At 43.0% G+C, this 288358-nt stretch overlaps 3 protein-coding genes across 3 annotated transcripts; 2 read left to right on the top strand and 1 right to left on the bottom strand.

The window, feature by feature from the left end:
• The first annotated feature begins 51528 nt into the window (after positions 1-51528).
• Positions 51529-185899, top strand: VEPH1 (ventricular zone expressed PH domain containing 1). The gene is made up of 13 exons (XM_048506926.1): positions 51529-51662; positions 58542-58805; positions 67258-67473; positions 70439-70613; positions 95327-95493; positions 109124-109333; positions 126005-126225; positions 142348-142557; positions 147601-147995; positions 156551-156579; positions 158318-158435; positions 180983-181119; positions 182927-185899. The coding sequence occupies exons 2-13, from the start codon at positions 58668-58670 to the stop codon at positions 183161-183163; spliced, it is 2253 nt and encodes a 750-aa protein (XP_048362883.1). The 5' UTR covers positions 51529-51662; positions 58542-58667; the 3' UTR covers positions 183164-185899.
• PTX3 (pentraxin 3) lies at positions 75330-84470 on the bottom strand. The gene is made up of 3 exons (XM_048506196.1): positions 84197-84470; positions 83290-83823; positions 75330-77316 (listed from the first exon to the last, which is right to left on the bottom strand). Exons 1-3 carry the CDS (start codon positions 84339-84341, stop codon positions 76697-76699), a joined length of 1299 nt encoding a protein of 432 aa, XP_048362153.1. The 5' UTR covers positions 84342-84470; the 3' UTR covers positions 75330-76696.
• Positions 185900-220150: 34251 nt separating the features above from the next.
• On the top strand, positions 220151-233151 carry CCNL1 (cyclin L1). Its single transcript, XM_048505343.1, has 11 exons — positions 220151-220515; positions 220894-220968; positions 221224-221333; positions 227388-227508; positions 227806-227870; positions 229455-229554; positions 229812-229916; positions 230023-230164; positions 231327-231438; positions 231569-231667; positions 232383-233151. The coding sequence occupies exons 1-11, from the start codon at positions 220243-220245 to the stop codon at positions 232729-232731; spliced, it is 1551 nt and encodes a 516-aa protein (XP_048361300.1). The 5' UTR covers positions 220151-220242; the 3' UTR covers positions 232732-233151.
• The last annotated feature ends 55207 nt before the right edge of the window (positions 233152-288358 follow it).

Below are 288358 nucleotides of genomic sequence, written 5' to 3'. Positions count from 1 at the left end.
TCACCTACATGATGTCACCTACATGTCAGAAAGTCATTTACTGAAAGTCAGTTAAATGTTTGAATGTCAGTGCAAAGTAACCAAGCCTATAAGCTTAGACAGTTCATAGATGTAACAGGGTGTAAGGCCAATGCAGCATAGTGCTCAGTGAAATTTAAAGAGGCAGGATGTAATCTTGAGAAAAATAAGAAAGGGAATGTTTCACAAATAACATCTTAAATCTAAATTTTGATTCAAGCTCCAATCGGCATGAAAAGTTTTGAGTCTGAATATCCATTTAGCCTCTTCTCTAAGGAGGATCTGATGTACATTTGTAAAAAGGATGTTTGGGTTGATGCTTATGTAAAACCAAGAACCTTAGATCTCTATCTGTATGATTTTTCTGTAAATAATGTTGGACAACTGGTTCCTCAATTTTTTTCAGTCTAATATATGAAGAGTGCTCCAAAATTCTTTGTTTAATGGGTCTAAGTGTACAACCTACATAAAGGGCTGGACAGGTACAAGAAATGAGATAAAAGCACTCTTTGGTGTTACAATTAGTGAAGTGATTGAAAGTATATCTAAATGTGTAAACAAACTCTTTGGCAGGAATAGCTAAATTACATGCCCTGCATTTGCAACATGTGAAATGACCTTTCACTGCAGGAGCAAGCTTGTTTTCAGCTGCTCCAGAGACTAAAACCAGAAGTAATGGGTACAAGGTAAAGGAAAAGAGATTCCACCTAAACATCAGGAAAAACTTCCTGACAGTAAGAACTGTTCAACAGTGGAATGCACTACCCTGGATTGTGGTGGAGTCTCGATGGCCATCTGTCAGGAGTGCTTTGATTGTGTGTCCCTGCATTGCAGAGGGTTGGACTTGATGGCCCATGGGATCTCTTCCAACTCTATGATTCTATGATGACCCTCTGAGTGACACACACAGGTGCAGCCAATTACTGCCTGCCGATCTAGCCACTGCCCCTTGATATCATTCTTCCCCATGAATCCAGCCACTTCCCCTTGATGCCACTCTCCCCCATAGAAAACCATTAGAAAGGGCAAACGACCCCAGAGATGCATATGACCTGAGCAGTCCGCCCCCCGCCCCCAGCCTACAGGGTAATTGGCAACCAAGCACTCATCCTTTCCCTGGCAAAAGTGTTGCCTGAATTCAACCATCCCTGTTTCTCCCATATGATTCTTTTTTCTTTTTTTGCCGTCAAGTCAAATCTGACTTATGGTGACCACTTTGTGGTTTCCAAAGCAAGAGACGTCCAGAGTTGGTATGCCCTTGTCCGCCTCTGCACCATGTCCCTGGTGTTCCAGGGAGCAGCAGTGGCATAGTGGTTAAGAGCAGGTGCCTTCTAATCTGGAGGAACCGGGTTTGATTCCCAGCTCTGCTGCCTGAGCTGCGGAGGCTTATCTGGGAAATTCAGATTAGCCTGTGCACTCCCACACATGCCAGCTGGGTGACCTTGGGCTAGTCACAGCTTCTCGGAGCTCTCTCAGCCCCACCCACCTCACAGGGTGTTTGTTGTGAGGAGGGAAGGGCAAGGAGATTGTAAGCCCTGTTGAGTCTCCTACAGGAGAGAAAGGGTGGGGGGGTATAAATCCAAACTTCTCTTCTTCTTCTTCCTTGAAGGTCTCCCATCCAAATACTTGCCAAGGTCAACCCTGTTTAGTTTCTGAGATCTGACGAGAACAGGCTAGCCTGGATTTATCCAAGTCAGGGTCATGTGATTCTATTACCGGTAAGTATTAAAAGCCAAACTTAATTTATTACAGAAAGACATGTTAACATATTAAGCATACAAACAAATATTCAGCTCAGTTGATCCATACAAATTTGTATCTCATACAAATGATCATGTTACTACTCCATATTAATTAATCTGAAATGACTCGCAAATGCCAGTTCCAAACTTAAAATAACAGACATGGGTTAAAATCCCAATACACAACTGAAATTTTACCAGCACAAGTGTAAGTACAGAGTAGTTAAGGGATTTTAAAAGAGCGAACATTCTTCTTACATGATCCACATATGCATCCTAGATGTCTAATTCGTATTGCAGATTAAAGCCAGAGTTGGAATCTAACTCTCCGGAGTTCAAAAATTATATTAATGAAATATGATTGTGATTTGGAAAGCATATGGCTGGTGTTTTCCAAAATCCCAAATTCACTTCTTTCTAGGAAAGGGTTAAATGTTACAACAATACAAGGAAAATCCTAATTGTAAACTGACAGCAGAAATGTGCAGCTTTTTCTAACTGAGGGTAGAAGAAGAATTGTTTTTATACCCCTTGTTTCTCTACCTTTAAGGAGTCTCAAAGCAGCTTACAATTGCCTTCCCTTCCCCTCCCCACAACAAACATCTTGTGAGGTAGGTGGGATTGACAGAGTTCTGAGTGAATTGTGATTGGCAGCAGGCTTCATGTGTAGGAGTAGGGGATCAAATCCGGTTCTCCAGATTACAGGGCACCACTTTTAACCACTATGCCATGGAGAAATAATCTATTGTACTTCAGCAGAACAGCCAAAACCACATAGAAGTTATTAGATTAAGAGGGATAGGAATCAATACACATGATGTAAGACAGGTAGAACTGACTAAAGCAAGGCACTGTATTTTGGTACAACAACGAGCCTTTCTAATGGTGAGAAGTAACCAATCAAGTTTTTTTGTTTCTTACTGTCCTCAAATGAGGCAGCTTGTTTGGCAAAACCATTACCTAGACTGCCTGGTTCTGTTCTGTGGCTGAGACTGCAGTATGATGATTACAGGACCTATGGGGAAAATCTCATTTAATTTCATGATTGACACGATCAGAACCCCAGTTTCAACACCAATATATGAGAATGGGAACCTGCTGCGATCAATCAATTCCAACGTTAACCAGCAGACTGTGGAGGGAATCTCTTTCTTTGATGTTCCTGTATCTCTTTCTCTCTACTCTCTCTGCTGTGTCTCTTCTCTCTCATGCATGCCACAACACAGGTTTACAGCCCTATACACATCTACTGATGTACGTCCCACTGAGTTCAGTGGAACTTTCACTCCTGTAACTACATGGGAGCTTACTCCAACGCAATGAACATTACTCAAGAGCTCAGCCACGGTTCTTTCTGCCAGACTGATGCTATTCATTGCAAATACAAAAGGGTTTCCACAGGCCCGCAGCGTTAGAAGCCAAAATAATGGAATTGAAAGGATCTACTTCCTGCTCAGCATATATACCCAGAACATTTCTACAAACTAAAAGTCACTACCTACCTTAAATAGAATGCCATTGATTTCCTTGCCCTATGTGAATCTGTCACCAATTAATATGGGCGTTTGAGGGCCTACTTTGTGTGCCTGACTGTCTGAAGCAAGATTAGAGGTGACCGACCGACCGACCGACCGAGCTCTGTTGGGGGGGGGGGGGGCTGTACATATACTGATGGGTTACACAACAACAACAAGGAACCTTTATTGGCATAACAACATTATATACACAGATCCACTTAACCAAGTAGAGGGATGGGTTACACTTTTTTAATACTTCAATACTATCCCATATACCTTCATCAATTTCCCTCTCTGCTATTTCAGTTCTAATGCCCATTTGTAATTTGGGCAAAGTACTTACCGGTAGCTTAGGCAATGAATAATGTACAAGGTCAGGGGCCCCAAACGTGAGCTTAAGGTCAATAGCCAGGGAAAAACCATTAGACAATATAGGGAACATTAAGATTTGGATTCATAGCAAATAATACCCAGACAAGGAGAACTGGTTGTTTTATTTAGGGACCAAAGCTGAGGTAGAACAGCAGTGACTTTCTACAAGTGGCTAAAATATAAACAGGGATAGGAACATATCATCTGGGATGGAAGAAGAATTCCTGAACCAGTTAGTGTGGGATTTTACACATGACATGGATTCCTTCTGGTGTATTAGGGTTGTGCTTTAAGTTTTACCTCAGGAATGAGATATTTGTTTGTGTTGGGTGGCGAACAAAGTAAAGGCTGTGTGTGTGTGTACTGAGTTAGGGTACCAGCCTGTTAGGATTCACAGTCTGTGTTAATCCATTAGCCACTAACATCAGTAACATCAAATTGTACCACATGAAGAAAAAAAAATCTTCAGAACATTTAAGCAATTGAAACTTATAAAGTCTAATTAAGACCTGAAAACTGAAATCTGAAAATTTAAACTGAAGTTATATATATTTAATCTCCTGCCTAGTTTCCATCCATCTAAGTTTTCTCCTATCCCATCTCATCGGTTTAATAAACTTTACTTCTGTTCATTGAAGCCTGATTAATTCTTTGGTGCCTTGATAAGAGGGGTTTGCCATCAGTTAAATAACAGGTTTCTTTCACCTTCTGGGGAGTTATATGGCTGAGCGACAGAGTTAAAAATCACCTCACGCTACCATCCCAAGCAGCTCAGTCACTGAGAAATCTGCCCAGTTTAGTCAGAGTGTGTTCAACCTGCCTCACAGTCACTTTTTGACTAAAGACACAACTATAGCTATACTTCTTTTACATACAAATGTAACAGTTATTACATATTCCTTTTCTGCTCAACCTTTGTTAAGTCAGCTCCTTTCCACTGCAACACATTGAGGACTTTACAGTCACTTCTTAAAAACAGATTCCTTCCTCAGCCCTTCTTAGAACATGCAACCAAAACAAAGAAAGCAAATTGTAAAAAAAACCCAAAAACTAAGATAACATCTATGAAAAGTAAAATACTACATAGTGGGGAAAAAAATCAATGCAATGCATTATTAAAGTAGAACTCACTTCATTACCTCAGGGCCTGTATGTTCCTGGGAGGCTTCTATGGGAGCTCTAACAACATAATATGGTACATGGTGGAACATCACACTGGCGCTTGATAACAGTGGGATATAGCATCATGTGACTGGGAAAAATGTACATTGTTGTGTAGCTAGAAGATGAACGCCTTGATGATGGTAGTGTGAAATACTTACTGGGGGAATGGCTGAATTATCTGTCACCCTTTCTGCAAGCCATTTTTTTAAATGTTTAGCCTGATGTTAACAAGCACAAAGCAAGGAAGCGGTTCAAAAGGCAGAGAGCTTTTACAGGTAAATTTGCAATCCTCACGAGGCCAAAGGGCTAACCTTTGGCCTCTCCCTGTATAACATCTCCTGTCATGCATTTTATTTCTGTTGTCTATTTGCTAGTTAACAGTCTTGCAACACTAACTATTGTCAGGGTCTCCACTTAGTATGGCTAAAAGTTTTTCATAGAAAAGCTGTCAGCTCTTCTCATGGCTAAAACGTCTGGAAAATTTCCATCAAGATCTAGCCCTCACACACATAGGACCACCTTCTCAGGCAGCAGGCTTGCCTTCCAGGAAGATTGCAGTTTCAAGATTTCTTGTTTTAAGACAGAAGCAACACACTCTCCCAGCTGCTTCAATGTAGACCCCTCCAATTGATAAAATGGAAGGGTTGTGCATGAGAGAGGAGATTTTTTTTTTCAAGAGCAGATAGCAGCATATGAACCTAACAAAATCAACCACTTATTAAAAACTGAACCATAAGAATCATCCCACCCCTTCTTAACTGCTCAGGTTGTGATGGCCAACACAAGTAAAGAGGTAACAATCTCCAAGAGTGGGCAGCTTTCTTCCGCTCAAGCAGACACCCTGCAACTTAGATTTTAACATTAATATGGGGCTTTGTAACATTCAGAAGGAGTGGGGAAACTCAGGAGGCCCACTGCTGCCAGATGTAAATTAGGAGCTTTTGCTTTGGTTTTGTTTCCAGATGTAAAGCTGGGGCATGGTCAGGGGCCCTTGCCTTGGGCCACGGACAAGCTGGACCAACACCAAGACAATTTCAACAGGAAAGGAGAGACTTTGAAAATTAGAAAAGCTTGGCTATCAGAACCAAAACACCAAAAGCAAACCCAAGGGCATGCTAAATTTATGAACAATGGACTCCACCCAAACACAGGATTTGCATTCACCAATACTATTGCTGCTGCAGGGCATGGAAATGTGAATCACTCCCTGGACTGATAAGTTCCACCTGCAATACAATACTATCAACCACATATTTGCATAACAAATTCCACCCAAACACTTACTGATTGGTTCCCCACCCTGGGACATGGACAATATATACCCCAAACATTTCCTTCTCTCTGGACACAGTGTGTAACAGACTTCCCTTTGTGATACACCTCTGAAGATGCCAGCCACAGATGCAGGCGAAACGTTAGGAACAAGATCCACCAGACCACTACCACACAGCCCAGAAAACCCACCAGAACAAGCTGGACTATTGGTTTAGGGCTGGTCCCAAATATAGCTAATTTATACATTTTATTTTATTTCAATTGTATTTTTCCATATTTTTTCAAGCCACTTTGAGTCTCTGCAGGTAGAAATGCAGGAATGATCCCTCACAGATCCCAATGACCTTCCTACCTAGGTTTGAATTGCATTTTGTGTGTGTGTGTGTGTGTGTGTGTGTGTGTGTGTGTGTGTGCGTGTGCGCGCGCGCGTGTAGTTTTCATCGATGTACTTCTATAATGTATTGTTGAAGGCTTTCATGGCCGGAATCACTTGGGTGCTGTGTGGTTTCCGGGCTGTATGGCCGTGTTACTTCTATGGCCGTGTTACTTCTATAATATTTTGCTTTTAATTGTCAGCCACCTTTCTGACCCTGACTGAGCAGGAAAGCCAGATATACACACTTTGTAAATAAACAAATAGTTAAGTAAAGTGGGTAAGGAAGTTAAAACTGTTCACATTGGTTTTTTTCTTCAAATCAGTGAGGTAGATCAGTATTGTCATCCCATGTGGCGGTCTTGGGAGAGACGCTGAGCTGCCCGCCTGTCCCATGCTTAGGAGCAGAAGAAAAAAACTTGACTTGGGTCCACAGCTGAAACTTGAAGCCACCATAACCAGTTCTCAGATGAGTGCCTTGCAAAATCTGGCAAGTGAACTTTGAATTAGGCACTGAGCTGGCAAGAAAGAGAAAAGGTCATGTCTGGAGTTCTGCGTGCAGCAGGAAGCCAACTTCCCCTTTAAAATTTGGTAACCAGAGTTCAAGGAAGGGGAAGATCTTTGCCTTCTTATCCAGGGATGGCGGTCATAATAGCGCAAAGCAGAAAAAGGCCCTTCGCCCCTAATGTAACCTCCCCTCTCTCCTGCTATTATTCGACGCTGTAGGGTAGACCAACTGTTACTTTTGAAGAGGCAAAAATTTTATTAGTGGTCTCTGATCAGTGGTTATCCAAATATCCAGTCTTGCTAATAGTGCTAAGTCAAGACTATGGTTAAAGTCGAACAGAGACTTCGAAGGGCTAAGCATTATATCTAATGTAATAATTTTAACTATGCCATTAAAGGTTGTCTTGTCTTGACTGGATGCTGTAGAGAAAGAGACACTCTCGCCCATCCCTCGCCTTTCCTTACTCTCCCCGAGATCCAGGAATATCCTCAACAAGAGCCAGCCAGCCCCAATGCCCACGCTCCCTTCTCTCCTTTCAATCCCCCCCAGCAGTCTTCCTTCGCTGATTGACGGGCCGAATGAAGCCGCAGGACCGCCGCCTGGTCTGCAGCGCCCTCTGCTGACAGCCTGCAGCCAAAGCGCCCCACCAAAGCTTCAGTCCTCGGACCTAAATCGTGCTGCTCCGGATTTCTCGAGTAAGTGTGCGTATTCCTCTTTGCGAGTAAACAAGGGTCTGCGTGGATTTCCAGGCAGCCTGCCCCATTGCTGAAGTCAGTTTGAATAGACTTTTTCAGCGCCTGCTTTCCCCCCGCCCCGCCCCGCCCCGCCCCGCCCCGCTGCAAGAAAAGCGGCGTCTTTTTTCTGCGTTATTTATTTGGTGCAGTTTTATCCTGGTGCATTTTTATCAAGGAGCTTCCATTTTATCCGCACAAAACAGTCCCGTGAGGTAGATTAAGCTGATAAGACAGTGGCTGCCTCAAACTCACCTGGGACCATGACATAGTGAGGATTAGAATCTGGGTCTCCTATTCTAACCGCTATTACAGCCGTCCTTTGTATACTAGGAAGGTTTCACTGTTAAAAGGTTTCTCATCTGGAACTGTGAAATATGGGATATAGCAGGGTTCCCTGCCAGAGATGTGCTGCCCAACCCAGGTGTATAGATGCAGCCTGGTTTGTCTTATCGCAGTCAGATTTTGCATCTAGATAGTTATTATGGATCATTAATTATCAGCCTCGCCAGGACGTAGTAGTTCTTATCTCCAGATGCTATGGACTACACTTCATCAGCCTCGCCAGGACGCCACCGGTCGCGCTGGCAGGGGCTGATGGGAATTGTAGTCCATAACATCTGGAGTGCCAAAGGTTCGCCACCACTGTTCTAGCATATAGGATAAGTCGCTCTTAAGCATTATGCCAGCAATTCAGAATACTGCCACTGAGGATCTCCAAACTGGGGTGAAGGCCAATGGATGGTTCTCCCTCTTCATGCTCACTTCTTTTCAAACAGCTCCAGCTGCTCATATCTTCCCTATTTTGTACAGCATACGTGTGCGTTTGAAATATATTTATCTTGATTTAATGCCCGATTGATGTCAGAAACATCAACATAAACAAACATAAGGTGTACAGCAGTGGTGGGATCCAAAATTTTTAATAACAGGTTCTGATGGTGGTGGGCTTCAAACAGTGGCGCCGCCGCACACACGCACCTCCAGTCCCTATTGGGCAGGGAGGTTGCTTTAGTAATCCCTTCTCGGCACTCAGAAAGAATTAGTAACCACTTCTAGAGAAGTGGTGAGAACTGGTTGGATCCCACCTCTGGTGTACAGGGTTTGTGCGTAGAATTGATGTGCAGTATGTGTGATCTATGGGTCACGCATCTCCAAGATTGATTGCCAGATTCCCTTATTGAAAAAGATCATACAGAGGTTCCATGTATGGGTGACTGAAATTAAGTGCATATTGTTTTGCTTTTCATTCCTTGTTTCAAATTTGAGGTTTTAAGTTCTTCACAATGGGATACACATTTCCTGTGGGAAAAACAGGCAATAGACAGAGCATTTCCTGTGGAGTTGCAGGAAAGTATTTTGCCCCATTGCAAGCACTCAGAGTTCAATTGGATTTCCTCTCTCAAAAATGTATATAGGATTTCTGACCTAACAGCCCTCACCTTTTCCTGTTGCTTCAACCAGCTCACAGTGCTGAGAATAGATTGCTTCACAGCCTGACAATTTTTTCTTTCCAACTGAAAAGTTGGTCTGAAAAAGCTACTTGGCAGTTTCTACTATAAAGGCACAGATCTACTTCCTGGCTGGCTTCAAGAGAGATATAATTTCTGTAGATTGGTCTCAGAGGAGCTTTCCTACCTATTTCTGGTGACAATTCCAGTTGAAATCTCTACAGTGCTGCTTTCTGTAGGACTGCTAAGTGACAGTGGCCGCTGGTTTAGATGCTTTTTAAAAGGATGAGACAAAATCCTGACTGGTGGATCTGTTAAAGGCTGTTAGCTGAAAACTCTCTGTCAAAAGAAGTGTGTCTGAATCCTGTGACACAACTATTTAAGAAGCTACTTTAAAACGTTTTTCCCCCACTGGCTTTTGTGGAACAGCTTCATGGTTTGCTGTTCTGTAATAGCTGAGGATTTTTTTCATCTTAACAGCTACAGCTTTTGTTCCTTTCTATTTAACTGGGATTATTTTTATGTGTGTTATGCTTCTTAAAGACTTTTGACATCTTGTAAATTGGGTGGCCAAAAGCAGAGCGGCTATACCATTTATACTTCCTTTGCTCCAAGTGGCAGACATTATCTGCTAAAATTTTCTGGTCTATTTTATTTATTTATTACATTTAATTTACAGTCCACCTTTTTTTCCCCCCAAGGCTCAGGACAGAGTGCATGGTGTAAAACTGTGCAGTTAAATAGCATGGGAGACCTAATAAGCAATGCAAGAAAAGTTGAAGCGATGCACAGAAGTATCAAAGGCAATATTTCAAATAATGGAGATAATAGAATTCGTTAAGTAGAAAATGATGAAGGAAGAGCAATACATACAATAAACAGATCATGCATGTGCACCGGTTTTATGCCTAATAAAGGTTTTGGATTTGGATTTGAGATCATGCATACCATACACAGTCCCATAGAACTACAGTCTTTTTCTCTTTATTTTTATTATTTTAAATTGATGCTATTTATATCCACTTTTCTCATTGAGACTGAAGGCAGATTACATACAGTGCAATCCACAGGGGGAGGTCTGAAAGAGTTGTTGAGGTGCCTCGAGGGCGTGCCAATGCAGTGCCCAGTGAGTCAGTGAAAGGGGCAAATACGCCAGCAAGAGGGGCACCAATTCCTAGGCCAAGGCACCATGCAGCTCCATGGTACCTGAACACAGAAGCTGCTGCTGCATCGGTGCTCTTCCTTTGCGGGAGCCTTTGCCAGTGCTAGTGGGGACGTTCCAGGGGCATTCCCGGGAAAAAGCCAACTTTAGTTGTTGCTTCTAGTTTTTTGGTCTGGGAATACCCCCTTTGGCTGGCATAGCCTTATGCCAATTAAAAGTGTGGCACAGCCCATTGGGCTTCATAGGGTGTTTCATGGCAGCCGGGGATTTCTGCAGTTTTTCATGCTTCCCATGCTATCTGAAATCACTTCAGTGCAGCTATGCCGCAACAATGCCATATCCGGCTGCTGCGATACTGCTCTCCCCATTGTGGATTTCGCTGCCTTTGTAAGTCAAATGTAATCATTAAGATGGGACATCCAATAAACAGTGCTATAGGGTTTGGACTGGAGAAATCGGAAAATAAGAAGAAATCTAAAACTGAGCTGGAATGAAGCATAAGCATTTAAACGTGACGTGTTAAATGGTGGAGAAATTACACAGCTGGAGCATCCTTGCAGTGGTAGGCAGCAATCTAGAAGCATAGGCCGCAGCCACTATCTCTTTACCAGTGCAACTTTCTGAAATGTTATGATGTTATGCCTATGATGTTAAGATGTTATGATGTTATGTTTCCTGAATCTTGTTTATTGATATTATGTTTTTGATGTCTGTAGTATGATGTTTTGATTGCTGACATTGTTATTATTCTGCTGTGCACCGCCCTGAGTCTTTTGGGGGAGGGCAGTATTTAAATTAAACATGCCAAACCATACCAAATGTTATATTATAATACATTCCTGTCACCTGTGCAAGAAACAATCTTCTTGAATCATTTTGTTTTGCATAGTTTGCGGAAAGCCAGGAGAGCGGGAACTTGCTGAACCTTGTCAGGCAGGCCATGTGTGTAGGAGCTAGTCACAGTTCTTACCAGCTCTCTCAGCCCCACCCCCTCACAGGGTGTTTGGGGGGGGGGGAGGGAAAGGAGATTGTAAGCCCCTTTGAGTCTCCTTAACAGGAGAGAAAAGGGGGGAATATATCCAAACTCATCCTCCAATGACAAAAATGACCAGCAACAGTTTTTGAGAGCCTGTTGTATTTTTTTCCACAATAGGCTTTATTGCGAGTGTTTGAGTATTCTCTCAACCCCCTCTGCGCACATAAAAACCCAAGCCAAGGGGAAAATTTTTCAGCCTAGCCTTTTCCTGAACATTTTAAAAAATACAACACACATAATTTTGATTTGGGAAACACCAAACACACCTCATGCTCTTTCACTGCCTGATAAAGTGCAGCCCAAGAAAAGCTTTATGTGGTAGTTATGCTGCTAGAAGCCAAAATCAGCAGCGGGGCAGGGAGGCAGGAAAAGGCGTATCAGGCTTTCCAAACCATTAATGGTCATCAGCTCCCAAATCTCTTCTGCCTGGGTGAGTCTTTAGAATGTTCCCTAAGCCCCTCTGTGAAGAAGTCTCCCATGCCCAAAGCCTATCATAACCACTGTCAACATGCACAGGAAGATAAGGAATTGGAAGGTCCTGCCAATGGAAGAATTGTGGGTGCCTTGGCCAGAGGAAGGAGAGGGGGGATATAATTGAAGTCTATAAAATTATGCATGGGGTGGAAAATGTTGACAGAGAGAAATTTTTCTCTCTTTCTCACAATACTAGAACCAGGGGGCATTCATTGAAAATGCTGGGGGGAAGAATTAGGACTAATAAAAGGAAACTTTTTTCACACAATGCGTGATTGGTGTTTTGAATATGCTGCCACAGGAGGTGGTGATGGCCACTCACCTGGATAGCTTTAAAAAGGGCTTGGACAGATTTATGGAGGAGAAGTCGATCTATGGCTACGGGGATGGGGCGGGATGGGGCGGTATAATAAATCGAAATAAATAAATAAATAAATAAATAAATAAATAAATAAATAAATAAATAAATAAAATTTTGATCCTCCTTGATCTGAGATTGCAAATGCCTTAGCAGACCAGGTGCTCGGGAGCAACAGCCGCAGAAGGCCATTGCTTTCATATCCTGCATGTGAACTCCCAAAGGCACCTGATGGGACACAGCGAGTAGCAGAATGCTGGACTAGATGAACTCTGGTCTGATCCAGCAGGCTAGTTCTTACGTTCTAGGGAGGGAAATTGGCAAGGCCAAGGAAGGTTCCAGTTTTTCCAAAACATCTTAAAATTAATATTAAAATTCAAAATATTTATTGAAAGATTGTTTAAGAGTGGCATTGACCATCCAGCTGTCAGTATGTATGGTATGAAAAATTACACAATATTAAAAATAGAAGTTAGCATGTATGTATAACTGTGAAGAAATTGCTTCTTTAATATATTTACACACTAGTGCCCTCTGCTGGACATATGATTCGCTGACCTAGTATATCTAGCCATGATGGCTTCAGAGTGATTAAATACCAACATCCTGTGATAAATTACATTTACCATAAACCACTAATTGCCTCACCTGCAGTTTTCTTATTAATCTATCTTCGCTATGATTTATTATAAAACCCTGAGCAACATGGAGGCAGCTGCCAGTTTTTAAAAGCAGGCTTCAATCTTGTACCAGTGAGAGATTTAAGAGGCAGTGGCACAGGAACAGAAATCCTTGAATGCTGTGCATCCGCTCAGAAAGGTTGCTGCTCTTTAGACCCTGATTCGGAAGACAAAATGACCGTACATTGCTGCTGACCCAAGCACTTGTCGGATGCATTACAGTGCATTTGCCATTCCCAAACAAGCATTTCCCGCCTTTGCTCATAAGGGAAGTTCACAGATAATGTATAAAAGTAATAATGGTTCTAGAAGAATGACTGTATAAAGCTTTCTAAAGCACAATTAGATGTGGATTGCTTTTGCCCTAATCTTTTTGTCATTCTTTTATGGAGAATAAGACAATATTGTTGTCGATCCATTGCATTCCCATGTTTTCCGGTTGCCCTTCTGTCTTTTCTAAAAGACCTGATTTGTGGGTAAGCTCCCCCCCCCCTTGAAATGTGATTGTAGTTGCAGCTGGTTCAATTTTATTGAAAGCACCGTTAAGATTTCTCAGGGCTACCATCCTTCTAAATTTCTTCATTTGTTCTACACCTGCTTCCTTCTGTACATAATTACTTCCTCTCCACTTGTCAGTTTCATTTCCTGCTTACAAACTGAAATGTTAAACTGTACCTGTAAGGAGTAAACAAATTTATTTCCTAAGGAGCCACAGTTTATTTCAAATCAGGAAACCTTACTCGCTATTAGATGAGATACGCAGGATCGGGTCTTCTTGGTGCTCCCAAATTATGAATTCTTTGCCTGCTGAGGTTTCTCTGGCCCATACCATTTCACTGTTTTGTCAACCTTTAGATTTGGGTGGATGTTGTATATTCTTGCAATGATGTTTATGTTTGTGCTACAGCCTTTAAACTATAATTAATAGCACTGGTCTGATTCCTTGATTTTTCTCTGGATGCTTTGGTTTTAAGTATCTATTGCGGGAAAATGTTCAGAGCTCTCCAGTTGCAAATCAAATTAACTTAGCTGAACCAATAACAACATTACTCGGTGGCTGGAATAAATAGGGCCGCAGCCTGTTTATTTAACTGCTGGAAGCTGGGGGAGGCAAGAGGACACATCAAGCATCGGGTCAGCACCCTTGCTGAGACCCGGACTGTCCCCACCCAGTGGGGGATAGGACAGGAAGTTAAGGATGCCACCAGGGTGCAAGCCCATTCGTGACACCCCTTCCTGCTGGAGTGTCAGGCTCGATTGCAAGGCACCGCAGCCTGCGCCATGAGCCCGCCCCACCCCAAGCCTCTTTATGAGGCCCCCAACCATGGAGAGGTCTGGCCCGCAGGCTCGGCCTCTCCAAAGATGTGATCCTCTGCCCACATCCGCCAGGGCTGCGACAAAATGTAACAATTAAACTAAGGTGACCAGATGGTCACTTTCGTGAACTGGGACGGTGTGGAAGCGTACCCGATGGCGCGCACGACGCCAATGATTACACATTCGCCGCAGCCGCAGGATGCGCACAGCCTTCTGGGGCGCTGCCAGTTTCCCACCCCTGTGACAGGGCGTGAAACGGCAGCCCCAGAAGGCAGTATACTCCTGCGGCCATGGCGCGGAGGCTGCCCCACTGCCTCATGCCTCCTGGGAACCCGGGATGCATTGGGGAAAACCCTATGGACGCTGGGACCAAGTTCTTTTCATATGGAATGTCCCACCAAAAGTGGGACGGCTGGTCAGCTTAAATTAAACACCAATTCAGAAAACCTTGAAACAACAGGAGGGATGGGTGGGCCGATTTCGTCTCTCCCGAAGTAGGAGGCCGAGAACAGGCGTGTGCAGCCTTTTAAAGGGGGTTTCTTCCCGTTGTCTCTACCGCGAGACCGGGGGCTCTGCCTGGCACCGAGCCTGTGCATGCTTCCCTTCTCTCCACGGATTTGCAAGCAACCTTCCCCTTCCGCAAATATGTCCCCCACTGATTCTGGTGCCATGATTTATAACAAGCCAGGGCATCTCATTTTCCTCTCCCCAGTATTTCTTTCTTTCCCTTCCTTTAAAGTCACTGTAGCCTCTACCTTTTTCCTTCTGTCCTTCTCATTCAGCTCTCATTCAGCAGTCAAATCACCTGTATCTGCCCCATGTCTTCAGCCATTCTTCTTCCCTCCCCAGCAACCTTTACCTGGGAAAATGACGTCCAAGTTGTGCAGTGCTGGCTGCCGAGCAGGGTCCAGTTGCATGATGGACAATATGCGAGGCTTGCTTCTCCTAACTTTTCCCTGTAACCTCCACGCCACGCTATTTCCTCTTTCTCCTCCTCCTGGCAACCACCACATATCACCTTTCCCTGCTTCATTCTGACCTTTCCACCACCAACCAACATATCTTTTATAGGTTCCCCTGTCTTCAGAAGTTTATTTTTATTTCCTTTATTTATACCCTGCCTTTCTCCCCAGTGGGAACCCCAAATAGCTTATATTATCCTCATTTAATCCTCACAACAACAATCCTCACAACAACAATGTGTAATAGGTAAGACTGTGAATCTGTCAATCACCCATTGAGTTCCCATGGTAGAGAGTGGATTCAAGCCTGGGTCTCTCAGATTCTAGTTTGCAGATTCTAGTTCTGACTGGCATACCATACTGGCTTTTGTGAGGTGGCTTCTATTGAACAGTAGCAAACCTTAGTGAATCATAAAAAATCATGTGGTATCTAGTTGCCTGGTTGCTGCTATGAGGCCTAGCACCGGGAAGTCTTCCCTCAAAAGCCAAAACTGCCCTGAAAAGGACCCGACCTCTCCCCTTGCCTTCTGCCAATAGAAAACAAGGTTTGGTTGCTGGTACTGTTGTGGTTGCGAGTTGATACTGTGTACAAGTTGATACTGTTTACAAGTTCCACACCCATTTTGTAGGAGTACATTTTGTGAAAACCAATAGGATATACTGCCATTTACTTTACTTCCATTTGGAATTAGAGTGCAGATCTATTTATTGTAATCAGTTGCCCCCTTCACGACCATCATCAACTTCACTGCTCTTGTGCATTACAAAGCACTAGCAATGGCTGAAAACTGCCATCTTGATTCCTATAAACAGTAAGCCCCACCTTGGAATGAACAGGTTATGTGGAAAAGGCAGGCTGCATTCCATTTAACTACAGTTGTCCCTTCCGCATTGCGGCTTTCCCAATCGCGATTTCAGTAGATCACAGGACAGCATGAGAATGTACTAGAAATGGGAATTTTAATGACATTACTGTTTAATAAAATAAATGAAAAGCCACACAAATTTTTCCTTAAAATGTCTAGTAAAAGAACTGCGGTTCAAAGCATGTTTACGGCAATATCTCACACATAACATCTCATGTTGACCTGGCGCTGATAGTTGAGTTTTACACAGTTTTTCCAGATCGCGGGGGGTGCTTTGCCCCTAACCCCCCATGGTGTGGAAGGGACAACAATACAGGAATAATTTATTAGGATCTTATTGAATAGGTGCTTGTGCTGCCCTATGAAGAAACAAAGGGTTTTTATTTCTATTAGCAGCAATGTCAACCCTAACTGTTTAGCCACTGCCCTATCCTCCTTTAGAAAGAGAAACCTACATTTACGGAGAATTTGCTGGGTTGTTATGAGTTCAGAATGCTGTTTGATCTTTCCTGGCATCTTTGGAATCAAGTATGATTGCCTTTCTGTTGCTTCCAGTGATTCAGGAACTAAAAGGTGGTTAACTTTTAGCACAATCCGAAGTAAATTTATATCCATCTAAGCCTATGGATTTGGGAAGGCATAACTGTTCTTGTCCTGTGGTACTCTTTACTGTGGTTGTCCCCACAGTTTGTTTAGGGGACCAAAATGCAATTTTGGTTCCTCTGCCTTTCCCCCAGGATTTATCATTTCATTGACTTCGAAGTTGAATGTATTGCCTCTTTTGCCTCTAAATCCAGTTATGTCTATGTAATGTACTTGTGGTTCCTGCTTCCCGCCCCCAACAGTTTCCCTTCTGCAAATATTTTAAGTAAACTTCAGATTTTCAGCCTATGATCATCCATAGTGTACAACCAACTCAGGAGTCACGAGGGCCAGTTCAAAGTTTTTCCGGTGCCATATGCCCTCTTCCCAAGCCACCATTGGTGAGTTCTAGCAGATGTATCCAGTGGTGGGATCCAAAAATTTTAATAGGTTCCGATAGTGGTGGGATTCAAACAGTGGTGCTGCCGCACACAAGCACCTCCAGTCCCTATTAGGCAGGGAGGTTGCTTTAGTAACCCCTTCTCGGCACTCAGAAAAAATTAGTAACCACTTCTAGAGAAGTGGTGAGAACTGGTTGGATCCCACCTCTGGATGTATCTGTTCTATTGTAATGAATTAGCATTGTAAGTAACAGGACAGAGATGCAGGTTAGTTGTTTTGTAGAACTGTACTGGATAACAAATGAATTTAAACTAAATATATAGGAAGTCAAACTGCAAATCTATTCAAATGCTCAGTCTGGGTATCTGTGCAGTCTATATGTGCCTGTGTGTCTGTCTCTGCTCTTTTTGCTGGAAGAAGAAACTGGGACCCATTACTCATGGAACACAAACCTCAGGCCTTTTAGCTGCACAGTGGGGCTGAAGTGTGGTCTCCTTGTGTGTCTCTGTTTACACATAAGGAGGCAGCCCAGTCCTCCCCACAGCTAGTCTCAACAGACCTCTGATAACTGTTTCTCTTAAATCCGCCCCTCTTAAAGGCACAGATCTCACAACACTCAGTACCCTATACTATAGAGCTGATATTCTCCCCCCACTTCTCTTCACCATCACAGACTTTCTCTCTCCCAGCCTCTCTCTCACTGCTGCCATGGGAGACATGCTTGTTTTAAAAAAGAGGCTTGTCTGGAAAAAAAAGTTTTTGAAAGCCCTCCTGATCATCAGGGAGGGCAGAGGCACAATGGGGGAGGTGTGCTGGAGCCAGAAACAGGCCCTGCTTATGCTGTTCCTTCCCAAAGCCAACTGTTACATCGATGCATTGATATATTGATGTGAGTGTTTAGAGAAGGAGGAAGGAGCCGGCAACATGGAGGGGGAGCGGTGAGGGGGAAGGCATGGACAGCAGTGCGAAGGGTGGGAATCATGGAGCTAGGCAGGCTGGCCATGGGCAAAGGGAAGAGGTGCGGGGCAAAGCTGGAAAATCTCCTCACTCTGGCAGTGCAGCAATATTAAATTTGTGTTAGAAATGGTCTTGCTTGCCACGGGGAGACTAAAAAGTGAAAGCAGGGCTTGAGAAAATATATCCGTGCAATAAATCTTGCTGCAACTGACATTTGCCCCCATCATGCAGCAGATGCCTTGTGTGTCATCGGCCAGAGAGATCTTCCCAGAAGCTCATGTGATTCTAGTCATGTGACTTCAACAGTTAGTTCTTGCTTGGCATGTCAGCATGAAGACAGACAAGTTATCCTGTATGGCGCTTTCTCTATGGCGTTACTAAGACAGTGACATTTCCCTCATGAAGCACATCTGGCACTATTTCTCTGGGGGTTTTTTATAACCTCATGAAAACTATTTTGTTTAAAATCTCAGCTGGCTCCCGAAGCCAGTTTGAAACCCAAATTGCTACTAAGGGTACCAAATCATTCAGTCAAGCAAGCAAGAAGTCTAATCTAATCTGAGGGCATTATTGCCAAACTGGTAACAGTAGACATCCTTGATGATTTAAGACAAATGCAGATTCCTCAAAGAATAATCTTATAATTTAAATCATTACAAACCCTGAAACCGTGCTTTGCCTCATACATGGATATTTTCCCAATGTGAGTCTTTAAAAATTGTTTTATATTACCATTGTTTCCACAAATCTCTCCAACAACATATCCAAGTGATAATGGAAAAGTTCCCTACAAAACAGCAACTAAGCGTTTGGTCTTGCATCCACAATAGGGTCCAAACTTGAGAGCAGCAATAAGGGTAAGAACAATGAGTTTTTACCTGGCTGTGAAATACTAGAAGACAGCGTCAAAGAATAGGTTTAGAGGCTTACTTCTTTTTGAACAGGAACAAGAGCAGATTGTAAAAAGGCTGTATCTGCTAGAGGAAAACTTATTCACTTGTAAAAAGCAACTTGTCTCCTCAACAAATGCAACGAGTACAGTAGTAATAATTCTCTGGTATTGAACTTTGCAAAATCCAAGATTATGGTCTTCTCAAATGTGTGCAAGCCAGTTAGATGGTTACTAAATGGTAAGTTCCTGGATCAAATTAAACATTTCAAATATTTGGGCCTTAACTCCCATTTCAAAGCAAACTGAGCCACACACAGAAATCTAGCAATTGCTGGAAGTAAAAACAACACCATGGCTATTACATGTTTCTTTTACACCAAGGGTCATGAATTTGTCCCAGCGGCCATCAAAATTTTCAGTTGCAAGGTGGCCAAGCAACTGCTTTATGGGGTACCACTATGGATAGGAGCTTGGAACCGCTCAGCTGAGTGGATTCAATCTTGCCTTTTATATAAGATACTAGGTGTCCCCCATTGTGTGCCATATGTTGCATTGTGTTTGGAAGCTGGTCAACATCTTCTTGAAACCAGGCCATGGTTAGTGACCTTCAAGTTCTGGGTATGTTTATCCTTCAAACAGGAGGTCCCAAGTTTAATGTATAAAGCTTTGCCTTCCCTCCAAAGATCTGAGTGGTGGGCTTGCATAGAAACCAGAATACTTTAGGTTGGTCACTTGAGGCTTTGGCAATATTACCAGTCAATGAAATCCTTCAGAGCTTGAAAAGGAGGTTGATTGACCAAGAACAGCAAAATCTAACCAGAAAAGCCAGTAAGTTTTGTTCTCTGCTCTACTTTGGAATCTACCTCAAGGTAGCTTGTATGGCAGAGTATTTAACACAACTAACAGAGCCCAATCAGCGCAGAGCGTTTACTCATGCAAGATGTAATGTACTCCCATCAGCTTTGTTGCAAGGCAGACAGTTGAAAATTCCCCATCATGAGAGAATTTGCATATGCACCATGAATAGTGTAGAATCGCTCAAACGTGTGCTTTTGTACTGCCCTCTCCATGAGACAACCATTTTGCAACAGGTTCTGGCAAAAAAAAGTTTATCAAACCAACAAAAAATCTTATCCCTGTGAATAATGAGGTTGCTAATATAACTTAGACAACAGCTACATGTCTATGACTCACCATCGTGATGCAACTTCAAGGATAGAATAGGAGTTCTACAGCACTGCAGCCAATTCTCAAACTCTGTTATATTATGTATGACTTTTCCCATAGGCTCATTCCGCACATGCAGAATAATGCACTTTCAAACTGCTTTCAGTGCTCTTTGAAGCTGTGCGGAATAGCAAAATCCACTTGCAAACAGTTGTGAAAGTGGTTTGAAAATGCATTATTCTGCATGTGCGGAAGGGGCCATAGAGAAACGCCATAGAGAAAGCGCTATACAGGCTAACTGTATGCTAAACTTCTGAAGGCACTGTAAAACCAAGCAAGACCTTGCCAGATGATTTCAAGGGGTGGGTGGGCTGATGCTAGAAAACACTTAAGAAACTGAGCTTAAACCTTTTAGGTTTTTAAAGGTCAAAGCTAGCACTTTGAACTGAGCCTGGAAACAAACTGGGAGCCAATAGATGTAATATGTGCACATTTGTTATCAGATCCTGCTGAAACTTCTGAGAACATCTGAAAACAGCTCAGCATAAACCCCATTGTGTCAATCTAGTGTGGAAGCTGCCAGTATGTGGCTAGAGTGGATGGGATAGGTGTCTCCAGGAAAGGTCACCGCTAATATAGGGTAGTGTGGGTTACTGTCTAGGCCTTCAGGACCACGGCCAGGTCTTTGAGGATGCCCAAATGTGCTCCTAAGCCTCCAGAAGAAGTGCAACCTCACCAGCACAGGCTGTCTAAAACAGCGTCGTCCATAATAGGAACCAATTGTACATTGTGTTGTTTCATTTACCCTCATCCAATCCTCACTGCCTTCAGGCAAATTCCTCTTACATTTGGGTTTACTTAGATGGGCATCTATGCAAGGTGGATGATGGACATATGTTGACTAGGCTGGGCCAATCCTGTTCCCACCCTCCTATTTGTATGATATCCTGCATACATAATAACTAATGTAGGAGTGCCAGTTTATTTGTATGAGAGAGGAAATGTGGATGTAAACGCAAGAATTTAAAAAAAAATGTGTGCATGTGGGCACAGGCATTAATAGAATCACACAAAAGGGGGGCCAGAGGGACTCATGGAAGAAAATCCCAATCCCACCCCCACCAGGCAGCTCTACCTTTGAGTTTGGCCACAGTGGTTGCAGAACCCAGGAACCACTTGGGGTTCAGAGTGACTGCCAGCACCTCAGTGGCAGCCGGGGCCAGAGCCTCTCCCAGCATCCTGCCCTGAGGCAACACTCCTGGAGCCTCTCCCAGAATCCTCCACTGTGGCAGTTAGACCCAGAGCAGCTCATAGCACCTGCCACCATTGCAGCTGATCACAGAGCCTCTGTTGTGGCAGCTGGCTAAGATTCTCTCCCAGCAGCAGCTGCAGCAACCAGTCCAGAGCTACTCCCAATGTCCTCTGTGGATGGCTAAGTGCGTTATATGCACATGTGCAGACAACACTTTCTTTATTTGGGGGGGGGGATTTAAACTCCCCAGTGTATCTTTTTTAACATTTCAGATTTTTCTGCAAACCAGGGAGATGCACCAAGTTTGCAGAAAAAGTTATTTAGCCTCATTCGGCTTTACATAGTGTACAGAATGACAGATCCATGGTAACCATATCAGGCAGGCCATTTCACAGGGTGGCCACAACTGAGAATTGCATGTATACTGGCAGTTGATCTTGCCCATTTGCTTCCTGAGAAGTTTCTAAGGATCTGCAGCAATCCCGCAGGGAAAAACATGTCCCATCCCCAGTGCAGGCTATCAATGGGATGCAGAAGTGTCAGACCGCCTTTATCTGCACATCCCTAATTTTGGAGTGAATCATCCTGGCTCTAAGTTTTCAAACTGTATGCTGCCCAGATTTTTGCTTTGCCTGCCAAGCGTTTGCTAGTGTTCGTGTGGGGTGTGCATTTTCCCTAGCCCAAGGCTTGTGGGATTAAGGCACCGCTCCTTCAGTTCCTGCCCTATATCTTTGAAGGCCTATGTTTCTGTCTTGAGGATTGCCCCTTCATCCTATTAATGGACACTTCAGGGTGCTCGCCTAAGTTTTATATATTCCACTGACCCCTCTCCCCCTTCAGTTGAAGTTGCCAGAGCAGATTTCTCATTTCAAATTCTTGGGAGCCTTACTCTGTTTCTACCCAATCTATATAGTCTGTTCATTTCATGAATAACAACCTCACTGAAATTTTTCTCTCTAGGACAAGCAGCACAATCCAATTTGGGGAGGGGCATTGGAATGGTGGCCAGGGACAGTGCTCTGGTACTGCCTCCGAAGAGGCCATCAGTGATACATGCTCCAGGGGAGAAGGGGGGGACATCCTTTTCTCTCACAGAGAAGCTCATTTTCAGGAATGACTTATGCCACCCTTTTTGGTGGCATAAGTCTGCACCACAAAAGGGGGCATTTCTGGGCTGAAAATACAGTGGGAGCTGACTAAAATCAGCTACATCCCCAGGGCTACCGCCAGGACGCTCTGCCTCCATACTAGCGCAGGCCCCAATAGTGCAGAAGTAACTGCATGGTGGCAGACATCTGGATTTGGGTGCCACAGACCCACATGGCTTCCTGCTGCTGAGGTAAACACCTCTGCATCAGCATCTGTGCCACTTTGCATGATGCTGATGGCAAGAGTGCCTACACAGAGGTCACGCCAGTTCCAAGTGACTTTGTCCCTCCCCTTGCACATTTAAAAACAATTTCATGTATATGGGTATTTTTTTAATTGTCAGGGCCATTTGTATCATTTTGGGGATTTTACTGTTCATTTATCATCAAGTAATTATAGTGAAGAGATGGCAGTGGTGAGATGTAATAAATGGAAGACAGAATTTAAAGCACATACCTGGAAAAGGAAGAGAGAGGGAAAAGAAATTTATTCATGACTATTGGTTTCTCAAATCCAGATAACTATTTTTTTTTGCACAGTCTCATGAAGTTGGCTGGAAAAATAAGTGCTTAACACAATTAGAGAATGCTTATAAGCGTCCTGTAGTGAGTTGAGAGGCACTGTGCTGTATGTTTTTTATGTACAATAAAGGCTTATGATGAGTTCGCACATTTCAAAAGTGAGATTAAACTTGGCCGGAATACCATTTATCTTTTAAAGTGTTAATCTGATTTATCTCCATTTTGCCATCTTTCTCCCTAATGTACTTGACAGGAAAAAAAAATTCAATTGTTTTTACTACTGAGCTGGGCCTAAAAGGCCAATGTTCAATTTTTAGTTTCTCAATTTTTATGCAATGTGTATGCTTGGGCACTTGATAAATTCAAACCTTGGGGACAGCCTGACCAAGTTATATTGTGAACACAAAGGACTATCTGTTGACTTATATAATAGAGATTATTGGTTTAAATTTTTTAACCTTATGAGAAAAAAAATCGATTTTCTACGATATACTGTAGAAGGTTAGTGAGAACCTTCAGGTGTTTACTGGTCCTTGTGTATTATTTTAAAATAATGTCTTTTTTCCTGGGAGATGATATTAAACTTCCTTGGAGTTTTTCTTTTTTATCAAGTAGCAGAGTAATGATCCACGGGACAAAGATCAGAATAGTAACAGCCAATAGGGCTTGGATTCAATGATAGTCTTTTCTTTGCTGTAGTCATCTATCACTTGTGGGAGAACTTCTCCATCGTGTGGCTAAGGATGTCTTGGGTCTGGGATTGGCAGAGCATCCCAGGCTGGAAGCTGAGACTTGTGATTTCCAGCATCTCCTCCAGGAATGCCAGTATCTCATAGGTCACTTTTCACGCAGGGTGAAGGCTACCTATCAGCTTCATTAGAAGGAAAAACTGACAGGCATGTCAGAGCACCGCCTGGTATGTGAACGTTCCATGAATTGGGCAAGATCTAGTACAACATATAGTAGGAGTTGCGATTTCTACAAATTCCCCCTACCTGCTTCAGGCCCCCACACGGTATCCCTCACAGTTCTTGAGGCACCCAGCCTTCAGGAGCAGCTTTTTATAGGACGCAACGTGCTGCAGTGGGCTACCAGGGGCAGAGGGGAATTCACACATTCATTCATTTTTTTCTATTCATGGTTCATAGGTTCCAATTAATGTGTGCATGACACAAAACATTTAAGGAAGGGTAGGGTTTGATCCAGTATCTATATCAAAGTTGAAGCCCTCTGCTCCTTTTTGTAATACTTTTATATGTAGGCAGGCAGCCTAATCCAAAGCCTGCAGTGGCCAGGTGGTGCAGAGGACAAGAAAAGGAAAAAATCCCCAGCTGCCTGAAAGCCCTCCATTGCCTGAAACAGAGTTACACCGCCCTTTTGGATGGCATAAATCTGAGGCCCCGGCCCCACGTTCCTGGCAGCAAAGCCTGGATGGAAGCCAATGAATATTAGCTCCACCCCAGGAATACCCCTAGAATGCTCCAAACTGTGCCAGAATCCTCCTGGATGCCAATGCAGATTTGAAGACCAGCCTCCCTTCTGAGTTGAGCATCACCAAGGTCCACAGCACCCGCCCGCCTGCTAGTTTTCCCACCCTACCAACACATTTGCCAAATGGGCCAGTAGGGTGAGCAAAGATGCCAACTCAAGCTTGCACCAACTCCATAGACCCATTCTCTCTCTCTCTCTCTCTCTCTCTCTCTCTCTCTCTCTCTCACACATAAACACACACACACATAAACTCTTTCGATTGGGCTCTGAATCTGACACTTGAGTATCTTTATCAGAAACAGTTAATTAATTCAGCATTTCTATGAGGAGACTTTGTATTGTGTACTTTAGGTGTATATATTTCCTTAAAAAGGGTGATCTTTAGTGCAACTTCTGAGGTTTCTCCAGTACTTTTAGAAATGTGTTCAACATTTTCATGTGGATTCAGGCAGGGAAGTATGTATCTGAAATGGCTCTATTCCAACTGGTCCTCCTACTTCCCTGAGTTCAAAGCAAAGTTTAGAAGTTCAGCATATGAGTTATGCAGTTCAATTAGTGCAGAGTGCTTTCCAAGTTCATCAAGCATGCAACTCAATTAGCAAAGCTTCCTGGATGGGTAACAACAGCAGCCTGAAATGCATTTCTCCTGGCCAATAAAATATGCATTTCGATTAGCAACCCAGGCAGGTTGATAATTAAAATATGTAACTTGTTTTGCCAAACTAAAGGAACAGAAATGACTCGTTACCTTTTTCAGTCTGTCCATTAACAACAGGAGCTGTCATTTTTATGCCCGAGTTGTACGCAATTTCACAAGGCAAATGTGACACTTGTATAGTTTTGACATTTCACTATCACCACACACTGGGAAGAAAATGCTGCTTTTCTTGCCCAAGCATTGGCTTGCTCAGAGTCGATCTGTGCGTTACAAAGAGCTAGCTGACAGAATTCTGGATGGTGATGCATAGCATTAAAGGTGGGTAATCATTATTTAGAAACACAGTTATTGAATTATGTTTTTAAAAGTCTGCTTGATGGAACCATTTTCAAGAGTTATTGTAAATTAATATGCTATGTGGTATCTCAGATGACAGCATCTAAGAAGTACCTAGCTATCTTAAAGTTTCCTAGAACATCAGAGAGAAGTTGCTGCTATTGCGAATTTAGTACTTTTTTGTATTGGAGAGCATTTGAAAAATTGACATATGCAGCTGTCTGAAGAGGTAAAATCAGAAGACATAATACATTTTTTTCTGTTTTCATTGTTTTTCAAATGAAATTAAAATTATTTTCAAATAAACATTGCAATTCTAAACATGTTCAGTGAAAGCAATGGAAGGGTCTAACTTTGCTTAGAATGGCAGTATTGTTTATTTTGATTTATGTTATTTCCCAACTGCCTATCCATATTTATTGGGCTATGCTGGGCTGGAGCTCCTATTGTATGCTATTGCAGTTTGTGGCTCTGTAGCCAACCAGACTGGTAAGAGCCAGCCCACCAACGGGAGAATGACAGAATCTCTGTTGATGTTTTAGAAGTATTTGAGGTTGGGCATCCTGGGGAATGTAGTATCTGCCTGACCTAAATATAGCTCCTGGACAGCATAGAAGGAAATGAAAAACTCTGCAAATAAAAATGATTTCCCCATCCACTTTGCAATGTTCCCTTTTGCTTGTAGATAAGGATACCCACTCCGGTTCCAACTGTTAGGTTCATACTAGACCCATGCCTGCAAACCCTTGCAGCCAACCCTGGGAGCAGCATCCCTTTAGTTAGGGCTCTAGGAATCTCCCATATCTCCATGACACTATAGAAATTTGGGAGGAACTCCTAGGGGCATTCATTTGTTGCATACCCTGTTTAGTTTCATTACTTAAACACAAAAAACAGATGACATTTTCATCATTAACTTTGGACCATCCCTGGTACTGTTTTCAGAGTGTCATCCATTGTTCTTCCCTTCTCCATTTTAAGCTCACAACAGTCCTGTAAGGTAGGTTAAGCTGACTGGTCCAAGGTCAGCCAATGAGTTTGTTGACACAGTGAAGATTTGAACCTGGATCTACCAGATCCTAGCCTGATACTCTGCCTGGTACAACACACTGGTTCTGATATTTCTACCACCTCATCATGCTTCATGTAGGCTCTAGGATGTTATATGATGTCGGTTTGGTCCCTAACCAAATTTTCATAGGAAGAAGAAGAAGAAGAAGAAGAAGAAGAAGAAGAAGAAGATGAAGAAGAAGAAGAAGAAGAAGAAGAAGAAGAAGAGGAGGAGGAGGAGGAGGAGGAGGAGGAGGAGGAGGAGGAGTTTGGATTTATATCCCCCCTTTCTCTCCTGCAGGAGACTCAAAGGGGCTTACAATCTCCTTGCCCTTCCCCTCTCACAACAAACACCCTGTGAGGCAGGTGGGGCTGAGAGAGCTCCGAGAAGCTGTGACTAGCCCAAGGTCACCCAGCTGGCATGTGTGGGAGTGTACAGGCTAATCTGAATTCCCCAGATAAGCCTCCACAGCTCAGGCGGCAGAGTGGGGAATCAAACCTGGTTCCTCCAGATTAGATACACAAGCTGTTAACCTCCTACGCCACTGCTGCTCCGCAAATGGAAGACATTTCTGGCCTCCGAGAAGAGCACTAGTTTTTCTAGTCCTCCTATTGCAAACCTTGCAGGGTTCACTAACCATGGGCTTTAATTTTGGGGAAAGAGAGAGTAGGTTGCAACAGGAAGGTGAAGGCAGGAAGATTCAATTATGTGTTTGCTGGTACGTTTGTTGGTACCAGATAGGATCCTTCCTTGAGTGACAGAACACAAAACCTCTTTCAAAAAACAAGGCTACACCCCAAGTTTATTAGCTATAGTGACACAAATGGTTATTGTCTATTCCTGAGAGAATCTGCGAATAGTGATAGCCAGTTCTTCAGGGGGAAGCAAGACTTGGACGTTTTCAGTCAGACAAGGCAAAGCCCCAAAGTTAGATCAGGGCTGGCAGATCACTGGATAAAGTCTTGGTTATCAGCCTAAGTCAAAGTTCAGTTTCTTAATACATATACTATGTGTGCGAGTGTATAAAGTGCTGCTAAATTGCAGCCAACTTTTCAAGGCAGGTGGTTTTGCCATTGCCTTCCTCTGCATAGTGTCCCTGGTATTCCTTGGTGGTCTCCCATCCAGCCACTAACCAGGGCCAACTCTACTTAACTTCTGAGACCTGAGAAGATCAGGTTAGCCTAGGCCAGTGGTTCTCAAATTGTGGGTCGCAACCCCTTTGGGGGTTGAACGACCCTTTCACAGGGGTCGCCTAAGACTCTCTGCATCAGTGTTCTCCATCTGTAAAGTGGATAAATGTTAGGGTTGGGGGTCACTGTATTAAAGGGTCGCAGCATTATGATGGTTGAGAACCACTGGCCTCGGCTGTCCAGGTCACAGAACATGTGTTCTGACATGTATCAAATGTTTCCTTAAATCTTTGAGAATGTTACTTGGTATATATATATATATATTTCAAACCTTGTCCTCAAAGGGTTTCAATATATATATATGCTGCTTGCTTTCAGATTCCCCCCCCACACACACACACACAACCCATAGTCTTTATCCTTTCACACCATGCATGCATATGTTTGTGTTTTGTTGAATTGTATCCCTGTGTGTGTATGTATATTTTAAAGCTTGTTTTAATGTTTCTGATTGTCCCCCACCTTCAAGACTGTATACTGGGTGGAAAGGTGGCATATTTTTTAAAAAATAAATAAATTCCATTATAGATAAAGTATCAAGAATAAGTGAAATCCAAATACACATGTAAGCATTTTGTCTAAAGCACAAAAAGTGTTTTTGACAAGCTTTCGTTAAAAAAAGAAAATTGCCCCTTCTGTGAAACAGCAAGTGTCCAATGGACCGCATGTATATTTATTTATTTATTTATTGTTTGTTTGTTTGTTTGTTTGTTTGTTGTATTTATAAACCACCCTCCCCCGAAGGGCTCAGGGCGGTGAACAAACAATAGATAGAGCACAGTAAAATCCACAATATCAAATATAAATAAACATTAAATGATGGCTCTATATTGTTAAAACCAACCCCATTAAAATTAAATGCAGCGTTCCAACATCAAATATATTGAATATATCGATGGCGTCCAATCATTAAATCCCCTTAGAGGAAGGAGGAGGGGAAAGGGCGGCAGGGTCCATAGATGACATCAGAGGGGGGGGAGCCATCAGCGGCCCGGCTCCCCAAAAGCCCGGTGGAACAGCTCCGTCTTGCAGGCCCTGCGGAAATCGTTAAGGTCCCGCAGGGCCTGCGTAGCTGGAGGTAGAGCGTTCCACCAGGCAGGGGCCAGAGCTGTAAAGGCTCTGGCCCTGGTGGAGGCCCGTTGCATCATTGAAGGGCCAGGGATCACCAGTAAATTGGCCTCTGCCAAACGCAGAGACCACCCTCTCAGGGACTTATATTTTCTTTTCCAAATTAATTGTGCACTCTGCTAGCTGTGCACTGATCTCCTTTATCCTTGGTGCCTTCTGGTATGTATTAACTGAACAAGAGAATCGATGACTCTTGTCAAGTGCATCCCATCTTACCAGGTTGGTACTTTAAGTTCAAGTAATTCTCAGCAATCACGGGCCTCTAGCAGAAATAAGTGCTAAATGCACCTGTAGCCAGATGTTCCTTAATGTGACTCTCAATAAACGTCAAATAAAAACTGACCCCATGGCGCACTGTTGCACTTGCCACCTCTAAACAGAAGGCCTGCTGTCATGAACAGTAATGGTTAAAATAAAATAAGTAGCGGGCTTGAAACTAACAAACGCATAGATGAACTTATCACCAACACTATTTTTTAATTTATTTTATTTATAATTGATTTTATATACTGCCCCTTCCCCGAAGGGCTCTGGGCGGTGAACAACACAATAAAACAACAATTACATTAAAACCCCATTAAAACAGCAAATTAACAAAATTACATTGGCGTCCAGCATAAAAACTTCATAAACCCACCCTGGAAAGAAACAAGATAAGAGAGCGGAGGGCCCCCATAAGTATTAAGCGCCCAGAGTGTAAAGGGGAGGTGAAAGGGGGAACTATTCACTAAGAATATCTCTTTGTCGTCCACATTTAAGTGAACAGGATTTTCTGGTGGAGAGACGTCTGATAGATTGGTCTTGTGATGAATGAACACTTGGGGACTAACAACCTATCACTGATATTCTTTTATTATTATTATTATTATATGCCAATAAGGGCTTTGTTATTGATTGTTATTGTGGGAATTGTAACTCAGTACAGCAATATATGCAATAATTTACATTCCAGTTAATACTAATAAAAACAAACTTATATGTTACTCTCTTATATCTTAGCCAGGGCCTCTGGTGTGTGTGTGTGTGTGTGTGTGTGTGTGTGTGTTCTCTAACCTTATGGTAGGTCCTCTGAGCTCTGCCCTCACCCCCTCCCCCCCAAGCTATATTTCTTGTCCCGGGTATTTCTAGCTGCATTTGATTTGATGGGTCAGAAGTTCTACAGATATGTGACAGGCTGATTTTTGAGATGCAACATAACCAAAGAAACTTTCCTGTCAGGAGGACTAACTACACATCAAACATGAAGTCCTGTAACGAATTCCTGTTGCATTTTTTTTAATCCTGGAGGAGGGGCAGGAAAGCTTACAGTGAAGATACAGCAGAGAGAAGAGGGTGTTTAATCCTTTCCCCCTTATACCATCTCTTTGTTCCACATTTTCACCTCTTTAAATTAACTTTGTCCTCAAAGGATTTCAAACCTTGTCCTCAAAGGGTTTCAAAAAATGGTAAAAGATATGGATTTCATGCCCTATATGTGGAGCAGTTTAGGGAGCTAGGTATGTTTAATCTGGAGAAGAGAAGGTTAAAGGGTGATAGCCATGTTAAACATGATATCCATGTTTAAATATCTGAAGAAATGTCATGTTGAAGATGGAGAAAGTTTGTTTTCTGCTGCTCTAGAGACTAGGACAAGATGTAGTGGATTCAAGGTGCAGGAAAGGAGATTCCACTTAAACATTAGGAAGAACTTCCTGACAGTAAGGGCTTGTTTGACAGTGGAATACACTGCCTCAGAGAGTGGTGGAGTCTCCTTTTTTGGAGGTTTTTAAACAGAGGCTGGATGGCCATCTGTCAAGAATGCTTTGACGGTGTATTCCTGCATGGCAGGGGGTTGGAGTTGATGGTCTCTTCCAACTCTATGATTGTATGATTCAAGTATACAGTTATGGTCCAAGAGTTTGCCAGCCACTCTACAAATTTACACATTACTGCTTACCATTGTTCCCACTTGAATACAATCACCAAATTGCCCATTCAACAACCTGATCCATCATATAGTTAGCCTGAAGTATTTGCAGTTAAACCAATTTTTTCTCATAGCAGGCAATTGTTCTAAATTGGTTTAAATCACAGCACTGTAGTTTCTAACCTATGTTCCATCTGCTGTAGATTTTGTTTGCTCTTATAATAAGGAATTCTTTTTGTTTGGACTTTATATATGGGGTATGAAAAATTTAACATTCCTGTTCTTGTTTTGCTTCCCTTCCAGGCAGCCCAATTTTTTGTATTTTTCAAAGTTACATATTTCTACTACGATTCTTGTTATGTTGATATTAACTTATTGTGTTGAAATTATTTTTTAAAATGATTTGTTAAACAATGGTTAATTATTTAGACCTTAGTTCCAGTAAGAACACTATTGCATCTGTCTACAATGTCCTTATTAAAATTTAAATGTTTTCACTGAGAAGTAGTAAAAATGTCTCAATTAGGTTAAATACACTGAATGGTAACTCCTGTCCATCATCACTTCCCAGGCCCCAAAGTTTCAACAGCATATAGCTGAATCTTTCTCTGTTTATGAAACTTCTCTCAAGATTTCTTTATTTATATATTTTATTTAGAGTTTGGATTTATATCCTACCTTTCTTTCCTATAAGGAGTCTTAAAGTGGCTCACAAACTCCTTCCCTTCCTCTCCACACGGCAGGCGCCTTGTGAAGTAGGTAGGTCTGAAAAAGTTCTGAGAGCACTGTGACTAGTCCAAGGTCAGTCTGCAGACTGCATGTGTAGGAGTGGGGAAACAAATTCAGCTCCCCAGACAAGTGTTTGTCACTTAAGTGGAGGAGTGGATAATCAAACCCAGTTCTTCAGATGAGAGTCCACCATCTTTAACCACTATATCATTAAAACATTTTATGCCACCTTTCCATCCAGTCAGGGTCCCCAAGACATCACATGTAAAAACACTTGAACAATTAAAAACATTTGGAAAATTGTTGCCAGACCGACCTATGATGGACCAAGGGGACTTTTTTTAATACAGTGGAATTTCGACCACCTCAGCCAACCCTTAGGGTGCTAGTAGGGCAGTGCCAAAATGGGGTGCCCATTCCTTGCATTGGCACACTGTGCCCAAGGATCATGTCTGGATTTGTCTCCCTCTAAAGCAACTTGCACAGTGCTTGCTGACAGGAGTAAATCAGGCTTGACCTCTCTTTGACCTGGAGAGAGATTCCATCTCCAGCCTTGGACTATACATTCCAGTGAAGACAATGGATGTATTAATGTGGTGTTGATGTTCTTACCTTCCGAGTGTTGTGCTAACTAATGTTTCTTCGTCTAACACCTTTAACAACCACCTTATTTTGCATTATCATTGTTTCACAACTGTAATTTCATCTGCTAGCTTTCTCCTTGGAGACACTCCCGAGCCTGGAATCTCAGGCTGATGTCTCAAACCATTAGACCAATGACTCAACCATTAAGGTTGATTTCTGTCTCTTGTTCTTCCCAAGAAAGGCAGGAAATCTCTTTGTCTAGGAAGATTAAGGATCATTGTGCATAACCCTGAGAGTCCGTTTTTCCCTATAAGAAGCCACTTTCCCAATCTCTCTGGACACCTCTCTGTCTGTGATACTGTTCCACAGCGCTGTTCTTCCAGAGCTAAGTGTGGATCATGAAAACATTTTGCTCCAAGATTAGATGATTATAACTTTTATTGCCCATCCCCATATATTCCTTATTTATTCCAGACCTATTCCCTCAAAACTGTCTATATTGTAGGACTGTGTGTGTGTGTTTTGCTACTTTTATTGTGTACTTGTATACCCCCCAATAAAAAATGTTAAACTTTATTTGCTCTCTTACAAGTTTCTTGCGAAAGCTGACTCTCGTCAAAGTCTTGTGTTGCTGGACCTTTTGCTAAGCCAAGAGTCTGCTCCTGCTAATTCCCCACTCTAAAAGGGACAGACTTCCCACCACTTCAGGTAACACAGTTAAAAACATTGGTTTTAGGATTGAACCCATTGATCATTTTTGCTGCCCTTTCGTACAACATCCTTTTCTTGAGACAAGGCACCAGTTTTAGTTTAATTATTTGTCTTAGCCAAAAGCAATTGTAAACCCTTTATAAGCAAATGTGAGAGTCAATAAATATACTAGGCAATTTTGTATACCATAACAAAATTTTCTTTCTACTTAGTCAGGGGTAAGGAAGTGTTTCATAATCCTGATAGTCTCAGAAGCAGCATTTTAGCAGGATTTAGAGTTAATTTAATGTTCACAGATTGTTCCCCTGTTTTGCTAGCTACTCAGGCAAAGGATGCAACAGAGCAAGTAATTATTATAATTTGCCTGCTAGCAAGTATTCTAATTCTAATAGTTGGAACAAAGGAGTTATTGTAAAAAAATGGGGCCAACAGATTGTTTCTATGTTTAGCTACGTAGGCACAATCCAGCCAAAGTTAAAGTTCATTGTTTTCAGCGGAAATGAAACTTCTGCTTTACTTTGGAGGACCAATCCCTAAAGTATGATATAAGTAGTAAGGAACTTCCTCTTGAGATGACAAATCTTCATACTGCACATTTTGACTGAGTAAAACTTTATGTTAAAAAGCATTCTACTCATTCAAAAAAAAACACTGCATAGAAGTTTTTTTAGGATTTCCTCCTTTTTCATTTTTTGTATAATAAAAAATTCTACCACCATCCCATTTTTCCTTCTTTCCCTGCCTCTCCCCCATCTTCACACCCACCTATGCCAGGTGCTATGCCTGAGCGGTGCAGTGGTTAAGAGCAGCAGACTCTTATCTGGAGAACTGAGTTCGATTCCCCACTCCTCCATATGAGCATCAGACTCTAATCTAGTGAATGGTGTTTTTTTCTCCACTCCCACACACGAAGCTTGTTGAGTGACCTTGGGCTAGTCATAGTTCTCTCAGAACTCTCTCAGCCTCTTCTACCTCACAAGGTACCTGTTGTGGGGAGAGAAAGGGGAAGAGTTTGTCAGCTGCTTTGAGACTCTTACATTTCACAAAAATGGGCTATAAAGCCAAATTCTTCTTCTTTTTGCTGCAAAGTTTGTTTAAATTACACCTCAAAATATGGATAGTTAGACAATGAACTAACATTGACCTTCTTTCTCTAAACCCTGCTTGCTCCTCAGCAACTATATTACACCTCGGAGTATGCATGATCAGCTTACCAAATCTCATAATAAAGTTCCAACCTAAGAACAAATAATATCCTGCCCTACTCCTGCTAAGTAAGCAACAGGCATGAAAGGTTAACATAATACTGTAAGTAATTTTTTGTAAAGAAAAAATAACTTGGAAAAGAATATTCAAACTTATAACCACATTACAATTTGTTTTAGCAACATGAGTCTGTGGATTGATCAAGTTATCATACATACTTCTCCGATTATTCAATTAGATTAGCTGAAATACATCTTGATACTCTAGCAAATTCTGAACTGCTAATTGTAACCCTTTCTGTTCTCTAAAATGTTTTAACAGTTTAAAAAAGAACACTTCCCCCTTCTAACTCCCAAACATTTTGAAAGGGCACATCTCCAATCCCTTACAATGGCTGGTAATAAACTCAAAAAAGAATTCCAGTTAGCTCCATGGCAAACGATTGAAGTAGATCTAGGGAAAGTATGTAAGAAGAGGGATTGAATCTTGCTAAAGGTGCAGGGTGCAGAGATAAAATCCAAATACTGAGTACCCACGAATTTGGGGGGGTCACTGAAGGCTGTAATATGGGAGGAGGAAAATTGTAATAGACGTTGTCACAACAGACTCATGGTGATCCCAGGACTGCAAGGTCTTCAAGGAAAAAAATTAGCAGAGGTGGTTATGAACCCCAGCTTTCTTGGTGATTTCCCAACTAAGTAGTAACAATGGCCAACCTTGGTTAGCTTCCATGCTCTGAAGATGTTGAGCTATTTTAGGCTATTAGGCTGATAGGCGGATCACGACAGCCAGAAATTTGCATTTCCCAGGCTTGAGAAATGGAGGAAAATCCATATAAAATCATAGGCAAGCTTTGTGATTGGGTGAGGGGTGTTATGAAATGTTCTCAACATGGAAAAACTTCCAAATAAAGAAAGGATGGAAAGATTTGGAGCAAGGAAGAGGTACAGTGGGGGAGTTCCTAGACTTTTGATGCCTTGAGGTGAGAAAGAAGTGTTTAAAGGCGAAGTCAGTGACCATCAGAATGTGGGGTGTCATATGAGAGGTGAAAATGTAATTAAGGACTCATGTCACTTTCGTTAGAAAGCAACATACGAAACTATCATATACTGAATCAGAACATTGCTCCATGAAGGTCAATAGAGTCTGCCCAGACTAGCAATGACACTACAATCAAAGCTTTCACATCACTAATCTGATGCTTTTAACAGGAGATGGCAGGGTTGGAAGATGGGACCTTCTGCATACTAAGGAGATATTCTGCCTTGACCATGGTAAGACAACAGAGCACCTTGATTGAATTGAAATACTTTGAACTGTAGTTTAAATTCAATCAGTGCCTGATTGGATTAGTTTTCTCCTGGGACTCCCATTGTGCCAAGCACCTTCTTTCTGAGTTAGTCAGACGCCTCACAGACTGGCCATTGATTATGATGCAGTGAGGTTCCCATAACCTGCAACCTTGCCTCCTATTATGCTGCAAATGGCCTGAAACTCAGCTTGCAAGACTCTTGAGACTTGCAAGACTCTCAAGACTCTAGGCCTGCAAGACTCTGGCCTACAAAATGAGCACTTAATAGCAGTGTATCTGTTTTGGGCCTCAGAGGGCTCTAAATCAGAGGTCCAGGTTCTGGAGCTTCTGGTCAAGGCCACCTCTGTCAGCTATTTAATCTGGAAGAACTGAGGGCACTCAAACCAGCTCTGATCACAGCCTCAAATTTTCTCATGGTCCCTGTTTTCTCACGTTTTCTCATGGTCTCATTACTCTTGGGTTTCCCACACAGAATAAAAATGGTGGTATAGTTGAAGGGGTGTCACCTTTTGCCAGTATTGAGGTCCAGAAAACTGCCCAAACTTGACGCCTTCTGGAACCATATAGTTGTGGTAAAACAGGGAGAGAGGTGATTTTTTAAAAAACAAACAAAAACAAAGCCTAATATCCACAATTTTAAATTAAGAAGTTGGGTTTTGGAGGGGAGTTGGGCTGGGGGTTTTTTTTGTTTTGTTTTTTGAGCTCTCCTCATTTCCTCTTCATGTATTTGAATTCCCAAAAAAAGAAAAGTTTTGTCCTCCAACTTTTATTTCTGATAAAAGACCCTGTAATGTAGATTAACTACTAAATGCCACTAGCTGTTTATTCATTAATCAGCTAGAACTATCATCCTGTTTTAAAGAGCAAAATAGAAACGATTATGACCGTGAGGGTTCATGTTTGCAAATCAAGTGTGGTGTCTTTTTTCTTTCACTCAGGCCCGCTAGTTTCGCAACCCAATTATCCAGTTTTTTGAGTGCCAGAGGTGGGGGGGAGGGGTGGAGTGAAGATATTTGTTTGCTTGATTCCACATGACAACTCCAGGGTAACTGAATAGACTGTACGGTTGGTTTGACAGGGCGAGTGCACTGAGCCAGCAGCCCTGCATACCAGAGAGAAGGGGGGCTGCCAGGGGGACTCTGACAGTTGTAATGGATTTTATCAGAATTTCTGCAAAGGCCGACTATTTTGTCTTCAATTATTAATGCTCTTCTGAGGGGGTTCCCCTCCTTTCAGTGAGGTAATGAATAACTATTAAGTTAAACCAATATGCATTCATAATAGCTTTTTCAGCAATGAATAATTGATTGTATGCACGGGGAGGGGAAGAGTCTTGAATGGCTACATGTCGGAAGACTAAAGTGGATTTCTGAAGCGGCGTTAAAATGTAACCTTAAAAGTTGTAATTGTGTGGGAGATTATGTTAACAATAGGCATGGCACAACTGTTTGTTTGTGGGCCCGGGGCTTTAAGTGCATTACTATTTTATATGTGAGCAATGTGTGGGGAATTAGTTTCATATGTTACTAAAAGGGGAAGCAAGGTCTGCAGAGAACATGACGTTTCACGGCATATAGATTAATATTTCATTGTTCTTAATTTCTCTTCTGGGCTCCCGGCCAGTGTATTTTTCTCTCACCACCCACATTTACAAACTTCTCTACCACTGCAGCCTTAGTAAGCAGGTGGGTGGCAAAAGGGGAACAAAGATATCGGCTTGTTGCACAATTTCTTTTAATAGTTGCCTGGTTGACTTTATACTGAAACAGAACTAAACAGCATTGGGGGAATGATATGAAACTCATGCTAGAATGCTTTGAAACTCATACTGTGTTCTGAGGGTCACAATCTATTGATCTGAATATTTGCACTGAAGAGTCATATTCTTAGTGGATTTCTGAGTTCAGACTTCTCTAGGATGCTTAATACCTGTCTTATCTCACTTGTCTTGTCTCTCAGTTATAGTAGAGAACCAGATATTCACAATCAGCATAGCCTAGTGCTAATCCTCTAAGTATCATTATAATAAATAATTGATTTACTTATAAAGTTTTGCCAATTCTGAACTACCCAATGATGTAAATGTATAAATCCGTGACTATAAGGATGTGGAGTGGAAATACTGTAAAATTATAAACTATCATTGTGGTATCTGTATTGGTATTATTAAGCCTCCTGAAATGGTTTTAAAAGTCAGGGCAGTATTTAATAAACTCATTCCGCACATGCAGAATAATGCACTTTCAAACTGCTTTCAGTGCTCTTTGAAGCTGTGCAGAATAGCAAAATCCACTTGCAAACAGTTGTGAAAGTGGTTTGAAAACGCATTATTTTGCGTGTGCGGAAGGGGCCGTAGTTACCGGTAATATTAAACTGGGTCACATTTCTCTATCAACATTTGAAGCAGCATTGCTCTGATAACTGTGAGGGGGTAATAACATTGCTACATACAATTATGTAGCATCTTGGGAGTCATTTGGATAACACCAAATAGACAATGTCCAACAGTCCCTGGAGTCTTGTGTTGATGAAATATTTAATGCAAGTTTTCAAAAAAGATCTGAAGCTGGGTGATACAGAAATGGGCAGGCTGCCAACTAAACCAATCCTACAGATCAGTATGCTGTTGGATGACAAATATTGGGTCTAAAAAGCCATTGAAATTAAGATCTCACCTACCCCCTCCTACCCTTTCACCCCTGCCAGGTTCAATCTTGGCTCTGTTCCTCTCACTGAGGGCAAACTGACAATCCTAGAAGGCTCTTGAAACAAAGCTGTGGACAGGGATTTAGAGTAGTACTTCTGCACTCTCTAGGGTTTCCCCTTCAAACCATAGGCACAAGAAGTGCATTAGAAATTTACATGAAAGTATCTTAAGATTTCAGATGTTGGTGTGCAATGACAAAATAGTTTTTAGATATCCCTTTTATCTAGGAACTCATGTTAAGATTATCTGTGATGTCTTGCTGAATTGGTACACTTTCATGAGTGATGTGATTGGCTTGTGTTCGGAGTATGTGTTGAATTCCCAGATTACAAATTAGTTCCCTTCTGTAAAATGGGTAAACGAACACTAGCATGCCTTCAGAAATCCTTAATAATATGTAACTTGTGTAATTTACAGTTGAACTGACCTACTTGAGTTGTGAATTTTTTGTGTTTTGTCCTTGGCAACTGGATTCTGTTTGATTGATGTGTTTTGGTTGGGTATTTTCTAAGCATGTATTGTTTGGTGACAGGGGACTTGTAAGCACGTGAAACAATTATACCCCATGGGTGAACAGAGCATTTTCTCTGGGTCTTACCCTTTACAGCTGAGTTCCACTCCTTTAATACTAAGCAACAACACTGGATATATAGGCTGTAACCAAGGACGTAGGTAAGGGGGGGTTCTCAGGTTCAACCCCCCCCATTGCATGTCTGAAGCTCTGCCCCGTTTGTGTTTTTTATTTTAAAGTGTTTTTTGGTTTTTGGCCTGCAGGGGGCTCAGTTTTTAGGTTAGCAGCACCAAAATTTCAGGCTACTGTCAGGTGAAACTCCTGATGATACCTGCAAAGTTTGGTGAAGTTTGGTTCAGGGGGTCCAAAGTTATGGACCCCCAAAAGGGGTGCCCCATTCCCCATTGTTTCCAATGGGATCTAATAGTAGATGGGGCTACCCTTTTGAGGGTCCATATCTTTGGACTCCCTGAATCAAACTTCACTAGACCTAGGTGGTATCATAAGGATAGTCTCCTGCTGATACCACCGAGGTTTGGTGAAGGTTGGTTCAGGGGGTCCAAAGTTATGGATTCCCAAAGAGGGTCCCCCATCCCCCATTGTTTCCAATGGGAGCTAATAGAAGCTAGACCTTTGAAGGTCCATAACTTTGGACCCCCTGAACCAAACTTCACCAAACCTGGGTGGTATCAGCAGGAGAATCTCCTAAAGATACCCTGAAAGTTTGGTGCTTCTAGCTTAGCAATTGTACCCCTGACAGCAGGCACCCTCCAAATTTCCCCAGATTCTCTTATTAAATACACCCCTTCGGTCTATCAGAAGGAGATGACACACAGCCACTAGGTGATTGCAGCTCACACCTCACTGTGGAGGAACATGAGGTGAGGCAAGTTTTGAGGGCTGTGAATCCAAGGAAGGCTGCTGGACCGGATGGTATTCCCGGTCAGGTGTTAAAGGAATGCGCTAACCAACTGGCTGGTGTTTTTACTGGGATCTTTAATCGATCTTTATCCCAGTCCACCATCCCATCTTGTTTGAAAGCTTCCACCATTGTTCCACTACCCAAGAGATTTCCTGCTGACAATCTTCAGGATTATAGACCAGTGGCACTCACCCCCATCATCATGAAGTGTTTTGAAAAACTGGTCCATAGGCATATTAGTTCTTGCCTTCCAGATACATTTGATAAACATCAGTTCGCATATCGGACTAATAGATCTACGGAGGACGCCATTGCCATTAGCCTCCACACTGCTTTGACGCATCTGGAACATCAGGGGAATTATGTGCGAATGCTCTTTGCGGACTTTAGTTCCGCATTTAATACAATCTCGCCACAAAGACCGGTGACGAAACTTGTGGATCTTGGACTCTCACATTCAATCTGTTTGTGGATTAGGGACTTCTTGTCTGGACGTTCCCAGAGGGTTAGACTGGGAAATCGGGTTTCCTCAGTTCTTACTCTAAATATGGGAACGCCACAGGGCTGTGTGTTGCGTCCTTTACTGTTCACCCTTTATACATATGACTGTACTCCTGTCTATCATAGTAACACCATTATCAAATTTGCTGATGACACAACGGTGGTGGGGCTCATCTCTGGAGGGGATGAGTCTGCCTATCGGAATGAAGTGGACCGACTGCTCTCACGGTGCAGGGAAAATAACCTGGTTCTTAACACTAACAATACAAAGGAGCTCATAGTGGACTATAGAAGGAATAGCTCAGAAATTCAGCCCTTTGTCTATAAATGGAGATCAAGTGGAGCGGGTGGCTAGTTTTAAATTTCTGGGCGTTATGATTAAAGAGGACTTGACCTGGGGCGTACAGACTGCCGCGGTGGTTAAGAAAGCCCAGCAAAGACTGTACTTTCTGAGACTTTTAAGGAAGCAACAACTAGATGGAAAACTTCTGGTGTCCTTTTACCGCTGTGCTATAGAGAGTGTCCTAACCTACTGCATCTGTGTATGGTTCTCCAGTTGCACAGTGGCGAATAGGAAGGCGCTCCAAAGGGTGATCACTACTGCACAAAGGATTATCGGCTGCCCTCTTCCCTCCTTGGAAGAAATCTATAATTCCCGAAGCCTAAATAAAGCCCAAAATATTCTGAGGGACCCGTCTCATCCAGCACACTCTCTTTTTAAACTGTTACCATCTGGCAGACCATACAGGGCCCTCAGAACTAGGACAAAGAGGCTTAGAGACAGCTTCTACTCTAGAGCTGTGGCTATGCTAAACTCCGCTGCTTCATATTGATGTATTTGGGGCTGTGTAGGGATGGGTGGAGGAAGGGGAAAGTGAGGATGATGTATGAGTTTGAAATTGTGTGCATCGAGGAATGCTGCTGTAAATTTCGTTGTGCGTGCACAATGACAATAAAATGCTTATGCTTTATGCTTATGGATTTAAACGGAGAATCTGAGGTCCCCAGTTTAAATATTGAAAGTGATGCTGTTTCAGAGAGGGGGATAATCCACCCCCAAACAGCATCACTTTCAATGTTGTTTTCACTGGGGACCCCAGATTCTCCCTTTAAGATGGATTTAAAAGGAGAATCTGGGCTCCCTAATTTAAACACCATTGAAAGAGTTGCTGTTTGGGGGTGGATTCCAGCATCACAGCAGCTGCCCATGGGGGGTGGGCGCAAATTTCAGATTTTGCACCAAGCTCCATTTTCCCTAGCTACCCCTCTGCCTGGAGGGGAGGGAGAAGGGACTGCCGGCTGCCAGTTGGGAGCCCAGCCGGTGGGGTGGGCGGGGCAGGGGAGTCTGCCGTCCCTTGCCTTGAGAGCTGCTTTTATAAGCACTGAGGCCGGGAGCGTGGCTTGGGGAGGCATGGCCCCACCCCCAGGGGGTGGAGACATGGCCTCGCCCCCCAACCCCCCCATAAAAAATCTATACCTACATCACTGGCTGTACCCCTTTACTGGAAGATTCTATCTCCTGGCTCAGGGCTACTTCCTCACCAGGGTGATTTTCCCTGGCAGTCTGTTTGCTGATGTGGTTCTGTGTGAAATTGCCCTTGCAGCACTGATCCAGAAAGTTCAGGGTAATCAGTTTTCTCTCCATTTTAAGTGAAGTGATATGATCTGCTTGTGTTTGGAATGTGTGATGAGTTCCCTACTATGGATTCACCAATTGACTTCCAGATAAGAAACCCTCAGACTCCCGCACCTTCCCATTTTACAGATTCGCCATCTGTAAAATGCATAAATGAACTCTAGTGTGTCTTCAGAAATCCATAAAATATGTGATCACAATTGAACTCACCTGCTTGAGTTATATATCTTGTTTTGTCCTTATAACGTAGCTAACTAGCTGCATATGTGGTTCTGGGTAAAATTGCCCTTGCAGTAGATTCCAGAAAGCCCAGGGTAATGAATTTTCTCTCCATTTTAAGTGGTTGTTTCCCTTTCACCCCATGTACAAAGAAACCCCCTGCTGTATTCTCACACAACCCTCGGGATTCTCCACCCACCCTGCTTTATTTTTTTTTTATTTTGAGGAGAATGGGTTGTGCAGTGCTGCATATAAATAACACAGTACCCTTTAGAAAATTTTGTTAGACCTCCATTTATTTACAGGCACCTCCAACGATCCCCTCCTTTCTTCCTAAAAGGAAGGCTGATGATTCTCTTTGTTTTAAAGATTATGAGTAATGCTGGATAGAAATGATGCAGTACCTTTAACAACTTTAAAAAAACCTTCTTGAACTTGCAGAGCCTCTGACTATCCCCTCCCCTCAGTTTAAAAGGCAGACAATTCTCTTTTGTTATGCTTAATGTTACCAGGGGCTGGCCCCTTGGGTTCATCAACAAATGTAAAGAGTAACTGCCAAGTAATTTACTAGCTTTTCACTAAAGTCCTGAAACTGAGCTGTTTCCCTTGCAGACACCAGAAACTGCTTCTGTTAATAGCATCCTACTCAGGAAAGACTGCTTTTAAAATAAAAAAACTTTTTTTTGTATGGAAAGAATGGGCTTCTAATGGTCTGTGCACAAATGTAGGATGACAACATGTCAAAATATGAAAAAGGTACTGGTCAGATGACTGAAACATGCAAAAGCCTTGGTGGGGAAGCTTCCCACTGACCCCACTTGACTCCATCACCAAATCTAGAGAGTTTCTTTCCCTAAACCAGGGTCTGCTTTTTCATCCTACTCATGGATGTACTCTAGTTCAGTGGTTCTCAACCTGTGGGTCCTTCGTGACCCCTTTGGGGGTCAAAACGACCCTTTCACAGGAGTCGCTTAAGACTCTCTGCATCAGTGTTCTCCATCTGTAAAATGGATAAATGTTAGGGTTGGGGTTCACCACAACATGAGGAACTGTATTAAAGGGTCACAGCGTTAGGAAGGTTGAGAACCACTGCTCTAGTTCCAGAATATTGTTAACCTTAGGAGATGGGAGGAGCTACATTCAAAAGAGGTCTAAAAGAAATGAATATTTCCTTGTGGTCCTTTGAGTTCTAACAAAGTTAATTATCATCAGCATGCATGTTCAAGAATTAGAGTATTACATGAGAAAACAAACTTTGTATGCTTTTTTGCATTTAGCCATAAATGCATTTGTTTTGCTAAACGTAGCAAGAAATCGGCCATGGTTTACTGCATTTGTACCCTTCATTCATCCCTTTCTCCCCAATGGAGACCCAAAGCAGCTTACATTGTTTTCCTCTCCTCTATTGTACCCTCACAATAGCCCTGTGAGGTAGGTTAGGCTGACAGTATGTAACTGGCCCAAAATCACCCAACCAGTGGGGTACAAGTGTGGATTTGAATGTGGATCTCCCTCAGGTCCTAGTCCACATTTATGACCCATAAGAAGTTCCCATTAAAAATGTTGGCTTCAAAGGCAATATGGCCCTTAATATATGTGTATGCGCCATCAAGATGCTTCAGGGCAACCCTATCAGTTAATGTCCTTTAAAATGTTTTATTGTTAACAGTCTTGCTAAGGTCTGTGGTTTCCTTTATATAATTACTCCACCTCAGGTTGGGTCTTCCTCTTTTTCTGCTGCCTTTGGCTTTTCCGAGCATAAATGTATTTTGCAGTGACTTTCACCTAGGGGTGTATCTACATTAAATGGTGCCCACGGCCAGCTCTCTAAGTGCCCCCCCCACCTCTTATGATCTGGATGTTATGCCTCTGTTGACGCACTCCAAGATTGCATTAACTTTTTTCATCACTGCATCACACTAACTGCTCATATTTAACTTACTGACCACCCATACCCCAAGATCTATTATTATTATTATTATTATTATTATTATTATTATTATTATTATTATTATTATTATTATTATTATTATACTACACATAACAACACAGCACAAGTGTCTGGAATTCATCTCTGAATATCAAGTCCTTCCCAAGGACCTAGGATATTAGAAGTATTTGCGTAGAATATGTGCAGTTCCTAGAAGTGCTGCTTTCTGCAGCATGTGGACTGATGTTCTGTCCAAGTTTAGGCTTTCCAGATGTTTTTCAAGATTTCTTGGGATTCCTTCTAGAGCACCGACTACTAGTGGGATTACTGTTGTTCTTTTTTGCCACAATCGTTCAACTTCAATTTGTAGGTCCTTGTATTTTGTGATCTTTTCCAGCTCTTTGTCCTCTACCCTGCTGTCAACTGGCACAGCAACATCTATGATCCAAACATGTTTTTTCTCTACCACTGTTATGTCTGGGGTGTTGTGTGCCAGGTGTCTGTCTGTCTGTATCCTAAAGTCCCAGACTATTTTTGCTTCTTCATTTTCTGTGGTCTTCTCTGGCTTGTGCTCGTACCAGGTCTTGCTACAGGGCAGGCCATACTTTTTGCAAGGGTTCCAGTGCACCATTGCTGCTAGCCTATTGTGACGTTCAAGATAGTCAGTTTGGGCTATTTTCTTACAACAGCAGATGATGTGCTCCACGGTTGTTTCTTCTTCTTCTTCTTCTTCTTCTTCTTCTTCTTCTTCTTCTTCTTCTTCTTCTTCTTCTTCTTCTTCTTCTTCTTCTTCTTCTTCTTCTTCTTCCGCTGCCGTCAGTAAATTAGCCGCTGCTGCCGCCGTCGCTCGTCGCTGCCGCTGTCAAGTTGCCGTCGTCGCCGTCGCTCGTCACGTCAGTCAGAGTAATTCAATTTATTAGACTGCCCTACCCCAGAAGGGCTCAGGGCGGTTTACAGGCAACCAAACACAATACATTGCAGCTAAAACAATCCAATAATCCCAATTAAAACAATAAATACAATAAATAAAAACAGTAGCACAGTAACCTTTCCATAATTAATTTATTAGGTAGATGACATCTGGTACTAAACCCCGGGAGGGGACTGGCAGATTTTCAGATAAGCGGAAGACACATAGGGCAACAGAGAGGGGCGGACTCTCTGGTGGAACAGCTCGGTTTTGTCCTCACACTACTACTCAATAGTGTATCCTCCATCCAGAGAGGAAGGGGGAATAGAGTGAGAAATGGGGAAGAGAGAGAAACAGAGAAAGGGAAAGAAGGGGGGGGAGGGTGCTTTGGTAGAGGCTGTAGAGGGTGGGGAGAAACATCACCTATGTTCCCCCGTTTGCCACTGCTGCCTCAAAAAAAAGGCACCTGTGATTGCTTTAATATTAAGATTAACTTCCAGGTGAGTGAAGACTGGGAGGAGACAGGGCAGGGAGGGCACTTATTCCCTGGTCTTGTCTCCACCCTGAGTTGCCTCCTGGCCACTCCTAATCAGGAAGTAAGATAACCTTAATTTTAAAGCCATCAGAGGCTTTTTTCCAGCAGTGATGGTGGTGGGGGAGAAAAGTGGCCCATGTTCTCCCCACCACTGCTGCTGGGAAAAAAGGCTCTGGCTGCTTTAAAATTAAGATTAGTCATTTGTAGGTGAGCACAGCTGGGAGGAGACTGAGAGCAAGGACAAGTCTGGGGAAAGAGTGCCCTCTCTGGTCTGTCCCCACTCCCAGACTCCTCCTGGCCACAGTGCTGACTGCCTAAGAGTAAGTTAAGCTTACTCTGGGAAGGAATTCTGCACGGCTTTCTGTCCCAAATGTTTGCAAAATGATCTAATTCAGCCTAAGACAGTTTTATTTGAAAATGCTAAACTTTTTTTCTGCAATATCATTTCAAGACGTTCCCTGCTTGATGTTGTCGGCCATTTGCTGAATGTTTCAGATGTTTCCTCAGCTGGCATTGTGGCTGCCCCCATTTAAGTGACACTGTCAATGCTGAAAGTTTGCTGCTGGAGCTATAGACCTTGTGGAACTGACGTGAAATTGACATGATCTAGCCAAGAAACACTATATTAAAGACAGCAGCCCCTCCCAAAACACAGCAAAAAACCTCCCCAAATGGAGGCTACACGGAAAAAACAAGGAAGCAGTGGGTGGACAAAATGTTGGATTACATTGGCCAGGGACACTTCACAGCCACAGAGTAATTAGTTCATGTATAAATGGCCATAAGCTAAGGTCTGTTCCTCACTACCCTGAAAGGTTGCTACCCTACTTTGCTACCCTACTTTGCTGAGTGGATAAGATTTCAATCCCACCTTGGTAATAATAGTAAACTCACATGCAGAAAGACAATCCTGATGACAGGCAGTAATAGAGAAGAATCAGATCTCTCTTTGCATGAGATGACCTCTTGAGACTCTGAAAACTTTTGACATCAGTGATTTAATTTAGAAGCATCCAAGAGGGAGGCCAACTTAGAAAGAATGATAGGCATCTGTTTACAGTTCAGGGCAAAACTGAACAGTCCTCATGTCTTTACGCGATGTCTTTATGCGTATCTTCCCATTCATGAGTAAACTGGGAGATGGGAGACCCCTCCCATTTTTAATTTTACAAAGTCAAAATTTACAGGAGACATTGCATTTCAGTTGTAGAACTTTCATATCTGACTGACATACCGTGCTTTTTTCTGGGAGTGTGTAAGGAGCAGAAGCTATATGGGCAGGAGGAAGCAAGAAATACAAGCTTATGACCCCACGACATGAAGAAATGCACATATTCTGCTTAAGGCAATAAAAATTTAGATGAAAGGAAAGGCACACTGTAATCTTCAAATGTTTAGAAGTTGCATAAAGAGGGATAACAATGGTTCTTTTATCTTTCCAGTTAGAGGAAGTGAGTTATATTTTGCTTTAGGGGAGATTTAGGTTAAATATTCAGAGGAAAAAAACAAACTTTGAAGAAATGACCTCTGGCATTAAAACAAGAAACACCTGGAAGGGTCAGTCTTACCACTAGTTGTCTTAGGTAGCTGCTATATTTAGGAACTATATTTGCTCAGAATAAGAATTTTTTGCAATAGCAGGAAGAACAATTTTTTTCCCCCTTGTGTTGCATTATGTGTGGAGCTCTGGTAAACATAGTATCTTTGAAATATTTTGGCAGAAACCCCCAAATTCCTAATGGTCAATGTTTTGAGAACTTTGGTTTTGAAAAAGGTAGTCAGACAGACATAGAAATGAGCATACCTTTAGTGTATACGTTTACACGCACTATAATTCTATATATTCTTCCATACCGATCGATCCTGGTACTTTTTTACACAAGGTCTTGCACAAAAGGAAATGCAAATTAGGATACAGTAAGGATTAGGATACAGAGAAACATGGCAACTTGGGGGCTGCAGGGTCTGTGAGAACTATTTTCCCGCTCATTTCCTTGTACAGCTTTTTCGGCCCATAGTTGAACCCAGAGAAAAGTCCTGTTAGATCTCACTGTACTTTTCAGCAGTATATCAGTATTACAGTAATTTTGCAGCTTCAAAATTGATTTATGGCTAGGTTTGTCAAGTTCAGGGTGGGAAGTTCCTGGAGATTTGGGACTGGAGTCTGGGAAGAGTACAGTTTAGGAAGGGGAGGGAGCTCAGAAGAGAAGTGATACCAAAGGAACCATTATCATCAGGGAAACTAATCTCTGTAGCCTGGAGCTCAGTTGTAATTCTGGGAGATCTCCAGGCCCTACTGGGAGGTTGGCACACCTAGTAACTAGAGGCTGGACCTTTTTCCTGTGGAGACAACAATTTTGGAACATCCTCCTTGAGTAGGCTGACCAGACATCCCGCTTTTGGCGGGACAGTCCCGCCTTAAAACAATTTGTCCCGCGTCCCGTGGGTTTTTTCAAGTGTCCCGATTTTTGGAAGGGTGCCGCACTGCCTTGTGGGGCGCAAGGCAGTGCGGCAGCCTCCCGTGCATGCGGCCGCCCACCTACCCGCCCGTCCCGGTTTACAAAGGTGACCATCTGGTCACCTTATCCTTGAGGTTCACCTGGTACCTACTTTACTGTATTTTAGGCACCAGGCCAAAGTGTATCTTTTAACCAAGGCTTTTGAGGTTTTCATATTTCCAGCTTTTTAATGCTTTGCTGTGGTCTGTTTTATGGATAGTGTTGCTTTTATATTGCTAGTTTAACTATAATCTGCCTCAAGCAGGACTCTGATGTGGTGGCACACAAGTTGCGTAAATAAACACATAATAAATGTTAGTAGGCTTGCCATCATTTTCTTAAGCTCAAAATGGGACAACCTTCAAATTATAGGTATCATAGGCATAGGTGCTTGTAGGAAGAACTTTTATAACCCAATTTTCCTTAAACCTTAATACGGTTACCAAAGAGAAATAATAGTGGCTCATAAATCAGAAATTTATTTAATGTAAACAAAGCAAAGCATTTACAATTTTCATAATTTTTACAGGTTTCGTTGTTTGACCGCACCTATTTCTCACTTGAAGTAAATTCCTTCAGAAAAGCTTTATTGGTTTTTATATTATCGTAAAACTTGCTACAGCTCAAGCCAATATTGAATTTGCAAATTAACAGACCCTTTACAGTTGACTCCTTCATAAGGCCTATTTCATGGGACCAAATGCTGTTCATCATAGAAAATGCACTTTCAGCAGGTTACACCTGTCCCCCAGTCTGCTCATGTGCTCCCACACCTCCCTCAGCTTCAACTGCAGCCCTCTGCTGATGTGCAGAGCTGTGACGCGACTCCAAAGTGGAAGCTTCCCCCCCCCCAATGAATGCACAAAAAGAATGGCAAAGAGAGACGGCGCATAAACAGCTTGTTCGTAAAATGTGCATGAAGATGCCAACCAGAGAGAGGCTGCAGAGGCTGGAAAGCAGGTCCTGCCAGGGAGCTGTTGGAGAAAGAGGGGAGGAGAAATCCCCAACTTTGCAAAAACACATCATTGCAAAGCACAGAAAGGGAATTTGCAAAAACACAGAAAGGGAACAGTCCCTTGAAGCAGTGTCTTGGAATCCCGAGCCTAAGGCACCCGGGCTTGCAGACTTCTAAGTTTCTAGGGCTTCCTAACTTGGAGGGAGGTGTCCAAAACACAGCGCACCTGACCCACTTGCTCCCTGCTCAGCATACCAGCAGCTTCCCTCTCCCTCCTATAGAGATCATCTGTATGATGGCATGAAGGGAAAGACTTCTGCGGGCACCTGAGAACACCTTGTTCAGCTTGGCCTGCTCACTTGGGAGAGGGGAGTGTGAAGGTGAGGTGGGTTTTTGTCTCGCCTTTTGGGGCGGGCAGTAGCCAACAAACTGTGCCACCTGGGCTTCCGAGAGTAGGTTACTAATTATTTGTGTGTGCTGAGAGGGGGTTACTCATTGGTGATTTTGCCACGTGATTTTTTCCTTAGTTACGCCCCTCCTCTCAGCAGTAGCATGCAGAACTTGAAGCAGTCTAGCAGGAGGTGCACCGGCGTGCGTGGTAGCCTGCACCTGCGTGCATTCGTTTCCCACCCAAGGACCGGTGCAGTGGCTGCGTCCTTGCCACAGCCCCGCCCAGGAATGCCCCGCCCCCGGAATGCCCAGCCATGCCCCCATTGTGCCCCACCCAGCCCCATTGGCGCTACACCACAGTTTGAATCCCACCACCATGGGAACCTGTTACTAAAATTTTTGGATCCCACCACTGCACCTGGGACATATTTACTAAATCACTGAGACAGACTTGCCAAACTGGGACTGCCCCAGTCAAACCGGTACATATGGTAAGCCTAAATATTATGTATTTATTTACAAAATGTATATTCCGTCTTTCTAAAGATCAGCTCATGGCAGCATACAACCAAAACAAAACAAAAAGTCATGTAAAGATAGCCAGGGCGTAAAATGAACAACGAGCATCCTAGTATGGCTCAGAGGTGAGAGTGCCAGATTGGAATCTGGGAGCCCCTCTACCATGGAAACTTACCGGGTTAGCTTCAGCCAGTCACACATTCTTATTCCAAACTACCCTGATAAAATGGAGGATGGCAAAATTATGCTTTAAGTCTCTTGAGGTCAACATTGGGCAAATATCTAGATCCATACATAAAAGAAATATTGGCCAAACATTCTTTAAGGCTATAACCAGACCATAAAGGTTTTATGTTCCTTAACTGGTTATCAGTTAGTTTTAAATGTGTTATACACTGCCCAGAGCCCTTTTGGGATGGGCAGTCTATTAAATTTAAACAAACAAGTAAATAAACAAATAAACAAACAAACAAACAAATAAATAAATAAATAAATAAAAAGGCTTAAAAAATCTCCTTAGCTATTTTTTTCTTACTGCAGTTTCAAATATTATACTGTAGATGGGGCTACCACCTCCAAATGGGACCTGGAAATCTCCCCAAATTACAACTGGTCTCCAAACAAAAGAAACAAGTTACCCTTGAGAAAATAGCTGCTTTGGAAATTGGTCACTGTGGCATTATACCCCGATGAGCTCACTCCTCTCCCCAAACTGCACCCTCATCAGGTTTCAGCTCCACCCCCAAATTCTCCAGGAATTTCCCAATCCAGAACTGACAGTCCTACTCGTCACTGCCCACCTCACCTCTGGGAGCAGGGGCATAGAGAAAAGAGAGGTAGATCATAGCTGCAATGTATGGCAAGAGATGGTCATCAGGTGCACTGGTCCCAAGCTATTTGAAGGTAAGAACTATCACTTTGAATTATACCTGGAAATAGATGAGTGCAATTCTTCCTGCACAAGGATGATCCTTGTAATGAATTTCTGGGAACAGATTTGCAGTTGCATTTTGAACCAACTAAGGTTTCCAGACTGTTTTTGAAGGCCATGTAGGGCGTATTTACAGTAATCTAACTTGGATGTGATTAGAGCTTGGATCACCACTGAAAAAGAACACGTAATTTCTGCTAGAAGCAGCCACAGAAGATTTTTCTATTGTGTTGTCTTCTCATAAAGATTTACTTCAATTGGGTATCAGAATTTCTCAGTATCCTCAGAGGGTACCCCAAGGGGGTGGGAGGGGGGCGACACACCAGGTGAGCGCCCCTGTGGGGGTGTGGCAAGGGCGTTCCGGGGGCATTCCAGGGCAGGGCAGACCAGTGCACTGGGTGCATTCCCGCCTTGCTACGCCTCTGAGTACCGTAGCCCAGAATCTCATTGTTGTGAATAAAAACTTGATGTTTCAAAAAAACCAGAGATGTAAAGTAAGAACAAACAGTTGGCTTACCTTAATATTGCCCTGGCTTTCCCAAATATTCCTGAGAATGTTAATCTGTTAAAGATCCTCAGTCACCCTTTACAGAATTACAGGTCTCAGAGTTTTCCTGTTGGGAATGACTTAGACCACAGATTGAAGACTTCATTTCACACTCATGCAATGTTCTTGGTCAAGGGTGCAAAAATATTGACAGGGTGTTTATGAAGTGGACAGCTTCTAACCTTGTGCTTTGTATTCATGGGCAGTTTTATTCTTTTGTGGAAAGAATGGCTTCTCCATAGTAGCACTATTCATTTGCTCTCTTTCAAAGAAAGGTGTGTTGGGCGGGGGGAGCTGGCTCACTGGGGTCTCTTCCCAAGAGAGGATAGATTTCCACCAACAGAGAGTTCTCTCTTCTGCACGAAAAACAACTGGCTAAACAGGCTTTTTCGTATTTCGCCCCAGAAACAGAAACTTTCATTCAGAGATAAGGCCACTCCGCTTTAAGGTACTTTCTGGTCACCTGACAGAGCCCTCGGTAACTTTTAGGCTGCTTTAGTCTGCATTCCTCAAATTCCTGATTCCTGGCCCTGCAATTAACAGCTTCAGGTTCACTGCGTTAACTGTGGATTCCATAACTTTCCACTTGTTGTGCCCTTGGATGCTGAACTGCTGGAGCACATAGGCGAAACCACACCGCCATAGCAACCCAATTCTCAAAATACACAACTTGGCAGCTGTGAATGCCCTCTGTGAATGCTGTTGTGGAGTCATGTCCAGGTAAAGCAATGCTTTGCGTTTCTCTGCTTATTAGAGCTTTCTTTATATCAGGAAAGCCCCAGCACTGAGTCTGTATTCTTCTTGTTCCATGATAGTTTTATGGGGGGCGGGGTTAGTTTCAGGACATTTTCATCTACTCTGCAGAGAGAGAATCTGATCTGTCCTGGTTTTTTTGTTAGGTTAGAATATTTTTTAGTAAGCAAGATGTATAATTGTTTTTGGATCATTCTTTGATGTTTATTTTTAAAGAGGTAAATGACAGGTGCCCATTTTTACAGGGTGGGGAAATGTACGCTCCCCACGTTGCATCAGAAGCGTGTGTAGTCATTCTCGTTGTTGTGCTTGCTGTGGTTTCTAAATAAATTACCGTTGATGATGAATGGCATTAAATGAGGGTCACGTAGAGGAATGCCAGGAACTAGTTCAGTATGCATAACTTATTTGTATAACTTTGCAGTTAAAATTCAGACTGGCACAGCAAGTGAGATGTTTTCAATGGAAGTACTGTGGAACAGAAGCCTGAATGTGCTGCTTGCTTAGAATAAGTGAGCTCATTTTATATCTGGGCGGGAGGGGATTTTGATAGTGTGTCATATGCACTGGACATGACCCATGCGTTCAATGTTCCTGTCAGAACTAATACAGGGTTCATGCTAACAGCCATAATAATGATTTAGTGTCATCTGGGGCTTTTTTGTGTGAAGGTACTCACCCCATTGACTACCCGAACCATTTTTTCAGGGCTCTCTCAAGTTCTGACTATTACTTTTATTTATTTATTCCTATTGCATCTTTTTCCTGTCAAATCAGGGCTCATGGCAGTTCACAATAAGGTAATAGCCCCATTAATAATATAGGACGCAAAAGCTAATATGCTAAAGTAGAGAAAAGCACAAGACTTCCAATATGGCGCTCACAAATATGAATGGTGGTACTTTTTTTAAAAGCAGACTAATCCCTGCTGTTATCATTGCACAACATCTTGAGTCGCGCAAAGTGTGATCCTATATCTTACATTATGCTTTGGCTACCAAAATCGAGAGAGGTGCTTCTTTTCTCAGAGAGTGTTAAAAAAAAGAAGTGTGACAGCAAAACTAGATGTGTTAATGTGCTGTGCTTGACTACATTCGTTTTGTTTTGTTGTCAAATTACTGTTGATTTGGTGGGGATTTCAAGGCAAGAGAGGCTTGGTATTCCTTTCAGGTCTCCCATCCAAATACTTGCCAGGGTCAACACTACTTGGCTTCTAAGATCTGACAAGATCAGGCTAGCCTGGGGGTAAAATTCATAGTGACTCAGAATAAGTGGAGGGGCGAGGAGGCGATTAAATGCATAGAGATTCAGAGATGAAAGGCCCTTTCCCCAACTTGAGGGAATCACTTGACAGAAGCAGAGACAACAGGTGGGTTGAGGAATATACCCAAGCTCTTCTGTATAGCTCTTTTTCTGTCTTGCTCTGTCAGCTATTCTTTTCCACTTCTGCAACATGTGACTTGACATATATTTACACTCAACAATATACCGAATCTTGCTTTGAATGTTCACATAAGCACCCTTGGACTCTGATTAAAATAACTTGGACTCGCACACATTTTTCTTCCCGACCTCCCAAGAAAGCCTGAAAAAACAGGTCCAACAACAGGTGCTAGAGGTCACTTAGTACAACAATCAACACAAGGGAGGAATGTGGTTCCAGAAAGCTCTATACCGATCTATACTGCCAAAATACTGGGGAAGGTTCACCTAATACTTACTGATGTATATCTCTAATTCAAAGTACTATAAATTAATATAATTAATTATAAATTAATATAATTATTCAATAGTATTATTGTTTGGGTATGAAGCTACCTTCTACCAAGTTACAAGACTGGTTCCTCAAAGCCAGTGTTTGTCTACTGTGTCTCACAACAGCTCTCCAAAGTCTACTTGCCCATTGTCGAAATAGATTAGATAGTTTTATGTTTTCCCCACTATGGCAAACAGAGTCTACCTGGGGCTGTTTTATTTAGGTGAAATGGGCCAATCTTTCCCCACATGTTTTGGCCCTGATCAGAATCCCTTCCCACCCCCCCTTATCTGTCAAGAATCAATCCTGGATGCTCTGTTCACAGAAATCCAGACATTTTAGGAGTCCTGGTCCCTGAGGTACTGCGGCCTTCTGCATGCCAAATAATCTATCTCTGAACTCTGCCATACCATGTCTCCAATCTCAAGACTGTCACACACACTCAAAATCATACAACACCTTTCATCTCAGATCCCATTCAGTGGATGAATTGTCCATTCAGGGAAATGTGCTCAGCCATTAGCGAACATTACAGTTCTGACTGTAATCTGGAGACACCTGGGGCAAAACCATAATGTAGAGATATTCACAATAACCAGATAGAATCCTCACAGTCATTCTACTGCTTTGGACAAACAAGAGGAAGGGAACACTATAGAGATATATAAAATTATGAATTATGTGGAGAAAAGACAGAAAGAACATTTTTTCCTGTACCCAAACTTCGATTAATTTGTTTGTGTTCATATCTAAGTGGATCTGATAAATTTCTGGAGGACAGTTCCATCAGATTAATGGGCCTGATAGTTAAATGAGATTATACTAAGAGTTAATATTCCTCTGAATGTCTTGAAACCCAGGGTAGCCCAATCTTGTCAAATCTCAGAAGCTAAGCAGGGTTGGCCTAGTTATTATTTGGATGTGAGATGACCAAGGACTGCAAGGGTCACTACGTAGAGGCAAGCAAAGCACCTATTTTAACATCTTTTTCCCTAAAAACCCTGTGGGGTCACCATAAGTTGGCTGCAATGTGACAATAAACCAAAAACAAAACCCCTATATGAAGGCAACAGGAGGGATTTGTCCTCTGTGTTCCCACTATTGATGTTCTGGGGCAGGGGTCTGCAAACTATGACTCTCCAGATGTTCATGGACTACAATTCCCAACAGCCCCTGCCAGCATGGCCAAGTGGCAGGGCTGATGGGAACTGTAGTCCATGAACGTCTGGAGAGCCACAGTTTGTAGACCCCTGTCTGGGGTAACTAGAAACAGGGAAACAGGATGTGGGACTGAAATGACCCTGGGTATTATTCCGGAAGATTCTTCTTATTTGGAATCTACCGGTTCTCTTTTCTCTCTTTTTTTTGGCTTGTGTTGGCCTCAGTTGTGTTTTCAGAATTTTGTGTGTGTGTGTGTTGGGAATGAGAGGTTTGCACAGTGGAGGGATCCTGAAATATATTTTCCTGGTCTTGCACATATTATTGGCGCAGGGGGGATAAAACTACTTTTCTGTTGAGAAATGTTCTTATCTTCTGACGTTTTGCCAATCACTTCAAACAACTTAAGTGTCCTTTTTTGTTCTCAATGCATTTCTTTTATAAGGAATTACACAGGGCACAGCACTGCATATTTCTTTTAAGTGCTTGTACATCTATTTTATGTTCCCTGAGATTTCTTCTTTCCCTTGCCTGTATAACATGCTTGTGGAAATATACCTCATATTGCTGAGTTAAAGGTCCCTGTAATACATTAAAGCATTTCAAAATTATAATACATTATTATGTGGATATTTCATGTACTTAAATTTGTCATGTTACCTACTAACAACACTGGGAAAGTACAGGAGGAAGGCCAAAACTGTTTTGCCACAGGTTCTACATGCATATCACGCGACTTGACGACGCGACGCGCGACATCGCACGCCAGCACACACACACAATAATAATAATAGGCTGAACCCCAGGGGCCTCACTTTCAAACACCTTACAGCCCTCTTTCAGCTCTCTCTTCCAAATTGCAAACCATCTGTTCCTTTACACATATCTTTTTATTACGCTCATCTGCAGTGGTGATACTTCCCCAAACTCTGATGGGCTTCATATTCAAGAACACAGAGCTACTAAGCGACCATCTGCTAACACTTCGCTCCCATTGAGAAAACATTTACATCTATTAAAGAACATTTTTTTGTCAAAGGCCTTGACTTTTGTCAGATGCCAAATTATAGTGTTCACAGTAATCAGACAAGAAACTTGTAATAATACACGGGTGGAAGTAGCTGCCTTTGAATTCATGATAATATAGGACAGACATACATGATCAAAGGTATCTATAGTAAAGTCATCCTTGGCTGTCAGATTTCTGACTCCTGGTGCTGGGAAGAGTTTATATTTAAGGATGTCCCATTCTGGAAACAAAATGCCCCTCAAAAAACAAGCAGTTTAAGACATAATATTCTTGTTTCTTATTCTTACTAACGTGCCATTTTTCTACATGAAGAAGATTCTTAGCGTCCTAAAATGAGTAAACCACACCTGTGTATGAGGAAACTGGCCAAAATTAATGTAGCAATATCTTCGCAAAAGTGTGGTGTAATGGTTCGTATTTGGAAAATCTTGGTGTAAAACCCCACTCAACCACAAAGCTCATGGGGTGACGTTGGACTACTCACCAGCTTAACCTTCCTCCAAGGCCCCGTCCACACCTGCTGACTAATGCACTTTCAATCCACTTTCAATGTACTTTACAGCTGGATTTTACTATGTGGAATAGCAAACTTCATTTGCAAACAATTGTGAAAGTGGATTGAAAGTGCATTATTCTGCATGTGCAGAAGGGGCCCAAGAGTTGTTGTAAGAATTCAGTTATGGAGGGGGAGATCAATGTTGTAAGCAACTCAAGAACTATCTCAAGCAAGTCTACTTGGAAGCAAGCCTCATTGTATTAAATGAGGCTTACTCCCATGAAAGTGTTCTGAGGACTGCAACCTTTGTGTGGTCATGTGTGAGGGGAATTGGTGTATAAATATCTAAATAAAGAAATACTTTTACAAACAGGAATGGCTGAAAGAGCAAACAGGTTTTTTGCAGCTATGTTAGTCCAAATGCAAAAGCCGAGAACACCATCCATGTAATTCCATTTAGTTAGATTAGCTCAATGAGCCATGATACGTAATGTGTCAGTGTGCAAGCTTTCGAGTTTCTCCAAACTCTTCATCAGGTTGGATGTTTCCAAACAGAAAAGGGGAATAAAGCAGATTCTAGCTCATCATGATTTTAAAGCCTTCTTATGCAAGGCCTGATGAACAGAGACATAGCTCCGGAGGGAGGGGGGGCGGAACACAGCAAACATGCACCCCCGCGGGGGCGTGGTGAGGGCATTCTGGGAGTGTGATGGGGCATTCCACGGATGTGGCGAGGGGATTCCGGGGCGGGGCGTTCCGGGGCAGGGCGTTCCGGGGCGGGATGGGGGCGTTTCGGGGCAGGACAGGGGTGGAGGACGCACTTTCGTCCCTTGCTATGTCTCTGCTGATGAAGTGTTCTGGGGAATTCAAAAGTTTGCCCACTGTTATGTCACCGGATGTATATAAAGGTATGCATGAATGGTGTTTTTGACTTTTTGAATGAGTGAGTCTGTTGCAGTGTCAGAGCTTGTTATATTGTATGTTAACAACAAAGAACTACCTTATGCTAAGTTACCAACTACTAAGAGACAGGTGTTGTAGCACATTAAGGACTAACTGAGATATTACAGCAAATATCCTTATGGGCCAGAGCTTATTACAGCAAATATCCTTATGGGCCACATTTCATCCAATGTGTGTATAAAGTTGGCTCTGACCCCTGAGATAGTGTACCTCAATCCATATGTTAGCTTTTAACAATGCAATTGATGGTTTCGTTGCAGAAGTTCAACATCTCCAGAAGGTGTGTGGTTCAGTTAAGCATATTTTCAAAACGTTTTTGCCAAGAGTACAATACAACATTTTAAAAAAATTTTTAATTTATTTTGAGTTTTTTATACCGCCCTACCCCCGAAGGGCTCTGGGCGGTGAACAACAGTTTAAAACATACAATCAAGTCGATTTAAAATAGATACAGCATTTAAACATATAAAACATATAAAACAGCGTCAGCAACAAAATCCAATTTTAAAAACCTCCGCAAAGGAGGGGGGAGGGGTCCCATAGATGGTGGAGGGACCCTAGAACAAGAACTAGAGTAGAAGGGGGGAGGGAGGGGGGCACACATCAGCGGCCGGACACTCCAAAAGCCTGGCGGAACAACTCCGTCTTACAGGCCCTGCGGAACTCACCAAGATCCCGCAGGGCCCGGACAGCTGGAGGGAGAGTGTTCCACCAGGCAGGGGCCAGGGCCGTAAAAGCCCTGGCCCGAGTGGAGGCCAGCCGCATCATGGAGGGGCCGGGGGCTAGCAGTAGATTGGCCTCTGCTGAGCGCAGAGGCCTAGAAGGGACATATGGGGTAATGCGGTCCTGAAGGTACGAGGGTCCCAGACCGCGTAAGGCCTTAAAGGTCAGCACCCATACCTTGAAGATGATCTGGAACTCAACTGGGAGCCAATGCAGGCGGCGCAGCACAGGTTGGATATGATCACGAAAGGCGCCCCCTCTGAGTAGGCGGGCCGCCGCATGTTGGACCAGCTGTAACTTCCGGATCAAACGCAAGGGTAGGCCCCCGTAGAGTGAGTTACAATAGTCCAACCTGGAGGTGACCGTTGCATGGATCACCGTGGCCAGGTCAGTGCGGGAGAGGAAGGGAGACAGCCGTCGGGCCTGACGAAGATGGAAGAATGCAGCCCGGGTTGTATGGGCCACCTGAGTCTCCATTCAAAGAGACGAATCCAGGTGGACCCCCAGGCTGCGAACAGAGGAGGTCGGCGCCAATGAGACCCCCTCCCACACCGGCGGCTGGAAATTCCCAACCTCGCCCCCACAGCCAAACCAAAGGATCTCCGTCTTCTTGAATGTTGTGTATTGATGAAACTATTACTTTTTTGTTTAGAAGACACAATAGGTTGCGAGGTGGCATCTGCATGTTTTGATTAATTTTGTCATCCCCTCTACTTTCAGATGGAAGAAGGGTCAAAAATAAGCGAACGACGAATTTTCCATAGAATAGAGATGTCGTTTTCATTATGCATAACCTGGCTTGATTGAAGCTCGCGGAACCTGGCTGGCTCGCTGTACATATCTACAATGCATCATCTCTTTGGAGTTGTTTTGGGACAGAAGGATCTTTCGCGTGCAGGGGACCTCTTCTCCTTAGACGATTCTGAAATCGAAGGGTGTCTGTCAGAAGCTCTTGAGCAGATAAGAATTATCAGTTCTTCTCCAGTAAGTAAAACATTCCATGTTCCTTTTTCATGCATGAGTCAAAATGTAGGGTAAGGATGTATGTATGTATGTATGTATGTATGTATGTATGTATGTACATGTGTGTGTGTATATATGTGTGTGTGTGTGTATATGTGTGTGTGTGTGTGTATATATATGTATATATGTGTGTGTATATATCTATCTATCAATCGATAGAGAGATAGAGATAGAGAGATAGAGATAGAGATAGAGCTATAGAGATATAGATATAGATATAAAACAGTTTGCAATCACATGCATGCACTGTGATTACAACAATTCAGCATTGGTGCCCATCTGTAAAATAGCAACAAGGATGGTTGAACTTCCAAAAGCAGTGTGAAAATGAAGGACTAGGTTAAATACAGATCTCCTTAGTTCATGGCAGTGAAACCTGAAGGATTGCCTACTCCAATACAAACCTGGCTGTTTGCTAAGATCATCTATCTCTCCATCCTATTGGTACATTTGGTAGGGACCCAGAAGACAGCCTTCTCGGTGATGGCATCTTGGCTTTGGAATGCTTTTCCTATGGAAGCCTGGTGTGCACCTTCTTTGTTATCTTTCAGTCACCAGATGAAGACACTTTTATTTCGGACAGCGTTTAATCTCTGGTTCTAAATACTGAGATCTTAGCAAGCAGCCATTTAGGTTTTGAAGGTGGCTTTTATTATAGCTTTGATTTTTAATGGTATTTTGTGATTTTATTGCACAGTATCAATTTTATTGTTATAAATTGATTTTATTGTTATTGATTTTATTGCTACTGGATTGCTATGTTATAATGTATTTTGTAAGCCACCTTGAATATGGGCCATAGAAAGGCAAGGTATAAATACTTTTAGCAAACAAATAAATAAACAAATAAAATAATAGTTGACAACAATAACAGACTCACCCCTCTCCCAAATAATGTATCCATTTAATATTTGTTTAGAAATTCTGTTAAACTGCCTAATTAATAAAAAATCCTGGAGACAATTGGTACGATGACAAAGGAGGGTAGGAACAACAGAGAAATCCAATGATGAAACAGGGGAGTACATTTTGGTACAAACCAGTATTTATCAAAGTATCCCAATGCATTAAAATCCTGCTTTTATTTTACGGGATACTTTTCTTCAAGGACATGCTTGCTCCCTAGATGTACAAACACAACATTGATCACTCATATTAAAATTGGCCAAGCTCAGATATCACAATTGTCTGTTCACTAATGGCTCAGAAACTGTTGTGTTCACGCATTCCCATCCTCCATTCTCCCCTTGAACACTGAGTGTGCTTGAAAACGTCCTGACTTTGAAAACCATTGATCAGCTTCCAGTTTCCCATGATATCTGAAGACATGTGACTGGGCAAATTGTAGCATTTTGCCTCCCTATAAACTATAAATTGTAGTTTAAAATGTATAGCAAATTGAAGGCAAAGTAGGAGAGAGGAAGAGGGATGAAGTGAGCGAGCACAGCAAAGAAATCACGTTCGTGCCTGTCCAAAAAAACCCGAACAAAAACAAACAGGGATCTGTTGTGATATTGAAAGGGGACATACATTTTCCTCAGTCCAGTAAAGCTAAAATGTACATGTCTCTATCCAGGAACAGAATTCTAATTTATTGAAAGGTTTAGTGGTTTTTATCAGCTCTAAGAACAGGTGCTCAAGAAAAAAAAGAAAAGAATGAACCTGGGTAAAATGAAATAAGAAAGCAGTCTCTTGCTCTTTCGGAATTTAAATGGCAGAAAGAAAGCCACTGTAACTTTAAAAGATAGGTGCCTGCTTGCAGTGCCTGTGTCAGCATTCTCAAACTCATGATTTTAGTTTTTCAGAACCTACTGGAGGACCTTCCTCCCCAAGGAGGTATCAGTTGAGGCTGCCTAGTCTATCAAAAAGATTAAATGGTGGGTAGAGTTAGTACAGCACTTAGATTGCTGCTTTCCCAATTTAGCTGCTGCCTGTACAAGCTCTAGCAGATTTTCTCTCTGCATTTCATCTGTTCACAGGACTGAACTAGACATTCATGAAAGCCCAATTCAAACTGATACAGCAGCATGGGTAGATAAGGATTTACACATTTACTTAAGCACTGGTTTTTCTGACCTCTTCTTCTGCTCACAGTGGCCTCACTAGATTCACAGATGTTATCTCGTTTGGCCCTCAATCTGGGTTAGCAGACATTTCAAAACCATGATTAAATAAAAAGTTCTTATAAATGGATTTTTAAAAAGAACTTTTGCAAGTCAATTTCCACTAGAGGGCAGCAGCGATACATAATCGGTGTGGAATATTATTTCAGATTATTTCCTTATTCAGGACTCTGGAAGATACAAGCATTATCTCCCAGGCACCAAGGAGCCTTCAGAATTCTTGGTATCTGCATGCTTTATCATATCTCCTCTGTACTGAACTCAAAATATATAAAGACACAGGACATAAAATTGTCAGAGCACCATTTCTTTTACAAGGATCATGAGAATTGAACTCACAGAAATGCCATGGTTGAACTTGACAACAGTTTGTAGATATATGAAGCAGTGCAGATGGAAAACTAAGCTTGGTATCCATTCAGACTGGCTGTCATTAGGCCCACGGAAAAAGAGGAGAAAAGTATTTCTTTATGCAATATGGAAACAGTTTATAAAATGTATCTGTATAGGATATTATGCTATGGCCACAATCATAGATGGATATACAGTGGAACCTCAGTTTTCATTGGTAACCCATCTGAAAAGAATCGATGAAAACTGAAACCGATGAAAACTGAGGCAAACTTTTCCATAGGAATCAATGTAAATACAATTAATCCGTTCGAGTCACTCCAAAAAACATACCAAAAACACATTTTTGGTGAATAAACATAGTGTTTAATGTTGAAAACAGTAACAAACAATAACACTAGGACCAGCTTCAGAGCCAGTGGACCAGTGCCACACCAGAAAGCTGTCCAAAGCTGTCTGTTTCTGATGCCTCTTTAAGATTTTTCTGAAATGGAGCAAGACATTGTCATTAAACAAGTTGCAGACACGGCCTGCAACAGTTTTGGGTGATTTTTCTCCACAAACCCCTGCATCTTACTGCAAATCAATGAAAACCGAGGGAAATCAATGAAAACCGAGACAAATTTTTCACTGAAAAAATCGATGAAAGCCAAAACCGATGAAAACCGAAGGCAATGAAAACCGAGGTTCCACTGTATATTTTTTGCTGTCAAGTTATAACTAATTTATGGCAACCCCATAGGGCTTTCCAAGCAACAGATATTCCGAAGTGGTTTGCTGTAGGTTGATTACTGTTCTGCCCTCAGGCTTCAGCTGGTCTCCCCAAGACTTGCCCTGTAGATGGTCACGTACTTGTAGATGGTCACTCAGCAGTAGAGGCGTAGCTAGGGAAAATGGAGCCCAGTGCAAAATCTGGGTTTTGTGCCCCCCGTGTTTTTTCAGTTTTGGCCTGCAGGGGGCGCAGTTTTTGGGCTAGCAGCACCAACATTTCAGGATATATTAAGGAGACTCCTGATGATACCACCCAGGTTTGGTGAAGTTTGGTTGAGGGGGTCTAAAGTTATGGACCCTCAAAGGTGTAGCCCCATCTCCTATTAGCTCCCATTGGAAACAATGGGGGATGATGCACCCCCTTTGAGGGGCGTAAGATACCCTGAAATTTTGGTGCTGCTGGCTTAAAAATTGCACGCCTGACAGCAGAGACCCGCCAAATTTCCCCAGATTCTCCTTTTAAATCCACCCCCTTCTGCATGGATTTAAAGGAAGAATCTGAGATCCCCAGTTTAAACACTGAAAGTGTTGCTGTTTCAGGGTGGGGGAGAATCCACCCAAAAACAGCATCACTTTCAATGTTGTTTTAACTGGGGACCCCAGATTTTCCCTTTAAGGTGGATTTAAAAGGAAAATCTGGGCTCCCTAGCTTAAACACCATTGAAAGTGATGCTGTTTGGGGGTTGATTCCAGCATCACAGCGGCTGCCCACGGGGGAGAGGGAGACTCAGATTTTGCACCGGCCTCCATTTTCCCTAGCTACACCTCTGTATAGATGAGATTGCTCACAAATCCATAATGAGCTTTGGCTTGTGTTAATTTTGAAGATGCTTGAAAATTTGATTTGCTTGCTTCATTGTTTTGAATTTCACTTGCCATATGCCACTGCTTGCAGTATACCATCAATCCAATCCAAAAACCTTTATTAGGCATAAACCAGAAGTACCATACATTCCAAGTACAGCTTGCAGTGTACATTCACTGAATGTTGCGGTGCCTTTACTCTTCCCTGCCCTCCTTCCCAGTTCTTTCTTCTGATTTTTTAACAGATTGTAAATCACTAGTCTGGGTCAGAGCTGGCCAAAATGTGGGAAATTCCTCTGTGATTGACAGCCAAAAACCCGCCAAGTTCCTGTATTAGTGCCAGTACTCTATATCCAGTGGAGGTATTTTCTCTGCACTTCCTGTGTCTGGACTTCAAGGATCAGACTTGTTTATACAATTTTGATACCCAGATCTTGAGTTACAGTTTTGAGAGTCAACTCAAAACGTCACTGGCTCAATTGCTGTTTAGTAGCATGAGAAGAATCCAGCCCCTCCCCACTTTCAAACAATTCTCTTTGGATAAAACATTAAATAAATAAATATACTCAAGGGGGGGTACCCCCCAAGAACTCATAGCAGAGGAGGCCTACTCCTGCCTTTCCTCCCATCTCGCTTGCCTTTGTTTCCCCCTCTCTCCCCCAGTCCTTCTCACAGTCGGTCTTCTGTGTCCTCCATCCCTCTCCCCCAACTTCACTTGCTTGATGTGCTGGCTACTCCTCGGTCAGTTCACATGGTGGCCACCGCTTCCTCTGCTCACATGGTGGTAGTAGGGGGAATGCCGCAGCTCTGACAAAGGATGCTGAACATCTTACCCTACAAATTTACCCAGCTCAAGTGGTAGGAGGGTGGTGGCAGAACTGTGAATGACCCTCTCCCCTTGAAAGCTAGTGGCATTGGCCGAATTCCCACTGAAAATTTAATCTAGATACAACCAAGTTTCAAAAGAATCGGCACCTTTTCATCCAGGTTCCAACATCCTCACTGCAGCATGTTTCTAGTGAAGATGTCTAGGCCTCCTATTAGATCCCATTGGAAACAATGGGGGGATGGGGGCACCCCTTTTGGAGTCCATAACTTTGGACCCCCTGGACCAAACTTCACAAAACCTGGGTAGTATCAGTAGGAGACTCTCCTGATGATACCACCCAGGTTTAGTGAAGTTTGGTTCATGGGGGCCAAAGTTATGGACCCTCAAATGTGTAGCCCCCATCTCCTATTGGAGTGGTTTTTTTTTTTCAAAAAGGTGCATATCCAAGCAGGTCCAGGAAAATCCCATGATAAGGTGGGGGGAGCGCCAGAAACGGGACTGATCTATGTTTGTGGTTCGGCAGTGGGGAGATCGTGAGGAAACCTGGATATTTCGGGTGACTATCCCAGGATTAATCGCCAGTGGGAAATCGTCCATAGTTATGGCTGCCTAGCAACCCCCACAGTATGTATGTTAAGTTCTTTCAAGGCACAGCTGACTTATGGCAACCAAAGGCAATGAAAGAGACTACAGAAGCGGTTTGCCATGACCTTCCTCTGCAAAGTGACCCTGGTATTCCTTAGTGGTCTCCCATCCAAGCACCAACCAGTAGTGACACTGTATTGTCGAAGGCTTTCACGGCCGGTATCACTGGGGTGCTGTGTGGTTTCTGGGCTGTGTGGCCGTGTTCTAGCAGCATTCTCTCCTGATGTTTCACCTCCATCTGTGGCTGGCATCTTCAGAGGATCTGATGTTGGGAAAGCAAGTGGAGTATATATATCTGTTGGAGTGTCCAGGGTGGGTGGAGAAACATTGTCTGTGAGTAACAAAGAAGGCAACCAGGTCAATAGTTGAGGGCATCTGAATAGAAGTATGAGTAACAATGAAGACTATAGCATGGGAGTAACAATGGAGATAGCAAGGTCACTGGTGGGAGCATCTGAATAGAAGTATCCTGGCCTTTGTTTCTTTTGTCTATGGTCATCCTGTGTTTGTGTGGAGCTGGTTAGACACTGTCTTGACTCTAGTATTTTTTCAACACTGGCAGCCAAGTTCTGTTCATTTTCATAGTTTCTTCCTTTCTGTTAAAATTGTCCATGTGCTTATGGATTTCAATTGCTTCTCTGTGTAGTCTGACGTAGTGGTTTTCAGAGTGGTCCAGAATTTCTGTTTTTTCAAATAATATTCTATGTCCAGGTTGGTTTATCATGTGTTCTGCTATTGCTGATTTTTCTGGCTGAAATAGTCTGCAGTGCCTTTCGTGTTCTTTGATACGTGTCTGCGCGCTGCGTTTGGTGGTTCCTATGTAGACTTGTCCACAGCTGCATGGTATGCGATAGACTCCTGCAGTAGCTAAAGGATCCCTCTTATCCTTTGCTGAACGTAGCATCTGTTGAATTTTCTTAGTGGGTCTGTAGATTGTTTGTAGGTTGTGCTTCTTCATCAGTTTTCCTATGCGATCCATGGTTCCCTTGATGTATGGTAAGAACACTTTCCCTCTAGATGGCTCTTTATCTTTGTTCATGTGGCTTGTTCTTGGTCTTGCAGCCCTTCTGATTTCTGTATTAGAGTAACCATTAGCCTGTAGAGCCCTGTTTAGGTGATTCAATTCATCTTGAAGGAGGTGGGGTTCACAGATTCTGTTTGCGCGATGTACCAAAGTTTTTATGGTGCTCCTTTTTTGCCCTGGATGGTGATTGGAGTTTTTGTGTAGATATCTATCAGTGTGCGTAGGTTTTCTGTATACTGTGTGTCCCAATTGCTGGTTTGGTTTGTGGATGACTAAAACATCTAAAAATGGCAGTTTTCCTTCATTTTCTTTTTCCATAGTAAATTGGATGTTTGGGTGGATCTTGTTGATATGGTCCAGGAACTTGTTTAGTTGTTCTTCTCCGTGGCTCCAAATGGTGAATGTGTCATCCACATAACGGAACCATATGGTGGGCTTTTTTGGTCCTGTTTTCAGGGCTTGTTCCTCAAAATGTTCCATGTAAAAATTAGCTATTACAGGGCTAAGAGGGCTACCCATGGCTACCCCATCTTTCTGTTCATAGTATTCATTATCCCACTGGAAGTAGCTAGTAGTGAGACAATGTTGAAACAGGGCTGTGATGTCTTTTGGGAATTTCTGGTTAATGAGTGTCATGGTGTCTGCTATGGGGACCTTGGTGAATAGGGAAACCACATCAAAACTGATCAGTTTGTCATTGGGGTTGAGTTTGAGTTTGCTGATTTTTTCAATGAAGTGAGTTGAATCCTTAATGTAATGTGTAGTAAGTCCAATATGGATTTGTAGTTGTGTGGCCAGAAACAAAAGAAACAAAGGCCAGGATACTTCTATTCAGATGCTCCCACCAGTGACCTTGCTATCTCCATTGTTACTCCCATGCTATAGTCTTCATTGTTACTCATACTTCTATTCAGATGCCCTCAACTATTGACCTGGTTGCCTGGTTGCCTTCTTTGTTACTCACAGACAATGTTTCTCCACCCACCCTGGACACTCCAACAGATATATATACTCCACTTGCTTTCCCAACATCAGATCCTCTGAAGATGCCAGCCACAGATGGAGGTGAAACATCAGGAGAGAATGCTGCTAGAACACGGCCATACAGCCTGGAAACCACACAGCACCCAAGTAGTGACACTGCTTAGCTTCTGAGATCTGATGAGATCAATATAGCCTGGGCCATCCAGATTGAGGTAACCCCCACTAGGCACTGAGATGTCACCAGTTATCTATATGTTAAAGCTACAGGTGCTTCTTCTACCATATCTTATATAAATGCACATGTGCTGTATCAGTTGGGAGGCAGTATGAAGATCTGGGATGAGCCAGATCTGATATATTTGGAGTCAGTCATTTGGGCAATAGAACAGTGCCTGCTGTACTTGAATCCTTTTATCCCTGGAACTTCGACTTCAGCAAGTGTGCTGTAGTGCTTAGAGATTCAGGGAGCCCCAAATCACCACACCACTGTGAAATTTACTTCATGTCGTGGTATAGTCACATGCTGTACCTCACAAGACTGTTCTGAGGGTTATATGGGGCTGGGAGAACCAAGTGCACCACCCTGAACCCCTTGGGATGAAATGTTCTATATAGATAGACAAACAGACTCCAGGAAACCAATGCTGGAAAGCATTCTGTCAGGTCTAGCTGGGGCTTGACAGTTAGGGATGAATGCTACAGAAATCTTTGCAGAAAAAGTTTGGTTGGTCTAATTTGTTCCATAAGTTTCAGAAAGGATATAGAAAGTTCTTCTTGGAACTGTAAGTTTATAATAAGTGTGTGTGTGTGTGTGGGGGGGGGGATTTAGTCTGTTGATTAATTTTGATGCTGCCTGATTATGAATTCCTTTGTCTCAAACAGGACTACCAAACAAATGACAATGATCAGGCCGTCGTGGAAATCTGCATCACTCGAATCACCACAGCAATCAGGGAGACCGAATCTATCGAGAAACATGGAAAATCCCTTGTTGCTCTGTGGGAGTCGTGCTTGGAGCACAACCTGAAACCTTCAGGAAAAGACGAAGATACCCCGCATGCAAAAATCGCATCTGATATCATGAGTTGCATTTTGCAAGTAAGACGCTCTTGAGAGAAACGTTCGACTATTGTTACATTTGTCTCGAGAATGACCAGTGGTTTAATGAAGAGATACTTGAGCCGCTGGAATGTGATTCAAAAAGTCAGAGCAAAAAATCATGTCATAAGATGTCAAATGTTCCATCATTAATTTGAGAATTTTCTCATCTTTATTAGTGGCAGCCAATGATACACAATGGGAAAATGGATGATGTATTGATATCAAAGCTTTAGGGTTAGTTTTATTTCAGTTAGGAGTGAGAATATGCAGCAAAGGGCTGCTTCCATACAGAGACCGTTGTCTGTGTGGCTCATTTTGCTGCTGAGAATGCAGAGGAACTTGCAGTAGCACTAAAGCATCCAGGCAGAAGCTGTACTTCCCTTCCTTAGTTGTCATCCCCCATCAGAGGATTTTTGGAGGGCATTTAAGCATTGCTAATAGGTATATTGTAATAGCATTATACCAGATCATTGTGACAATGTACTTATTGTCATGCAAATAAAAAAATTGTTTCTGTGGCCCTTTTTGTTGCTGTGTTATAAGGAGAAATGTGCAGTCAGTACTTATTTCTTTATAACTTCAGCAAAAAGCTTTTTAAAAAATGGAAGATGGAGTCAAGTATTTTGTTGCAATCGATCGTTATAATGCTATAGATTATAGTGATTTAGCTATTACTGATTTTTTTTGAAAAGCTTGGGAAAAAACTACAGCATGGTAGCTGTTGCAGAAGCTGAGTTAACAAAAAAGGTGGCTATGTGAGTGGAACTTGAAAAATGTTCATCGTCCCATTCATATGTTATTGAAAGGCACTTTGACTACTGTCTTTCTAAAAAGATCCTAACAAATCAGATCTTTGGGAAAGATCACAGCAAATCATGCAGAAGCAGAATGAATAGAGGATGATGTCATATGGATGGTCTCCAAAACAGCAGTGCTGTAAGGAAGCCAGTGCTGAGCAAAACATCCACATGAAAAAAGCCAAGGACATCCAGAGAAGGAAGGAGTCACTGGGGAGAAAGTGATGCTCCTGTTTTCACAGAGCCCCAAGCAGCCAATTGTGATTTGAACCAGCCCTGACTGGAAAAGAATGGAGTTACCTCTGGGATAGGATGGCTAACTTGCAGGTCTCTTGGGAAATCTCTTGGGATTACACCTGATCTCCAGGTGACAGAGATCCATTCCCCTGGAAAAAATGGCAACTGAGGAAGGTGGATTCTATGGCAGTATTCCCGATTGAAGTCCTTCCCCAAACCCTGTTCTCCTCAGGCTTCAACCCTCCCCCCCCCCAAATCTCCAGGCATTGCCCACCGTGAAAATGGTAACCTTACCATTGGGAGGGTCAAACAAAAGCATAGTCTCTTCTCACAGAAGTAATCCTAGGGAATAACTGGTCAGGAGGTTGTTCCTTTTCATCAATAGGGCCTGAGGCTGATCCAGAATATCTCTCTCTCCCCCCCCCCCCCGCTCCCCCTCTCACTGTTTGCCTTTGGAGTTTTTTCCCCGATTTTAATCTTGCCACTCCTGACAGCAAACTTTCAACAGTATAAATGTTTCTTATTATCTAGCTCCAGCTACTAACCACGAATAACCCCAAAGGTTTCACATTACTTTAAAGATACTTAAAAATCATGAGAATCTATTTTGACTCTTGGCCGCTTCCATCCAAAAGGAACAAGAACGTGATTTCGCTGTGTGTGTATTTGGGTCAAGCTTCTCAACTTGGTTCCACATCAGAGCACTGCTGAATTAAAACTCTTTGTATGTCCAGTTCCATTCTTTTCTGCTTTGAAACTCTAGGATCAATTCCAAGTAAACGCTTCATACGATAACAAAACGGAAAAAAAAATCTATCCTGAATCCTCAATGGTTTTGGTTTCCAAAAGTATAATTCTTCAATACATAGAACAAGCCTTCCATTGTCTCTGCTTCACTTGTTACCGTAACCCTGTCAAACCAAAAACCCTGTTTGCTGAACTTCATTAATTACCATTAAATCCATGATACCGGTTCAAGATGCGTGCAAGCGGCAGGTGATTAAAAGGTTTTAGTGGTCTTGAGACTGCCTCTAGCAAGTATTTTTGATATTCCCATTATGGTATTTTTATGAGAAAAGGAGACAGGGCGGAAGAGAGAGTACAGGGCTATAAGTTGGTAAGCCAGCATGGGACCTCCATAGTTGTTTGGGCCTGAATTCTCAGAAGCACCAGTGAAACAGAGAACACTTTCAAAAGTTAGTCAGTTCACTGAAACAAAGGATTTTATTTAGAATATTTATAGCCTGCCGGTCTTCATATATCTCAAGGATGTTGAGATACAGCTTTGAAATCATGTTTGCCTTAGCAGACCAGGTGCTCGGGAACAGCAGCAGCAGAAGGCTTTCACCTCCTGCATGTGAGCTCCCAAAGGCACCTGGTGGGCCACTGCGAGTAGCAGAGTGCTGGACTAGATGGACTCTGGTCTGATCCAGCAGGCTCTTTCTTATGTTCTTATGTTCAGCTGTACTCAGTCCATAAATTGTTTCATCCTCTCTGGCAATATTCTGCAATATCAAGCGAGCTTGAGGTGAACTGCTGCGCCATGCAGTGCCACTACTTAGCATGGTGCAGAAATGTCTTGGATCATCTTACAGTTGGGCAGAAAAAGTTTCACTTAACAGGCAGAACAAGCGTTGCCTCTGTTTGCTGTTTGTTTTTCTGTAGCCCCTTGTGATAAAATGTGAGGACTCAATACTAAAGAGACGTGCCTGGAACACCATTCCATGACCTTATGTTTAAGAGCTATACAAGCCCTGTATCCAGCCTAAAAGGACAAAGGCAAGCATAGATGTTTCAGCCTAAGCTGAATGGTTGGGCAATCTCCAGTTTGGTGCAATAGATTGTAATAGCTGTTGTCTTCACTTGCTCCTTCCTTCCTTCCTTCCTTCCTTCCTTCCTTCCTTCCTTCCTTCCATTTTCCCCAACAGAATTACAATCGTCCTCCCGTTATGGCCCTGGCTGTCCCAGTGGCAGTGAAATTTCTGCAAAGGGGTAACAAAGAGCTGTGCAGGAATATGTCAAGTTATCTTTCCCTGGCGGCCATCAGCAAAGCAGATCTCTTGGCTGAGCACACAGAAGCAATTGTAAAAAGCATCCTGCAAGGTAAGAAAAAGTGGATTTTGGTTCATCATTGGCTGATTCCGCACAACAAATGTATAATGAGTTGCAGTCATTATAAAGGAACCCGTTTTCCTTTTTCCCATTCACATGCATGCTGTGGAAGCAGCAATTGGAGCACATGAAAACAATCCAAGTTGCTTTTGTGCCTTCGCACAGTGATTCTTCCCTCTTTCTTTAATTCCATGCAACACATGTGTAGCTATGCAGGCATGCAGAAATGAATACCCACAGCCATGCCGATTATCCCACAATAGGATCAGCTGCACCTGCGTAGCTGCACATGTGCAACACACAAAAGAAAAAGGGGCCTCGCTGCAACAGCAGGGCAATGGCAGATGAATTCTGCCGGATGGTGGGCAGCGCAGTGGAAGCAGGGGAAATAAAGTGCCTTTTTGCTGCTGCATTAACTTGCTGCTGCATTAACTTAACTCTAGCAATAGCATTGTGTTTAGTATTACCCCAAGGCTCTGTCTTCTCAACCAACATTTACTTTGTCTTTTCACGGCTTAATTTCAGTTAGCCAGTTTACCACAGTCAGGCAGCAAACTAGGACCTCCACCATATCACCAGGAAACTTGAATAAGGCTATGTAGAGCTGGGTGTCATCCGCATATTGATGACAACTTTTGTTTTCACATTGAAGGTAGATAAGAAATTTAGAGAGCAATCCTAAATAAGTCTACTCAGGTCTATTCAATGGGACTTATTCCCAGGAAAGTTTTCTTAAAATGTCACAGTCAGTAATCTAACGTTTAATTCAAGGATACTGTGTTCAGTTCTGGTTGCCACATCTCAAAAAGGATATCGAAGAGGTAGAAAAAGTGCAGAGAAGGGCAATGAGGATGATTGAGGGATTGGATCACCTTCCTTATGAGGAGAGGCTGCAGCGTTTGGGACTCTTTAGTTTGGAGAGGAGACGTCTGAGGGGGGAATATGATTGAAGTCTATAAAATTATGCATGGGGTAGAAAATGTTGACAAAGAGAAATTTTTCTCTCTTTCTCACAATACTAGAACCAGGGGGCATACATTGAAAATGCTGGGGGGAAGAATTAGGACTAATAAAAGGGAAAAAAATTTCACACAACGTGTGCTTGGTGTTTGGAATATGCTGCCATAGGAGGTGGTGATGGCCACTAACCTAGATAGCTTTAAAAAGGGCTTGGGCAGATTTATGGAGAAGTTGATCTATGGCTACCAATCTTGATCCTCCTTGATCAGAGATTGCAAATGCCTTAGCAGACTAGGTGCTCAGGAGCAGCAGCAGCAGAAGGCCATTGCTTTCACATCCTGCATGTGAGCTTCCTGGTGGGCTACTGCGAGTAGCAGAGTGCTGGACTAGATGGACTCTGGTCTGATCCAGCAAACTTGTTCTTATGTTCTTATGTTCTTAAAAGTTCTTAAAATCTATTTAATTTATTTCCTATATGTCTTTGCATTTACATTATTCTACCACCAGATGTTGCTCTGTATGTCTGAGAAAGAAATTCCAGAAATTATTAGTTTCACAATGATCTGATAAGGTTTAGGAATCGGAAATGTTTGAGTTCACTTGAAGAACAAAAGGAAATGCATAAAAGGGAGGGATAAATCTGCTGACTTTTATGTATATGATCCATCACCCTGATCCATCTAGGAGAAGTAATTCGCCATGCCTGTATCTCTGTCTAGATAAAAAAAAACCTTCTATGCAAATGGATTCTGTGTATTGGATTCCAGTTTAGAATAAACAGAACCTCTAGTAGATGAAAGTGCTAATCAATAGTTTGGGATGAAGAGGGAAACTGGATTCAGATCTATCAGGTGCGTCTTTCCAGTAAACCCTTGAATCATTGTACAATTATTTATTTTCTAACAGTGCTCCATGTGTGGTCCAGATAGCTACAACAGTATGATTAGGACCAGAGAGTTGCACAACCTAATTAGTCCTATAAAATGGAAGCACTGCCAAAGCAGCTTGTAGGACTGGGCTTTTATGCGTAATGTATTGCTCTTACAAGTGCCTAGCAACCAGTGGAAAGTCTGTGGGTGGGAATATGGGGGAGTCTGCAGTATCATGTCACTTCCAATTAAAAAATGGAGGTGGCATAGGTAGCTGTAGGAATCATTGGAAACGTTGCGATAAAACTGGACCCAATTCTGCCCCCTACATTACCTGGTGGATTGTTACTTTTCTCCCACTGCTGCTCAAGCTTGGCAACCTCCCTTGAGTTGACATCATACCTGCTGCTCTTGAAGCAGTAATTGGGGATGCTGGCATATCAGTGTTTTTCTGTGATGCATAAATCATTGTGAGATAGAATTCTCTGTTTGATTTTAATCTTAAACTACCTATGGAGATAAAGACTTGGAGACTAATACCGGTACATCCAGAGGTGGGATCCAGCAGGTTCTCACAGGTTCCCGAGAGTAGGTTACTAATTATTTGTGTGTGCCGAGAGGGGGTTACTAATTGGTGATTTTGCCATGTGATTTTTGCCTTAGTTACGCCCCTCCTCCGCTCCTCAGCAGTAGAGCGCAGAACTTGAAGCAGTCTAGCAGGAGGTGCACTGGTGTGCGTGGCAGCCTGCACCTGCGTGCATTCGTTTTCCACCCAAGGACCGGCGCAGTGGCTGCGTACTTGCCACAGCCCTGCCCAGCAATGCCCCACCCCTGGAATGCCCCGGCCATGCCCCCGTCATGCCCAGCCCAGCCCCATTGGCGCTACCCCACTGTTTGAATCCCACCACCATGGGAACCTGTTACTAAAATTTTTGGATCCCACCACTGGGTACATCTCTAGCATTACTTAACTATGGCCCTTTCCACATAAACCAAATAAAATGTTTTGAGGCAGGCAATAAAATGTTTCCTCCATGGAGTTCCACTTGGTATTTAGCCCATTTTATTTGCTGCCTGAAAACATTTTAGTTGCATGCTGTTCCCTAGTGATTCTTTTTTGAAAACATTTGTACTTGCTGTGCAATTCCTTTAAAACATTTTCCAGGCCTCTCTGCAGTCCCCAACATCTTTTTCAGTGCCTTTTCCTGAGCTGTATTTCCATCAGGGTTTTTTGTTTTGTTTTGAGGGGTCATGTGTACATAGCAATGTAGGCACGACCTATAGAGACTCGCAGCACAAGGCTTTGAATCTAAGGTGTTATTTTTAAAAAGAAACACCCACTAAATGGCAGCCTGCAAGAGTTTTTTGGGGGGTTAAGTGTGGACAATGAGGGGTTTTGAAAATGTTCTGAAAATGTTTGCAAAACATTTTTGGGAGCTTGTGTGCAAAGGGCCTATGAGTACCTTCAGATGGTATTGAAATCATCTCAGCCAAATGTGCCAGTGACCTCAGCATTTGGATGATGGAACCTCTGAGGAAGGTAAACTTGAACTGGGGAAATGTGATGTGGAAGATCTTAGCCTGAGACCTTGGAAAACTCTTTTGAAAAGGGCTGAAGTACCAGCAGCTGCATGTGGAAGTCACATTACTGTATTTCTTCAGTATAGAATCATAGAATTGGAAGAGACCACCAGGGCCATCAAGTTTAACCCCCTACCATGCAGGAATATACAATCAAACCACCCTTATCAGATGGCCATCAGTCTCTGTTTAAAAACCTCCAAAGAATGAGACTCCACCACACTCTGAGGCAGTGTATTCCACTGTCAAACAGCTCGTACTGTCAGGAAGTTCTACCTAATGTTTAGGTGGAATCTCTTTTCTCATAATTTGAATCCATTACTCCGTGTCCTAGTCTCTGGAGCAGCAGTAAACAAGCTTGCTCCCTCTTCAACATGACATCCCTTCAAATATTTAAACATGACTATCATGTCACCCCTTAACCTTCACTTCTCCACACTAAACATACCCAGCTCCTTAATGCTCATTCTGCAGAGTATATTTATAACAAGTTGCAATTCGTTTTCCCTTGGAAAACAAATTCATTTATAATGATTGCCACTTGGTATATACTTTGCAGAATCCACATAAGTCTCTCCCTTTAGGGCATGGATTCCAGACCTTCTACTATTTTGGTTACCCACTCTTAGACCCATTCCAGCTTGTCAGTATCGTTCTTGAACTGTGATGCCCAGAACTGGATACAGTATTCCAGGTGAGGTCTGACCAATCCAGAATAGAGAGGTATTGTTACATCCCTTGTAGACACAATACTCCTATCGATGCAGCCCAGAATCACGTTGGCTTTCTTGACGGCTGCATCACACTGCTGACTCATGTTCATGGTCTACTAAGACTCCTAGATCCCTTTCGCATCAACTGTTGTTAAGCCAAGTATCACCCATCCTATATCTGTGCATTTCATTCCTGAAACCTGCTCTATAACAGTGAAGTGTTAGGTTGACCATTAGCGCACACTAGTAATTCCTTCTAAGAGAAAGTCCCTGCTTCCTGTATTTTGGCTGGGATGGCCAAAGATTCAGTAACAGGCTTGGCTACAACTAACCCTGTGTTAAGCATGTTTAATCCAATTGATTTCAGTATGCTTACTGTGGTTAACTCTATATTGGAATGTGGCTGCAAAGCATAATTCGCTTCTCAGCCCCCAGATTTAAAAGATCTGTTTTTGAGAAACGTTTCTACAATTAATGAAGGATGTGTATTAGTGAAGGATGTGAGGGGATGAAAGGCAAAATAGTAATGCTGGTCTTGCTTTTAATTTAGAAGCTTGAGGGGGAAAAACCTGCAGAAAATTCACTTTTCATAAAGTATTTTTATTTATGGTACAATTATATAAAAATAATTTCAATAAAATTAGTACAAAATCCATTTACAATATAATACAGCTGTATCCTCTTCAAAGAATAATACAGCAGGAAAACTGTAATTATCTGAAAACTAGGTTGACTCCAGTATAAGTAATAGCTTGGACAAAGCACTAGGTTTATTCAGGTGTGCATACCAGGAACAATGAACAAAACGAAACTTGTTACTTCATGTCTGTTCAGTAAAATTCACATTAGTAATATAACATCTACAAATGGGATTCCTCAAAAAATGGTATAATATTAGCTTTGCAGATAAAAGTTCTGGAAGAAGAGTTGGGTTTTGTTCCCCACTTTTCTCTAACTTTAAGAAGTCTCAGTGGCTTACAAACACCTTCCCTTCCCCTCCCCACAACAGACATCTTGTGAGGTAGGTGGGGCTGAGAGTGTTCTGAGAGAACTGTGACCTGCCCAAGGTCACCCAGCAGGCATCATGTGGAGGTGTGGGGAATCAAATCCAGTTCTCCAGATTAGAGTCCACAGCTCTTAATCGCTACACCACATAGGCTCTCTAGCCATTTTTGTATAGTTATTTGATTGCTGAAAGTCCTTGAACAAAAATTTGCTATGTGGCACCTATATGCCATAGAATCAGCTTGGGCTAAAAGCAGTCCCTGTATTAAGAAGGACTGCTCCAATGTATTTCTTCAGTATGTTCAAAAACATCTTTGAGTAAGTTTCAACTTTGTTTTGCTGAGCCAGTGTTTGGATCCATTCCTCAATCTAGAACGCACGCGATACTGCTGCCACAGGGAAGCCATTTTAGATAGTTCCCAGGTGCTGATGATTCTTCACTCTGGTTTATCTGGGAGCCCATTAATAAGATGTGATGTGCTGGGAAGGCTCCAGGAAAGTGTAGTAGTTAGTTCTTCTGAGAGCTGTTACTGTCATCTGCAGAAAGCTCCTTTCCCACCATCTTTCAACACTGTTTGCCCATCCATTCGCTCATTCATTTCCTCCTTCTGGCATCATTTGTCTTGTGTGAATAGCGCAAATGAACAGGGAACCTGCAGTAAGGTAGCTATGACTGCTTTCTGCTACATTCACCCCAAGAAGACTTTTGCCGTATAGAATTTCATTTAGGCGTTTCTTTATTAACAGTGTTTGAGTGGCAGCTCATGGTATGTCCTGGTTTACCTCATGGATTAGGCAGTTTTCCACATAGAAGACAAACCTTTGAGCTTTAGAGCAACCCCTATGTAGAGGCAATATCATGTAAATCAGCCGTCAGATTTGTAGAAATGCTAGACACTGTGTTTGACATGATCATGCAGTCTAGAGGGATAATTTTTGCATTTGTTCAGAAACTAAAAACATACTGAGCTCCTCCATGAGGCAGAATCTCTGTAACCCCCCAACCAACTATGTCACCACGAATGTTGCATGCTTCTTCTCCACTCTGCCTTGTTATCTCTTTTTCGCTTAGGACTCTGTTCCAAATATTAAAGCCAGTTATTTTTCCAGAGAAAGCTAGAGATTCATTGAAACCACCTCCAACACAACAGCCATTCTTTTCTTGGCCAATCTGCAGAATTCCACCATCTGGAATGATGTGTTCCTCAGCTATATCTGAGGAGGCCTTGAGGCGTTTTCCACTTACCCACAATGATGCGTTCCCATTAACTGAGTTCCAGATGCCACAAAAGTGAGTCCACTGTCCAGAGGAAATGACATTTTGAGCAACTATCTTGTTCAAGTCACTACTCACAGTCAGAACAGCAGAATCATAGCTAAGGTAAAGCTGGATCTCATAAGGATTTCTTTTGGTTCCATATGAGAAAACAATAGTTTTATCAAGCATTTCAGTCACTTTGACCCACATGCAGACAGTAAAGGACGAGAGCATCATTTCAGCTGTTGGATGAACGCTTGCAAAGATCTTTTTGGAACGCATTGGGAATAAAAGAGCTGTCTCACAACCTGCCAAAAAAAAGGGGGGGAGAAGCCATTATCAACAACTTTCATTATTTACAAGTCTCATGTGCTTTTCAGATAACCATAGGGCAGTATAATTTGTTCATATGGTTCTGGGAACGTGTTTCCAATCAGCAAAAATCTTACATATAAATTTTATGGGATAAATATATGATGCGATGCACATGATTCCGCAATGCATTGAGTTGGCAAATTTAAGGATTCTACCACCTGCAGATTTAAGAACTAACCAAAACTAAGTATTTCAATAAAATTTAAATGTCCCATATGTACGCATAGCATCAATAGTGCTCCCCCAGTACCTTTGCTGTCCCACATTTCCAGCATTCACCGCCAACAATGGCTAGCCCTCTCACCATACCGTGCCACTTTTTTTGTTTCTCTCTCTCTCTCTCTCTCTCTCTCTCTCTGTGTGTGTGTGTGTGTGTGTGTGTGTGTGTGTGCGCGCGCGCGCGCGCATTCACCTCCTTTTGCTGCTAGAAGGAGGGTTGGCCTCTCCCCACCTAGGAGGCTGATAACCAGTGGCGGGATTTAGCAGGTTCGCACCACTTCAGCAGAACCGGTTGTTAAAATGGTGATTGTAAACAACCAGTTGTTAAATTATTTGAATCCCGCCACCCGAACCGGTTGTTAAATTATTTGAATCCCATCACTGCTGATAAGGTAGAGACCAATCAATTTCCAAAATCAAACTGCAATACAAAGGTCATCTGTTACCCAAGTATCTCAGGCAGTCCCAATCAAAGCTGGAGGCGGTGAGACACAATGCTGCAGCCACTCTGCCCTGCTACCTCCAAGAGGGCTTTTTGGCGATGAAAGGAGGCAGAGAACAAAGGAAAACCTCCCTGCCACCAAAAATCCACCATTGTATCCCAGGAAGGGCAAATCTACCAGCACAGATGCATGGCGTGATTCACTCCCGCCTCCTTTGGATGGGGCTGTATACTTGTTCCTACATAATTAATTAATTCATTCATTCATTTATTATATTTGTAGACTGTCCTTCCCAGAAGGCTCAGGGCGGTGTACATCATAAATTAATGTAGTACAATAAAATACATAAAACAATAATTTAATCCCACAGTTTAAAACAACCAGTATGGCGACTTTACCCTCCCAACCCCAACCCCACCCACGGGAGCCCTAGATGACATGAGGTTCTGATAACCCTTCCCACTCAACCTCAAAACTATCTCTAATCTTTTTGTTGTACCATCAACTTAAGCAGTCAATCCAAGGCCAGGCTCCCATTCTATTCTTATTCTACCTCACTGACTTTGTATGAATCCTATGGCAACTGTTTATATATTTATTTAAATAAATACCCCATATAATATTTAAAGCACCAAGGGGCCTTCCAAAACAGCTCACAATTTTTTTCGCAATGGTGTCATAATTACATAAAAGCATCAGGACCAGAAACAATGTGATATCAGTTTTTAATTATATGCTCTATAACCCTTTTGATTGTATATGTTCTCCTCTCTTGGAATATTGTACCATGGGGAGAAAAAACCAGTGATACCACTGTTAGCAGCGCTGAGTAATTTCCACATGTGCAGTTTGGCCTTATGTAATGGTTAGAGTAATCTGCCTTGACTTGGGAAATCCAGTTTGAATCAAACTGTTTGATTACATATGAGATTCATTATAAACAGAAATGCAAGCTATTTCATAATGTTTGATAATATTTCTAATATGCATTTTGGCATAAAACATTTCCAGTCACATATACCTATAGCTACAGATGTACAAAGAGGAAACAAGGCAATTGCAGCCCAATCAGGTGGATCTAGAACCAAAGAGATTTAGGCAATTGCTAGATCATCTCAGTGATGTGTGTCATCATTTCCAGTTACATGACCAGAAGTGATGTCATTGTGATGCCACTTTTTTCCTCCATTTTGCTGCCATTACTGTACTGGGCATTAACAGGAAGCCGTAGGTCAGGGACAAGAGTTCTCTAGCTGTAGTGGGATACCTGGTCTGCCTAACCTAACCAGCCTGACCAGGTGATTGGGGAACCCAAAGTAAGAGTGACTTGAAGATGGTCAAAGTGATCATATAGGTTTATATGGAGCAGGTAGTCCTTAGGACTATGTCCTATTACTTTTAATTTTGAATTCAGTGTGTTCTCATTGATATTTTGGTTGGTCCCCAATTATGTTCACGACAAACAAAAGAAAATGCTTTTTGCTGTAAAGGAAAAAGAAATACTAAGCACATTTAGATACAGAAAAAAAGATCAATTTGGACATATAAGGGACCGATACAGAATGTAACAGAGCATGGTGACTCAAAACTTTTTAACAAACCTCAGTTGTACTTGACTGGCCATGTGTGAATGACTGGCATTGTTTTTTGTTTTAAACAAAAAACAAGTTAGTCCCTTTTTTAAAAAAAGAAAAAAGGAAAAACAGCACATACATTTATTTTCAACCTGGGAGAGACCCAACATTTTTCTCCCTCTCCATGTTATCCTCATAATAAACTTGAGAGGTAGGCTAGGCACAGAGTGTGTGACTGGCCAAAGGTCACCCAGCAAGCTGCCATGGCAGAGTGAGGATTCAAACTTGGGTCTCCCAGATCCTGGATGGACACTCTAACCACAACACCACACCAGAATGCATCACTACGACCAGGGTTGCCATCTCTGGATTGGGAAATATCGGAAGTTTGGGGGGATGGAGCCTGAGGAAGGCAGGTTTAGGGAGGGGAGGGAGCCAGCTTGGTGTAGTGATTAAGAGCAGGTGGATTCTAATCTGGAGAACTGGGTTTGATTCCCCACTCCTCCACCTGAGTGGCAGAGGCTTATCTGGTTAACCAGATACGTTTCTGCACTCCTACATTCCTGCTGGGTGACCTTGGGCTAGTCACAGTTCTCTCAGAACTCTCTCAGCCCCACCTACCTCACAAGGTGTCTGTTGAGGGGAGAGGAAGGGAAAGGAGCTTGTAGGCCACCTTGAGTTTCCTTACAGGAGAGAAAGGGGGGTATAAATCCAAATTATTATTATTATTATTATTATTATTATTATTATTATTATTATTATTATTATTATTCAGTGGAATTTAATGCCATAGAATCCACCTTCCAAAGCAGCCATTTTCTCTAGGTGAACTGATGTCGGTTGCCTGGAGATCAGTTGCAATCCTGGGAAGTGTCCAAGTTTGGCAACTCTAATTATGACTATAAGGTTGTCGGGGGTTCTCTGCAATAACTGTGTGAATGAATTGAGGTACTGTAAAATAAAAGACCGTTTGCAGCTTGTAACCTTTTCTGCTTATTGGGCTGGTCACATGGGGTTTAGTTCTGAACTTCTGAATGCGTTAAATAATTTTGAACATTTAGAACTGGACACGCAGAGATGGTTCGGTAAGGGCGCTTGTTTAAAGAGCAAAGAGCTCTGTGGATAAATGACTTTTTAATTATCAGAATTTCTAGCTTTATTATCAAGCAGGAAGCGAAATCAAAACCAGTTTCATAAGAGCCCAGCAACAGCATAATTAGAAAACCTTCCCAAAGTCAACCTGGCCGAAATCCAGGTTATGTGAGAAATCAAAACCAGTTGCTGAAAACTCTTTTTGAAAAGATTTCCAGAGGGATTTATGGGATATTTCAAAAATCTGCTCTTCTTGTTCATAATCAAATCATGACTTTTCTTCCCCCCATCAAAACATACGAAACCAAACGATTCTGTTGTGGATTAAAAACAGTCAGTGGAGTTATTCTGTAGAATGCAAATCCAACCAAAATTAAACATTTTACCTCAGTGAGGGAAAAGTAAGTATTTATCTAAGGCTGGAGCTACTCTGTGTTTCCCACAAGTGTTCCTCCTGTCTTCACCCAACAATATCTAATACTGAAAAACATGTGACATGATGACATCATCATGTTGTGATTTTTTTTCCTCATGAGGTCGTCAATGAAGTCAGGTAGGAATGAGGAAACTTCCAATGGGATGATGTCATGTTTGCTTTACTAAAAAAACATTACAGGGATAAGAGTATGAGGTGACACAGAGATGCAGCTTCCAGCTGCAGCCACACATGGGCCATAATATCCATTAAAATCCCTGTGTGAATCTGGTTTACCTTTGGCTGAATCACACCATTTATTATTGCTTTCGTACAAATGTGCCCAGCGGGGGTTGACTTGAATTGTTTCTACTTTGTTTCATGATTATAACCCAATAACCAAGTGTTAATTTGGTGTACCCTTTTTTTTTTGTAAAATAAAACGCTAATGGTGAGCCACTAATATTGTACCATAGTAAAATAATTGAAGGGGTGTGAATAATTTCTCATAAGATCATAAGAATGATGAAAAGGAGGCCTGGCTGCCAGAAATGTACTGACTCATATTTTGCTGATTATTGTGTAGCAGTTAGCACCACTGATGTTACTGAAGCCATCTTTCCACCTGACCATGAGCGTGTATATATATATACAGTTGTAATGCAAACAACTTTGGCACCAGAAAGACAACAGGAAGGCAAAATGTAGAATGCTTAGTAAGGCTAAACTTTTCTCCAATCTAATATATCTGAAAATATTTAAAATGATGATAGCTCATGCATACCCTTTTGGTTAGATGTGCAGGAATGTATATTGGTCGTGCATAAGAAATGACACGAGATACTTAGCCATCTGCCTAAATTCCAGCCTCAATGAAACTGAAATAAAATTTGAACAGCTTTTGACTCATTCCGCACATGCAGAATAACGCACTTTCAAACTGCTTTCAGTGCTCTTTGAAGCTGTGCGGAATAGCAAAATCCACTTGCAAACAGTTGTGAAAGTGGTTTGAAAATGGATTATTTTGTGTGTGCGGAAGGGGCCCTTATGAAATAGCATTGCAGGCATCTACTCCTTTGGAGACCAAAAACAGACACTGCCAAGCTAAATCTCCATTTAGTTACAGCATTAATGTCACAAGAGTAGGGAAAGTTTAGCTTTTGCTCATTTTATGTGGCTAAGTCTAAATGGCCTATTACATTACCATTTCTGCTACATTTCTTTTCTTTCTTTTTTAAAAATTAGCATTTCTGGATCTCTTCAGCCAGAGACCATATCTCCGGTCATCTTACAAGTCTTGGTTATGCAATTATTTGGAGGGGGAGGGGAGAATAAGGGCTAAAATTCAAATATATTAAGTCATCTCATTAATTTGTAGCATGAATCATAACCTCTGAAATGTCACGTGGGAATGATTGCTAGAGTTGAGATATCAAAGTAGTGGTCTTTCCAGAGAGGAAGGCAGACAAGCTTTGTGAGGCATCCACTACCCAGTTTCACTGCACAGGGTGAAAACTGTTTTGCCTTCCTGAACCCCTGTGGAGAATCCATTTATGTCCTGAAGCGTGAGAGCTGATGAATAGCCTGTTGACATAATCACTGGCCTCCCAGGGTCACATTCTGAGCATAAGTAGCCTCCAAGGAATGTAGTAAAGGAGGCAGGTTAGTAGGAGGGGAGGGGAGGCAAGACTGAAAAGAAACAGGGAGGCTGTTCTGAGAAGCAGTGTTTTGCAAAGTATGAATAAGTATCTGAATCTGTGACTATGCACATGGCAGATGAGAAGTCAAAGCTTTGCAGATATTTTCAATAACTCTATAAGGCCTTCCAAATATATTTGCTGTTTGGACCTTTCTTTTTACAGTCAAAACATGAGCCCTGAGGTTTCCTTCAACATAATTTCACATGTAATCCTAGCCATGCCATGTTTGTTAGCTTGTTTTCATGCTGTGTGTACCTGTTCGTTGGCTACCATATGGTATAGGTTGGACTTGTCTTTTTGTAAAGACAGTCAGCTCCCACCTAGTCTTTGCAGTAATGTTTCCTCTTGCATAATCAAGGTACCAGGTGATAGCATTTCACCAAATTTATGAACACAGCTGTTTGGGGAACAGATGCAAAATGCATTAGTAGCGCTGACCGTGTCAAACAGAGTTTTAACTTACCGCTTGGCAACAGGTTCCGTGTTTTCTTTTTGTGGGATTCTTTCAGTTCGGCTTTTGTTTCCTGCAGCTCTTGCCAGAGCGAGTTCAGAATAAAATTGTCTCCTCTCGTCATGTAGTCTTTCTCCGGCAAGCCCTTCTGCTGAGTATCCAGCTCTGCTTTCCTCTGCCAAGCATGCTCCAGATTGCTGAGTCGGTTGGACACGTTTCGACTCAGCTGTAGAATCTCTTGGAGGACTTTGCCTTGCTCTGATTCATGAAGCATCCCAGAGAGGTTCCCGGCTTCTTTGTGCTTCCTCACCAGCATCTGGTCCAGTTGGTTTGAAATCCGGGAGGTGGTTTGCGTGGTGGGTGTGATGCAAAGACTAGAAAAGTTTTCCACACACTGGAGCAGTTCACCTCTCAGTTTCTGCAGCTCCACCTTAAGGATTTCATCCAGGGAGTGAAGCAGCATGTTCTGTTTCATCTGTGAGTTCTCCAGCGTAATGAAGAGCTTGTCCCATTCCGTGTGGTATTGTTGACAGTCGCAGGAAATGGCTAGAATAGAACATATAGCAGCATTTATATCACTTTTCTGTGATCGACTATTTGCTTTAAGCAGTAGCATAGCATACAAAGATAACTGCTTCTCAGATTGTCTGCAAACTCCCAAAGTGCCAATGCTTTCCCCAGAAAGTAAGAGAAAGGTAGGAGTTGTTGAAAAAACAGCGGTTGTTATTTCAGCCTCTGCATTATGAAAGGGAAGAATATGCTGAGAAATCTGCCAGGCTAAGTGGGGGTCTTGTTACATTAATGCTATTTTGTATCTGCTGGATTCGGTTTTTTACCACAGGGAAAGAATAATAGACTGCAAGAAATAGAGAAAAGCAAATGACCGCACATACCCCCCCCCCCTCCAGCTGCTACTTACTTTCTTCTGTTGGAGGGTTTTCTATTTCATTGTCAAAATCTAGGTAGAAGAAGTCGTTGTAGTCATCTTCATTCTGGGTAGAAGAGAAAGACCAGAGGGAAAAAACTAGAAACAGAAAAGAAAACATTTTTTGAGTACGATTCATGAGCAGTTTCCTTGGAAGTTTCAGCCTCTCTTCGAATGAAAGGTCTCCAGTGAGCCCCAAGCAGAGATGAGACTGTAAGACCGAGTTGCAGAAGCCCTTAAATATTACTGTGAGAGTGCCTGAACTTGAATGAATGAGTAATGCTCGTGCTGGTGCTGTAATAGGAGTGCTTCTGGTTATTATTAATTTTTTTGGATGGGAGTTGTGAGGAGGGGGAGGCGAGGAGGTTGCACAATTCCAAACCTTAAAAGTTTGAACGGATGGGCGGATTAGCTAGGAAAGTGATGGGAGAAACAATAGAAAGCTGTTCTTGTATATTGCAAAACTTTTTTTAAGCAAGGTTTTAAAAAAAAACAAAGAAACACCCACTGGCCATCCTATAGGATAAAAAAAGCAGAGAGTGAATAAATGAATTGCAAAATTTTCAAGATTTTGGAATCATTGAACAGCACGTACCTAGCTGATATCATTTTTATAGTAATGTGAAGTTCCAAAATTAATGACCCTGGAGTTTCCAGTGTGGTAATTCCAATCAAACATATTGTCATTTACTAGGAAGATGCCCACAGATATGATGTTTGAGGTGAGTAGGTGGCCAGATTAATAAAAAAAGTCAGTGCTTTCAGACAGCCACTGGTTGAACATATTCTACATTCCCCTAAAATTGGTGATTGACTGTTGTAGGGAGTACCACTGTTTGCAAAGTTCCAGATGCCAGATGCATTTTTAACCCCTATAGAGTGCACTTTTGTACCCTTTCAATTCACCCACCCAGGAGATCATCTCATGGAAGTCTACCCCCAGACAGAGAGAGGCCTTGGTAATCAGGAGCATCCCTTGTCTTGCCTACATTCACAATAATCCTGCAAGATGGATCAATATAATCCCCACTTTATAGGTGGCATGACAAAGGCTCACAGCGAGTGTTTTGTCAGTGGTCAGTTTCACAGCTGATAAAAATCCGTTTTTGAACACAGTATTAACATTTATGAGTAAATCTAAAAATGGGTTCACAGTTCCAGAACACTTCACAGGTAAAGGGAAGGGTGACTTCTCCAATGAGTGGGCTGGTTTTTCAGTTCATTTCAACCTACACTTTGTTCTTGGTTCACTACACCAGTATGGTGAAGGAGTCAGAGTGGACAAGGCCTGTGAGAACCAGGTTTAAATCCCTGCTCTGCCATAAAAGCTTGTAGGGTGACCATGGGTTTGTCATACACTCTTAGCTTCACAGGGTTGTTGTGATGATAAAATGGAGGAAAGTAAAATTATGTAAGCCACTTCAGATCTGGGAAGAAAGGCAGGGTATAAATGACATGTATGTATGTATGTATGTATGTATGTATGTATGTATGTACGTATAAATGAATAAATAAATAAATAAATAAATAAATAAATAAATAAATAAATAAATAAATAAATAAATAAATAAATAAATAAATGTTCATTGCCTATATAATGTACTGAAGATATTTCCCCTGTGAGTTCTGTGAGGATCGGGCAGTTAAAAAAAACCCCACTGTGTCTTATGGCAACCACTGAAAACTACAAATCTTAATCTTCCCTTTCCCATTCCTCTGTATAGATGTTGTAAGAAGAGAAAGATGAGAGGTGATGCTGCTGTTTTCTAATACATCTACTTATGGCATGACATGTTGCAACTAGATCCTCGAACATGGCCTGCCATACAAAAGAGGTTTTCATCATTCATATTGTTATTGAAATACCATTTAAAATTAGTCCCCTAATTCAATAGCTGAAAATTGTATGATCTATTGGCTGTTTTTAACTCTGGTTCTAAAGAGTAGAATAATTGGGGTATTCAATATACGTATATACACACACACGTATGTATGTATGTATGTATGTATGTATGTATGTATGTATGTATGTATGTATGTATGTATGTATGTATGTATGTATGTATGTATGTATTGGGGGGGACTTTAAAAGACTTGGAATTTTTCCAAAAAGCTGAAATCACACTCTGGCTTTTTCAGCTATTTCGATTTATTTATTTTTGGTTTTTAAAAGCTGAACTTGAAAAATTTCCAGCCACAGACCTGAATGTAGGCTGGCTGCCCTGCTGCCCCAAGACCATTTCAGATTTCAACTACCTCCCCCTGCCACCTCTGAAACTCAAGCAGGTTTCAAAGGCAGCAAGGGAGAGCTGCATATACACAGCTCTGTGTACACACAGGTGGCAGGGAGAAATAGCTGAAAGCCAAAGAAACTGAAACACTTTTTCAGATTTTTTAGAGTTTGGTTATTTGGTCGTGCCTGAATAGTCACTTTTGGGGAGAGGGTCAAAAAATCCCCAGAAAAAGCTGAATTTGTTTTTTTCAGGGGGATTTCAGTTCATCCGAATATGTTTAATAATTTTGTCTTTTATTTTTTTCTGTGCTAGTCTCAGTGTTCAAAGCAGGATATTTTTCTTCTTAAACCTCAACAATCTACATGTAAATTAGGAAGGTCACCAAATTCATGAATTTACATGGTCAATTCGAATATTGAGTATGCTTCATCCTTGTGAGAAACAAACCCATAACAGTTTTATTTTCTGTTTCTTTGTGAAAATTTCCTCCAACAGTATGCATTTTTGTGCATCAATTGCATAGTTACCTATAAAGATAGAGGTAAAGATAGTCCCTTGTACAAGCACTGGGTCATTACTGTCTCATACAGTGCTGTCACATCATGACATTTGATAGGCAGACTATGTTTATGGCGTGGTTTGTCGTTGCCTTTCCCGATCTACACATATCTCCAGCAAGCTGGGTGCTCATTTTAGTGACCTTGAAAGGATGGAAGGCTGAGTCAACCATGAGCTGGCATATAAATGGTGTTAAAATGCTATAAGAAAAAAGAATAATAAATGACAGCAATACATAAGAACATAAGAAAGAGCCTGCTGGATCAGACCAGAGTCCATCTAGTCCAGCACTCTGCTACTCGCAGTGGCCCGCCAGGTGCCTTTGGGAGCTCACATGCAGGAGGTGAAAGCAACGGCCTTCTGCAGCTGCTGCTCCTGAGCACCTGGTCTGCTAAGGCATTTGCAATCTCAGATCAAAGAGGATCAAGATTAGTAGCCATAGATCGACTTCTCCTCCATAAATCTGTCCAAGCCCTTTTTAAAGCTATCCAGGTTAGTGGCCATCACCACCTCAGGTGGCAGCATATTTCCAACACCAATCACACGTTGCGTGAAGAAGTGTTTCCTTTTATTAGTCCTTATTCTTCCCCCGAGCATTTTCAATGTATGCCCCCTGGTTCTAGTATTGTGCCAAAACCAATGACGGCAACATACAGGATGAAAAAGAAACTAAAAGGCTGCATCAGTTCATCCGCAACATGAATGTCATATGTGATACCTGCTAATGGGAATTAGCTGCAGTTTGAGCTATTCCAGCAATATTATACACCTTATGCCTTCTGTAAATGAGGCTTGCTAAACTTCTAATTTTCCAACACAAATACTATACATCGCCATGTGTTGTACGAGACAGGAACTCAGCAGGAGGCAACAAAACAGAAAGTTTAGTGAGATTTTTTTAAGCTGATGTAGTTTGGGATGGGCTCAATTTGGCCAATCTCAAGGGTGGCAAGTCTGCTGTAAGCATGGGGTATATTGGTTCAGTGTTGGATGAATATGGATTTTTTTTTTTGCTGCAAAAACAATATTTTCAGAATGTTTGTCAGTCATCTTAGAACAGAACTCCTGCTGAGAGGGAAATCTGAGGAGAACTCGCATAATGTTCTGTTCTTTCGTAAGCACACATGAATACAAAATATATACACGCACACATCACATCAGTTTAGAACGGTGCAGTATATTTAAATGCTGTTTTTCTTGGCAAGTTACATGGAAGTGGCGCATACAAGACAGGATCACAGCAACCCACTTTTCATTTGGATTTCTTAGCAAAGTCATGTGAGAAGGAAATCTCACAACTGACTCCAAAAAAAAAGAGCAATTTCCTCACAACACCGTTGTAAAATATGTTTTCATTCAGTTCTAAATTTCCACAGTTCAAACAAGGTTACTTGCAAAAATATGTTGGTATTGATACCCCACCTAGTGTTTGAGCGTCATCTTTTCAGAATACAGATGGTATGAAATTGAACATCAGTGGTAACGGTGATTGTATTTTGGGACAAGACAAGTTTTTCAGAGCTGAGAGTTCCAAAGTCTTTAAATTGGAGCAAGAAATGGGCTGGCAGCCAGTGCGCTTGGTCCAATACTGGTAAAATGTGATCTCTGCAGGGGGGCCCCAAGTAAAACCCCGGGTTGCATTTGGCACCAGTGAAAGTCTTCAGACATGCTTCACAGTCAGTCCTGGATATAGAACACGTTGCCTTGATCCAGCCTGGATGTCATCAAGGCATTTGTAATTGTGGTCAGATTTGCCTTCACTAGGAATGCTCTGATCTAGTGATCCAATGTGAACAGGCAATGTGATCAGGCCTCTCCAGCCTGATTCTGAAGCAGCAGAACCAGAGCCTTACATACCCCAGACTGTGAACCTGATTCTTTAGGAGGAGGGCAGTACCATCCGGAACTAATTGTAAATGTACACAGTTCATCTCTACTTCCAACTAATAGTGTACTGTCCGTGGCTAGTAGTTTGAGCTTCATTTTATTTGCCCACACCTAGTTCTTTGCCACCTTCAAACATCAACTAAGTGTTTCCATTTTGTCTATAGAAATTGAAAGGAGAATGAGGGTTGTGTATCATCAGTAAATTGATGACACTGCACTGCAAAAATTGGGTTAACCTCTCCCGCCAATTTCTTATATACCCTGTTCCACATAAAGACCTAAGTGAAAATGTAACTTCATCCTCCGTTTCCTCCTGCCCCCTCTCCATGTGCTCCACCCCTCCACTCATCATTTAGTCCAGACCAGGTTGCGTGGAGTGTGGAGCATGTGCAGGGTGGGGGCAGGAGGAAATGGCAGATGAAGTTACAATTTTACGTAGGTCTTTATTTGGAACAGGGTATACATGGTAAATAGCATTATCCAACAGAAAAGACTTCAAATTAGTAACACTGAAGTCCACCCCAGCTACAGATTTCTGAAGGAAACCATAACTGATAGGATCAAAAACCACTAGGAATAGTGATATAGACCACCGTCAGACTCAGAGTTCAACCAGGTGGACAAGCAAGACTACTTCAGTTGTGGTGTGAGTGGATTTGTTAGGCATAAGATATTTCCTGCTTATTTATTTTCATTGTTTATAACACTTTCCCCTCCACTGAGACTCAAGATGAATTAGATAGTGTAAGCGATTGCAGTCAATTTAACAGGGTAGCCAATGTGGCATTCTGTACCAACTGGAGTCTCCAAGTTGATTTTGAAAGTGCATTGCAGATCACCATGTCAAAGTAGGGGGCCACCTTCCAATTTCAGTTAAAGCAATTTAGCTGAAAATATGTTTTGCAGCTGTAATAGCTTGCTTTTGTATCAGTAATGTTGGATCCAGTGTAACACATAAATTCTTGACTGGGTCAGCATGGGTTAACTGAACTCCAATGAAGTGGGATCTCTGTCATCCCAGCCAACATTACCTCTGTCTTGTCAGGATTTAGTTTCCATTTGTTCATTCTTAGCCATTTAAGTACAGCAGACAGAGATTCAGGACTTCTACTGCATCACCAGGATATTTGGACAAGGAGATCTAGAACTGGGTCTTCTTTTCTTCATTACATTGGAATAACTCATCATTTTCCCACTGGAAACATCTGCTAGCCAACTTTCACCTCACACTTTTTCATTCACAAGGGCCCAATGATTTAATAAACTTGATATGAGGAAGTACCTCTGTATTTAAGAATAAACATCTCTTCACACACTGTTGAAGAATTGAAAATGAAAATTCTAGACTGATGCTAACTTCTTTTAGTAGCAGTAGATATATAGGGTAAATAACGGTAACATAAGATGGCTGCTGCTGGGAACCATCTCTGTATTATTCAGGCAGTGTGAAGAAGAATTGGAAGATGCCTTATTTGGATATCTAGAGCAAGAATGTACTGGTTTGAAGAGGCCTGCTGTTGCAAGCAGAGTTGTTTAATCACAAGGCTAAAATATAAGGATGTCTGGCTAGGAGTTTCCCCGACTGTTGCTTCATCAGCAGCATCCTGTGTCTCGTTCAGGTCAGTGTCAGTACTCATGTTCGACGTGCAGCAATGAAGAAAGGTTTGCGAAGGATCAGGTCAAGACTATGAGGCAAACCTTCCCAGTCAGCCCCTGACTCAAACATTCCTAGACAAAACAGTTGATGATGCTGTGGATTCCATGACAGCTGTGAGGCATGAGGGAGAGGGGAAGTTCAAATAATGCACAGATTGCCTCAGAGTTTCAAAATGAGGTAAAACATTCAATTGTGGTGGTAATGCTTGAACAACATTGATATGTTGCAACTTATGAAACAGTTGACTTTAATGTAAATCATAGCTTTGAACACAAAAAACATTTTAAAAGCCCTTGACACATAAAGGATTCGTTTACATGAATATTCAATTTTCAGTACAGCTATCCAGGAAACCAGTGAGTAAGCCTTGAAGGCAATAACTTGTTATTTTCTCCCCCCTCCTGAGCAACAGGTGTTCAGAAGCCCTCTTCCTATGAACATGGAGGATCTGTTCAGCTATCATGTATAATATCTGCTGTCGATATACTTTCCCATGTAAATGTGCAGAATTTAACTCAAACGACCTGATGGGTTCCTGTTCTTGTGAACAGATGTGTTCTTGTGAACAGATGTGTTCTTGTGAACAGATGTGTACTTAAAGAAACACATCGCTGGTTGCCGATCACCATTTTTCCCATTGAGAAAACAAAACATCCATGCTCCCAAGTCTAGTGAACCTTCTACTCAAATTGGGGCCTGTTGGTGAGAACAATTGCTTATTTATTTAGGGAAAAAAATCCGTACTGCTTTTCCAGAGGCAATTTGCAAATAAATGTAAAACAACCAACCCAGGCAAAAGAAACCCAGCCAGCAGTAAAGTGATCTCAAACTTGCAGCCATAAAACCAATAGAGCATTTAAAAAAAAGAAAATCACATAAAGCAACATAAAAGCATACCTGAACCTAGCTTTTTTTTTCCTGTATTTTTTCTATGGATACATTACAGCTTACTTATGCTGACTCCATAAGGTTTTTAAAGCAAGGGACATTTGGAGGTGGTTTGCCATTATCTGCCTCCTTGTCATGATCCTATGTCGATTTCGAATACCTTTAATGGCATATAAATAGTTTAAGATTAACTTAGCAAGATAATAACAGCCTTTACAACTTTACAACTTCTGACAAGTTAAAATAACACCATTTAAAAATTTAGCCACCGCTTCCAACAGCTCGTAGTTGTGGCTGTTTAAAAGATATATAACCTTCTGTGTATCTGTAATGCCTTCACTTCCATGCAGGAAGGGGATTATGTGCTTCTTCCTACCTATCTCATAAAAAGGACAATTCAACAGCATATGAGATACTGTTTCCACAGAACCCATGCCACACGGGCATTTCCTTTCTTTATGTGGGATTCCAAGGGGGCGTCCAAGGCTAAAGGAAGAAGGCAGGGCATTACACCTAGCTAAAGGTGATTGCTCTACGCCACCGGGGCTCAACCAGGAGATAAAGGTACTGGGCTACAATTAATCTATCCTATGTCATGATCCTGTGTTCCTTGGAGTTTGCCCATCCAAATACTAGCTAGGAGTGAGCACAATTTTTTTTATTTGATACATTTCAGGTTCAGATTTTAAAAATCTGGATTTTTTCAGTACAGGTGATTCAAGTCAATACCCATCTGTTTTATTCAGCTTTTTACCAGTTTTTAAAGGGTTTTTAAAACCGCAAACCGAATTTTGCCTAATTTTTGTTTGTTTTGTTAAAGAAAAAAGCTGAAAAAGCTGATATGGCTTTTTGGGGGTAGGCAACTGAATCACCACCCCTAATGCTAATCAGATCAACCCGTTTAGCTTCTGAGATCTGACAGGATCAGTCTAGCCTGGGGCTATGCAAGTCAGGGCTTAGAATAGATAAAATACAAGCCGCAGGATCCATAAAAGTTCTACATTTGGAGCTTTCCTGTTAGTTTCATTCACAAAAAAACACCAAAAGAAGAATAAGGCAGAAAATATATAATAGGGAAAAAATCTATTATAGCACAGTATGTACAGCATGCCAGTGTGTAATTTTGCTCTTGGGAAGGGGCTGCAGGTTACCCCTTGCCATCGCATATTACAGAAAGATAGGCACTCAGCAAATGTGAAACAGACAACATTTATTGTGAAGTTCTTGTCAAGACATTGTGGGAAGCAACATGACTTCTTTAATGAGAGACTGGTTTACCTTGAGTAGGTCCCAGAAAGGGAATTCTAATCAGACAGGAGCGTCATTTAGGATACATAGCAGATTGGCTCAGGAGTTCCCAATATGTTTCAGGACAAAGCCCAGAAAAACAGCAGGTGAAGCTGTACTGTCAGAATTAGAGATGCTGAGTCCTTTGCAGTGAATATACTGTACTTGTGAGCCAAGCCTTGGATCTCCTTGCCTAGGTGCTGTCCAGCTTGAACAGTATGCTGAATAGCTTTGTGACTGCACAATAGCTGTGGTGGTAGAGGAGTCTCATTTTTTTTCTGCCTTGCAAACTATCCTCCTTCTATCACCGTTCCTACATAACGGGTAAAATTTGTTCTTCCCCAGAATTATCAGTGATTGAGACTGCAGTCCTAAGAACAGCTTCATGGGAGTAACTCCTACTGCATAAGTGGGATATATTTCTGAGTAGACTTGCTTAAGACTGTTCCCTGCTCAGATAATTGAACTCCATCTACTATAAGGCTGTGTGAAAAATGCACATGCATACAAGAACATCAATGAAACAAATGTGTATGAAGTCCAAACTGTAAGGCTTTTTTTACTTAACTGTATTGATGAACTGCTCACTATTTATTTAAACAAATGGATGCATACCCTGTTTCCCCGAATATAAGACATCCCCTGAAAATAAGACGTAGTAGAGGTTTTGCTGAAGTACGAAATATAAGGCATCCCCCAAAAGTAAGACGTAGCAAAGTTTTTGTTTGGAAGCACGCCTGACGAACCGAACACAGAAAAATAAGACATCCCCTGAAAATAAGACATAGCACATCTTTGGGAGCAAAAATTAATATAAGACACTGTCTTATTTTCGGGGAAACACCGTAGTAGTGTGTAGTAACAACAGATGGGTGGGCAGGAAAGTAGGAATTCACACTGAGCTGTCTGAGAATATGCATGTCTTAATTGCTGCTGATTGGTGTCAAACTCGCGGCCCTCCAGATTTTATGGACTACAGTTCCCATCATCCCCTGCCAGCATGATGCTGGCAGGGGATAATGGGAACTGTAGTCCATAACATCTGGAGGGCCACAAGTTTTGACACCTGTGCTGACTGGTGTATGCAGAACGTAACCCATATGAGCTTGAGCTGCTCATAAACACCCAAACTGCCCAATGATAAATCATCTCACTGTTTGCAACCAACAAGCAGATTGTAAATTAAACTGGTTTGTGCTGCTCCAGTGTTCTGAATCAGAATACGTCACGCAAAGCACACAAAATTGGAGGCGCCAAGCATTTCTTGAGAAAATAACTTTTGCAACTAACTTAGCAAATATAAGATTCAGGGATGGATATTCGTGATTCTGATTTGTGATTCTGATTCTGTCCTACTATGTGGGATAGCTTTTGGGGTCAGTTAGTAGCTTGAATAGCTCAGCTTAGTCTGCATACACCGGAGCCTGGGAGTTAAGCAGGGTTGGCCACAGCCCTGACTTGGACAGGAGACCACCAAGGAAGGCTGAGGTGGCTACCCAGAGGAAGGCAGTGGCAAACCACCTCTTCTCCACTCTTGCCAGAGACATCCTGTGAATGGGATTGTCACAAGTCAGTTGCAACTCAACACACATTCTTTTTCATTGGGTCAGCTATGATTTAGTTTTCTAAGGAAATGTTGAAAAATGATGCTGGAGGGGAAAAACTGCTGATGTTTCTACAAGACACTCTGAAGCTGCACTGCCATACAGCTAATGAGTGACCTGGTTGACTTCCATGTCAAGAGAGCAAGTAGATTAAAATGAAAGAAAGGACAGGAGACCAGCGTGCACTCCCCCCCCCCTTGTGCTGGAAAGGGAATCCATAGAGGTTTTAACTATGTTAGAAGATTTAGAGAGTGAAACTCTGTAATATAGCGATAGGCAGATGTTTTCCATATGTTGTCAGCATGGAATTTCAATCACTCCAAGGCCAGTTAGTACAGCGTTTCATGTTATAGATTTCTCTCTGAAGCCTGGTTTCAAATTAAATTGTGCGCACACATCTTCAAACGCACTCGCAAAAACGTGTGAGCGTATTTTGTTCGGCTCGCTCTCTTTTGTCTCTCTGCTTCACTGGCTCTCCAGTCTCCAGAAACAGAATCTAACTGGATATATCTTTATGCTAATTCTATGCTTTAAAAAAACATAAATATTATTTCCAGATTTCTGTTTAATTCAGATTTTTGAAACCCAGAAGGGGGAGGGAGTAGTTCAAATTCATTGGCTCGCCTTCCTTTTCATGTTCATTGAACAGTTCGCTGCCAGTGTGGTTCAGTGCTCAATTACATAAACAAAAATTTGACAACTCAGACAGTTTTGGTTCATAGGCAGGTCTACGTTGTCTCTCTCTCTCTCAGTCACATTCCTTGGTAGATAATGTTTTCATTTCTTTGGGCTCTATGTATCTTTCTTTTTGTAGGGCCATGTGTTTCTGCACAAACATCACTTCCCACAAGTATCATTCCCAGAAATCTCTGGTAATAAAGCCCTGACTCTGTGTTGCTTTATCGCTTCAGTGAGAAAGATATTGCAACATGAAAGGGTGATTTGGAAAGGCAAAAGGTTTGGAACCTTTTTTAAAAAAAATATGACTCTACTTCCTTTCTCTTGGTAGGGAATTCCATGTTGCTACGCGTATTGCCGTCTTTGTATGAAAAACAATCACAGCCAATTAACAGCCACCTGAAAGGCCTGGTTGCACTGATGTCTTGCTTGGAACAACCTGAACAGCATCATCTTTTACAGCTTTTGCTGATAGCTGCTAAGAGAAAGCAGCCAGAGGTAAGACTTATTAATTATCTGTTAAGTCTTGAAAGGATCTATTATTTGGATAAAACAGCTCTTGCTACAATCAGGTTTCTCACGTGGCCCCACTGACTTGGATCGAGATGCTATGAGCAAATGTTCTTTTTGCACTTCCAATTTATATCCTCCATGAACCTTTCAAATCTTTGCTTTTGCTGAATTCGAGAAACATGTTGGTGATTAGATTTCAGTTGCTCAATACAATCTAATGATATCCCTGATCAGTTCACAGTCTGATCATGAGTGTCAGAGTAAGTTAATTGAGAAATTCACAGTGTCCCTAATACAAACACATTTTCACATGGCAATTTTCAGTGCCTTCCTGCCAGTATTACACTCTGATGAGGCAAAACTAGCTCTCGCTATGTGGCTTTGCAGCTACTCATCTTATTCACTACTTGTAAATGCGGATGACCCCATGTCGAAACAATAGACGATGCTTGAGACTAAAGACAACGTGACTTGACATGTTGTCAGGAGATCCTTAGCTCAGTAGCTGATCAGACACACAGACACACAAAGTAAACACAAGGACAACAGGTGTGGTGCAGGTTTTTGAGCTGAAGCAGGGAGACTTGGGTTTGAATTTTCATTCAGACCAGGAAACTCACTAGCAGTGCAATTCTAAGTATCTTTCTAAACCCATTGACCCCTCAATGGTTAGGATCGCACAGTAGTTCACTGTGACTCAGTCACTCTCTTTCAGCCTTGTGTAACAGTGTTATTGTGAGGGGAAAAGTGGAATCATTGCCAAGTGCTTTCCAGAGGAAGAGTAGGTTATAAGTGCATGAAAGTCATGCATGATAACTATTAGGTCTCTTCCGCACATGCAGATTATTGCACTTTCAATCCACTTTCACAATTGTTTGCAAGTGGATTTTGCTATTCTGCACAGTAAAATCCAGTGCATTGAAAGTGTATTGAAAGTGCATTATTCTGCATGTGCGGAAGGGGCCTCACCAGTGTTGTTCAAGTTTCTGTGAGATTCTCAGTGTCCTGCATGGAAGAATCCCTGACTAAAATTCAAATCTCCCTTGAGGGGGGACTGAGTAAGCTCAGAAAATGACCCCAAGGAGGAAGTTCAGGAAAGCAGAGAAGTGTGGGAAACACTCAGCAACTGAAGATGTTTTCAAAATGTTTCAGCCAGGATTGTTTTAAAGGGGGATTCATTTAAGACTGGAAATAAAACGTTTCGGGGTAAAAACAATGTGGAACTCCATGGAGGAAACATTTCATTTCCTGCCTCAAAACATTTTAAAAGGTTTGTGCAGAAAGGGTCAGTATCTTATTCAAATGCTCAATAAATATGAATTTACTCAATTGTCGCACTTGATAAGGAAAGCACCTTTTATTACAATTGATGTTTATGGAGGGTTAAAGTAATTAGTTGAACAAAAGAGGTTCAATAAGAGGAAAGAAACACTGTTATCAAAATCGGCTACAGGGGCCTTCATAGAATCATAGAGTTGGAAGAGACCCCAAGGGTCATCAAGTCTAACCCCTTACAATGCAGGGACACACAATCAAAGCACTCCTGTCTGATGGCCATCCAGTCTTTCTTTAAAAACATCCAAAGAAGGACACTCTACCACACTCAGAGGTAGTGCATTCCACTGTCGAACAGCCCTTACTGTCAGGAACTAATTGCAAGCCACTAAGAGCCTGTTTGGGGGAAAAAAAATAAAAAATAGTGATCTGGGGAACAGAGTTACAAGACCAGCCATGATCAGGCCATCTTCAAACCAAAGCATCCTGCCATTGTGCACTTTCTTCACTTATGCATGAACTATTGCATGCCATTATTCTCTTTCTTTCTGCATCTGATTCGGAAACTGAAACTGGTCCAACATGCAGCGGCGCGTCTGCTCACAGGGGGCGCCTTCTGCGATCATATTCAACCTGTTTTACGCCAGCTGCATTGGCTCCCAGTGGAATTCCGAATCATCTTCAAGGTGTGGGTTTTGACCTTTAAGGCCTTACGCAGCCTGGGACCCTCGTATCTGAGAGACCGCATTACCCCCATATGCCCCTACTCGGCCTCTGCGCTCAGCAGAGGCCAATTTGCTGGTGGTTCCTGGCCCCTCAATGATGCGGCTGGCCTCCACACGGGCCAGGACCTTTACAGCCCTGGCCCCGGCCTGGTGGAACACTCTTCCTCCAACTGTCCGGGCCCTGCGGGACCTTGGTGAGTTCCGCAGGGCCTGTAAGACCGAGTTGTTCCGCCGGGCCTTTGGAGTATCCAGCCGCTGAGTAGCACCCCCTCCCTCCTCCCCCCTTGTTTTCTGCACTTACCATCTATGCACCTTACCATCTTTACTACCCTCTTAGAGAGGAGCCTGGCACCTCCCTCTTTCTTTTGTTGGGGTGATCTTAATGAATTAGATGATAGAATACTTGTTACTGTTATTTTAACTGCTGTTTTAAATAGATTTTAATGGATTTAGTATTATATTGTCTGTACTGACTTTTAATTGATTGTGTATCTGTGGATGCTGTACACTGCCCAGAGCCCCTAGGGGACGGGGCGGTTTATAAATCGAAAGAATAAATAAATAAAATAAATAAATAAAGATAAAAAATACTTTAAAGATTTTTGGAGTTTTCAAAGCTATAAGGAATAACTGCCAGAGTAGGAACAACAAGGAGAAAGCCAACAGAAATAGCTCATGTTTCATGTACAGTTCACACTGTTACACAAGCTAAATGTTTACGAGGCACGGGCATTATTACAAGATACAAGGATGCCTTATTTATAGAGTATAAATTTCAGCAGTCTTCATAAAAAAGAATCACAGAAACTTAATATCCACCCCTCAGTAAAGTCAAGGGGAACCTTCTTAAAATATACAGTTGCAAAGGATCTATAACTCTATCTATGAAAAAGATTTTTTCCGTCTGATGAGGCATTTCAGTCTTCCTTTGGTGCCTGGGTCAAATGACATCTTTTCAGCACAATTTCCATTCTCTCGTTAATATCACTTTGCTGCACCATCAGGTCTCTGTTGTGCTCTGTAAAACTTGGTCGGACCTTTGAAAAAGAAAAAAAGAATTTATTTCAGACAAAAGCAATGTGTGACTATTATGCTATGGTGGATTGCACTGGACAAGGCACAGTTCAAGGATGAACTGCTGAACTATAAATCTTATTAGGGAAACTTCAGCTAATCATTGACTTGACTTGCATAAGCTATCCTGACCAGAATAGATTGGGCCAGCCCCATCTCATCACATCTCAGAATCTAGGCAGGGTTGGCCCTTGTTAGTATTTGGATGGAAGACCATCAACAAAGTCTAGGGCTGCTTCGCAGAAACAGGCAGTGGCAAAGCACCTGTGAACCTCTCTTACCTTGAAAACCCTACAAGGGTGCCACAAGTTAGGGGCAACTTGATGGTACTTTATACACCCACACAACCAGGTCACTGTCTTTCCCCCTGGCGTAGTTCACAGGGTTGCTTTGAATACTAAAATTGCTAACATACGCTGCCATCAGTTCCTTCAAGGAAAAATAGGATTAACATGTGAGAAGTAAATGCTAAACATATTTACCAAACATACAAATGTACGATTGAAAGGGTTTGCTATGCAATAGGTTATTGGATAGGTGATCACCAAGGCAGTCTGGAAGGCAATGGCAGACTACTTCTGCTCTTCTCGTGCCTTGATCTCTCCAGCAATAGTAGTAGTGGTGGCTTGAGCTCTTGATAAATCTTTCTCCTGGCAAATGACACATTTATCGTGCCCCAAGACTACAAATGCTGACAGAATATCCAAAAGAAAATGCAAGCATTCAAAATGGAATATATTCATAAAAGATCTAGCACAGCGATGGCGAACCTTTTCGAGACCGAGTGCCCAAATTGCAACCCAAAACCCACTTATTTATCGCAAAGTGCCAACACGGTAATTTAACGTCAATACTGAGGTTTTTGTTTAGAAAAAACGGTTGGCTCTGAGGCATGCGTTACTCAGGAGTAAGCTTGGTGGTTTAACAGCACTTAACAGGGTTACCTACACTACTTCCCCAAAACTAGGTCTTAGGTTTAATGCTAATAATCTAGCCCAGCGGCCCAGGCCAGCCTAGGTGTGTGGAGGGGGCACTCTGTTTGCACGTGCCCACAGAGAGGGCTCTGAGTGCCACCTCTGGCACCCGTGCCATAGGTTCGCCATCACTGATCTATCATATTGGTGTTCAAGATTTTTGCTCTCTTTTTTAAAAATGAGGGCAGAGATTTAGAAAAAATGTAAAGAAGAATTGAATATGAGACAGAAATGGATTTGGAAGTATAGAAGATGAGCAAGCAAGGGGTTGTGGCTCAGATCACAGCTCAATTCCTGACAATTTCAGCTAAAATTATCAGATGGTCAGTAATGTGAAAAATCTCTGCATGAGATACTGGACAATATTGACCTTGATGGATCAATGGTCTGATTTAGGACAAAATAGTTTCATGTGTTCAATAATAACTTTGACAAAAGTCTGTATGATCTGGGAAACCAGTAAATTAATTGTAATTTGCAATTTCAAATGTTCCCCAACAAAGTGGAAAACAATGTCTTATTCCAGTGTGTTCAGGTGCAGGAGTTGATAGGAGGGACAATATCCCTCAGAGAGAGCTCACAGAACTCTCAGAGAGAGCTCACAGAACTCAAGAATTCTTGAAAAGTTATATAGTGGAAATCTTATTGGGCTTTAAGGTGCTACAGAACTTGAATCTTGCTCCTCTACTGCAAACTGACACAACTACTCATCTGAAAGAATTTTACTCTGTAATATTTCAAAATATCAGACCAAGTGTATCCAGGCAATGATGGTTATATTCATATATTTCCTTATCAAAGACAATATAGGGCCATGAACATATATATTAGGTATTGTTGAGCCGATCATTTTCCACAAAATTTTTGTCCACGTGCCTCTCTTCCAAATGTTTTTGTTCAATCAGTTTCTTCTTGTCCACATAAGAGGCAATTAGTTCAGCTGTGGAGAGGCATCCTATCAGTCATGATGAGGGGAATGGTTATCCTATTTTTCTTTTTCTGTGTAGGAGCTCTAGCAGTGATATACCCGATCACATTACTGCTGATTTGTCCACATGACCCAGTTAAGTCTGCCCTGATTGGTCACTGCAACATTTAATTTCTTTTGAAAAAGAGATTCTGTCATTCTTCAATGAGATTCTCTGATGTACACCTCTAGCCGAGAACCATTTTTAGTGTACACTGGAGAATCTCTCAGTTGAGTATGTTCAGTGCATTCCCTTCGACCCTTTTGAATTTGGAAAAGTTTGCATTCAAAATGTTGCAATCTACCATTTTGCACAACAAGCCAAATCACAATCCACCATATGCACATCTGTACACCCTCTCCCCAAAAACCCATAAACCCAGCCATCGAGAAAAGAAAAGTGTTCAGGGTGAGGGAAATAGATGAAAAATCAGGAACTCTTTATGATCCTAGCCTTTTACTTCTGCAATGTTAATTTAGTACTCACTTGTCCTTTTGCACCAGCACTCTATCAATAGTCTCACTTCTAAAAAATGTTGTAAAAATGTGAGTGCAGAAATGGAGAGGGGGAGGAAGTGACTAAGGGAAAGAGAAAATGGCTGAAAGATACCCTGAGGATAAAGAACTGTTTTATATGAAATTGACAAAGCTGGTCCAATCCACCTAACCTCTTTGCTTCTCTGCCTGAACATTACCTTTGGGAACTCTATGTGAAATTGAAAATGGAGGAGGGAGAGGGAAATGTTAGCTTAGCACTCACTTATTCACTCACACTAGGGCTCTTACTGATAATCTGACTCTGAAAATTAAGAAAGTCCAAAAAGGGAGGAAGAGGGGGAATGGCTGACCGAGAGAGAGAGAGGCTGAAAGGGAGAATTGGCTGCCACAAGTAGAAGGGAATGATCTATGTGAAATTGACAAAGCTGGTCCAATTTACCCAGCCTCTTTGCTTCTCTCTCTGAACATTAACTTCAGAAGCTCTGTACAAAATTGACAACCCTGGTTTGATTTACCCTTAAAATAAAAAGGAGAGGAGAAAATGGCTGAAAGGGAGATTGGATAACTACATGGGGGCACAGAAAGGCCCAGAAGTTTTGGCGGGTTAGAAGAATAAAGACTGAATCATTATAATCACACATTATGATCACATGGGGCAAAGCATCACAGTAAAAGGGTTCAGGAAAACAATGCAGAAAAAGTAAACTAGACGCATTTCCAGAACTAAATGGGGAAAAACCTTCAGAAATCCACAGAAAAATGTAGCATTTGTCAGCAAGATATGTAATAAACAACTTGTGCAGGAAAGTCAATAGAGAAGTAAAGCATATCTCACTTCCTCCCATTTACCATGTGTACAGCCAGTCTATTCCTAACAAGCCCATGGTCCAGTGTATATCTGGGTTTTCCTTTTTTAAAATTTTATTTTCCCTTTTTTGTTATTTTACTTCGTTTTGTTGCATTATAGAACTATGAATGAGTGTGATTGCATATTAAAAGGATGACAGTTGATAGTGTCTTTAATAGGAAGGAACTTGTGGGGTTGTGAGTACAGTGGGGTTGTGGGAGTTGTGAGTACAGTGGGGAAGAATAAATGTATGTTTGAAACTTTTCAAAATAACTTTACATTGATTGACATGTTTGCATTACAATTAAATTAATTCTTTAATAGGATGTATCAGTGGAGATCTTTGAGGAAAAGGGAGCTGTCTGGGGGTTTTAATGAGAACTTTGCAAGGAAACACCTGCATTGAAATTCTCCATGTTAAAATGAGAAGTGCCCAGTGAACTGGGATATACATGAATTTTGCAGTCTGATAATCAGAATTGCATCAGTGTCCAAATCTGGAAGCTTTACATAAACAAACCTAATACACTGCTAACTATTTAATTATGTGAATTTCAATCCAAACCACTGGTTTGTACTAATTGCAAGTGGGATTCACCCTGGCACTCAAAATTCCCTTTTTACCATCTGTGTGTTTTACATAAAATTCAGGTTAGTTGACTATTCAGTAGGTAGACTGAACAGTTTTCATTCAACAGTCGACTACAGAGTCTTACAAAGCAAATGATAACTTTTGTATCAAAAGCCTTTGATACATAAGCGAATTACTATTCATTGTTATTGAGTCTGATTTAATATTTTATTGTTGCTGATGATTTTATAGTGTATGTTGTGATGGTTCACTGGTTTACATGTTCATGTTTTTATGGTATACTGAATACTGATATTATTTTATCATCTGGGCAGCCCAAAATGGAGAGGACAGAATGGCTACAGGAAGTGGTGCGGCCTCACGCTGATATGTTTGTCCTCCCTGCTGACACCCGTGGCACTTATGCTGGCCGGGAGTGCAAACAAGGAGGCAAATGAGCACTGCAGAGATCCACAGCACCCAACCTGCTTGCGGTCACAGCTTCCACTAGTGCATCAGCCTAACAGGGAGCCCAACACAGCTGAAGGCATTCTGGGGGCATTCCCAGGGGCAAAACCAATAGGCTTCCTTCGGACTTTGGCCCCATGAATTCTGGCGGGTCAGTGGATGGGCCAAAAGGGTGGTGTAACTCTGTTGAGCCCTATGGAGGGCTTTCAGGCAGCTGGGCTTTCTCAGCTTTTTGCTACCTGCACAACCTGGAATCTGTCTGGAGGTGGCATGGCAGCAGTGCCATCCCTGGCCACCCCAGGGCCTGGATTGAACTGTAAGCCATATTTGGTGCCCTTTGTTTAAAGGAAGAAAGGCCAGTGTGCCAGTGTAAATTTGCTAATGTAGTTCCATGCCTGTTTGCCCAAGATTTCAATTTTGGGGGATGTTTTCTAGACCATTAAATGAAAGAAGTGAAAGAACTTTATTCCAAAAGTATGTACTATATTTATGGCTATTATAGCCATGTAATGCACATTTGTCACATTGCTGAGGCTAGGCTGATCTAAGATTATAATAATTGATTGATTGATTGACAGTGTCAAGGGCCCAATTCCCTGCCACTATAATCCTTTCATTGCAGCTCATAAACTGTTTTAATACAGCAGGCAATCTGGATCCTGAATTTCATTCTTTGCTTTAGCTATCACCCTAGGATTTCAGACATTCCTTTGGGATGATGGAGGACTCCTGTGATTCTTTAATTCACTATGCCATTTGAGACTTTAACTGACACATTTTTTAAAAAATCAATACAATTTTATATCTACTCTAAAGGGAGAAATTTGAGAATTTCATAGGGTGGAAGGGCTATACATTGAAGAATGTCCTTAATTATGAAATGCTGACTCCATGCATTTATAACCTGAGGCGTCAACGTATATGCTTTTGTGTGGATGTAAATTTGCATTGAATTCTTTGCAAGTTTTTCATGTAAGGAAGGAATGTTTGTGGATGGGGGGGGGATTAGCATTCTAAGCCCCTATAGATTATCAGTGATTAATCTACTACTGGAACCAGCAGAAAGGAGCAGCAGTGGACAAGGCAACTGGCCAGGAAGAGCAGAGTGACCTGCTGGTGTTCATTTTGGAGGGCTTTTCTCAAAGCCACATCTTTTAAAACAGTGTATTTTTAACAGGGGTTTGCAGGGGTTTTCTCTTTTTCTCCTTGTAAGGTTGCTAAGAGCTGAGACTGCTGGAGGTGGGGCTTAACAGGGGTTAACAGAGGTTACTCTTTGTCCTGGGCTGCTAAAGGTGGGGCTCCTGAGGTGAGTCATTCAGTCTTTAGTTCAGTCTCTGGAACCAGCAGAAAGGAGCAGCAGTGGACAAGGCAACTGGCCAGGAAGAGCAGAGTGACCTGCTGGTGTTCATTTTGGAGGGCTTTTCTCAAAGCCACATCTTTAAAACAGTGTATTTTTTAACAGGGGGGGTTTGCAGGGGTTTTCTCTTTTCTCCTTGTAAAGGTTGCTAAGAGCTGAGACTGCTGGAGGTGGGGCTTAACAGGGTTAACAGAGGTTACTCTTTGTCCTGGGCTGCTAAAGGTGGGGCTCCTGAGGTGGAGTCATTCAGTCTTTAGTTCAGTCTCTGGAACCAGCAGAAAAGGAGCAGCAGTGGACAAGGCAACTGGACAGGAAGAGCAGAGTGACCTGCTGGTGTTCATTTTGGAGGGGCTTTCTCAAAGCCACATCTTTTAAAACAGTGTATTTTTTAACAGGGTTTGCAGGGTTTTCTCTTTTCTCCTTGTAAGGTTGCTAAGAGCTGAGACTGCTGGAGGTGGGGCTTAACAGGGTTAACAAGGGTTACTCTTTGTCCGGGCTGCTAAAGGTGGGGCTCCTGAGGTGAGTCATTCAGTCTTTAGTTCGAGTCTCTGGAACCAGCGGTGGGCCTAGCGGCTAGAGCAATTTCTTCTTCTTTTAAAAATAAATAAATTAATTAATTAATAAGGACATTTTTTTGAGGGATAGTAGGTACAGATAGCTCAAAGGGGCACTGACTAAAAAGTTTAATATCTAAATATATAAACAAAGCAGATATGAAGGCAGGAAGCCAGCAGGGGATGGGGGCTTCCCAGTGTTCTTTGCACTGAGTGTCACATGTATGACTATCTGCCACTAGGCCAGAAGTCGCGGGTGTGCCCTGGCTGCAATGAGCTCCTGGCATACAAGGAAGGCGTGTCCGTTCTCTTGAAGCCAAGGTGGCAGACCTGGAGAAGCTGAGAGAGAGGCAGAGAGGGTAACAAACAAGGCTTTCAGGACCCAGTTAACAGCGGGTCCCACTTCAAGGTGACATCTCTTCAGATGTCATGGAGAATGAGAGTCTGGGTGACAGAGGGTGCCAGTCTGCGGTGGGGAAGATGTTCCCTTAGATGGGACCCCTTCCTTAGTTGGTGGTCAGATATCCTCAAGACTGAGGATACCCTCGGGAGGTGGGGGGCTCCTTGCAGTGGGTGATTCGGATCATCAGGAATATAGAGAGTTGGAGTTTGTGACAGGCGATGACCGCATGGTGACTTGCCTGCCTGGTGCGAAGGTTGCGGATGTCACGCCAACGTCTAGATAGGCTGTTGTGACAGTGCTGGGGTGGAGTCAGCAAGTTGTGGTCCACATTGGTACCAATGACATTGGGAAATGTAGCCGGAGGTTCTGGAAGCTAAATTTAGGCTGCTGGAAAAAGGTTAAAATCCAGGACTCCCCAAGGTGGCATTCTCTGAAATGCTACCTGTTCCATGCCAAACAGGGCGAGAGCTAGGCAGCCGGAGATACAGGGTCTCAATGGTGGATGAAAGGTGGTGCAAGGCAGAGGGTTTCAGATTTGTCAGGAACTGGGGAACCTTTTGGGATAAGGCAGGCCTGTACAAAGGGGACGGGCTTTTATCTTTAACCAAAGAGGAACCAGGCTGCTGGCTCAACATTAAAAGGTGGCAGAACAGCTTTTAAACTGATCCCTGGGGAAAGCCGACAGGAGCTGAGGTGACTTCGTTCGAATTACAGAGTCCATGGGGGATGCAGACAGAGAAGGAGGTTTTTTTTTTAAATCAACGCACATACAAGGAATTGAGTACAGCAATGTGATAAGTGATAGTGTCTACAAAAAAAGGCTAGAGGGCAAAACACATAAATCCCAGGTTAGGGGACAGGGACAGAGTATACAAGTGTCTCTATGCGAATAGGAGAAGCATTCGACCTAAAATGGGGGGAGCTGGAGTACAGAGTTTGAAGGAGGACATTGATATAGTGGGCATCACAGAGACATGGTGGAATGAGGAGAACCAGTGGGATGCTGTTATCCCAGGTTACAGGCTCTACAGGAAGGATAGGACAGGGCGTGAGAGGGTGGAGTGGCCCTCTCTACATCAAAGAGGGCATAGTGTCACATAAAATAGGCAATGCACAGGAGCTGAGTGCCCTACAGGAGCACGGCGGATATCAATACCAGGTGAAGCATAGTTTAACATTAGGAATATATTATCGCCCTGACCAAAGCTAGGATTCCTGAGATGGAAAAAAGAAATTAGAGAGGCCAACAAAAAGCAAAATGTAATATCATTGGTAATAGGCGATTTTAAACTATCCCCATATAAACTGGAAAATGCATGTTCAGGTCATAGTAAGGAAGGAGAACATTCCTGGATATGCTAAAATGACTGTGGCTTAGAGCAGATGGTTGTAGAACCAACCAGGGAGATGTGATCCTAGATCTAATTCTCCTATGTGGGACCCAGGACTGGGTGCGGGAAGTCCAGTTGTTGAGCCGATAGAAGAACATGGCCACCACAATGCTGTCAGATTCAGTATCTCTGCATGCTAACAAGTGACAACTACTAATGTAGTTACATTTGCCTTCAGAAGGAAATTTCTCAAAGATGAGGGGATAGTGCTTGAGGAAGCTGAAAGGGAAAATCAAGAGAGTCAAAAAATGTCCAAGATGCTTGGAGGTTATTTAAACACAGTCACAAAAAGCTCAGCTGGAATGTGTTCCCGCAGGTTAGGAAGGCAGCGCCCAGTCCAAAAGAAAGCCACCATGGTTAACAAGGGACGTTGAGGAAATTATTAGGAAAAAAAAGATGTCTTTTAGAAAATGGAAGTCCAACTTAACTGATAAAGAATAGAATGAGAGAACACAAATGGTGGCAAAGAGAAGCAAGTTAAGCTGTAAGGGGAGGCAAAAAGGATTATGAGGAACACATGGCTGTGAACATCAAAACCAGCAACAACAAACAGTTCTTCAAGTACATCAAAAGCAGGAAGCCAGCAAGGGCGGTAGGCCCGTTAGATGACAAAGGAACAAAGGGTGTGCTAAAAAGACGACAGGAGATTGCAGAAAAGCTGGAACTGAATTCTTTGCATCTGTCTTCACCCAAGAGGAGGTGAGGAACATTCCTGCACCTGAACCAAGCTTCTTAGGAGGCGAATCCGAAGGAGCTAACAAAGATAGTGGTAGACAAGGAAGAAGTTCTGGCAGCCGTGGATAAACTAACTGTTACCAAATCCCCTGGCGCAGATTGCATTCACCCAAGAGTTCTTAAAGAGCTCAAGCATGAAATTGCTGATCTTCTCACTTTAATATGCAACTTATCCTTGAAATCAGGCTCCATCCCTGAAGACTGGAAGATGGCCAATGTCACACCAATCTTTTAAGAAAGGATCTAGGGGGGACCCGAGGAAATTACAGGCCAGTCAGTTTGACATCTGTTCCTGCGTAAATTAGTAGAATCTGTCATTAAAGATAAAATTATAAAACATGTAGAAAAGCAAGACCTGCTGAGAAAGAGTCAGCATGGCTTTTGCAGAGGCAAATCCTGTCTTTACAAACTTACTAGAGTTCTTTGAGGATGTAAACAGGCATGTGGATAAGGGGAACCAGTGGACATTGTCTACTTGGATTTCCAAAAGGCTTTTGACAAAGTTCCTCACCAGAGACTATTGAGAAAACTCAGCAATGAAGGAATAAGAGGGGAAGTCCTCCTATGGATTAAAAACTGGTTGAGAAACAGGAAGCAGGGTAAATGGGAAATTCTCACAATGGAGAGATGTAGGGAGTGGTGTCCCCCAAGGATCCGTATTGGGACCAGTGCTCTTTAACCTATTCATAAATGACCTGGAAGTAGGGGTGGAGGTAGCGTGGTGGCCAAGTTTGCAGATGATACCAAATTATGTAGGGTGGTGAGAACCACAAAGGATTGCGAGGAGCTCCAAGGACCTTGATAAATTAGGTGAGTGGGCAAAGAAATGGCAAATGCAGTTCAATGTAGCAAAATGCAAAGTGATGCACATATTAGGGCAAAAAATCCAAACTTCACATACATGCTACAGGGTAGGTCAGTGCTATCAGTCACAGACCAGGAAAGGGATTTGGGCGTCTTAGTTGATAGTTCCATGGGAATGTCAACTCAATGTATGGTGGCAAGCTGTGAAAAAGGCAAACTCTATGCTGGGGATAATTAGGAAAGGAATTGAGAATAAAACTGCAAAGATTGTCATGCCCTTATATAAAAAGCTGTAGTGCGACCGACTTGAGTACTGTGGTTCAGTTCTGGTGCATACATCTCAAAAGGATATTGAAGAGATAGAAAAAGTGCAGAGAAGGGCTACGAGGATGATTGAGGGACTGCAGCACCTTCCTTATGAGGAAAGGCTGCAGCGTTTGGGACTCTTTAGTTTGGAGAGGAGACGTCTGAGGGGGGATATGATTGAAGTCTATAAAAATTATGCATGGGGTAGAAATGTTGACAGAGAATTTTTCTTCTCTTCTCACAATACTAGAACCAGGGGGCATTCATTGAAAATGCTGGGGGGAAGAATTAGAACTACTAAAAGGAAACACTTCTTCACGCAACGTGTGATTGGTGTTTGGAATATGCTGCCACAGGAGGTGGTGATGGCCACTAACCTGGATAGCTTTAAAAGGGGCTTGGACAGATTTATGGAGGAGAAGTCGATTTATGGCTACCAATCTTGATCCTCTTTGATCTGAGATTGCAAATGCCTTAACAGTCCAGGTGCTCGGGAGCAACAGCCACAGAAGGCCATTGCTTTCACATCCTACATGTGAACTCCCAAAGGCACCTGGTGGGCCACTGCGAGTAGCAGAGAGCTGGACTAGATGGACTCTGGTCTGATCCAGCTGGCTTGTTCTTATGTTCTTATGTTCTTACTTTCTTCCCCCTTTATTTTTGTAGGTGCTTCGAGAATGTATTCCCTCTCTAATTAGTCATCTAAGAGATCCCAATAATAATGACATCATCCTGAATATACTGATAGAAATAGCAGGCTATGACCCAGATGTACTAGCTGATTTGCTTCCTACACTAAAAGAGATCGGAGATAGTTTCCCAAGTCTGATTGGACAAACAGCAAGGATCTATGGAGCTGTTGGACTAATTGATGAGGTATGGAAACTGTTATACACTGAGAATAATTATTTATAATGTAATCCTCCTGGCCAATGGTCCTAGCATAAAGGTTCTCCCTTTAGTAGCCATATGTATTAAGAGTAAAGACAGCATGAGTCACATCCACTTTGAACATCTCCTAAAGATAAATGTTAGTGGTTTTACAACTGTGGCCAAAAGCCTATTGCACTGGGGTTCACAAATAAAGGAATAAATCAAGGTGGGGAGACACAGTGGGTAGAAATAAATCAAGGTGGGTAGAACTTGGAATACTGGGCTGGAATTGGAGGGGCACAGGTTCAAATCCCTGTTTATCATGAAGCCGTCAATGTGTGCCATTAATTCTGATCCTGCATTGAGCAGGGGGTTGGACTAGATGACTTGTATGGCCCCTTCCACCTCGATAAAATCCTGTACTAAACACCCAATTTTACATATTCTGCAAAACAGCAAAAGTGTGTGGGGCTTGTTTACCTCGTCAAACAGACCATTCTACCTGGCAGAAGCCAAAACCAAGGATTCTGTGGTATGGGCAGCTGTTGGTCTTACCCCTCTGCAGGGTATCCCCTTCAGAGGGCTCTTCTCAGTTAAGTAAGGCTAGGTGAGAGGTAAGATGAGTTATCAGTGGTGCATCCTAAATAGAGTCAATCTCGGCAGACTTGGAAAGGTATAACTCAGCTGTGTCCTGACCTTGGTGGCTCAGGCTGCTAGCCTGATCTCATCATATCTCAGAAGCTAAGTAGGGTCAGTCCTGGTTAGTATTTGAATGGGTAACCACAAGGGAATAATAGGGTTGCTATGCAGAAGTAGGCAACGGAAAACATCTTTCCCAACATCTCTCACCATAGATATCCATGGTCACTATTAATCAGCTGTGATCTGACAGCAAAAAAAAGATGCTGATATTAATTTTTATCTTACTGATTTTATTGCCATCTTTTATTGATGCAAGCCACCCAGAGGCCACACAGAGATGGTCAGCCTATAAATTGAATAAAATAAAGATAAGTTCTCTGTTACAATTCACATCCAATACTGCAAAAATACAGTCTTGATTTGATTGTACGATTGTACCAAGATCCTTTTTTTGTACAGCAGTTTACTGAGTGTAGGCCTGTTGCTTGGCGAAACACCGCAGATAAAGAATTCTGAAGTCACAATAACCCGCTTATCTAATTTGAAACCCTGCTGATAACCCAGAGATTTAAAATATATTTTGTGTGATCATAATCTCCCCGTTTCCAACACACATAAACTGTGCCCATCAGTGGTATAAAAGTATGGCTGTGGTGAGTGTATGATCATTTAACTGGAGTGTGGAAATTCCATCTAGGAATTTCCATCTAGGAACAACCACATCGCTGCACATAAGAATGCACATTATGGGGCTGTTTCACACAGTCCGCCTGGGAACAGATTAAAGTAATTTGCATTCCAGCCTTAGACAGCAAAGTGCTGGGTTGCACATTCATGTAGAGTTCTCTCGAGTATCCTAATCAAGGCACTTCAGGAAGCAGCTCTGACCTCAGACTGACCTGCATTGGGGGGAAGTGCAATATGCTTATTGCTATACTGTGCTTTTCCTGGCATGGGTCATCTGTGAGCCACCACTGTGAGTTGTATGTAATGCTCTGAGGGGGATTTTTATGCAAATGCCTGCTATGGCATTTATAAGTCAGGAACTTTGCAAGTTCCTTTAGGCACAAATTGTGCTTAGTTCTGTGAAAGCCCCTTCAGCAACCTCTTGTTCACTGTCGGACTGGAGTGATTTATACACAGAATTGTGCTGTAAATTGTTTTAAGACCTTTGAAATCCATGAGTTTAGGCTGAAAGAAGTCCTCATAGGATTGCACTGTTAATCTGCTTCAACGCCTCCATGGCTACTTTGAAGAAAAGCTATAAAGGGATAGTCATAATGTTGCAAGCATGGGTTTTGGATACACAAAAGGACTCCGTTGTGTTTGGCTTGATAGAAGAAACCTTCATGGTTGTAGTGGATTGCTATTCTAAACCACTGGATATGTTGGCAGTTGAGAGAAAGTGACCCTTTCTGTAACAACACAAATAAAACATCTTTTAGACACAAAAAAAGTGTTGCCGGGGAAAGTGGTTCTTTTCCTCACCTCCCCACCACCAGCTCTTTCTTTCAGTTTTCACTGAGCAGCTCGTATCTGCCATTTTCCACCCTCTTCAGGAGGCTTCATGCTGCCACCATTAGCAGGACGTTCCCATGGAGTTTCCTGGGCTTGCAGCTCATCCGTGAGTCATTTCAATGTATAAAGTTCTTTAATAAAATTAATTTTTCCTGGAGATCCCACTGATGTGTTGTTTTTTGTTTTTTTCTTTGTTTTAAATGATATATCTTCAAAGCTTCGACATCTCAATATAAAAATCAGCCAGGGGTGTACTGCCCATGGGGACATGTGGTGTCACATGTCCCCGGGTGCCTCGCCCCCCACATTCCCCCGGCACAATCACCCTTTGCTTCACCATGCTGCAGCTGCAGCCCCGACAGCCCAGCCGGCCGTGGCCCTGAAGGTGCCTGGAGGCCAGTGGCGACATTCCTCTTTCCCATCCCCAGAATGCTTCTTTTAACATCCTCAAGATGTTTTATTTGTGCTGTGCAGAAAGGGCCAGTGTGTGTAGTGGTTAGGCTGTCTAGGATCTGGAAAACCCAGATTAGAGACCTACTTGATCATGGAAGCTTACTGGATGATCTTGGGCCAATCGTAAACTCTCAGCCTTAATTCACAGGGTTGTTGTGAGTGTAAAATGCAGGCAAGGAGAATGATGTTAACAGCTTTGGGAAGAAAGGCAGAGTATAAATAAAGCAAATAAATGAAATCCCCCTGGCTGTCTGCTCTAGGAAACAGTTTGACTATTGTTTGTGTTAGACTTGAGAAAAAAATATGAAGTTTGTATTCTGGTGAGTAGCTGTTTTAGAAAGCTTCTATTATTTTATTGTAAGATTAGTGCCTACTCCTTTTCGGATGAACCTGTACAAGTTTCCAAACAAACACAGATTTAATGCATTAATAATACCCATGGGATGATAGATCATTTTATGTGGTACAACATAACATCGAGTAATTCTTTCAAGTATTGTGGGAATGCTTACCTACATAAATTGTCATATTTTCATCACTGCCATCTTTCCCCCCTTCCAGTTAAAGAACTGTTCAAGGTTTTGTTATAATACCAATACCAATCCTCTGATCTTTGACTTCCCATTTGCTCACAGAGTGGCCAGTCTCCTTCTCCCACCCTCCTACCTATCCTCATCAGAGAGAGAGAAAACTGTGGGGGAAAGAGCATTGATGGTGACACTGTAGGAATTTTCCTGATCTCTATGGTCTTGGGGGAATCACCTGGAAGTTATGTCACATTCTCCAACTCTCCACCTGGAAAGAATGTCACATCCTTTGTGACACTCTAGGAATTTTACCGTACAGATTGGGAGAATGTATTGTCACAGCCCTAGAAACTCCTCTTTTCCATTCACTACTCCCAAATTTCCTGGAATTTGCCAGTGCAGTGTTGGCAACCCTAACTGATACCTATAGCAATCAAACTACCTTACACAAAGGTCTGCTGCATGTCCATATTGTTATGGACTTATTGTAGCTTCTCTTGGAGACTGAAATACTGCAAAACCAGTTCAAGCACAGAGAATAATGGATGGTACAAAAATATGGATGCATGCTGTGTGAATCATGGTAGTTGTACAGTATTGTATTTACTTCTCTCAGTTGTATTCATGGCTCTGGCCCTAATCCAGAATTTTGTGAGCACTGCAGGAACATTTTACTCACAGAGCCTTTTCTTCCCTGCCCCACCCCCCATCCTGATAGGGTTGGATAGACATAAAGGTACTTTAGACTAATTTTGGCCCATCTGGTACCCTATCAGAATAAATGCCACTTACACCACCACATAAATGGCATTTACACTGGCACTGAGGTCACATCGCCTCCTCAGTGATTTTGCCTTTCCTCCCCCTCAGGATTTCACTGTTAGTTTGGCTCAGAAAATGCCCCCCTACCCTGACTTGGCCCTTGATTTCGTGTTCGAGAGCCTCATGTGCTTCAGATGCTGCGGTGTAACAAAATGGAACTAAAAATTAATAAGAAAACCTGAAGGAAATTTGGTTGTTTATGGTTGCAAGTGTTGCCTGCAGCTTATCTACTGGATCCATGCAACAGTAACATCAGGAAACCTTAGATAGTGCACATGACTTCCCACACTGCTTTTAAAAAGTTCTGGTGAAGACATGACAAGGAGAATTAGACATTCAAAATCCCAAGCAGAGAGAGCAGAGGTGGAAATGATGAGTGGATGGCACAGGTTGGTGTGATGGAAAGATGCTGCGCCAGTCTCCCTCCCCCAGAATACAACCACCCTGGGGTTACTGACACTATAGACTTTATTATCTGAGTCTCTTGAAACATGACCTTTGTTGACTATTGTGATATTGAATTTGAACAGGGTACCTTGGGACAATATTACTTCTCATTTTATCTAACTTGTTTCACCCCATAATATTTCTGCCGACTACCTTATGGTTGCATGCTGACAGCACCTACAAGTAATAAATCTTATTTTAGGAGAATGTAGCCATTGGCAGTACTAGGAGACAGATTGCAAGCTCTCTGATAAATGATCTGCCTTCGGAATTGAAGGCCTGGATCAAGTGGCTGAGCCAAGAGATTACCCTCGAGTAATTCAGTAAAACTTTACCAAATTATTTGAGGTTGTGTTAACCTCAGTTTCCAGCATGATAGAGGTCGCCACTATAACGGGAGCACATCAAAAGTGAAGAACTTCATACAGGAAAGATGGTTTTAAGACATGGATTTTGATTTTTTAAAATGTAATTTCAAGAGTTCATAATTTAAAGAGTGAGTGAGAACCAGTGTGACACTTGGACTTGGACACATGGACACTTAAGAAACTTAGACTGGAGACACTCAGGCCCTTTCTGCACGAGCGGGTGAGTGGCGGTGTACTGACATTGTTGCAGTCGGTGAACACTCCCCCTCCCGGGCTGTTTGCATGCGGTTCTGCAAACGGCCGCAGTGCCCCAGTAGCCTGCGCAGTTATCTTTGCACGGGGCCACCGCTTCCCCCCCCCTCTTACCTCCTTTCAGCTGCCATTGCTGTACAGAGGGACACACCCCTGTGGCCATGGCAATGTCTCCAGGGATGGAGGCCAGGAGGTGTGTCCCCTGGCCTCTGTACAGTGACGGCAGCCGAGAGGAGGTAAGAGCGGGAAAAAAGTGGCACAGGGAAAATGCTGGCTTCAACCTGGTGCCATTCGCTCGGCACAGAATGGAAACTGGTGTTTTCCAAAAGACTTGCTCATTGAGCGAGTCCAAGAAATGCTGTTGTGGGGCGGGGGGAAACACCGCCACTGCAGCTGTGCGATCTTCCCCCACCCATAACGGCATTTTTACTGGCCCCACACCGGTCTAAACAAGCCATGCAGAAGCGGCCTCCAATTCAAATCCCTACTTTCCCATGACAGGTGACCTTTCTCGACCTACCCTATTTCATAGAAATTGTGACGAAGGTGAAATGGACAGGGGGAGATGAAACTCATTGCTCAACCTTGATTAAGGTGGCCTATAATTTCAATGCTTAGAAGCCTATACACTTACAGTCCAATGGCAAGCTTAACCCAGCAGGAGGGCACCACGTGGCTCTGCAGTACCCAACCTGGCCCACTGGCACAGGAAGCCGGGGGCACTTTTAGATTTTTATGGCGGAGTTTGGTTTTTTGGGCTTCGCACGTTTCAGGAAAGTTTTTTGGAGGGGATAGGGTAGTGCCGAAGCAGCACCACCCTTGTCTGCCAGCCCATTCTGGATTGGGCTGATATGCATGATTTTGCAAAGTCTGTGCTTTGACTAGGATTGCCAACTCCAGATTGACGAACACCTGGAGATTTTGATGGTAATCTTGATGATGATGCCACACAGCCCACTTTTCAAAGCTGTCAATTCCTTCAGGTGAAGTGATCTCTGTCACTTGGAGATCAGTTGTAATAGTGAAAGATCTCCTGCTACCACCTGAAGGCTGGCAACCCTGGGTATGACTTTATTGCATCTCCCTTTTTAAATAAATAGTTTTTGATTCCAAGGCAATCTAATTTTAATTCTGAGCAATTAAAAAAAAAGAGGCACTTGATTTCGTGTTCGAGAGCCTCATGTGCTTCAGATGCTGCGGTGTGACAAAATGGTACTAAAATTAATAAGAAAACTTGAAGGAAATTTGGTTGTTTATGGTTACAAGTGTTGCCTGCGGCTTATCTACTTGGTTACAGACTTTGGGTGATGGGAGGCCCCAAGAAATTGGGATGTTAGGCAGGTTTGAACAACGTTTGGCAGTCCCAGGAGCCACCCAGATACATTTGATAACTCCCTTTATTCATGTATCTACAGTAAAAGCAGAGACGGAGCTCCAAGGAGGCGGAGGGGACGTGACGCACCAGGTGTGCGCCCCTGTGGGGTGTGTGGCGAGGACGTTCCAGGTGTGGCGAAGGTGGGACGGGGTGGGACGGGGTGGTCCAGGGCAGGGCGGAGGATGCACCGGTGCACTGGCCACTTTCCCCCCTTGCTACGCCTCTGAGTGAAAGCATCACAGAATAAATGGTTTTTCTGAGGTAACAATGATGGGTTTGATCCTATGGACATTCTGCTGATGGAAGAGGAGAGATCACACCTGATTTTCTCCTGACTGCAAACTTATATGCCTTGTTATTTGCGAGACCACTCTGGTAGCCACCTCCCAGACCCAAAAATACCATTGTCATGGATTTCAGGAGGATGCAGGGAGAAGAGAAAGGCAGAGAAAGATCCACTCCTTCCACGAGAATGTCAGTAGAATCCAATTCTATGTGAACTGATTACTAGTAGTTGTAATTTGTGCCTCCATGCGCTTTTGCATTGATTCTGTAAGTAAGTCTCTTCATACGCTTACCGCCACGGAAATTTACCATCATCTAAAGATCAGACTATACGACCAGGAATACCAATCTCTCCTGAGTGCTGCACAAAGCTCCTGTTCCCCCTCTATACTTTGGGATCACACCCTCGAAATCTAGCCCTGCTGTATATTTAGAACAGCTTGTTAATTATAAGTGCAGATGGGTCATGACAAGAGCAAGGTGCAACTCATTCCCCTCTGTCTATCTTCAAGGTCGTTTCCTTAACATCCCACAAAGTGAGTGTTGTTGTTGGTACTGTCCCAACACTATGGACTCAATCCCTCATGTCCTGCTTTACTGTTCGAGGTATAATGATATTAGAACCGATCTGGGAGCTTTACTACCTCTAGAATTTATGTTTCTCTCAGCCAAACTAAAAATGTCTAAGCTATTGAACAGCCCTAATGTAGAAATTTCTGAAGCAGTTGCTACATTTTTAATCCATGTTCTACATGATATATAACAATGATCCTGTTTTTGTACTTGGAATGTATGGTACTTCTGGTTTATGCCCAATAAAGGTTTTTGGATTGGATTGGATTGAAGTAATCCAGTGATTCTGCAATGATTCTGCAAGCTAGCTTCTCATATACATAAATGCTTAATTAACTGGATACATTGAAAAAAGTCACTCTCATAATATGCATCATGCAGTTACTCTCATAATATGCATTGTGCACTTCTATAGTTCCCAAACAGCTTCTATAGCTTAAAAAAATTGAATTGGTATCAGCTATATTTTTTATTGTTCCCATCCACTATATTTGTCCAGTTTCTCCTAGTAAACTAAGAATTCATGTCACAGGACCTGGTGAGCTGTTTACGTAATACGAGATACTATTTCTAGTTCAGTAAATGTAATATTTTGTTTGGTTGCAGTCCCATCTTGATAACTAGCCAGTCAGGTTTCCAGCCAAGGACTAAGTCTGGCTTCCCCTAGATCTTAGGAAGAAGCTTTAGTCTGATATCCCTGACAGTCCAGGGCTATTTGCCAAGATCACTGAGTCATTTGCCTCCGTTTGCTTCCTTCCAGAGAAAGGAAGGGAGCTTGGTAGAAAGAGAACCAAATCTTAAAAGGCGCAAAATAAGACTCTGGCTTTTGCCATTGTTTCTCTGGCAGAAAATTCATCTGATCATTGCCCATTGATGGCAGTGAAAGCAGAAGGGGCTCGGGCCTCCATTATCCAGAAGAGCAGGAAGATGGCCCTGCCCATCAGGATCAAAAACTGAGACATGAACCTGGGAAGGAAAAGGAAACCTCTTTCCACAGTGATGGCAACAAGAAGTTGGAAGCGACAGGGATAGTTTCCACATGAAGAGTTCTCTCTGGGTGGAGCACAAGATGCCATTGCTTTATTTTGGGAGTTTCCACACAATACTACTGTGCTGTTTGTAAACATGGCTTGTGAGCCTCCCAGCCTTTCTTTTTCAGCTCATTTGTTCCAACTTAAAGAGGAAATAATTCTACAGCTGCAGGCAGAGCCCAAGTGCAGCAGGAGGAAATTAATTTGCCTTCAAAACAGTAATTCTCAATTATGGTAAACCCCCCCCCCTTAGCTTTTTGTTTAAGCTGAGGGGCAGTTCAATCATGAGCCACCTATCAGCCAACTGGTGGAAATGGCGGGGGGACGGTGACTGCTAGACTGCAGGAAACAAGATTCTCCTTGGGCCGGTGCCTCTGTGCCCATGTGACAAGGGAGAAGGGGGTGAAGAAGGGGGATGTTATCCGGGAACAGTATAGAGACAGAAGCCTATGAATGCTGTCCCTGTTTGCTGCTTCTACCAGGAAAGTCCAATTTCAAGCCCCATAGCAGAACCAACATTTTGGGACTGGGATAATGACAAGATATTAATATTATATTATAATATGTAAATAATAAATATGTCATATGACAGAAAATGGCGGCACAGATTTCCATCTGCCATTCATTCCTCCATCTGATACCTATGTCTTTATTTTAAAATGTAACATTCTGGCTGCTTTCCAGTTTTGGGTAATTAATGTCCTTAACTCCTACAAATTAGTTATTTGTGCCTTATGAATGTTACACCCATACTATGAAGCAATATTAATATTCATTGGCAATTTAATTGCAGAGATGTTCTGAAAAGAAATCTATCAAGTTGCTACTGTGTTTCCCCGAAAATAAGACAGGGTCTGGTATTAATTTTTGCTCCAAAAGATGCGTCAAGGCTTATTTTCAGGGGATTTCTTTTTTTTTCCCCCATGATTTTGCGCCCCCCCCCCCCCATGGTCAGATCAGCTGTGCCGGGGAATCTGTAACTAGGGCTTATTTTTGGAGTAGGGCTTATATTTCAAACAACCCCCAAAAACCCAAAAAATCATGCCAGGGCTTATTTTTGGGATAGATCTTATTTTTAGGGAAACAGGGTGTTTCAAGCTACTACCTGAGGAAATAATATTTCTCCATACAAATAGTCTGCATTATTGTATGTCATCTTGAATATGACTTTGACAGGCAAATGTAAAAGTTTGAACCAGACACTTAAGGCACAAATTCATATCTGTCTGCTCACACAAACATCCAGTGGAGATGAAAGTTGAAGGAATTAGAGGACCAAGTAATGGCATTAGTAATGGAATTTGAATGTCAAAGTAGTGGTAATTTCAAATGCAGGAGGCAAGTATCATACAGCGATGAGACTCATTTTTATCCTTCCACAGTTACTAAACTTATCACAGCCTGTGTCTAGACCATATACCTGTGATACTTCCTCCTAATGTATCTGCTGAAATGTTTAGCAACTGACATTATATCCTGTTGCCTTTCCCATTTCTCTTAAGTCGTCTTGACGTGCTGACTTAGCTGTGTGTTTGGTTACAGCTGGCTGTGCCATCAGGAACAATATTTATTTTCCTAACAAGGTCTGGTTTCAGTAACAACCGGAAAGACCTTTCACTAGATGGTTTAAAAATATTTATGGAAGTGACAAGAGAAGAACAGCAATGGTGAAACTTGACTGCTCGGTTTCAGAATCTGCTGCTCTCTACTTTGCAAAACAAGAAGTTACTATCATACTTAATCCAAGTGGCTAATGGGTTGGAAATACTAGTGATTATTATTGGAAATACTAGTGATTATTTTGGTTGCTTTTTAAATATTGGGATGATGTTTGTGTAGAGGGGACATTTGAGGTTCCACCTTTTATTGGTCCCCTTCTTGACATCACACCCAGGGACGGAGTGAGGGGGAAGTGCGCCCAGTGCGCACGCACAGCACACGCCCCTCCAAGCCCCAGAATGCCCCGTCCCTCCCCCAGAATGCCACACCCCATCCTCAGAATGCCACACCGCCGCCCCCCGGCACATCTCTGTAGGGGCGCCTGCCTGGTGCGTCGCGCACCCCCCCGTCCCCTTGACGCTACGCCTCTGATCACACCATGACTTTGGAATCAGGAAGAAAGGAACTTTCCTTTTTCCAGCTTTCTTCCTTTCAGCTTTTGGAGAGTATCCAGGCACTGTTCTAAATAGCCCCTCCCAGCTACTTTGAAAGGTGACTGAACAGGCTGAATATTTTTTCTGATAGGCCCAGTCCTCTCGCAAGGATTCCTTTCCTCAGAGAGGGTGAGTGGTTGAATCTAAGACTTTCCACTTCAAAAGCTTCCGCCAGACAGGCGGTTTCCCAGGGGCTCTTTAAAAGTTCAGGTTTCTGAGACATCTGCCTGAACCACCAACCTGGAACAGACCCCTGGCAGGCTTGGGAAGTTCTTTGCTCCCAGTTTGTTAAAGCTCTGCATTAACTTTATGTGTATAGATTAAGTTAAAATGTCCCATGGCCTTGGGAATATATATATTCTCAGGAATGGTAGAAACTGCAATTCAACTTTATAGGGTGCCATTGTTAAAGACAAGACCATGGGAAAAGGGAGTGAAGTGGAGTTTAGGCTGAATACTGTCATTCTAGCACTTATTAAGCCATGTCCAAAAATTGTGTTGATCCTTGCCAAATCCATGGTGTTTTTGATGAAATTTTCGAGTCATGAAATAGCAATGTCTGTTCTTTACATTCTAACCATTTCAACCCAGACCATTTTTGTTATCACAAGCAGAATAAGAATGCCTGAGAACTAAACTAGCTGTATAGATGTATCCTTTCTAAAACGGTATAGATATATCCTTTCTAAAATGAAAATTAATCAAAACCACTTTCATCTTGAAAGAATTCCAGCAATGTGTGCCTTTTTTAATGTAGTTTACTACTCAGAAGAAAGTGAACTTAGAGATGCAATAAGCAGAAACACAGCCGTTAAAAACTGTTTCCCGAAAGGAAATAATCAGCATGTCTGTTAAAAATAATAGGCTAGTGCAAGCATAGCTATTTGCTTATAAACACTGCATGGGAACACAAAAGGTAATGGCCTCATTTTTGTTATTTTGGTGTCAAGTTCAGAAGAAAGAGCTTCATGATATATATACCTCATTTACCTTTCGCTTATCTTTACAGCCGGCACAGTGAGTCATCCTTTCTGGAGAATCCATGTCGTCCTCAAAACAGACTGTTGTTTATGGACTACTATAAATATGTAAACATTAAGGCTTGGTTCAAACATCATGCAAAGCCGTGGTTCAATTAAAATAACTATTTGTTGATGACCATCCAAAACACTGAGGCCCACTGATGACAAATGCATGAAGCTGAGTCAGAACATTAACCTATCAGTGTCAGTATGGTCTACTCTAACCATCAACAGCTTTCCAAGGTCTCAAGCAGACCTTTCCAAGGTCTTTCACTTCACCTTATTTTTTTAAGTGAAGATGCCAGAGACTGAACCCAGGACATTCTATTTGCAAAGCACTTTGCACATGTTCACTTTTCTGTAAGGTTTCTTCACACTGTTCCAGATTCTGGGACTGAGCCTCTATTATAAGTGAAGACGTGAAAATCGACTGAGATAAATCATTAATCAAGCTTCTGATTCTTTCTGTAGAATTTCACCGCCCCTTTTCTTAGTCTATACTCACTGTGCCTTTTCTGCAGAGTTTGGGACTTGAGGATCCTACCCCAGCTTTTCTGTGCCCTTCACTATCCTTGCTGTTCCCTAAATATTTGCCCTCCTTCCTACTTAGAAAAGAAAGTATGGACTTCCAGTGCTCTGTGTATTTACCGTTGAGACAGTACTAATGTAGTGAAATAGTAACAGTGGTTGAATAAGGATTCTGAAATATTTCTTAATTAAAATAAGTTGCCCAATACAATGATACCCATTCACTTGCTCTGGGGCCACATTTGGCTTTTCTGAGCACCACTCTCCCAACGCAGCACACAACTTGTGTTTCAGGGATGTGGGCAAGGCCCCTCAATGGTGGGGGCTGTGGTTGATTATTGGTTCCTCCCTTTCAACAGCTGCCAGAAAAGCTGCCAGCCTCTTGATGTGTAAGTAAATGTGGCTGTTTTGGTTGATGGGAATTGTGAATGTGGAGTTGAGTACCATTGGCTTAATAAAAATATTGTAACATAAGCTGTTTAAGGAAAAAAAAATCACCCAGAACATAATTTAAAGAATATCAAACTCCCCTATTCATCTTTTGCCCTGTGCTCTGTAACTTGACCCTGACCTAGCCTTAGATGGTTTCTTATTCTATGAAGTTGTGTTGAATGATCTAAGATGAGTGCTCCAGAATCCTTTGCCAAGGATGTTGGGCACAACTGTCAAATTGCCTGCAACCTTGATTCCAGTGCCTATTTACTGCAGCTGGCCCTGGGTTGACCCTTTCAAAAAGGCAAGCAATCTGGCAAAAAGAAAAAAAGATCCTTTGTGCATGTTCTGGCTCTAGCCTAAGTGCACACTTCTGACTGGCTTTTGTAGGAGTCTCTTGAAGAAATCCTAATACAATGCTGCATCTGTTAAACAACTCCCCCCCCCCCCCACAAGTAAAATCAGAAGCCCTTTATAACATGCTGATTATTTACCTTGGTATGAGTGATCCCTTTGCCAAGATAAATCTAGAATCAGTCCATATTTCCTTCTGTAGCAAAATAATATTTCTAAGCTGTTGCAACTCTTTATGTTAACATGGTTCCCCTGTCAACAAATATAATCGTAAACCATAAAAATGTAAAGTTGTTACCCATAAGGAACATAAATATACAACCCCCTGCCTACAATAACAATGGTAAAAATGAAGGAAAAAAACCTTTCTCCAGAAACTTTTGATCTTAGTTCTGCCAAGGATAATTATTGCTTTTAAATGAAAGAGGTGGGTGTTGCTAAAAGGGCTTGGGGTTGAGGTTTGGCATCTTTTTTCTCTTTGCATAATAGCTACATAACTTACGACACCACAGTTTATTTGTTCCTTGACAATATTTTAGATGAGTAGTAAAATTTCTGCGCTTAGGGACTCCTGCCAGATGGATCAAAAGCTGGAAAAGTCTGGTAGAAACTTCTTTTCCCATTTGTATCTACAGCAAGTTTTTTGTTTGAGAAACAGAATTCTTCCCTAAATGTGAATTAAGCCCTTGTTTACATCTTAATCTGCCTAGCCTTAAATAAAAATGAGAGGAGGGAGGATACCGTCATGACTTTCCATACCTTCTGGATTTCTCCTTCTGCCTCTTAATTCAGAATCACTCTACTATGTCATTGTTTCCAAGGACTGTGGCAGCAACTCCATTTTTTGCTAATCTGACTAGAATCCACTTCTTTGACATGTTACATTGGTCTAAAACGTTTCCTCCAAGAGCTCAGGGTGACATGCAAGATTCCACCCCTATTCATTATGTATCCTCACGACAACCACGACTTGCCCATGGTCACCTACTGGGTTTCATGCTAAGCTAGGCCATCTGTCAGGAGTGCTTTGATTATGTGTTCCTGCATTGCAGGGTTCAGTGAGTTCCTGCATTGAACTTGATGGCCCTTGTGGTCTCTTCCAACTCTATGATTCTATGAGACTGAGTGTCGCCAGGCTAGTCCAACACTAACCAGTACACAACATGGCTGTTCCAGCACTGCATATCCACAATAAGGAGTCTTGCTAGATTTATGAGCTGAATGTAGATCAAATGTTTATTTTCTATCCCTTACCTGCTCCCAGACCTGATCTCCAGCAGATACAGGCTCCTTTAGTGACCTTCTGGGCAAGACACCTTGCTATACATGGAATGAACTTGGGAACCCTGCTTAGAGCAGGCAGATAAATGCCATAAACAAATTAATGTCTTGCACTTGAAACAAAGTTGTACTCCTATTAAGTCCAGTCATTGATGACTAACAGTAGAATGACTCCAGTACAGGTTACTTAAAAAGTTAGTGAATATATCAGCTCAATTTAAATACTTGAGACGAATGTATTCATTTTATGGCATATTAAAATGGGTCAATTATTCTACAGTCTTTTAAAAAACATTCCTTTACTGTCTTTCTTACATTTGTGTCCTGAGTGGTTGTCCCCCTCCAGGAGTTTTGCTGCAGTAATTGGCAGTTTTCTTTAGTACCCCTAAGTGCTTCAGAGCACTCCAAATGTGTCCTTGTGATTTTTAATAGTGTTTTTAACATAGTCTGTGCAGGCTTCCTACCTTGTTCAGCCCACTTGATGTTCAAAGGAAAGATTAATGTTTCTTTTAAAGAGCAAACCTAGGGGAGGTAAGTGCGCTGGGAATGGCAGAGCCACAACACAACCACGCCACCTCCTAAGAGGCTCGCTGCACTGCGGCCAGCAACCCGACAGCAACAGTTCCCCCTACCTCCGTGGAAGGATCCTATGCTGGTATAAGTTTGTGTCGGCAAATGGGGATGTTCCCAGGCCAAAAGGGCTCTGGAAGCTGATTAATGCCAGCCCCACCTCCAGGAACATTCCCTTCAGTGCCAGCGTGAACTCCTGCTCTGAAGGAGCACTGCCACCACAGCTGTACTAGTGTCCAGGCGTCATGCTGCCACACAGCTCTCCAACACCAGCATAAGCGTCCCAGTGCACCAGGGTCACACAATTTCCTGAGCTCTTCCCTCTGAATTGTGGTTTGCAGTGTTAATTTTCTATAGAGGATAATGCCAGCCTGTTCACATCTCTGGGAAGTAGATGTCACATAAAAGAATGCATTTAATTTTTTAAAATGAATCAAACATCATATTAGCATTTAACCCACCCACCCCCAACATTTGCATGTAGACAGAAGATAGGTAGCAATATTAAGTAGGCCTAGTCAGAGGCTGTTTCCGCACAGCCCAATAACAGCACCCTCCCTGGGACGCTGTTCGCACAGCAGGCACTGCTGCATCACAGCAGCAACACCATGCTCATGCTGGCCAAGCGGTGCAAAGGTTTTTCAAAAGTGGCACCCCCCCCCCACCTTCCCCAAATGGGTTCTTACCTTCTCCTGGCTTCCGTCGCATTGCATCTTGTGACTTCTGTCCAGCCATTGCTCTGGCCATGGGGGTGTGTCCCCTGGCCTCCACAATGCGACAGAAGTCAGGAGGAGGTAAGACAGCGCAGCCTGTGTGAAGGCTGCACTGTCGGCTGTGCACCCAGCGGGATCGTCCATGTGGTCCCCGGGGGGGTGCATTGGCATAAACTGGGGACAGCGCAGCCTGTGTGAAGGCTGCACCATCGGCTGCACACCCAGCAGGACTGTCCATGTGGTCCCCACGGGGTGCATTGGCATAAACTATGCCAATGCACCCCCACTCAGCTGGCCATGCAGAAACAACCAGAGAGAAATTCCATTTGATTCAGTGGTGCTTACTCAGAGGAAATTGTTCTTAGGTTTGCAACCTCTGGGATAGATACAGCAGGGAACCTTTAAAGATCCCCAAAAATGCATATGTTTGTTCATCCTTAAAGCAGACCATGGTGAGGAAATTTAGGCTGTAATGTTGTATACTGTACTTCAGAATAAACCCTGCTGAATTCATATGACTTAGTTGTGAGCAAATATGTATTGTCAGGTTGCTCATCTTCACTTTTATGAAATCCAAGGCAGAAGAGGTGGCATGGTATGGGCCAATCATATCAGATTTCAGAAGCTTAGCAAGGTTGGTATTTGGATGCGAAACCACCACTCTGCTGAGGAAAGCAACGGTAAACCACCTCTGCTTCTCACTTGCCTTGACAGCCCTTTGCTGGAGTAAGCCTATGTAGGTTGCAACTTGACAGCACTCACATGCATACTTGTGACAGTTCCTGTTGATCTAGTACTGACCTACTATTCTAGGCCCCTTCTGCACATGCGGAATAATGCATTTTCAATCCACTTTCAGTGCACTTTGCAGCTGGATTTTACTGTGTGGAATAGCAAAATCCGCTTGCAAACAATCGTGAAAGTGGATTGAAAGTGCATTATTCTGCATGTGCAGAAGGCCCCCAAGTCTCCTTCATCCAATCCAAAACTACAAAGTCAGTACAAACACATCATTTACAAAATGGATCACTTACGGTCACTTTGCATTTCCTCCGTTTTACTTAGTATCTGTATGGCAAATGAGATACTGCTGAATTAAATTGACACTGCACAGCAACACATCTCAAAAAATGTTTATGTCCTGGCTGCACCTGTAAATATTTTTTTACATGAGTGCCCTTCAAAATGAAATGCTCCTATTGGTCCGAACACAAATTCTGTAGCAACGCTGTGGTTTGTAACTTTCTTTTAGCAATGTGATCACAATTGATGTGCATGTTAAAATGATGGCTTCTACTTTCAACACCATGTCCTTTCTTAATACTTAGGAGAGAGCCCGAATATGCCTGTTCTACTTGGTTAATCAACTAGCTAATATGGAACATTCATTCCACCATATCCTTCTGCTGGAGATTAAGCACATCACAGATACCTTCTCCAATATCTTGGGCATCCAGAGCAGAGACATATATCGCATGAGTAACAGTTTCACTGCCATAGCTAAACTTCTCATTCAACAGCTGGAAAATGACACGACCACTGAAAGCAGGTAAAACCAATGTTCTCGCGTCTTTATTTGAATGACTTGAGACAGCATTTTTTTTAACGTGTGGGTGTGGCAGACATCGACTGTCATATTCAATAGTATTTTCTCATTGATTGATGAATAGTCACGTGGTTCAGTGAGTGATGATTTTTGTAATTGTTGCTGTAGTTTTAAGGAGATCTAAAAGGCACATGTTAATGATGAAGGACAAATGATATTGATTGGTATGAACCTGTGCCTAATCATGGAATCTCTAATAGAAGGGATAGTATCGGTACAATGTTTGTATACAATATTGCTGGTTGGAGGAAAGCATTTCAAGCCATTCAAGACAGGATAAAACCACTATGGAATATGTATTGTCAAAGGCTTTCACAGCTGGAATCAACTGACTGTAGTGGGTTTTCTAAGTTGTGAGGTCGAGATCTGGTAGTTTTTGCTCTTAATGTCTTGCCTGCATCTATGGCTGGCATCTTTGGAGGTATGCCAGGACAAGATGTGTATGATATGCCTCTAAAGATCCCAGCCATAGATGCAGGTGAAACATTAGGAGCAAAAACTAACAGACCATGGCCACATAGCCCAGAAAACCTACAACAACCATGGAAAATCCTTCTGATATCGGGAATCAGGTGATTCCATGGAGCTAGTCTCATGCCGCTACCATCCAAGGTCTGCTGTACTCCCTTAATCTGTGCCACTAATTTGGTTTGTTTAGTTATATTCTGCCTTCCCTCACTAAAGTAAGGTTCATTCTGGCCCTTTCCCCACTTACCTTAAGCCCCGCGCTACTCTCCTTAAGTAGCGCCGGGTCCCCTGGCACTCCCCACTACAGGTGCAGCGACAATGCAGCTGCCCCGATGCTGCCGCTCTCGCGCCCCCTCGCGCGGCATCCCTGGCACTCCTCGAAACGCCGCCTTTTGATGACCCCGCGTGGGGACGCCCAGGCTCACGCCAGAGATGCCGCACGCTGAGAGTATCGTGCAGCAAAGGTAAGTGGGGAAACGCCCACTGTCAAATGGAATATGTATTTGGAATTTAAGTGCCATGACTGTAGTCTAATCTGGCAATCTATGTACTATCATAAGTATTACTGACTAAAAAACGTTGTCCACTATGTAGTTTGAACTAGGGTCAGTCTACGCATTGTCCCTTTCTACTGATGATGAGAGGCTGATTTCAAAATAAAACCCCATTGTTTGATGTTTAAGTGACCCTCCCTTCACAGTTCTCAAAAAAGTCTTCTGACTGTGCTTCATGTACTTATTTAAAAGTCAAATGAATGACTAAGCAAATAAGTAATAAAGAACCTTGAATTAGTAAGCAACTGTAATTTCAGGGTTGATTGTTTCAGGCTACAAAAGACTGGAGGTAAGAAGGAGAATAATGCTGGGTTAAAGTTATATTTCCATGACATCTACATGCTACAGTTTTTCATACAGCACATTTTTTAGATGTGTCTTCCTCAGACCCCTGGTACACTGTGGCTTGACCTAAATATTTGGATTACGAATGTCTCAAAAAAGCCTGTTCAAACATCTTTAAGTAAAACAACAACCTCCAGTCTTCCTGTCTCACATCTAATACTTTAAAATCCCAGCAAACATCTAATTTCACTTTCTACCGGAGTATCTTTTCAATGATATGATGTGTCCAGCTGTTTTTCAAATACCCTTGCTATGAACTATACAGTTTAACTTCATAAACACGTTGCTATACTTGGTCTCCAAAGCACGTTTTAAATAATTTCATATGTCCTGCTCTTTAAATGGCTACGGATTGTTGCACTTCTAAAAAAAATCTTGCTGAGCGAAAAATATCATTAAAACACTAGTGCACAAAAAATGAAACTTCTGAGTATGTTAAAATGGAGGAAGAGAGCAGTAAAACAATAGGCAGAGTCCTGTAGTAATTAAGCACTTTTAAAGTCCCACTCATTTAAATATAAGACACATAGGGAGCCCAGATAGGTCTACTCAGAAGCAAATTTCATTTTATTAAATGGGCTTATTCCTGGGAAAGTGTTCTTTCATCCTTAAACATCCATGAAGCCTGGTATTGTGACAGAAGTAAATTCCACTAAGTGTCAGTCTAATTCTTAAGTAACTGGACATGGGAATGTGGCCTTCTTAACTGAAATCAGTGGCATGTGGTGTGTGCACCTTTGGCTGAGTATTCAAAACATTTCAGTCTGCTGATAAATATAAAACTTAAGCCAAGCAAGTCTGTAATCACACCTGTGCTACAAGCAACTCACAAGTAAGCTGTGCAAAGAGAGTTCAGTCACTTTCAGTGTCAACCTAAACAGAGCTACGCCCTTCAAAACTCATTGACTTCAATAGACTTAAAAGCATGTAGCTTCTGTTTATGATGGCACTCTTCCTGTATAAGGCCATTTATGTATTTGGTGGTTTCCTTTGCATTGAGTGTACATCCCCTTCGGGTTTGATTCTTGGTTATGCACATGTTTCCCCCTCTTTGGAACTCACCACGCTCTCAGATAAGAGAATCCCTACAGTTTCAAAAAGATGTTGAAGTGCTACTTTTTCTCTCCAGTCTCAGGGAAAGGAAAGGAGAATACTGCATTAAGCTTTCCTCAGGTTTACTCACTCCTCCTTGCCTTTTCCTTTGCATACAACAGCAGTTTCTCCCATTTTTCAGGCCCCCGTTTTAAAATGTTCAGAAGGGCTTTCTTTTTTTGTTCCAACACTGAAGACCTTGTGAAACTGACATGAAATTGGCATGGTCTATCAAAGTAATGCTAAATCAAAGCATACACACAAAGGTGGCAGACAACCTTCCCAGATGGAGATGGCACAGAAAGAACAGGGAAACAGCAGATGGGCAAAGTGGCAGCTTGGCTTAGCTAGGATGAGAATCATTGTGTGAACAAAAAACCCCCACTGCATAGCAAACAGCCGTGGGATAGGTAGTGCATGCATAAATGGCCTAACACTTTGTCTGACGTACTTGATACACGTAACATGTGTCCCAATGAGTTCAGGGCAAATGTTCTTCACCGTCATATGCTGCTAATGAACAGTAGTCCCTTTTAAATAGAATGGAAACCTTCTGATTACAACTGAGTGAAAGTATAAATGGTCAAGAGGAGGAGATGAGAAATTACGCATATCATAAAACTCAACACAGCTGTTGGCGAACTTCTAAATATGAAAGACTGCCTCAAATAACATTGCAAGCAGACACCAGCACGCTGGATAAAATTAAAAAGAAATGTAGAAGAAGAGAAGAAGAGTTTGGATTTATATCCCCCCTTTCTCTCCTGCAGGAGACTCAAAGGGGCTTACAATCTCCTTGCCCTTCCCCCCTCACAACAAACACCCTGTGAGGTAGGTGGGGCTGAGAGAGCTCCGAGAAGCTGTGACTAGCCCAAGGTCACCCAGCTGGTGTGTGTGGGAGTGCACAGGTTAATCTGAATTCCCCAGATAAGCCTCCACAGCTCAGGCGGCAGAGCTGGGAATCAAACCCAGTTCCTCCACATTAGATACATGAGCTCTTAACCTCCTATGCCACTGTAGTAAAATCCTAGTTTCTACAAACTAACCTGGAAAAGACAGTTCAAAAGTTATTCTGACAAGATATTTTCTGGCCACCATTGCGGTTCAATGCTTTTTTTTTTTTTTTAATTTTATTAAGTATGAAAAATTAACAATTTGAATTTCAGTTATTACAGAATTCACAGAAATTGTTACATATAAGTTTTTACATAAAGTTATTTCGTGAAAAAAACTATCCATTTAAAAACAACTCATTCTAACTTATACATTACAGTTTTTAAACTAATATACTTCCAGCTAGGATACAAATAATTTGATACATATAATTCAGTTCAGTTTTGATTATCTATTTAGTATATATACTTGTTACTGTTTTATACAGAAAGAGATTTATATATTAAATTCTAACTAGATGACCACTGAGATCATTTATAAACTAGTCCATCAAATCTAATATTTCCTCCTTAATAATTTAAGTTTGAATAAGGTTTGTTCCATCAATACATACAACAATACATATTATCTATACATAAAGAAACAACTAATACTTAGTCTTCCAGTAGCGTGCTATCTATAGAAAAAAGAAAAAAAGATGATTTAACAATTTATTACATTTTGAAGGAATGCAAGTTTTTTTTTCATTGGTGAAAATGGTTAAATTATGATGTTCTATAAGATTTGATATTTTGTCCATTTTTATATACTCTATTAATTTAACAAAAAATCTTCAATTGAGGGAACATTTCTTACTCCATGTTTTTTAACCATATATATAAAATTAATTTATCGTTTTTCCTGGTCTTTACAGAATCTAACATATTTAATAAAAAAATTTCTGGCAAGAATTTAAACTGGTATCCCTAAAATTTTTGGTCATAACTATATGTATTTCTTTCCAGTATATTTGGGCTTGTCACATTGCCACCACATATGAAAATAGGTGCCTTTCTCTTTCTGGCACTTCCAACACTGACCAGATTCCCCTTTACTTATTTTTTGCTAATTTTGTGGACACAAATACCACCCGATGGAACATTTTATAACAATTTTCTTTAATATTAGTACACCTTGTAAATCTCTCATATTCTTTGTCCATAGTTTTCCCATTGGTCCATGTGGATGTTTTTTTCCCAAAGTCCCTAGCCCATCGGATCATACACTCTTTTTATTTGCTCTTTTCTAGTTTTAATTTAATCAACATACTGTATATCCTACTCAATAGTTTCTGTTGGCCTTTCTGCATCGTTATCCAAAGTTCAAGAGTCTTTACTTTCAAAATCCAGTATCTTATCTTTTATTTATAATTATTTTTTTTAAGTTGATGGTACAGAAACCATTGACATTCCTTTCCTTCTATCTTTATTTCTTGAACCGTTTTGACTATGTTTTAGGATATCTGAGTATCTTAAAAATTTATTTCTAAAGTTGGATTTAATCGGATTGCTTCATGTGGAGATAACCATTTAGGAGTTTTATCATATACTTACTTCTATATTCTCTCCATAATATTTATAGCTTCTAATGTATGTGAGTGGTCTAAGAACTCTCTTGGCATTTTCCCTTTGTTGTGCCAAATATAAGTGGTGCCAACCATAATGTAATTATATCCTTCAATAAGGGACTTCCTTGTTCTCCTAGAAGCATCAATCCCAACTAAACCAAGATAGGGCTGCCAGCTTGATGATATAATTTAAAGGTCCGGTAGCAAATCCTCCTTTCTTTTACTTCAATTAAATTTAAATAACTAATTCTGGATTTTTTCCCCTTCCCCATATAAACTGTAATATTTCTTTTCCAATTTTCAAAGTATTTGTTCGTAATAATAATTAGGTGTTTGGAAAAGAAAACAACATTTTAGAGAGTACATTCATTTTACAGCTGCAATTTTACCTAATATTGATAGAATTTAATCTAGTCCATCTATTTAAGTCTTTCTGTATTTCTCTCCACAATGGCTCGTAGTTTTCTTTAAATAGTAGGATATTATGTTTTGTTAAATGAATTCCTAAAATAAGCACCTTTTTACTATGGTATGGTTCGTTAAGGTTTCTATCTTTTTTCTTCTTGTTTTTTTATTCAGATTGAATGTCATTATTTTAGTTTTTTTGTTCGTTTTACTTTGGGACCGAAACTTCATAAAACTTGTTCATTTTGTCTTTTAATGCAACTAAAGATTCTGATGGATTGTCAACTAAAATAACTTCGTCGTCTGCAAATGCTTTTAATTTATATTAAGTAATTGTTGGATTTTAATTCCCTGAGATATTTTGGTCTGTTTTATATCATAAATTATACTTTCTAATGATAGAATAGAAACAATATCGGGAGAAAGGACAATAGCCTTATCTGGTTACCTCTAAAATATTTATTGGTTTAGAAAGTTCATTATTAATTTTATTTTGCCGTTTGATGATTATAAATAGCCTCAATTGCGTTTTCAATTTAGATGTTCCTCCTAATTGCATGAATTGTTTGTTTTACAAATCTCAGTTTAGGTTATCAGAGGCTTTTTTCGATATCATAGAAGACCATTGCTCCTTGTCTATTAATTTGTTTTATGGAAATATTCTATCATATTTATAATGCATCTAATATTGCTGTTGTTTAATTGTCGACCAGGGAGAAATCCATTTTGGTCTTTATTGATTTTTTCTCTCAAGATGACTTTTAACCTTTGGGTAATGATTCCCTGTAAATAATTTGTAGTCAATGTTTAAAAGTGATATTGGACGATAATTTTGACATTCTTATGGTCTTGGCCCTCTTTTGGGATTAATGTAATTATTGCATCTTCCACCGAGATGGGGCAATTTCCCTGTCTCCATTATGTTGTTCATTCACATCTTTAATAGAGGGGTGTTAAGTTTTATAGAACTGAGCAATAATGCCGTCTGGCCCTGGCGATTTCCCTATTTTAAGTCTTTTTATTTCTTTCCTTATTTCTGCTTCTCCTATTTCTTTTTCCAATATCTTAGTTTCACTTGATGTTATTTTTGTTTTTGTATATTCTAAAATGTACTCGTCTTGTTTCTTAATATCAATTTGTTGCTTACTGTATAAATTTGCGTAATATTTTGTAAAGATTTCTGCCATGTCTTTCTGTTTGTTATATATCTTCCCTTCATGATGTATTTCAGTCACAATTTTCCTTTGCCTCTCTTTGCGCAATTTCCATGCTAACCATTTTCCGGATTTTCCGGATTTGTTTCCTTGTCCAAATTCTTTAGCTTTCAGATAATTTAACTTTCTCTCTAACTCGTGAGTATACAATAAATCCATTTGATTTTGTAGTTCTCTGATCTCCTTTGTCAAATTTGTTTGTTTGGGATTCTCAATTAATTTTTTCTCTCTTATTTTTATCTCTTCTTTAATCTTCTCTTCACATTTCATTCTTTCTTTTTTCATTATTGAATTTTCCTTTATGAAAAAATCCCCTCATATAAGCTTTTAGTGAATCCCATACTGTTTCAATTTTAATCTCATCTGTCCAGTTATTGTTCAGAAATTCCTCTATTTCTTTACAACCTTTTTGTATAATTTCCTTTCTTGTAAATAAGTAGCCATTCATTCTCCATTGAAAACCCTTTCTTTCCCCTTTTAAATTCCAAATAATAGGGCAGTGGTCTGATAATATCTTTGCCTCTATATTAATGTTCATGGTTTGGATACTAAGATCTTTCGTTCCCAAGCACATATCTAAACGTGTCCACGTATTATACTGCTTTGAATGGTATGTGTATTCCCTAGAAGTCCCGTTTAATTTTCTCCAGATGTCAGTTACTCCTATCAATGCTTTTGATATTATCACCTGTTTTTACATTCTTGATCATAGCAGTGATCATATTTGATGTTTTATGATTCAGGAACAGGCCACCAGTGGACAACTGTGGAATTGGTGTAACCTGGAGTTGGGCCTCCACTCTGCAGTGTACTTCTGGTGGCTAAAGACAGCCTTTTTAGTGTCAGGCACTACTTTGATCCTGTGTTTTCCACTGGTAGAAGGCCCTTCCACTAGTAAAAGAGGAAAGAATGATTGTTTCCAGTACCTTCCTCTTGCTGCAGACATCCTGTTTCCTCCTATGTTGTTTCTAGGGAGTCCACCTGTCCCAGTGGCAGGAGTTTAATGTATGATGGAGATGTGAAGAATGAGGAAGTTAGAAATGCTCACTCTGTGGCTCATAGAGGGCCACATTCACAATTGCCAGCAAATTCAGTTAAGAAATAAAAACCCTGCTAAAATACACAATATTTGAAATAGGGCTGTGTGAAGCTGGGTGTCAGTATTATGTTACAGCAGTTTGGTTCTGTTTTCCTGCAATTACACATTTATTATTTCAGAAGTAAAAACAGGATTACCGTAGTACTCGAGGGCAGGATTCCAAGGTCGGCTCTGTGGTAAGGCTCCCAGGCTGATGCAGAGACCTATAAAATAATCTTCCATTGATTTGGGTAAAGCTCCCCTCTTAAGAGATTGGTCTGTACATAGTGTTGATGATGGAACATGACAAATCTTGTTGCCCCAAGACAACTCTTTCCTGTGGTATGAAAAGGTATAGTGATAGAAAGTTATAACTAAAGTGAGGAGGTGTTTCCTGCTGGAGACGTGTTTGTGATATTCAGAGAGCCAGTTCAGCCCTGATATGGACCTCTGTTCTTTAACAAGAGGATCACTTTCCCATTTGTTACTATTCCCTTCTGGTACTTGGTTTTCCAATGGCTTCAATCCATCCTTCTCTATGTGATAAGTACAGTTTATGCCTGTGCTTCAAGTTTGTCCCTCTAGTTGACGTCACTGGCATAAACTGGAATATTCACTGATTTCTGATGGGAGGGTGATATAAAGAAATTATTTCAAACAGGAATTCACTGGAAGCATACATTGTTTTTTGACAGAGAATGAAATTTTTATTGAAAAAGGGTAAAGGGAAGTAAATTTAGCAACATGTAAATCAATGCTGCTTTTTACTAGAGAAGCCACATTGGAACGGGGTTTCTCCATCTCTGTGCATTTATACACTTGAGGTCTGCCCCGCAGTGACTGAACATTCTCTTTGGATCAGATTCTCAGTTGCGCACACGTTTTCCACCCCAAACTCACCATGCCACAGATCACAGAATCCCAGAGGCGAAGCGAGGGGAAACTGCACCCAGGGCGCACGTGTGCCCTGTGCTCCTGCTGCAGCGCCCCCGCCCCACCCTGGAATGCCCCCAGAACAGCCCCTCCATGGCCTGGCCATGCCTCCGCTGTGGCTCCACCCAGGGTGTCATGCCCCCCCATCCCATGGGCACTACGCCACTGCAGAATCCCCATGGTTTCTGAAAGGGAGTAAAGTGTGCCTTTTCCATGCCTGTGCAGGGAAAGCAAAGAAGACTTGTGTCTATTTTGTTTTGGATTTTCCGCTTTTTTCCACCTTCCTTCTCTCGGAGCAGTTCTGCCCACTCCTCAGTCAGCCTTTCCGAGGGATCAGTGGGGGTTCTTTAAAAAAACCTATTGGGTATATCACATGAGCAACAGAACATTGAAACACCCCTCATCAAAAAAAGGCAGCATGCAACCTCCTGAAGATTGCAGATACAACAAGGAAGCAGGGGGAAGGCAAAATCACATCTAGGCTCCGAGCAATCAATGGGGCACTTCCTCACGTGTACACTAAGAAATGAAGGGAAAACCCACTGCAGAACAAACAGCTTCAGGATAAGTACTACATGCATACATGCCTCTGTCTCTTCTTTTTTATCGTTCCATCACAAGTACCCACTGGTGTTACCATCACTGCATGAAAGCTGCCACAGTATAGTTCCTGGCCATAATTTGAAGATTATTAGAAGCCCTGGGTCACATGAATGGGTCAGCATTAGCACTGTCTAAGTTACAAACGGGGCAGCACCAGTATTAGGGAGTTACTGTAGTGTGGAGATTTTCGACATGGTCTGGAAATGCTCACACTGCCTTTGCAATGCTAGAGCAGTTCTCATGCCATATAATTAATGAAAGGAGTCCACAGTTTTGGTCTTTATTTCTCCTTACTAAGTATTTTATTTATTTATTTATTATTATATTTGTAAACCGCCCCATCCCCTAAGGGCTCTGGGCGGTGGACAGCAAACATCATAAACAATTCAATTCAACAAGCAGTCACATTTAAAATCAATAAATACATAAATTACATAAAATTACAGCGTTCCATGTAAGTCACATGAGGTCCAGTATTAAACTATCAATAGATAAAAAGACACCTCCCGGAGAGGGGGCGGTATAGATGTTATAGGCTCCCAAGATGATAGAGGGAGGAACAGGAAGGGTGCACACCATCAACGGCCGGCTTCCCCAAAGGCCCGGTGGAACAATTCGGTCTTACAGGCCCTGCGGAACTCTCCAAGATCCCGCAGGGCCCGGACAGATGGTGGGAGAGTGTTCCACCAGGCTGGAGCCAGGGCCATAAAGGCCCTGGCTCAGGTGGAAGCCAGCCATATCATTGAGGGGCCGGGGACCACCAGTAAATTGGCCTCTGCTGAACGTAGAGGCCGTGCAGGGATATATGGGGTAAGGCGGTCCCAAAGGTATGAGGGCCCCAGGCCGCGCAGAGCCTTAAAGGTTAATACCCATACCTTGTGGATGATCCGGAATTCCACTGGGAGCCAGTGCAGCTGGCGCAATACAGGCTGGATATGGTCACAATAGGCACCACCTGTAAGTAGGCGCGCTGCTGCATGCTGGATCAGCTTCAGCTTCCAGATCAGGCGCAAGGGTAGGCCAGCGTAGAGCAAATTACAATAGTCTAACCTGGAGGTGACCGTTGCATGGATCACAGTGGCCAGGTCAGCTTGGGAGAGGAAGGGGGCCAGCCGTCGGGCCTGACGGAGATGGAAAAACGCAGCCCGGGTTGTAAGGGCCACCTGGGTCTCCATTAAAAGAGACGAATCCAGGTGGACCCCCAGGCTGCGAACAGAGCGGGCCGGTGCCAATGAGGCCCCCTCCCACACTGGCGGCTGGAAATCCCCAACCTCCCCTTCGCGTCTCAGCCAGAGGATCTCCGTCTTTGATGAGTTTAGTTTTAACCTGCTCTGTTGCAACCAACCCGCAACCGCCTCCAGACAGTGCTGTAGAGCTGCAGGGGCGATGGCCGCTCTCCCCTCCATCAACAGAATGAGCTGAGTGTCATCAGCGTACTGGTGACAAATCAGCCCAAAGCTCTGTACCAACTGAGCAAGGGGTCGCATATAGATATTAAATAATAGCGGAGATAGAAGCGCACCCTGGGGCACACCGCACTGAAGCGGGCACCGTCGGGAGGGCTGATCTCCACACCACACTTGCTGAGTCCGGTCCCGGAGAAACGAGACAATCCACTGAAGGACAGTGCCCCACACTCCGGAAACGGCCAAGCGGTGGGCCAAAAGATTGTGGTCGACCACGTCAAACACTGCGGTAAGATCTAACAATACCAGCAGCGCCGATCCGCCTTGGTCCAGCTGCATACGGAGCGTGTCTGTGACGGCGACAAGAACAGTCTCCGTCCCATGCCCAGCACGGAAGCCGGACTGGAAGGGGTCAAAGGCTGATGTGTCCTCCAGGAAACCCTGAAGCTGCTCCAGCACCACTCTCTCAATTACCTTCCCCAGAAACGAAAGATTCGAGACGAGGCGGTAATTGGCCAGATCTCCAGGATCTAACGGTGGTCTTTTTAAGAGTGGGCGGACCACTGCCTCCTTCAACCCACCTGGAAAGAATTCATACACAAACTTGCATATAAGGAACAGTGACTGCACATGTACTTGGAAGATGTAATTGGTATGTCTTTTGATGTATGGGTTTCCATCATGTGCATGCAGTGTCACACACACATGTGGCTTGAAGGCAATTGCTAAATGCAAGTGATGTACAGGTTGAGATTTTACAAACGTTGACGTTCTCCTGAAACCAAATTCAAGCATCATAAATCAGAATTTCTGCAGTGGCTTTCATAGCCTGGACGTTGAGAGGGGGTATGCCTAAAGCAGGCTGACTTGATCTCTATTCAGGACTGATCCTGAATTAGTGCATTTTAAATTTAGTGTTATTAAATAGGTAATTTCCAATGGGAAAAGCTAGCTGTAGCTGAGGGAATGACTGGTGCAGAGAACAGCAGCAAGCTAGTTATGAACTGAGCCCAAACTTTTTAAAAAGGCTTGGATCTGTTTTGTAATTAACCTGAAAGGTTCCAAACGGAATGAATTTGCACTACAAACTTTTTAAAGATTCTGGCTACATCAGTGTCCTGCAGTGCAGGAAAATGACTTTTCAAGTAGTAGTGGCTGACCTGAATCGTTTGACATGAGGAATTTTACATGTATTCCATTTACACATAATTAAAACCGTTCCGTATTTGAAATGCCGTCGCACTCAGCTTATCCCAAAGATGTAGGTCATTCAGCCCACAGAGCTTACTTGAACTGGGAATGTTAATGTATAGTGATTTCGTCTTAGAAATCTTGCGTGGCCAGCTTAACAAAGAGAAAATGCAGATCTACTGAAACCTCCCAGCCACCATTCCTGAGAATAACAAGGCATTCAATTTTGATTGCATCCTTATTTATTTTATGTTGTAGCGAGACAAAAAGTTATTCTCTTTGCAGGAGAAACTCAATGTGGCATAAATGATCTGGCACTTACAGCCCTTATACCTTTCATTCTACTGTTCTCATTATAACATTACCGACGTCTGCATTGTTGGAAATGCATAATGGTATTGATTACCTTGGAAGAAATTCCACATAGGGAATGTCTTTTTGAACATGGCTCTGACAATCATTTTTTAACAGGGCCATGATTTCATGGTAAGAGTCTTATTAGTGTTCACTTAGCAACTTTTTCTAAGTTCTAAGCAATCGTGAGCAACTGATTCCAGTGTGCTCACAATAAAAGAAAAAGTTGTGAACTGTGGTCCTCTTCTCAGATCTCTTTAAGCCTTCACTTTTTTCAGGACGGCAGAATGTCAACAATACTCAGGGAATACCAAAAGTTGAATAAGAAAAATTTAGACTAGCCGAACCGAACTATCTTTGACTCTCACTCCCATTTGCAACATGGCTCACTTTTCAAATTTGTTGTATACACTGCTAACATCAGCACTTTGCACATACTCAGGGAAATTGTGGAACCTGTCCCAGATGTTGCAATTCACTCCAGACTTTTGGCACAGCAGAATCCATTGGAATCTGGTGGTTTCACTCATCCCTAATTTCCACCAGTAGTTAATTTTATTGGCTTCTCTGATTACTGAAGGAGCCAGCAAAGAAATCAGGTCTCTTAGCTGTGCTCAGTATGAAGCATTTCATAATTGCTGCATCAGTCGAGCTTACCAAGAAGGACCTTGTGCCAAGAAAGTCACAGTCTTGGAGAGGTGATCTTAGACAAATCAAAAGCCATGTACCCCCTGAACGGCATGTCCAGGGATAAGCTTTTTTTTTTGTTTGGCTTTAGCAAGAAAATGTAAAATTGGCCATTCTGAGAATCCCTTGTGGGTAATATTAGCTAACTCCCAGAGCCTGAGCCAAGATATATATATGTAGAGAAAGAGAGCCGCTGCCACAGTGTACAATGTAGATTCAAGCACAGAACAAAATGTCCCCCAAAAAACATTTCCTTCCATGGCCAGCCCACTGGCAACAATGGCTGGCTGCCCCTTGCGTTCAGTAAACCCTGAGTCATGGTTCCCTGCATGAGTGTGAATGGAAGCAGGACCCCCACAAATGCAAACTGGCCAAGTTTTGCAGAACAGTTTGTTTTCATTGGTCAGAGAAGTAGACTCCGTAGGCAAGGCAAAGAGATTGTGTTGATGTGAAACCTAATACAGCGCTGTGGTTTAACAAAATAATAGTACTAGTTTACAACATGTAAGTAACGATAACACATGCAAGACAATGGGATTCTGTAATAGCATTTGCTCGATACACAATGTTCAGAATTGCACAACTGGTACTGCAGCAGTTTGCATTGATTTTCGTTTTGTTCATTTTTTATATTTGTCTTTTTTGTGGGGTGCAGTTATTAAGGTCATTTTGTTCCGAAGCCATTGGCCTTTGCTGCCATTGTCACATCTTGTTTCTGCTTAGTAGCACATCTCATTTCCTGACTGAATTGCCATTTCACAATAACGTGGGTTGGGTAGCAAGTAATAGATGGCTCTTTGAGTAAATGTTTGCTTCCTGTAATGCCAAGAAAGCCAGTGCTCGAGACTTTGCTCTTCCAGTGATCAGTCATCCACACCTTCAGATGTCCATTCATTTGACCTTCCGATACTTTTTGGGACCTTCCACAGAATCAAAAAGAGAACTGTGGGGGTAGCACAGTGACATATCTTGTATTTGAGACACACAGATTCTACCCTGCTAGACTTCAGTGATCTTTGGGGAGTTAATAAAAGAAATGGGCTACACTATGTGCTCTGGGGTTTTTTTAGCTGCAGCCACCAATACAACATTAATTATGTTGTGGGGTTTCTGCAATGTCTCCCATTTGCCTTCCTTCCCCCCCCCCCCCCCCCCCCACACCAAATATACTAGAGGAGTTTCAGGCCGGGAATGTTCCTCACCCGTGTCTATTGCTTCAACTGTTGTGCCATCTCAGATAAGGCATGTAGTTATCCTGGCCCATAACCAGAAATGTTATGATGAGGGGGCATAAGATTACATTTTCCAGGTACCCAAGATCTAAGACCTTGAGGCTCATTAGATGATGTTTGTTTGTTAGTGGATAAAATACATTCTGCACATGGCCAGAGGCTCATATTCTTTCACACATGCAAGGTATTACAAGGTGGTTTTTAGCTATCAAAATAGATACAAGACTGAGATAAACTGGATATTACTATTATTATTTTGCTTCTGTCTCTGCTCCCATGGCCCCACCTTCTGAATAAATATCCCACTATAAAGAGAGGAAGCAACCCCAAAATAGTATAAATGTCACTCCTTTCTTTTACCCAATATTACCTGCTTGTTACTACTGACAGTAAAGAGAGAAACAACAAAGAAGTAACGTGCCCAGGGAGAAAATATATTTGAACAGAACAGATAGGACTTAATTTGGTTAGGAAGTGGGTAACTAAAAAACTAAGCCTCCTTGTTGAGCCTCCTCACTCAACTGAATATAGTATTTTCAATTTGTTTGTTAAAAGCTACATGGAAAATATTGGGGACATGAGGCTGCCTTCTACTGACCATTGGCCTACCAAGATTGCTAGTATCTACTCTAATTGGCATTGACTCCCCAGGGTCTTTCACGTTACCTACTACTGCAGTGGTGGCGAACCTTTTCGAGACCGAGTGCCCAAACTGCCACCCAAAACCCACTTATTTATTGCAAAGTGCCAACATGGCAATTTAACCTGAATACTGAGGTTTTAGTTTTAAAAAAAGGTTGGCTCAGAGGCGTGCGTTACTCAGGAGCAAGCTTGGTGGTTGTCGGTGGCTTTGCATTGAAGAAACCGTGCAACTCTCCCAATGAGTGAATCAGAACCCTAGGAGGGTTTACTCAGAAGCAAGTCCCATTGCCAGCAACTGAGCTTACTCCCAGGTAAAGGATCACACTTTAGTTCTTCCCATGAAAATCTGTGGGGTTTAACAGCACTTAACAGGGTTACCTACACTGCTTCCCCAAAATTAGGTCTTAGGTTTAATGCTAATAATCGAGCCCAGTGGCCCAGGCCAGCCTAGATGGGGGTGGGGGGTGACTCTGTTTGTGCGTGCCCACAGAGAAGGCTCTGAGTGCCACCTCTGGCACCCGTGCCATAGGTTCACCACCACTATACTACTACATCCTTTCAACTGCAAATACAGGCAACTGAACCTGGGATTTCCAGCATGTAAGCAGATTACTCTGCCACTGAGCCACATCTGTGTCTTAAGTGAATACCTTAAATTTGGAGAAAATCCAAATTAACCATAACATTTTCACAAATGACTGCATCAGCGTTCTTTAGTTTGAACACTTTTTAAAGTGGTGTTATTTTCACCCCATTACTAAGGCACTAGTGGTAAATGTAGGCATTTATGAATCCTCAACAGGCATTGCTTCCTGTGATACATGGCTGAATCTTTCATCCATCTGAGATTATTTCTTCTGAAGAAGCTGGAGTGGAAACATACTGTAAAGGATAGAATTATTTCAGACTAGGAAGTGCTCAAGAACCCATTCAATAGATTTCAGAAGCTGTAACATGATACATAGCTAGAGAAGTACAGGACCAATGGGAATTATTGGCAAGTATCCTCCCTTTGGTTGGATGAACTTTCCTCCAATGTAAATGTCTCTTCCTCCAATTAAAGAGCAATTTGGAAGGAAGGTTCCTTGGGCTTAGGAGAGTTTCTCAGGCTAGACAATGCCTTAGGATCCCTCCAATGGAAGAAGCATTTGAGTTGAAGGACACCTTCTTAGGCTGAAGGAAGGCTTCTAACTTTGCTCAGTGAAGTGGGAGGAGATAAGCTATTATCATTTGAATTAATATGGCCATAAATGTGCATTGAATAAAAATTAGCATGTATATGAAGCCTTAGAGATATATTTTTTAAAACCCCACAAAATACAAAACTGCTGCTTCTAACTCACTGGTTTTTGCCTCTCTAGAGTAGAAGATGTTGCTGAAACAGAATCTCCTTCACAGCTGGATAATTTAAAATCCATTGTGAGTGGAAACGAAGAGGAAGAAAAGCTTCAGGTTAAAATACAGGCTTTTGAAGCGAAAATAAACCTTGACAACAGTACGCCTGGCTCTGTGCGCAGGTATAGTCTCGGCCAGGTTTCTAAAGAAGAAAAGAAAGACATGAGATTTAACAGGTATAATTCCATGAAATGTGTCAGTGATTTTGCATGCTGATCAGTTTTCTTATACTGATCTAGCAAAACATTTAGGTGAACAGCCAAATTACATAGTACCTGTGGGCATCAGACATTTAATTATATCCAGACGTGTTGTCAATAACTCTGAGAACTGGATAAGATCTCTATGAGTTATTTGTTTAACCTATCCTGTACCCCAGGGTGCAGTGGGAGATACAAAACACACGCTCACACACATGCTCACACACACACACTCTCTCTCTCTCTCACACACACACACACACACACACACACACTGTTGTGGATCTCAAAACTTCAGAAAATTAAAATTGTTTCCCCTAAATGTAGTTAGTAACAATTCTTTCACCAGTAGACATGTTTAAAGACTATCCATATTATAGACTTGGCCACAGCAAATTTCTTTACTCTTTTTTGCTTTCATTTCCCCCTACCCTTAAAACTTGGTTTATTTGCCCTGACAAAGAATGAAAAATGAGCATGCAGTCATACATAAATATATAGTCAATTCAGAGAAAATGAACATATGGCACAAATGCATCAAATAGTTAGTTAGCACTAACCTGGCATTACATGAGTACTTAGCAATTTTAACGATTTACATTAAACAAGCAATACAGGAAGGCAAAACTGTGATTTCAAACCTGTATTCCCCTTATGGAAAGATTGCTTGAAAATATTTCAGATGGCACAACACATTTAACCAGTTGTATGCATTGTTAAGATTAGATGAAGATATTTTATTTTTTATAGATGGCCTTCTACTGAGGTTATAGGTGATGTAAGTCATATAGACAGATTGTGGAAGGCTGAATTCAATGGTCATTAACTGCAGACAGAAATACATCTACCAGTAGAGCAATGCTTGCCTGCTTCCCACTTCTCTTTGTGAACTGTGGGTCTTCCATAGAGGCACCAATAGAACATGGAGGACTTTTGAAGAACTTAACTTTTAAAAAATCTTCATATTGTTCATTCTGAATGGCCAGTAAGTAAAGCTTTCATTCTAGATTTCTCACTTCTTTTCACTTAGAATACATACATACATACATAAGCCTTTATTGGCATAGTCAGAAGCGAATACATAAAATCAGAAGCAAATACATAAATACATGATAGTTAAAAACGGCAAAAGGCCCCCACAGGGACCATAACAAGTACGCACTTAGAATATAAAAAAAAAAACTTGGGCCAGCCCTGAATAGTGTAATTAGAACGGTTTGCTTTATCTTGTAGCCAAGATTCTCTAATTGGTTCCAAAATGCTGTAGGTCCATCATAGAAATTTAACCTGTTCTCTGAGTATCTGCCACATATTTCTGAGGTCTCATTCTTGGCCTGGATAGCCCCAGGCTAGCCGGATTTTGTTAGATTTCAGAAGCTAAGCAGGGTTGGCCCTGATTAGAATTTGGATGGGTGACCTCCAAAGACTATCAGGGTCATGACATGGAGGGAGGCAATAATAAAACCACCTCAGAATGTCTCCAGTATTGAAAGCTCTACAGCACAAGACTTGTCAGATGAAGACAGGGAAGATCTGGTCCTCTCTGAAGTTGTTCCTTTTCTTAAAGGGTATGTTAGTTCTCAAGAAAGATGGAGACAAAACTGTAAAGGTAGAGAGGCATGCTGACCTCAGTTTTCAGAAAGCACTCCAGACAGGAAACAATACATGTAGGAGTACCAGCAGGGCATTGAATCCAGGAAAGGGTTTGCAAGGTTAGAAAGTGAAGGAGAACTGAAGAATGGAGGCCATTTCTGCTCTTGTGGTTTGCTTCATATTGTGTGTATATCCCCTTCAGATTGGATTCTGTGTAACACACATGATTTTCTCTCTCCTGAACTCACTGTGCCTCAAATCAGAGAATCTCCATTGTTTCTGGAACCTCTGAAAGCATGACTTTTCCTATCACTTCAAAGGGAAAGCGAAGGGAAGCAGGATGCGTTTGGCTTGCATTGGGTTTTCTCACTCCTCCTTGCTTACCCAAGAGCAGTTCCTTTCATTCTTCCGGGCAGTGATTCAGAGGGACTGGATGGGAGCTGGGAGATGTGAGGAAAAAAGTAACAGGCTTTTCATCACCTGAAATCACAACCTATCAAACTTCTATTAATGAAACAGGGCATCTTTTTTCTCTAAGGAGATATCTTCTGCCCCCTTGTTACCATTGGCCTCTTTCTTGAATTGCCTTTCTTGATTCTCACAAGGCTTTTGTTAGTAGCAACATTGGATAGTTATTAGGTTACTATCTCCCAAGTTCAGCTCCTGACATTCAAAAGTTGGTGCAGTGGGGAGAGATGAAACCAAAGGGCAATATTAAAGTCTGCCAGGTACATCCCAACGTATTTCTTGGCAGAGTTCTATTGAAAAAATAAGTGTAGGCTGTCTGTTTCAAATCTGTAGTGATTTATAGAACAAAATATAAGATTTTGAAAATCAACAGCGTGTTGCACTTTTTGTGAGTCACAGCTCCCTTAGCATCTGCCACATATCTGATTAAGAGTGCAATTCAAAAAGAGTGGGTGTAAATGGAGCCTTGGAAATGGCGTGGGGTTGCACCAGTATGGGTTCCCACTAAACCAGCGCAAGGGGCAAATACACCAGCTGAAGGGCTGTTATGCTGAAGGTAGGGCACTGTAAAAACTGCCCAAAAAATGCCACATGCACTGGCGCCCCTCCACCACAGGAACCCACACCAGTGTGGGTGGGGGCAGTCTCAGGACACTCCAGGGATAGAGCTGACTTTAGTCAGCTTGGAGTGGAGTTTTGGCTTGGGAATGCCCCCTTTTCACAGCACAGATTTAACACCACTAAAAAAAGGGGACTTAAGTCATTCCTAGGGATGGGCTTTCCCAGAAGACAAAGATTTTTCTCCTTCTCCCCTGGTGCTCATGCCACTAATTGCCTCTTTGGTATTGGTGCCATGGCACCATCTCCAGCTGCCTGTCTACCACCCCCTCCCCTTTCTTTGGATTGAGCTGTCTTTGATCTGCAACTCATGAAGGCTTATACTTTGGGAAACTGTTTTTAAGATGCTACTGGACTCAAATTTTATTCTACTGCTGCAGACTAAGAAGGCAACTCACCTGATTAGCTTATAATAGCACCCAAGTGCTTTCCTGAACTTTTTGTGTGCATGTAATCTTTAATTTGCAGTGATGGAAGTGTATTTACCTTTGTTAAGTCTAATCAATTGAACTTGTTCTAAATTGAAGGTTAATTTTTTATTATTGTTGGAGTTGGGTGCATAAGTTGAATTCAGCTGTTGTTGAATGATTGATGGCACAATGAATTGTATTTGGTTGTTTGGTTTAATTAGCTAGCTTAGCAATGCAGTCCTATGCAAAGCTGCACCCTTCTAAAACCACTGAAGTTTATGAGTTTAGGAAGGTGCAGCTCCCTGTAAGATGGAACTGTGAAATTATTTGTGGCAAGAAGAAAGGCTGCGGAAATCTCATTTTAGTTTTCCAGTTAAATAGTTGGTCAATCTAAATATGTCTGGATTGATCGAAAATGCACTGATAACAATTACATTTGAAAAACATATATAAATGTTTAAATCTAAAGTTGGCATTGGGAAAAAGACTGTTGGGAAACCAAGCTGTATATGGAATGACAGAATTCAAGAAAATAATTGATTTCAATAAAACTAGAACATCAAAAATCATTAAAACTCCCACATATTCCCTATATGGGAATAATTATTAAATTACTTAACTGTGCAAGATGAGAATTTGGAATGTTGATACTTTGACTTCCCCTCTTAACTTTGAGGGGGAAAGGATAATTTGTTTGTAGTACTGGGGCAGGTTACCTAAAGGACCACCTACTCCCATGTAAAGCTGCCCATTTACTAAGATCATCTGAGGAGAAGTGTCCTTCCTTGCTATTTGTCCAACACTGTTTGAAGATTCTGTTATTTCAGGCAAGATTCAACATCTAGATCTTAGCAAGCAGCGATTTAGGTTTTGTAGATGCATTTTATTTTATTTTATTTTCATGGTACTGCGTGATTTTATTGTATTTTATTGAATTAAGAGGGGTTTTATTGGTATTGGATTATTGTATTATAGTGTATTTTATGCCTTAAATATGGACTATAAAAAGGTGGTTCTTGTGGGTTTTCCGGGCTGTGTGGCTGTGGTTTGGTGGCTCTTGTTCCTAACATTTCGCCTGCATCTGTGGCTGGCATCTTCAGAGGTATATCACAGAGGGAAGTCTGTTACACCTCTGAAGATGCCAGCCATAGATGCATGCGAAACATTAGGAACAAGAGCCACCAGACCACGGCCACACAGCTCGGAAAACCCACCAGAACCAGTTGAATCCGGCCATGAAAGCCTTCGACAATACATATAAAAAGGTGGATTATGAATAATTTTAATGATTAATAAATAAACTCTTCACTAATCCAGCAGACAGGAAGTTGGAGTGGATTCTGCATTTAGAATGAAATCCTTTCTACTGGTTTATAAAAAGTACATGGCAGGGTTTGCAGTAAATAGTTAGGCAGAAACCTAACCCAATGATTAATAATCCTCAGTTAACATGCCATCAGACATAAAGAATGAATAGTTGAAATAGATATGATTTATGTTGATGTTTTGTATGATGATTGTGAATGGTTCCTTCCATGCAGCAGCAAGCTAGGGATGTGGTCTGCTAGTGGGAAGGACCAGCTTCTGCTGTGGGTGATCAAGGACAGGGAAGTGGGATTCCCCCCTTTACCAGTAACAGTTGTGATACAGCAACGGAGGCAAGGGGTGTCCCTCCCCTCTAAGAGTGTGTTGGTGCTGGCCAGTGAGCTGCCACCAGCAGGAGTAAATGTTATGGGTGGTATATGGGACATTTCCCTTTGCAGTTGACAGAGTGTATTTGGACCACCATTCCTATAATTCTCAGAGCACCTCCAGAGATATTGTAGAGAACCCAACCTGGCACAAAGGTCTGAATTTTCACCCCACCGCGTCTCCCCCATATAACTCTGTCTCTACCCAAACCAATTTGTCCCCGCCTTTATCATTGCAGGTCCAAAAGCCTGGCTTTCCATGCTGTTCAGATGAAGAGTGTTCATTCAGACACTGGGCAAGAGATAGAGAGCAAAGACAATACAGCCGGCATTTCTTTCACAGATACCTATTTAAGCCAGGAGAGTCACAAACTGCCTGCAACTGCAGGCACTGAAGAGTTGCAGCTGGAAAACGCTTTACTTTCACACCCAAGTATCAAACGTATCGAATCAGAGAATCTGCCAGAACCTGTTAAAGAAAACTGCTATGAAGGGAGCCCAAAGACAACAAAGCAACCTGTGGAATATCAAGATAAGCTTTACTTTCACTTAAAGGAAAATCTCTCTAAAGTGAAAGCATATGTCCTGGAGATGGGGAGGAAAATTCCACTCCCAGATGAATGTGTTATTGAAGGTAAGAGGCCCGAACCTTTGAAATAATGGAAGTATTAAAAAACATTTTAGGACTCTCATATAAGCTGTCAGCCAGTCTTCTCCGAGCAAAAGCTCTTTACGCTCGTTGAAACAGTCCTGTAATGATGTCATCTTACAAGGCATTGCTTTGAGATTTCCTTTTGCTGCTCTGTTGTTTCTGTTCGGTGCTGTGTTTTGTCCCTTGGAAGATACATTTGCTGCCTGTGCACACTGGCTGTAATCTCTCAGTAATACTGAAGGTGCAGTCCTGTTGGGGGTGGGAGGAGTGGCGCTGCAGCCAGAGGTGGCGTGGTGAAGGCGGTGCTAGACTGCCTCCAAAGGGGCTTCAGGCAGCACACAAGGGAGAAAAACAAAAAATACCCTCCCACCACCCAAATTGCCCCATAGACCAAACAGGCTTATATTGCACTTTTGTGTGGCGTAAGTCTGCAGGTCCAGGGGCTGATGTTTCTGGGCTGGAATGTCAGCTCCATCCCCGGGAGTGTAGCAGCCCATCCCCCAACCCATGCCAGCATCCAAGCGGATGCCAGCATTGCTTTGCGGTGGCCTGGACTTCTGGGTTTCACCACTGTGGAGCTGAGAGGCAGCCGGCCACCAGCACCTTACCCTCTCCTCTGGTCGGGGTGCCCCTTGCGCTGCTTGAATTTGCCCCTCCCCCACCTGGATTGGGCTGCCCGGGTGTTCAAAAGTCTTGGGATCTTTTGCATGTCCCTTGTACATTAATCAGTGCATTACACTGGGGCTAGGAAAAAAATTCTGAAAGGCGGGGGAGGGGGTCGCTGCTTGTCTCAGGTGTATTTTATCTTACTTTTTTCTCTGGTGAGCAAGTTTCATAGATTTTTGTATTGTTCTCAAATCCTGCATATCCTGGCTTACCAGCCCTGGGACAGTGTGTACCATTGTTGTCACACCCTTTCAGGTATCTTAGAAGATATTGACTGTTTAGGGTAATGATACATAAAGATGTCCAAAATAAGAAGTTCAACTTTATTAGCTGTGTTAAGATTGCGACATTGTGAGCTGGAAGCACTCTTGAGCAATGCTGGAGGTAGTGATGAAAGGCTTTTTCCTGCAATATGTTGGTATCAGGATATTCTGTCAGGAAAAAGTGGGAGGGGGGAGGACCTTTTCCAGGGCTGTTTTGGCCTTTAAGAGAGGACTCAGTGGGACTAGGCCTGAGTAGCAATCACTAGTACTGCTGCCTGACTTGCATGACCTAGGCCTTGTGGCTTGTTACTATTCAACAGCAGCTACCCCAAGAAAGTCAGTGTAGTGTTGTGGTTAGAGTTTAGTGTTGTGGTTGTATAGTATTGTGGTTCCATTCTGCCATGGAAGCTTACCAGGTGTCCTTGTGCCAGTTACACATTCTCAGTCTAACTTACCTCACAGAGCAGTTGTGAGGATAAAACAGAGGTGAGGAGAACAGCGTAAACTGCTTGAGGTCCCCATTGTGAAAAGAGGGAGGTTATAAAGGAAGTAAATAAATAATAAATATGACTGAAAAGATTGACGAGTGGGTGGGAAGGAGACAAGCATGCATAGAAAGTTGGGGTAATGGGAGTTGCCAGAAGGAGGAAAAGAGGGAATAGTAGGGGAAGGGGGATACTGTGAAATCTGAGGTACTTCTCCCAAGTCCTTTCAGGTTCCTCACTGTCCAGCTGGGTAGGGCTCCATGTCCAGCACTGCCCAATTGGGCCCAGGCCAGTTTAGTGGCTATATCCTAGGGGAGTTTTCCCAGTGAAAGGCTACTGAGGGAAGGGAGTGAAAGAAAGCTGAAGATAGAGAGCAGATAAAGGTCAGTTGTTAGCTGATGGATGGGAAGGAGACAAGGAAGCAGGAAAGGGGAAAAGTTATCAGAGCTTTCAGGAAAGGGATACAGGACGTATCGGGAGAGGGGAAAATAAGATGTCCACAACACGTCTTTGCCTATTCCCAGCTTGTAGAGTTCTGATCCCAAACCATCTGAAAGAATGAAGACTACCCAGTTGACTTTAATGTTCTTTGAAAGGGCTGACATCAGCAACTTCCTCTAGAGTCTGGACAATTTTGATGACCTAAGCCGGGATATGAAACCTCCAGAGCTCTGAGAGAAGCGATGCAGGGAAACATATTGCCATGGGGAAGTTTTGTTTTTTTTAAGAAATCATTTACATCATGCAATATGGATTAATGCTTTCGCAATCAACACTCATAGCAAGTAAAAACCCCAGACGTCACATCATCAGCTTGGAACATGGAGAGCTCCATGGTGTAGACCAGACCTTAGACAGATCTGACTCTGACAAGGCTATTGGAAATGCACTGAACATTTCATAAGCTGCTCTTATGTTCCTCCCTGACACCCAAATCCTTGGTGCCATAGGAGGACATGCTGTGTTATTGATGTTTCAAGAATCTTCAGATGTACCTATGGCTCAGGAGAATATATTTTCATGATTCAAAACTAGCATGACCTTTTTATTTAGCGAATTCACACATTTTATTAGAAAACTTGCCATTAGTCAATGCAATTGTCTGAAGATGCCTGAAACTGTAACATGATAATCATATTAAGCATTTGCAAATAATCCCAACTTTAGTGTCCCTTTTCATTTATTGAATACTTAATGCATATTCCCTTGCTTCTTTCTGGTGCCAAAATAAACTTAACATCCCTAGTATGGTAGTCATTTTAACCATGTCATTATTGCAAAGTTCACTTTTCCTGATGCAATTTCCTGAAAATTCCTATAGAAAGATTCTTCAGACAAATTCCCAGAGCATGGACACACTGTAAGATTGATGTGATTCATTCTTCATGCATTCACAGAAGTGCACTCATGCTGATTACACAGGGGATATCGTTGGTTAATATTTCAGATACTTCATAAACCACTTATTCTGAAACATGGCTGTAATTCAACCTCCTATAATTTCTGCATTGGCAAAGCAGGAGTTACACATTTTTCCTTGTATCCTAAGAGCCTGCTTATAAGTTATTGCCATGAATACACAGCTGGATTTTAAACTGAACTTTGTTGAGGTTTGATTAGTAATGAAGAGTAACATGAAAAGGGCATACTTAAAATCATTTGAAGGTCTACTTCTTTTGAATCACACATTGGTATGTTGCAACATCTCTGTATTGCAGAGTACAGTTAATAAGCACAAGGAGTTCTCATGGCTAAATGCCCTTCCAGCCCTGCTAATTCCCCCAGATCTTTCAGCAGTTAATGTCATTAACTGTAGTATTTGATTCTTTCAGGACCACTTAGCAAAGTTGGGAGTTGAATTCTAAAAGGTTCAGCTTTCCACCTTGCCGTTCCGTTCCAGAAAGTAGTTGGGGGACTGTTGCTTGGCACAATGGCATTTAGCAGTGAAGCTTTACTGGATTCCATTGTGGCCACCATCTATTTAAACATCTACATTGAGAACCAACATGGTATAGTGGTTAAGTGCAGGTGCACTCTAATCTGGAGAATTTGCCTTGATTCTGGTGAACCAGGTTTGTTTCCGCACTCCTACATTCCTGCTGGGTGACCTCTTTGGAAGTTTGTTGTGTTTGTTGTGAGGAGTTTGTTGTGAGGAGAGGTGTTTGTTGTGAAGAGAGGAAGGGAAAGGAGTTTGTAAGTCCCTTTGAGTCTCTTTACAGGAGAGAATGGGGGTATAAATCCAAAGTAGGGAGGAGGAAGTGAATGCCAGCTTGTCAATGGTACTTCTTCCCTCTAAACTTTAAAGGGCTATTATTTTCATGATTGAAAATAACGGCTATCTAAAGTTTAAAGGGTGAATTAGCCACCAATCAGTTAGGGTGGTTTTTGTGACTAACCTTGAACTAACCATGTACATTTTCCTACATGCATCCATGTTTGAAAGTCTTTTGTTACAATACGTGCCGATGTGGTGCATTGATTCCTCCTATACCCCCAACTCTGGGGATATACCATAGCACTGGACTTTAAAACAACTTTACATCACTGCGTATTAATTCAGAAGGCTGAGCAAATAAATGTGACCTGAACTAGGTGGTAATCAGAGTAAAAAGGAACTGATCGTGTGCAGCCCATATAACTGATATCACAGAATGCAGTTTCCATTAAAAGCAGTCATGTGGAATATCCATGATTATGAGGATTTCTTCCATACTGATTGGCAAAACTAAAGGTTTGCCAATGTATACATATGTATGTATTTTTGCAGTTTTGAAAGGTAATACTAGGTGAACTGTATTATTGAAAACAAACCCATAGTTTCTCCCAGTAGTTTATGATTTACCAAAAAAAAATCAAGAAATAGCTATAGAATCCAACTTATTGTGTCTGGCTGGCAGCAGGATAAAGTTTCAAGCTACGCAGAGACTATTTACATCAGTTTCTGCCCCCCATCCCCGCCCCCAACATTCTTGATCCAATCCAAACCACCTCCCAGAAACAAAGCCAAAACTCCTTTCCCAACAGAAAGATCTGCAGGGAGCCCCTAGTTACAAGGTGAGATTCCCTCAGTGATTACTCACTGGGGGATAAATTAACCCCTCCCTAAGTAGGAAAATATGCAGAAGCTCTTTATTTGCCTACCCTCCTCATTTTCAAAGTGGTGAATTGGTAATTTCATTATAATCCCAGTTGCTCTGTCATTGGTTCCAAAATCAGAAAAGCCAGCCTGTTGGTGTGTGTGTGTGTGTGTGACCTTTTCCACGGAGTGTTTACAGGGCTTTGGAGTCAGCTTTAATAACAACAACAACAACAAGGAAGAAGAAGCAGAAGAAGGAAGAATCCAGCCTTTCCCCCCTTTTTGCATAGTGAAAACACAACTGATTTCTAGAAACGCTGGTCTTCATTTCTGCAAGTTTGTGGTTGTACTAAGCAAGCAGGGGCCCATGTGTTTCCAATCACTCTTTGGCTCATGCTATGCCTAAATGTATCAAAAAGGTTCCAGAAGCAAGCACTGCAGGGGAGCAGTGATCTTTTCCATCTATTTCCCTCATATGGTACTAATTATCTCACAGTACAGCATAAAACATAACACCAACCAAATTCAGGCCCAGGGCACTCTTGCCCCCTCCCCACCTTTTTAGGGGAATTCTGTTGTACTTTCAATCAAGTTTTGGGTGGATAGGGTTTATGCTAGAGAATAAACAATGAGAAACAAGTCAACACTGGCAGAGCTGAGGGGGAATTGTACAGTTACTGTACTAATTTGTTTTTTCCTGGTTTAATTATAATGGGAATGTACATGGCTATACCTTGTTCATGATAAAGATGACAGGAGATTTGTGAATTCATCCACCATTTCCTGGATTGTCTTTGTTCTAGAATGCTCCACTTGGGTCTTAGTGCCTACCTAGTTCTGCTCCCAAGGTACTAGGACCCAAGTGGAGCAACAAAGACAGTCCAGGAAATGGTGGATGAATTCACAAATCTCCCATCATCTTTATCATGAACAGCCAGGGAAAGTGGCACAGTCTACATTAAGGGATAGTTTGTAGATCTGAATGAACTACTGCAGTTTTAACAAGCACAAATGGAAATTTCACGCCCATGGGGGCTCTTGTAGATACATTCAGATACCACTGATCAATCAAGTGGTGTATGAACCATTCCTAAACATATTGCTAAATTTTTGCCCAAACTAGTCCAATAGGTGGCTCTTGGGACTGAATTTATGAGTCAGCCTAGATGCCACACCTGCCCAGTGAGGAGCAGCAGTGGTGGGGGCAGCATGCCTTATCTGCATGCTGCCCCCACCTGGTATACTGGCCTCCCTTCTAGAGGTATCATAATGTTTGATGGCAAAATCCAGTATGCACAGTAGTTGAGAGACACCCACACCCTTTTAAAAAATATGATAGACTTTTGAGATGTTTCACAGATTATACCAAAGCTAGCATCCAGACGTTCATGTGATAACTCTGGTGTCTGTAAATTATATAGAAAGGAGTCTTTTCATAACTCGCTACTCCTTTCAGACCTTAGGATTATCTCACAGCATTTAAAGAGAATCCTTCTGAAGATCTAGGAGTGGGAATTCTCCCATATGCAGGGTAATTTCCCCTTCTGACAACAGAATCGTCCTTCTCTGGCCAGAAAACAAATTATCTCTGTTCAACGAACCTGGACTGGGAATTCTTCTCTCCCTAGAAGTAAATTCCCTTCCTAGCTAGGGTAGGGTCCCCAATGCTCTCTTCTCTTACACAGAGTATAAATTGCTGTAGTAAGTAATAACAGAACAATTGTTAACCATGTAGTACATTACAATTACTGCAGATATTAACTCTAGTGATTTTCTGTAAAAGTAATCAATATTTCTGAGACCATACCATAAGACAGTCAGAGTGTCCTCTCATGCTAAATATACAGACAGTATTGGCTAGAAATCCCAGATCAAGTAAAACCAGCTGTAACGAAGAAACTGGTCCTTCAGAAAATTATAAACCAGTAAGCTTATCCTCTGTAATAAGCAAAATTCCTGAAACTGATAAGGAGGAGCACAAAACATCTAAAGAAATACAGCTACTTTGTTTTACTTAAAAAAAAAGTTGAGTGACAAAGCGGGTGATATTTTTGAAAGAAAGAAAAAATTAAAAGCTATCCTGTGGGAATTAAGTAAGAAATGAAACAGTTGCTAATGCAAAATTAAATACAGATCAGATAGTTTGGGGAAGATTTAGATATTGTTATTCCCTTTGAAATACTGAAGCACAGAACTTGAATTCCAACATTTAGACCCACCAGCGTTTGAATTGTGCCTTGACATAAGCTATATATATTGCAATGATAAATGATATCTATACCAAAGAAAGGGGGGGGGGGGGATCCCAGCTACCAAATCTCAAGTAAGACAGAACTGACTTTATCCTGTGCTTAAAAGATGGCAAAGCTGTGCCAATGAATTTCTCTTAAGAAGAATGTCATACATCCAGTGTGCACAATAATGAGCAAAAGGGGAAGGTATACAACCACAGGGTAAACAAGAGATAATATGTACCATGAACTTGAACTTGAATGTTTTTTTTAAACTAAGTATATGGGACCAATCTCCTGAGATCCCAGTGGTTGTATACCTTCCCCTTTATCCTGGGCATTAAATGCCAATAAGCTAGTGTCACCCCCCCATAATTTTTTAAAAAAATGCTAAATTTGTTTTGTTTCTTTAATTCTGTGTAAATATGAAGTAACGATAAGTCAGCAAGTTGTCTTAAAAAGTGAATATGCCCTGGTGACTTCACTGGAAGGGTTTATGATTTGCATAATTGTAATGGAGTGCAGATTTGGTGTGCAGGGGTCCATTTCTTTGTAAAATATGTTTGCAAACAATGTTGTGTTGTGCTCTCCAGCATATTCATGCCACAGAAAATATTTTTACAACATTGTTCAAATTTGCAAGGAAGTAAAATGTTTCCAGATGTGTTTGTTTCCTCACAGATTTCCGGTCAATTGCTTCTCAGATATTTATCGAAGGACATAGGTTAAGTTACATTTTTTTAGGGGGGGGGGGAAACAAATGAAGACAGCAGCATACCTAACAATTTGTTGTGAAATCCATTGCGTTTGCTTGTACTAGCTACTCTTATGTACTATCTAATTATCCCGTTCATTTACTAAGCAACAGAGAACCAGTAGACAAACCCTCTCGGTAGAAGACAGCACAGTCATTCTATTTTTGTTGCTGTACAGTCTTCAAGGATTTTCTCTAAATCAGGTTTCCCAAAATAGTTGAACCTGCAAGAACTTTTGGAATTTTGAAAAAGAGTAGTGGATACCACCACAAAATGACTTCCGGGGCAGGTAGATCACAAAATAGCTGTCGGGGGGGGGGGGGGGTAGTTATAAAACGTTGAGATATTTGAACTCAGACATTCTGCTATAATAGTGGTGCTTCCCAGAAGGAGGCTCCCAGGGGCTTTCTAAAACACCCCCTGCTCCAGAGACTTGGAAGAAAGCAAGAATTTGCTGTTTGGTGTAGAGAAGTAACAATGTGGGGAAGAAGCATGTGGTTTCAGGGTTCAACACTGGGGATGGGGCACTGCTCTAAATTATCTAGAATTATCTATTTTAATTATTCTGATCAGGTTCACCACCTCGATGTCAGAACCCAGAAAAGATGATAATGGCTGCTCTGCAGTCTGGAAGTAATAAAATGAACTATATTATAGCAGCTGTAGTTCTCAACACAATGTTTTGAGAGTAGTATTGCCAGCTGTGGGTGGGAAATACCTGAAGTTTTTGGGGGGTGGGGACTGGAGAGGGGAGGGGTTTCCAATTTAGTGTTCTCCAGATGTTTCTGGACTATGATTCCCATCACCTCTGCCAATTGGCCATGCTGCCAGGGGCTGATAGAAATCATAGTCCATGAACATCTGGAGGGCCATAGGTTGGAGACCTCTGGTTTAATGCCACAAAGTTCACTTTCCAAAGCAGCCATTTTCTTTAGGGAAACTGATCTTGGTCACCTGGAAATCAACTATAATAGAGGGAGATCTCTGGGTGTCACCTGGAGGTTGGCATCCCTAGTTGTGAGGGTCATTCAGTTCTTTCTCATTTAAAATTATTCCTGTAGGATTACCTGCTAGTTTGTTTGTAGAGCAGGTAATTCTACAGGAAGTCACTCAGAACTAAACCACACAGTTCATAGTTCAAATTTCCTCTTATACACGAGTTAGTTGGATAACAATACTTCAAGCCCTCACCTAAAATATTAATTATTATTTGATAAGAACATAAGAACTAGCCTGCTGGATCAGACCAGAGTCCATCTAGTCCAGCACTCTGCTACTCGCAGTGGCCCACCAGGTGCCTTTGGGAGCTCACATGCAGGATGTGACAGCAATGGCCTTCTGCTGCTGCTGCTCCTGAGCACCTGGTCTACTAAGGCATTTGCAATCTCAGATCAAGGAGGATCAAGATTGGTAGCCATAGATCGACTTTTCCTCCATAAATCTGTCCAAGCCCTTTTTAAAGCTATCCAGTTTAGTGGCCATCACCACCTCCTGTGGCAGCATATTCCAAACACCAATTACACGTTGCGTGAAGAAGTGTTTCCTTTTATTAGTCCTAATTCTTCCCCCCAGCATTTTCAAATGTATGCCCCCTGGTTCTAGTATTGTGGAGAAAGAGAGGAAAATTTCTCTCTCGTCAACATTTTCTACCCCCCATGCAAAATTTTATAGACTTCAATCATATCCCCCCTCAGACGCTCTCTCTCTCCAAACTACAAAGAGTCCCAAACGCTGCAGCTCTCTCCCTCATAAGGAAGGTGCTCCAATCCTTCAATCATCCCTCGCTATTCCCTTCTCTGCACTTTTTCTATCTCTTTGATATCCTTTTTGAGATGTGGTGACCAGAACTGAACACAGTACTCCAAGTGTGGTCGCACCACTGCTTTATATAAGGGCATTGCAATCCTTGCAGTTTTATTATCAACTCCTTTCCTAATTATCCCCAGCATAGAGTTTGCCTTTTTCACAGCTACCATGCATTGAGTAGACATTCCCATGGAACTATCAACTAAGACGCCCAAATCCCTTTCCTGGTCTGTGACTGATAGCACTGCCCCTTGAACTGTGTAAGCTGCATGAGACAAGGTTTATAAAGAATGATGCGTGGTAAAAATGTTATAGAATTGGTAATCAGTAATAAAGTGACCATGAGTTCCCAGCAAGCATCTCTTTGAACATAAAGTACAGTGGAGGGTGGGGGGTGGAAGCAGAGATTATTTCCATACCAAAGCCCTGGGCACAACCAACATGAAGGATTGCAAGTAGCAGTGCTGGTAATCTCTCAGATACCTTGGAGAGCCACTTCCAGTCAGAGTGGATTAGATTGATCTAGTAGTAAAGTTAGCACAAGAAAGCATCATATGTATTCCTTTGGTTTCATTAGTCAGTCACGAAAAATGTGTTTGACTCATGTATTAACAAAACAGCCCCCAGGTTTAGATCCTTCTTTCTGTCGATGGAAGGACACTTTCTTCAGAAAGGGATTTCCATTGATCGTCTGTTCCCACTCCAGACTCTGCCTTTTGTCCCATGGTGTTCAGGGTGCCCTGACCCCCTCCCCCCCCCCAACAGGAACTTAGGGTGCTCATTGCACCACAGTGGGAAGGGAAGCCAAGGAAATCCTGCTCTTTGGCCTCCAGTTACGGATATTGCAGGATACAAGCCAGAGAAGAATTAATCAATGGACTTAGAAGAGTTAATTCTGCTTGGGGATTACATTGCATGCCTAGGAAATATTCAGACATATTTTAATGTTGCAGCCAATAAATTGCATAGCAGTCATGTCAGGTCCTGGTGTTTTTGTTTAGTCTTGTTTGGTTCTTGCCTAGGATCTGGACCATGTACAGATACATCTGGAAGAAGTGAGGTTCTTTGATTTATTTGGTTACAGCGAGGAAGCGAGGGCTTGGCAATGTTTCATGTGTAATAATCCTGAAAAGGCAACAGGTAAGGGAATTTTTCAAGTTCTACTTAGACGAATAGTAAACTGTGGACTCTGACAGAGCTAAATAGCTGCTCTGTGCAGGTGAAATAAATCATGCAAGCCAGTGATTAAGAGTCCCTAATGAATATGTGGAAACAGATATTTTCCTAAGTGTTTTATCTCAGCTGAATGTTGGGTAGAAATTCACCATGACAGCAAGCCACTCCTTCCTGTTGGAAAGGACCAACCACAAATCTCTCTGCCATGTCACAGAGGTGTTAAAGCTGGACCATGGGAACTGCAGGCTTAAGAGAATCCAGCTTGGATACATCACTGAACCTCTCTGGAGATGAGCATCAGAAAGGCAATATACCTAAAATTCTTCTCCAGTTTCACCTTTTGAAATTCAATGTAGTTCAATATCCTCTGCATATTCAAATATTCAACAAATGTTTGATACCAGTATTTGACATACAACTTTTTATTCCAATAGTTGATATTTGACTTCTTGATTTGATCTCAGTTTTTTTAAAATTTGCAGTATTTGATCCCTGCTATTTATGTATATAAATGCTTTCAAGTTGCAACAAACTTATTTCAACCCCAGCAAGGGGCTTTCAGGGCAAAGTGAGAAGCAGCAAGATGGTTTCCCATGGCCTTCCTCAGCAGAGTCTTCCTCTGCAGATGGTCTCCCATCGAAGTATCAAATCTGCTTATCTTCTGAGATCTCACGAGATCAGGCTATATCATCCTGCCTTTGCTCTAATTCCATCCAGTATTTGACCTTTTTAGATACACAGTAGTGAAGTATTTAGTATGTTATTCAATATTATTTTTTTTATTTATAAAATTATGTGCTGCCTAACCCAGAGACTTGCTTGAGACAGGTCACAAAGTACAAACAAATGCTGTATAGTTTTTTTTAATTACCATAAAATGATCAGTAAGCCTCAGAAACAACATTAAGTAGCCTTAATAAATAGCTGTCAAATAGTTTCCAGGCTAGAAGCAAACCATAATAACAGCTCATGAAGGAACAGACTCAAAAGACCTCCCATGTCCCTTCTGGATGGGTCCCCAGGAGGTCAGAAGGACCTCAAGGCTGCCCAAAGTCTCCACTTGGTGACTTGCCCCTTTCCCACACTGCCCAAGAGTGCCAACTACAACCTGAGTAATCGCCAATTGCCACTCTTAGGAGTATCTCGTGTTAAATGGAGTGATATGTCTAACAGTCCATACCTATTTTGCCAGTTTGAGGCTCTGCCTAGTTACTAGACCTCCTGCTACCCATCTACCAGCAACCACAGGAGAAATATATTGCAAGTTAATACTTTAGCGCTATCATGGTTTTCCATGAGCTGAGCTTGGTTTTCTAATCAAGCAGCAAACAGTAAAAATAAAATACTGATTCAAGACCCAGTTTGCATATAGGCGGAACACAGTATGCTTACCAGGTAATTGTATTCTCCTCGGTGTAAACTGAATTACACATTTCTAAGCTCACTGACTTCAATGGACTAAAAAAACCCTCCCTCCACCTCTTCCTAGGGTGGGAGGGCTACAACTAGAAGATGGGGCCCCTTCCCTCTCCACCTTCCTACCCCTTCTGCAAGGGTGGGTGGTCCATGACCAGATGGCGGGCCTCCTCCCCCCTCCCCCAAGCTGTATGGGCCATGACCAGATGATGAGCCCCATCCCCTCTCTTCCCTCCCCCCTCTTCCCCCCAGGATGGGTAAGCCATGACCAGATGAACCCCAACACGTATTTATTAGAAATATTTGATATTGAAGTATTAAATAAGAATGATACCTTGTTTCTCTATAATTTCATTTCAGATTGATTTACTTATTTATGATGCCATTTTTGCATCAGTTCTTGAGGTTATGGGGTCAGGTTTATACTTGTCTGTAACAGGGGCGTAACGAGGCAAACTGTAGCCCTGGGCAAAACCTGAGTTGTATGCCCCCCCCCCCCCCGCCGGCCACCCCACCACGACCAAATTTTTTTTTTTTGCACCAGGTCATTTCTAAATCATCACATTATAGAATATGCCCCAACTCACAAATCTGAGCACAGCAATGGGCCATGCCACACAGCAGAAATAAAAAAATGCTTTAAAAAAATTTTTTTACTGTGAAAAGTGCTTTAGAAAATAACTTTAGAAAATACAACAACAATAACTTAGTCTTTGGAAATAAGTTCTGTGAGACAGAGGGTGCCAGTCTGAGGTGGTGGAAGAAGCTCCCTTAGATGGGACCCCTTCCTTAGCTGGTAGTCAGATATCCTCTCGCATTGAGGATACCCCTCGGGGAGGTGGGGGGCTCCTTGTAGTGGGTGATTTGATCATTAGGAATATAGAGAGTTGGGTTTGTGAGAGGCATGATGACCGCATGGTGACTTGCCTGCCTGGTGCGAAGGTTGCGGATGTCACGCTTCGTCTAGATAGGCTGTTAGACAGTGCTGGGGCGGAGTCAGCAGTTGTGGTCCACATTGGCATCAATGACATTGGGAAATGCAGCCGGGAGGTTCTGGAAGCTAAATTTAGGCTGCTAGGAAACAGGGTTAAAATCCAGGACCCCCAAAGTGGCATTCTCCGAAATGCTACCTGTTCCACCAGCGCCAGAGGCGGAAAACTAGACAAGCGGAGATACAGGGGTCTCAATGTGTGGATGAGAAGGTGGTGTAAAAGGCAGAGGGTTTCAGATTTGTCAGGAACTGGGGAACCTTTTGGGACAAGCCAGGCCTGCAATACAAGCGGAGACCCGGAGCTTCATCTTAACCAAAGAGGAACCAGGCTGCTGGCGCTCAACATTAAAAAGGTGGCAGAACAGCTTTTAAACTGATCCCTGGGGGAAAGCCGACAGGAGCAGAGGTGACTTCGGTTCCAGAATACAGTATCTATGGGGATGCAGACAGAGAGAGAGGTTTTTCTAAATCAACCACATACAAGCAAAGAACATAGCAGTAATGTGATAAAAGTGATATGAGTGTCTACAAAAGGCTAGAAGGGAAAAACACATAAATCCCAGGTTAGGGACAGAGACAGAATATACAAGTGTCTCTCTATGCTAATAGTAAAAGCCTTAGGCCTAAAATGGGGGGGAGCTGGAGTACAGAGTTTTGAAGGAGGACATTGATATAGTGGGCATCACAGAGACATGGTGGAATGAGGAGAACCAGTGGGATGCTGTTATCCCAGGTTACAGGCTCTACAGGAAGGATAGGACAGGGCGTATTGGGGGGGTGGGGTGGCCCTCTACATCAAAGAGAGCATAGTGTCACATAAAATAGACAATGCAGGGGGGAGCTGATTCCTCTACAGAAGCACTGTGGATATCAATATCAGGAGTGGAAGCATAGTTTAACATTAGGGAATATATTATGCGTCCCCCTGACCAAAGTGCTGCAAGAGAGTTCACAAGGGATGGAAAAAGAAGTCAGAGAGGCCAATAAAAGCAAAAAATATAGTGAGTATTGTGGGCGATTTTAACTATCCCCATATAAAATGGGAAAATGCATCCTCAGGTCATAGTAAGGAGAGAACATTCCTTGTTATGCTAAATGACTGTGACTTAAGAGCAGATGGTTGTGGAACCAACCAGGGGAGAGGTGATCCTAGATCTAATTTGATGTGGTACCCAGGACCTGTAGTGCTTGGGAAGTCCAGTGTTGTTGAGCCGATAGGGAACAGCGATCACAATGCTGTCAGATTCAGTATCTCTGCATGTGAACAAGTGACAACTACTAATGTAGTTACATTTGCCTTCAGAAAGGGAAATTTCTTCAAGATGAGGGGGATGATGCGCAGGAAGCTGAAAGGAAGAATGAAGAGAATCAAAACTGTCCAAGATGCTTGGAGGTTATTTAAAAACACAGTCTTCAAAGCTCAGCTGGGAGATAATGTGCGAATTCCGCAGGTTTTGGAAAGAGCAGCGCACAGTCCAAAAGAAAGCCACCATGGTTAACAAGGGAGGTTGAGGAAATTGTTAGGGGAAAAAAGATGTCTTTTAGAAAATGGAAGTCCAACTTAACTGATAAGGAATACGAGAGAGAACACAAATGGTGGCAAAAGAGAAACAGGATTAGCTGTAAAAGGAGACAAAAAAGAATTATGAGGAACACTTATGGCTGCGAACATCAAGACCAGTAACAAACAGTTCTTCAAGTACACATCAAAAGCAGGAAGCCAGCTAAGGAAGCGGTAGGCCCGTTAGATGGCAAAGGAATAAAAGGTGTGTGCTAAAAGATGACAAGGGAGATTGCAGAGAAGCTGAACAAATTCTTTTGCATCTGTCTTCACCCAAGAAGAGGTGAGGAAAATTCCTGCACCTGAACCAAGCCCTTAGGAGGTGTTGAGATCCGAGGAACTATAGCGAAGATAGTGGTAGACAAGGAAGAAGTTCTGGCAGCCATTGATAAACTAAATGCTACCAAATCCCCTGGCCCAGATTGCATTCATCCAAGAGTTCTTAAAGAGCTCAAGCATGAAATTGCTGATCTTCTCACTTTAATATGCAACTTATCCCTGAAATCAGCCTCCATCCCTGAAGACTGGAAGATGGCCGATGTCCTGAAAATCTTTAAGAAAGGGTCTAGGGAGGACTGAGGAAATTACAAGGCCAGTCAGTTTGACATCTGTTCCTGGTAAAGTGGTAGAATCTATCGTACAGATAAAATTATTAAACATGTAGAAAAGCAAGACCTGCTGAGGAAGAGTCAGCATGGCTTTTGCAGAGAGCAAGTCCTGTCTTACAAACTTACTAGAGTTCTTTGCGGGTGTGAACAGTGATGTGGATGATGGAGAACCAGTGGACATTGTATGTTTGGATTGCCATAGGTCTTTTGACAAAGTTCCTCACCAGAGACTGTTGAGAAAGCTCAGCAATGAAGGAATAAGAGGGGAAGTCCTCCTATGGATTAAAAACTGGTTGAGGAACAGGGAAACAGAGGGTGGGTATAAATGGGAAGTTCTCACAATGAAGAGAGATAGGGAGTGGTGTCCTCCAAGAATCCGTTATGGGACCAGTGCTCTTTAACCTATGCATAAATGACCTGGAAGTAGGGGTGCACCAGAATTGCGTGGTGGCCAAGTTTGCGAAAGATGATACCAAAATTATGTAGGGTGGTGAGAACCACAAAGGATTGCTTGAGCTCCAAAGCGGACCTTGATAAATTAGGTGAGTGGGCTAGGAAATATGAAGTCTGCAGTTCAATGTAGCAAAATGCAAAGTGATGCACATAGGGGCAAAAAATCCAAACTTCACATACACGCTACAGGGGTCAGTGCTATCAGTCACAGACCAGGAAAGGGATTTGGGCGTCTTAGGTGATAGTTCCATGGGAATGTCAACTCAATGCATGGCAGCTGTGAAAAAGGCAAACTCTATGCTGGGGATAATTAGGAAAGGAGTTGATAATAAAACTACAAGGATTGTCATGCCCATATATATAAAAGCAGGTAGATGCGACCGCGCCAGGAGTACTGTGTTCAGTTCTGCAGTCGCCGCATGCCGAAAAGGATATCGAAGAGATAGAAAAAGTGCAGAGAAGGACAGCGAGGATGATTGAGGGACTGGAGCACCTTCCTTATGAGGAGAGGCTGCAGCGTTTGGGACTCTTTAGTTTGGAGAGGAGACGTCTGAGGGGGGATATGATCGAAGTCTATAAAATTATGCATGGGGTAGAAAATGTTGGCAGAGTGAAATTTTTCTCTCTTTCTCACTGTCACTAGAACCAGGGGGCATTCATTGAAAATGCTGGGGGGAAGAATTAGGACTAATAAAAGGAAACACTTCTTCGTACAGCGTGTGATTGGTGTTTGGAATATGCTGCCACAGGAGGTGGTGATGGCCACTAACCTGGATAGCTTTAAAAAGGGGTTAGTTGAATTTATGGAGGAGGAAGTAGGTTATGGCTGCAATCTTGATCCTCCTTGATCTCAGATTGCAAATGCCTTAGCAGACCAGGTGCTCAGGAGCAGCAGCCGCATGAGGCCATTGCTTTCACCTCCTGCATGAGAGCTCCCAAAGGCACCTGGTGGGCCACTGCGAGTAGCAGAGTGCTGGACTAGATGGACTCTGGTCAGATCCAGCAGGCTGGAACTGTATATGTTCTTAAGCAGGAGAGGAAACCAAAAGCTGTTTTACAATTGTTCCAATAATACTTAACAAACAAACAATGGTGTGCGATGTGAAGCGGTGACAAACAGAGGAGAAGCGCGCAGCACCACACACAGGCTCGAGTCACAGATACAATCAAAAGGATATTAATGACAAAGTCATTAGGCTCATTCACTATAACAATTATAGGCTCATTCACTAGATCTACCAGACCACGGCGGCACAGCCTGGAAAACCTACCATAACCAGTTTCTCTGTGATACACCTCTGAAGATGCCAGCCACAGATGCAGAAGAAACATTAGGAACGAGATCTACCAGACCCGCGGCCACACACAGCCCAGAAAACCCACAACAACCAGTTTCTCTGGGATACACCTCTGAAGATGCCAGCCACAGATGCTGGTGAAGCGTTAGGAACAAGATCTACCAGACCAAGGCCACACACAGTCTGGAAAACCCACCACAACCAGAAGTAGGGGGAATGTTTAGGTGAGAGGCCATCACCTTGTGAATACCCACTGCAAGGACAACAATTAAAAGAGTGAATGACCCATTACATTAACAGAAATCCAGATTACAAAAAGTCCCCCAAATGAACTGTTATTTTTCCTCACCAGCAGAAACCGCTGAAAAGGGCTCTAAGTCTCGGGAAGCAGGAGAAATCCTTCCAGCCCCCCTCCCACCATCCTCCAGACTCCCCAAAACACCATCCAGTCAAAAGATGCTGGACTCCAACCTGCCCAGAACTCATACCTGGCAGCTCTGCACCCACCCTGGGGCTGCAAAGGGGCTCTGAACAAAAGCAAAGCTGCCAGCATCCCAACCCACCCCTCGCCATGGTGGCAAAAGGCTCTGGCAGCAAGTCCCCACCCAATCAGAGGTGTAGGCCTCTCCTTCTGTAATTAGACCAATGGAAAATGAATAGCAACATAAAGTTTTTAGGAGAATGTCCGAGGGAAGCTCTTTATTAATTTTACTTATTTATTTTAAATGTCTCTTAACCTCCTTTCCATTTTGCAGCACTCAAGGGGTCTTATAGTGTAAATAAAATGGATGGCCCTTTAAAAATTTGTTTTGAGTACAAAGTAAGCAATTCAATGATTGTGTACAGGACGGTAGAGCCAGTGGGAATTGAATGGGCCAGAAGTCCCAAGGATAGTGGATCACAAAAATCCAGAGGGTTGATGTCATTAATCCTTTCTGACTCAAAAGACAGAGTCTATCTGATAAACAAAGCAGGAAAGGAGGATCTTTTCCAAAGAGGGCGAATCTTGCAATTTTCAGGGAAACTTGGGGAGCTAGTATTGCAGGTCAGTGGGTGAGCTGCCTGTCCAGTGTTCGCCAACCACTGAGTTCAGACCTGCTGCTCCTCCTTTTTTTCATCCCCATGGCAAATGCAAAGCCCGTTTTTTGCAGACAGAAGAGTGGGAAAGAGAAAGGGGGGGGGATTTTGCTTTGCATCCCAGAGGGGAGAGGAGCAAACTTTAGCTGAGGAAAGGTTCTGGCTGCCTCCTGACCCACTGAGTCATGAAGCTAGTTACCTTGTCTCTTCCCTTTTTTTTAAAATCGCTTCTCTCCAGACTCCAGACTGGGAGTCTCTCCTCTGCTGCGTTCTTTGGCTCCAGAGAGTCTCACAGCCATTATTGAAGGGAGGGTGAGAGAGCTGAAAGTCGACTGCTGAGAGTCGACTGCTGGATAACCGCCCCACCTCCTCAACGATTTCGCTTCAACTTCCTTCACAGCCTGAACTCTGAAGGTGCTGCTGGCTGCAAGTCTGTTTGCCTGGCAGGGCAGGGATGCGAGCGGCCGGTGAGGGGGGAAGGGGGAGGGGCCAGGCTAGCCCTTAGCAACCCCTTCTCGGCACTAAAAAAAAAAGAGTAACCACCTCTCGGGAGCCGGCTGCATCCCACCTCTGCACGTGACTACATCCCTCACATGCCCCCCACGTGACTAAACGGTCTCATGCCCTGGGCAGCCGCCCATCCTGCCCAATGGACGTTACGCTAGTGGTCTGTAAGATACCCAAAAAACTTCCAATACATAGGGCTGAAAGAAATTTCTGCTTAAAAATTTATAACTTGACAAAATTATATGAAATTTAAATAAACTGATGCCTCCAACAGAAACTATTCAGATACTTTTAAAATGCTGATTTAATTATTACATGAAAGAACAGATTCCCAAAGAGAAATAGGCATGCCCACACAGCAAAACAAAACTTTGTTATTTTCAAGCTATTGGTAAACTGTAGATTCTATAGCCTCTACAGAATTGTTTTATTAATTTTTTTCGGTTTCTTCTGGGCATAGATTTGTTAAATACAGTTATACCAATTATTCATTTGAGTTGGTCTGTTTGTACTAGACATATTTCATTGTTTTACTCAGATGGAGATATAGGGAGGAAACAGATGCCAACTAAAATGAGTTGCCATCTGAGAAATGACAATTGTAGGCAAAGCAATTGAAACCATGTAACAGAATGGAAACACTTTGGGCTATTATACAAATTTTTCAAAATGTCCACTAACATCAGAGGGTTTTTTGAAAAGTTTTTCAGTGTTTTTCACTCAGCTCAGGTTTGCCACAAGTCAAATGAAGACTGTGGTATTTTGAAAACAAAATTGAATTCATTTTATCTAGAAACACATATGTTCAGTGGTGAGATTCAGACTCAGTTGTTACTTGCTTAAGCAGTTCCTATGCAATTGCTTAACCCAATAAACCAAACACATTTGTTTCTGTTGAAATCAGTAACACTTACTTCCATTTGTAGAGATATGTTTCCATTTCTAGACCAACCAGTGGCATAGCACCCACAGGGCAGGGGGGTGATGCCCTGGGCATGCCCCGGTGCAGGGGCATGGCAGGAGCATGGCAGGGGCGTTCTGGGGGCGTTCCGGGATAGAGCGGGGGCGGGCACTGTTGCAGCAGGGGCGCATGCACAGGTTGGGGGATGTCCCAGGCACACCCTGGTGCAGGGGCATGGCAGGGGTGTTCCGGGGTAGAGCGGGGGCGGGCACTGTTGTGGCAGGGGCGCACGCGCACCCTAGGCGCAGTTTCTCCTCGCTCCCTGACTATTCAAGTTACAAGAATGGTACATGATAACATGGAAAGAGCAGTGGCCAAAGCAGGTCTACTCAAACATTAGTCCCATGTCATTCAATGAGCCTTACTCCCAGGAAAGTTGCTTTAGAATTGCAGCGATAAAATCCTAATTAAACTATAAGTATAAATCAGAGCTGTTCAAACCAGTCTCCAATAGCTTCAGCTATCAAAATTTATCCAAATTAAGACAAAATTCTCATTCCAGGAAAAGAAGATTCCGGTAAGGCAGCCTGCCAAAAATGTTCCTTTATGGGCTTATGCAACACAAACTTTGTACACAGATTGTGTATTCAAAGAGGACAGCCAGATTCCAAATAATTGAACAACTAGTTCCATGGGCTCAGAGACATGAGTCTAAGTGGTTTTCTGGATGCCAGCCAGCAACCCTGGCATGTGGGGTTCAATCTAAATGTGTATATAGCTGAAGTACTAAGGCAAAATCGCTTTTAATTCCTGCCGTTAAAGAAATTTTGCTGTAGGTAACAATTAGATAAAAAAGCTAGAAATCAGGGCCGATAGGGTAAATACATTGTTTTGCATCCATTTTCATGAAGAAGAAGAGCTTTCCTGTTTTTCACAATATTCAACCCTAAATGTTCATGTTGTTTCCATACTGTTCCTCTTGGAAAATGTCATCCTTCTTCTGTAACATCTACAACCCTTGGCTTTGTAAGCCCATGCTGCTGCTTTATCCTACTGGATGTGACACACCATGAGAGTGCTGTCAACAATAGCAAGACAGTGTGACTAAAGTAACAGTGTGATGGAAACTCAACAAAATCCTGGTGATCATAAGGAACCGTCAGATTAAAGAACCATCTGAACAAAGAAAATAACAAGAAGGGCAGTGAGCAGGAGCAACAGTCAGGTCCACCTATGGAAACGATCCAAATGTTCAAAATAGTGCTTGTTTTTTCAGTAATTTAAAACTGTGAGAGGAGTCCTGCCAGCACCTAAGTGCAGTATTCTGGGCTAACTATGGTGTCTGCCAGAGTACAAGCAGTGAGTACTTATTCATGACTTTTGTTTTGATATGGTGAACGGTCTTCTGGCAAACAATTGAAGATCCTTCTACACTGAAAGACCCTTCTGCAAGTCTGAACCTGTTAGAAGGATTTTGGTTTACAGAGGGGCATTTGACTTCCAAGGAAGTACTGCTTGGACTTTTAAAAAGTTATTGCTGGCTATCTTAAAGGTTGGGTTTTTTTAACAATGGCGTTTTGATATATTTATTTTATTGTGTTATCAACCTGGGACCCCACATTTATTAGTGTATAAAGTAAATTTAAAAAACTGAACATGGTACCCTTCCTATGTTTGCTATTCTGAGGTAGACGAGCAAGGAGATTGCATTTTGCCATGATGATAGCTGTTGATATAGCTACCCTCCACAAATTGCTTCTGTCTTCTTTTAAGGCCATCTATGTTAGTGAACTCCATCCTGTGGTACTCATTGCATGAAGCAGTACTTATTTTTTATCTGTCCTAAATTAATTGTCCAGAAATTGCATTGACTAGGTCAGGCTACCCCTTTCTAAGTCAGTTGAAGTTAATGGACTTAAGATTGCACTATGAGTGACCCCAATTTCTCATATTATGGGAGAGGGGAAAGCACACTTAATCCACTTTCTGTATACTATTCAAAATTTTCTAAACTTCTCATATATCCGTAGCCTTAGTTATCTTTAACTAAACCAGTGGTTCTCAACCTGTTTTCACTCTTGCACCCCTTGACAACCCATTTTCTTAAAATTGAACCTTCCTATTAGTAAATCCATTACGTAATTTTTTGCATACCCCCAAACACTCTGGTGCATAGTCCTGGGAGTATGAGTATCCCAGGTTGAGAACCACTGATTGTAAACTTTTTAAAATCCCACATTTATTTGACTGCATTGATGTCCTGTTTTCAAACAAATATCACAGTTAGAACGCATTCCCCACAAACCTGGGACTTTTTCAAAAATGAGAGGAGAATGGATAGCAAATAAGCATCTAGACCTTGTTTCATAAATTGGCTGTACATGAAACTGCAGCTGAATCAATGAAAAATCCAAAGTTACAACTTTGACATCAAAGAAAGATCTTCAAAAGTCTGCATTCCTAATATCTGAACGGACTGCTAACATATTGAATTTCGTAAATGTGTTGCTGTGTCTGCTTTTGACAGTTCTTAGGAAAAATTGTTCATATAAAAAGACATTAATTGTCATGTTGAAAAAGACAATTAATTGTCTTGTGAAAAACTTGAATATATGGCTGTGCTAGTGTCTGTCTTTGTTATAATTTAAATGCAACCACTGGAAAAATATTGGGCCCAATTTTATACTGTCGAATATATTGAATCAAAATGTTTGACATGAGAAACCTCACTATATTTGAGACTTTCTTTATTCATTTCCTGCTGTCACAGTAAAAAATGAAAAGTGGTATGTTGTGTGTGTGTGTAGTCCTCTGCCAGATGGGAAGTATATTATGTTACAGACAGCTGGCCTCCTAACCCTGGAAAGAGGCATGCTAGAAACTACTGATACCCATTAGACAGTCTGGGGGTGTCATGACCCAACCTAAGGTGGGTCACACTAGTGACCACCACCATTATCTTTGTTTGTTTAAGGCTGTTTTAAGTGGAGGAACAGGAAAAACAAAAGTAGAAGAAAAGGGAAAAATACATATTGAAAAACAGAAAAAGAGAAAGATAATATACAAAAGAGAAGGAGAGCAGTTACACTTCTTTCCAGTAAAAAAAAGGTAAAGTTTCCCCTTCAGTTGTGTTCGACCCTGGGGTACCACTGCAAGCAGTGATTTTATATGCAAGCCACTTTTGTGGGGTAGTTTGCCATTGTTTTCCCCAGCTATTATTTACCCCCTAGCTATGAGCTAGGTACTCATTTACCAACCAAGAAATGGATGGATGGCTGAGTTGACCATGAGCCAGCTGCCATGATATCTGACCCACAGGGGGCTCGAACTCCTGACCATGCGAGTGGCAGTGCAAGTACTTAACCACTACACTATGCAGCTCCTTTCTTTCCAGTGCAGCCTCTCAAGTCATATTACTTCATGCAGGCCCCATGACCCTGGGAATAAACTTTCTCAGAGTCAGAAATAGTTGCTGGGGGAGATAGGAAGGTAGCCAATATTTCACAAAAGCAGCTGGCAATCAGAATGACTGGATACTTTCAGTTTTTACTAAACTAGTGATATTTACACAATGTGCAGTAAATGCTTCGAATCGTGTTTCGTTCAAATTCCAACACCAAAACATCTTACAGACTGATCACGTGTTCTGAGCATAGAGTCTGTTAGCAGACAGACACAGTATAATAAGTCATTCTACAATAATAATTCAGAGAATCCTTAGGACAATATCAGAAGCCCACAAGTCAGTCAGCTGCTGGGACTTCACTGGCTTGCAAAGCAGAAAGAAGACTGAGCAAGAGAAGCACTGCCCTTGGTGAACGGTGAAGGTTATTTTTTTCTGAAGCCATTGGAGTCCCTTTCGAAAACTATTTTCTTTGGGAACATTAGAGCCCCTTTTGAAAATGCCACGAACCTCTGAAGACACATTCCAAGCTGAGAACATACTGGCAACTGGCCAACTTGTGGGTTTCTGATATTGTACTAAGTCTATATATATAAGTCTATATACCATCCTGATCTGCCATGCACAACAAAGGAGAAGAATTTGGTCTGATGAAACCTGTGAGCTAGGAAAATTAAAGGGTGAACTGAAAAACATTTTAGGACATTCTGTATCTTTGACAATAAGTATAGCAGGCAAACTTGGAAATACCATAGTCCTTTCTCAATGTGTCCTGTATTTTCAAGAGGGTGGAAAGGTTAGTTCCATTCTGTTGAGAAGGGAACTTCCTGGTTTCGGTTATTCCTTTTGCCTTACAAATACTAAAACAATATGCAAGGCTATTCAGGTGGGCTCAGTCTTGTAAGAAAATTATCTTTATTGATCATTTCAAAGTGTACAGTTCCCTTTGGCTACATAAACCCCCTATGTGTGCGGTTGTCAAGTGCTTTTAAGTCATAGCTGGCTTATGGCGACCACAGCAGGGGGCTTTCAAGAGTAGTTGATTAAGCAGAGGTGGTTTGCCTTTGCTTTCCTCTGCAGAGCCTTCCTTGGAGGTCTTTCCTTCAACTACTGGCCCTACTTAGCTTCTGAGATCTGATGAGATCGGGCTATACTATACCACTTTCCCTCCCTGAATACCCCTGTACAAGTTCTAAAATGTCTACTGTCTTAAGCACAGGTAGAAATGAACTGAGAAGCTAAAATGAATATCAATACCCTTGTTGCCATCATTGTGACATTATTGTTAAGGACACAAGTGTTTTCTAATGGAAGAACCAAGCATACTGGCTTCTGAGATTAAGAGCCCAATCTAGAGCCCCAGGCAGTGGGATGCAGCACTACTGTGGCACTGCTCCACCACCTCCAAGAGGGCCTCTCGGCAGCATCAGGAGGCAAAAAATAAAAGAACAGCCTTTCCTCTACCCAAAAGTTCTCCATTTGGCTCTATGGACTTACTACCCAAAAGAATGGCGCACGTCCAAACCCCAGGTGCCGGTGTTCTATCAGGCACGTCAACTCTACCCCTGACCAAGCCTATGGAACATCTGCACTACACTGGTAGAGGCTCTGCTTAATCAACTTCCCTTGAAAACCCCTTGCTGCAACATGAAACTGTGCCAGCAGATTTGCCCCTTTGCCAGAGAAAGTGCCCCAGGTAGAGCAAATCCACCAGTAAAGCCCCACGTCACCTCCATAGGTGGATTTGCACCCCTCCCCTCGGTCACAGCCGCCGCCTTTGGATTGGGACATAAATGAGATAATTTTTTTTCTTCCAGTAGCTAGGATCCAAACTAAGTAAACTTTCTTAAAATAGAAAAACTTCAGTCAATTTGGGGAAGCATTGTGACAGTTACGGGAGGAAGGAGGCAGGGAAATGGCACTTTGTGGACAGAAGTCCTTGTGCTCAGAGAAATGTTAGCCTGGATCCAATCCATTGTTTCAAATTCTGACACCAAGAGAGCTATTCCTTAGCCTTTCTACTTATGTTAATAGGCTGATATCTATGGATATGGTGATCTCTCATAGGGTCATTCCGCACATGCAGAATAATGCACTTTCAAACTGCTTTCAGTGCTCTTTGAAGCTATGCGGAATAGCAAAATCCACTTGCAAACAATTGTGAAAGTGGTTTGAAAACGCATTATTTTGCGTGTGCGGGAGGGGCCAAAGTTTCTCAAACAGACAAAAATAATCTAATTGTTACCACAGAATTTGCTTAATTTAAGATTTTCCAAAAACATTATTTTTGAACCCAAGAATGAGATGCTCAAGGTGTAGATCACCCAAGCTGGGTGGAAGGACCAAGACACTTTAGAATCAACTGGAAAATAGAAAAGAGTATTCCAGCCTCCTGCCATTCTCAAACCACTTGATAATATAAGGGCTTCCATAGAATATAAACACAGGTGTGCCCATGCACTTACACAGTCAAACACTTGACTATTCTACACTTGGGCCCCTTCCGCACACGCAAAATAATGCGTTTTCAAACCACTTTCACAACTGTTTGCAAATGGATTTTGTCATTCCGCACAGCTTCAAAGAGCACTGAAAGCAGTTTGAAAGTGCATTATTCTGCATGTGCGGAATGAGCCTTGGTGTCTTTGAAAATGTGTGAATTACACCAAACCCAGCACTAGTCAATGGAGTCATGATTGGGTGATATGAACATCCTAGTCCTGGTGTTACAGGTATGATAACACATTCACACACGATTGTAGCACATAATGTTACAGTCATCAATGCATATAGCTACATGAATCAGCCCTAAAAGCTCTTAGGCTCAGATTCTTGCCAATCTTACATGGTTATTCACCAACTGAGTGAATTGGCACCTCATTGTGGGACCTACATATGTGACCATCAATATCTATACTGTTCTCATGGCTCAGAAAATAGCTACTCGAACATGTCATCCTAGCCATCAGTATAGCCTCCCATAGAGGCACTATTTCATATAACCAGCATGTCCACACAATCCATGCCTGACCATGAGTCTGCAGGTACTTAAACATAATTGCAGGCCATCAAAACTGTGGGGAGAGGATGAGGAGTCACAGAGCAGCTGAATCTCAGTACATATTCCAAGGCAAATTTTCACTTCTTTGCTGAGCATTGTTGCATTATTCCATGAACAGTATTTGGTTATCAACAAATTAGTCCCTTCAGGAACAACTTATCCTTTGCCTGTTGTTCAGAAGTTGGCTTGCAACATACCTGTTTCAACATAATCTGCTCTGTAATAACAGTTGGCTTTAATAAGCATGCAACCTTTTAAATCAATTAAGTCTCCAGGAAGGTATTAAGTATGCAGTGGATTCTTAGCAGCCCACAACAGATTAGGTACAAATGCACTTATTGAAGCCCTGACATAATTTTTGTATTGGGGGAGGGGGGATAGCTTTACAGGGGCAAGCAAAAGTGGAAAAGCGGCATGGGAGGGCTGAATACTGCCTTTCCCAGTCTCCATTGGCCCATTCTACATACCTGCTCTGAACAGTCCACTCCCCTAGCTTTGAAATCTACACTGGCAAGCAGTGGCTTACCATGCCTGAGTAGGGAACAGTAAGTAGGGTGAGGACTGAGCATCCCCGACCACCTACAGCATCTCTAGTCTCAATCACTTTATGTCTTTGTGGCAGGATTGGATATGTCCTGGAAAGCCCATAGCCAGCTGGGTAAGGATCAGAGGCATGGGGGGGGGGGGAGGAATGGTGCCCAGGGAGGTTCCACCGGCTGAAGGAGCAGCCTGTTGGGGCAGGGCCAAGGGGAGGGGAGGGGTGGAAGAAGAAGAAGAGTTTGGATTTATATCCCCCTTTCTCTCCTGCAGGAGACTCAAAGGGGCTGACAATCTCCTTGCCCTTCCCCCCTCACAACAAACACCCTGTGAGGTGGGTGGGGCTGAGAGAGCTCTGAGAAGCTGTGACTAGCCAAAGGTCACCCAGCAGGCATGTGTGGGAGTGCACAGGCTAATCTGAATTCCCCAGATAAGCCTCCACAGCTCAGGAAGCAGAGCTGGGAATCAAACCCGGTTCCTCCAGAACATGAGCTCTTAACCTCCTACGCCACTGCTGCTCCTGCAATTCTCCTCCCCACACATGACCAGCTGCCATGCAACAGGGGACTTCTGAGCACTCTGCCCTTGGTAAGGATCTAGTGTCCATGAGTCCCATCCCCCCAAGCACATGCAGGACTCTTCAGCTAGTTCATCCTGTTGTTTATTCAGACCTTCAGCTGTACAGTGCAAGGAAGTAGTCAAATTCCCTTCAGCTTCCCTCCTGAGATCCCCCTGGCTGCTGCTTTTAAGCCCTGCCTGAACAAGCCTGCTAGCATGGCTGACTTGTGGCCTCCCCTATTCCTGGGTCCTGCTAATAGCTGCTGTCCGTCTCCAGGGTTCTTAGCCTTTGCCAGTTCAACAGGAGCCTTGTCTTGCCTTTCCTGAGAAGGCTTCTCAGAGCTGCCTATTTACCTTTTTGCTTCTAACCATGTTAATGAAAACCTTTTAGCCCTGTTAATGGAAACCATTTGTTGTGCTATACATTTCTTATTTCACATTAATGAAACCAATCAAAACCACCAGCGACTGAGAAATGTTTGTCCCAGCCTAACGCTGTAGCCAAATACACAAGCTTCATTCCCTGGCACAAGACCCTTGTGACAGAAATGTTTTGAAATAAATGTTTTGCCTCGTTTCCTAAAGACCAAGAGGAGGATGTGCTCAAACGAGCCCCTGATTGGGCCACGTTTTCAGGACTGCAGCAGCAAAGGCCAGGCTCCTGGATGGCGATGTGATCTCTGTGCAGCGCTGACTCCTTGTAGAAGGGCCCCTTTCCTGTCGAAGACCTTCCTAGGCAGGGAGGTTAATCTGGGGATAACAACACTGCATTGCAATTCAGTCATATTGAGATCATGTTTGTGAAGTTTATAACTTAGTACTCAAACATGTACTACAATGAAATAGTTCAGAGAAATGTTTTGATAAAGGGTTAGGGATTGTGAACTATATTAGAAGGAGAAGAGTTGGTTTTGGACCCCACTTTTCTCTACCTTAAGGAGTCTCAAAGTGGCTTACAGTTGCAATTCCTTCCTTTCTCCACACCTTGTGAGCTAGGTGAGGCTGAGAGAGTTTTGAGAGAACTGCGACTGACCTAAGGTCACCCAGCAGGCTTCGTGTGGAGGAATGGGGAATCAAACCTGGCTCTTAACTATTCCACACTGGTTCTTACACCACACTGGCTCTCATTACTATGTTCTGCCTGTAGTATGCTTGTACCGTGTAATCAGAGGCGGAGGTGCAATGGGGACATCTGGGGTGGCATGTTTCGGGAGCCACCATTGCAGTCATGTGTTGGGGAGAGGCCGGGGGGGTGTTGGGGGTGTCGGGGTGGGGCCTTTTGGGGCAGGAAGGGGTGCACAGGCAGTTCATGTCCCGGTGCAGTTTCCCCTCCCTTCATCACTGCATGTAATTCCTGCATTCTTTAACATGTCACGTTTAAATTCTTATGTTTGTTTCAGCTTTATTTCTGTTAGGGCTCAGCCTGGTCTGGATGGGAACCCCTGGGAGGATGACTCAGTTAGAGAAGAGGGGACAGTGTTGGTTCCAGATTCTCAGGCACTGCCTGTAGATGCAGAGACTGAGCAGCCAGAAGTTCCTGCAGGACCAGATCCCCAGGCTCAGGCAGAGCATTCAGGCTGGGATCCACAGCCAGGTCCAAGCTCTGAGGTTCCCCAGCAAGAACTTAGCTCTGAGACTCTTCAACCCCTTGATACAGAGCCAGAGGGGACCCTGACAGCTCCCTCACCCACCCACTCCCATCTCCAGAGCCCCAGGAGCAACGCAGGAGGAGTCTATGTGCAAGCTTGCAGCAGAGGAGACGCAGCAGCAGGTTAGCAGCTATGGGGTGAGCTAGAGTAGATGCAGAGTCTTTTCAGGAGCCAGACTAGAGTAACCCAGCTGCAAGAGGTTATTGCACAAGGAAATGGGAGGCTGGCTATAAAAGAGAGGCTGCAGCTGAGCTAGCTTGTGGTAGCAACATTGTGTTCAGTTTGCAGGTTACTATTTCTGTTTTTTGTCTGGATTCCTTGCTCTGTGTACATTAAACATCTGAACTTGCTAAGACCTGTGTGTGGACTATCCTTAGTTCCTGAGGGCCTGTCTACGACAATTTCTGATTTCTATTTGTTTTCAGAGTCCTGCAGTCCAAACTCTATTGCACTGTTCACTGGATGTCTCCACCATTGATTGTACAGCCTTACATTACGCAATCAAATTCTGAATCTCAGTGAGAAAGCTGGACTCTAAATAACATAAATACATCTTTTTAAAAAATTCTAACTATGCATATTAAAATTTAAAACCCCGAAGACATTTATAACTCTGATTATATCCTTTCTTGACACGATCCGGCCATCTTTATATGGGTGCTGTGTGTTCAGGGAACAGCACTCAGCATATGCTCACAGGCATTGTGTAATATAATTAAATGTGTACAAACTACCAATGGCTATAAACATCTTAAATTTTACAATGGAAGGTTAATCATGAACAGGGCAATAAACTGTGGAATTTGCAAACCTTCCCAGTCATCACAACCTGCTTGTATAATCTAGGCCTTTTTCATGAACAAACATAGCTACTCTATCAAACTACCTATCAGCAACTGTTTAAATTTTAGAGCAGTGTTTAATTTCTAGAATCAGTGCTGAAGCTCAAACTTTTGTGAATCCTTACTTTCTATCATGGAAGAGTAGCTCAACAGGCAACAGCTTAGCTAAGCATCTTTCTTTGTGAAGTGTTCGTTTTCCATAGACAAGGTTTTTAAATGTGGAAGCATTTAACAATGTTATGTCTTCTGGTAACCAGAAATGGTAAAGTCCATTTTAGCATTCCATCATTTTGCTGTTTCATTCCCATCTTATACTGATGCATTATGAGCCAGTATGGAAGTGATTTCTTTTGTATAAGACAATTTTGTTCATTTAAGCTTTAGCCAACATTTTTAGCTTTGTGGGATTTCAAAGAAGTCATATCCCATGAAAAATGTTTACTTCTCAGTTAAGACAACTATTTAAACATTTGTTCTCTTGAATCCTTTCTACGTAAATATAAGCTTAAAGGACATTTGTATGGAAATTTCAACGTCTTCGTGAATAGCAATGGTTTCAGGAACTTAGGAAGTGGATCAAGATATTGCAACTACTCAATACATGTTCAAAACAACATACAACCCATATATGAATTGTCACCTCTGTAGTCAGTATAGTGTAGTGGTTAAGGTGTTGGGTTAGATTCAAGTCCCTATTCATGCCATGGAAGCTTGCTGGGTGATCTTGGGTCAGTCACGTACTCTCAGACATGATTATGCCTAGTATTGGGATGGAAGGTTTCCAAGGAATGCCAGGGGTGGGGCACAGAGACAGGCAATGGCAAAACACCTCCAAATGTATTTTGCCTTGGGTGGGAGACCATCAAAAAGTCTAGGGCTGCTAGGCAGAGGCCCCTTCTGCACCACTAAAATGAAATGGATTTTCAAGCCCACTTTCACAACTGTTTTGCAAGTGGATTTGCCATTCATACAACTTCAAAGAGCATACCTGAGAGGGTGCGTTATTCTGCATGTTGAAGTGTGGAGCCAGAGTCAGGCAATGGTAAACCACCTTTTTTCATCTCATGCCCTGAAACCCTTGTTGGGTCACCACAGGTCAGCTGCAACTTGATGACACTTTTTACCACTACACAGCATATATAACTATCCTGTGTTCACTATCAGAAACATCTAAGCATAATGTAGTGCTTAGGAGTGGTGGACGCTAATCTGAAGAATCGAGTTTGATTCCCCACTCCTCCACATGAGTGGCAGACTCTTATCTGGTGAGCTAGATTGTTGGGCCAGTCAAGTTTTCACAGAACTCTGTCAGCCCCACCTACCTCACAAGGTATCTGTTGTGGGGAGAAGGGAAGGAGTTTGTAAGCTGCTTTGGGAATCCTTACAGGAGAGAAAAGCAGGATATAAATCCAAACTCTTCTCGTCTAATGTGTGAAGTGTCCTCAAAGGTCATACTGATCTGAAGAACAAAAATTATCTTGGATTAGGGACTAAGGAAAGCTTTTTCATCATCTTTGTTGTCATCGTCTTGGTCTTTGTTGTCTTCTTCGTCTTCTTCTAAGCTGAAGATGGTGTAAAAGAGCTACCATTGCCCATATGCCCACTTTTTTCTTCTTTTGGTCCAATACTGGCATTGATTAAATGACAGTTGCTTTGTTTCATTTCGAAGCATTACAAACCTACCCCCCCCCCAAAAAAAACCCCTATTTGAACAGAATTGCTGTACTCTGCATTGATTTCTTAATTTTAAATGGGACTTATATGTTGTTCTAAATTGATTGTAATGTATTATATAAAATGTTAGAAGCCTGAGCTCATTTGCCACAGCTCTAATGTTTTGGAATAGGTTTTTTTTTAGTTTTGATCTGTCCTACTTGCTTTTTGTTCAGGCTGATTTTTTACAGACACCTACTTGGAATGGGCTGGGGGAGGGGAGGGAGAGGGTTTGGCACAGAATTCACACTCCAAGGCAGCCATTTTCTTTAGGGGAACTTTTCTCTGTAGTCTGGAGATCAGTTATAATTCTGGGAGATCTGCGGGCTCCACCTGGAGGTCAGGAACCCTATTTAGGAAGGCTCTGATCCAGAGTCCAGTTTTGCTTTTATCAACAAGGCAATGCCGCTGACTTTGAATCTTTCATACTGTGATAAGAAGCTGCAGACCAAAGCACTTCAGAAACATGTACTGAGTGGCCGAAATCCTGTAAAAGGAGATTGTTTCCACTAAAGTAATAAGATGAGTCACAAGGTCACTGTACCAAAGTGTACATGCTTAGACAGCTTAATTGCAAACAAAATACGTTACAAAGAACTTTAAAGTATTTGGAATATTAGTTCATCGTGACCCTCTTTGAACTTCTCTTTTTTAAGTCGCCCTTCAGATATGCTGGCATTTCATCACTTGGGGAGCACTTTAAAACTGACATCGCTGTAGATCTATGGATGTTAGCCAAATATACGTAGCAAAAGCTACCATTTGGAGATTTTTCTGTGTCCACCATAAGCCTAAGACACATATTAACATTTCCAGCATAATACTGTCTTACAAAGATGCAACTGGATGATACCTGTGGTGAAAGCATTGAATTCAGATTCTGGTGCTAGGGAAAAATTATTGACCTTGTTGCCTGATTACCCAGATCAGCAGGGAATATATGCAATATATCCAATGTATTTTTTAAACAGAATTCCAAACTCTAATTGGGATCAATTAAGCAGTTTGTCTAAATTTACTTGCTGGCATATCAGTTTTGATGCATTCTCTTTCTAGGGCATTAGATAGCAACAGCTAGAACAAGCACATTCAGTGTCATTTAAGTACAGGGTTTTTAAAATTCTAACATCTTAACAAATGGGTTGTAGTTAGATAAGGCAATTTGTGTAGGGTAATTGGGTAGGATAGGTGGGATACAGCAGGAGAGGATGCTTGTGGGAGCAGGAGAACGGGTAATAGGGGATTAGGAGAGTATTTGATTGTATTGTGATGGTAAAATCTGTAATAGAAACAAGAAAAAGAAACAACAAAAAACTAAGTAAAGAACCAGTTGGTGTTGTTAATTAACAGTTAAAGTTGTACTTCGGCTATCTGAAGATTATTTGTTGAAGCCAAATGTGTTTTACAAGTTGCACCTAAAGAGCAGAAATTAACTATGCACAAGAATGCAGTCACTTCCCATAAACTGATTTAAGTGATTTTAATAATAATTTGTTCTGAATGTCTTTGTTTTTAAAATGAGGTTTTTAAGCAGCGTGCAAAGAAAGCAAAGTATATAAAATCCCAGGTGGCACAACTGTGGGGTTTCTTTGGGGCCACTGTTCTGAATTGCCTCAAAAAGTGCTTGTATTCATTTATATCCTTTATGTGAGAAGATGTTAGAATGAGAAGATGGCTACTATTCTGAACTCTGTACATTGCCCCTTCCTAAATCCTTCATGGCCACTCCATAGATAGTGACAGTGGGCCCCCTGCCTGTGATGTCACTGGCTCCTTCCAGCCCTGCACCCAGAAATTAGAAAGTCTACACCCCTGGTCAAATGGCTTTGATTTATTAGATGCAGTTTTCTGGGTGGCTGATTTCTGATGCGATGGTAAAATCTGCAGTAGAAACAAGAAAAAGTAATGAAAATACTTCGTTTTTAAATCTTTCCAGTTGTGAATCAAGAAGGCCAACCGCTGATTGAAGGGAAGCTGAAAGAAAAGCAAATCCGATGGAAATTCATCAAAAGGTGGAAGACCCGCTACTTCACTCTTGCTGGCAATCAACTTCTCTTTCGCAAAGGAAAATCAGTAAGTTCTCTTATATTTACTAATTTTTCTATGACCTCAGTCACTCCTTTGAAGAGGTTTGGAGGCTTATTGCAAATAACAGGCAGAGGCATTATATGATTGTCACTTAGAAGTAGTATCATCAGCTGCACTGTTTAACAGTTGCGTTCTGAAGATAATTGTTTGCCTGTTCTTTAAGGACCCAAATAATCTAGACCTTGGACATTTGAAGGAACATCTCCTCCCAAATGTGCCACCACTTACTCTTCTATTTTAGTTTTTTTTCCCTGCTTTTTATCCAAGAAGGTGCACATGGTCTCCTCTCTTCCACTTTATCTTCACAACTGCCCTGTGATGTAGGCAGTGTCATAGCACCCAAGGGGAGGGGGCATGACGCCCCAGGTAAAACCACCGCAGGGGCATGGCAGGGGCATGGCGGGTGCTGCCACAGCAAGGGTGCAGGGCGCATGCATGCCCCAGGCGCAGTTTCCCCTCACTCCGCCCCTGGATGTAGGTTAATACAGTTCCCAGTAACAGGTTGGAAAATTTCTGGAGTGAAGCCTCAGAAGGGTAGAGAGCAGGTTGTTCAGCAAGGATGAGATGCCATAGAGTCTACCTTGCAAAGCTGCAATTTTTTCCAAGGTAACTGAATTATGTGGTCTGGAGACTAAATACCAGGAGAACTATAAGCCCACCTAAAGGTTGGAACACTAGGCTGAGGAAGAATGATTGGCCCAAAGTTGGCCAATAAGTCTTGGCAAATGGGAATTTCAACATGGGTCTCCCCAGGCCTAGTCCAACCAAAATGCCACTCTGGCTATTAAGCCAGTCTGTAGAGGCCTACACCATCTAAGGCAGAGGTCCCCAACCTTTTTATGTCTGTGAGCACCTTAGGAATTCTGAGAAGAGTGGTGGGCGCAACTACGAAATGGCTGCCACAGGAGGTGGAGCCACACACACAGAAGTAGCCCAAGTACAGAGAAGAGGAATCATGCTTTAAGCTATACAAATTTTATTGAGGACCTGGGAGACATTATCTTCTTTAAAATAACCTGGGGGGAAGAATTAAGACTGGGGGAAGAATTAAGACTAATAAAAGGAAACACTTCTTCACGCAACGTGTGATTGGTGTTTGGAATATGCTGCCACAGGAGGTGGTGATGGCCACTAACCTGGATAGCTTTAAAAAGGGCTTGGACAGAGGAGAAGTCGATCTATGGCTACCAATCTTGATCCTCCTTGATCTCAGATTGCAAATACCTTAACAGTCCAGGTGCTCAGGAGCAGCAGCCACAGAAGGCCATTGCTTTCACCTCCTGCATGTGAGCTCCCAAAGCCACCTGGCAGGCCACTGCGAGTAGCAGAGTGCTGGACTAGATGGACTCTGGTCTGATCCAGCAGGCTAGTTCTTATGTTCTTATGTTCTTAACCTCCACTGAAACTATTAATTCAAAATGAAGGATGTTTTCCCCTCAGGATATTGAAGGTATATCTACACTTCAAACTTACAGTGGTTTTACAACATTTTAACTATCCAAACTTCTGCCAAGGTCTCTTGTAGTGCAAGGCTGAACAGAATTATACCTTTATAAATTCATTTGGGAGGGTGTAACTCTGTTTAGGATGGCATTGTTAAAAACAGTAGTTTGGAAGAATGCTGAGAATTTTCTTTGAAAGAACTGTAGTTCCAAAGATCTCTGGGAATAACAGTAATGAACAATCATACGTGAGTTTAAAAAATGTATATGTTCTTTAGGGCTTAATAATCAAATGTATTGACAAACCCCATGCTAAGTTGTCCCCTGCTTCTTCTCTTTCTCTGTTCTAGAAAGATGACCCTGATGACTGCCCCATTGAGCTTAGTAAGGTCCAGAGTGTTAAAGTTGTGGCCAAGAAGCGCAGAGATCGTAGCCTTCCCCGGGCCTTTGAAATCTTCACAGACAGTAAGACATATGTTTTCAAGGCCAAAGATGAAAAGAATGCGGAGGAATGGCTCCAGTGCATTAATGTTGCAGTTGCGCAAGCCAAAGAAAGGGAAAGCAGAGAGGCAACTACATACTTGTAAAAACGTATGGACCTGTTTATGCCATTTTGTCAAAGCATCTCATTTTTCGAAAAGATACTTTCACATCTCAGTGATAAGAGGCTATCACCTGGGCTACATTCTTCACTTGCAAGAAGGGTTGAAGTGATGTATCATGTTCACCCTCGCATTGTGTTTACTTCAGTTTATGAAACCATCACATAACATCCTGTCTTCTAATGCTTCAGTGTTTGTTCGTGAAACCTGTACCAGGAGAGTGTCCACTGTACTTGTCCTCAAGATCTCTCTGTCCACCACAGTCTACAGAACTATGGTCCAGTCTAGAAAGCAAATGCGACTGGAGTTATCCCTGCATGAATTCAAGGAACGTGTTCCTCATTAAGGAGATGAAAAGTGAAGAATGCACAGATTTTGTACATTATGGGTGAACACAACAGAAGCAAGAATCTCATTCCAGAATGGTACTTAAAGATGTACTAACATTGCTTGTTATTGTCATTGTGTTGTCAGCCTGTGATGAAGACTTATGTATTCTTGCCGAGTGACACAGTGGCTAAGCCCTTTTTTTCACAGAATCTGCACTAGTTGCTTAGCAAGGGAAAAGTCCAGCCAGATGGCAACCCTAAAACTCCCTTCTAAACATCAGAAGATAACTTGTTCAATGTTACTGCCAACTGCCTGCCACACTTTTCTTTGGAAAGCATTAGATCATATCCATGGCCATTCCCATCCTTCCAGTATTAGTACATACAGGTGTGCATAGTTTTTGTGACATTATTTGATTGTGTTTTGAGTAGGTTTAGGGCTTATTCAGAGTTGCTTCATTCATATACCCTGAATAGTGAAGCTGCTGCATTTGCCTTACCATGATGTAGTGCTTCCTGCCTGCCATTTTGTTCAACCCAACCCAGTCCCAGGGCCACCTTACTGCTCTGGCCCTAATGAAAATAAACTACTGCAGTAACATATCAGGATTTCAAAGTGTACATCTCAAACTGTTATTGAAGCTTGGAGACAGATAACCATATACAAGAGAAACCAAAGATAGTCCCATTTATCTAGTGGAAAATCAGATTGAAGGTGACTGATGAATCCATGGTTGAGATGGACCTCAAACATGGATCTTGTAGGTCTAACTGTAATGCACCTTGAATCTCAGCAATAAAGCTGGGCTCCAAATAATGTAAGACCTTTTCCGCACAAATCACTTAGAACATTTCCAGAACGTTTTTGATCTTCTCTTTACCACGATGTTTATCCACACTCACCTCCTCCAAATGCTTTATAGTTATTGTGAAGGGTGTGTGTGTGGCTTATTTGTTGAGATGATGTTTTGTTGATTCGTTGCTTCAATGCTCTGTAGATCTGTTTAATCAATGCTTCATATACGGAAAAGGACTAAATAAATAAACAATTTGAGTATGACACAGGTGTCATACATCCCACGCACTGATGTATTTTAAAATGCCTTATACCTTTGATGCTGGGTACTTTAAGCTAATAATTATGCAAGACAGGTCCTTCTTTATAGTAGTGCAGCAGAATCACTGCATGTTTTTTTTAAAAAACCCTGAACAACAAATAGGGGGAAAGGAGACCTAATGCCATTACCAGATAGCCCTGTGAGACGGCAGCAGATGTATGGGGCCTTCTTGTTTAGCCCAATTTTGGTGTCTGATCACTAAATACATAACAGTGCCCACAGTAGACTACTGACATTAGGACTCACACTGGTTCTGGGCACAGCTTGTAGCTGTGCCTCACACTTTCATATCTGTCTCAGCATCCTCTGGTCAGGACCTTCAATGTTCCACTCAGTTGCAGACACTGTTTTAGCCCCATCAATTGCCCCATCAATCACTCCTTGGCGTTATCTTGGTTCCCCAGCAAGGTCTCGTCTCACTTGGAGTTTAGAAAGGTCTTTCTGTTCTGCCAAGCTTTTAGCTGAAGTTAGATCATATCCATAGACACAAATAGACATTCTGCTGCTGCTACTTTTATTGCTTTTTGTTGGTTGTTTTGAAATTAGTGATTTAAAGGATGTTTTGCATTACAATTTGAAATATTTCATGTGCCGTCTTGAAGGCCATACATTGAATGTTATGGAAGAAATCAGCTGATGGGAAATATTAGGTCCATTAATATAGGTACAGTTTTGACTTTGGGATGGATGCTTGTGTGAACCACCTCATTTACCAGAGTGGTTTGGAGGACAACCCAAATGATGCTCTAGTAAAATAGGAACATCAGTTATGGAATTTATACAGCATTGTATTGATGTTCAAATGGATGGAGAGACCTACATCAGATAATTTGAAGGTTTGCATCAACCATAATGGATAGATAGACTTATGACTTCCTGTGTTCTTCCATTACTTTTTACCAGGGGAAATTTAATTCATTTAACAAAAATGAATAAATGTCTATTTGTGTCTATGTGATATACACCTTATACCTGTCAGGTCCTTCTTATCTATCCAACAGTGCAGTCCTAAGCAGAGTTACACCCTTCTCTGTTCATTGTTTTGAATGGGCTTAGAACGCTGGGCTGTGACTCTGCTTTCACTGTAAATGGCTCTGTGGATCTGCTTAGCATGGATAAGTTTATAATGGTCTTGCAAATGAAAAGATGTAGGTTTTGAAAATTATTACTGCTCGATTTTTATACTGCTAACACTGCCATGTTTTCCAGAGTATTGTTCTTTTAACAAAGTATGTTTTAGAAAATAATGTTTAAATTAAAATCTAAGAATTTCATCTCTGGTTTTTATGAGTTGTATGTCAATAACCTCATCCCACTCTTTCAGCCCACTGACCACTGTATACTTTCCAAAAATATATCCTGCCTAATTACTATCCTGCTTGGCCAAAGAGCTGATGCCATCATTATTTTCTAGGGGATTTAAAAGGAATGATGAAGATGATGAAGAAGAAGATGAAGAAGAAGAAGAGGAGGAGGAGGAGGAGGAGGAGTTTGGATTTATACCCTGCTTTTCTCAACCATAAGGAGTCTCAAAGCAACTTATACATTCCTTCCCTTCCTCTCCCCACAACACACAACTTGTGAAGTAGGTGGAGCTGAGAGAGTTTTTCGAGAACTCTGACTAGCCGGAGGCTTCACGTGTAGGAATGGGCAAACAACTCCAGTTCACCAGGTAAGAGTCTGCCACTCATGTGGAGAAGCGGGAAATCAAACCTGGTTCTCCAGATTAGAGTCTAACACTCTTAACCACTACACTACTCTGGCTTCTTCAGAAAACCTGACTACTATGGTAACAACAGCTGTCCATATAAGAACTATATAGACCGAGGGTGCCCAGCAAAGTGCCTGCCTATACTTTTGTAAGAAACTGGGTGGGGATTTTGCCCAGTACAATTTTCGATTGAGTATTAGAGATCTGATTGTCTGTGCCAGTTTTTAAAAAATCATTTCAGCAACAGCTCCTATGCAGCACAAGATTCTTTATCGTGTGACTGAGGGTAAACTGTGTGTAGGGAAGAAATTATTTACAAAAATACATTAATTTTAAAAGGCATCCTGCTAGAGCTTCATGAAGTATTGAAGACTTACTACTGGGGGCATCCGGGTTGACTTCCACCGGTTAGCATGCACTGCTGAGAGCAGAGCACCTCTGGCAGCGAAGTAATGAGCCTTTTGTTTATTGCCATTGCCAGACTCCACATGGGCTGAGAGAGTTCTGAGAGAACTGTGACTGGTGTAAGGTCACCCACTAGGCTCCATGTGGAGAAGTGGGGAATCAAACTTGGTTCCCCAGATTAGTGTCCATCACTGGTAACCACGACATCATTTTTTACGCTGGTCCAAAAAAATTCAGGTTTTCGATATCTAAAACCTGTGAATGAACAAAAGCAAATATTTTTCATGAAACTCATACATGGCCACTTTCAAATGGTTCTTAAAAGATATGTCTTTCACGGGGAACTGCAATATATTCTCCCTTGCTGACCTTGCTTTCTTCTGTTTTCTCATGCCTCAAATACTTTGCCTCCCAACTGATAAGATTCATCTGAACAGAAAGCAGAACAATATGTCTAGTAGTGATTCCTCTTTCAACATTCTTCATTCCTTCATTCATTCTTTTGTGTTTATTTTGTTTGGTTGACACTTTTCCTACTCCATGTTTATTTTGACAAAGTTCTCTAAGAAATTTGACAGACCCAAGTCCATACACACATTATTGCTCTGGGTTTCTTTAGGCACACTAAATACCAAACATGAAACACATGCTTCAAAGCATTTCAAATTATAGACTTGGCTTCCTCCTTCAAAAAAAGGTTGACCAGGCCTGCCTCAGATAGACAGTATATCTTATTCTCAGTCTTCACACTGTAATTAGAAAAGGAAATCATGCCTAAATCACGTCACATGGTATGTGACTGAGAACAAAACTCCTTAAGAAGCACTCCCACATAAAGTGAAAATCGGGAGAACTTTCAAACCAACAGAATATTAGAGATAAAAAAGAGATAAACTCAACAATGGCCCTAATGATGTTGGGTAGGGGAGAGGGAAATCCGACAAGAACCACAAGAATTTTTTAACCAGATCCAGACTGTCCGAGCAACTCTGACAGCTTAGAGAAAATTCTGAAATGTTAAGGATCTTGGAGTAACTACAGAAGAAAATTAAACTCCCTAGGTATGGAAATGTTCTGGACTAGTTCTTTTCCTTCGCTGCTGTTGATATCAGTGGGCATAAATCAACATTGAATTTGGCTGATTCTAGCAAGAACAGAGAGTCCTTGCTGAGGACTTTGTGATATCCGTGATCAAAGCAGAGTTATCTGCCACCCCAGTAATAAACACACTAGAAAAAAAAAACCCATACAAATAGCACCTTAACTTTTTCAAAGGACTGGGGAAAGAAAAATAAATATTAAGTCATCTTTCCCGCTACGATAGCTAACTTAAGATGTCTGAAAGGCCACCCTCTGGAAAGCTGTAGATTGACTTTTGCCATGGAGGAAGGATTGAAGATAATGGCACTGTCCATACAAAGAGCCAATTCACGCAGCACAAAATTACTTCAAAGGACCCCCAAAGGGTGGGTGCAAAGGAAAATGTGCATATTCAGAGGACAACTCTTTCCCCCCTTGAACTGTGAGTTTTTCCCAACACAAAACACTGTGCATTGATCACAGTAGGTCATGAATGAAAACCATTTGAAATGACTCCAGGCAGCATAGAATGATTTGAATGATTCCAGGCAACGTGGAGAGGAAGTTTGCCCTCCCAACCAGCATAAGTGCTACTTATACTGGCAGGATTGGCAAACACGCTGGCATGGCCCACACCAACAGTGGCATATTTGCCTAGGGACAGGGGGCACTCTCTGTCCCCAGGCGCCACTGATCTGGTCACAAAATCGGCCCCCCATGGGACCAGGAAGATGGCAATGCAGCAGGAAGTCCTGCTGCTTTGTCGTCTTCTGGTGCCCTCGGCCCCACACATGTTGTCATTGACATGGGCAGGGGCTAAGGAAGCCACCCCCAAGCCTTGCCCCTCTCCCGGCTGCCAGTTCCCTCCAAGCCCCGCCCCCCCTTCTGGCTCCCGGTGTGACACCAGTTCCTCAATCCTATTAGCACACACACACACCGCCTCATGTAAGTGATCAGTGCAGGTGATTCTTTCCCCACCAGAAAAAAAGAAGTCAGGAGATTAGATAAAACAGGAGCATCACAAGAAGTCAGGAGATCTTTATAGGGTTGCCAGCTCAGGTTGGGAATTACCTGGAGATTTTGGGGTGGAGCCTGAGGCAGGTGGGGTTTGAGGAAGAGGGGGACTTCAGTGGGGTATAATGCAATAGAATCCTCCTTCCAGAGCGGTCATTTTCTCCAGGTGAATTGATCTCTGTTGCCTGGAGATCAGTTGTAATAGTGGCAGATCTCCAGTTACTCCCTGAAGGTTGGGAACCTTGGACCATTCATAAGAACATAAGAACATAAGAACTAGCCTGCTGGATCAGACCAGAGTCCACCTAGTCCAGCACTCTGCTACTCGCAGTGGCCCACCAGGTGTCTTTGGGAGCTCACGTGCAGGATGTGAAAGCAGTGGCCTTCTGCTGCTGCTGCTGCTCCTGAGCACCTGGTCTGCTAAGGCTTTTGCAATCTGAGATCAAGGAGGCTCAAGATTGGTAGCCATAGATCGACTTCTCCTCCAATAATCTGTCCAAGCCCTTTTTAAAGCTATCCAGGTTAGTGGCCATCACCACCTCCTGTGGCAGCATATTCCAAACACCAATCACACGTTGTGTGAAGACAACGGGGAGGGTGCACAGCACCACAATGGCGGGGAGGGTGCACAGCAGCGTGGAGAATCATCCCCACATGTATTCAGTCCTATGAAGCAAGACTGCTTCTTTTTAAAAATTCAACAATATTTGTGTGAAATTCTGGAACTGGAGCATTCGTTGTACCTAGGGCTGCCAACATCCAGGTGGTAGCTGGAGATGTTCTCGGACTGAACAGATCTCCAAGCAGAGATCAACTCACCTGGAAAGAGTGGCTGCTTTGAAGAGCAGATTCTACGGCACTACAGTTTTGCATCCAATTATTTCCTCAGCTGTCTTCAAACCAGTCTGTCAATCCCAATGTTATTGAAACAATATGGTACTGTGGAACACTTCAGAGCCAAGTTTTAATTGTGTCCGCTAAACAGCACAAGTTTGGTTCTCCTGTAGCCAATTATTCTTTGGAATACAATAAAAGGAAAACTTCGTTGGCGTTGTTTTTTAGTTACTGTTTTAGCAAAAGACAAGTAGAAAGTATCATCCAGAACACAGATGCAACTGTCATGGAAAATATCTCCCGTTGCAATACATTTGCTACTTCGGACTGCCAAACAAACGGGTTACAAAGTTTTGTTTTTCAACATGACACTTAAAGCAACATCCCTTCTTACCCTGCAGAGCTCACATGGTCTTATTTAATGTAGCATAGATGCAATTAGTTACATTGTACCAGGAGCAGAACAGGATTGTACAGCCAATTGATCCTAAATCTTAGAAGTATGGAAAGATTCTGAGATAGCTGGCAAAAAATAAACTTTATCTTCATGGGTATCTGTGCAGGCCCACATATCCACTTAATGGGGTCAGGTAGTAGGTGACCCTGTTTTTCCTTGCTGATGATGCGTAAGACTTTGGTTTCCTTTACAGTGCTGCCTATCCTTCTATGCCCTGACCTGGATAGCCCAGCCTAGCTCAATCTTGTCATCTCAAAAGCTAAGCAAGATTGGCCCTGGTCAATATTTGGATGAGAGTCTACCAAGGAAGTCTGGGGTCACTATGAAGAGGCAGGCAATGGCAAAATATTTCTGAACATCTCTTGCCTTGAAAACCTCACAGAGTTGCCGTAAGCTGTGACTTGATGCCCCCCACCCAACGAAGGTGCTTTTATGCTCATAAAGTCTGGAAAGGATTGCAACCACAGTTGTTACAACTGTGAAAACCACATAAAAGAAAAACACAGTTGAAACAAATGCTACACTGGCAAATGTGCAAAATATTATTTGTGCTTTTTACTCCCTTGCCAAGCAGAGGATCCAGGCTAGAAAGGGTCAAGTTCCTCAAAAAGTACAGACTCCAAAGCTCACTGAACTAGAACAGTTTCTAAGATGTGAAACAGCATTGCATGCTGACATTTGTTTTTCTATTATTGATCCCATCCTCATTCCCATAGATGGTAGCAGCTTTACTCAAGATCATGAAAAGCCTCCACTGCCCCCCCCCCCCATCCCAATTGTTTGGAATAGAAGCAACAGTTAGTTGGATGCACAAAGGCAGTGTGTTCCAGCAAACCATTCTTCATCTGGTTTGCCCATCTCACCACTGAGAAATTCCACAATTTAACTTTCATCAACATAACTTTAAATCATCTGGATTTTTAATTTTTCTTCTCTTTCAAATATTAAATGGAGAAATCTCTATAGGGATCCCTTTGTGGTATCTGGAACAAAACAAAACAAAAATTCACGCAGGATGTTGTAAAATGTCTTCTCTCAGAACAATTTCCCTCAGAAGCCAAGAAACTTAAGGCCACCACAAAATTTTCAGTCAAGCTTGCTGTAGTTCTCCTGTTGTAAACGGAATACACAAGAGTTCAACAACTCTAAACTCAGCTCTCCTTATCCTGAAGAGAATTTATGTTTTAACAAATCAAAGCATGCCTTTTTTACACTTCCTGAAGAAAGGAGATTTGGCCTTCCCCGCTCTCAGTTCACTTTTTCAGAGGCTGTGCTCTTGTTTCAGTACCTGACAGTATTACAGCAAAGTGGGGTAGGGCTTTCTTGGCTGTTGTGCCTAGACGTTGAAATTCTGCCCCAGATAAGTCCCATTGGCTTTCTTGTTGTTCTCTTTTGGATGACAGGTGAATTTGGTGTGCTTTCAGAGGGAGCATCGATTCAATTTGGGTTTTTGCCTGTGTTTCAGGTTCGTTTTTGGAAGGGTAGGGGAACAAATGTTTCATCAATTATTTGTTAGTCCCTCCCAAAGGTCTCTTATGGAAGCAAAGAAAAGGTGTATATTTTATGAAACAAATGATGAGGGTTTCACAGGCCCTTCTGCTATACACTGTTATTTAGATGCTCTGGATCATATGTGTCAAACTCACGGCCCTCCAGATGTTATGGACTACAGTTCCCATCATCCCCTGCCAGCATCATGCTGGCAGGGGATTATAAGAGCTGTAGTCCATAACATCTGGAGGGCCGCGAGTTTGACACCTGTGCTTTGGATGATGAACCAACATCGATCGTCACACTCTGTCCTCATAAGGTCTGCTGAGGTGTTTTTCCCGCCAAAATTTTAACAGTTGCTGTAACAGCAGAACGTTCTGTACAGTAAAATGGTGCCTCTCCACATATTTCTGCTGATGGAAAATGGGAGATATTCCCTAACCATTACTGTGGAAGGTGGTGGTGATGGCAGCCCTCTAGTGGTAGCCCCCAAGCCTCCTTTGCTGGGCTGGTATCACCCTGCTAGAGTAGCTAATCATTCAGCAATGCTGATAGATTAGAACCATCACTGTGAAGTAAACTGCTCACCCCTAGGCCGCAGATACAAAAAGCACTGTGATTGTTATGCAACATTTCTGGCTCTTCAACTCTACTTCTGTTTGGCTGTAACAGCATTATTCAATCTGTGCTGCGTGAAAACTTAATGGGACAAGGAGATGAGTAGCATGCCAAAGTCCCTTGAATTCAAAACTCATTTCCCCCTTGTCCATCTGGTGGTTCTTCAGCCTTCCAAGATTCTTCCAAAGCTATTCCATGAAATCTGGAGCAGAATAGAAATAAATTCTTAGAAGTATGGAAGGATTCTGAGATAGCTGGCAAAAAAATAAACTTTATCTTCATGGGTATCTGTTCAGGCCCACACTGAGACTGCTTGCACGGGCCAGCATCAGAGTGACTAGAAAGCTATTTTCTTCTTAAGCTGTCCATTTAAGGAGGCCCTTCTCTGCCTCCTCTCATGTGACCATTTGGGCAGGAAAGTTCCCACCAAGATGTGTGGGAGAGGGGAGTGAGTGCTCCTTAAAAGGGTAGCTAGAAAGGAAAACAGCTTTCTAGTCACCCCAGTGCTGGCCTGCACAAGTGCAGTCCCAATGTGCGTCTGCACAGAAACCCGCTTGATGCACTATAGTTAAAAGTAAGTGCAACGCTGTATATCTCAGCGGCTCAGAGATGAGGCAGCAACAAATCAATTAAACCATTTCCCACCTCTTTCCCCTCCTCAAAATCTCTGTGCCTCAATATTTCTGAAAGAGATTAACCCCAAAATTAAGGTTATTGACTGGCTGGGGGGGGGGGGGGGGGGCCAGGGGATGACCTTTCCGTTTGCTATGCAAGTTTAATACACCGATATCTTCACTTGAAGTTTTCTTGGCATGGAGCTAAATAGCATCACCTGATAACTGCTTCTGATCAAACTGATATTAAAGAGACAGCTCATGAGATGAGTTTAAAAGCTGGCAACCCCACCAGTCCATAATGTCACCTACTTTCACATTTACAACCAAAGATCAAATTGCACGCCACTCAGGTATCATCCAGCACACTTCTCTCTCCGTAGCTCTCTTGTGTGTCTTTTTGCCCCACATTAGCCAAATCAGATGTTGTCACTGCTGCCGTAGTTCTTCTTAGTCCCTTAATGAGAACTGGTAATGACAGTCCCTTCCGGCTTAGTTGGCTGTTGCGAGGAGGACAAAAGTGGAAGCATATGATGCCCTTGGCAGTGATGGTGATTGGCTCACACCTCTTTAGCTAGCACTGGCAAATCCACCATAATAGGGGTGGGATACAGATGTCATCTCCCTCCAATTATTACAAGACAACGGACCCCTCCTCCAGTCACTCTGAGGCCTGGGAAGGGAGAAGATGTGGCAAAGCAGGAGTTCAAATTTCATAACAGAGACAGCTAGGACTGAAGCCCTCAGCAAACACTGAAATATAAGACTAATATAACAATAGCTATTTTATGACTGTTGTTATGCATTGAGCCTCTCATGTGCATAGGATACACTTAATCGGTCTCAAGCTTCTTAGCAAAATTAAAGAAGCCATGGGGCTATGCTTGTATGCCATTGACTTAAACAACATAGGTCGAATCCTGTGGACCTGTGCCATTAGATGTAGAGCTTGTCTTTCCTCAGCACTGGGGGATCTTAGGCCAGTGGTGGCGAACCTTTGGCACTCCAGATGTTATGGACTACAATTCCCATCAGTCCCTAACAGCACGGCCAATTGGACATGCTGGTAGGGGCTGATGGGAATTGTAGTCCATAACATCTGGAGTGCCAAAGGTTCGCCACCACGGTCTTAGGCCCTTTCCCCACTTACCCTTGTTGGAGGGTTGCTGGGCGCAATTCACAGCGCACGCAATTCCTGCCGCGTGCCCCGGCTTCCCCACGACCCCGCTCCGCGCGGGGTCATCAAAAGGCGCCATTTGAAAAGGCGCCAGGAATTATGCGCGCTGAGGGGGCTCGAGAGAGGCAGCGGCGGGGGGGCTGCGTTCTCGCCGCCCCTGAAGTGGGGAGTGCAGCTGGACCCCACGCTACTTTAGGAGAGTAGCGCGGGGCTTAAGGTAAGTGGAGAAAGGATCTTAGTTGAATGCAGCTGTTCTACCGGAACAAGGCTTCTAACAGTGGAGAAAGACTCAGCATTTAGCAGATGGATTCATAGGAAGAAGAGCTTGGTCAGTATCCTAAGTCACTCTGCCCATGTCTTGCACAGATATCACTGTAATATTACCCTTCTGATAATACTGGTATAAGTGCATTGATGCCTTGCAAGATAACAGTACTATGAGGTAGCTCTGCAAACTGCAGGTGAAGTTTCAATGCAACTCTCCACAAAAGGTGGGTATTGTTAGCTCAGTGACTAATAACCAACAGTGGAACTGCACTGAGTGGGAACCCCCAAGGACTAGGTGTAGAATTGGAACAGCAACAAGGTAGTGCCAATCTCACAAGTCTGTTGTGTTGGGGAAATTGCTTCCCTGTTTGAGTAATAAGCAGAGTGAGAGGAAAGGCCAGGAGACTTTTGCTGTGATTATAAAAGATGAAACTTTACTTAACTAAATCAGGGAGGTATACATGGAATAAACACAATATAAATCCTTACTATTCTAGTACAAACTTAGTTACAGAACTTAGGCACATGTGAGCCCACATGTGGGCTAGGCATTCACCTCTTAAGGTGAATCCATCTTACAGGCACAAAAGAAAAACCTCGTGTGCTGGTGCACTCTCTGTGTGTGCTCAGTGTGAGTGAGACAAAGAAACATAGTTAACTTTATAACCTCTGACTACGTGTATCCATAGCAATGTTGGATTAGCTTGCTTAATGACTAATCAATGAACTGGTCGCAAGACACTGACCTCACTAACTAATTAACATGCACACAGTTAACCCCTTGTTAACAGGATTGTGACAGACACTTGCAAACCTAACATGTTGCTCACATCATGTGCAGAGTGCATGACCCATTTGCTTTCTCCATTGCCACAGCATAACATTTCTCATTACTCATAATGTTACTACATAAAGTTACTGATAGCATTACTCATTTGTTGCTATTGTCTGCACTACACTATTGATTGCACTACACAAATCTCTCAAAATGACAGAAGTATAATTAGATGACAGTGATGAATATAGTACAACATCCCTAGCTTGGTCTTTCCATGAAGACTTCTATGCTTCTTCTATGTACCCCAAGAACCAGCATGGGGTAGTGGTTAAGAGCAGGTGGACTCTAACCTGGAGAACCGGGTTTGATTTCCCACTCCTCCACATGAGTAGCAGACTCGGTTGTCTAGTGAGGCAGATTTGTTTCCCCACTCCTACATTCCTGCTTGGGCTAATCTTGGGGGGCTAACCTGTGGAAGGTCATCCCCCTCCCCCAGGTTAGCTTGGGCTAACCTTGGGCTAATCACAATTCATTCAGAATCTTCACAGCCCCACCTACCTTACAAGGAATCTGTTGTGGGGAGAGGAAGGGAATGGAGTTTGTAAACCCCTTTGAGTCTCCTTACCAAGAGAAAGGGGGAGTATAAATCCAAACTCTTCTTCATCATCTTCTTCTTTGGAACCATACACAGTTACTCTGGTTTAGCATATAAAGGCAGTTCTAATATTTTGTCGGAAGTTCTGAATGAGGGCATGAGACAGCCAAATCTCATCCCCCTCCCATTTCAACTGAAGAGATTAATGGAACAGTCCTTAAACTTTGGAACCATACACAGTTACTCTGCGTTTAAAGCATATGTGGGCTTTCATTGTCAGAGTGTATCAATTAGAGTATAACCCAATGTGAGGAAGTTACCCAGAAGGGTTTATTAACCCTAATATTGCTTTACTGTGTCTACAGTCAACATGAAATATTTTCACAAGCCAGAATGAATGAGCTAATAAAAGAGAGTTTGTGCGCAGAAGGAACACACAAGGGAATATGTTGCCCATAGCCTTCTAGCTCAGTCTTCTCATGAGTTTGGAATTATGGTAATTCAAGCCATAGATTCTAGTCTTTATTCCTCTTTTGGGGAATGAGTCTCAAGCAACCACTGCTCAAAATTAATCATTTGGCATAATTAAGGCCACACAGTAGACAACATTGGCTTTCCATGTTGCCTAGCGTAGATCTTGCTTCCTCTGTGGGTCAGAAAAAGTATGCTTCTGAAATAGATCAGATATGCTGTTGTGTAACTTACCATGGGGAAGAGGCAGGCAAGCATATCACATTATCTCTTCCCCAAGCGCCTTTTCAAAATTGAGTTTGAAATTACGGTAATTTAAACCATAGATTCTAGCCTTTATTCCTCTTTGGGGGAATACCCTATTATGTTGACTTACAGCTAGAATGAGTAGCTCTTTGCTTGAAACGAGTGGAGTCTGCTGTGATACAGCCTTCAAAATTTCCTTTTCTTCCTTGTACAGGCCTGTAGTATTGACATTTCTGCAGTTGATCTCACATCTCCTAAAGTCTTTCCTCTAACCCAAAGTGCCTCTGCTGTCATTTGTCAATTATTGGATAAGGTAAAAAACAAATCACACCTGAAAAGGCCCCCACTAGCATGGGAGGGGGGCTGGGCAAAGGGAATGTGGAACCCCAGTGCTACACTGAATTGGCAGCTGCCCCACAGCAAAAAGACTACCAAGAACTATTGCGATGTGGAAGACAGGACCTATGATACCTTTGAGTTGCAATACAATTCACCTGGGATTACTGTTCGGGGGGGGGGCGGGGGCGATGCACACTCACCTGTCAAAAGGCAGCTGTCTCCCACAGAAACATGTTCAGAATCGATTGTTGTGGTTTTTCTGAGCTGTGTGGCCATGATGTGGTAGATCTTGTTCCTAACGCTTCGCCTGCATCTGTGGCTGGCATCTTCAGAGGTATATCACAGACTTCCCAGACTGTAACAGACTTCCCTCTGTGATAAACCTCTGAGGATGCCAGCCACAGATGCAGGTAAAATGTTAGGAACAAGATCTACCAGACCACAGCCACACAGCCCGGAAAACCCACAACAGTTGAATCCGGCCGTGAAAGCCTTCGACAATACATGTTCAGAATCCTCTGAAAATAATTTGCTATACTTTGTCACAAATTCACAATATGATGGGGTCTAGAAAAAATACCGAGGAGGTAAAGAGAAATAAACGCACTTCCTTCAGTAATTACAAAATGCTGTGCCTCAGTCTAGAAGAATTCAAATTACACCTGCAGAGGCAATGGGCATTGATGAATGAGATGTCAAATTAAGGAAAACAGTGAATCGACTTTATTACATCATAAACCTCCCAATCCCCTAATTAGCTGAAGAAAGAAACAAAATAGGGCTCAGCTGGCCCCATGGAGCCATTAAGATGATTGGGAACGTTCTGTTATTAATATGAGACTCATTCAACCCTGGCACAACAAAAGGCCTTGACTACCTGAAACTTATGGCACCCCTCTAGCCATATGAAATGTAGTTCTGTTTACATACACTAAGGGCTAAGAGTTTGGTTCTCACAGGCATGTCTCTCACTTGGTTTTTGAGCTCTCATTGACTCGCGTTACTTGTGTGAACAGTCTCCTGCTGACATGTGTTTCGTCTGAAGAAAGCTGATATGAGATTTCCAGCTGTGGTTCTTTGATCCATGATAGCTCATTCACACCTGGACACCATCCTTTGATACTGCAGACATCAAAGGTTGGAGATACATGTATAAATCAGCCTGAACAGATAGAAAACATGTTGCTGCTGGCAACAAGGACCTTGAACCTGGATCCTTTGGGAGGTAAGATAAGAAGCTTTCAAGAATTACTTGACCCAAGGAGTTTTGCTAGCTTCCCCTCTGCTGTTTTTTACTGACTGTAATTCATTAAGGCTCCAAGGAGCTGCCATCTACTTTGAGAGAAGAGCTATTGCAAATCTATGGCTGGTACCAGTTGGGCAGGAAAGGGTTAAGACTCTCGCCATATGTTCTTGATCCCAATCTGGACTGAGCTCTTGTGATTGCTATTTACATTTTGGAAAATGCAGGAGATTGTTCTGTAGTTTGATCCTTAGGCAGTTGTAAAATCAAACCCCTGTTTTCCCATGATACCAGATGGCTTTTGAGGATCTTTAAAATGGCAATTAGCTTATAGGCATAGTATTATACATTACACTGATGTATCCACTAAGTCCTCTGTATCCCGGGCGGGCGGGCGGGCGGGCGGGCGGACTTTCTTTCTTTCTTTCTTTCTTTCTTTCTTTCTTTCTTTCTTTCTTTCTTTCTTTCTTTCTTTCTCCTTCCACACAACAAAATAGGCCAGCAATTTCTATAAAAATCAAAGTTATGGATTCAGAGGAACTACTTGAGAGAACATTATAACAACATAAAGATATGCCAATTGCCGGGGATGTGGAGTTAAAACCTATAAAACCCACTGGTGGCCAGGAGTAGGGGCAAAGAAAATGCAGAGAAAACTGCAATATGAATGTTTCATTATAAGAGCAATTAAAGCTACACAGTGGATTATTGCCATGCGGAAGCAGCCTCTTCCCCACTTGAAGAGTCTCCTACTAGGTTTTTTTCACAGGCCTACATTCAGGGGGATGGGAATATGTGTAGAAGAAGAAGAGTTGGAGTTATACCCTGCTTCTCTTGACTGCAAGAAGCCTCAAAACAGCTTACAATTCCTTCCCTTCCTCTCCCCACAGTAGATACCCTGTGAGGTAGGTGGAGCTGAGCGAGTTCTAAGAGAATGGTGAGTAGCCCAAGGTTACCCAGCAGGCTTCATGTGGAGGAGACGGGAAACAAACCTGGTTCTTCAGATTTGAGTCCACCACTCTTAACCACCACACCATGAAGCTGGCAGAAAGGAATTGGTGAACAGAAGGTGGGCTCAGCAGCCTCTCTCACTCATAGATTCTCCTTTGCCAGTTCATCTCTACAAATGTCTGCTTTTCTTCCAGCCAAGCTGGTTTCAAAGCCTACATATTGAAAACAGTCAGTTTAAATGATAGGAGACATCCAGGCAGAGGGAAGGGTAAGAATGTTCTGCCCAGCAATTCTCTCGCTCCTTACATTTCATTATATTTATATCCTACTTTTGTTTAACCATGGAGCTCAAATAATATGCCTAGGCTTCCCGTGAGGTCTCCCATGAAGGCACTGACCAGACCCAGACCTGCTTGGCTTTAACATTTGTTCCCTCATTTGCTTTCAAGCCATGCAGCAGCCATCCTGCCACGGGAAGCTGTTTTTGAGATCATGTTTTTGTCATAACATTCAGTTCCAACTTTAGCTCCAATGCTCTGGTTATGCATGCTAAAGATGACATCCTTTCAAAAATAATTGTGTCACAGTCTCGAAATAAAATAAAAATAAAAGGCAATATATTCCTTTCCACGGCACTTTCTTCTACGTGACCTCCCCCATGCCCTGTTTCCCAGTTTACCTCTTCTGTTAAAAAACAACAACAATTAATTCTATCAATTATTTCTAGAGTGTCCTAGGTGATAGGATTAATTATATAGTTTTAATTGTGATTTTAAAAATGTTAATTATCCTTTTAGGGGACGAGGATTAAAAATGGTAAAATTATTCGAGGGATATAAGTTTTATAAATTTGATTTATGATTCAAAGATGTGATTAAAAATTCTGGCAAGGACAACTATATTTTGTTTCATAAAGTCACAGCTACAAAAAGCTGGAAGTCATGGATCGAAAGGGATGCACAGAGGATAAGCTGACGTTGAATATACAAGTTAAGTTACATGTATGATCATTATTATTTCAGAAATCTGATACTAATGCATTACTTTTCAGTAAATTTGAATAAAGTTTATTTCATTAAAAAAGGAGATGAGATTCCTTTTCCCTTCCCCTCCAAAACCCATCATCTGTTAGTCCAAATAGCAGCTATGCTGTTAAATCAAAGAGTACACATGAAGATGACACTCCATTAATTTCCTCTTTAGTAGCAATATTTCAGAATTTAGGAAGGGATTTTTCAAAATGTCAGTGCTGACATGACCAAGCCTGGGAACACATGTCTAACCATATGTTTTACATAAGCAAAGAAAGGTCGTATTTTTTTTCCCATTGTAATATGCAAGCGAGCAAGGCTGTAAACCGAACGACATGCAGGAAGGAAGGAAAGCACAAACGCCTGACTATGAGCCACGCACATCAATATTTCCAAGGCCTAATGAGGTAGAAATTGGGTTAGTTCAATGGCTAGGTTTTTATGCTGCAGCCAATAGGAGTAGCTGTAGGACTTCAGGTTGGGTGCGACATCTGCAAGATCATGACAGCAAGTCTCGAGCTCAGTAGCACCGGAGAGGCCAATAAGATTAGTATAGAACATTTGAGAGTCGAAGCTCCCTTCTGCACATAGAATAATGCACTTTCAATCCACTTTGCAGCTGTGCGGAATAGCAAAATCCACTTGTGAACAATTGTGGACGTGGATTGAAAGTGCATTATTTTTCATGTGCAGAAGGGGTCTCAGATACTTTCTAAAGCCAATACCCCGAAAATCTTCCAGGTCTTTAAAGTGCTCTTCTACTGCAGCCCAAGACAGCTGTCCACCTGAAACTAAGACGGGCAGCCCCATCCAACAGGCCAAGGAGGCTTCCCAGTGGCATGGGGAGGTTGACATCACAAAACAGCCTCCCTGTCACTAGGAAGCCCCCATTGGGCTTAATAGACTTATGGCACCTTTTCGATGGTGTAAGACTGTAAGACTGCAATCTTAAACTTTCTTGGACTCTTTTATGTTGTGTCCTCACAAAACAATTGCTACATTATTAACTGGTTTTAGATCACGGGTAAGGCAGGATAGGAATGTTATTTTTTAAAAGAATAAGCCAACAAGTAGGTTTTAATCAATCGTGTTTACTCCCTGGAAACTTTTTAGGCTTGCTTAGTAAGGTCAGAATTGATTTGGTTGAAGAAAAGAGTTCTGTTCAAGAGAGAAAACAAACAAGCTAAAGAAGATTCAGGCAAGGAGACTGAATGGAAAAGCAAGTCAGAGTGAGCAGGGGGTCAGCCAGTGCACGAAAACAGTTAGGGTGTCAAGACTACCATCCAGGAGTCGCAAGTTCAAATCTGCCAAGGGGACCTTCCTGGTTGACTTTGGCCTGTAACATTCTCAATTTAACCTATCATAAAAATAAAATGTTGTAAGTATAAAATGAAGAAGAGAACAATGTTAAGTCACTTCGAGTTCCTAACTTGGAGAAAGGAAGGATATAAATTATGTAAATATCAAAACAGAATGTAATAAGTCACATGACAACACTCTAAACCCAAAGGAAAAAAAACAGGAAGTCAGTCTTTGGGGAAGAGTAGTAGTAGTTTGGATTTATACCCCATTTTTCCTGTTGGGAGTCTTAAAGAGGGTTACAAACTGCGTTCCCTTCCTCTCCCCACAACAGAAACTTTTTGTAGGTCGGTGGGGCTGATGGACTTCAGAGAGAACTGACTAGCCCAAGGTCACCCAGCAGGAACGTAGGACTGTGGAAACAAATCTGGTTCACCAGATAAGAGTCTGCCTCTCATGTGGAGGAGTGGGAATTAAACGCAGTTCTCCAGATGAGAGTCCACCTGCTCTTTACTACCACACAACGCTGGACAATTGGGAGAGGCTGCAGGGCAGGGTGGGAGTTCAGGTACAGAAAGGCAGGACTTCGACTGAGTAGGAAGAGGGCAGAGACCAAAGAAACCTTGGAAGCAAGCTGGTCTAACAGGGTATAAATCCAAGCAGTGGGTAGATACCAAGGTCATGAGGGGGGGAACAGCAAGGCTGGTATGAAGAACAGAAGCAGGGAAAAGAAAACAATAATCCTGGGTTGGTGCAACAACCAGGGGCAGAGCGAGGGAAAACTGCAGCCAGGGAACACATGTGTCCTGCACCCCCGCCACACCCCGCCCACCCCTGCCACTCTTCCAGAACGCCCCCACATTGGCATGTGCCCAGTACATCGTGCACCCCCACCCCCTTGGCGCTATACCACTGGCAACCACTGAGGCTGCTAGATGCAAAGTTTTATATTTTCATGTAACATTCAGAACAGCACAACTAAACAGGCTAAGGCCTAACACATTTTTAATATATTTACTATTTATTATATTTACTATTGGAGGGAAGACTGAGTTGTTCCATCAGGCCTTGGGGGGGCGCTAATGTGCGCCCCCCCCCTTCTTGTTCTCCTTACATCTTGGGTCAACATCTATGGGGCCCACTGTTCCTCCTCTTGGGAGGGTTTTTACGAGGTTTTTAATGTTGGATGCCGCCAATTTTGTATCTTATTTTTGGGGGGTTTTGTATCTGTATTTTAATGGGTTTTGTATCTGTATTTTTTGGGGGGTTGTATCTGTATTTTAATGGGTTTTTAATTTATGGTTAATGGGGCCTATATTATTTATATTCGTAATTGTCTATGTGCTCCACTTGTTTTCTTGTTATTTTATGTTGTGCACTGCCCAGAGCCCTTTGGGGGAGGGGCAGTATATAAAATGAATAATACAATAAATAAATATAAGATGGCACAGGATAGCCCAATCTTGTCCGATCTGGGAAGCTAAACAGGATCAATATTTGGAAGGCAGACCACTGAGAAAGATGCTGCAAAAGAAGGCAACGAGAAACCTGCTCTGCTTCTCATTTGCCTTGAAAGTCCCTTGCTGGGGTGACCATAAGTCAGTTGAGATTTACACTCTCTCTCTCTCTCTCTCTCTCTCTCTCTCTCTCTCTCTCTCTCTCTTACTATTTGTGCATCAGAATAATAAAATGACTACGTTATTGCTTTCTAGTCTTTTACTTTATCTCTGACTGATGCCATGCTTTCTGTCTGTATTTTTGAAAGGCTGAATCTCATTGCTTATGGCTCCATCCTCTTAGAATTCTCCTGTCACTCACATTCTCTTCATTCCGATACGGAAAATCTTGAAGTGCTAAACAATCTAAATAACAAACTTTAAACCTAGCTTATTTGCTTCATGGGCAACATAAATACGGAACATATGAGGATGCCACTGAACTATGATCCATAAAAAGTTACGCCAGAACGAAAACATGCTAGTCTTTAAAATGCCACCAGAGTCCCGTTTATTTTTTACTGAAACAGACTAACATGGCTACTCTTTCAAAAATATAAACGGGGGGAAATATTTGGAAAAAGGTTTGGCAGGAACATGATTTAAGTGTATATCTGGGAAGGCTTGCAGTTCAGTAAGATCATCTACCATCTGTAGGAAGACTCCCATTTTCAGTATTTCAATTATCATTCTATATGTGTCCTCTCAAAGCTTTTCAGCTGCCACTATAGAACTAAGCAAAATGAAGTGACAACTGTCAGTATAAAACTAAGCAAAATGAAGTGACAACTATAACTGGACATTCTTCGCTCTTCCAAAAATGCCAGTCCGTGGGGTTCTTGATGTGAAATTACCAAAAAAAAAGTCTCTTGTCCACCACAAACTGTCCAGGACCAGGATTGTGTCCTAGAGCAGTGTTTCCCAACATGGCCCCCTGGCACCTGCAGGCGCCTCCCAGGTGACTCCCGTATGCTTCAGGAAAGAGAGCAGAGCCATTGTGAAGGCAGAACCAGTGACTGGCTGTCTTCAATGCAAATGAAAGGGATTTTCACTTGTATCATCCTCACTGCTCACTAGAGGAACCTGTAAGCAGGATTTATGGATCAGTTGTAAGGCAGGGGAGGACCCAGGCAGTACCTTGGTTTTCTCTTTGGTATTCTCTGTTCTAGGCTTCCTTTCCCCATTGGTTGTCTTCTGCTGTGTGCCTGTTACTCCACTCTGTGCATGTTTCTATTGTTCATGGCCCTTTTTTGTATGCACGTGCTCAGTTGCACCTAATGTGGCAGCCATTTTGTCAGTGGTGTCTGCCACCCCGCTTCAAAATTCCAAAGGTTTCCACAGGCTTAAAAAAGGTTGGGGATCACTTTTCTGAAAAAACAATATTATATTAAGCCTCAAATCTATAAGGCTGAATGTGCTGAAACTCTTGTGTATGAACTGCACATCTGCAAAAGACAGTAAATCATTCACAGAAATTATTTTAGTATGCATCTGAGCCTCCTGTTACAACAAAATGGTATATTCAAAAGAAGAAAGGCAAACAGACATTCTTGATGTATTTCACCTTCCTGGTAAAAGATGCACTGCATGGCTAGGAGGAAACATTTTTCTGGTTCGCATGTCTTGAACCATGGTTGGGGGCGCACAGGAAAGAGCTGTGAGCTTTCACACTCCTTTCTTTCCCATCCGCATCTTGTTCACATTCCCTCTCCATGCCCTGGTATTGCCAAACCACATTGTTTTCCATTGACATCAGCATAATAAAGAAAATGCTTCCAACTTCACACCATGGTTTGGAAGACTGAGCTGTGACATCTGAATTGGCTCGCAGTTTTGAACTTGAGAAACACAGAGAATGGAGTTGAGCACTTGCTTTAACCACGATTACACTTAATCGTTTTCACAAGAGCTGAACTGGAGCAGCAAGAGTCACTCCGATAAACCAGTCTTATCAATTTACTGCTTTAGCTGGAAGGATCAAAGAAGAGTATGGATATATACCCTGCTTTCCTCAACCATAAGGAGTCACAATGTAACTTATAAACTCCTTTCCTTACCTTGTGAGGTATGTAGGACTGCAAAATTTCTGAGAGAACTGTGACTAGCTCAATGTTACATAGCAGGCTTCATGTGGTGGAGAAGAGAAACAAACATGGTTCATCAGGTTAGAATCTGCTGCTCATGTGGAGGAGTGGGCAATTAAACCCAGTTCTCCGTATTAGAGTCTGCTGCTCTTAACCACTACACCACATCATCATGCTGGGTGACAGCAAATAGTTAGGGCCATGTACATTTGATTTGTTTGTTCCCCTGCCCTTCTAAATTCTAGACAGCAGTGGGGCAGAGTATAGTCACAATCCCCTTGCCCATTGGGTAAAGACACAATAATCAGCAAGGGAGGGGTCTGCTGTGTGGATATACTGCTGCTAGAAAGCATGACACATTTCCTCTCCAGTATCATTCTGGTTCTTGCCTCAAACATCATGTTGTCCCCCTTTCCACATTAATACTATCATATAAGCAGGAATACATGTTATTTGCTGTTGCTAGCAAAAGACTGGGCTGCTCATTCGTACTGTGAAGGTATCATAGCACAAGAAGGCCCACTGTGACATCTGAGCCAATCAGCCAAAAGCATCAAGGAAAACAGAAAGGACAGAGGAACAGTGAGGAAAATGAGGATGGGGATACAGAGCAAAGGAGTGTCAGAACAGTGAAAGAATTGACAACACTAGCACCTTGCAAATGGGTAACATAGGTAACTGGCCAGTCTCTGTGGTGGTACCTGTCTTGTGGAACAGCCTACCTGAGGAGGTCAGGAAGGTTCCTACATGTCCATCATTCCACAAAATGTACACAACAGAGATGTTGATGAAGGCATTCGGAGGGCATATTCACAGGGTCATTTTCAACAAATTCTGAAATCCTAATCCAGTTGCATTGTTAATTGGATGACTGGTACTGGATTATTGCTTTTTAAAAATTATGTAATCCACCTTGAGTCTCAACAAATACCTAGTTTTAAACCCCTCTCCAAAAAACTGTTACTTACCTCACTAGTTAAATATTGTTGCTACTTTCCACTCAGTTTATGTTTGGATCTCTACTTGTTTACCAAAGAGTTCAACCAGGTGAACTCAACATGGGGAACAGTATGGTAACAACATGGGGAACAGTGAAGGCAAAAGCAACAACTTGACTGGACCTTATCCATTTTGTTGCCTTCAATATACCTGGATTTGTTTGCATTCATTTGACCTGTATTGGTACTTAGATTATGCAACCACAACTAAACACCAGAACAGTTTGGAACAATGTTCTCTCTGTCCAGGGAGCAACATGATTTCACAATTCTTGCTAAAGGTCTACAGGTCACAAATAAATTTGCTCGTAACTCAGTTTGCTCATTCAAAGCAGGGAATAGCCGCTCTGCCTTCGGTTTTCACTGGGACAAAAGTCCCATAATTCTAGTTCTGGTGTTTTTGTGTCCTGTCACTTGCCCCATAGTAACATGCTGAGATAATGTTTACATTGCTATGCTAACTTGTTGGGATGGCTCCCCACAGAGCAATTCTGAAGGGTCTACATATTCCAAGCAGGAGACATCTTCTACGGCTAAGAGAGCTGTAAAGTTTAAACAGGGTAAGACATGCCAATTTTGAAAACAGGGTAAGATGTGCCAATTATTTCTTTCAGAATGGCCGCTTTTAGTTATTGGGTTTAACTCCATGTAAATCAGCCGTAAAGCACTGCAATTAGCCTTCATCGTTGTTGATGGCACCTAGTCAGATGTTCTTTTGAACCAGTGGTGAGGCCATGATGGTTTATCACAAGGCACATTTCTTCCCAAGTCTTGTCATATCACTCTGTTCAAGCTGTTCACCAGCTCACCTCATACAGTAAATGTGGAGGCACCACAAATGGCAGAAAATTACCAATTGCTCGTTTTATTATTATGGTCTTATCCCCTGAGGATACCATTTGGATTCTGCTCCTTTAGGGTGCTGGTAATTCTCTCTGGTAATAGAAACCTTTACATTACAAGCAGAGTGCACGGAGGCATAGCACATCAGAGCACCCCAGGCTTGCATGTGTGCTGGCACAAAGAAAACTTGGAGGCAATTCATAGTTTCTAACTAACAAGAGGAGTCTTTATTAGTGAACTCCATTCTGGATAGAAAAGTGAAGAGATAGGTTCTCTATTATAACCGATCTGACTAGATGGTGTGAGATGCGGTCTGCATTCCTCTGCGCACATGGTGCACGATGGAAGGTGTGTGTAAGAAGAATGGTGAGAGGAGAAGAAGCAGGAAGGAAGGAAGGAAGTTCCCTAAGAGTAGCACTCTTAGGTGACAGTGTCTTGACCCTCTCTAGCTATCTGACTCACTGATAAGTCTTCCTATGTCGCTGAGGCAGGAAACAGCAAACAGTCCTTCACTTCCAGCATAGGGACCCAAATGATTTATTGCTGCTTTCCCCTCACGGGGACGGATTCAGCAAATTTTTTCATTCAATCTTGCCTAATTCCTTTCCTTAGTATATCCCCGATCCCATATGGCTTTTGTCCATGAAGGCCCTATCATCTCCACTACAGTCTTTTCTGATAATCGGAGGCCGAATCCCCATGGGGAAAATATCCGAGGATTCTCACCTTAAAAATCCCGGTTTCTGTGAGGACTCCCCATGGCTCCCGGCTCTAAATCGTGTCTGTTCGGGCCGTGCCCCGTGCTATCCCACTCATCCTGGGATTTTCAAAATCACCAGAAAGGTGGATCTTTTTCAGAATCCCGGGACAAGCCCGGTATCATGGGGAGTGAGCCCAGTCCCCATGATTTATGGTTTATTTTTCCCACCATAATTGGTCCTTCAAGCTGCTACTCGAAAAATAACAGCCAATCAGAGCACAGTGGACTGGGCACGCTCAGAACAAGTGACTCTGGGCAAGCTGGGACACGCTCCCTCAAGCAGAGGGAAGGGGATGCTCATTCACATTCCCGCCCCAAAACAACAGCCAATCGGGAACTAGGAACAAACGAGCCACAGAGCAGATTGCAGGCTCGTGGAAAGGGAAGTGCAGGTTTTGATCCCGGCATTAACTTGACCCCTCCACAGACGCGGGCTGCAGTGGGGAGGGAGAGACCGGGATAAAAAGGTACGGGATTTTATGGAACCAAGCCGAACCAGGTATATTTTCAATGTGGGGATTCGGCCAGAGGCACTTTTCTTCTTCTTTCACCAGCTGAAATGTTGCTTTGGTCCTATCCATGGATCCATAATGACACCCCACAATTCACTGTACTGAAATAAGCCTAGGGTTAGGAGGGAGGGAATGTGGGGGACATGTGATGTTTGTGACATCACTATATCACTTCCAAATACAAAGCAGAAATGACAATGGGTAGCTTCAAGAATTCCTAGAGCTACACACTGTCACTTCCAGGTTGTACCTGGAAGTGCTGCACCAGCACAGTGGCTGGCAGCTGTTTTTTTAATTTATTTATCTCCCTTCACCACTTGGAGTGGCAGTAGGCAACCCTAACAGAGCTACAAATAAAAAAACCAGAATCATATTTACTGCAGTAATTTATCTTCTTCTCTAGGATATTTTGCACATGAGAGCTTTTTTCCTGGTTCCATTAATTTTCTTTTAATGCTTATATTCCAGGAAAATGAGTTTAGCAGGCACAAATGAGTTTACTACATTTTCATGCTAAAAAAAAAGATGTTGCTGAATTTCTGGTCACAATGCAGATGTTCAAGATCTAGGTTAAGGGTCCCCAACTCTGACACTGCATGATGGGTACAGTAACAAAATGGCTGCCACAAAATTTTCCAGTTGACATATGAACACATGCTGGAAATTGTGCAATTAATAGCAGCACGGTTGCCTCACATTTACTTATGTAACTGATGGGCAGAGGCGGAGCTACAAGGGGACCTGGGGGTGCGTGTTGCACTGGGCACGCGCCTCAGGGGGGCAGCAAAATTTTCAAGTTTTTTTTCGTAGTGTTTTTCAGTTTTTGGCCTGCAGGGGGTGCAGTTTTTAGGCTAGCAGCACCAAAATTTCAGGGAGTTTTTGGGGGACTCTCCAAGTTAGGTGAGGTTTGGTTCAGGGGGTCCAAAGTTATGGACTCCCAAAGGGGGTGCCCCATCCCCTGCAGGCTGAAAACTGAAAAAAAACCACTAAAAAATACAACACAAACGAACATAGGAGGGGGGGCAGCAAAACTCAGATTTTGCACCTGGCTCCATTTCCCCTAGCTACGTCTCTGTAGATGGGTGATCTAGGACGAGTTCTGGCCTGATTTTAATTTTATCTGTATAGAGCCCCAATAATGAATGGTTTCACATGCAACCTGCATTCATTGTTAGAAAGATTATGTTATTTATTGATTGTAGATGTGTGGATACACTGTGTTGTGACCACCGAAGAAGCCCTATGAGCCAAAACACATATGCCCCATCCCCTCCAAAGGGTTTTCCTACAGTGCAGAAACCCCAAATGTAAAAAGAAAAAAAGCTCTCCAGAATTCCCATAAGAGAAAGTACAGATACATTTTCCATGGCATAACTCCAAGGCCAGCCCTGAGGGCGCAAGGGGACTGAACAGGCAGTGGAAGCTGACTAATGTTGGCTCCACCCCTGGGAACGCCCCTGCCACACCCCCACAATGCCCACACAGCTTGGGAGCGCTAACACGGTGCTGTGTGCCAAGTCCAGGAATTCCAGGGCCCTGCAGAGGATGGATGCCAGGGATATATTTAAACAGAAAGAAGTAAAATCTGCATTCAGTCATAGTTCACAAGGACACACGCAGCAGCCTTACACCGCATCAGTTCACCAAAATCCGTCTTGTCTATTCTGTTTGGCAGCGGCACTCCAGGGTCTCAGGTAGAGGTCTTTCGCATCACCTGCTACCTGGGTCTTTGCTCTGGAGATGCTGGGGACTGAACGTGAGACCTTCTGCATGCCAAGCAGATTCTCTGCCACTGAGCCACACCTTCCCCCAGATCTATTTCACGTCAGTGGTAACAAAAGTCCATCTCAGTCATTAAGATTTCGGTGCTCCTACTATGTGTACCAGGAGAAAACACTGCCTGTTGCCTTCTCCATATTCACATCCCTATTTTGCGAGAATGGGGCAAGGGGGTTACTTTCCAGTTTTGATCCACTCAAATGCATATCCAGAAAAAGCTAGGTTTCCATCTGAGTAGCAAAGCTGGAAAATATGTTTCCCTGCTCACAGAAAATGGCAAATGTGTGTACTGAGAGGATCACATGCTTGCCCAGTTCATGAGAAAGGTGTATCAAAATTGTCATGACTGAAGAGGACTCCAGTTCAGAAAGTGCCCTCTCCACGGGAATAGCAAGAGCTCCCCAAAACTGCATGCAAAAATCTTCCCTAGTTCTACTGAGTACATTTTAAAATTGAGGATGGCAGAAAATGATCCAAAGAACGTGCTCTTCCACTGAACTACCATTTAAGGCCTGGCCTTATGTGCATTCACTGTCAAGATAACGCTGCTGTGTTGAACAGGTCTCAATGACAGCTCAAAAGATTGCAATGGGGATGGGCCATCCAGGATTCTCAAGATTTGTACTGATATGCCACATTCATTATTTTCTTGCAGGATCAGATAGTTATAAAAATAGTTAACTATACAATATGTAAAGTTTTAGCAAAAAGTCTTATAGGTCACTTGGAAATAAATTATACGGTTGCTGAGTTTACATTACAGGTTTCAAAACCGATTCCAGTGAGATGTTGCCTCCTGCTGGACAAAAAGGGACACCGCAAGGAGACTGGACTTCATTCAGCAGGCATGGACAGGCGTTTGAGGCAGAAAGTCCTATTACGTGTTATCATCCGATGTAGAAAGGACTGTTTTCCAAAAACGTCACAGTAAGGTGACTCGCTTATATGCCGTAGGTAGGAAATGCCAGGTAATGCTGTGAATTCCTGCAAAACTCTAGTTCAGACCAAATATAGACAGATATGAACATTCAGTGACAACTAGCAGGCATTTCGATATAAAATCACGACAGCGAAGTAAGACTGTCCTTCTCATGAATTAAGGGACTTTTTTGTCACTGAATTTTATCCCAAATTAAAGTCCCTCATCAAAAAAAATGATTTAGCAATAAAAGTGAATTATTAATTACATTGATAATCAAGGCTGCAGTTCTGTATGTATATACAACGATACTGTCTGAGACTTGCTTCTGTGTTTGTGATTGGGCTGGGTGTGACTCCCTCACAAGGGTAAAGGCCACTCTCTCCTTTGAGCCAAGACTGGAAAGGAAGCAAGGTTGGTACCTTTGCAGATCAGAGAATGCAGCTGCTGCCTTGGGATATACAGCTTGCAGAAATTTTCCTTTTAAAAAAAAAGAAATGCCTTGAGAGAAAGACACAAACCAAAGGGGGGGAAAGCAACTTGGCTCAAGGCATATATTTTCATCAGATGCTTCTCTGAAGGGAAGAAAAGCTTCACAGCATCTCTCGAACCCACAAATCACACAGAGCGATTTTGCTAACCCCATCATGCCCTGTAGAGACGAGAACAAAATGTCAAGGTCAGCGAAGGTGGAAATTTCAAAAGTGAATGTTGCAAAAAGCCCACAGTGCCGCTGATCTGGAAGGCCTGCTTCCTGAACTTCCAGTTAAGCAGCCTGATGCTGACCTGACAAGAGATGAAAATTCCTTCTCAGTCATGCCTTTAAATGCACAGGTTATGAAGGTAGGATAACTTCTGGGTGACATCAGAAAAGGCATCCACTGTACCCAAGGTGTCGTGTCTGGACCTGCTAGTCTAAGGATGGCATACGCCTTGAATATGCCTCTGCTATCACTCACATGTTACAAACAGACCTTTTCCAGAGACTATCTATATAATAACAAAGTCAACAAACTTTTGAATGCTTAAATCCACTGACTGGAACAGTGAACGAGCAAGACAGATATTTCTAAAAACCTGAAAAGAATCTAAAATGGGGGGGGTGGTGGTGGTAAAAATCCCAAAATGAGAAAAAGAAGCACCTGCAGCTTTAAGCATAGAAGTCCCTCAGTGGTGGTTGCTAGGCAACCGGATTCCTGGTGAGTGAAAGGGCAGGATGAGAGGCAGAGCCCTTTCCAGGCCTATTTTTGGCCTTTGAGGGAGGACTCATTGGGGTCAGACCTAGCTAGGGTTGCCAGCTCCAGTTTGGGAAATTTCTCTGGACATCTTCGTGGCCGAGCCCAGGTTGAAGGGCTGGCAATGAAGAGACCTCGGCCGTTCGGCTACTGGCCACCCGGGTCACCTTACCTGCCCTCCGGCGTGTCGCCAGGGCCTGGGGACACACTTCCTCTGTCTGCGCTCTGCTTTGTGTCACAGGACTCCCACCTCCACCCCCCCAAAGGCCACCCCACCCTCCCCCCGGAATATATATCTCTATTATCTGGAGTTCAGTTGTGATTTGATTGATTGATTAGATTTAATATCCCATCCTTTCCAGGCCCAAAGGCCAAACTCAGAGTGCCTAACAATATTCAAAGGCATCATATCTGCTACATATCACAATAACATCATGTATCAGACAACAATTTCAAAATTGTTGAAATTGTTGACACATTTTGCCCTTTTCCCCCATTCACAGCCTTGGACCTACATACCTACGAGACCGCCTCTCCCCATATCGCCCCGTTAGGCCCCTCTGTCCATCGGAGGAGGACCTTCTGGTGATCCCTGGCCCTAAAGCTATCAGGCTGGCCTCTACAAGGGCCAGGGCTTTTACAGCCTGGCCCCTACCCTGGTGGAACAGGCTTCCAAGAGAGATCAGGACCTGTTCCGCCAGGCATTTGGCCAGCCTGGTTAAAAACATCGCTGCCATTTCATCTGGCCTCCCGTGGGCATAAAGGGAGGAAGGGGGGAGGATGAAACGCCATCTGACGCTGTACGGTTCTGGGTTTTGTTATTGCTAATTAGTTCTGGATTGCACTGTAAGTCACCCAGCAAGCTTCCATGGCAGACTGAAGCTTCAAAGCTGGATTTCCTAGATTCTAGCACAGGATTTTAACCACTACACCGTGCTGTCTTACTATGGGTATTTGTAGCTAATGCATTAAGTTTAATCTTCATTTTTGCTCCTGAATTTGTGGAATCAGAATTCAAAGTGTATTTGAATGATTCGTGAGGTTTGAATGATTCCTTTGAGGTAATACGTATTAGCTCTGTATTAAGATTTATTTTTCAATTTTAAGAATTGTTTGCAAGACCAAGAATTGCCACAAGATGGCATACAACCATTAACTGATAATGGGGGGATTCTATAAGAAGCGATCAGTCATACCTTAGTTTTGGTGTGGTTGGGGTCTCATTATTGTTGTTATTATAAACATTTATTTCTCACCCCTCAGCAAACACAAGTCATGCCAGATTAATCTTATGTCTTTTTTTGATACAGTGACAAACTTGGCAGATGAAGAGAATGCTGTGGATGTAGCATTTTAGTAAGGCCTTTCCATGATATTCTTGCAAATAAGCTGGAAAAATGTGGACTTATCAATGCAACTGCTAGATGGATTTGGTCAGACCTCACCTAGAGTACTGTGTTCAGTTCTGGGCACTGCAATTTAAGAAGGATATTGACAAGCTGGAACATGTCCAGAGGAGGACAACCAAAATGGTAAAAGGTCTGGAATCTATGAAGAGAGACTTAGGGAGCTGAGGATGTTTAGTCTGGAGAAGCGAAAGTTAAAGTGGGATATGATAGCTGTGTTTAAATATCTGAAGAGATGTCATGTCAAAGAAAGAGCAAGCTAGTTTTCTGCTGCCTCAGAGACTAGGATATGGAGTAATAGATTCAAGGTGCAGGAAAAAGAGATTCCACCTAAATTTTCTGACTATCAGGGCTGTTCAACAGTGGGATTCACTGCTTCGGAGAGTGGTGGAATCTCCTTCTTTGGAGTTTTTTAAACAGAGGCTGAATGATCATATGTTGGGAGTGCTTTGATTGTATGGCAGGGGGTCGGACATGATGGCCTTTGTGGTCTCTTCCAACTCTATAGCCGCTTCCGCACGGAGGCGGAAGCAGCTGGGTCGGCACATTTTGCGCTGACCCGACGATGCTGGGACCGTCCACACGGACTTGTCCTAGGCCATCACCGGGGGGACGGCGCCAGCGCCGCCACCCGGTCATTTTACTCGTTCCTTCTCGGCGTGTCGCCAGGGCCTGGGGACACGCCTCCCCTGCCCTGCGCGCCTGCTTTGTGTCACAGAGCGGGGGGGGGGGGTGTCCCCAGGCCCCAGCGACGAGCTGGAGGGCCGGAGAGCAGGTAAGGGAAGCGAGGGGGGGGGAAGCGCCGGGAAGCCACTGCGCTTCCAGCCAGCGTTGTTAGAAAAGTGCGCTGGGAAGCACACTCTAACAACGCCGGCTCAGCGCCAGTTGGGCGGCGCGAAGGTGGCACGGCTGCAAAGCAGCTGCGCCCCCTGTGCGAATGGCGGCCTGGGGACGGTGTTTTTGCCGTCCCCATGCCGCCATTAAATGCCCGTGCGGAAACGGCCTATGATTCTATATGTTTGTACTAAACTTACTTAGTTTTCCCTGCTAATGAACTGTGCGTCCCTAGCTTTGAAATATCTTGTAGGATGTGCCGACCAGGCACCGGATCTGTCCAGTTTTCAGGAACCCAGTCAAACCATCGCTACCCTTCCGGGATGCATTGTTCTTAACCCCAACAATATGCTTTGTTTATCAAACGCCTTCTACAGCGGGGCAATTTGTAAGCGTGAGAGAGGGCTCGAGGAAGCGAGTCGTAACCGGCTCGTTTAGTGCCGCCAGCCTGCAGCTGCTGGTTAAAAGCCGGGTTGCGTGCAACACTAAATCGGATGAGGGTTGCTCACCCTTCCCTTTGCTGATGTATCTGCTGTGGCTGCTGGTTTCGCGCGGTGGGAAGAGGAGCCTGGTTGCCCTGGAGGTGGCGGAAGGATCTGGGCTAATTAAAGAGATTGGATGCCGACTCCGAAAAGAGACTGCTGTGTTGCAAACTTGCCACGTGCGGGCGGCGTTACTCAGCGGATTGCGAAAGGCCTGGAGGGAGGGTGCGGGGGGGGGGGGAGGAGGGCTGCGGGAGTGACGTTTGAGGGCAGAGGCCGAAGCGGGGGAGCTATAAGTCTTGCAAAACCTCACTGAACGGAAAATCGAGGCTTCGTATGGGGCTCATTCTCTAGAATAAGCGAGCGAGCGAATGGGCTTCTGAGCATAAGCAGAGAGCCTTTCCTCGCTGCTGGGTCCTCCGAGGATTTTCTAGGCTCCACTTGCAAGCAATGTTCTTCTTTCTCTCAGAAATAAGACACTGGGTGGAGTTAAGAGGGGAAACGACTTGTTTTAATCATTGCGTGAAAGGGGAATATTGTGGGGGGAGTCACACTTCAAAAAAGTTAGTTATAACTACAGTCAGTGTTGTCCCAAGGAATGCTTGTTAGCCCAACTGTCCTTATGGCATAAACCAGACAATGGTACAATGGTCACACTCAGAAACCAACCATTCCAGCCTGATCAATTGTTTACAGATCAATTGTTTCAACCTATATTGGCAACATCCAACAAAACCTGAGCAGAAAAGTCTCAAGGAGTTGCTGAGCCCAAATTCATAAGCAGATTTGATATGTAGACTCAATAAGATTTGGATACCGCTAGCCTCCAGGGGAAAGATTTGTTTTCAAGTTCATGTACTTTACAAACTCATCAGCTGTTGCCAGTAGTCTATACCAGTCCTAACAGATCCTTTGCCCGGGCGTTTGGCAGGATCTTGTTATCATCTGTGTTTTGCTTAATGTCACACACCCATCTCTTGGCTTACTGTGTACCTTTGCATGACATTGTGTTGACTGTCCCATTTCTCCGAGGAGCTTAGGTGAGCATACCTGGTACCTGTCCTCTTGTTTTTACAGCCCCCAGAGACAGCAAAGCAAAACAGGAGACCAGTGGCAACTTAGACACACACAGAAAATTATTCCAGCTTGAGCTTTTGTGAGTCACAGCACATTTTGTCAAATGCATAAGATGTATGTCCAGTTGACAGATACATGTATACCCAAAGCTATAAACAGCAGGTTTGTAGAGATAGGAGGATGGCATTATATTGACAAGCCACATATGAAAACAACAGAGTCAAAAGAGTAAATGATCCTGTTAGAGTATGTGTGGACTACCCCCAATTGTAGATGAACCACCAAAGTAAGATGAATGTAAACTCTAACATAAACAAGGGAAGTACAAGATGAAATCATACAATTATGGAGTTGGGACTGTACAGGCTGTCTAGTCCAACCCCCTGCTCAATGCAGAATCACCCAAGAGTATCCCTGATAAGTGTTTGTCCAGCCACTGCTTAAAGACTGCCAGTGAGGCAGCACCCACCACCTCGCTAGGCAGCCAGTTCTACTGTTAAACTGTTCTTCCTGTAAGATATCCTTTACATCCAGATGGTACCTTTCTGCCTGTAATTTAAACCCATTATTGCAAATCCTAACCTCTGCCACCAACAGGAACAGCTCCTTACCCTCCTCTAAGTGACAGCCCTTCAAATACTCAAAGAGAGCCATCATATGCCCTTCAACCTCCTCTTCTCCAGATAGAACATTACAGAGTCCACCTGTCCCCAACCCTCCCTTCCTTTCCTGGTCTCCAGGCCCCAGGTCATCCTCACCACTCTTTTCTGTCCCCATTCCATTCTTACATCCTTTTTGAAGTCAAGCCTCCAGAACTGCACACAATACTCCACATACGGCCTGACCAATGCAGTGTACAGCTGGGCTGGGACATCTTGCAATTTGGATGTTATGCCTCGGTTGATACTCCCCAAGATTACATTAGCTATATGCAAAAGTAAAATCCAATCAAGATAAGTTCAGAGACTGGTTGTCCTGATTCAGATAACACCTGTAAAGGTGTCTCGAATTCATTATTTTCAACACCTCTAGTGATTCAGAAATCTCAAGGCATTCTTTGGTCTTGGGAAGAAGTTAATACTAAACTTTTAAATACATTCTAATACTGCAGTTTCCCTTTGAAGTTCTTTCATAGAAAAACATGGCTCTCCATTTAACACACTGATGTATGAACTATCCAGACTTTTAAAAAATCTGCAACATATGGGAGAAGATCAGATATTTTCAGTTACCTCAGATATTGTCTCAAGCCATGCAGGCCTTTAAAGGACAAAGTCAGCACTGTGAATTGGGCTCCAGAGCAGAACAGTAGCCAGTGTACTTGGTGTAGTACTGAAGACATATAGTTCCAGTAGCTGGCTTCAACCAATGGGCTAGCTGCAGCATTCTGTACTAGTTGCAGCTTCCAAAAATTATTCAAGGGTAGTTCCAAGTAGAGCTCATTGCTGTAGTCCAGTGCAAATGTCCCCAAGACAAGGATCACTATGACTAGATCTGACTGAAGAACAGACATTGTTGATGCAGTCTGAGCCACATCAGCCATTTGGTTCTAAGGGAACCACTGTATCAAGCAGCATTCCCAAGCTGCACGTTGGCTTTTAAAGCTAGTATAAATACCCCATTCAAGACAAAGGTGGTGACGGTCTGAAGTCACTGATATGCCTTTCTAGTAACCCAGAGAAACTCTGTATGGCTGAACTTTCAGTTTGTTCACCCTCGACCAGCCCATACTCCAAGCACCTGTTCAGAATGTTACCTGCATCCTCAGACGTAGGCGGAAAACGACGGTAGAGCTGGGTATCATCCTCTTATTGGTGACATTGCAACCCATACCTCCTAATAACCTCCCAGTGGCTTCATATAGGTACGAAATAGCATGATACACAATTGTTCTTATACATCTTTAGGTTTCTGAGGAATGGTCATATTGTAAGATGCAATAACATTATGAAATTGATGTCATATTCACATTTCACATTCAATTGTATATAAACTAGTAGATTTCAGGTGAACCTTAGGAGGCTTTTTCTTTTTCACTATAAAAGTAGTTCATTGTGGAACCAATTGCCATGGCAAAGGGCTCTCTCTCTCTCACAGTCCTCTGCCTGGGATGATCTAATTTTGGGTGCCCTACATTGATAGTACAATTCCAAAATGAGCTACACTGTTCCAACTCAAGTGAAGTAAATGGGGTTACAAGGGTGTAACTCAGCTCAGTATGGCACTGGTATGGCACAGCTCAGTATGGCACAAGGGTGTAACTCAGCTCCAGTATGGCACTGGAGTCCAATGTAGATTGGACTACATGGCTTTTAAAGTCCCTTACAAGACAGCCAGGGTTTCTGTAAAGCTCTTTAATCTTATTTTCTAAATGCATTTTCTGAGTGAAAATAATATGGATCTTATCTAGCACTAACTGATAAGAGTTAAGCGGGCTGTGTTTAATAACAATAGCTCTTCACATTCTTACACACAAATCATGAGTGAACAAGCAGCATAACCAAAGTGTATTTTTCCACACCAAACTGATCTGGCAGGTCCTGAGGTATGTCCTTTTCTGTCTTGTAAAAATGAATGGGAGGGCGAAGGTGCAAACATTCCATAATTGGTCAACATGCAAACTAACAGTTTTTCAGTCCAATCCATGGATGGGGGCAAATACCCATCTGGAGCCAGTGCACCCCTGCACTGCCACGAGTGTCCATTCCACCGGTCCAAGGGGCAAAGGCACTGGTGGAGGGGCAACTTACCCTGGCAGCCGGACGCCACGCAGGTCCGTGGCACCTGAACCGAAATGTCCTCTGTTGCTCAGGCTCACTAGCATGAAGCACTGTGGAGTCACTGGTGGAAAAACACCACAATTTTTATGGCAAATTTCTATTATCCCCTATGGGAGAGTTCAGGTTTTTCTTGTTTTGGGCTTCCTGCGCTGTGGGAAAGCTCTGGAGGGGGTGGAATAGTAGCACCATCCTGCCTGTCAGCTCTGGATTGGGCTATGAGACATTTTTGTGCATATTGTGAGTTTTACAGGTAAACAGAAGGACAGCATTTTAATTTAAAACAAAATATTCACCACCTGGGTTAGAAAGTATGGGGTAATGGTTACAGTATCTGACTAGGATCGAATCTCCACTCTGCCATGGACTGGCCTCGCAGAGTTCAAGTGAAGAACAGGAAGTGGTTTTAAAAAACACCCAACACCTTCCCTGGAAATGGAAAATTAGCATTGAACTGAATTTGAATCACTGACACTGAAACAGCAGCTTTTTAATTACAGGGGATTTTTATGTGGAAAGACAAGGTTGTCAGCTCCTCCCTCTGGCCACTGGCCGGGGATGCTGCCTGATCTAGGTCAGAAAACTCCTGTGTGGGGATGGAGTTTGAGGAGGATAGAGACCTCAGGGTCCACCCTTTAAAGAATCCATTTTCTCCAAGAGAACTGATGCCTGTAGTCTGGAAATAACCTGCAATTCTGGAGAAGCCCTTAAAGTTATCCCCCTCCCCCCTTCCTAATTTGAAGCGACACCACCACAAAGTTCCCCCCTTACTGTGTAGACCAGTGATGGCGAACCTTTTAGAGACCAAGTGCCAGGGCGGAGCAAGGGAAAACTTCATCCTGGGCCCCTGCCTCCCCCCGCCCTGCCACGCCCCAAAACACCCCCATCACACTCCTGGAATGCCCTTGCCATGCCCCCGCAGGGTCACACACCCAGTGCATTGTGCACCCCTCGTCCCCTTGACACTATGCCACTGCCGAGTGCCCAAACTGGGGCGATGGCATGCATGCCCACAAAGAGGGCTTTGAGTGCCACCTCTGGCACCCGTGCCATAGGTTCGCCACCACTGGTGTAGACCAAGTTATTGTTACACATATTCAGGCTTCTGGGGCAAGGCCATGTTGCAAGAAGCAATACCATTATGAAATTGACATCACATGCAATTTTCATATTTAATTATATATAAACGACTGGGCTTAAATTACAGGAAGATAAGATTTCAGGAGATGTGGGAATGGAGCTTGAGAAGGATAGGGCCCACCATTTAAAGAATCCATTTTCTCCAGAACTGGTGCCCATAGGAAGCTCTTTTCTCACAATAAGAGCAGTTCAGCAACGCAACCAATTGCCAGGGCAAAAGGCTCTTTCTCAGTCGCCTGTCTGGAATGATCTAATTTTGGACTTCCTACATTGACAGAGCAGTTCTAACAGGAGCTACAGCGTTCCAAATCAATTGAACTAAATGGGATTACAGGAGTGTAACTGCGTGAACCAAGCTTTTGTTCTCTCGCCAGCAAGTTCTGTCTGGCGGTTATTAATAGCGCGCCCTCTCCTCTCAAGGAGGGTTTTGTCCCTTCGCCTTTTGGCGCCAATACGTCATGCGAAGGGAGGGAGCGAGGAGTACAGAACGTGCCGGTTGCTTCCAGGAAGGGGGAGAAGGCGGAGGAACTCTTTTCCCATCATGCTCCGTTCCGGGTGACGTCATTGGGCGCCGGGAGGGCCGGGCGCAAACGGGTTCTTCTCTGCGTGGCCGGCTCCGGGCGCGGTCGGACGTGCGTTCAGCGGTCGTTGGTCATGGCCTCCGCGGGGATTCATCCTTCTCCGGCCGCCTCGGCGGGCTCTGCCCTCGGCTCGGCACCGCAGCCGCCACCCGCGGCGGGAATCTTGATCGGGGACCGCTTGTACTCGGAGGTCTCGCTGACCATCGACCACTCGCTCATCCCCGAGGAGCGACTGTCGCCCACTCCCTCCATGCAGGACGGGCTGGACCTCCAGGCCGAGACAGACCTCAGGATCCTGGGCTGCGAGCTCATCCAGTCCGCCGGAATCATCCTTCGCCTGCCGCAGGTCAGCGCAAGCGCAGAAGGCCGGGAGCGCGCGCGCGCGACTTGGGGCCTGGTGCGGGGAGTTCTGATCTGGGTCCGAGGCCTTAATTCCTCGCCCGTGGGTAGAAGGGAAAATGAGGCTTAGGAGGCCGTCGACCTAAAAGGGCGCGGACCGCGACGTGAGGTGGGGGAGTGGTGCGTGTGAGAGCGCTGGGCACAAGATGGCGGCGGATTCGCGGACTTCGGCCTAGGAGGTTGACAGGCCCGGCGTCGGCGCCGCTTCCGGAAACGGGGGGAGGGGTGGGCTTCGCGCGATGGGGCTTTCTGCGCGTGCGCGTCCCCGCTAGCGCAGTGACCGCTCATCCGTGTCCCTTCCCCGTTGCGGGGGTTCTCTTCGCAGGTGGCGATGGCAACCGGGCAGGTGCTGTTTCATCGCTTCTTCTACTCCAAATCCTTCGTCAAGCACAGCTTCGAGGTGAGTGAGGGTAACTATTTCAGCAGGGGGTGGGAGGAAAATACCGAGCCCCCTTACTTTTCCTACGGGGGGGGGGTTGCTGCCCAATATTTTTCTCACTCAGGCATTTCCCTTTAGACTCAGCAGGGCCGAGCGAGTCTCTCCTCGCAGCTCTGGTTAGGGCTTCTCGGCCCTTTGATATTCTCCAGCTGTGGAGTGATGTGTTGTTCTAGACCTTGGAGGACTGCTTTTTCATGGGACTGGGCTTCTTTTCAGATTGTTGCTATGGCCTGCATCAATCTTGCTTCCAAAATTGAAGAGGCGCCTCGTCGCATAAGAGACGTGATCAATGTTTTCCACCACCTGCGGCAGTTGAGAATTAAAAGGTAAGGTCTGCTCTGTTTTCGGCATAAGCACACTTTGTTGTAATGTAATCCAAAAGCTGTGGAGATTCTGACTCAGTAGGCTTATCTCCATAGGTTGGGTTAAGTGATCTTTGGAGTATGCGTGAACAGCGAGTGCTGTGAAGCCGTCTCTGATCAGTTTTGTTACTGTTGTGTTAATGTGAACAGTGATTATTGCATGAGATTAATTATTTCTTTGTGACTGAGTAGATATTGAGTGTGGTGGCAAGGAAGTTTTAGATCTGTGGTGGTACTGGAAGGCTTATTTTCTGTTTAGCTCCTTCATCTGTTACAGTGACATACACCCCAGGGTGTTAACTCCTTGAGAAACAACAGTTGGTTCTTAGCATGTCCCTGTTTCGGTTTGTAAACTTTTAGTAGGGATAACTGACAGAATGGTTTTGGTTTACAACATATACCTTTTTTAGCGGCATCTTCAAGAATATAAAGAGAAATCCTGGAAACTATTCAACTAGAGTTACAGGAACCGCACTTTTTCATTCACCTTGATTATCTCTGTATCAGATGAGTCTCAATTTTGTGTGTATTTTTAAATGGTCCTTGTAGCATTATCAGTTGTGGATATGTTAAGCTTTTGTTAGAGGTTGGGTGGGGACCTTAGATAAGATAAGGTGTTAAATGATGGAAATACCAAAGGAACGTAATGGAGTATTTGCACAAGAATCTTAAATATAGCTTAGTTTCTTTTTAGTTATTTTGTTTCTGTCTACATGGGTTATAGTTACATGAAGCAGAATTTGCATCAGTAAGCATGGACTTCATTTTAGGGAACTCTTTTAACTCTCTGGAAGCTGGCTAGGTGTTTTGTCACATCTTGTGGGCTGATGAGTTACCTTATACTCCATATGTTTGTGTTTATAGGTTCCAGCATTTGTTTGTTGTTCATAGAGATGTATTCAGTGTAAAGAGCATGTTTTGGGTATCAGTTTAGCTTAGCAGGAAATTCAACATAATTTCAATTAAGCAAATATAACCAGGGCTTATTGTCTTAGGAGCACAAGTTCAAGTGAAACTTTCAGTTAACTGATACCTTGTAAATGTTTCTTGGTAAGTTGGGATAATATCAAGTTTGCTAGGTTGAATCTGAAGCACTGTCAGTCAAAATATTCTTATACAATACAACCTTTTCTCATTAAAAACAAGTTGGCATGCCGGATATCCATGTACTACGTGAGCAGTATCACATTCAAGCAGATATGGGGTTTGGGCTATCTTGCTAAACAAAAGTAAGCGTGAGAAATTTCTGCAACATTGCATATGAAGTCTTAATACCTGCCTCACAGGTTCAGGTTTTCTTTTGAACAGTAGAATGTAAGTTATTCTATGCGTGTTACAGTTTAACAAGTAAATCAACTGTTCAGGTTGTTAACTATAGCTCTTTTTTCCCTTGCAACCGACTATACAGCGACCAGCTACATTTACCAAAGCCTGGGTGATGTGGAGTGGTTCATAGAGATGAAGCTGTCGTCATGGCAACAGTGAGTGAAGTATCGAAAATCCCCAAGGAGAAGCCAGTGCTCTGAGAATAGGTCACTGGAATCGGGGACTGACAGGTTGGCCATTGGTGAACCGTTTCGAAGAACTCCTGTATCTTGTGTCAAGCTTTTATCTTTGCTGTCCAGGGTTGTGGAAACTAGCTAAATATGTATGTTCAAATTTTAAAACATATGAATGCTTTGTTCTGTTACTCTTTAATCTATTGTAATTAGTATGGGGAGTCAGTTCAGCAAAATTACTATTGCACTGTTAAAATATTATTGTCCAATCACTGCAGATAAATTGTTTATTGGATGGAATTGTTAAGGGCAGCCCAGTCCAGAGCCGTAGGGTAGCCAGAGGGAGCAGTGCTGTGGCAGCCTCCAGATGGCTTTTTGGTGGCGTGGGGAGGCAGAAACCCCTCCCTGTCACCGAAAAGCTCTCCATTGGGCTTATCTGGCACAAAAGGGTGGCATAAGTCCAACCCAGGGAACTGGTGTCCTAGTAGGCAATGCCAGGGTGGAAGCTGACTAATGTCAGCTCTGCCCCCCAATCACACCTCTGGAACGCCCCCCGCTACGCAGGCAAGGATGAAGGCTTTTACTGCTAGAGTTCCAATAAGTTTACTCTGAAATAATCACTTCCAATTCACTGAAATAGTAAATTCTTTTTTAAAATGTACAGGTATGTAATGTTTAGAAAATAATGGTTGAATCTAGAAAAGTGTTGGCAGTGTCCACTGACTTTTTCACAAGTTTCATAATTACGTGTGAAATTTATCACCTGTCCCATAATTTTTAAAACCACAGTACTAGAAAGAAAATGAGTTTCAGTGAGAGTTTCAATCTATTTTTTTCATGCTTCTATGCTGTATGTCATCCCACTACTAAGCACAGAATTGAAATCTTACAACTTTAAAAACAAACGTCCCGTGAGTGACTTTACTAGAGATGGATCCATCTGTTTCGAGCCCATAACTGGACTGCGAAAGTGAGAGATCTACGTTAGCGTATTTCATGCCTTAAGTAACTACCTAAAACCTGGTCCATGCATATCCTGTGCCAGAAAATGCATTCATGCTGACCAGCTGTACAGTTTGACATCACAGACTGTGGGAAACACACCAGTCATCTGACACATCTCAGAAACTATTCAGTTCAACACTGACAAGTATGTGAATGAGAGATGTCCAGTAAATAACAGAATTACTAGGCAGAGTTAGGCAATGGCAAACCACCTATGAACACCTCTTGCCTTGGAAACCCCACCAGATTTGACTTGACAGCAAAATAAAGTTGGAACAGAACAGTTAGAACATTGGAGAGATTTCTGTAGCTATGACTACAGTTTGCTAAGAACATGGACAGTGTTAATCCAGGCAGATGCCACTTGAGTGGGAGGAGGAGACTGATGATTACATTCTCTCACCATATATAGTATTGTTCGTAGTAGTTTGTAATAGTAAATGTAAATTTCTTGTACTGAACAGGCTTACAGCTCAATTCTGTGCATGGTTTATTTGGTACGAAGGCCTACCGAGCGAAGGATTTACTCACAAGTCAGTGCATCATATCAAAATCTGAAAGTCTGACTTCTGAGTTGAAATTCATATGATTTAGCGTACCGGTTGGTCTATCTTCATTTTAGTTATTGGTTGATTCTAGCTTACATGCATTTTCCTCTGTTAATCCAATTTTGCACCAATTGAAAAAAGAGATTTAGGGCAATTCTTTGTTGCCTCAGAATAGGGATCATTAGACTGTATCTTGTTATTGGTACCTTAAAATAAATATATTGCAAAAGCTCAGTCATAACTAACTTTTAGTGATTGTTCTGTGGCATACTTATAATATGCAAGCAGAGCTCTTTGTAGGTTCTGTTATAAATATAGATGGTGATTGTGATTTCTGTTAGGATTAGTATACAAATGTCTCTTGCATTTAATAATATCTAGTAGCCTTTGGTTAGACACAGAAATACCACCAGATTTGAGTATACCAAGCAGTCCAGAAGGTATGAACAATAATATGGCCTGGTTTTGATGGGAAAATGACCATTTAAGCAATCTGGAAAGATTCTAAATAAGTCCAGGTCGATGTTTCTTCTGATGTTCACCTTTCTAGGAGCTTTCATCAGTCATGTTAGTGGTGCCATCTGCCATATACTTTTGTGACAAAATCCTCTTAATAAACACAACATGAGTATTAAAAACATTTGTCGTCAAGTCACTTAGGATGACCCTGTGAGGTTTTCAGTGCAAGATACATTGATGTGGTTTGCCTTTGCCCAAACTAATTAATCTAAATTAAGTAAGCAAGGTTGAATGAACAAGTCTCTTGTGTGATGTTTTCCCTCCTTAAGTTGGAGGCCTTAAATCCATTTGAAGAACTAAAAAATAAAATTTGAAGTAAATCTGAGTACAGTTATATAGGTATGGAACATAGTAATATGACACACATAAACAGACTGCCAAGAAAAGAATGAATGCCTCTTCAGGTGATTGGTAATCTGAACTGTTTCACTTTGTGAAAGAGAGGCTAAGTGTGTCACTGCAAGAATAAAATGTTACATATTAGACATCCAGTACCATGTGGACCTTTCCTTGCTATGAAAAATGCACACTTAACTAGTTGGTTATCATTTAAGACACAAGTGTTATAAATTTTATATATGAGCAAGAATTTATTAACCTAATTTGTCTCTGGTCAGCAGAAATTGCATTACTGTAGCTTGATCACAAGGCCAATTTTTATTGGTTTTCGTGGTCTAGATGCTCATAGAATATTTATAATTCCTCTGAGCATAATTATTTCTATTTAATGCTTAGTATTAGAGTGTTCTTTTTAGATTAGCCTCTATGTTCTCCTGTAATCTCAAAAGGACAGGTGATATTTATGTGGGTTAAGTTGTCTTTAATTCATTAGTGTGTAATTGTCTGAACTGGACCTCCTATTGAAGTTGTTTTGTCAAAACTTGGTGTCTGAGAGATGTCACCATACCTTAAAGTAGTTGAGCCGCCCTAAGAGGCTGTGCCCTTCTAAGCCCGTTGCCTCAAGTGGCCCTAGAATGGTGTGGCACTGTAAATGTGGAGTGTTCTCAATTATTATTCTCCCAGTCCAGTTAAACAAGCTTTTTCAAGGACTGCTCTGTAAACAGATAAGTTTCCTGTGGAACAAGAGCTGAAGCATTTTCTGAGAGCCAGCATGGTGTAGTGGTTAAGAGCAGGTGGATTCTGATCTGGAGAACCGGGTTTGGTTCCCCACTCCTCCACCTGAGTGGCAGAGGCTTATCTGGTGAACCAGATGTGTTTCCGCGCACCTTCATTCCTGCTGGGTGACCTTGGGCTAGTCACAGTTCTTCAGAACTCTCTCAGTCCCACCTACATCACAAGGTGTCTGTTGTGGGGAGAGGAAGGGGAAGGAGTTTGTAAGCCACCTTGAGTCTCCTTTCAGGAGAGAAAGGTGGGATATAAATCCAAACTCTTCTTCTGAATATGCATCAATTGTATCTGATCTATGCTGTGTAACTCACTTTGAGTTTCTGTGCAAAAGGTAGACTATAACATAAATAAATATGTCCTTTAGGCAGTCTGGTATAGAAAGTATGGTAAATTGAGTCCCTTTTGACAGTCCCTGAATTTTAATACTTCCAAGTAGGGTTCTGAACTTCAAGTGGGATAAGCAGAGCAGGTGAAGAATAAATTTCTGCTGAGGAAACCAAGATGGTTTCTGCAGGTAATTAGTATGTTCCAAGAAGGTAGTTATGTTAATTACTGGCAGCTTCAAAAACATGTTCTTTTCCCACACTAAACCGTTCTTTTGCATTATAGCTTCCCATCAGTTAAATTTAATTTTTAAGAATGCTGCTGTTTTGATTGGCAAAACAGATGAATTATTACAGAGTTTTCTGGTCTTCTACGCAGTTTGTGGTATATGGATGGGAGAAGATAGGTATATCTACCTGAACTTTAATGGATATGGAAGAACAAAGTTATAGTATTTGATGTATTTGTTTTTCTTGGCTCTTTTTTTAAAGGAGGGGATTTATGTTTAAATTTGCAATCTGTGTATATGCTCAGAGGGGAAAGTATTTCAAAGTAGGTGGCTCTGTGCATGATTCTGTTCAATATTTTGTGCATAACACATTTATTTTACAGATGTAAAATATGCATTGGTCGTTGAAGATAGATGCACTGCTGTGTTCCTTTGCAGGGAATGGAATCTTCCCATAAGAGACCAGTGAAGGTTGCTTGGGATTCAGCTTTGTAGGTCAACCTTCCTCTTTAAAGCGAAATGAAGCATCTTTCTGAATGCTGTGTTCTGAATGGATGAGGAGAAAAGTGTTTTCACTCTTAACAGGGAAGCATAGTTGAAGCTAGTGAATTAGTTTAACTTGGACAGCACAAGATTAAAGCTTACACTTGTTTTCAGGAGTTTAAAATCCGATTTCTGTTGCCATTAGTTGGTTGGAAGGGAAAACTGAGAAGGCATAGTCTTCAGTGTGCAAAACAGTTTTGACTCTATTTCTTACAAACTGTAGGACTCCAAGCCCATTGATACTTGATCAGAACTACATAAACACCAAAAATCAAGTAATCAAAGCAGAAAGGAGGGTACTGAAGGAATTGGGATTTTGTGTTCATGTCAAGCATCCTCATAAGGTGAGTTCGTTTTTCTGCTACATTGAACTGTGTGTGTCTTGGTGAGAACTGAGGTAAAATGAGCCCAATTATGTGAATGTTGGAGTGTGAACCATGTAGCATTCATGATTATAAGTTACCCATTTGTGTGAGAATTTGATTTTGGACTGTCTGGAGAGTGTGTTGGAAGAGAAGAATTTCTTGATCGTGTGTTGGCTTCTGCTCCAGATGGATGAGGAGAGAATACCTTACTTTAGCGTTTAAGTACTTTGAAATTAATACTGATGGACTTTTTCTTTTTTAATTTCTTCCCCTCAGATCATTGTTATGTATTTGCAAGTCTTAGAATGTGAACGCAACCAAACTCTTGTCCAGACAGCCTGGTAAGTTATTCTCTTTTGTTTGTTTTAGCCAGGAAAATAGTAACAGAAAAAAACAAAACAAGCTTGATGTTTTAAAAGTCAAAACAATGAAGTGTAAGTTAAAACATTGCCTGGCAAACTGTATTGTTGTTGCTTGTTTTCTGTTTACTATTTTCATGGCTCTGATAATAAATTTTCTTGGAGAACTCAATTTAACTTTGTTCTTTTTTCTACTCTTTAATTAAAGGGTAGCCCCTGATGGTAAGTCATAGAACTCTGCTCTCTGCACCACAGCTCATGACCCGAGGATGGCCTGATTGGCTGCCTCTCTCTCCAGCCAATCCAGTGCAAGCTCTCATCTGAGATTTACTGAAGTGGTCCATGTCCATCTGGCAGCATCTTCTAGTTCTGTCTGGGTGTCGAAAGGATTTGTATATTTGCTTCTAGAAGTACCTCTGTTCAACATACATATCATGAAATGTATATTTGTTTTCCTGGTTATTGTAGCTCTCTGGCATGACCTCTTGATTTAAACTGGATAGACTGGTTCCAGCCAGCCTGAATTCTTAATTCACATATATTTCCAGTTTTATCTAAATTATGGATTTTAAAGAATTTTGGTGCATGCAAAAGGCTCGCACATATCTATTTATTTTCTGTATATTGAGCATAGTTTTCTACATAGCAAATATCTACTGTAGGTCAATTGGCATGTTTGAAGGTCTCCTCTCCACATCCTTTTGTAATTAAAACTTTATTACTAAATTCTAAAGTAATTGCAGTTTTCAGTAAGCCTATATTGGATGGTAAAGAATGTTTGTTAGCTCCTGGCTCTACCATGTGTTGCTGTTATCTGTATTTCAGGTTGGTATATTGTCATTCATTTTCAAAGTAGTGCTGGCATCTACAAGGTGTAACCCTGCAATTAGTAAATTCTTGGTAGAATGTCTGGAGCATAACATTTCCAAAGCTAAGAAGTTATGTGTCCTGTTGTCTTCAGTAAGACAGTTAAATATGTCCTTGAATCATTCCTTTAAACTCAGTTAGCTGGAAAGTGCTGAATTGTATCTCCTTTGCACCATGTAGATTTTGCTTATAATGTAGCATGAGGGATACATTTAGACATTTACAAATGTGCCATAGAAGATATATGTGAATCTAATTGTGGCAAGGGCTCATTAACTTTTAAATGTTTTAAATTATTATGGGGGTTCATTGTTGGTAAAAACTACTCCTTTCTCCTGAACAAATTACCTTATAGTTAAATAAAATCTTGGCTGATGGACACTTCATAAAATATTTACAGTTATGTAGGAAATAGCTGTGCCTTTGAAAGGCATTAGATTTACTTGTTCCCCATTGTAATAGAGATTTAAAGTAAAATTCATCTTGGGCTGTTAGGGTTTTAAAGAGATGTGTGTGATCATTTGCAGAGGCCCGGGGGCATTTGAAGCATTTTTGTTTAAAGAATATAATTTGGCTCATTAAAGTCTAAATTACTGAAATGAAGAAAAAATAATAAAGTAGATTGAGTCTCCAACTTGGTTTGTTTGTTTTCATAGAAGGCTTTAGAACTGGAGAAAAATTCAGACTCATATTTTACAGGAATTACATGAATGACACCCTTCGAACCAATGTGTTTGTCCGATTTCAGCCAGAGACGATAGCATGTGCTTGTATTTACCTTGCTGCCAGAGCTCTTCAGGTAAGTATTTATACAATAGCTATAGACTTATTGGGTTGAATCCAGACTTAATATTCATGGGCAAAATAGTTTGTTGACTTCCCCTTTCAAATGCAGCCTGCTGATCTCCACAAAATGCTCCTGTGAGTATAAGGGGAGCCTGAGTGGCAGGAAGGAGAAATTGGCAGAACCTGCCAGCTTAGTTTGGATCTAACCCTAAAAACCCTTAGAGAAGTTTGTGTTCAGATTTATTAAACTTACAATATTTTGTCTTCTAGATTCCTTTGCCTAACCGTCCCCATTGGTTCTTGCTTTTTGGCACTACTGAGGAAGATATTCAGGAAATATGCTTAACAACTCTTAAGCTGTATACTAGAAAGAAGGTAAGTTGCCTAGCTGAATAAAGTGTGCAACTGGACAGAAGAGAGTGTGAAATGGTTCTCTAGTGTCACACATTCTAATTGTCAAATACTTTCTATTTCCTTGTAGCCTAACTACGAATTGCTTGATAAGGAAGTAGAAAAGAGGAAAATGGCACTACAGGAAGCAAAACTAAAAGCAAAAGGACTAAACCCTGATGGAACACCAGCTCTTTCCACGCTCGGAGGGTTTTCACCTGCTTCTAAGCCCTGTAAGTTTTCTGCTTGTAATTTAAAAAAAACACACGTTTCTGTTCGCCTAGTGCATTGAATGCGATACATGAGTTTTTTAAAGGGGTAGTTTATGCCATTGTGTATTGCTTTAACACTTACTTAGAGGAGTTGTCCTAAATCAATTAATTTTAGCCAGCGTGCCTAACTTTATAACTTTTGACCAGAAATTTCCTGTTTCTTCATCCCTTGTACGAGCATGCTACATTTTCATCTCAAGACAATTTAATAGGAGAACAGTTCTGTTTCCATAAGGTCTATTTCAATCCATGTATAAAAATACAATTGAAGCTGTCATACTAAATCAGACCCTTGGACAAAAACCCTCCCTCCCCTCCCTTGCATGCCAACCCTCCCTCCGCTAGCGTGGGTGGGCCATGTCCAGATGCCAGGACCTTTCCCCTCCTCTCCCTTGCACGCCAACCCTCCCTTCCCTTGCATGGCACTCCCCTTCCCTCTGGTAGCGTGGGTGGGCCATGTCCAGATGCCGGGCCTCCTTCCCTCCCTCACTCCCCCTTCCTTGCATGCCACCCTCCCTCTCCCTCCACTAGGATGGGTGGGTCATTTCCAGATGCCAGGCCCCCTCCCCTCCCCTATTGGCTGCTGGGAAAGAGGGTGTGATACCTGAGCCTAAGTCCAAAGGGAAACATCATCATAAAGGCAATACTTATAACACAGGTCAGTGGCAAAGCAGGGTTAGAGAGGTGGCCAGCCGAAAAGCCAAAGCATATAGACAACAATTGTACATTCTTGTCTCTTTAGGTAATACTGCAAATTGTTATAATGGTGCGACCTCTGACTCTACTCATATAAGAATTTGATCAGACTCAATCTTGCAGGGATTGCCCAGGTCCTCAGGCAAAGATCTTTCACATCATTTATAATCTGATCCTTAACTGTAGGTGCTGTGCATTGAATGTGGCACCTTCTTCATACCAGATACATTATGGAGCTGTATGAAGTGGAAATCAGCTATTAAAATACAAATATGTAGGGTGCTATCTTAGATTGAATTTGCTTTAGCCATTTGGTACTCAGAGTCTGGTCATCACTGATGATGTTTGGTAAATTATGTCAGCAGATGCACAGAAGTAAAGGTTTTGTCACTTGAGCATATTTGCAATAAATTATTTTGATTTTTAGGTTCTCCAAGAGAAATAAAAGCAGAAGAAAAATCTCCAGTTAATATCAATGCAAAAACTATAAAAAAGGAACCAGAAGATAGACAAGTGGTTTCCAAGAGCCCTTACAATGGGTAAGTAGAAATATTTTACTAAAGATAGCTAGACGCTTGCTTATGCAGTTCAATGTAGGCCTTTTATCTGCTCTTGCATATTCAGATAACTGATCTGTTCCTTTTTTCTGTTCCTTTTGTTCCTTTCAAGTATGAGAAAAGAAAGCAAGAGAAGTAGAAGCAGCAGAAGTGCTAGTCGATCAAAATCCAGAACAAAGTCACGATCTAGATCCCATTCTCCAAGGAGACAGTGAGTCAAATTGTTAATTTGTAATTGGAAAATATCCCATTATACTCCTATTTTCTTGCATTTTTCCCCAAATAAGCTAAGTGGCATAAACGTAAAACACCTTGATGAATGCCTTAAGGTGATTTCATGAGTTGTAATCTGAAAAGCAAGCAAAATGTGATCTTGCTGTTAAAATTACTGAGGCTGCCAAGTATTTTATTACCACGAACTATCCCAAGATGGCCGTATGTAATCCCCTGAAAGCTTACAGCACTAGAGTATAGTTTGAAAGTAGTATTACAGCTGCTATAAATAGAAGACTTTCTAGAGATGAAAGACTCTTGTGAATTTGGTGCAGTGCAGCCTAGCTACCACTGGACCGCTTATCATTTCCTGCTTGTGCAAACATGAAACATGCTCTAACAGTCAAAATAAAGTTAATTCACCAGAAGCAATAGGCAGCCTTATTAATCATGTTTCTCCTTTACAAGACTCAAGGCAATTGTAACTGTTCTGTTTTCAAAAGTGGGTGTTCCTAAGAGAATCAAATAGAAAAGAGTGGTTTTCCTTTAGGCAGGCAATGGAATTTGAATGGATTGGCCTGATTTACCAGGAGTTTGCCTCAGTATTAGGGATCTGATTTAACAATTATAGGGAATAGATAACGTTAATTCATTGAATTTTTTGATGGCCGTGGCACGTTTAAAGATTGTAATCGGTATTGTCGTGTCTTAAGTTACAACAATAGGCGGAGCCTGTCCGGAACCTACAGTTCCCGATCCAGAAGCCGATCGCGGAGTCACAGTATTAGTCCTCGGAGGCATCATAATCATGGATCTCCTCATCTGAAACCCAAGCATAGCAGAGAGGAGCTGAAGGGCGCAAACCGACACAGCCACAAGCGGAAAAAGTCTCGTTCACGTTCCCAAAGTAAATCCAGGGACCATTCGGATGTGGCCAAGAAACACAGGCATGAACGGGGACACCACAGGGACAGGCATGAACGGTCTCGCTCGTTTGAGCGATCGCATAAAGGCAAACACCACAGTGGCGGCCGTTCGGGACACAGCCGGCACAGGCGTTGACTGTGAAGCAAACTGCCTTAGTTGGGCTTGCATTACTATACAGCGTATGGGACTGTTTAAAACTTGAAGTCAATTAGGATATGATTTGATGCCCAACAACTTCAATATGTAGGACATTGGTTTTTTTTTCTTTTTGAAGAACTGTGTTGAATTTTTGCACATCAAACACCTTAGCAGTATCTGACTGAATTAAAACATTGATCAGGTTAAATTGTATGTGTTAGAGTTGTGTATCTGTATGAAAACTGGAGAATTGTTTCTGTACAAGCGTACCTTATTTTTATACAAAACATATTGCAGACACTTCTATTTAAATATAGTTATTTGTTTAAAATAATGGTGGATACTTTCTTACACTGGTTTTAGTCTGCATGTGTAAAAAATCTTTTTTACAAAAAATAAAATATACATCTCTTTTTACTATGCTGCCGAACACCTCGTTAAACTATTTTCTTCCAAAATGTTGGAAGTTTTCAAAATGAATAACTTTAATCAGAATATATACTTCCTATTGATCTGCAAAGAATGCTTGAATATTGAAAGAAGTCTGCTGAACCAGTGATGGCAAACCTTTTTGAGACTGAGTGCCCAAATTGCAACCCAAAACCCACTTATTTATCACAAAGTGCCAACATGGCAATTTAATCTGAATACTGAGATTTTAGTCCTGCGTGCACCTGCTCCAGCACCTCCACCACACCCCTCTGCCTCTGCCCCCTTGAAATTTTACCTCAAGGCTTGAGAGCAGGGTGCTTTCAGGCCTCGCTCTAGGGCCTCCAGGGCTAGTCCCACGCCTAGCACCAGCCTCATAAGCGCCTCTCTAGCATCTCTTGCCTCCTTTGTCCCCCCCCCCCACCCCTCTGGTGGTGGCATCAGCCATCCGAGCACAGGCAATGTCAGGCCCGCTTCAGCCCCTCCCCTGCTTGCCAAGTGGGCGTTGTGCCCAGCGGCCCAGGCCAGACTAGATGTGCATGTGTGGGGGGGTGATTCCCGCCCCATGATGAACTCTGTGCGCGCGTGCCCACAGAGAGGGCTCCGAGTGCCACCTCTGGCACTCCTGCCATACGTTTGACATCACTGTGCTGAACAGTGGAAGTTATGATGTGAATATTACTGAAATTAAGATATCTTAACATCGCCAGTCTTTTCTGTGATGATTTTAAAGAGCTTTTGAAAATGACCTGTGGAGTCTCAGCAGATGATGAAATTAGGGGGTCTTTATCCTGGAATGTCACTGGACAGTTACCCATGAGGGGGGGGGGTGGTCCTAACTGGAATACTGTAAAGAGATGGAGGAATAAGCTTTCAAGATCAAGGAGGCAGCCCATTTTGGAACACCTGCTTGTGCAATCATGAAACATACACTCACATTGTTCTTCCTTCCTTCCAAAACAAGGAAGAATCGTATGAGGTTAACTATAGCTATCAGTCTTTCTCACAAAGAACACTGCAGTCATCTGCATAAAATAAGAGGCAAATACTCAGTAATTTCCAGAATGGTAAAAAGAATCAGTAAAAAAAATTAAAGCTGGCCTATCAGACAGGTATAAATTAAGTAGGGACGGTGCTAAAAAGGCACCCTGTGTAATGGGAAAAGAAGTGGTTCACGCCGCTGATATTGCGCTTGGGCTGAAGAATCGGTGTAAAAGTTTTTAATTAATCACAACAAAATCCTATCAGTTGTGATCTGCTTCAGTTTAGGCCAAAGTCGTGCTCTAGATAGGGAGTCAAATGCATAGGAAAGAGCTAGAAAAGTGGCAATCAAAAAACCCTTCCTTGAGATGGCGTGCTTACTAATCAAGTGGGAAAACACGCGACAGCAACTAAGTGTGCTATATCCCTTACTTTTGTATCCCACCTGTTGTCGGCCAGTGATCTGGGAATTGGCCATCCAAGACTGAAGTCTATTCAACAAAAATGCTGCATAGATCTTTCCAACTATTAACGAATAGGTTGAAAGTTTTTAGGGTTAGCCTTATCTCTCACGTTACAGATAGGAACAGTTATACTGGGATGCTGTTCAAGGGGGATCATGCTAGAAGAATTCACTTTAAAAAGGTTAGCCAAAAGAGGTTTATAAATCCTGCTGGGATGCCATCAGAGCCTTCTGAGTATGGAGATCTTTAATAAGGTTCGCAATCTCACATTCAAAACAAGTGAAGGAATGCACTCTACCGTCTAAGGAGAGAGCCTGTATAAAGTCCAAAGTCAGCTTCTATGTACCACTGACCTCAGTTGGAGAAAGGCCATGTTCTCATATAATCATGGCAATTGCTGCTGCTGCTGCAAGCCCAGCAGAACTGTATAGCCCAAGTAGTAAATGCCTTTGTTTATATGAGAGCACAGCAAGCTGCCACTTTTGTTGAGAACTGAGTACTATCGTGTTCCTCTGAAAATAAGACAGTGTCTTATATTAACTTTTGCTCCCAAAGATGCACTATATCTTATTTTCAGGGGATGTCTTATTTTTCCGCTCTACAGCTGCATGCTCTGGTGTTCTGTTTGATGCTTCCAAACAAAAACTTTGCTACGTGTTACTTTCAGGGGATGCTTTATATTTAGATGTTCAGCAAAACCTCTATTACGTCTTATTCTCAGGGGATGTCTTATTTTTGGAGAAACAGGGTAACGGTGCTGTCTTCATTGCTTAGTGGCTGGGCGAAATGTTCAAATGTGCCACTTTCCAAGTGTATTTAACTCTGGCTTAGGTTTCTCATACGGTGTAGAACCCCAGATTTTCTAGAAATCAATATCCAGAGGCGAAGAAGCAGATACCGAACGTTCAGCTGTTTGCCACTAGAGGACAGTATTTATTAACTGAAACTGGAGGCTGGTGGTGGAAGGTGCTGTTAAGTCACAGTTTACTTAACAGCAACCCCAAACTGGTTTTCAAGACAAGAGGTTCAGAGCTGGTTTGCTAGTACCTCAGTCTGCGTTGGCTGAGAGAGTTCTGAGAGAACTGTGACTGACCCAAGATCACTCAACAGCCTTCATGTGGATGAGTGGGGAACCGAACCTGGTTCTCCAGATGAGAGTCCACCGCTCTTAACCACTATACCACGCTGGCAGTTTGCTCTGGAGTGTAATAGGTAATAAGTATTATTCTACAGTGAAACGATCTAATGTTAAGCACAAGTACGAAGCCACAAATTCTCAAATCTCATATTTTGAGGACTTTGCTTTTTGTTGCACATGCTGTTCTTGTGTGTTTACTTGGTGCTATCAAGTCACAACTGACTTACAGCGATCCTGTAAGGTTTTCAAGTAAAGAGATGTTCAGAGGTGGTTTGCCATTGCCTTGTTACACATCATGACCCTAGTATCCCATCCAAACACTAGTCAGAGGCAGCACTGTTTCGCTTCTGAGATCTGATGTGATCAGGCTAGCCTGAGGCTGTCCAGGTCAGGGCTGAAAGGTGATTACGGAGATCAAATTCGAGTTTGCTCTCCCACTAAAGCTCTGAGCCATTGCTTTGTTGTTAGGTTAGCTTTGTGCTTGGATGGATTTTCTGAAAGTTTCTCTATTCGGGTGGTAGCCATTTGCTTCCCTATTGCAGTCACGCTGCCACCAGTTTGTTCAAATCTCTCTCAAAAAGGGCCTCTTCTTGATTATGTTGTTCTGCTATGGGTGGTGTGCAGAAGCCAATCTCAGTGGGGAATGGAAGGATCATTGCTTATTAGCATATGAAACTTGCTCACCAATCTTGAATATAAAATGGTACATTGCTCAGTAACAGAGGTGTAGCATCCTCCACCGCCATCCCGCCCCGCCAAGACCCCCGGAACACCCACAGGGGCGTGCGCCCAGGGCATCCCAGACCCGACCCCTTGGAGCTACGCCTCTGCTCAGTAACTGTTGTTGGTACTACCTTCTAGGATCACAGACCAAAAAGTACCTGTGGTCTTAGGTCCTTTTACCTAGAGGTCCCAGAGATTGAACCTAGGCAAAATAGATGTTCTGTCACTAAGTTACAGCCTCTTCCCTACTGGCAGAAAAAAAATCTATCAGAGTGGCTTCTAATCAAGCAGCAATTTAGAATATTTTGGCTAAGAAAACCTGAAGAATTTCAGTGCTTTGTAACTCTGTTAGATGGCTGCATTGTTTAACCTTTTTTTTTTAAAAAAAATGTGCCCCCTACAGCCACACTATTCCCTACTGTATTACAATGAGCATTTTGGGGGGGGGGGGGGCTCAGTCATTACACCTAGAAGCAGTGTACACTGCAGTAAATCAATAAAATAATACATTGTGCCTAGTACTTCAACAAGACTGTGATCACATATTTCTCCCCCCTGATCTGACAAAAAAAAAATCAACAACTTGCCCTTGTGTAACATGAAATTTGAGTCACAGATTTCATAGCTTTGTTCTGGTTTTTGCAGTTACAGCACATAGCAAGGTAAATTCCCCGAAATTAAAACCGTCAGTTGCAATCACACATTACTAGCAGTCATGATTTTGCTGGCTGAGTAGTCTATAGTCTTTGTGCAGTCAGTGCAAGAGGTCATCCTAGCCATGATCACACATCCGGATAATGGTTGTAGAAAAGCAAAAATACACACCCACATACCCCTTATTTGCAGAAGGAGGAGACTCAGCAAAACCAGTCATGTGCAGAAGGATTCTCTCATCCAAAACAAAACAGGAAACAAATTTACAGGGCCATTGCTTGACAACAACAAAACACTCAAAGGATAATTGTCCAATTATGATAAAGGCTAAGAAGGCGAAACTGGGATTTTTTCAAAACCAGAATTGTTCTTGCCTTCTGTTTTTCCTTCCATCTCACTGTACAAACTTAATTTGTTGCTGGCTGAGGAAGCCTGAAGAGGGAATCTTGGCCTCTGGGTGCTATCTTTGCTTTTCTCCTCACATCCCTTTTTGTTTCTCACCTGTACCGACTTATTTCTATCCCTCCAGACTGTATTTTTCATTCCTCCCACCTGCTACTCCAGTTTCATCCTCCATTCTTCCTATTTGCTGATCCCTCCCCCAGTCAAACTTACCCTCAATTTTTGAAGTGAAACTGGTAGACATTTTGGATTTTATAGGCATCCAGTTGCTTTGGCTATCCCAAACGATTCCTGAGATCTGGTAATCTCAGCATTTTCAGCATTTAATTTTTTTTCTTTTATTCTTCCGTTTTTAAAATTAAAATATTAGGTGTTTCTACAAATCTTCCAAAAATATCCCCCCCCCACCCCCCGTCCCTGACCCAATTGTGTGGATTTTGTCATCTGCATTCTGGGGCCATTGTTCAAAATGATTAAAAGATAAAATATGTGTATGATTAGAAAAGAAACCCATTCATCAGAATTAGATTATTGTTATTGTGTATAAATGCCATTTTGCTACCATTGTGCAAAAGTATCCTAGTTCTGGAATTGATTTTTCAACTGTGTCTATGGGATTGATTGTATGAATGTCCTGTATGCAGGCAAGTGAGAAACAAGTTCTCCTAAAAGTTCATTTTTATTTGAGCCCAAAGGACACTTTTTGAAGACCCTCCCTCTTACAGTGCATCCTTTTTTCTTTTTGGAGGCTTGCTTTTTTTAAAGAAGCAGAGGGGAATGTAGGACCTGAGGCAGTATCCTCAGAGCACAGGATAAAACAGCTCTTCTCTGTGCACTGTTATAAGCTGGGGGGGGGGGGGGGGTTTGCGAAAAATCCTGTGGCTCCAAAGGTCTGAATTCCCACTCTGGAATTGCTTCTTGTGGTTGAAAGTCTCTAGGCAAGACACTTAATATGACTGACTCCCACAATGGTACAAGACTGGTCCTTTAGGGAGAATTAATTTATCTCCATTTTCTCCAGTAAATACAATGCAGGCAAACAGGGAGGTTGAGTGCCAAGAAAGACTTTTGCTAGCTGATCTTTCCCTCAGGATAAGCAGTCTATTTTACAGTGCCCCTTTTTCCCTGAGAATGTCACTCAATCTCTTCCCCTTCCCACTTCATCAAAAGTACCTGTCCTTGCAGGGGTTATTATACTTATCTGCTCTTCTGTATTTCTGTTTTAATTAACCTTGAATCCCAAGAGGTTTTGGGTTCAAGAGCTTCTAATCCCAGTGAAAGAAAACCATTTGTCAGTACACTCCTGGATCAAGATTCCAACATGCATGATAAATGCATCTATTCCCTTGCACTGAAAGGTAACATCTTGAACCAATAACACCACAGTTGTAATAATGGGGAAATTCTAAGAAGAATCGAGAACACAACCTCTTGCTTTTTAGCAGTGCAATTTAATGTTAAATGTATGTCTTGTCCCTCTAAATATGGTGATAGTGAACTATCAGAGGTGACATACCACAATATTTTGGGTGACATACCAGCGTTCACCAGCCCCTGACAGCAATTATTCTCCCTGATTGAATTTGAGTCATTCTTGTAAATTATTTGACATTTCTTTATATACTTGATTAGACTATATTTTCCAAAAAAATGAATATGTAAATAAAGGTTTTTTCTTTTTCCAAATTTTTGACACTCCTAGCCCAGGGGTCCGTAACCTGTGGCTCTCCACATGTTAATGGACTATTCATGGACCAATTGGCCATGCTGGCAGGGGCTGATGAGATTTGTAGTCCATGAACATCTGGAGAGCTGCAGGTTGCAGACCCCTGCCCTAGCCCAAAAGGTTTGCCATCACTGCTCTAACATAATAATTTTGTTCTTTTAAAATCTGAAATGGTGTTTCTGATGCCATTTACATTAAATCAGAATGTGTGACCAGAGTCAGACAAGGTAAGCTACAGGAAAGCGCTTCACTTATGAGCAACCTCAAAAAATTTTTTTACTATATCCCAATGTTTGAATAATACAAATATTTTTGATTAGCAGCAAAGCCTATTTTAAAATGAAATAAAATGGGCTCTATACAGAGGGGAAAGCAGGCAGGGGGACTCCCTCCCTCTTCCCCCTTCTCAGGAGAGTGCCCCCACATCAGCCTCTGCGCCTGCCCCAGCCAAACCTACCCAAAGCCACCGCTCCTTGTCATTGCCAGATAGGCCCTGTTTGTTTTTCAGGTAGTGGGAGGGTAGTGGTGGGCCTGGTGGTAAGGGTGTGAATCCTGCGTGCCCATTGGTTGAGGGTTTGTCGTTGGGACGTTCTGTCCCTTAGCCAATTATGTCTAAGGATTATGTATAAGCAAATTATGTCTAAGAATTACACAATGGGGCCCTGTAAATTTGATCTAGGTTTAGGGCCTCTGCCTGTCTTAATCTGGCCTGACTGACAAAAAGATGTTTATATCCACTTTGAAGTTTGCAAAGACTCTCACGGAGAACAGCTCAAATTACTGTGGCGATTGATGCCCGTGTCAATTTCTAGAAGAAATTATTCAAAGCATGACATGAGTCATTTTAAGCCTTGGTTCAAAATAAATGAAACTCATTTCCTTCTTTCATCATGGCTCCAGTACGGCAGGCTAGTAAGTTCACACCTACTGCCCATAAACCTACGATTCAACAATTCATTGGCTAGTGACATCTTAGATCATTATACTGTTGTATTAAAACACTTCTACCGTACCCTTTCTTCATATTCACATCAACAATAAAAATGAGGAGCTCAAAAAAAGCAAAGAAAGCAAATCGTTTAGCTCACTAAAGCAGCAAAACAACAGAATTTTCCAGGATCAGGTGTAGGTAAATCTGCAAACCAAATACGATGTGGATGAGCACTTGCCTTTATATTCATCCATTGCCCTGATCTGAATAGCCCAGAGTCACCTGATCTCATAAGATCTCAGGAAAGCCAGGATGATCTGGAATAGGACTTGGATGAGAAACCGACAAGAAATACCAGGGTCATTATGCAGAGGAAGACAAGGTCAAACTCATCTGTTAGTCTCTTGCCTTGAAAATCCAACTGGGTCACCTCAAGTGCGATTTGACAGCATTTTACATACAGAAGCTTTTATTAATGCGATGGTCAAACAAACCTCTTTAGAGATGGAGTTTCCATCACTTTGGTCCCATGGCTGAAAAGCTCTGATCACCCAATATGCATCAGACTGTGGTGGAGGGAACACATGATACAGTGCCTTGGAAAACAATCTTACAATTGGGGAAATTTCATTGGGGGAGATGGTGGTTTCTAATATCTATATTTATCACATGAGCCCTAAAGCAGGTGTAACCTCAGCTTGTGGGTTCTGTGGGGCAGTACTTGGAATGAGTTGCAACAACAATTTTTAAACAACAAAATGGTTTACTTTTCTTTACAATTAACACTTTTAAAACATCAACATTTAACATTACAATTCAAGGTCCTGTTCAGGTTGCATTTCAAGTCCTTCTATTTACAGTCTACTGATATTGCCAAGTCCAAATTCTCCTTTGCAAGTTGGCTGGCTCCTGAAGACTCCAAGGGCTTGATGAACAGGTTGCAACATGATGAAGGTCTCCAGGAGAACTCTCACCCATTACAACCACAAAAGAAAACCCTTAACAAGGTGTTAAGGGCTTATAGAAATCAAGGTCCGAGTCTGGTAGCCTTGTTCTTCTGCAAAAGAGCTCTTTCAGCCTCTCTGCTGCTCCGAGTCTCCACCCCCTTACTGGGTCAACCCATTCTGGGCCAACCCATTCTGGGCATGGGGGTTACACAGGCTCAAAGCCAGTGGTGGGATTCAGCAGGTTTGCACCACTTCAGCAGAACCGGTTGTTAAAACGGTGCTTCTAAACAACCAGTTGTTAAATTATTTGAATCCCACCACCGGAACCGGTTGTTAAATTATTTGAATCCCACCACTGCTCAAAGCCACTCTCAAAAAGAACAAATACAAAACACAACTCAACCAACAAAACTGAAAACAATGCATATCGTAAAACAAATTTAAACCTCAGGCATTTGCAGCCAACTGATCCTGCGAAAAAGTTACTCTTTTGACCACTCTTATGTGCCTTTTTAAACAGTTCCGACATTTTTATATCTAATTTTAAAAACAGGTTCTGGAATTAAAAATCCACAAAATGGGGCCAGGAAAGAACAGATGGGGGGGGGGTTGGTATTTTCTGGGCAAGCCTCAGATTTGGAGAAAAATATAAAATATTAACACGTGCCTACACAAAACGGAGGATTTTTAAAAACTCAAAATCAGAAGCAATGACTGCTGCTTTAAGCAAAGTAAGCCGCAAAGATCTGTGTGCAGCTGGGAAACTAGTTTTATCTGGTGAAAGGCACTGTTGGCTATAGCTGCCCCTTGGGCTTCCAAAACCATTGCTGTATTGAAGAGGTGTCCCAGACAGTAACGCAAGCTTCCCCAACCCAGAAAAAGCTGTATTGCTGGCTTCCTCCACAGTATTTATGGTATAGCTACCAATGTCATTATCTGCAAATCATGGCTCATTTTGCAGGGATGCATAAGAATGTAATCACGTCCACAGCCGGCTTGTGTATTTCAGAGCGGATAGCTGTAACCTAATGAACCCTAGAGAAAAGAATACTGAGAGGAAGAATCCATCACCCAGAAATCTGCCGTGCTTCACAAATCTGGGAAGAAACTAAAGGAGACAAGAGTTATTACGGTGGGAAATATCCCTAATCCTTTTTTCACCCTCCCTGTTTCTCAGCTGTGGCTCAAGTTAAGGAAACAATTTATTCTTGCCGCACTGCAGGGAAGGATGTCGTTTAGCTCAGTGCGAGCGCTCTTTGCCAGCTGCAAAATGTGATGCAGTTAGAGCTGGTTACATAGTGTACCTTTTAAAAAGGTACGTGGAAGGGCACTGGGCTGAGGGACCACCATGTCACTGGGATGCCAAGTTTTTTTAAAAGGACGCTGCCTAATAGAACACAAGCTTCTTTTCACACGGACTGTTTCAAAGTTTATCTAGTGCTGCGTGTTTGCGGTGGAGAGCAAGAAGCTCTTAGGATGTTCTTTTCGGTTATTGTTCTGGGTCGTCATCTGCTTTATGCAGAGATAGGCTTTTTGTTGTTAATATTTGGGCTGCTGGGTTTTGGACAGTTCTAGGACAACCAGAACATCCTTCGGGGTGTTGCCTTTAACTCCCAGGCCTGCCTTGTGCTGCTGTGTCAAAAATGATCTACTTCTTTTGACAGTTCCAGTACCTCCAGTTTCATTTTCATTTGTCCTTGTGGGTTTAACTTTAATAAGTTCAAGGGAGCAATAAAATGAGTTTGCCTGTTAGTTGGAAGAATGGCATTTGACACCACCATTTGTGGGGAGAACAGATATGAATGTGAGGCTTATGTGAATTCATAACTCTATGTAAGAATCTTGATGGTGGGATTCATACATAGGCCGAATTCCCACTGAAAATTTAATCTAGATACAACCAAGTTTCAAAAGAATCGGCACCTTTTCATCCAGGTTCCAACATCCAACTGCAGCATGTTTCTAGTGAAGACGTCTAGGCCTGCCCTGGGGGAGGGGGGGGTGCCTGCTGTCAGGGGTGCAATTGTTAAGCTAGCAGCACCAAAATTTCAGAGTATCTTTAGGAGACCTTCCTGATGAAACCACCCATAAGAACATAAGAACTAGCCTGCTGGACCAGACCAGAGTCCATCTAGTCCAGCACTCTGCTACTCACAGTGGCCCACCAGGTGCCTTTGGGAGCTCACATGCAGGGTGTGAAAGCAATGGCCTTCTGCTGCTCCTGCTCCTGAGCACCTGGTCTGCTAAGGCATTTGCAATCTGAGATCAAGGAGGATCAAGATTGGTAGCCATAGATCAGTGATGGCGAACCTTTTTGAGACCGAGTGCCCAAACTGCATCCCAAAACCCACTTATTTATCACAAAGTGCCAACACGGCAATTTAACCTGAATACTGAGGTTTTAGTTTAGAAAAAACGGTTGGTTCCGAGGCACGCGTTACTCAGGAGTAAACTTAGTGAAGAAACTGTGCCACGCTTCAAATGGGTGAATCACGATCCTTGCCAGCAACCAAGCTTACTCCCAGGTAAAGGTTCATGCCCAGGCCAGCCTAGATGTGTGTGGGGGGGGGGCGGTGATTTCCCACCCCCCTCCCACATGAGGAACTCTGTGCGCGAGTGCCCACAGAGAGGGGTCTGAGTGCCATCTCTGGCACCCGTGCCATAGGTTCGCCACCACTGCCATAGATCGACTTCTCCATAAATCTGTCCAAGCCCTTTTTAAAGCTATCCAGGTTAGTGGCCATCACCACCTCCTGTGGCAGCATATTCCAAACACCAATCACACGTTGTGTGAAGAAGTGTTTTCTTTTATTAGTCCTAATTCTTCCCCCCAGCATTTTCAATGAATGCCCCCTGGTTCGAGTATTGTGGGAAAGAGAGAAAAATTTCTCTCAGTCAACATTTTCTACCCCATGCATAATTTTATAGACTTCAATCATATCCCCTCTCAGACGTCTCCTCTCCAAACTAAAGAGCCCCAAATACCAGGTTTGGTGAAGTTTGGTTCATGGGGGCCAAAGTTATGGACCCTCAAATGTGTGGTCCCCATCTCCTATTAGCTCCCATTGGAAACTCCCCTTTTGGGAGTCCATAGCTTTGGATCCCCTGGACCAAGCTTCACAAAGCCTGGGTGGCATCAGTAGGAGACTCTCCTGATGATACCACCCAGGTTTGGTGAAGTTTGGTTCATGGGAGCCAAAGTTATGGAGCCTCAAATATGTAGCCCCCATTTCCTATTAGTTCCCATTGGAGTGTTTTTTCAAAAAGGTGCATATACAAGCAGGTCCAGAAAAAGCCCGTGATAAGGGTGGGGAGAGCGCCAGAAACGGGACTGATCTGTGTTCTGCAGTTCGGCAGTGGGGAGATCGCAAGGAAACCTGGATATTTCGAGTGACTATCCCAGGAAATCGCCCATAATCATTTGTCATTAAGGGAACGGACCTTCTTCATTCTCAGGCTCACACAGTCCCTCTCCCCTTTCTCTGCCCCTTGTGCCCAGCTTTGAAATTAATCTTGGATCCACCAGATGTTCCCAGAGGTGTGATGGTATCCATCCCTGGAGCAGGACGTTCTTACCTTTCCCCCCATCCACCCCCATAACATTGTAGTACATGTATTTTTTTAAAAAATCCAAATGCTTCTTTGGGGATAGAACCACATGAGGAGGCGCTTTGACATCTGCCCTGGAAGAGGACAATAAGTGAAAATGGACTCCTCTTCTATGGCCCCTTCGGCACTTGCAGAACAATGCACTTTCATTCCACTTTGCAGCTGGATTTTACTGTGCGGAATAGCAAAATCCACTTGCAAACAATTGTGAAAGTGGACTGAAAGTGCATTATTCTGCATGTGCGGAAGGGGCCTGTCCATGGAAATCCTCCATGGGATCCAACAATTCTGGCTGTTCCCAAACCAGAATTGGACTTGATATTTGTCTAATCACATGAACCTGCTTTATACTGAGCCAAATCTATCAGTACTGTCTATATTCTAAATGGCAGCAGCTCCCCAGAGTCTCAAAGAGAAGCTTTTCACCTATTATGTGATCTTTTTAAACGGAGGTGCTGGAGACAGAATTGCTGCATGCGAAGCAAATGCTCTACCATTGAGTTGTGGGTTCCTCCATCAGGTGGAATATCTCTTCATTACAGTTGCCTAAGACTCCTTTCAGATTGTTGTATCCTAGGCAATCTCTTCAGGTTGAACGGTGCATTTTCTAGAACCTTCTCAGGTAGCATTCTTAGAGATATTGTTTGCTCCATGAATAGTTCCAGCTACCTACGTAGAAGTCTGGGGGTCTCAGTGTGTGGTTAAATGATAGCCCCAGGAGAAAAGGTTTGGATTTGTTAGACTGAGAAACATTATTTGGAATAAGAAGATCCTGAACATAACAGACAGTCTCCATGTGAACCAAAATAGAAAGTCTGATGGTGCTTAACATGAAGAAGCTCATGGTGGAGCTTTAAAACTAACTCCTCAGGCAAAGCCAGCAGGAATTGGGAAGCATCTGATTCTGGACAATTCCTGCCTGAGGGCTGGTGAGATAAATGTTCTGGACAGGAACGGGGTAGACCATGAAAGTCCTTCAGCAGTGGTGTAGCTGCCACAGGGCGGGGGAGGGGGGCACTGTGCCCTGGGCATGCACCATTGGGGCCATGTGGGGGGGGGGCAGAAAATCACCTCCCTCACCCCTCCCCTTTCCCCTGCCAGGCCCAGCAACCTGGAGTTCAGCTGGCTGCAAAGAACAGCCAGCTGAACTAAGTGGGGTGGGGGTGGCACAGGGGGCTGTGCCCGAGCACCATCCCCCCACACCCATGCCACTGCCCCTCAGATTACTGCAGCTATTCAAAATGACCAAAGGGCTTTCAGAGTACATGTGGACTCTGAGGACACATGGACAAAGAGAAGATGCAGGTGTTTATATTCAATGGTTAAAAACCTCCACACTGAGAACGGACAGCAGCAGCACTTGGTACTAAATGACAGGGTAGATATAGTGCTGGACTAGTTGGCTTTTTCGGCTGATCCAGCAGGACTGCCAAATTCAAACCCTGTGATGTGGGCAATGGGAGTCTTTAAGACATAAAACCTATCATACAGATGTCAAACGTAGATTAGTTTTTGAGATAAGCATAAACACGACTTTAACATTCGGCTCTTCTGCCCGACTTCAGCATAAGATGAATTGTGGGCAAAGAGCAGGCTGGGCACAAACAGATAAAAAGATTTTTCGGTCTCTGTGTAATTCTGAGTCCAGGCCTTTAGGTGGCAGTTTTGTAAAGCAGTCAGAGTTCTTGTACTTCTCAAAACAAGTGACAAAGGAACAGGTTTGAGGTCACCTATCAAGCAGAGGAAGGCAATGTACGACCACCTCTGCTTCTCACTGGCCTTGAAAGTCGGTTGGGATTTGACAGCACATGAAAGCATGGGTACTTGACTACCCCTTGTTTTTGAAAACCCCTGGGAGCCTCTGTGGGCATGTGGCTAACCTGGTGGGTCACCGGTTGAGCAGGAGGGACCTTGGGTCCTTACCAGGGATCCAAAGCCTTCCTTCAGTCTTAGCCATGGGTTGGATCTTGCAGATTTGTTTCTTTGTGGTGCTTCCCTCCAGTGCAAGAAGCTTTCCTGTGGTTCAAAAGGCCTCTTGGATCAGGAGGAATGCATTGTCAGTGAAACAAACCCTCTGGATCCAACCCATTTCTTCTCCTGTGTGAAACCCACTCACTTGCAGGTTTTCCTTGTTCTTGCCTGTAATACACACAAAGACATTCATTCCAGCTCATCCGTATGTTCCTGAACGCGCTGAAATCCAGTGGTGGCTGTTTATTTAATAGGGACAGTGCCTGTTTTCTTTCTGCGTGTGCTGATCGCTGATGTCTATTTCACTCACACTGAATACTGTCTGGAACATCCCATTCAGAATTGGATACAAGCAGACCGTACACAACCACTGTGACCTCATTTGCGACAGCCAGTGACACCAAAACAATTTGCTGCCCATGTTGGCATTGGAGTGACTGTAATTATCCTCTGGATAAACGGAGTAAACAGTAATTGTAGCAGCAGTGCCATACACAGCACACTCACCTTGTGTTAGGGAAGTTGCATTTGCTTTGCCATGCATGGAATTGATTCTCATGTGACATTTTACACTTGCAGAGCAACAACCTCAGCACAGAGGGGAAAGGCATATGTTGTCCTATGAAGACTCAGGGAACCAGAGTTTATTTTGCAGCGGACGGGCCTCCTTAACTCACACCAAAATAACAACTCTTACTTGCCCCATAGGCACACACCTTTTCCTACATGAGGAAGGAATGAACATGGACTATTACCGATGAAGTGGTCTTAAGTTTAAATAAGCCGATTCTTTTTTTGCCCTCCATGTTTGGAAAGTCCTACAGTCCTGCAGTATCATCTTCAGCAGAGTTACATGTGAGTTCACTAAGGTTATGGGTTTAGAAGGTTGTCATTTTGTTTTGGCCTGCGCTACTGGAATTGGAAAGAGCCTCACAGCCCATCTAGTCCCACCTTTAATTCAGGAAATCCAAAACCAGAGAATTCCCAATAAAGGGAAGAGGCTTTATTGGATTTATACACCACTTTCTTCAACTGTAAGGAGTCTCAAAGGGGCTTACAAACTCCTTCCCTTCCTCTCCCCATAACAGACACTTTGTGAGGTAGGTGAGGCTGAGAGAGTTCCAAAGAACTGTGACTAGCCTAAGGTCACCCCAACAGGCTTCATGTGTAGCAGTGAGGAAACAAACATGGTTCACCAGATTCATGTTGAGGAGTGGGGAATCAAACCCACTTCTCCAGATTAAAATCCGCTGCTCTTAACCACTATATCACGCTGGTTCTCAACAGAAGGCTCTTCAACCTCTGTCCAACGTGGGAGAATCCACCCATTCCCTAGGTAAGTAGTTCTATTTCTAATTGCTACTATCATTAGGACGTTTCTCTCAATACTCCAGGGAAAAGTATACTCCTATTACTTAAGCCCATTAGATCCAATCTTGCCCTTGGGAGGAACAGAGAACAAGTTCTGTCCTGTGCTACATGAAAGCCCTCAGATATCTATCATGCTTCCCCATGGTCTTCTCTTATCCTTGTACATAATTGCCTAAGGGATGGAATGTCCAATGACGAACACCATTTCCCTCCAGCCAATTCAAGGCCGAGATTCCACCCAATTCCCGCCCACCTTCCCTCAACTGAGGAACCTCCCCCTGCCCCAAACAATAAACTGGCATGCTGGGGCGGCGGCAGGTTGCTACCCACTGCACTGCTGAGCCCACCATTGGCTTCCCCATTGCACCTTCCCCACTCCCCAAAAAGCAATGGTGCAACACGGCAGCTGCAGTTTGCTGCCCGCTGCCCTGCCAAGCCTCCCTATTGCACCCTACCCCTGCCCTCAAAAGCATCCCAAGCTGGTGCAGCAGTGCATTGCCCCACCACCCTTCCCCCACCCCAAACAAACAGCAGGACCTACCTAACAAGGATGATGAACGCAAGCTGTGGGTAATTCTGGGGCTGGGGCTGGGGCTGGGGCTGGGGCTGGGGCTGGGGCTGGGGCTGGGGCTGGGGCTGGGGCTGGGGCTGGGGCTGGGGCTGGGGCTGGGGCTGGGGCTGGGGCTGGGGCTGGGGCTGGGGCTGGGGCTGGGGCTGGGGCTGGGGCTGGGGCTGGGGTGGAGGCTGCTCTCCTGGGAGGGAGGAGGGAGGGTGAGGAGGTTCCCCACCCACCCACTCTTTCTACAGCCCATTTTATTTTAATTTGAAATGCTAGTCGGGCTGTTGAGGGAAGGAAAAGGCCGAGAGGGAGCCTCCCCTGAGCATGCTTTCCATGGGATCAAAGCCACTGTTCCCAAATCAATTTGGCAAAGCACGCCTACAAGTACCCACATTACTGGCCCATTCCTGCAGATTGCTCGCAACCACAACATGTACCTCTTGAAGTCGAATCAAAACATTGACTGTCGGCTGAAGAGTGTGTTTCCTGTCTGTCTTGATAGGTGCCAGATTGGGCTCGCGGTTGTTCTGGGAGGCAGGGAACTGTTTTTCACACAACAAACTTTCCCCACAGGCGAGTGAAAGAAGTGCTTCAAGTTCACCTGTTCCTGCAGTTCAAGGTACTGCCTGGGCTTACCTCAGATTTCTCCTGCAAGGGACTTCTCAGGCAGCACAGTGTGTCACTGGCCCTGAAGGACAACAGCAGAGTGTGTTTTGCCCTGTGCCAGGCAGGCATGGTGCAATATCGCAAACAGGGATGTGCCACAGTCTACTGAAGGAAGTGTCCTTACCAATTACAAAACCCAACTGCCCACACTGAAGTGCTTACACTACAAGTTCATGGCATGTGATGTGTTTGCCATCAGAACAAACAAGTGAGCAGAGGGATCTCTGAGGCACTCTCACCAGATGTACGTGTGGCAGGGGAGAGACTGTATTTCAGCAGACGGGAAAATGCGGGAACTCGTTTTGTCACTCAGATGCAGGATGTCATTTGTGCACAGAAAGTGAGTTCAGATGGAACATCTGGAAAGCGTTCCAAAAGACAACGTGAGTAAGAATGAAAACGGACATCATGACTGAAGGGCTGTTTTGCCGCTCTGGATCCACCTGCTCTGTGAGCAAACAAAAAATCTCTTGCCGCTTCTGGATCAAACTCTTCTGGATCACGCTTCTGGATCACACACACACAACACTGCATGTTGAAAGCAGAACCAACTGCACAAAGCCCTGTTGGCTAGCCTTCTCCTAGTCATTTTAAGGTTGCTAGGAGAAACTAGAAGTGACATCTTTGGATGCTCTAACATATACCATAGGATCTAGATGACTGGGGAAGGCAAACCACCCCATACGCAGTCTGTCTAGTGAAAGTCGTGATGCAACATTACCACATGGATCAGTTATGACCTGGTGCTTGCACCTTTATCTTTTTTTTTTTTTGTAAATGCTAGACTGAGCATCCACTATGTCACTTCTAAAAATGAAGTAAACATTAGGGTTGGGGTGGGGTGTGTGTGACATGGGAAGTGCATGTGACATTGCTTGTGCCACCTCTAGATACAACCTGGAAGTGACAATAGGTAGCTCTAGGAATCTCAGGAAATGACATGGTTTTATTATAGAGTTTCTGACAACTCCTAGAGCTACCCATTTTGTCACTTTCAGGTTGTATCCAGAAGTGATGTACCAGTTCAGAGGCCTGGCAACCACCGTCAGCAAGTCAGTGTGATACCACTGTGCACTCCATTTCCCTTCTCTATTTCCTCTTGCTTGTTCCAGAGGACCAGTGAGCAAAGATCAGGGTGTCAGGAGATATGCCACTATAGTGGGAAATCCGACTTCCTAAACAATCTACACCTTAATCCATGTATTTGTTGGGGGATAACACAGTAACTTCATATCACAAGTGTGGTAGGAGTTTTGAAGTTCGGCAACAACTGAGAGAAAATGGAAACTCTTGAGCTGCAATATTGTCTATACTCCCCAAATTCCGAAGAATGAAGAAAAGGATAATCTCTAAAAGTATAAGGAAGGAGCCAATCTGACTGTGAGCTTTAGGTGCAAACAGGAAAAATCAGTTTCTCTTTAGCCTGACTCTTAAAAGTATCCTTCCACACTAAATATTTGCTTGGATCACATGGAGGAATTTTGTGGGGGGAGAGGGATCAGTTTTACCTTCCTGCTACAGACCTCCACCTCCCAATTCTATTCTGGGGGTCCCCAGACAGGGTCCCCTGTCTATCAGAAGTAGAATTTGGGGGTGGGGGCTTTGGGGCTGCAGCGGAAAGGGGAGATTAAAAACAGAAACCCCTTCCATCCGTGGAAATCCTTCATTCAACCCACCCTTTAGCATCTGAATGCACACTTTGATTTCCAGAAACTCTTACTGGGAAGTACAATGTAAGGTCACAAACACTACATAAATAGATGACTCGTACTTGATTGCAATTCCATTATAGGCAGATTTGCGCATTGCTGTGGTATAATAGAAGAGGAAATGCACTTCCTATTTGTGTACAGTTGCTAAAGCATTCAGAGACAAGCGTTTCTATATGCAAAACTGCCCTTCCAGAAGGATTGGCCCAGGGAGTCTAGCAAGGAAAAGGCTTTGGTCTGAGATGCAGGCCAAAGTCAACCCTCAGAATGTTCCCTGGACTAGCAAGACAGGAAACAGCACATGGGACTGGGGGGGTCTAGGGAACTATAGCGTGACCTTTGACTAGGGTACGGTGGGGTATAAATTAAATACAAGCAAACTAAAATAAATACAAGAAATGGCTTGCCGGGTCAGGGAAGTGTAGGAGGATCAGTCATGCCCTTGAAATCAAAGAAGCTTGAAGAGCTCAGCTCCTGGTGGGCCTTCAATTCACATCCAGCTGTGGTAGAAATAGCCTGAAGGTGTCAGATTCCCTAAAGACAGATCCAAGAATAAACACTAATGAATCCAAACTTAAAAGACACGCATCTGCCCCAGGCCCCCAACAAAATGCCTGCGCTTGCAAAAAGATAAGGCAAGGAAAACCTCAAAGGATAAATACACCCAAATATCTATACAATGCCTTGGAAGCAGTCACGGTGTCCGGACGAAGCATCTGGGATCAGCATGCACCCAAAGAACCGGGGAGTGCCCAGATTAGCAAAGCTCAGAGTTTACAAAGCCTGCCTGTGTGCCTGTGAATGATGCATGCTGTAATAATAGGAAAGCCAGGGCTTGGACACCCAGCCTCCCAGAACAGCGTGCCTCCCAGGCCAGAGTCATCATGAATGCGAAGGGAACACAGGGAAAGAAACTCCTCGTTGTTGCTTGTTCCTCTTTCAGCACGTTACTCTTCAATAGTACGTTCCATCCGCTGCGAGGTGTGGCCAGTCTTTTTGTTTCTCACAAGCATGGAGCTAAGAGCAAGTGCTTCTTATTCATCATTTCCACTTCAGGGTGCCTTTAAATTTCCTTTCAAGGCAAGAGAGGATCCAAAACCAGCAATCGCCTCTCTCTGTTTGCTTCATGACAAAAATCAGCCCCAGAGCTTTGAACCCTCACTGCTTTTCTTACTGGTTCTGAGAGTGGAATGTACTGGTTAGAGTGCATTGATAGTAGTAGGGCGGGAGCTGAGTTTAAATCTCCAGAGGTTCACTGGGTGATAATGACCCAATTGCTAGGGAAAAGAACAGGGGGAACCTGTATGGTGTAGTGGTTAGGGTCAGTGGTGGGATCCAAAAATTTTAGTAACAGGTTCCCATGGTGGTGGGATTCAAATTGTGGCGTAGCACCAATGGGGCTGGGCGGGGCACGACGGGGGCGTGGCCGGGCATTCCGGGGGTGGGGCATTCCTGGGCGGGACTGTGACAAGGACGCAGCCACTGCGCCAGTCCTTGGGCGGGAAACGAATGCACGCAGGTGCAGGCTGCCACGCATGCCGGTGCATCTCCTGGTAGACTGCTTCAAGTTCTGCGTGCTACTGCTGAGAGGAGGGGCGTAACTAAGGCAAAAATCACATGGCAAAATCACCAATTAGTAACCCCCTCTCGGCACACACAAATAATTAGTAACCTACTCTCGGGAACCTGTGAGAACCTGCTGGATCCCACCTCTGGTTAGGGTGTTGGGCTTGTATCTGGGAGATACAAGCCCATGGAAGCTTGCTGAGTGAAGCTTGCCTATGGAAGCTTGCTGACTGACAGCTTGCTGGGTGACCTTGGACCAGTCACATACTCTCAGCCTAACCTACCTCAGCCGGGGGGGATCATCATGAAGATAAAATGGAGCACAAGAGGACAGATGCTTGCTGGGTGACCTGGGCTTTCCCTCACAATTCATTTAAAATATTTTGAGGCAGGAAATTAAACATTTCCTCCATGGAGTTCCACGTTGCTTTTACCCCAAAACATTTTAAATGAATCCCCTTTTAAAACGATTCTCTGGCTAAAACATTTTGAAAAGATCTTCAGTTGCTGTGTGATCTATTGACCATATTTCCCACGCTTCTCTGCTTCCCTGAACTTCATCCTCGGATCCTCTTCTGAGCTCACTCAGTTTCCCCTCACCTGTTTATTTGCAGCATTTCCCTGTCTTTTTTATTTATTGGGGGGGGGGGGCAATCTTCGAAGCATCAAGTACACAAGGAGTATAGAATGCAACACGAGGCTGTGAAGCATTAAAGCATCAACTCAACACAGAACTAAAAAAAAGGCATCCCAGAATTGTTTCAAAGGGGTAAGTGCGCACAAAAGGGGGTGGGTTAGGGTTAGGGCTATTCTCTCTAAACCTAACCTGTGAGGGTATGTTGGTAAAATGGAGGAGAGAAAGGTGTAGTAAGCTACTTTGAGTCCAAACTGGGAAGAAATATGAACTATAAATAAATACATGTATACATAAATAGGCACTCAGCTAGAGGGCCACAAAAAGGTCATATGGGGAGGGTTTTATGCACATTCTTGCTTTTGCTCTTATTCCCCTCCCAGGCAGTTGAAAGAAAAGAGAGAGGGGGGACAATATTTTGGGGGGCAATAAAGCCAGACAAGTTATTTATTTTTTTTTGCACCATATGACTTTTGGATGGGGTCTGTGGGGTACCAGGAAAACCCCAAAAGCAATCTCTCTCTCTGGTTGTGTGATGGCTCTTAAAACCCCTAGTTTCAGTTTCTGCCTACTAATTGTCCCCCTTACTCAGATTTTGCTCCACTTTCTCTTCCTACTTTTTTACCAGCCCCACAGCTAGATAGTCCTTGGGTTGCTGATTCTTGTTGACGGTTTGGGAAGGAAAATGGAAGCCATTGGCCAGTGGTATGGCATCTGCATTGTAGGCTGAAGGTCCCAAGTTCTGCCTAGTGCATCTTCAGTTAAAAGGAGTAGGAGGTGTTAAGAAAGACCCTAGAGAACTTGTGCCAATCAGAGCAGACAATACTGAACTAGATGAACCAATGATCTGAGTCCATATAAGGCAGCTTCAGATTCCAAAAAAACTGGCACATCGCTTGCCTGAATGAGGCAAACAGAGGAGTTAAGAAGGCAAAAAAGATGTGTCAGCTCTCCTCCAAAATCATGTTTCAAAACTGAGTGGCACTTCAGAAACCATCAGGCTTTTTTGGTTTCCTTTAAAAAAAAACAAATGAAGGACCAGAAGGCTTGAATAATATTTTTAAAAGGAAAATATCTCCACTTGTGAGAGAGTGGGAAGAGTCAGGTCAACAGAAAAAGTATTTGTCAACAGCAAACTTAAGCAGACGACACAGCAAGGCGTAATTTATATGGGGAAACGGGACTCAGAGGCCTCTTTAATGTCTGGTGGAAAAGAAGATACCATATGATTGCTCAAATAACCACAGAGAGTTCATCTGAGGCTGCAGCTGACAGCACAAATACCTGCATTTATTATTCACGGTGAACGAGATGGAATCTGATTGGGCCCGGACAGTAACTGCTGCTTCACTTACTTGGCTAGGCAGCCTACAGAGGAAACTGAGCGGAATATATTTTATGGTCGGTATGTACCCACTCACGAAGGGAAAAGAGTACTCTCAACGGGGCTTGGAATGCTGTTCTAATGAGTGTAACAAGAAGCAGATGATAAATAGATTGCATTATTTAGAGCATTGCGCATAAAGATATGACTGAACCAGAAACCCCTTTCTGCATTCTTCCATCTGTCTCTCATTAACTATCCAACATGGGAAAATAATCGGTCTGCTTTCATCAAAGTTCACTTTGTTCAACATTATATCTCTGGCATGTTTATGGGAAGTTCACAAGCAACCCACAAAGGTGATCCCCTTTTTTTTTTGAAGCCCTAGCATCTGGTAAAAAAAAAAGATATAGTGCCTTTAAGAGCGGAGGTTCCATTTTAAACTCCCATGGATAATAGTCATTCACAAATCCTTCCAGTTCCTTTTTTCATTGCCACCACTTGTTCTGGTAATCAAATAGTACATGAAAAAAAATTATTCTGCTTAATCCTACCAGCAACCAGCTTCATAAGATCCTAAATCCAAATCTTTTTGAATGAGAATGTTTTCTCTCTATTTGTGGACTAGAATTGCCATCCTCCATGTGGGGAATGTAATAATTACTGCACCAATGGCTCAAAGCTCAATTATAATGTATAATTTTTAATTAATAAATATTTTGCCAGATAACAGTCTCTGCATAGCATTAAACCATTCATTTACAAAATCAATAGCAACTTTTTTTAACAGAAGTAATAACTTACAACCCTGTAAAAAATTTTTACAGTGGTAATAATTTATAAACCTTTCTTTTTCAAATGACAAGCATCAAAGTATTGTAACACTAGAAGACCCCTGGGATTGGGTCACACCTTGTCACAAGGACTTTGTTTGGCCTCAGTCTCACTGTGAACAATTTTCCAATACCATTTCTTTACGCTGCATTTGCTGCTACAGTAAATTTCTTCAGGACCCTCTCCACTGTATATGCACAGGAACGCTTGTCTCCTACATTTTATGCCGATTCATAAGGGAGGGACTGTTCATAAAGGAGCAACTGTATGTTTAAGAAATGGGTTCCCTGAGGCTCAGTGGCCATTGCTAGGCAACCACAGAATTCCTCTCCCTTACAAATCAGCATAGGATGTAGGAGACGAGCGTTCTTGCGCATACACTGTGGAGAGGGTCCTGAAGAAAGTTTCAGTAGCAGCAACTGCTCCATAAAAAGTGGTATTGGGAAATTGTTAACAGTCAGACTGAGGGACCAAATAAAATCCTTGTGATGAGATGTGACCCAACCCACGGGCTTTCTAATCCTACAATACTTTGACGTTTGTCATTTTAAAAAGGAGAGGTTTATAAGTTGTTGCCTCTGTTAAAAAAAAGTGCTGTTGATTTTGTAAATGAATGTTTTAATGATATTCAGAGACTGTTATCTGGCAAAATATTTATTAATTAAGAATAATACATTATAATTGAGTTTTGAACCACTGGGGATGTTATTATTACATTCTCTAAGTGCACCTACCCACATTATATACCATGATCCTCTAGGTCAGTGGTTCTCAACCTTCCTAATGCTGCGACCCTTTAATACAGTTCCTCATGTTGTGTTGATCCCCAACCATAAAATTATGTGTGTCTCTGTTCCTAAGACCATCGGAAATATGTGTTTCTGATGGTCTTAGGCGACCCCTGTGAAAGGGTCGTTCGACCCCCAAAGGGGTCATGACCCACAGGTTGAGAACTGCTGCTCTAGATAGGGCTTGGAGAACTCCCATTTTTACATCGAATCATAGAGTTGGAAGAGACCACAAGGGCCATCGAGTCCAATCCCCTGCCATGCAGAAATATACAATCAAAGCACTCCCAACAGATGGCCATCCAGCCTCCATTTAAAAACCTCCAAAGAAGGAGACTTCACTGCCCCCTGAGGCAGCATATTCCACTGTCAAATAGCCATAATCATCAGGAAGTTCTTCCTAATTTTTAGGTGACATTTCTTTTCCTGTACTTTGAACCCATTGTTCCTTGTCCTAGGTAGGTAAATCAACTGGTCTATAGACTAGAGTTCAATCTCATGGAGAAAATGTCTGCGTTGGAGTGTGGACTCTGATACTGTACCATGCTGAGGCCCCTCCCCAAAACTCCAGGTCCCACCCCCAAAATTTCCAGGTATTTCCTAACCCGGAGCTGGCAACCCTACGAGGAGTCTACTCCATTTATCATTTTATGAATTTCTATTAAGTCTTTTTCTTTGCAGTTTTTCTAAAGTTAAGAAGTTTCACAGTGTGATCCTAAGAACACTTTCCTCAGAGTAAACTTTACTGAATAGACTTGAGTAGGATTCTGAGTAGACTTGCTTAGGATCGCTCTGCCAGCTTATTCAGCTTTTCTTCATCAAATAAATGCTCCAGGGTTCATCATTAACTCATTTGCACACAACAGTAGATTGATATAATGTTTTGAGACAATGTTCACTGGGATGCAGGGGCGGAGCGAGAGGGAACTGCACCCAGGGTACACGTGCGCCCTGTTCCCCTGCCATGCCAACCCCCGCAATGTCCCGGAACGCCCCCGGAATGCCCTCGCACACACCCCTTCCCCCTTGGCACTACACCACTGCTGGGATGTGAATTAGTTGGTGTAAGGTATAAGAAATTGGTGATGTCCTTAAGGAGAATAAAGGAAATATGCAAGTTCAGCTTTAAAAGAAACACGAGTTTCCAGAAATGATCACAGGGGCACATGTGTGAATATCTGCAAAACCATCTTGCATAATTTTAATGGAAGAAATTTCCAGATGTGAGAGAGCAGGAACCAGGACAGTGTCCAAGAAGAGGGGCAACACAAAACATCTGTTTGCAGCAATCCTAAACAAGGAATTACAATGTTAATATAATCTCATACAAAGAAACAGGAAGAGGAAGAAAAAGAGCCTGGATTTGTACCCCACTTTTCTCAACCATAAGGAGTCTGAAAGCAACTTACAAACTCCTCCCCTTCCTTTCCCCACAATAGACACCTTGTGAGGTAGGTGGGACTGAGAGAGTTCTGAGAGAACTTTGACTAGCCCATGGTCACCCAGCAGGCTTCATGTGTAGGAGTGGAGAAACATAGTTCTCCAGGTGAGAGTCCATTAATCATGTGGAGGAGTTCAGAATCAAACCTGCTTCTCCAGATTAAAATCCACCACTCTTAACCACTGCACCACACTAGAAGTGGAAAGGTAAATCAGCTCTTTTTGTGGGAAAACTGGAAAAATCAACCATTGCTGTCACTAGGGATGCTCGCCTTGGCCTCCAGATGGGACAATTACAGTTCATCTACAGCAATGATGGCGAACCTTTTCGAAACCGAGTGCCCAAATTGCAACCCAAAACCCACTTATTTATCGTTACTCAGGAGTAAGCTTGGTAGTAGTCGGTGGCTTTGCTTTGAAGCAACCATGCAACTCTTCCAACGAGTGAATCACGACCCTAGGAGGGTTTACTCAGGAGCAAGCCCCATTGCCAGCAACCGAGCTTACTTCCAGGTAAAGGATTGCGCTTTAGTTCTTCGCATGAAAATCAGTGGGGTTTAACAGCGCTTAACAGGGTTACCACACTGCTTCCCCAAAAGTTGGTCTTAGGTTTAATGCTAATAATCGAGCCCAGGCCAGCCTAGATGTGTGGGGGGGGGGGCTCTGCGCGTGAGAGAGCTCTCAGTGCCACCTCTGGCATCCGTGCCATAGGTTCGCCACCACTGATCTACAGAGTACATGAAAAGGAATGCTTTGAAGGGTGGACTCTATGGCACTATGCCACACTGAGGTCCCTGTCCTCTCCATCTCCAAATCTCCAGGAATTTCCCAACCTGGATCTGGCAACCCTGTCCCCCCATTCCCCACCAATTTCCTGGGGGAATTTGGCAACCCTAGCTGCTGCTCTTTTTGACTTATCCCTAATATTGGTCATGGAAACTATGGTTTGAGCGTATGACTCCATGTCAGGCCAGGCTCCTGCTGGGCCTGGCATCTTCCATTCAGAATCAAGGCCACATCTGGCCTCATTATCACTGCACCTGCGGCTGGTTGGCTTTTCTATAGATAGCTTGTAACTTAGGGGCTTTCCCCACTACAGAAGGGAGCTAAGGTCGACTCGGTTCCCTTCAGTGGAGGGCGATTCCAGGCTGTCCCCACAGCAACTGAGTTGGCCCCCTGGAACTGAGCTAAGTGGGCGGGATTATCTTGGTGCCTGTTTCACTCCTCGATCGTGATTGGCGTTTGTGTTATGGCGGGAAATGGGAGCATTCTTTTTTTAACAGTTTTTACAGCTTTCTGCCCGCCATGACTCTCCTGTTCTGCACATGTCGCAAAAGCAGCAGGTTGAATGGATGAGGTGTCGTTTCGAAGCTTCGAAGCAGTATCGACCTTGTTCCGGCAGAAAAGTGTAGTTCATAACTGCGACAAGGATGTCGCAGTTCTGAGGGGGTGGGGGTGGGGAACTGAGACAAAACAATGTTGAGTTCGGTGGCAGTGGGAATTCACTGAGGCAAACCTAGGTAGAAACCAGTTCAACTCTGTCAGTGGGAAAAGCCCCTAGTGAATTAGGCGAGCCTTCCACCTTATCTCCAGCTTCCTGGAGGGGGAGGGAGCCTGTCCCGCTGAAGTACTTCTTCCCACTGTCCTTTCTTATGCAAATTGTTTTGGGAATGAATGGGAAGGGGGATTGCTTGGGAAGGGGGATTGATTGGATTGCTAAACGTTTCAAGATATACACTGGGGGCAAGAGACAGAGTCTTCAGCTCTGGCTTTTTGAACCCCGGGTCCTGACACAGTTCAATAAAGCTCTTGAAATATTCCTGAGTCTCAGTTATTGACTGGAGTAACAGACCCTTACGCTCCTGCAAATACAGGACAATTAATGTTCACAGCATGTTTGCTATTATATCCCAGATAGAACCAGATAAGTTAATAAATATCTTTCAACTGTAACTGGTTTCTCTGAATTTTCCTTTGTGCCTTCCTTCAATTGTACTGTTAAAAAAGGTTAGCCCACCAAATTTCACAGAAACTACTTTATTGCCCTGAATCTAATACTGTACTTATCAAAGTAAAAAGGTGATCAGTTCAATCCTAAGCTGTATTTCTAATTTACAAACCCCAAACTCCCCCAAAATTATCACACTGAAAAACTTGCCACAGCAAGCTACCTTTAAAAATAAACTACAAATATTTTTCTTACCTTTTTTTGCTCCCTGTGTAATTGAAATATTTTATATCATCCTTAATTACTGTATCAATAAAAAAGAGACATTTTAATGAGAGAGTTCTTGAGAAATGATGGCAGTTGGCTTGATGCCTGGGATCTGAAGGAAAAACAGATTTTTCTCCAGCTGACAAATCACAAGCTTTTTTTGTATTAGTTGACTCTTTATTTCCACAGCTCTAGTTATATTACTCTTACAGAGATTATTTAGCCCTGCAAACACATAGATAGGAATGATTCTTTCTACACCAGCATTGTATTGTGGTTAAGAGCAGGTGCACTCTAATCTGGAGGACTGGGTTTGATTCCCACTCTGCCACTTGAGTTGTGGAGGCTTATCTGGGGAACCAGATTATCTTGTGCACTCCAACACATGCCAGCTGGGTGACCTTGGGCTAGTCATAGCTCTTCGGAGCTCTCTCTGCCCCACACACCTCACAGGGTGTTTGTTGGGGTGTGGGAAGGGAGATTGTAAGCCCCTTTGAGTCTCCTTACAGGAGAGAAAGGGGGGATATAAACAGTGGTGGGATTCCAATAATTTAACAACTGGTTGTTTACAAGCACCACTTTAACAACCTATTCTGCTGAAGCGGTGAGAACCTGCTGAATCCCACCACTGGATATAAATCCAAACTCTTCAAACTCTTCTTTCTTTCTTTTTGCACATGCTGTCTAGGCAATTTGCTGCTAGAGTAGACAGTCTGCATGTGGGGTCTAGACTGGCATTCTTTCAAAGTAACAACTCCAAACTAGAGAGATTTCTTCTTCATGGCAGCTTCCGGGAGCAGATATTAAATCCCACCCAGCTCCCTCCCCTCCCTGAGCTCCACTTTCCCCCTGAAGTGACTTCTCTGTGAGAAACTAAACAGCAAATAATCTATAAATCCTTCAGACAGGAAATAAACACTGGGTAATTTATACACTAATAGCAAAGCCAGATCTGAGGATAATTAAATCTGGTGGTTGAAGCTGTGAACCAGGAAAATTGATCTTTCTGCCAATCTGAACAACACCCGAGGTTTGCAAGAAACCCCCCCCCCCATCTTTTTTTAAAAAAAACACATTAGGAAGGGCAAAGGCTTTCATGGCCGGATTCAACTGGTTATGGTGGGTTTTCTGGGCTGAGTGGCCGTGGACTGATCTTGTTCCTAACATTTCGCCTGCATCTGCGGCTGGCATCTTCAAGATCCACCAGACCACAGCCACACAGCCCGGAAAACCCACCACAACCAACATTGGGAGGGGTTTAAAACCCCAAAATGATTAAAGGAGCAACTGTATCTTTAACCAATGGATTCCCTCCGTGGCCATTGCAAGGCAACTACAAAATTTCCAAGGTTTGGTTTCTGGGAGCAAACGGAAGAGGGAGGGTCCTTTCCAAGGGTGTTTTGGAAGACTCATCAGAGCCAGGCCTGGGTACAACCACTGAGTCACTTGATAGCATCTGACTTGCATGGCTCAATTAGGCCTGGCTGCTTGGTACCCTTCAAGAGCAACCATCCTATGAAAGTCAGGGTGGTATAGTAGTCAGAGCTTTGAATCTCCATCTTGCTGTGGAGGCTCACTGGGTAATTTGGGAGCAGTCACAAACTTTTAGCCTAACTTATCTCACAGGATTGTTGTGAGGAGAAAATAAAAGAGGAGACTAATGTAACCTGTGGAGTTGATGCACCTTGTGGAAAAAAAGTGAGGCAGAAAGTGAATAAATAATAAATATAGCTGAAGCTAGGAGGCAGATAAGAGGTAGATTGGTGAATGGGTGAGAAGGTGAGAACGAGGTAGGAAAATGGGAGAGGATATGGGGTTGATAGAAGGAGGGGAAGAGGAAACAGTGTGGGGAGGCAGATTCAGGAGAAAGTAAGGTAGATACCCCCCACAAATCTGTGAGGGTGGCATGTGGACCTGGTCCATTGGCCAGCACCACACAACTGGGCCATTGTTTTCCTAGGTAGAAGCTGCTTGGGGGCGGGGAGGGAAACCTGAAGATAAAGGAGCAGATAAATGAAGGTGGAAAGGAAAGAAGGAAGCAGGAAAAGGAGTGAAGCAATGGTGGCTTTAAGGAAAAGAAAATAGTGTGGGAGGGGGAAATTAGAGGCCTCCCACAAGTCCTTGCAGGTTCCCACTTCCCGCTTGTATTGTTCCAGTTCGCTCCAAATGAGGACCAAATGAGAACCAAAGGCTGGATCCAGATATAGGTTCGGAGGACATCCCCTTCGGCTCAGAATACTTGACATCAGATGGAAGCTGGAATTTTGATAAGAAAAGGGCTCTGCTCTGTAGCACTATGTATTTATGCACATCTGCAATCTACTAATCACCCATGTTTATATTCTCCATCCCTTTTCAAGAAGGCACATAAGTCCACCCGTCACTGAGGTTGCCATATTCAAGCTCTCCATATCCGAGTACGCTACTTTACATTTACTTCTGAATAAAACATATTAGTTGCTGCAGTTGCCTGGAGTCTGTTGCTTGCAGTGTCTGCAAAACAAAACAAACAAAACAGTTGGGGAATCATCTTTTATCTAAGCACATTCTCATGCCGGATTTGAACATAACACTTGTCAGGGAAGATTGCTATGACTTCCTTCATTGGCTGGAACAATAGAATTGTAATTAGGATTGCTTATTGCTGCCTGCATATTTTGCCTTGGTTCTCTGGATAATTATTCTCACAGCCACCTGATTATCAACATGTAGAGCTGGATCTGTACTTACGTAACTGCTTGTAACTCCCCAAGCCCCAAGTTCAAAGTCTAAAGTGATTCTAATAAACTCAAAATGTAAATCCAATTTAAACGATGACAAAAGGCATTTGTGTGAAAACATTCCCAAAGATATCAGCACTGGTTCACTAACCACTATTGCATACCAGAGCCCTCTTCCCAGCGCTGTGAAGTTCTTGCAGACAGCACTGTGTGTTCTTCCTGAGGTTAAGTCTTGATTAGAATCCCAAAAAATCCTTCTTGCCACAGCAGGAAGTCTTTCTGGAAAGACACCAGAGGAGCCTTCCAGTTTGGTAGTTTCCCTAGGAGCATTTTCCCATTTCTTCTGACAAGACAAGATGCACTAGGGTGCTGCACTGCAGGAGTTCAGCTATGGCAAGTCCTGTTCCTTCCTCTCTCCAGCCACTGCTGCTCCGAAGAAGGATTACTCAGCTCTTTCCAAGTACTGCAGTTCTCATGGATGATAGTTCAGTTCTTCCAGCTAACAAATTCAGCTCTTTCTGTTCTATCCTTTTTCAGCCCTTCAGAGAATACTGCCTTCAGTGCTTCTCAATCAACCACCTCTTGCTCTTTTAGCTAGCCAAGTTTTGCTTTATATCACCTTTCAGTGTTATTGCGATCATTTCAACAGCCTTTGCTTAATGTGCAAATTATCACAAGCCTATACACAGAACATCTATCAGCTAGTCTGTTCTGGTTTAAATTCTATAAAAATATCTGTGATCTGAAACTCTTATATTTTTCAGTACAGACTACACACAGGGGGGCACAGCAGAGGCAGGGAGAGTTTGGCCAAGGGCAGGGCACAGGGGGGAGGTGCCCCCCTGGCCTCCCTAGATTACGGTGACCATCCGTCCCGATTTTTGCGGGACACTCACGCTTTTGCGTAGAGTGTCCCGCGTCCCGCCAGGCTTATGCCATTGTCCCGATTACGGACAATGGCCCGCAGCAGCACACTGCTTTTTGCTGCACCGCTCCCCAGTCAGGAAACAGGGAAGCGCCCCAGAAGGCACTGTGGCTGCCGGTCAGAAACAGGGAAGCACTGCCGCAAAAGGCAGTGTGGTGCTGCGGGTGTACGCGCCCCCCGCTTTCTAATACAAAAAATCTGGTCACCTTACCCTAGATACATCATTGAGAGCCACTGTTGGTTGGTGTAGATTAGGGGTGGCCAACCTATGGTGCTCCAGATGTTCATGGACTACAATTCCCATCAGCCCCTGCAAGCATGGCCAATTGGTGTAGATAATGCTAAACTAGATGGTTTGATTCTGTATAAAGCAGCTTCCTACATCCCAGCTGCCGTTCTCTAGCAGAACTTTCTACCAGAACTTTGTCACCTCCCAGATACCCCCACTCCAGAAGAAATCCATATGAGCCTCCAAATCCTGCATGTCCTGATATTCTCTGGATATCTCTTGTCTCTGACATCCATGGCAATCCTGCATGTCCTTGGGGTCCCCAAACTTTTTAAACAGGGGGCCAGTTCACTATCCCTCAGACTGTTGGAGGGCCGGACTAAAAAAAAACTATGAACAAATTCCTATGCACAAATGATTGTAAAATGTTTGATTTTACCTTTTCAGCCTTTCTGTCATGGTCTATTTTTAGAACAGTGACCAAAGTATGTCAAGTACAGAGTGGGCTCCAAATATTGTTGGGGAGGCTGTGGAATACCTTCCCCTGTAAAAAAAAAAGCAGAACTTTCCCAATGGAGCATTCCATCTAACCCAGGATCAGGTATCTTCCTGGGTTCTTTCCTCCCTAGCAGCCAGTGAGCGATTCGCTAGCCTGGTTGATGCCAATGGGAGTGAGGCGGAACAGAAAGCCTGAGAGCAACACATGGAGTAGCCGAGAGGGAAGGGTGGAGCAGGCGTTGCCACATGTAAGGTTTCCAACTCTGGGTCAGAAAATTCATGGAGATTTGGGGGTGCCATCATGTAACTGCAATCAACAGCCGTTGGGGCCGGTTCCTCCTCCTCCCCTCGTGAGCCCCACTGCACATGAATGGAGCCATCGCCGCCATGCCTGGCGGGCCGGATAAATGCCTTCAGGGGGCCACATTTGGCCCCCGGGCCGTAGTTTGGGGACCCCTGTCCTGAAGGGGCAGACTAGCCAGTTAAGTTGCAGTAAAATTTCAGCAGTGGCCCCAAAGGACCACTGGCAGGCAAGCGGAAACCCCAAAACTTCTATGTGAAGGTTACCAACCTCCAGATGAGGCCTGGAGATGTCCTGGATTTACCATTGATCTCCAGACTACAATTCCCTTGGAGAAAATGACAGTTTTGGAAGGTGGACTCTATGGCATTATATCCCACTCGGTGGCATTACACCTTCACCTTCCCAAAATGCATCCTCCTCGGCTTTCACCGCAAAATATCCAGGAATTTCCGGAGCTGAAGTGGGCAATCATAACTGCAGAAGGAAGGCCATGGGCAAGTCACCATGTATGCAGCATAGCTCTGTTTGTGCTGCACACAATTCAGGCTTATTTACACACACACACAAAGATTTTCTGGATGACTCAGGGCAAAATGTAGAATCCCCTTCTACTATTTTCTCTTCCTCTTCCCCAAAAGATCCAACAGCATCTCCCCTTTTCCTGCTGCCTTCTCTCATTTCCACCCACCAGCCAGCCTACCTTTATGTGCCTCTTGTCTTTAGATGTCTTTTCTTCCCTTCCCTTCCTCTGATAGCCCCTCCTTGGGAAAACTCTTTCCAGCAATTCCAGCCATTGGGCTAGGCCAGGTCCATTGTGCAGTGGGGGCTAGGCCAGGGTCACAGGGGGGCATCTCACTTGCCCTTTTACCCCCACCTCCACATTATTTCCTTTTTTCTTCCTGGCAGTTCCCACATCCTCACATTCCTCTGCTTCCTCTTTCCTGTCACCCAACTTGCCTTTCACTTGTCCCCCATCTTCTGTCAGATGTTTGTTTTCTTCATTTATAACTCATTTTCTCCACAGTGGGGACCCAAAGCAGCATATATCATTCTCCTCACCTCCTTTTTATCCTCCAACAGTTCTGTGATGTCAAGCTGAGAGTGCTTGACTGGCCCAAAGTTATCCAGTGAGTTTCCATGTCACAATGGAGAATCTAATTTGGGTCTCCCATATCCCAGACTGAAACTCTATGCCATTGGCTGCTCATGGAACATTAGCAAGCAGTTGGACCTAGGTGAATCATGATGGTCAGGTGGTAGCATGTTACCAGGTGGTTGCTGGAGGGTTTGGCCCTGATCAGTCATCTCTCAAAGACCAAAACAGCCCTCAAAAGGACCCCGCCCCTTCCACTATCTGGTACTGTGAGAAACCAAGGCTTGAATGGTGGCAATATTGTTGCAGTTTCCTAGCAATTATATGGTGTTTCCTTCTTCAAGTTATAGATACTTTTTGTCATGGGGGGGCTCCTATATATTTTTATTGCTTGGGTGTTTTTGTTTTCAGATTTCAGATTTTTCTGCAAACCCAGGCCTTTTCTCAGGGTTGTAAAAGATCAGTTCTGTCTATTCATGGCCTCAGTCTCCAAATTTAAGTCTTCACAGATGAGACTATGTTGATAACTGATATTATCAGTTTCCAACTTTGTCTTTTGGTTTAGCCCACCTGAGTCTTTGTGATTAAACAAGAACAGGCTACTGGCTTAAAAGCAATCTCTTTTAATGAATCACACGATGCAAAGCTGCACTGAAGCTGTAATAAAAGGCATTGGTGGAACATACAGGAAGACACAGCTGTTTCTTGCGGCACTCTGTACTCAGTAACTTGTTTACAACACAGAAGTGTGCTTTTGAAACAGACAGGGCATCCCCTTTAGCTCCTTCCTCTTTCCTTCTGTATCCTGACTTAGATGACAATGCAGCTCTAAAGTCTGTTTGCTCCTTGAATCCCTTCTGAACAGGCTTTCACAGGTAATATCCCAACATGTGTGAATATTTCTTAGACTCATATTACAGAATGTGGTTTTGCTAACAAGGAAACTGAAAGTAACAAACAAACGATACAGTCTGTCTTGCATATTGCGGAAATACATCCAGTTAAGCAACAGAGGATCAGACGCACGAAAACTTCAGGCTGTCTGTTTGCCAGTTAACTATAGTTACCCAAGCAACGGCCAAATTAATTACAATGGCCATTCAACAAAGCACACACGCACCAGTGCATAATACACACTCCATGTATACATGAATACAAAGGCAGCTAAGAAACACTGGCTTCACTCCAGTAATAACCACAACAATTTTAAAGGGTCTTGACAACTCTATTTTGTTTTTGTTAATCAGAAACAGAAAGTATACTACACAAGCCAAGGTCCAGAATGTGCTAATTTAGGTTTTAGTGAACGTTGCACAAAAAAAAGGGCGGGGAGATCTGAACCTATGAAACATTAAGCGTTTCACATTGAACAGGCAGTGCACACTCTCTGGTTGATTGAAACAAGGAGTAATGCACAAAGAAGTGGATGTCTGCTGGAACAGTCATCCTGATTTCACAAGCTTTGCAAACAAAACGAAATTCACACAGGCCATTTCACAAACAGGACATTTGAGGAGAGGAAATGAACATACAAAATGTACTGAAATGCCATTTCTCATAAGTTGTTGCAAATTTGTGTCCTGAGTCAAAAGACCTCATAGCAGAATCAGCCCCCCCCCTCAAAGTAAATCAATTTGTAAGGCAAAGAAAATCAAAATGAATTACTCAAGAGGGCCCAATGGGATGCCTGTGTCCCCCCCTCCCCCAAATTAAAATACAGTGGAACTTCGGTTTTCATTGGTAATCCGTCCGAAAAGAATCAATGAAAACCAAAACCGATGAAAACAGAGGCAAACTTTTCCATAGGAATCAATGTAAATCCAATTGATCCGTTCTCGGCACTCAAAAAAACATGCCAAAAACACATTTTTTGGTGAATAAACATAGTGTTTAATGCTGAAAACAGTAACAAACAATAACACTAGGACCAGCTTCAGAGCCAGTGGACCAATGTCGCACCAGAAAGCTGTCCAAAGAGGTCTGTTTCTGACGCCTCTTTAAGATTTGCCTGAAATGACATTGCCATTAAACAAGTTGCAGACACAGCCTGCAACAGCTTTGTCCCCCCCCCCCCCCCGCACCTTACTGCAAATCAATGAAAACCAAGACAAATTTTTCACTGGAAAAATCGATGAAAACCGAAACCGATGAAAACCGAAGGCAATGAAAACTGAGGTTCCGCTGTATGTGATTGCTGTTTACTCACTGAAAATGCTACTGTTGCAACTAAGGCTAAGTGAGCAGCTCACTCTGAGGAAAATGTGAAGAAGCGTGGTCACTTTTTGGATGTGTGTACTTGAGTGCTATATTGATGAACGTAGACTGCCGTAGTAATGTTTTATGGTTGCTGTTGCTCAATGCTTTGTTAGTAGCCCCATACATTGGACATATATATGTACAAGCAGCACATTCAGAATGGAGAAAATTTTTATTTTAATGTGTGAACTGGGGATTTTCCTCTCTCTTATTTTGGTTGTTAATTCCAGGAGATTGTAAGTGGAAGGCATTCTTTTTAAGATAACAAAATCCATCTCACAATATAATTTATTGTTTGCTTCCTTTATATTCTTGCCTTATTCTCCAGCAGGGAACCAAAGCAGCTTATTTCTTTCTTCTCTCCTCCATATATAAAAGAAACCTTAATCTGTAAATGAACATGTGATAAGTATAAGGAAACTTTTCCCCTTGTTACTGATCCAAACCTTTATTACATATAGAGTGTGAAAGAAAAATAGTTTCCACACCAAGTAACCATAATCTGCTATATATACCTATGTCTATGTATGTCTATATATCTCTCTCTATTCATATCTACCTAGGTTTCAGCTTTTCGCCACTCTCAATGAAACAACCCGTACCCTATCTAAAAATGTATTTGAGAAGCCAGTGTTATATAGTCATTACTGTGGTGAACATTGCCTGGGGAGATCTAGGTTCAAGCCCCTGTTTGAGGCATGAAGGTCATGGGGTGACCTTCGACCTGTCAATCTCTCTCATCCTAACCTACATCATAGAGTTGTTGTTGGGGAATGGAAATAAGGGGTAACACATCAGTTTATACTACCATGAACTCCTTGGATGAAGGACACCACATGAATCTGATGAGTGACTACAGGTATCAATTAGTTCCTTCTGAAGCACTGCTGGAATTCAGTTTTTAAAAGGCAATCGAAGCAAGGGTTATTGATTGCTAGAAACATTATCTTTAGAGGATGTCTCCAAATGGCAGGTCATAAAAATCCTCACAGGAATTACACATACATTTACCATAGTCACTGCTTCCTTGAAAAAAAAAATCTGCAGCAAAAAATGTGTTATTCACTTAATATTTCCTTGTTTATTTAATGATTAGACTCCAAACAGTGTTCACATTTTATAATTTCAACAAAGCCGTTTTGACGAAATTATTGACAAAAGTTTCTCAACAAAAATGTTTGGTTCCATAGCTCTTTTGTGTGTGTGTAAAGTGCTGCAAACTTACAGAGAATCCTGCAAGGGGTTTTCAAGGCAACTGAGAAGCAGAGGTGGTTTGTCATTGCCTTCCTCTCCAGAACCTTCCTTGGTGGTCTCCCTTCAAGTACTGACCCTGCTTAGCTTGTAAGATCTGATAGGATCGGGTTATACCACGCTACCTTCCCTTCCCTAAATCTTCTGTGTTTTTACTGCTTAATTGTAGATGCTGATGATGTAATGCTCACATTTTCACAGATTATGGCCAGAGGTTTTGGCTGAGCAGTCTGCCAACTGGCTATATCCCAAGAACATGAACATTCCCTGCCTTTCAGCAAACTTAGTTCTGGTATGTTTTACTGATTACCAAACGTCTGGTACACAGCAACACAATCTGGACTGGTGAGCGAGGCAAAAGTAACCCATTGTTCTTCTAGCATCTAGATAATAGATGTTTTTGCTGCTTGCGAGAAGGGAGGTCTAGGAGATCACTGTGTTTCTATGAGTGCTTCTGCACTGACCATTTAGTCAGATATAAACATCATTCATCCACCCAGTTTTAACAAACAAAATCAAATTGCATCATTACTATCCCACTGCATTCCAGAGTTTCCCTAATTGACCTTCCCCATCCCTGCCAAAAAGATATTTTGGCTTAGCTGAAAACTTGCCCAGAGATGGAAGACATGAGAAGGAAGCTCTGACCTCTGATGCAAACCACAAATCCAAGCGGGGCTGTAAAGAGATATTGTTTTTTAAAAAATTCATTTAGTCTGTTTATTCTCCATTTTTTTACACGCCTCAGTCTCAATTTGAATGAGCCCCACCCTGACCCCGCCGCCACCTTTGGAACAGCATTGATTGACTGATGGTAGGCATTCTTGCTGAAGATCAGGGTGGATCACACAATGAATAAACCATTGCAGCAATACAATACATATAACAGGAGGGCATAAAATGGATTACAAAATTAAGGAACAACACAGTTTAATACAGGAACACACAGTGCAATACATTTGGATTACAAAACTGGAAAATAATGCACTAACAAAAATATGCCAGTATAATTCAAGTGTACCATTCATTCAGAATCACTCATTTTTTTCACAGACATTAAAGTCATAACTCCCTTTTTAAAAAAAAAACTCTTGAAAATTTACATATTTTTGCAGAATGATAAAAGCATGTGTCGAGGGAATTGGTGGGGAGATCAGGGCAGAAATAACACAGAGACATCTTATTTTTGGTAAAATAGCTGGCTACAGCTTAGTTTTTATTGAATTTAGGCATGAGGAGCTAAGGTGCAGCACAGGGACAGATCCTGATAGTGGCCGACCCATCTGCCAATCTGATGAATGCTGTTTTTCCCAGCCCGCCTGCTGGGGGAAAACACAGGGAACAGCAAATTGCAGAATCGCACTGGGTGCTGGCCTCTGTGTTGGTATCTCACTACCTAGTGGTGTATGCCAGCCAGTAGCCCCCACCTGGGGATGCAGCATAGTGGCCCACCACATCTCCAGGGCCCCTTACGGGAGCCCCCTTCCTTGAGGAGGCAGATATGCAATCACTGCTTCCCCACAAAGGATATGCTCCAATGCCAATCTGGCAAGCTGTGATGATAAGATAGCAAAACAAAAGCAAGAACACAGGAACACATAAAAACCCATTTTAACATAGGGAGGCAGGGTGGGCAAATGCGGTGGCAGGCAGCACACCAGCTGGCCAGAGGATAGGCAGGGCTCATCCTTTAAGCCCCGCCGAGCCATGGCCCCGCCCCTCTCCAGCCAGATATGGAAAAATGCCTCCTGACCAGCCAGCTGCCTCTAATGGTCCTGCCCTGCAGGAATCATGACGCCGGCTGAGCTGCTGCCCTTCCTCTCCACCCTTCTCTGACAGCAACTATGGCTCCCAGGTAAACTGTCTCCAATTAGGGAACTCTCAGCTGAGTGAAAATTCTTGTGGCAGATCAAGGGATGACACTAGGAAAAAACATGGAGTTAGGCGCTAAGAAAGAATAACTAAGTTCACCTATGGCCAAAGCTTGGATTTGAACCCTGGTCTCCACACAGCCACAACATTTTGCCTTTCATTCCACAAAAGGCATTTGCATTATGTGACTTTGCATTTGACTGTATTGCAACATGGCATTGGATCAAGCAGAGCCCAAATAAACAAACCAGCTGCCTTCGTTTATTCTTATCAACCCTGGTTACCATATTTGCTGATTTGCAATTATCAGCAGTGATTTTTGTCTTCTTCCAGATCACTGATCCACACATGTTATCACTTTGGGACTAACAAGTAAAAGGAGATCTCTTTTTTTTAAACCCAAATTTAAAATCCCAATATGTGTCCTTTTTCATTTTGCATTTCCCTGAGCTCAGGAATTGAAAATTAATTAAGGCGCATTAACTTCTGTTTTCTTTCTTTTTAATCATCTGTTTCACTTTCAGCGCTCCGTGCTGCTGTCTTGGCTAAACAGCCTGTAGGATTAGTGGTAATTCTATTCCAAACTGCCAATTAAAGTGACTCAGCCCTGCAGATCCTGGTTACTAAGCGTTTCTAAAGAAAAGAACAGCACAAAGTTTACAGTTACATTTCTCAACATATTACAAAATGCAAAACTTACGTTACGAGAATTAGTGGGTTTTATTGTTAATGTTGATCAAGTTTACCCACATAAGACAATCATGTGCCCTGTGGTGTTATGCCATATAAATACTGGGTGTGTATGTTATTTCGGTGTTCTCATGTGGAGTTTTCACTGAATTGTCTCTTCTGCATGCTGCTTTATGCCATATTGCAGGTGTTTTCGATCCAATTGTTTCCCACAGAGTTTGTCTACGTTACCCTCTTCCAAATGGAAGTTGGAATGTCATTTGTTACATGGCGGATGCACCCTCTTTCCCAGTGGTGGGATTCAGCAGGTTTGCACCACTTCGGCAGAACCGGTAGTTAAAATGGTGCTTGTAAACAACCAGTTGTTAAATTATTTGAATTTCAGAACTGGAACCAGTTGTTAAATTATTTGAATCCCACCACTGCCCTTTCCCCCATAATTTTTGTTTGCTTTTTCCACACATGAGCTCCAGTGAAAATGCAGTACTTTGCTAATGCAATAATACAAAGAAAAGTTCAAAAGGGAGAAATTAATTGAGAGGAAAGGGAGAAAGGAGTAAGATGGGGGGCAGAGAAAAATGGCAAACCGAGTGCCAAAGGGGAGGTTGGGCAGCTGCACAGGCGGTGTGGACAACGACCAGGCTTTTTAGTGAGAAAGAAAGATCCAATCAATACAGTTGCACCAGTACATAAGAACATAAGAACAAGCCAGCTGGATCAGACCAGAGTCCATCTAGTCCAGCTCTCTGCTACTCGCAGTGGCCCACCAGGTGCCTTTGGGAGCTCACATGCAGGATGTGAAAACAATGGCCTTCTGCGGCTGTTGCTCCCGAGCACCTGGACTATTAAGGCATTTGCAATCTCAGATCAAAGAGGATCAAAATTGGTCGCCATAATGTATGGGAGGCTAGCTCAGAAACATTTGTGGGAAAAAGATTATGGCAAAAGAGTTCATTAAAACTCTGAAGGAAAAGGTGGTTGGAAACATTTCTGGAACCAAAATGGGGTGGGGGGGGAAGCGTGGAAGTCCTCAGAAAGTTTTTTGGCATTCATAGATTGGATAAGAGTTAGAGATGATCTAAACAGCAGGCCTATAGAGAAAGAAAGGGGGAGCTGGATAATTAGTGGTATACCGCTAATGGGGACATGGGGTATCCCATGTCCCTGGGTGCACGCTGCCGAGTCCTGCCCCTCTCCTAATCTGCAGGTAGATAGGGGGCGAAGCTCAGTGGCGGGTGGCTGTGGCGCCTGCCTGGGCCAGCCGCCATGGCGCCCTGCCCTCCCTGCAGGCCAGCTTCTGAGGAGGGCAGAGCTCGGGCTGCAAGGGAGGTGGCAGGTGGAACTCGGTGGCGGCCGGCCAAATAAAGCACTTCCTGCCTGGCTGTTCACTTGCAAGCCATTGCAACCCGGGATTTTTCAAAAGACTCACAGATAGTGCAATTCTTTTTCAAAAATGGTTGGGGAAAATAGCACATGGCAGACTCGCTGAAGGGGCAGGACCCGTGCAAAGTCCCCTCCCCCAGAATGGTTTTTTTAACCATCCTTAACCCGTGTTTATTGGCCGGTGCAGAAGGGGCCTTGGGTGGAGTTAGTCCATTTAGCCCTATGGAGGTCTTTCCAGCAGTTTTTTAAAAAAAGTCTGTCTCCCCATGCCGCCAGAAAGCCCTTTGGAGGTGGCAGGGCGGCATGGCAGTGGCACCATCCATGGCCACCTTGGGCTGTAGATGGGACAGAACCATTTCATTTATGTACCTATATGAAACCATTACATTTATCAACCACACAAAAGTTACACAGCTTTACTTATAAGCTCTGTGTTTAAGAAGAAAAACGCTGTGTTTACTTATAAAGTCTGTGTTTACATTAAAGGATCCTGTTCTACCTCAGCACCACCCTCACGTGCTGACTGTTCTGTCATTCCACCTTATACACTACTAAGCTATCCTATTCTTTGGGTCCAACTAAGAATTTGAAGGCAAGAAACTTTGGTGGCGGTGAAAAACAGGAAGGCAGCATAGCAGATATCACCTCAGACCACTAGAGAGGTGCTTTTACACAGGTTATTCATAAAGTGGTCCCATACCGAAAACAGCAAAAGCATTAAATGCATTTTGTGAGTCACTTCTCCAATGCAAGTCTATGCAAGTCCATGTTCAACACTTATCCCCTGCCCCACCAGAGACACCCAGAACATTACAGAACGGTTGCAACATATTGTGAAGGGACCCCAAGTTGAACATTTTAGTTACAATGACCTAAAACACCTCAGCTGCTGATCTGACCTACCTTTTTTTAAAATACACTGAAACAAAATTAACAAAAGCCAGCATTAGATTGTATCATTTAGAGTGGGCGCAGTGTTCAAACAATTTCAGTGAAGGCAGAAAGGCAAAAAAAGGCAAAAAAAGGCCCTAATGCAAGAGAAATTGAACTTTATCAAAGATGCCTGCTGAACTGCCTCCCTTTCTCCCACCCTTAGCCTAGGCCTTTTTGAACATACCGGTAGTAATTCAATTGTTGAGATGAGATGATATGACGCTGGATCAACTATTACACTTAACACCTAATGACACATTATAAAGTCTTTGTGCCCGTCTTTGTTCCTTGTAGACAAACATTGCTCCGGATAATCTCTGCAACTTAATCCCCTAGCGTGTGCAGAACCACTTTGGATTGGGATAGTGACAACCAAGGCTTTCAGCCTTCCCTCCCTGTGCTTTTCTCCCAGCCTGAAATAACCACAGTTTGCCCTACTGAGAAAACGTATATGAAGCGCGTCATGAAGCACATGTAAATTTCTCTCACAAGGCAAATAGCAACACCCATTCAGTTTCAGGTCAAAGTTAATTAAATGAGGGATTTGAAGGTCAAGTTTTTAATATTAATGTATTTCAACCCTGGCCTACATGATCAGGCTAGCTCAGTCTCATCAGATGTGAGAGGCTAAGCAGGGTCAGCCCTGGTTATTGTACTTCGATGAGACACAACCGAGGAAATCCAGGGTTGTTACACATAGGCAGGCAATGGCAAACCACCTTGAAAACCCTACAGGGTTAGCTGTGGCTTGAAGACATTCTCCAACACCATTTAAACACATTTTTAATGTTTCCAAAATGAGCCCCAGATCTAACTGAATGGTATTCATTGGTGTCATACCCTAATATTGTGTGTGAATCAAGTTCGAACTCTGCATCTTCTGTTCTTTGATTTTCAGAAAAACTTCTGATATGAATGTAGACGGCTGGTATTCCAAACAGTGCAAGCGAGGATGAAACTTGATGTGAATTGCCGTAGTGGGGTGTTTCAGCTAGAGCAATCGTATTTCTTTCCTACTCATATCCACCTGCTTTTGTTACCAAGGCAGCACATGTTTGTTGACACTTGTCGGCTTATCCAAGCTCCAAGATAAAAAAATTAAAAAGTGGAAAAACAGCTTCCTTCTTTTGCTTTAGAGAAGTTCCATGGTGGGAATTACCCTCATCTGTTTGCTCAATTTACTGTATTTAGTATACTGGTAGATCCACCAGTATCCTAAACTGCAGACTTTTACGCTCTTAAAACTGGTCTGAAATGTGATTTTAAGCCAAGGCCCTCTTCAGTTGTGTTAAGTAGTAGCTGTGACACAAACTTAGAAACATCAGCCAGTGCACAAACCGAACTCGCCCTTTTTCAGCTAAATCCTAAACAAAGCTCCGCCCTTCCCAGTCCATTGAAGGTGAGGGGTTTAGAAGGGTGTGTTTGTTTTAAGGACTGCACTGTTTGGCGGCAATTCTACGCACATTTACACGAGATTGGTCTCATTAAATTAGATGGGATCAACTTCTGAGTAAGGCTATATCAGAAGATTCCCCATAATTCTAGGTCCAGCATTTGAGCAATAGTATTGTATGTGATGAGGGGGGGGGGGGGACATGCTTTTTTTTTTGGTCGCTTTATGTTAGCCAAAAATCAATCTTATTTTAACTTGATGGTGTTAGAGCTTTCCCCCTACCCTCTGGACTGTTTGGATCTTTAAAAGCCACTAAGATCATATTATGCTAATACTTTCATGATCAGAAAGAGGTAAAAGAGTGACAAGGTCTCTGAAATAGAAAAAGAAAAGCTAATGTCTTTTTTAAAGATACAGATATATGGTGTAATAACACAGGTTCTTCTATCTATGCAAGCTTACAGGATGTGAAATAACTGCAAAGAAAAATGCAACCACATTAGAGACAGTTGGGACGGGGTGCTACAAACCATATTGTAAAGGATTCAATGGTGTTGATGAGCGGGACAGCCGCCTGGCCTTGACTGCATTCCATAACCCGGGCGTTGGGCCAGCATCTGCGGCGGAGACTCTGGCGGAGACCTTATCTCTGCGAGAGAGATGAGAACTCCGTTCCCATGGGAATCCGGGAGGGGGGATGGGATGGACAGAGTTATAACCTCCGTCTTCTGGCGGAGATTTTATTCCTGCCACGTCGTGTCTAATGCGTGAAGCTTTCTAGGATGTCTGAATAAACGGTCTTTTACACCAAAAAAAGCCTTTTATTTCTGCTTCTATGGAATTCCTTACATTGTGGCAGGAATCCTAGTTCATCTATCTTCCTAGTGCAGTGGACCTCTGGTGTCTCGGCATGGAGAGGTTGAATATTCCAGGAATCTGTGGAAGGTGTGGTAGCCCCCCAAAGAGGGCTCCGGGCTTTCCCTTTATGGATTTCGGAGGAACCGGCGGAGAACGGGTCTCAAGCTGGTAACTCTTTCCCCGTCCTCGTGTATCAACACGAAGTCTTCCCTTGCGCTTCGTTGGGGACGCAGGGACGAGAAAAGCGATCATGTGGATTTTGCATGAGTCGCTTTGGGGCGCTTCGTCTATGCGGATCGAGCGCCTGTGGATCGGATATCTGCCCGCTTCCGCGGGTGGATTACAAACCTCAGATGCAACCTGTCACGGAAGAGACGGGTCCTGAACACCTTTCATGCGGCAACACAGGAGTCAATTGAACGCATTCCTGGACTCGTATTTTTGGTGATGCTCCCAAGGAATCCAACCGTGGCATAGCACTGGGGCCCGTCCGAAGACCACCGTTGAAACCGACTATATCGGGATTGGGAGGGGGTATCCGTACCGAAGCTTCTCGCATCGGACCCCCCAGATCCCGGATCGAGCAGCTGCACGCTGAGGTGCCCCGTGGAGCCACCGGGTGGGGGACGAGGGTCCTACATTCTGATGAAGAGGAATCCGAAGAAAAGCCTGCTCTTCCCATCCAGATCTATTCCCCTCCCATCAAAGAGAGCTGGGATGTGAGGAAGTGGGCCGACTCGCGAAGATGCCCAAGAAGCATGGGCCCGTGGAACGCCAGCTATGGGAAGAGGAAGGCGAGAGCAGCTGCTAAGCAAGAGCGTGAAAACCTGCAAAGAGACCCGGGAACAGCAGCGCAAAGAAATCCCAACTTCCGAATTGGACTGCGTGCCAAAGACGCTGGCCTGCAACGGCAATATGTGCAGAACTCTATCAGTCCATGATAAAGTCCTGGAACACTCCAAACTGGACTCTAGAGCGTCAACGCCGAAAGCTGCTTCAGGCGCTAGCGTACGCATGAAGTGAACTAACTGCAGCTGTTCAACGGAGGACTTAACTGGCCAAACTGGAACGAGAGAAAGCAGCTTTGCATGCGCATCTTCAGGGATGCCTTGACTCCGCAAGGAGAGAGAGATTTGGCAGCCTTGGGAGAGTGGAACTGAAGAAGCAGCAAGACAAGATGCCCCAAGTTGGAGCTCCATTACGCTGTCACTGGTACAGCCAACGCCAGAGGGGCGATGCTGCTGGGTCCTGCTACTTTCAGCGCAAGATTCGTGCCACCTTCCAAGGACCGGCTCCACCAGAACACGACTCAGCGGCACCGGGCGTTGGTACCCCCCACTCTCCATTCCGATTCCGGCCCTCCCTGCGCCGCTGCCTCAACTCTGGCGCGAACCGCCGCCACCAGCGGGCGCCAAGGGCCGGATGGAGAGGGATATTACAGACCTCCAATACCTGCCCGTTTCGGGACATGGAACCGCTGTCCAAACTTCCCTACTTCATCCTACAACTTCGATGCCCACATGGAGGGACTATGACGATTTGTACCCGGGTCTGAACGCGAAAAAAATACGGGACATCGGTTCCGGGTCTTAAAGATGGAGCGGCAGCCGACTGGTTTGTGACTCTTTTGAATTCTGCAAAGATGAGGGATACTCGCCGCGGTGCCGTATGCGTTCCTCCAAGCCTTATACCGGGCTTTCGCTTCCAAGATCCGGGTGCTGAAAATGAAGCCATCCGCGACCATCAAATCTATTCAGCAAGGCAACCGCTTCGCTTGCAGAATTTGCCCGTGAATTTCGCGGCGCGGCTGCTCGACTTCTCCTCCTGAGTGGCCTTCGAGCGCATGAAATGTGAATACTTCTCCGGATGCTGTCGACGGGCAGAACCATGCGTGGAAAGCGGTGTTTCTAATTCGGATCCCCGCGCTTTACTATTGCTGATTGGATCGAGCTTTGGGGATCCTAAGTGGGCGCTCTCGCTTGGATTACGCTTTCTGGTGCCGGGGGCCGACGCCTTGCAAAACCTCGCCGCTACGACTCATCCGCTTTTCGCGACTCCCAAGCCAAGCCTTCCAGCAGCTCTCTACCGAGACCACCTCCGAGCGCCGGAAATTCAGCCGTCTGGGATTGTAAGGTCTTTACTCGCGAGGACCGGTCATCCTAGCCGCCAACTGCCCGAAAAAACAGAAGCCAACCACTCGCGGCCACAAGCACGCCCATCTGCCAAGCCACCCACGCCAAATCCGGGCCGCCCCAGCAACGGGTTCGTTTAAGGCAGTTACCGGCGCGACCCAGAGGAGGGGGGAAGCAGCTGTTTGCCTCTCTTGGCAGCCCCCATGGATATGGGATTCGACTCCAGATGCGGTGAGGTGAAGGCAGCTGCTCCCATTACGACTTCAAGCGTTTCTGGCCAACCCCACTAAGCATACTCGTATTATAGCCTCAGCCTCCTGTGGTAGATTCTGGGTGCTCCCATTGTTTACACGCGCCCCATTGGGTGGGCGGAGGAACTTGGACTAGACCGAGTCCCCTGGCGTAAGCCTCCATACCACAGTTTCACCCAAATGGGACGGCAGTCCTTCTCGAGGGTCAAAGGACCGGCCCAGTTCAAAACACAACCGTCCTCCTCGCGTAAACTGACCATTGGGAGAAAAATTAGTTTTATCTCTGGCGCCGGGTGGCCAAAACACTCCATAGTTCTGGGCATGCCGTGGTTGTTGTTACGCATGAACCAAAAAATTCATTTTGGAAAGAAAGGATCTTAGAATTCACTTTGACCCTCCTCATCACGGCAGAACACATGAATTGGGGGGAAAACTCTCACCTTTCTCCTGACATACCCCCCCCCCCTGGCTAATCATCAGCGATGCACGCTCTTATTGCTCCATTCGATTCTACCGGCATCTCCACCGTCGCTTACCAAGATTTAGCCAGAGTATTTCAGGAGCAAGAATGCGATCAATTGCCACTCCCTTGATAGAGACACTGACTGCAAAATCATTATTACAGCCAGGGCGCAACTGCCCAAAGGTGCAGAATCTACGCGCATGAGTCTCCAATGAGGAGAAGGAACTGCGTGCCTTCTTAGACAAGAACCTCGCTTCGCGGAGTTCATACGGGCGGGCTACCAAACACACACATTGCTGCTCCTGTATTGTTTGTCAAAAAAAAGGATGGGTCTTTAAGGCTCTGCACGGATTACCGGGGACTCAATGCGGTTTCCCTGTCCAATAAATACCCTTTGCCATTAATCAAAAGGACCTTTTTAGGATGCATTGGGCAAGGGATTTGGCGATTTCTTTACTAAGTTGGACTTAAGAGAAGCTTACTACAGAGGTCAGGATTAGCGGAAGGCTATGAACATTTGACTGCATTTTAACACGCAAATTTGGACAGTGCATGAATACTTTAATAATGCCATTCGGCGGGTTAAGTGGGGCCCCCCGGAGCTTTTATGGCCCTTATCAACGAAGTTCTCCATGATTTATTATACAAGGGAGTAGTGAATTGTGTACTTAGATGACGCTTTTAATTTTATTCACAAACCATGGAAAGAGCATGAAGCATTGGTCTCGGAAGTATTGAAATGCTTGCTCAACAACTCCCTCTTTGCCAAACTTTCTAAATGTTGTTTCCACCAAACCTCTATCGCACTCATTTGGGCTACCGGATCTCTTCCGCCAGGGGCTAAAAAATGGATCCTGCTAAGATTGACGCAGTCACTCCAATGGCACTGCCCCTACCAATCGAAAGGAACTCCCAATCTTTCCTAGGGTTTGCTAAAATTTCTACTCGTGACTTTATACCCCAATTACAGCTGAACTGACTCTCCCACTCCCACAGACCTCTTACTTTGGCACTAAGGGGTAAAGATCCATGTAGGCTGCCAAGCCCGGGGCCCCCCTTTCCTGGTCTAAAGAATGTCAGACAGCCTTTCAGCTTTTGGATAGTAAAATCAAGCTTTTACTACCGAACCTATCCTGAAACACCCTGACCCAGATCTTCCATTTGTGGTTCACGTGGATGCTTACTCGGACAAAGCGCTTGGAGCAGCCCTGTTACAGATGAAATAAAGATGATAGGCTGGTTCGCGTGTGCTTATTTATCAAAGAAATTCTCCGGGTGCTGGAGCTCAACTGGACTGTAGGGGATAAAGAGACTGCGGCCACTCAAAGTAGCACTTTCCACTTGGCGCCACTGGCTGGAGGGCTAAACACCCCTCTTCAAGTTTCTGGTCGGATCCACAAGAACTTGGCCGCATTCTCTCCACCCCCCCTCAAGATGTCCGCCAAAACAACTCCATGGGCCGCATTTCTTCGCTTCTGCTTTCACTGTCCATTTTTTTCCCCCGGAGGAAAAAACCTAATAAACTGGCTGATGCGCTCTCGCGCCTGCCCGGCGAGGAGGGGGTGGGAGCTGCCTTACGGGATATTCCGCGCACTGTTCTCTCCCCCCCCTCCCAATTGGGGCTGGAGCTGTCACTGGAATCCTTCAGACGTCCACTCCTCCTTCTCTACCCATTCCCAGCCTGGTCTCTCTCCTCCTTTCCCTCACGAGAACTTCGAGGAGGCGAGGGCTGGCGCCTTGAGCCACCAGCGGAGGAAGGTGTAGCTCCCAATTGCGCCTGGAGGAGAATGAATTGTTTGGCGGCGGGGATTGTTGGTAATGTGCCTCCCCTCCACAGTAAGCAGGTTCTCGAGGCCTCGTCATGATGCCTCCGCTTCGGCTGGACATTTTGGCTTCCTAAAAACTCCTGCATTTGGCCCGCCCGTCGAATTTTGGTGGCGCTGCGTGGATGCTGCAAGTGACATTGAGACATATATTAAAGGTTGCTCTGTTTGAAAGCGGAAGCCAAAGAGCCGTTCCTGAAAACCCCATGGTCTGTTGAAGCTCTCTCCCGGTGGCCTCCGCCCCTGGGAAGTCATCTCCCATGGATTTTATTACGGATTTGCCAGAAAGTCAAGGCAACACGGGTCTTGTGGGTGGTGGTGGACTTATTTTCTAAACAAGCCCATTTTCATCCCCATGTTAGCTTTCATCCCTCCGCCTCCTAAAAGTTAAGCCTGCTACCTGTTCATTCAGAAGCATATTTATCGCTCTACACTCCGCCCCCCCATTAAGGTGGTTCTCCGACCGGCGGGCCCCAAATTCATTTCTGCAAAGGATTCTTGGAAAGCGCTTCTGGGTTTGTTGGGGGCCTTCCGCGCCGGCAATTGCCGCCCCTACCACGCTCAAAGTGACGGTGAGTCAGAGAGAATGAACAGAACCCTGGAGCAGTATTTACGCTTGTTACACCAACTACCACTCAAGACGAATTGGTGCGAGTTAATTCCGCTTTACCCAGAATACGCCTATAATAATCGCGGTTCATAGCAGTACAAAAAAAACCCCCTTCGAAATTATGTCTGGTCGATCCTTCCTCCGTTGTCGCTAACTACCTGCGGAAGCCGCTTGAATCCTCCGGAGTTTCCAACAGTGGATTTCATCTCTGGCCGAGGGGTGGAAAATGGTCCAGACCGGGCCTTTACAGCAGGCTAAAGACTCCCAAAAACTTCAAGCTGGATAAGCACCGCTCGGATTTCCCTTTACGTGTGGGCGCCTGGGTGTATTTGTCTACCAAAAATCTCTCAGAGAGCGTGCATAAATTCTCTTCTCGCAAACTGGTGCAAAAGATTCGCGGGACCTTTTCAGATTACTAAAGTGATTAATGATGTCACTGCCCGGATTGGACTTCGCTCTTAATTCTCTAAAGCGTAATATCCATCCTGTCTTCCATTCCAGTTTGCTCAAAGGAGGCTCCTGCGTTTCCCGATGCCTGGCACGACTACCAGCGGAGAGTACTTCCCCAACCGACTATAATTGATGGCCACAAGCATTATGAAATTCGACGCCATCCTGGACTCTCGCTTTTAATCGCAAAACGCTTGGGCAATATTTGAGTCTCTTGGGTGGGATATTCCTCTGGGTATAATCAATGGGTTTATTCCGGAAAATATTGACTTCCTACCCTCATTTCCTGCTTTCCCATACGTATCGCTTCCTTTCCTCCGCATTTCAAAACCAGGGGGGGGAGAAGTCTTTTTTTTTAAGGGGAGGCAGAGTGTAAAAGGATTCAATGGGTGTTGGATGAGCGGGACAGCCAGCTTCTGGCCTTTGACTGGGCATCTCCCATAACTCCGGGCGTTGGGCCAGCATCTGGCGTAGCGGAGACTCTGGCGGGGGCCTTATCTCTGCGAGAGAGATGAGAACTCCGTTCCCATGGGAATCCGGGAGGGGGGATGGGATGGACAGAGTTATAACCTGTGCTTCTGGCGGGAGACTTTATTCCTGCCACGTCGTGTACGTGAGCTTTCTAGGATGTCTGAATAAACGGTCTTTTACACCAAAAAAGCCTTTTATTTCTGCTTCTATGGAATTCCTTACACATATGAATATTTTCAACAATTATTTTCAGCTAAGGTAAACTGCAGTATGAATTCCTCAGCTAGGGCCGAGGCACAAACCACAACCAGTTTCTGTGTGTATATAAGGGCAGGGTTTGCTGTTTGATATTTTCAGCCAACGATGCATCATGCATAAAGCATTTCTTTGAAAACTATGGCATTGTTTTTCCCTGCAAAAGTTGTTTTGGATAAAACACTGCCTGTCAGCTAAAGCATGATGGGACTCACATAAGCACAAGTTTAACTTTCATTTAAACAAAAAAAGAAAGCTAGAGGAACGGAAAAGGGAAAGGGAAGAGTGATACAGTGGGAATTGGGATAGCCCATAAAGAACTGCAATTGTGCAGAAAGAGCAGCAGCAGTGTTGGTAGCTGTTGGGTTAACAGGGACCTTTCGTTTCTCCCACCCCCTTCCAGGTTCATTGCCCTCCCAAATGTCTGTATTGTTGTCAGGACAAAAAGGGAGAGATCCCAAGACACCAGTCAACAGCTGGCTCTATAAGGAAGCCCCACCTCTGTCTTCCAGCTGCCAACATCTGTGGAGGAGTAGGCCAAACAGCAGTGGCAGCAATAACAGCCAGATCAGCATAATGGCTGAAAGGAGTAAAACTGAATTTTTCAGGCCTGACAAGAGAGTGGGGATGGCAGTATTTTGAACATAATAGCTCCATTTCCAATAAGTCAACTGACACTCTCCAGTACAGTCAAAATTCTCTTCCCTCTGCAAGAAAACAGCTCCAGGAGTCAGACAGGAGTATTGCAAGTTGTTTCAATTGGGAGCCAGTTTGGTAGAAAAGCTAGTTATGAATAATATGCCAATCAATAACTTTCCAAACATTCCATGGTGCTTCAAATGAATACATCTAGGCCTCTTTGAGTTGCCTCTTACTGCCAAATGACTATTTCTTTGTTAAACTGGTTACTTGCTAAAATTCAGGGGTGTTTGGTTGATACTTTCCCAATGACAAGAAATGATAGAAGGTGGGTTTTTGCACTGTGGGCAATTTTCTTGCAGGACTGCGCCCCTGTCCTGAACTCCATGGGAAATTCGGGGGGAAGAGGGCCTACAGTGGGCCCCAGGAAGTGCTGCCTGGGGCTCCTACTCCGTCACGCCCTGTAGCTACACCACTGCTGCTACATGTTCGCTGTCATAATATGCTGTTAGTAAATTGGCCAAATTTTTTTTTTTAATAAACGCTTGAGAATATTAAATCTTAGAATGGATCTAATGGTGCTTATATAATAGCTGAAACTCTATGCCCTACTGGGAAAGCTATAAAGGATATTTTAATCAAAACACTGCATTGGCAAATTATATTTAGACAACCAAGGAGAAATAAACTCAAGCTGCAGTCTGATATTCTACTTATATGCCTGAAAATCAAAGAATGTGGCTATCTTTTTTTATTACAGAGATTCTTAGGAAGTGTATTTACTTTATTTATTTACTTCATTAAAAATGGTACTCCTATGATATGTCATCATATTCAGTCCCTCCATTCTCACAATAGTTTCACAATAACCTTGTGAAGTTGGTTACACTGTGTGTGTGTGTGCGCGTGTGTGTGTATAAAGTGTTGTCAAGTTGTAGCTGAGTTACGGTGACTCCTAGTAGGGTTTTCAAGGCAAGTGATTAAGCAGAGGTGGCTTAACATTGCCTTGCTTTACTGTCTTCCAAGCACCAACCCAGGTTAGCTTCCAAGATCTGACAAGATCAGGCTATACTATACCTTTTCCACATTGAGGGCCTAACTACACATGTTTCCCTGGTATATTTCCCCCTTTTTAGGCCCACCTGATATATATATTGTGAGTTCTGTGTGACAAATTTTAATCTTGACATGTAGGATCCCAATTTGGGTAGGGACTGTGGTTGACAAGGAGAGAGGCTGTTAGTCTGTCCCCTGCAACATTTTTCCAACCTGGAATGGCCCCTAGGGTGCTATTTGTTCCTTTGTGGGGCTTCATGTATACTGATGGGATAACCTAGGTTTCCCAAGGGAACAGGCAGCAACTTTCAGGCTGATGATATGTCAGGAAAATGGCACAGGAGAAGGCTTAAGTCTCCTCTCCTTGTACGTCATGATCCCGATTCAAATTAGGTCCAGGTGTGCCTAGAATTAGTTCGCAGCATACTCCAAAGAGCATTTTATTATCACATGGAACTTGGGAGGACACAAGGAAACTATAACAAGTAGTTAGGCCCTGAAAGACTGTGTCAGTGTTTAGGGGCCAAACATCATAGGCACATTGTGTATCCCTAATAAATCTAGGGGTGGAATCATCCAGGAGTTGATTACTCCGTGCTGTGGTTTATAATGAGTATCAGTCGTACAATACCAAAGTCTCTTCCTTATGATTCACGAGCCAATAATATTTCTAACTGAATAGTGTTTTGGATATTTGCCAGAAACTGCTGACAGTCAGTCTTCCAAAGTCTAGCAATAAAGCTTGGAGCTAAAAGTGATTACTCTGGCAACCTGTCCAAAACAAAAAATAAACATTCATCTCCTGTTTACAGTGGTATATTCTTCGGTAAAGAAAGAAGTGCGGAGAAAAGAAATCAGTCATTTATTTTCTTCAGTAAAGGAAGCAGCATGGAGAAAAGGAACCAGTCGGGCATCTAGCAAATTGTTCTATGAATAGCCCGTTGCCTGACAAAATGATTCAGCCAAGTGGTTTGCCAAATATTTATGAATAATGAATTTGCCTGTGGAAATCTGGATCACTGTATGACAAAATACCAGCTGGAAGGGGCTCTAGGTTCACATACCATCTTGTAACAAACAGATGTTTCAAATTGACCCTCAGAAATCACCTAAGTCTCAACAAAACAATGACAGACCTTTCTTACTGCTTATTTGTTTTCTTCTGAGCGACACAGAAAAGCAACAGGGGGCAACTCACACAAAGCTTAGGCTGACTGCTTCCACACAGCAAAGATTCTCCAGTTTCCTGTCATTCTTGCTGCAAACACAGGGACAATCAAGTCAGGGCTGCCAGCCAGGAAGATACGGTTGGAGGGAGCATTGGGGGGCAGTGAGGGGCGAGGGGAAATGGTGTGAAACACAATGACGTCACTTCCAGGTGCATGGAAGTGATGGCTCGGTGCACAGGATACTATTCCTCCCCACACAAAGTTTTGCTCCCTGCACTCCTTTGCATAAGGATGAGGGGGACAGCAATGAGAGCTGGCGATTGTCTTCAGTGTCATGCAACCTGACAGGCCTTAACAGACTGTTCCCATGGTTCACGCTTTCCCTGCATTCTTTCCCCAAACAGTACTGGAGGAATTTTGGATGACTTTTAAAAAACGGTAATATCTATTTCACTGTGCTCAATAATGTTATAAAGATCTATTGCCACAACCTATATATTCCTCTGGATTCCCATCTTTCATTTTGCTTAAAAAAAAAAAAGTAGGATTCTGGCCTTTTTCTCCTCAACAATAAAGGCTAGAGAGGTTTTTGTTTTTTTTAAGCAGAGAGTTCAGAGGTTCTACTAGACCATGGTTTGGATAAAGACTAAATTTTCCAGCACCCGAATGAAACTTTCCTGCCTCCATTCCCCCCACCCCCCACCCCCCACCCCCACACACACAGAGCACTCCACAGATCTCCACAAAATGCTGCTCCTGGGGGATCAGGGAAATTAAGGGATGTGCAACAGGAAGGAGGGGTTGGTGCAGTGGTAGGATCCAAAAATTTTAGTAACAGGTTCCCATGGTGGTGGGATTCAAATAGTGGCGTAGCGCCAATGGGGCAGGGCAGGGCACGGCGGAGGGCATTCTGGGGGCGGGGCATTGCTGGGTGGGGTTGTGGCAAGGACGCAGCCACTGCGCTGGTCCTTGGGCGGGAAACGAATGCACACAGGTGCAGGCTGCCACGCACGCCAGTGCACCTCCTGCTAGACTGCTTCAAGTTCTGCGTGCTACTGCTGAGGAGCGGAGGAGGGGTGTAACTAAGGCAAAAATCATGTGGCAAAACCACCAATTAGTAACCCCCTCTCGGCACACACAAATAATTAGTAACCTACTCTCGGGAACCTGTGAAAACCTGCTGGATCCCACCTCTGGGTTGGTGGGAATTTGCAATGTAGTCTGGATCAAATCTCATCATGTTGTTGCACCATAATACAGTAGCAATTACAGAGTTTTTTAAGCCCTCAGAAAACCTGTCAATGATATGGCTGTAAGACCCCTGTCCTCTCCTCAGTTGAGATACCCCAATTTGATTCCCAGTCTCCTTTCAGTGGTTTTGAAGGGCATCCCTTTGAGTGCAATGGGGATCTCTGGGATAAGTTTCAGAGTGTGTATCTGGCCTGCCATATGTAGAACACATTCCATTACGGAGGCAGGATGTCACTAAAGCATTTATATACTCCCAGCTCTAAGGCATACATAATACTATCATATCACTTGCTTCAAGGGATTCTTTTTTCAAAGCAACATGGGCTGTTTCCACCTGATGGGGAAAGTATCACCTGTAATCCAGCTACTGATCAGAGAAAGCCCAATATGTGATCCACCCAGGATGGGCTATCACTCACATCTTAGTGTACTTTTGCCTTTTTAATGAATACAAAGAAGAAGTATTGCAACTGGAACACTCATTGAAATCAGGGCTATGGTGGTTCCTGAGCCAAATGTACCTATGAAGCAATTTTAACTAGCCCCTGTGGGCTTTCCAGTTTAATCAGGTTGCCTATGTTTCAGTACTGAAGGGAAAGTACATTGTTTTCAAATGTATTGTATGACAGAGGCTTCTCATACTTATATTAGACCACTGATTAGGTTTTGTATGTAAATGTGCCATACCTTCAGTTGGCAGTTAACAAAAGCTATATGAAATGCATATTCACCAGAGTAAAGTATGAAAACACATCACTGAATCATGAGGAATTTCCCACAGTAGCAGAAAGTTGGACTTCATGTGTTCTAGAGGAACATTACAGTCTCTTGTCTAAATACAAAACTACTCCTATAAAATACAGCCACAAACACAGGGAAGCATTTCCAGGGAAGAATCTATGGCAGGGGTCGGCAACCTTTAGCACACAAAGAACCATTTGACCCTGCCTCCCCAACCCTCGCCTCCACCCCTGGCCTCACCAAGCCCTGCCTTCAGCCAAACAGGCAGGATAGACAGCGGCAGCGACGCCAACCACGAAAAGTTGCACTTGGGACGCGGTGAGCATGCCTCCTCCCTCCCTCCCTCCCTCCAGCGTCCTTTCCTCTCCTTCCCAGGCGCCAGATGAGGGAAGGAGGGGAAAAGACGCTGGAGGGAGGGAGGGAGGGAGGAAGGGAGGAGGGGGCGGGGAAGGAGGCACGCTCACTGTGTCCCAAGTGCAACTTGCCGTTGTTGGTGTCGCCGCAGCGGAGCCACAGTACGAGGTCGAAAGAGCCACATGCAGCTCCGGAGCTGCTGGTTGCTGACCCCTGATCTATGGTATAATGTTTAAACTGGTCAAAGCAGGAAATTTCAGGAAGCCTGACATACAGGAGCAGCCCAAAGACCAGACAGGCTAATATCCTTATGTATGCTGCCTACACTCCTTGATGAAAAGGTAAGATGGAAATTTGACAGAAAGAATCCAGCAGCTACCCACTACCTTTTCACCCCATCTCATCTTTGCAAGATGAGTCCCACCTTGCCCAGAGTTGCCATAACTTTCCTTGACCTTTGAACTCCTGATTAG

The sequence above is a fragment of the Sphaerodactylus townsendi genome, linkage group LG08 (assembly GCF_021028975.2).
Source record: "Sphaerodactylus townsendi isolate TG3544 linkage group LG08, MPM_Stown_v2.3, whole genome shotgun sequence".
In the NCBI taxonomy this organism is placed as follows: domain Eukaryota; kingdom Metazoa; phylum Chordata; class Lepidosauria; order Squamata; family Sphaerodactylidae; genus Sphaerodactylus; species Sphaerodactylus townsendi.
The sequence above is the reverse complement of the archived record's forward strand: the minus strand, read 5'-3'. Positions and strand labels throughout refer to the sequence as shown.

Bases quoted from the DNA above. Each gene is read 5' to 3' on its own strand.
- CCNL1 (XM_048505343.1), top strand. From the start codon at position 220,243: ATGGCCTCCGCGGGGATTCATCCTTCTCCGGCCGCCTCGGCGGGCTCT. The intron at 227,871-229,454 runs GTAAGTTATTCT...CATATTTTACAG, and splicing joins ACTCTTGTCCAGACAGCCTG to GAATTACATGAATGACACCC. The intron at 231,668-232,382 runs GTGAGTCAAATT...TCGTGTCTTAAG, and splicing joins TCCCATTCTCCAAGGAGACA to TTACAACAATAGGCGGAGCC.
- VEPH1 (XM_048506926.1), top strand. From the start codon at position 58,668: ATGCATCATCTCTTTGGAGTTGTTTTGGGACAGAAGGATCTTTCGCGT. The intron at 70,614-95,326 runs GTAAGAAAAAGT...TTCTCTTGGTAG, and splicing joins TGTAAAAAGCATCCTGCAAG to GGAATTCCATGTTGCTACGC. The intron at 109,334-126,004 runs GTATGGAAACTG...CTTAATACTTAG, and splicing joins CTGTTGGACTAATTGATGAG to GAGAGAGCCCGAATATGCCT.
- PTX3 (XM_048506196.1), bottom strand. From the start codon at position 84,341: ATGAATCGTACTCAAAAAATGTTTTCTTTTCTGTTTCTAGTTTTTTCC. The intron at 83,824-84,196 runs GTAAGTAGCAGC...GTTCTATTCTAG, and splicing joins AAACCCTCCAACAGAAGAAA to CCATTTCCTGCGACTGTCAA. The intron at 77,317-83,289 runs GTAAGTTAAAAC...TTTTTTTGGCAG, and splicing joins ACGGAACCTGTTGCCAAGCG to GTTGTGAGACAGCTCTTTTA.